A 252,137-nucleotide genomic window follows, 5' to 3' on the forward strand; every position below is an offset into this window, starting at 1 on the left:
CCACTGGGATTACTTCCTTTCTTTCTGGGTCGTTCTCTGCAAGGCAGTATATGACGGCAACATATTGACTGACGCTAGCGAACCTCCTTCTATGCTCCGCTATGATTTGCTTAGGTTTATCTGCAGTTGCCACGGCACGCCAACTTATCTCAGTCACAGCCTTTGAACTTCATAAAGTTCTGGAATGGGATTATGATTAAGTTCCGAAACAACTTATTACACCTGTTACATACGGGGCCCCGAGTGGTCGAGTGGTCTAAAGCGCTCTCGTTACGGATCACTGCCATCTCACCTCTGTCTGCGTGGGTTCGAGTCTCGGATTCAGCCAGTTTGGGTATGTGAGAAAGCTTGCCAGTAGCTTCTCATGGGTCGGTGGTTCTTTCAGGGGTTTTCCCGGGTTCTTCCTCCACCATTAATACTGGCCGCCTATTCGTGTGCTGAAAAATGGTTTAAACCCTACAACAACAACAACCTGTTACATACAATTTCATTCGACCATTTGCTGACTTTTTTCCCCTACGCATATTCTAATTTGAATTAAGCGATTTTAACGAGACTGATAGCCATCATGTAAAAATATGCCCTTGCTGCTTCTGCGATTCGGTTGCTTCCATGACTGCAAAATATTTAGGCTTACACAAAGCTGAGACTGTCTCCTAAAATAATATTTGAAACTTGGACATTATCTCACTTTTCATATCTATCTCTAGTCTGACCTTTTGTCTCTTAGCGATTTTGTCCATGCGCCGATTTGGGACACCCTACAAAAGAGAGAGAGAGAGAGAGAGAGAGAGAGAGAGAATGGATCTAAATAGATTTAACAATTACCGAAATGAAAAGCAAACATATTGGAATTAGGAAACGATCCAAGACATGATTTCCAACACAGTATAGTATTCTAATTCGAGAACAAAACTTAACAAATAAGTCTCACATAAAAAGAAAATAAAGACTATGAATTCTTTCTTTCTTATCGTATCAGTGAACTATTATTGCCTTGGTGTCATTGTATGTTATGGTTCTGCTGGACGAAATGGGCGGTAGTAAACACGTCGTTCATCAGCATGATAACTTTCTGAGAATCATTTTCATTTTAACTGAATTCGGTATGCAGTTTTATAATAAGGATACATCGGAAGAGTTCGATTTCTGCCATACATATATTATCATGACGAGATAATGCCCATGACTATGAATTTCTAACTTTCCTTTCTGCAGCATAACTTTGCCAAAATGGTTAAATTTTAACAAACTTTACATGCAACTTTATACTCATACGAAACTGAGTTAGTTTTGATTTCCAGCATTCCATGACATTATTTATGACTTATGTCCCCTGACCAATCGTCCTCGTTGCTTTAGTTTCTGTATTTATAGATTCAACCAAATATGGCAAACATCATGATATTGACAAGAACTTCAATGTTTTCAAATTCCAGCATTCCACATCATTCACAGGCCTTGTTTACCATTAATATTCATCTTCCTGAATTGGTTGCTGCAGTTGTACTTTGCCAAAGATTGTAAATTTTCATTCAAATTTGGAATGAAACTTTATATTGCTCAGACCTTGAATATGTGTTTGATTTCCTGTGTTCCACGAGATCGTTTACTGGATTACTGTCCTCTGATTGTCCGTCCCATTTACATTGACAATACTTCTATGAGATTGATATCCACCATTCCACATAATCATTTACAGGAGTTATGGCCCTTAATTGCAGGTCTTCCTGAAACAGTCTTATGCAGCATAACGTTTCAATGGAACTTTGGATTTTAATGAAATTATTATATATCTTTATATCAACTGATATCGTGAATGATTTGGACTTCCATCATTCCACCTCATCGTTTTATTGGAGTTATGGCTTTAAATTCCCATTCTCACCAATCTTATTTTACTCTTTCTACTTCTGTGACTATTAACTGCCTCATAGTAAAACACACAGATAATAACAATCACAATTTTACAGTAACTTCCATTTCTTCAGACTGTCATAAATTTAAAAATGTAAAATATTCCTTATTTGTGCATATCAGAGTGTACTGACACGTGGAGCAGATGTAGCAACAAAATACAATTTGCTGTGACAAATTACTATCATATCATGCTCAACTAGTAGAATTATTTGTATACCAAGAGTTATCTCCCTGTAACAAAACCATGCTTTATTATTGTTTTTGTTTATTTATTTGGGAATTAAAACAAGTAAAAGCTGCATTGAAATATCCAGGACACTTTGGAGGATAGAATGTAAAAAGGCAATGTCATATTTAGATCCTGGACAAAGCCAAAGGTGGGGTGGAGGCTTGTAGTATGTATTTTGTTGAAATACAAGTAAGCAACGTTTTCAGTGACCACACAAAGATCTCTGTCATGGCAATATGAAACCGAATTTTGTCCAAACTCAATCACAGAAACTGAAATCGAATAATAGGAATATACAATGAAAGTAACTAATGCTTGATGAAACAGATTAATGTCATAAGAATCCCATTTCTTCTAAGTCAAACAGGGGCTTTGCATTGCTACACAAACAGGTGAAAATTAAACTTGACTTTGATCCCCATTTTTAAATGTCAGTGTGCACACTAATTGAATTACTGCATACAGTCATTTGCCAGTCATTGAGCTGAAACAAAATTCACTATGAAAGAACAAACTTCAAAACCAATGTGGGGCTATAACCCAGTCAATTCCTGACATTAAAAAAATACCAATCAAGCATGATTTAAGTTTTCATAGAATCTGTTCTTTTAAAGTAAAAATCCTTTGAAAGTTATAAAGTAGAAACACGATCTGTGACAAATCAATGGAAATGGGTAATAGTGTATGCACCCACGGTCATTGCAGGTTTGTGCTGGACAAAATGGCACACTGGGTGAGTGCCGCCTTTGGAAAAAAAATACAGCATGTTCCATGAAATGGTACCATACCCCGACCCCAGTTTGGTATTCATATCAGCCACCTCTTATGACATCCCTATATGAACTGTCCCACTTTATCTGTAGATAGAATATTGCAAAGAGAATAATTATGAATTAAATGAAAATAATTACTGCCTCTCAGTATATTTATAAGTGTGTGTGCCAGCCAGAAGTCACTGCCTGTTTTTAAATCATTGTCAAAATTGATGCACATAATAACAACTGAGTTGTCCAGATGGAACAGATTGGTATAAAATATTTGACTTATTTTATCCCAGGAAAGTACCAAACATTTGTTTCACCTTTAAATAATTCTCATGCAGATAACATTCTACTTGTACCAGAATTTGCAGATATGTATTCACTAATCAGTTGGTAATTATTTTCCTTTTTCCCTATTTATAGTTATTTACTTTAATTTTCCTCCAATAAATATTTTTATACCAAAAATAGAATTCATATAAAGTGAACAAATCATTTAGACTGCACATAATTCACTCTTGCTGATGGAACATGAATATTACAGCCCTTCTGACTGAGTGGATTTGCCAGGAATTCCTAACAAATTTATTCCAGTATGATTTACTCCCTTGGATACTCCTCTTTTTAAAGTAGAATAACTTTCTTAGTAAAAACTGAATGCTATATTTTTCTGCTTTGAAAGTAGTTTGTTTCTTATAGATGGTTCCCAAATGACATCACTGGCAGCCATATCTGTGGCATGCATGAAGATTTATCGTTGAGTTTATATGGTGTCTGGAAGTTGAAATAAATTCACTGAATCTCAAGATTCTGTTATAAAACATGCATACATAAACAGAACACAAATCTGGCTTTGTGTTAGAATCTTGTATGTTTAATTTATAAGCTGATTTTGCTTCAGTGTGCCTTGTTCAAAATGGTCAATTTTGGTAGTCACACATAGGAGAAACTGCCAGGCTACCCATCATCCAGGTAAAATGGACAGAATATAGTCTGCTAGCAACCTTATTGGGAAGCATCTATTTTACTGAACTTTGAATAGTGTACTTTTCCTTACATATTTAAAGCTCAGTGTATTAGGTATGGATACACATTATGGTGCCACAAAAATGAAAACTTTTTTTGCATGCATCCATTCTAAACAATAGTTATATAGGTCCATAACGAAGATAACGTATCTGACCATTTGTCCTGATACAGGCTATAAATAGCTATAGGGAATATTGTATTTTGCTATTAATATCAATGAAATTTGTAGAAAGTTAATTATCTTGATCGAATTGCATGAATTCTATGATAGTAAAAAATTTGCTGATTTATGGTAATACTCTTCATTCCAGCTTGCATGCCTACTTATGTTTGATATTGTCCTTGAAAGGACCCATATCATCTTGTCCCCATAGATTACTGAAAACATTTCTTTCATGATCTAATGACATGGCCATGTTACTCTCCGCTGCCTCTGCAACAATTGATTTGGCAGATTGAATAACTTGTGCATTTCCATCACAATAACTTGACAACCACTTCTTTGCCTCCGAAACAATATCGCACTCTTCTTGTATGATTTCATCTGCTAATCCAATATTTTTTGCTGACTCAGCATCAAGCACCTTTCCTGAGCTTAACAGCTTCAGAGCACTAGTCCGTCCAATTAACCTCACAAGTCTTGTTCCACCTCCCCAGCCAGTGGCCAAACCCACAGTCTTCTGAACAAATCCAATTTTTGATGCTGCAGTCATAATCCTAAAGTCACAAGCTGTGGCTAATTCTGCCCCACCTCCAATAGCAAAACCTTTAATGGCAGCCACACTTATGAGAGGCATGTTAAAAAGACGCATAGTGATATCATGCATGTACTGGGACATAAGCCTTCCCATCAATGGTGTATTGATCTGAAGAATTGTAGACTTATCCCCTCCTGAACAGAAGGATTTTTCTGCTCCCGTCAAAATCACACCCTTTCCATTTCTCCATTCCTCCAATTCTTTCACAGCATCATCCAAATCACTCATCATTTTTCCTGCAACATAAAACACAGCGAAACCTGTGTATCAAAGATATTCTAGGGACATGATATAATTGTTTTTTATAGACAAGTGTCCTTAACAAACATTACCAGTACTCTTAATGTGCTTTACAAGTTGTACAGTTATGACTCACTCAGAGTGTTGCATAAAATGCAGACCTGTAGAGATTCTTATGAATAACAGGTTTCCTTCTAAGAAAAATTACTGTGCCATTACATTAAACAAGAATGAAGGATACAAATCCCTGAAAATGTTAGAATCCAGCAGCAGTAAAAAGCATAATTATTTTTTTTTAAATATTAAAAAATTGTATTGAAAGTGTTAATGCACTAACATTTATTTGGCATATTAATCCTGGTAATCACCAAATAGATATTTTGGGGAAAATCTAAATGTAAAGTTGCTGTCATTTAAATTATCTGCTCTCACTTGTAATGTACAATCATCCTTTATAAAGCAAAAATTTATTAACATACAAAATATGGGCCTTGTAATGCTAATTGAATTATACAGTTTTGTAAACAGACTCATGTGTGTTACTGACTTTTAAATAAATTTCCTTTACTAAGTCAGTGTTACATGTTGTACCTTGAACAATTTAAATGACAAGATATTCAGTGTTACATGTTGTACCTTGAACAATTTAAATGACACGATATTCAGTGTTACATGTTGTACCTTGAACAATTTAAATGACAAGATATTCAGTGTTGCATGTTGTACCTTGAACAATTTAAATGACAAGATATTCAGTGTTGCATGTTGTACTTTGAACAATTTAAATGATATGATGTTCAGTGTTACATGTCATACCTTGAACAATTTAAATGACAGGATATTCAGAGTTACATGTTGTACCTTGAACAATTTAAATGACACGATATTCAGTGTTACATGTTGTACCTTGAACAATTTAAATGACAAGATATTCAGTGTTGCATGTTGTACTTTGAACAATTTAAATGACAAGATATTCAGTGTTACATGTCATACCTTGAACAATTTAAATGACAGGATATTCAGTGTTACATGTTGTACCTTGAACAATTTAAATGACACGATATTCAGTGTTACATGTTGTACCTTGAACAATTTAAATGACAAGATATTCAGTGTTGCATGTTGTACTTTGAACAATTTAAATGATATGATGTTCAGTGTTACATGTCATACCTTGAACAATTTAAATGACAGGATATTCAGAGTTACATGTTGTACCTTGAACAATTTAAATGACATAATGTTCAAAGTTACATGTTGTACCTAGAACAACTTAAATGACGTGATCTTCAGAGTTACTTGTTGTATCTTGAACAATTTAAATGACATGATATTCAGTGTTACATGCTGTACCTTGAACAATTTAAATGACATGATATTCAGTGTTACATGTTTTACCTTAAACAATTTAAATGACATGATGTTCAGAGTTACATTTTGTACCTTAAACAATTTAAATGTCATGATGTTCAGTGTTACATGTCCTACCTTGAACAATTTAAATGACATGATATTCAATGTTACATGTTGCACCTTGAACAATTTAAATGAGATGATGTTTAGAGTAATATCTTGTACCTTGAACAATTTAAATGACATGATATTTAGTGTTACATGTTGTACTTTAAACAATTTAAATGACATGATATTTAGTGTTACATGTTGTACTTTAAAGAATTTAAATGACATGATATTCAATGTTACATGTTGTACTTTAAAGAATTTAAATGACAGGATATTCAATGTTACATGTTGTACTTTAAAGAATTTAAATGACATGATATTCAATGTTACATGTTGTACTTTAAAGAATTTAAATGACAGGATATTCAATGTTACATATTGTACTTTAAAGAATTTAAATGACAGTATATTCAATGTTACATGTTGTACTTTAAAGAATTTAAATGACAGGATATTCTGAGCCATCATTTTGCTAATCTGTAGGGTGCCCATCATCGTATCTGTACTCTATTTGTTGTAATTAAAGCAAGATCATATCAGACATGAAATCAAAGCAGAACAAACTAATGATGTAAAATAAGTATGGATCCGTCTTAAAGATAAATATTCAGGTCATTTCCTGGGGTTTTCTAGGTCATTTCCAGGGGTTTTCTAAGTCATTTCTAGGGTTTTTCCAGGATGAAATTAATTTTTTCCAGGTTCATATATGATCATTACTAAATGGAATTAAGGAACATTTTAGCTTACAAAACATGCATTTTTTAAAATCAAAAGATATTTCTTTTTCAATACTCTCCCAAAACATGTCAGTCAGAAAAGATGATCATGCACTAAACCACAAAATGTATCATACGAGACAGGTCTGACTACTGATTATTCCTATAAACTGGCATATAAAGTCATTTCAAATTTACAGAAAAAATTCTAACATTGCTTTGCTGGCCTGCATTATGTTGGTACAAGGAAACAACATAATGAACATAAATTTGTTTCCTTTCAAACTTTTAATTCTAAAGAAATCAGAATAATCAGTTAATGATCAATGTAGCAATCTATATGCATGTTATGCAAAGTAAACCTTTCCTATCGTAATATGAAAAAACAATAAATGCAAAGTGTTAGAACCTTGTAAAGAAAAAGTTTAAATCCTGAATTTAAATCCTGAAGTGCCAGTAAAACCCAAAACAAGATTTTTCAAACCTAAATTTCTTAAGACAATTTGGATAAAACTCCATCAAATAAAAACAAACTATTTACAAAAGGGTTGATTTAAATTTTGACAAAAAGACCTTTGAAATTATAAACAAGGATTGGATTATCTGTAAATTCGACAAATGTCTGCTTGTAAATCAGTCCCCAAACCTGCAGTGATACTCAAAGGGGTTTGAATAATTTCTTAATATAAAATACAAGGGACGATAATCTCCCATTTCTCATGCAACCTATTTAAGATCTGAAACCAATACTTCAAGCTACATATCACAGTGTAATAATCTAGCATCTAAGTTCAGCTCAGAAATTTGACATTTTTTAAACTAGAAATCTGACTTGAAATGAATGGCAGTCCATTTTCTAATCCGTGTTTCCTCTGATTATTCCCACCCCATTATTTACAATTGGACATTTAGGTTGGGGTGAGGGGTCAAAGCAATTGCCTATGGATAATTGGAATCTGCCATTGAATAGTTGCTTACCAGCAGGCATAGAAAACTTAATTGATGTTACATTGAGTCATACCTGCATGAAATTGAGAGGAAAATTATTTATTTTCTCAGAAATGGCAAGTATTTTTGTTATGTCATTAATCAACTGACAAACTTAATGAAATGGCAGCATAGATGAAACCTGACATGATGTTGCCATTTGCAATACTAGCCATATGACTACACAAATCTCAAACTATGACATCAGAAGTCCAAAGGTCACATGATATCAACAACTCCTTTCTCATGCTGTTCTACAAAAATTAAAATATATTAAATGAAAGTCAGATACCTTTTGTAAAACCCAGAAAGAACATATAATTCTCAACATATTTATTCTGAGAACAACGACCAGCAACATGTCGCTGTAGCAGCAATCAGGACAGTCAGATTCATCAAGAAGAGAGCACATGTCAATGTGATAGTCACATGATACAACAAAACTCAGGTAGTTGTTTTCAGAATAAATATATAAAGAATTTCATGTTCTCCTGTTTTTGTTTTTTGCTTATAAACAGTATAGAACTTTCACTTAAGATTTTTTTGTGCAACATTTGAAATGGCTTATTATTGATATCATGTGACTACTGGACCTTAGATGTCATGAACATGTGGGTTGTAAGATTTGTGTACTTGTGCGATTAGCAATGCAAATGGCAAGTACCAGGTCAAATCTCATCAATGCTGAAGTTTCTGTCAGCAGAATAAAGACATAATATTTGTAATAGTCATAATATTGGAGAAAATAAATAGTTTTCATAACAATTTCAAACAGGTATGACTCAATGTAACCGCTTAATAGGCCATCTGGTAAATGGCTACAATTTGCCGCCAACATATTGGCTTACTGTGATGCTAGACTGGTTTTCATACCTTCCATGTAAGAAATGATACTGATATCGAGCTGTCTTTGAAATAACAAGTCAACTAGACAAATCTAATCCACTGAGCAATTTGACTGACTAATCAAATATGTTCATGGCAAGCACCCAAAATATCCAAACTGCAACCTCTGAATAATGTGGTTGGAACTCTATGAATGTAAAACATGATCAGATCAGTTATGACTCAGTTATGTAACTGTTTCTGTCATCAAGTGGTTGCAGAAAATCCTGGGGTTTTCCAATATTTCATCAATATGCAAAATTTAAGGAAAGCACCTGAAGCAAGCTGAAAGGGAGAAAAATCTATTCATGTATTGATAATAATGTCCATCATACACAATTCTGCTGACCAAAACATAAAGAACATTTATAAAATAAGCATATGTATAACAGTTGTCTACTATAAAGGGATGTCTGGTAAGAGATATTACAACATACAATCTTTGAGGCTCTGCTGCTCCATGTTTGATCACATGTAGTGTCAAATGTATGGAAACTGGTTTTGTGCTTTTCTCCAGGCAGTCTGGTTTCCTATACCTCAAATAATACTACTTTATACCATGACTGGTTCCTTCACATGTATGGAGTGTGAAATAAAAAAAAACATAATGGAGTCAAAATTGATTCAAGGCCAATTTAGGAGAAAATCTTCAAAATTTCATAATCTTGTAAAACATTATGTGTGGATTGAAAATCTCTTTGTATTTTAAATTTACTCTGACCAAATTTCTGAAATTTACCATTAAAATTAATGAAGAGTTAGACTTGTCCAAACTACTGACTGCATTACCTCCCTTTACATATGCTTAGTTTGTTGCTGTGGGTGACATTCTAGAATAGCCAACCAGCCACTACTGATGTAGCATACTAACTTAAGTTAATTAAAAAATGATGGATTTTATGCAGCATATGGTTACAAACTGTGATCAAACACAGAAAAAGGGCTATAAACTTTTTCTTAAATTTAAAAGAAAGATGCAAAAAACAGGGCTGTGCGATTAGGCTGTTTCACATCAGCAAGTATTATGAACAGCTTTCATAGCAGGCCCTATTGCTTATTTTTTTTCCCACATATATACAAATGATCAAATCATCACAACAATTTTAAATGCTGAAGTATTTAGAAACACAATTTAGGCAATTGCCTGGATAAAATGAGTGGGGGGTCCAATACTACTGTCTAAAAATTAGAATGTGATTTATTTGTTTCTTTATTTCAGTTTTCAATACAATTCAAGTTATGAAATATGCAGAGATTGCACTTTTGCATTTGAATAATGTTTTTTTGTTAATGAATTCCAATTATTCTCATCATTTGTTCTCTATTTTCTCTCAATCCATCAGTGAGCATACCAAATGTAGGTGTAGCATTATTCATTGCAATTTCTTAAATTTGCAAAATTCCTTACACTATCATCTGTGTTTGAGAGTTCTTTTGCTCTGGAGATACAAAACTTTCACATACCATAAGTACTTGCTTATAATTCCAATCTGACTGCAAATAACACAGACCCTGATCTGCCATCTCATATTGGGATGGCAGATCAGAAATGTAATTTATTCCACCTATTACTGCTAAAAAACAGCATAGACCCAGCACTGCTATGCAGATCTGGGTCTATGAATTCGACAGCTGGTTGGACTTATAAGCAAGTACATATGGTATTTATTCAGGTCCAGTAATACATGTGCCAACTTTTGTGAGGGTCATGCTTATTAAACCCAATTATATATAACAATGTAGGTTTTCATGTGTCGATGATATAAAAAAGAAAGGTTCAAAGAGAAACCTCCATATCTGGCAAGTAAATAGACAAATCATAAAAACATGTAGGTCTTAAGTTGTGGATCCAAGATTTTCATCTTTGTCAGGTTGAGTTTAAAAAAGGGTTTATTCTGCTTCCTAAAAATAGCCATATTTCTCCATAGCATGAAGATAGGAAAGAGACTAATGATTTCAAACCTGTCATTGCATTCTTCTTGGAAGGATTATTGAGCAAAATAACAGCTATCCCTGATGCCTCATCTTTCTCCAGGTCGACAGATCCTCCTGTGTACTTGGCAAACTCCTTCTGAAGATTTTGCTGTGTCTCTTTATAAAGACTGGCTAGAAACCTCACCACCATGTTACCAGGCTTTCCTGACAGTGTTAAAACACAAAACTATATGTCCCTAGTTTCATGTCAATCAACAACTTTGGGAATTTAAAATAAAAAAATTGGTTCAAATATAGCTTATTTGCAAAATGTTTATGCTTTCAACTGAAATATTAATAACACGAAAAACTGATGATCAAATTTTCTAAGGCATTAAAATTTGCAAAATATATATATATGTGTGTGTGTGTGTGTGTGTGTATAGTATCTATGCTGTATCAATGATATTTCATGAGATGTATAAATTTTTCATTAAAAGGAAACTAGGCTTGCCGAGTTTCCTTTTAATGAAAAATGTATACAAGTAGTATATCACTGATACAGCATACATACTGTACACATATTTTGTTTATATCACATTCAATAACATATATTTGCCCTTTGAACAAGAGTTAAAATTTACTACAGGCAGCTGTATATTGACCAAGTTAATAACTCCTCACATACCCTAGTGTGTCTGCTACAAAACGAAGTTCTATGCCTTTTGTGGCTATTCACAATCACCTATGCATATTGATAAGATGATTGTTTTCTGTTTTTAGTTTCAATTTGTCTTCACATTGATTAAATCAATATAATGCATACTAATGATTTAAACATGAAAGATGGTTTTAATGATCAAAGTAAAGCATACAAACAGATGGCTAGCTACGCCATTCAGGTACTAGAGCACCTAAATTAATGTGGAATAGAAACTAGGTGAAATGGCAAACCAAGAAGAGGTAATTAAAATATTTTAATGTATTTACAGTTGATCTAAGTCATTATTCTGCTTTAGTAACCATACCACCAACAAAAACTCTCTCCCTCTCTCTGGATGGTTTGACTTTAAAGCTCATTCTCTCTCTCTCTCTTGTTGGTTTGACTTTAAAACTCTCTCTCCTTCCCTCTCTCTGTCTCATCCTTAGGTTGGTTTGACTTAACTTTTACCATATTCATAAGTCCAGAGACATCATAGGATGACACAAAAACAAAAATCTTCTACGCTCATCATTTCATACATTTTAGCCCATATCTTGCTACGATGGTCCACAGAGAGAAAGAGAGGCCTTTGGACATTTTCATATTTAATTAATAATAATCAATTTTTTTTAGAACATTATAGTATGTTTAAGAAACAAAAACAAAAACAACAACAAAACATTAAATATATCACAGTAAGTGTTCCACGTAACCAAGAAATTTACTGTATAATGTCAACATGGTTTGCAACTTTGGTATCATTATTTATATAAACACTGTAGATAAATCCCGAGGAAAATGATCACATACCATTACGGTGAACCATATTCTTGTAGGTTACTTGGTGTAATTTAAATTTCAAGGTTTTAATCCAGCCAAAATTCCTTTTCTCTCTCACTCCATATTTCTGCGTAGTTTGTCCATCATGCATGAAAGTGGAGGGGGGAACAGAAAGCAGAAAGGATTCGGATGAAAATGTGTACCATGTTAAAGTCATTTAGAAAACAGGGATTATTAACACTTTTTGTCATTATTTTCATACATCACTAATGATTAATGTGTGGAAACTTATCATTGATCTAAAACGATCACAATTTGATATTCCAGGAGTATTGGTGTATCAAATTGCTTTATACCAACAATTTAAATGCCATGTTATTTTTAATGTATGTGGTAAATAAATATATATATATATATATATATATATATATATATATATATATATATATATATATATATATATATATATATATAAAAAATTGTACTCTCAAACTGATATCCTAGGTCCCCTGGGTATTTCAGTTTCAGCTACTGAAATTTTGATTTTGATAACCTGAGAGTGTTTATATATATCATCTATATATTTCATCTATAATTCAAGTTGTGAAGTATGGCTAGAGAATTATAAATATGCTTAAAATCTAACACACTCCTTTATGTTTGTTCTCAAAAATATGATCTGTAATGCAGATGTCAGCTTCACAGTATCACTTAGATGTATAGGTCAACTGACACAAAACTTTAAAGGCGGCTGCATCATTGTCGATGAACACCAACTCTGGAACAGAATCAAATTCAGTAGGTTAAGAAGATTCCTGTAACATAATGAAATTTGCTGCTCTTGCTGTTTTGTGCAGTTATTTCCCCTTTTCTTTCCTATGTCTTTTTGAATTTGTTTTTTTGAAATCTTTACCCATGAAATCAAATGGTCTACTCCCAAACCTGGTTAAGGCATGGAATTATAAAGCAGGAATAGTTCCCTGGAAGAGGTTACATAATAATTTTGACAAGAAGTCCTGGCAATTTATCAACTGTCATAGTTTTGATAAAAATGGAATTGTTACCAACCCCTGAAAAGTGATATCTAAAAATTTAGTGATTTCACAGTATAATATTACAAGTGGCAAATAAACACCGATCTGGGCAGTGCAATAGCCAAGAGACATATTAGCACCACTGAGGTCCCCCCCACCCCCGAGTCCTTGAGCTTACAAGTACGTGTGCATGTAGTTAGCTCATCCATCACTAGATGTTCTAAGACATCCTTCATGCCAACCTTACTGGTCAAAGAGTACCGAAAATGATATACAGGAGGCAGGTGTGTAATGAAAACAAATCAAGTTTGCATTCTTTAAAACTTTTACCTTTCAATAAATTTATTTGTATATGTTTGAGGTGATTTCCATACAGTAGCCACATATCTTCTGATCAAAAGGAAACCGATCTGTACCAGAGACCAATCACTCCACACCATACTGAAAAGTAAAAAGAAAGAGCTAATTTTAGAAAACTAACTTTACGTATGATGACTTTCAATGACAGGCTTTCAATAAACCAAAGTGTGTGCTATTCTCAGCAGAACAAACTTTTCAATAACGAGGCACATTGGTCAGACCTGAAAGAAGCACACAAAATTCACTCGAGTACATTTTTAACCTCTATGATCATGGAGGTGAATTGCTGGTGCAGTGTTTCATAAATGAACAATGGAATATATGAATCTGTGAGTGTATAAAAAAAACCACTGATATCAAATGTTAATTGGCATTTCATCTCAAATATCTGACTTTTTAACTTTTATTTATACTTAAAGTCTTTCCTATGCAAAACTGGACCTTCTGACATCTTTTTGATGCTTGATATTAATTTTTTTTCTTCAAGTTAATAAAATTCTGGCAATTACTGTTTCTAAAATACTCACATGTTTCTTCATTAAGATTAAACATTCTTTTTAAATATCTGCATGTGGTGATAGCAAGTTGCATGTGGTGATAGAAAGTTCAAACTAAGAATGGTTTTAAAGAAATGGAGATAAAGCAGATCTGTAATTATAATCTTACTGACATAAAAAATAAACTGTATTGTAAGTACTTATAGTATAAAGTGTGTGTGTGATATTTGGATTTTTAATGTAGCTTTAACAATCTTTCAGTCATATCGGTATGATGTTGGCAGTGTGCCAGTTTATAGTGATGTCAATATATGTAGCATGATGTCCCACACAGTCACATTATCCTGACACCAGGCTGATCAGTCTTAACACTAACCTCTTAATGCTGAATGCCTAGCAAGATAGCTGTTAGTATCAATTTTATATGTCTTTGGTTGACTTGACCAGGGTTCGAACCTGCGACCTCCTGCATCCATGGCTGATGCTCTAACCACTAGGCCACCGGAGCAGTAGCAAAAGATGTACATCCAATTATAAAAATATTATAAAAATAAAAGTGTTTGGAATTACAAACATACAGTAGGGTAGGATCAGAGTTATCCCAATGCTATGGACCTCTGACTGGGAGATAACTGACAAATAAAAGTACTGGGTTTATTAACAGGTATCTCCACACAAAAGCATTAACTAACTTTCAATGCAGGTTCCACTGCATGGTGGATGAGGCCCATTTTGCACTTTATTTTTATCCTTTTATCTTCTTTCCATGCAAAAAGATATTACTATTAGACACCATCAGTCTTGTTTGCTCATTTTTTTAACCATTGCAAATTTTCACCCCCCATTTAGGGAAATTGGGGTACAAAACCTACTCTTTTGGAACATTGGAGATACAAGAAAAGCCTGATTTGTGAGAATGGGACCCCCCCCCATTTTTGGAACCATAGTATTCGCTCACACCACCCACCACCCATTACTGATTTTTAAAACAAAATCATCATGGATATAAAACAATGCACTGAACTTAGACATTTCATTTATCAATTTATAATTTCTAAACTTATTGTCAGCGGGGGAACCTAGCAATCTCATCTTCTGCACGATTCAAATCAAATGGGAGTTTCTTTACTAAAATGGTGCCATATCTGCATGGCCATGTCTATGGTGGTGCTCTACAGTTTTGTATTTTGCATACGGTTAGAATTTTAAGGAAAAAGAATTTCCTATGATTTCTTCACTGGTTATACTGGCTATATAATAAAGACTTTGTATATCTTAGGTGCTGTTAAAAGAACTTTTAATTCCCTTTATTTTGATATATGATTGATGGGTGTAATTTAGGTTCTAGAGTATACAGCTTGGGCTCACTTAAGATGTGCTCGTTTAAAAAAACTGCTAGCTCTGCATGGTCATTTTCACTTCCTGGACTTCAGAGGTAAATTGTAGAAAAAAGAGCCAATAACTTTTTTTACTTTTCAGATATTTTGTACTTGGTTCATTGCACTTTCAGTAAATGCTATTGTCTACTTCAGCAAAATTTGTTTTCCCTATTTTAATAATTGCTAAAGTTAGTGTACTTTTGATTAATTCTGGTTAATTTGTCAAGCACAGGGGAGCATACATTTTGTTGTACCGTGTGCTTAGATCATGTACAATTTCCACAAGTACAGTATCCAAAGAAATGTCAGCCACATTACATAAAAGTAACATAGAGGTAAGCCAACATTATTTCCATTGTGCATGTTACAAATGCAAACAACTTCACCTTTCCTACGTCACTCTCTCAAAAGTTCAAAATAACTATTTGTTTCACACAACAATCATGAAGTAGTGTGCTGTCTTCGCAAAAAATTCCTAAAATTTACCCAACTTCAGAGTCACATCCCTCAGAATACAAGTAAGACTTTATCCAATTCTTTTTAAAACTATACACTGTATAGGAGCAGCCAAAAGTTTGTCAGAAAATGTACAGTTCTAGAAAATGGAAAAGGACAGTAAGCTGTTTGATTGTTTACAAAGGTAGAGTCTATTAGGTATGAAATGCAAACAATATGACAGCACTGCAAGCCACTTGGAAACAATCAGGTTAGTAATTATAAATTAATGACTGAAATGATAGTTTTGTTATTTTTTATATTCATTTTTAAAATCAGGAGTACAAATAAATGGAAGGGTAAGCAAATATATGTACCAGTGTATCCCCTAAAGGTGCAAGACTAAGAGTCAAAAATCTACTTCGTGGCAAAACTGGGGGGGGGGGGGTCAGACTGAGTAAAAAACAAACTTTGGTATCAAAACTGGGGGTCAAATTAAAAATGTGGGGTCTCTGAAGCACAAATGAGGGTAGAAGAAAACAGTTAAATACTATTATATACTATAGTGTGAACACTGTCTGTGAACTTATATAATTTCAAGCCCTAATAGCTAAGACATGTAATATATATATCTCTGGTATTATTAAAGTGAAAACGCAATGAATGAAAGACTGTGTAATGACCGAGTTTCTGATCAAGTATTTCAATCTTGAAATTGAAGATCAAGGCAACACAATACATCCTCAAGGGGGGAGGGAGGCATAATGGCCAAGGGTAAGAATCATGAACCAACTATGTAAGTCGTCCTTCCCGATATTTCGTAGAACTATTATTAGTACCCCTACTTCGTGGACGAGGCCACGACATCTAGCTTGATATTTCGCATCTGTACATCTTAAATATCGAGAAGGACGTCCTACATTGAAGCACGCAATCTATCGAAAGGCTTGGAACATTTACATCGACTTCAAAAGCTTGTTTCCAGTGCGCAAGATTGCAAAGGTAGATCTTTATTAGTCAACTTCCCCCAACCCCTCCCGTCCATAGCTCAGGTCGAAATAGCTGCCGAGATTACTACATACAGTAAAGTAGGTTATTAGTGTGCAGAGGACACCTAAGTCACTACTTAATCGCTAGGGTTTGGAGGGAAAGGTGTCAATTGCAAAATAAAGTATCCTCCCATATTTGTTCCCTACCAAACCGTTCGTTTCGTGAGGTCAAAATCCACAAAAATCTATTCTGATGCAGCTTCTTGAAAACTACTGCTAGGCCTGTTAGGTCAAGTACAAAGACATCGGACAGATGTGGATCTAAGGACGCAACTCTCATAAGCTTAGTTGTCAATAGTTTGCAGTTGTTTCCCTTAGAGACTAAGGTTCCATTAGTCGAAACAGACTTTTCTACAAATTGTCGGTGGAGCTTGTGCGATAATTATCTAGACCTTTATATAATCAGAATTAACGACCGCATGTGCTCAGATTACAGAAAAGTGAACAGTGTGACTAAAACAGATTCGTTTCCATTACCAAGAATCGATGACTACATCAGCTCAATTCGCAAATATCTTTCAGTTGATGCCACTAAAACACTTGTGTGTTTATTAGTACTTTCAAGACTGGACTATTGTAACTCAGTTGTCTGCTTCATCTCAATATCTACTCCAGAAACTTCAAAAAGTTCAAAACACAGCTGCTCGGATCATACTTAGAGTACCACGATCAGAGCACACCTCCCCGCTGCTCTGTATCCTACACTGGCTATCCATTCGATCCAGAATCAAACACAAAATTTGTCCTCTGTGCTAAGTTTCACTGACGGACTCTAGTCCAACATACCTATCTGACCTCACCCATGTGTACACACCAGCAAGATACTTACGCTCCTCTTCTGACAATCGTATACTCATTATTCCAAGTATGAAAACAAAGTCATATGGACAGCGTTCTTTTGCATACCAGGGCCCAGCAACGTGGAATGAATTGCCCACTGAACTTAGACACAAAGACACAGCGATCACATTCAAGAGGGCTCTCAAAACTCATTTATTTCGACTGCAAGAACAAACTTAAAGACCTAATAATGTTTCCTATCTGAAATATTCTCAGCATGTTTTTTATTTTTTTATATTATTTTTTTAATGTTTTTCTAATTTCATGTTGTTTGTTTTTGTAATAATATTATTAAGTTTCTTATCTTATAGGTGTTGTTTTAAAGTTGTAAAGCGCTTAGAGCTTCTGAAGATTAGGCGCTATACAATGTCCTCATTATTATTATTATTATTATTATTATTGATAAAATTGGAAATGCAAAGTATGTCACCAAATTTGACCTTCTAAGAGGATTTTGGCAAATTGCACTGGCCGTAAGGGCAAAGGAGTTCAGCATTCATGCTCCAAATTTCAGCCAAACATGTAAACTGTCTGTTGAGGCAAGTGATGTTGGGGTTAGGCAGCATTGATTCAAGAAGATAAAAAATTATGTTGATCATCCAGTGTACTATTTTCAAAGATATTAGATAAGCACCAGAGAAAGTATTCTACAATCAAAAGGAATGCTTGGCTTTGATATTGGCATTACAACATTTTGAAGTTTACATTAGCTCAGCTCCTTCGATTATTGTATTTAGTAATCTCAACCCCCTTACTTTCATCGGCAAGATGAAGAACAAAAATCAGAGATTATCGATGTGGAGTTTGTTATTGCAGGAATATAATACTGACATCAGGAACATCAAAGTAAAAGATAATTTAATAGTAGATGCACTTTCTCATGTATAGAAATGTATTATTTCATGTATACTTTGTATCAATCATAAGATTTCTTCTTATGTTATTTTTATATATAAGCCACATGTGTAATTGACATATGGTAAAAAGAAAGCTTTATTATATAAATATTTTTCTCTCTTTCTTTTATGGAGGGATGTGTTATGTATATTTAATTGCTGGTCTGTTTTTAAACAATATTCCATTACATGCTACTGTAATGTAATTTTGTTTACTGGATTTGATATTGTAAAGAAGAGAGATTGACGTAAACAACTAATACATGATACATTGTATCTAGTTGGCTGACCTTGTTCCAAACTTAGTGACAGTTTGGTAAACAACTTTTAAAAAATGTATTATTCTTTCTCAGAGTAAGAATCATTTATCATATAAGAAACTTATATTTCTTCATGAAAGTTGAACTCTTTAGCCCCCAACCGGGAAGCTGTTTTGCGTTGTAGTTAGTTTTATAGCTGATGTTATGATAAGAATTCTAGAAGTTGTCCTTAACACTTGAAACATCGCCTTCCATCTTGGAATTGAACTCTGATTCAGTTAGAACATTTCATTGATAGGACTTTTAATTCTTGTATTATTTTTGGACCTAATTCGCAATACCGTAACTCTCTTTTTTCAATTAGTATTTTAGGGAAATATATTATTTGTTTAATTTTACAACGCTTGTTGTCCACACTCTTTTCTGTTACTTATTTCAAGAGCATAGACTCGTACCAAGGTAAATTTGGAAACTTGATCCAAGTCAAAAGAATGTGAAATGCCAAGTCACTTTGACCTCTTTGTAGTAAGGGTGTGATATTAGAAGAGCATACATGCCTACCCCTGGCGAGAAAAAAGTGTAATCCAAGTGGACAAAAAGAAAATCGGAACAGAAAGAGTCATACATATATAACATGAAAAAAAATTCAATGAGCATATGTACAAAATGATTTATTTATCCTTATGGACTTTTAACATCAATTACTGCTTCATGTTTTCGTACATAACACTTTGATCTTTAAAAAGCAACAGACTCACATATTGCATTTCAAAACACTTTGTACCAGCTGAGACTATGTTTTGCACACAAGTAGATCACTAAGTGCTGGGTTACAAAGACTGGACCTTAATTCAGTTTCACTTTTGTTAACAATGATGAACAATCTCTCAAAGTCAGCATTAGAATGGTAAAGAACCAATATTCCTTTCATAGCCTGACAAAGAAGAGGACATTTATATCTTCCAGTTATTGGTTGTTTTAGCTGGGAAATAAGATGAAAAAAATCAACTCTGTCCACACGAAGTACATTGTCAGGTAGAGCGCCAACTTGATACTTAAGGAGTTCTCCTTCTAATTTATCAGCAGCCTTTCCTACAGCATGATGCCTCATATGACAGAGACAACCTGATATGAACAATGACGGAGACCTTTTTCAAAATATAGAATGCAACTCCTTTATGAATTCCAGTCATCACTGATGCAAGTAGTGAAGGGGGTAGGATTAGCCTCAATGGGAATTAGCATTAAAAACACCCCTGGGTCAGATTAGCCTCAAGGGAAATTTAACATGGAGAAAAATCGTGGGTCAGATTAGCCTCAATGGAAATTAACATGGAGAAAAAATCGTGGGTCAGATTAGCCTCAATGGAAATTTAACATGGAGAAAAAATCGTGGGTCAGATTAGCCTCAATGGAAATTTAACATGGGAATAAATTGTGGGTTAATATACGTACAAAGGGAATTGAACATGGGATTTTTCTTTTTAAAAAAAAAAGGGGGGTAGGCAATTGAAAGGCTATCTCTTTTCGAGATATATGGCTGGCCCAGAAAAGGGCCTTTGGGTTTTTCTTCTTCTTCTTTTATCTTCTTAACTTTTTCCAACATCTTCTTAATTTGTCCATCATTCCTTTCTTCTTCTTCTTTTCTGTTTCCTGCAGCCAGTCCGGGTGGCCCATGGCCCGGAACTTCTCTTGGATTTTCATCCAGTTTGTGTTCAGTTTTTCTAGTTCATCCTTTTTTCTTCTATTTTCTTCGTCTTTTCTTTCATTGGACCACTTTTCGTTGATCTTCTTGACCTCTTTGGTCAGCACATTCCTCATTAGTTCTTCAGATTTCTTAAGTTTTTCTAACCCCCACTTCGCGAAACACCAATCTGTCCATTCTACAATGTCTTCTAAAAAGCACCTTGCACTTGTCACATGATCTATTGCTTCTTTTAACTTACCCACTTTGACATACGGTGGGTTAATTAAACCTCTGATTCTCTTCTCCTCATCCTCTATCATTTCTTTCACGATGCTTACGGCTAAGTGCAGGCTGTTTACTTGTCTTGAGACGAAGTCTTTTGTCACTTCATACCTCCATTCCTGTTCAACCCTTTCTGCTACACTCAATCCATCTACCATCCAATACCAACTTCCCATAAGATCGTTGTATTAAGATGAAGCTGCTGGCATCTTCTTGTTTGCTTATTCCGTAGAATGAGCTCCAATGGCCAACACTGTTAGTTTTATACTGAAAGTGCAGACGTGATGGAAAACATCCCCCTAAAAACAAAATTGATCTTACCTAGATCATGACCCAACAACGCGCGGACGTGAAGGAAAACATCCCCCCTACTTTCTCATTTCATATAATATAACCCTAACTATACTCTTCACATACGCTAAGAAACCCATAATCTACTATTCACACAAACATACCTGAGCTCTTACAGACACCAACACACAAACACATACCCTCACATATTTTAAAAAGAGTTAGTATTTATATTCACACTACTCTACCTACACACATTGGCAAATTAATAGTTATTTCTTTTCTAGAGTATTGGGTAGCCCTGAAAAGGGCTGTTTTTTTTTCAACTCCAGATGCACCTATCTAATGGTTGCACCTTCCAGGTCTGGCGCCATACACACATCTTTGACTCCAGTCTCTTTTTACTTTTTGTCTTGAGAGTGCAGAGGCGGGATGATTCGCTTCAGCACCCCAATCCTCTGTCTCGGGAATATTGTATGACATCCTCTCTCCTATTTTCTTTTCCTCTTCTTCCCTCTCTCTTCTCTCCTCCTCTTCCTTCTTTATTCTTGCTTCTTCTACTATAGCCTCCGCTGATAGTACGTTTACTATGCGCCTGGCATATTCCAGGTGCATCTGGAGTTCTAGCAGCTTCACAATCCTTGTATTCATTCTCTTGCTGTTAACAGGTCCACGATGTGACCCAACTGACGATTAGTTTTTAATTTATAGTGAAAGCGCGGACGTGAAGGAAAACATCCCCCTAAAAACATAAAATTCATCTTACATAGATCATAACCAAAAAAAACAACGCGCGGACCTAAAAGAAACACTCACTCACTTTTTATGCTACCCATTCCTATTCTAAAAATTTTTTTATAAATCACTTCAATAGACTATTTACATACGCAAATCAATCCAATCTAACTCCAAATATACACCTCAAACACCAAAAAAAACATCATTTTAATCTACTATTCACATCAACCTACGTGAGCACTTACAAACACACAATCACATACACTCTCACTATCAATAAAGAGTTAGTGTTTATATTCACACTACTCTACCTATACACATTGGCAAATCGATTGTTATTTCTTTTCTAGAGTATTGGGGTAGCCCTGAAAAGGGCTGTTTTTTTGTTTGCTATGGCATTCTTTTTTAGTTTCTAAGAATGCGATGTCCTCTGAGGATAGACTTTCTGGCGATAGGTCTGCTTCTTCGGAAAGAGAAGAAGAACTCTTTGGTGTCCATACGACAATCGACAAAGCCTCTGTCAGCTTCAGGTTGCTGCTGCTGCTGTTGTTGTTGTTGTTGCTGCTGTTGCTGCTGTCTCTGAAGTCTGTACTTCTCTGTCCATTCTTCTTTTTCCCTGTTCATTTCTTCTCTGAAGAGCTCTTCTATCAGGTCTTCAGTGATTTTTAACATTCTCACATTCTCTATTTCTTCTGGCTTCGGTATCAGACTGTGTCTGACCCTATGCAAATTCACGTAGGCTTCGTTGAGCTTAGCTAGTTTGGAGCACATCTTCGTAGGAGCATGAGTCGACAATGGATGGTTAGACTGGAAACAACCCCGGTTCTTAAAGTCAAAGCGCGGACGTGAAGGAAAACATCCCCACACGGTTTTCGAGCCGCAACGTTCAATGAGTGTCATGAGAGGGATAGTAAGAAATGAAAGAGCATCAATCCAACATTCTTATGGCTAAACAAAAGACAAAGGCATTTTTTTCAATACACAACATTTTTTTATTCAAAAATCACTTAACACTAAACAACAACTCTAACATTTTTTGACAATAATCCAACACTATAACATCAAACAATCTTTTTCAAATCACAAACATTTTTTCTTCAAATACAAACTACTTTGAACAGGGCTGACAACGTTGTGAATGAAATTGTGATTTCCACTGTTGGAAATCATTAGGCCATTGATGGACACTACGTTTCCTAGCTTGAGACAAAAGATAAGCATAATGGTCACAAAACCATCGATCTACTTTCACATCGTTTCTAGAAGAAGAACGAGGATCAAAATGAGTCACTAAATGTTCTAAGGAATAGCCCAGGCTGCGATGATGCAGAAAATACACACAGTACTGTCCACACACCAAGGAATCTGTGCCTTGTAATTTCACATTATTGAATCGGGTGGTTTGAGCATTTCTTCTCATAAAGTCGATGATATCGTCTTCCAAAGGGGGTAATCCGTACGAATCGAAATATTCCACACATCCTTCTTGAGGAAAGTAGACGGCTACCCAGTGGGTTCCTGGGAGATGACTGTCGTCCGTGTTGATCACGTAAGCTTGATGGTCTTTAGGTTTGCGATGAGGGAGTTCATCTTTAGCACAGACGACCGGATTCCAAGAAGCTGTATACGAACTGTGGTTCAAAAGGTAATAAAGTTCCCAGGTATCCATTGATTTGTGTGTGTGTTTTTTTTCTTCTTCTTCACAGGTAATAATAAGTTGTCAATTCGATCCTGACTTTTTGCTTGAAAATGTCTGATAATAAGCGGTTATTCGTTCTGTTTCCTCACTCTGATACAGGAGAGCTTCGATACGATGGATCTCTTGAGTGGTTAATGGTGGACAAGAATGTTCACGCAAGTCTTTATACCATTGGTGCAACACGTCTTTGTCCGAGATGAGACTCCAAGCTTCGTCCAGATACTCGTCCAATTTTTCTTCTTGACTCAACATCAGGCATTTATCGTGTTGAATTTGACTGGGATGATCGTTTTGACATCCATAGCAATTTTTCTTGATCAATTCCGTCATTTTATCGACCAAGTGTTTGGCAAAACAGCAGACTAAATGGGCTTCTTGTTCTGGCCATCTCGACTTCATCATGACAACTTCTTCGTCTTTGTCTTGAGATTCTTCTCCTTCTACGGTCTCCTCACATTTCATCTCCAAAGCTTCTCTACTAGGTAAAGAGGGATAACAGTCTTCCATGGTTTCTAGTAATCTAGAATGACTTCTCTCAAACTGTTGATTTCTATGGTATTATCGAATTCTGCATACAGGATGACGTTCACTGTCTGTTTCAGTTCTTCTGCAAACTGAAGTTCCACACGAATCTGGCCAGATTTTATAGGGTGGAAATGTCCCTCGTCGCTGCCTTGGTCTGGAGTGAAATCGAAAGCCCACAAAGCATAACCTCCTGCATAATCGTTGTACTCAATGCCGTGACTGGTATTGGTTCCTAACTGACCGGTGGCTTCGTACAGGGACAAGTACGATCTCAAGTAATTGTTCTTGGTAAAGTCAGGTTCGAAAGGTCGGGTACACAAGGTCTTGCCATCGCGACTGACTTCGATTTTCTTCACGTTGAAGTGTTGAAAGTTGAAAGGATTTTCAGCGAAGGCTCCGTTGAAGGCTGAATTCAGGACCATACCAAGGATTAAACGCTTGGGTAACTGTCCTTCGAACAGATGATCTTCGATCATAGAATGCTGTCCCTTGGGAATGGTGAACGTTTTCACTTCCACACGTCGGATGGGATACTTGGCGGTCGTTCTGCTCAACGTTTGACTGATGTCGTTACCCACTTTGGGTAACACTTCTACGCGTCGTACGTAGAGTTTGGCCTCCTCGATTTTGCTTTTAGGATTTCCATTCTTAATAGCATCACCACCAGCCAACAAATGGAAAGCAGTACTGCTGAGATTCAGTCTCAAGCGGACATTGACCTCGTTCAGCAAATATTTCTCTTGCAACCACATGTCCAAATGCAAACGATCCATCAGTTCTAAACTCCTCTTGTTTAAGATTTTCTCTTCTCTTGCCTCAAAGCCGGAATTGCTTCCATCTATTGTGTCGAACTTGCCCGCTGTGTCAGGTTCCCACAGCACACAGGCATTGAGATGAGTATCCTTGACATCTATTCCGTACGTCAAGAGATTTTCCAGGTAGGCACGGTAAGGGTAAGTATCCATGCTGCTGCTGACTAGTTTGTTATTCAAGTACAAATCCACTGAGCTGAACAAGGAATGCATGAAATTGTTGACGGGAGCTATATCTTCAGCGTCATCTACTCCATTACCATCCTTATCTAGAACTTGGACTTTCAAGTACAAGTAACTGCTATTCAGATCGATGTAATCTTCGGGCTGTCCTTTGATTTCAAACTCGATGGGAGCGCAATCGGTCAGTGAGGAGACGGGGTGAAATTCCACCCACTGAGATTCTTGCATCGTCATCATCGTGGGGGGGGGGCATGGCAAACAGATCCAGTTCCGTCTTGGAACAAGCGCAAGACTCTCGGTGCATCATTTTTTTCTGTGTTTCAATAATCGAAAACGTCTAAGTCTCGAACGGTTCTTCTTTTCTTGGCCTTTCTCGCTTGAAGTCTGGTGAAAGGGTGTTTTCTTCTTCGTCGTCTCTTTCTGCCTTGTCCTTGCTGAATGCCTGACTCGGTAGCGTGCAGGGCATTTATAGGTGTGTCTCGTCGGCCTAAAATGTCTTTGCCCGTTTGCAGCAAGACATTTTTGCCTGCCCTCATGAAGGCTTCTTTAGGGTTTTGTTTGTCGATGATGACATTTTGGAGAAATTCTTTGCCTTGCGTCAGTGCCGCATCTTTCAAGGCGTGCAATCCGCGTGTCACCATCGGTTTCAACACCGGGGCCACCGAACGAAAGGCCGATTTTAACATGTCTCCTAAACCGTGTCCTCGCTGTCGAGCAACCCCTCGGTACACTGGATACATGACTTACTTACGAGTCGTGAGAGAACCGTTTTCGAAAATGGAGTTTCACCGTGACTTTTCCTTTGGTGAATGGAATATTTTGTCCCAAATCTCCTTTTATAGTAATGTTGACCGTGTCCAAATACGACTTGCTGACAGGCAAATAGTGAGGATGGACAAATTCGCGGTGGACGTGGTAAGTGTTTCCACCTTCCTCGTCAGCGTTCGTGGCAGAATCCACTTTGAAAGGAATGACACGCAGTAACGGCACGGAGGTGTGTCCCACCACGTTGTACTCCACCACATCGGAATACACAAAGATCAAATTCAGTCCTTGGTTCAGTTCTACTGGGGTACGAAATAACTTGCTAAAAGACTCGTTGTCGTAAACGATGGGTAATTCGTTGTTATTGAGTATGGTCGTTCTCATGTTCATGTCTCCGCCCAACATGTCATACAATTCAGGACAAAATAAAATGGACATGATTTTACTCCGCTCAAATTTCATCGAGAAGCGACGAGCTACTTTGTGGTATTCCATGGTGACACTTCTGTTGTTGACATGCTCCAAAGCTTTCCCAAACACTCCATTAAACTTGGTAGCTATGGTGTTGACCAAATGTTGACCACTGAAATAATAGCCTGGGGGAATGAACAAGTGGTAGGTCCACGTTTTAGTTTTCTCATTATAGGTTTTTTTAACGTCAGATATGGCTCTCTTATCCAATTCCTGTTGCAATGGCACGTCAAGAACTTCCACATCAAATTTATTTTGATTGGGAAGGACATTGAGGACTTGGGTCGGGTGAATCATTTCTACTAAAGCCACTTCCCAATGGGCTTCGTGATCTAAGGGGATAGCCTGAGGTAATTTGGCCGTGTAACAGCACAACGTGTTGTGGGGAAACACCTCCATGGACCTGTCACTGGGTAAGGTTAAGTAAAATTGGTTTTGGTGACTCATAATTCCAGAGTTCTGTGGCTGTCCGAGGGGATATTACTGGACGTCAGAGGCGTGTCTCCGCCCAAAATGGGGTTCTGGTTGTGGTTGTTGTTGGAGTGGTGACTGACACTGGCACTGGACACAAGGTTCCCGTTCGAGGAGAATTTCAGGGAGGGATTGGGAAGCAGGTAACCGATGCAACTGCTCAATAAAATGGTCCACAATTGTTTGTCTCCTTGTTGCAAACTCAAATTGGCAATGGCTGCCCCGATGACACAATACACCACGAAGATTTGGCAGAAAAAGACGATTTGCGTTTTAGGCACACGTTCTCCACACCACACCCACAAGGGTTGTTTTTGTAAATCTTGCACAGAAGAACTAGGTGAAGAGGGAGTGGTCGACGTAGCTGCGTCTGATGTGTGAAAGGGCATGATGGTCACTTCTTCTTTTTATAGTCGATGACTTGCGATGCGTCGATCCAAGAATCGAAACTGGGTGGATATCCTTTCCAACGTACTTTGACTTCTTTGACACGTCGTTTGCCCACTTTACGGGTTCTGCGTTCGAGAATGCTTTCGATGTCGTACACGTCGTCTTCTTTTTTGGTGACACGTTGTAACTCGGGCAAATAAAATGTTCCTTTGAGCACTTCTCCGTTCATGTCTTCCAATTTATAGACGGCAGGATGACGGCCATGCACTCGTCCAGTGACGCGAAACAGTTCGGTCGTCCAGTTAGGTAAGTAACCTTTGTCGAAAGTGCGTTTGGTTTTGCCAATGCGTACCCAATCTCCTACGGCCAACTCTCCACTTTTCTTGGGGTCAGCCCTCGTCGGGGACGTACCAAACAGGCGCTCAAACACCAACACTTCGTTGTCGGGAGTCACGTCTTGCGGGGCACGTCCGATGCTTCGATGGTAAGATTGGTTGTACGCTTGCACCAGGTGCGGTAAGATGTCGATGTACTTCAGAGTGTGGTGATGCGTAAAATATTTCCACATGCGTTCTTTCAAAGTGCGTTGAAAACGTTCCACGATGCTGGCTTTGGTTTCGGGATTCTCGGTGGTAAAAAAATGAATGTCACGTTTCTTTAATTCTTTTTGGAAAGCTTGGTTCAGAAAGTCGGTGCCTTTGTCCGTTTGCCATCGAAGAGGGTGACGACCGCTTTGTTTCAACACCCGTTGCAGGGCTCGCACTAACTCGCTGCTCGATTTGGAAGTCAAGGGCACGACCCAGGCAAATTTGGAAAAGACGTCGATGACACAAAACAAATATTTGTAGCCGCGATTGTAGCTGGCCAAATGAGAGACATCGGCTAAATCGGCTTGCCATTGATGATCGATGCCTTCCACTCGGGTGCGACTTCTGGCAAACTTGCGTCGAATGGGTTTGTGTAAAGTGTAGGTAGCTTGTTCTTGTAACCATCGTTGCACTTGAGGTAAACGGAGACTTTTCAGTCGCGTTTTGGCAGCACGATACAATTTTTGAACTCCTGCGTAACCTGCAGGATGGGAGGGAACGTAGTAAATGCTGGCTAAGACTTTTTCCATTTTTTTTTTTTTGTGTTGGTTGGTGTGTTAATAAGACACCCACTCTTGGAGGATGCTACTCTTTTTCTCTTGGGGTATTTTCTTGGATTGCAATGCTTTGCGTGTGCGGCCAGCAATAGGTGTCGAAGAGGAGAAGGATGACTGAGCGGGGGATATCGGTTCTTGTTTCACTTCTGTCTTCACTTCTGTCTTCACTTTCTTTTTCTCTTGTGAGGAAGAAGGGGTGGCCATCATCTTTTTAATCCATCCAATTCTGGAGGTAGGTGGTGTTGTTAACTTGCGTACTTTTTCTGGTGGAGTTTGAAACCCTTCCTCTTCTTCTCCTTTTTCTGTCTTGGTCACGGGTACTGGTGGTACTGGTACTGGTACTGGTGATGGTGCTGGACTTTTCATCAAGGTCTTAAAATCTTTCAGAGTGGGTAAAGCTGTTTCGTCTAAAGCTTTCTGGTGAAAGAGTTGCAGTCTTTGCAAGAGTTGACCGTACTTTTGCGATTTTTCTGTTTCGGACAAATCTTGGCGATCCATCAAGGATTGCAATTCGTGTTGTAACTGGGACATCTCGCTCAAATTGGGATTGGGAGGTAAATGCGGGGTGCGTTGTTCTTGCCACCGATGGTATTCCATCCATCGTTTGTAAGGCACTAAAGCTAGTTTTCGTCCTTCCATGGGGTTGTCAGGGGTGAATTCTGAGATCTTGGGACTTCCGAGGGCCTTTTTATCTTGCTCCCACCAGTCCTCCCAACATGGTTCCCAAGACTCCTTTCAGTATGGGGCCTAACAAGAGAGGTAAAATGCCTCCACGTTGGACCAACATCTTCTTTTTTTGACGAATGGGAATTTTCTTTTGAACCATTTTCCGAAGAACGTGACGATGTTTGCCTAAGCATTGTTTCTGGTGTTTGGACAAAGGGATCGTGCCTTTCAAAACGTTCAAACAACATTCGCACAAGGTATCGATGACCTCTTTGGAGGCCGTTTGAATGAGTTTTTTTTCGTAGGGGTGGAGAAGCTTTAGACAGAACAGATAACAGGTCCCCATGTTTGGCTAAACGTGGTGGCAGTCCTTTCCTTTTCTTTCCTTGGGGTTTTCTGGAGGGTGACATCTTTGAGTCTTTAGGAGCACCAAAAAACACTGATACCCTACTCGGTCACAGGCCTTTTTTATACTGGAACGCGTCGGCACTGATTGTCTTTACGGCGTATTAGTTTGAGGACAGGCATGACACGTCGTGCAGGGGTACGTAACGGACTAAATCGAGCCAGTTCTTGCTTGGACAAATCCAGTAAACTTTGTAACATGCCCGATCTTTCATGGACTTTGATTTTGGGAGAAGGTACTTTGTGAGCAGCAGCCACTGCCGCTAAATTGGAAGGTCCTGCCACTGGGGAAGTTCTTTTGGGGGTCATCAACGGAGAAGTTCTTGGTGTGATCAACGTCTCCAAGTACTCTTCAGTTCCTGGTGACATCAACGGAGAAGTGGATAAACGTGAGGCTGCCGGAGACACAGTCACCGCTGTGGCAGGTCGTGGTTTGCGAGTGTAAGGTTGCGTCCTGGCCGAAGTGCCTCTCTTGCGACTAGTTTTCTTCTGTGGACTTTTCTTTATCTTGGGGCTTCTTTTCTTTTTCCGGGGTGGTGTCTGGTAAGAGGAGGGTCCCGCCACTGGAGAAGTTATTCTCTTTGGGGACCTGGTCTTTTTCTTTTTCTTCTTGGGGCTTCGTTGGACTTTTGTCTTGGGGATAACTTTGGGGGCATTAGGATCCCATCTTAAGAGTGAGCGAATGATGACCCCTCCTAGAGTACCGCTCCCTCCAGGTTTCAAAATGATTTGTTTTTTGGTTTGAGTGTCGATGCGGAGATCGGCCAGTTGGACCAAAGCGACTTTGTTTCGATCAAAAAAGCGTTGGGTTTGATGAGGAATCTGAATGATTCCTTGGAGTAATTGACGTGCCGTCACCGTGAACCATCGTAAGACTTCTTTGAGACTAGCTTCTAAGACACGAGCTTGTGCTTGTGGATTTTTTTCTCGACTGATGCCATACAAGGCACGAATCAATTTGACGGGAAGATGCGACTGAAGGGACGTCATGTTCACACTGTGTGAGACAGACGAAAAAGGGTCTGAGGTTTTTATAGATTTTTTTATGGGGAGTGAAATAAAGTCGAGGACGGAGACGTGTACAGGACAGGCCCTCCGTCTTGGCACCAGTGGTGAAACAAGTGGGTACGAAATCGCAAATTCTCGGGGGTGGTAGGTTTCAAATCGACGAGTAAATAGGCGTGTGGCGTTTGAGTGGCATCGTCGTACGCCTGAGTCAGCCAAGGCGTTCCTAACTGTTTGGCTAAGACTTGCACTTGCGATTTATCTCGAGGGCTTTTAAACAAGACCACGTAATGCGCATTGAGACTGATTGTGCGATGGGCTTTACTTTGTTGAAACAAATTTTGGGTGATGTAAACGACACTGGCATTACGGTGATGCCCTTTGCGCGTGAACCACAATTTAATTTCTTCTTCGTCTTCTCCTAACATGTCGTCGAAAATGACCAAATGGGTTTGACGGGAGTCAGAGACGATGCCGTCGTCTTCTTTAGGAATGCCTTCCACAAACACGATGAAATCGCCTTGACTTTCTCGCAAGAGGTTGTACGCCGATTGCCACTCTTTGTAACACCACACGATCCGTTGAGGGGGCCGATCGATCAAATGATGTTTATGTTCGATCAAACGTTTGACGAATTCGGTTTTGCCTGAACCGCTAGGTCCAGCAATGAGCATGTTAAAGGGATGGCGAAGATACAAAGCCTCCCAACTGGCACGATCTAAGTGTTCGTCGATGACTTTGACAGTAGAGGAAGAGGGAGCAGAGACAGCAGAGGTAGCCATGGTGTGAGAAATGTCACTTGTGACACGAAAAACAAACAAGACAAGAGTTTATATACTTTTTCAGAACACGTTTATTGTATTTTTTTTCAAACATGAATACGAAAGACAAAAATACATAAAAGCCAAAGGCTTAAGTACAAGGATAAAAGGCACATGATAACTATGAACGTGGAATAAACACAAGTGTCTGTACAACATGTTTTGGGTAATGTTCTAACCAGTTCTATAGTAGGGGGTAAGGTCACACAAGTGTCCTCCCGAAAGGGTCTTTCAGGCCTGTCCACGACAGTCCTGTCCTGGGTGACGGGTTCTTCTGGCACCGTCACTAACACGGGTTGAAAAGTAACTTTTTTCCTTGAACAACTCTCGTGCATACTGGGCCACTTCTTGGGTCCAAGCCTCAAAACCCCATTCTTTCCAGGCACGGACATCTGTCCAATGGCTATGTAAGTCACAAGCTACACACACATCGTCATACACGTCTTGGGTAGCTAAAAGTTGACGAATCTTTTTTTCCTGTTGAGGTCGAGAAGTATCCAGATGAAACCGCAAGGCTTTGAGCAAAAGGAGTTTTTCGTGACCATTTAAGGCCATTGAGGTGGTAAGTACTGATCGTAAAGAGTCCACAAAGAATCGGCTGGTAAACGAAATCCCAGAAAACAAGTCACTAAGACACACACCACTTGTCGTCCCAAATTGAATGGATACAGTTCTTGTAATAATCGATGGTAATGATCCACAGTTTGAATATGGTCATTGAGTTCCTTCCACGGAATCTGTTGGATTACATACGACATAAGTCGTGGCATAGCAGCCTGTTTTTATAGTCTCTTTGTTTCGAAAAGAATACACGTACTTTCTAGCCAGAGATCTTCGTTCTCCAGTTGGGAATGTAAATCTTGCATACTGTAACCGAAACGTCAGAGTTCGATTAGAAGTTTCCTCTTCCGCTAAGTAGATTCCACGTAACAAATGTTGGTAATCCTTTACCTCGTCTTCCTCAAGGGGTTGCTCTAGGTGAATCTCGAAGTAACCAAAATGATCAACACGTGAATCATCGGGGGCCTGGAAGTATTGAACAAGGTCTGACCATTGAAACAATTTCTGACGAATCAGTTCTCTTATACCATTCAGGTACCAGTGGTTAAAGATCTGGTGACGTAACGGATGCAATTGTTCTTTACGTTTCACTTGTATTTTCACCAGCTCTCGGTAAATCCTTTCTCTCCACTCCTCAGGCAAGCCCAAAATGTTCTCTTGTAAAGTATCCATAAGTATATACACTGTTTTTGGAATCGTTGGGTGGTGGCCAATAGCCTCGTTTACCTTTGTGCCTAATGTAATATCCACTCATAATCAGTCTTCTTGTACTTTGGAACATAGCATAATTTAAAAACGGACGAATCACTTTGAGTTTGCGTTTCACTTGTATTTTGATCAGTTCTCGGTAAATGCGTTCTCTCAACTCCACAGGCAAAGCACGAATGTTCTGTAGCAAAGTATCCATGAATAGGTCATACTAAATCCTCTTTGGTCTGACACAAGAAATGTACTCTTTGCACAAACATAGTTTTACTTCAGTGTCGAATTTAAATCGTTGAGTCACTAATCTACACATTACAATTCGTTCAGAAGTTTCCTCTTTCACCAAGTTGACATTGCGTTCAAGATGTTGGTAATTCGTTAACTCTTCCTCTGGAATTCGATGCAGTACGTTTACAATGATGTAGGTAGAATCGTCCATACCAAACCAATCCTTTTTAAAACTAGAGGATCGTTGATCAATGTCTGTCCGATGGAACACTTTCAATTGAATCAATCCTTGTATAGCCTTCAGGTACCAGTGGTTCAAACACCGGTGACGTAACGGATGCAATTGTTCTTTACGTTTCACTTGTATTTTAACCAGTTCTCGATAAAAACGTTCTCTCAACTCCACAGGCAAAGCACGAATGTTCTCTTGTAAAGTATCCATGAACAGATTATTATGGTAAAAAGTTACTTCAATGTCTCGGTCCCACTAAGGGTAAGTAATGACAATTCGGTGACCATCGAGCATGTTCTACGTAGGCCGAATCTTGCGGTTCCCAGTGGTGAAGTGACACACCGCAACTGAAGCACTTGACTTTATCTCCTTCGCCCAAGTAGAAAAATCCGGCTCTGGCTAATTCTTCGGGGATCGGTCCTCCCAGATACTTAGGCCATTTTCCTTTGAACGATTGAAGACGATTTTCAAAGTCGCAGTATTCCGACAAACGTACAGGAAACGAATATTCGTCTTTCACAGGTTCGTTTCGATGAGGGTTGGGTGACATGGGTAGGAGTTTGCTCAGGGCTGGATGACATCCGTAGGGGGGTAGACGTGAAGGTGAACATTCCCCTTTAAAACGAAACCCAGTAAAATGTCCAAGAGGACGAGCGGCATCACTTTCGCATCCAACAGGTTTGACAACCACAGCATCACTTTCCATGATAGGGGTAGTGACACTAAAGTTCCCATGATGCTTTACGCCATCGCTCAGGTCACAAGGTACAGCATCGTACCCATCGCAAGGCTCACAATCGCATTCCACTTCTAAAGCCTCACACTTGAATTGTGCCTTTCTAAACAACTTGTTTTGTGTTTCTCTGAAAGTATTCATCTTGTTCGCTCGGTCTTGGTAGTCCCAATGAACTATCGATCTTGCCTAGGGTTCCTTTTTTATATACAGACCAATACCGACGTGACCGTACGGCAACGTAAAGTGATTGGGAAGTCTCACTCGCTTCTGGTACACGATTTGACAGACTTTTTCCAAGGGTCGACTGACGATGTGGTGAGTGGGTAAACGTACAATCTTGTTGGGTTGATAGGTGGTCACTTTAAAGTTTCCATCCTCTCCCGATTGCAAGGCTTCTTTCAATACCCCAAAGTTGACCACTCGACTGGTACGATAATTCAGAGTCAGTCCTTTCACTTTGCACGTCGTGTGCACTTCTCCTTGTTTGTCCCGGTATTCGTAGCCGTAATTTTTGGGACCGCCATTGACGAAACTTAGAATCTTGTCGTTGGGATGCTCGTCTGTCCAGGCTCCTAAACGGTCTCCTTCGATGTTAGGGTGATGTTGAATCGGGTGATGGATGTAAATGCAACTGTCCGTGTCAAAGTACAGGACGCGTTCTCCTAACAGTTCTAAAGCTTCGTACAATTTTAAGCGAGCATGAGCTGTCACGTAAGCCGCAATGATGACATTTCCAAAAGGGTCGTCTTGTACAAAGTCTAAATCTTCTTCGTAATTGACCAAGATCAAATTCTCTCGAACGACGTCCACGTGTTTCATGTATTTGGTTTTGTCGTGAATCATCTGAAAGTAGCGGGAAGGTTCTGTCAAATATTCCGTCTTGGGTAAACACGGTCGTTGTGCCATTTTACCCCACAAGCAATTTAACATCACTTTGGCAAAAGATCGCCTGCCTTCGTTTTTTTCGATGTGGTCTAAAGTGATGCCTTCTTGTTCGTAGTATTTCTCTTTGAATTGTATTTGGTCTTCGGGAGTGTGACACCAGGAAGGATAGCCGCTGGCTTCTTGCTTCAGTTTCAAAAAGGCATCCACGTAGTCGGCGAAAATACCTTTCTGAATGGGATCACCCTTGTGGTACTGTTGTGTCTTGGGAAAGTGGCAAATTTCGTACACTTCTAACAGTTGGTATCCCATGTCCAGAGCTTTGAACAATTCTACGTTGACCCAGGTTCCCGTCAAAGCCCGTTCTTCCTGGGTGTGCTGACAAGGTTGGTCTTGGTTGCACGTTTCGGCACAAGTACGGCACAAGGGAAACATCAGTTTGCCTTGACAATGGTGAGGTAAGACGGGATGGTATAGGTTCGTGGGAGGCAAAACTTTGCACTTGATCAAGCCTTCGTATTGTCGAATGTTGACCAGGTCGATGTGTTCCGTCAGCAATTGCGGGTGCCCTACAGGAAAGCGACAATATTTGCACACGTAGGGATACAGCGAACACACGTCCAAGTATTTGATTTCTTCTCCTTTCTCTTCGTCGGCTTGGTACAGCAAACAGGTGGCATTGGTCCTTCCTCCGTACAAATTATCCCTCGGGTTCCACGGGTCCATGAACTGGTAACTTTCCACGAGGCGTTTAAACTCGGGATCGGTTTTCATACGGTGATCGTATTCGTGTTCCCACATTTCCACCATTTGGTATCCTTGCTGTTCTAACTTTAGGCGCCGCTGACAAGTGTCCTGGTACAAGTCTTCCATGGTTCGTTGCAAAAACTGATTTTTAGTGCCACGGTGAGGGTAACAGACGGGACATCCGTGAAATAAGCAACCGTTAAACTCGTACACGATCTTGGGGTTTTCTAAGTCCCAGCCATCGACCGAATACGTTCCGATGGTCTTTTCGCCCCCTCCGTTGCGGGCATGTTGAATCCACTTGTCTTCCTTGTCGCACAAGTAATGTAACCAACGTAGGGCTTTGACCGAGTATTGACGTTTGACATAGTGGGTCGTTTGAGGACTGATGACAGCCACGGTGTTTTCAGGCATGAATCGTTGTCGATACACTAAGGAACACGCTTTGGCAATGGTGCAAGCTTCTTTCAAAGGATCGACCCCTCCGTGTTCCATGAACAGTTCTCGAAATTTTCCACAGCAACGTCGTAAAATGTCCACGTCGGAACGACAATACTTTAGCATTTCTTCCTGAAAGTCGAAAGGGTCCGAAGCATGAGCCTGGTACCAAGCGTAGAAAGCTTCTCGTTGTTCGGTACGCATGTTGTCGGGGTCGTAATAGTGAGCCTCGGGCAAATGGGGTAGAACGGCGTGTTGATTGGCTTCCGTATTGAAAAAGTGTGGAAAGTACCCTTTAGCCATTTCTGTCATTCCAAACGTTTTAGGCATTCGACTCAAAGGCATGGCCAAATAGCTCATCGAATCTTTAAACTGTACTTGTCCCACTTGCATGAAAATGATTTTAGCTCCGTTCAAAGTCACTTTAGGACGCTCGGTGCCATGTTCAGTATAGTACCTCAAAAGAAACTGTCCATCGTATCCGGAGAAATTGTGAGCCATCACCGTGGCATGACGATGACAATCTCCGTAACGTTCGATGTCCTCTTGGCTCCACGTCTTGTCGATGGGGTCTAGGACCCATTGTGCAAAATCGGCTAACGTGTTCGGTCCCCGAAAGATTTTTTCACGCCCTCCAGGAATCTTGCTGCAGTGAGGGCAATGACTGAAGATAGGTTCTTGAATGCACTTCTCGCACGCTCGATGAGCCACGCAGAAATTAGGGATGTGAATGCCGGTCTCTTGCATGCATTCGAAATCGAAAAAGATGAAATTGCCTTTCTTCTTGTGACCGTCCTCTTTCTCTGGTGGGGGTTGGTATTTTTGCACGTAGCATTGGTGTTCCAAGTCCACGATGTGGTGACAAATGTGACATTTTTTCTTTCCTCGACATATGTGTGCCTTGGCAGTATTGGTACATATGCCTTGTCCACACGTAGGGCACAATTTCAGGAGTTGACAAGCACATTTCTTCTGTGAACCTTGTGTTTTCAAATGTTGTTGGTAACAGGTAGGGCTGACAAACGTGCTCAGACAAGTTGAACAAGGCACTGGTTCTTCGCTCAGACAGGGTGGAGAGGCCAAACATCCTGGACATTTCATTCCACAATGCTTGTGTTGCTCTCGATTGTTATAACCATAATCACATTTCTCACAATAATAACCGTATCCCAGGAATCCGGTGATGGTGGTAATGGTATCGAAATGGTCATCGTGATAATAAACATGAATGTATTTTCCGTCCTTAAAATCTTGGCCTCGAAACAACAGAGTTCCGCGTACTCCTTGAGGGTGCACTTTCAAGGTGTAGCGTGGAGCTAGGACATCTTGCAATTTTTGCATCTCAGGAATGCCACAGGGTGTGTGTTTGGACAAGCCAGCTTGTTGCAACAGGAGTTCTGCTTCGTTTCGTTGTTTGGCTCGATAGGAACGTTGAATAGTGTTCCAGGTTCTTTTCCATTCTACCGTGTCGTTCTTGTTGGCATAAGTTCGTCCCACCACGATGGCACGGGCTAAACACATCTGGTCATGAGGATTGTGAATTTGGACAAGGCTACGCTTAATGCTGCGAAGCTCGTTCACCAATAACATCTTTTTGCGTCCGGTCCCTTGAGGAGGAGAGACGTGGGTCATGTCCAATGTGGCTTTTCCATCGGTGATGTCAAACTGGTCATTAGATTGTTGCACGTGTTGAATCTTGTCCATGACTTTGGAAGCGGTCAATTCTGCAGGGGTGCTAAACTCGATCCAAACAGGGGATTTCAAACCGTCGTGTTGTATGGAAAGTCTCAAGCGATCGTCTTCTTTGGGTTGACATTGTCGCTTGAGTGCAGTGAGCAAAGAATCCCACACCCCAGTGATAAACACTTCTGCTTTCTCTAACGGCACTTCAGCCTTGAAATCTTTAAACTTCACCGTGTATTTGTAAGCCGTGGTTCTAAATTTTCTAGAGGAGCGCTTTTCCGTCTCTCGAATGGAATAGTATTTTTCAGGGTTGACTAAGGGTGGTGAACTTGGTTTAGAGGTTTCAAATTCCGGTTCACTCATGTCCTCTTCAAAATCACTGGCATGAATTTGTGCCAAGATTTCAGCCCTGGTTCGAGGCGATAGATCACGTTTCTGCCTCTTACTTTCTTCTTCTTTCTTCTCGAATGAATAGGATCGTTTCATCTTGAGTGCAAAACGTCAAATGACTCAAGTTTAAACACCATAGACTAATTTATAGTCATGGCAGACCAGCGTATATAAAAAGGGTGTGTGTCTTGTCCTTTTCACTATTCATTTCACTCTCAAGCCGAGCACAACGATGGAAGAGACTAACCAAATCGAACGTTTCGTCAGAGCTTTGCGAGGGGTCATTAGAAAATTCTCTTCAGACCAGCCCACGGACTACTCTCCTTCCTTTCGAGATAAAAGTCAAGATACTTGCTATATCTGTCAGAAGAAAGGGCATTGGTCTTCAGAATGTCCAGACCGTCAAAAAATATAAAAAAAACAGGGGATAAAAAAGACAAAAGTCAAGATACCTGTTATTATTGTAAAGAAAAAGGACATTGGTCTCCAGATTGCCCAAAAAAGAAACAAGAGGAGTCAGAAGAAAAGAGGAATTCTTCAGAAGAAGAGAGGGATTCTTCAGAGAAAGAAAGCAGCCAGGTAAAGAAAAAGAAAGAGGAGAAGAAAAGAAGAAGGGAAGAAAGTGAGGAGGAAGAAGAGGAAAAGAGTGTGACGGTGAAGAAATTAAAAAAACAGAGAGAGTAAATAAGGAGAAAAGAAGAAATCAATGAACTTTTAATTAAAGTGTTCTGTTGTGAATTGGATTGTAAAAAATGGAGAAAAGAATAAATGAATGAAATAAGGTAAGTGTCTTTGAGTTTTGATTTTAAAATAAGAACGTACACTCACGCACTCATACACAGAAACGTACTATAAGGGTAAAATGGGGGTTGTTTTTGAGTTATTGGCAATTGAAAGTCTATCTCTTCTCGAGAAATATGGGTGGCCCTGAAAAGGGCCTTTTTTATTTCGGTGCAGGGGTGAGTTTAACCAATCAACTTTAACTGCCTTATGCCTTTGCCACGGCCAAGGCCTACTTCTGAACTACGTAATGTTGATGATTGGGTTGAAATCACTAAGGGTGGTACGGTAGGCTTAGTCACAGGGTTGACGTGTTTAGCTCGGAAAGGTCGTATTCTCTTAGGTCGTGATAAAGAAGTCTGATACATTTGTTTCAGACTTCTTAACTCCGCTAAAATGTCCAACAGTACCGTGACCGTTTGATTTTCACCCTCTTGTTTCTTTGCTGCTACTTCTTCTTGCTGTTGCTGCTGTTGTTTTTTTCTTACCTCTTCTTCTTCTTGCTGCTGTAGGAGAAAAACTTGTTCCGCTTCCTTTTGTCGTTGTATAAATTTCTCCAATTCTTCTTTCTGTCTCTGTCTAAAATTCTCCACTTGCGGTAATGAAGAAGGTAACGAAGGTTCCGGAACAAATTCTTGCGAGGAGAGAAAATCCACAAAATCCCAATTCACCTCTTCTGAAAGTAAGTCCGGGTTCCCTTGGGCGGTCTCCCCTACTGGTGCACCCCATTGGACCGTTTTCTGAGTTTCCGTCATGTTGAATCACTGTCGCATAAATTGACTGCACACAAGCGCTAGCGAATCTATATTGACTACGTGACGTCACAGACTGCTCTCTTCGGATTGGATGCGGGCTAACTGAATTTCGTAACGCGTGTTCGGATTGGTGAATGAACTCAATCCGTTTCAATCCTACCTCTGCCTATAAATAAGCGCAGTTCACTGCATTGATTCACCTGTTCTCGTCACTTCAAGATGTGGACCACAGTTGAGTCATCCACCCTTGTGTCTTCCATGATGTTTCGGACAGACTTGCTCATGTATGTCCGATCCAAGTGGACCGTTGTCCACAGGACAAACACCAGCCTGTGGATACGTAGGATCTACGTTGAAAGACAAGGATGCCTGAAAAGAGTGCTGATTTACGGACCAACAGTGAGACGTAGCCTAAGGACAAGAAGAAGGCCAATGCGGTGCCCTTTATGTTAATGAATACATTAACATAAACCCAAAGGCCCTTTTCAGGGCCAGCCATATATCTCGAAAAGAGATAGCCTTTCAATTGCCTACCCCCTTTTTTTTTTTAAAAAAAAAAAATCCCATGTTCAATTCCCCTTGTACGTATATTAACCCACAATTTATTCCCATGTTAAATTTCCATTGAGGCTAATCTGACCCACGATTTTTTCTCCATGTTAAATTTCCATTGAGGCTAATCTGACCCACGATTTTTTCTCCATGTTAATTTCCATTGAGGCTAATCTGACCCACGATTTTTCTCCATGTTAAATTTCCCTTGAGGCTAATCTGACCCAGGGGTGTTTTTAATGCTAATTCCCATTGAGGCTAATCCTACCCCCTTCACTACTGATGCAGCATCTGCTGAAATCCCCATACAGTTCTGACAACTTATATTTATTCAAAGCATTATCAAGCATATACAAAATTGTTTTTTTTTTTTCCAGTAGAATCTACTGTTAATTCTGGTAATGAAAGAAGAGCACTCTGACTTTGCCCGTTTTGTTGTGAAAGTCTCTTACACAAACTATGTACAACTTTTTGTCATCATAATCACTACTTCTGTCTGTTCCAATACTAAACGGCCCAATTGACATGGCTTCTGCAATGTTAAGTGAAGTATCTTCTGCTAAACACCTAACAATATTAGATGATTTTGTTCTTGCACATGCATATTTCCCGCAACTTTGGAATCACGAAACATCCATTTGAACAAAGGATCAATGTAGTCTTCTACCGCTAGGGGTAGTCCGTGTTCTGTTAAGAACTAGGCAGTGGCGTCACTCAGGTTGGTGTCACCCAGTGCGGTAGCTCATGGTGTCACACCCATGGTCCTCCTTCCGTAACAGACCATACAGAATCCTTAGTAATGTCATTTTCGTGTCACCCCCTCTGATGGTGTCACCCGGTGCAGTCCGCATCCCCCTAGCGACGCCACTGCTGTGCCTGCTAGTCATGTATTTAACTATGATCGGTTATCCGCTTATGAAATCCGACTAGACCGAGCAGTGTGTGCTCTGTAAAATTTGCAATTTTTCATTTTGGTATCACCCCTCTGAGTTGGTGTCACCCGGTGCGGTCCGCACCCCCTGCACCCCCCCTAGCGACGCCACTGGAACTAGGTACATAACGCCTCTGCATTTATAAAATTCGCGTCCACAATTTAATTCTGTTGTATAAAAAAGTTAACCTTAGTATTGGAGTTAGTAAAACGAGCTAGTTCATGTTTTCTTTCTTTTACCACCATGACCAATATTAAAATCCTTTCCACACAGCCTGCAAGGGGCGTGAACCTGCCCAAGAATGAAACGCTGTAATATGTAATTCATGTATTCATCTCTGAATCTATTTTTCATCTTTTCTAATCTCTCCTAATTCACGCATCGATAGAAAAAAAACCCGACTTGACGTTTAGCGGCAAATACCTACAGACTGGTTATGTAACAGATATGAACTGGACAAAGAAACTGCGAGCAAAGATTACAAGTTCGAAAACCAGTCTGTTCTCTCATCACTAAGCTATACAGTTGCTATAAATAGAAACCGAGGTGAAAAGTTTGAAAATAGAACCAGTCTGTTTCTTGGAAATAGGGCATTTGCTATAAATAGAACATAACACTGTTTGCACAAGTGCATGCGTGTCTACGGACAAGCGTCCTCTTATGACGTAGTTACATAGAAGCTCTCTTTTCTAGAATATGGTCTGTAGGATTAATGGGATATTAACAGAAAAATGAGAAAACGAATTATTAATTTTTTGGAGGGTTATATACCGAAAATGCACAATCCGAATACATTTACGAGTAAGGTATAATTTAGTGAAGAAAAGCGTAATGATTACGCCAAAAGCGTAATGGTTGGCATGTATGGAAGAGATGCATACATTCTACGGTCCTCCCTGGTATCCCACGAACTTGCATCAGATCACCTCTGCATTATATGCCATATTGACGTATCAGTCCCTAACCCTCCACCTTTATCTGCAACTAAGAGAAACCACTGTATGATAAATAGAACCAAACTAATGCATGACATCCAAGCAAACTTAACAACTTGCTTACCTCCTACAGCAGAACAAGTCGATAACTGCCTGCGTTCATTGCTCGACAAACATGCCCCAGCCACCAAGTGCAGAATATCAATTCAAACGTGTTCTCCGTGGTATAGCAGTGTTAGGGAGCAGCTTCGCACTGCTAAAAGAGACCGCCGTAAAGCTGAAAGGCGTTGGCTTTCCACCAGACTCACTATTCATAAGCAAATCTATAAAGCCGCTAAGAAGAATGTCACAGATATAGTCCATGCAGCAAAATCAGCCCACTACACTACTAAGATCATGGAAAGTTCCAGCTCCAAAGAGCTCTTCGAGATTACTAACAAGCTAATGTCAAGGAACAAATCTACACCACTTCCAACCACCTTCTCTCCAGTCGACCTTCCGGACCTGTTTGCAAATTTCTTCCGTGACAAAGTACAAACCATTAGAGATAAGCTTGACGCCACAGTTTCAATGACTCGTCGTCACCATACAGTTGGGATACAGAATTTGAGCGGCAACCATTAGCAGCATTTGAACCTGTCTCTATGGATTTCGTACGTACAATCGTGATGAAGAGTGAACCAAAGTCATGTGAACTTGATCCAATTCCACCATCACTGTTGCTTGAGAGCTTAGATCCAGTATTGCCTTCACTAACTGATGTTATTAATACCTCTCTCTCATCCGGGGAATTCCCATCATTTTTCAAAACTGCCATTGTAAAGCCTCTGCTGAAGAAACCAACACTAGACCATAACGATTTAAAGAACTCCAGCCCAGTTTTGAATCTCCCATTCATATGAATAATCTTAGAGAAAATTGTTCTATCCCAGCTTGTATCTCATCTGAATTCAAACAATCTTTTTACCAATGTTCAATCTGCATATCGCCCTTGCCACAGTACTGAAACTACTCTTCTAAAAGTAGTTAAATAACATTTTCTCTGCTTTGGATAGCGGAAAGATTACAGTCATCACCTCCTTGATTTGTCTGTAGCATTTGACACAATAGACCACGATACATTACTTCACCGTCTCCAGCATGTATTTGGCATTCATGATACCGCCTTACTGTGGTTCAAGCCCTACTTGGTCAACAGGACACAAATTGTATCTGCAAATGGGAGACACTCCAGCCCAGTTGATCTATGTTGTGGTGTTCCACAGGGGTCTGTTTTTGGGCCTGTTGTCTTCATTCTATTCACTCAGCCGCTCTCAAGGGTCATAGATCATCATCCAGTGTCTCACCAGTTGTACGCTGATGACACCAAAATATACAAATCTAGCCACCCAACTGAAGTTGATGCTACCATCCAAGGTGTAGAGAGGGACATTTCTGATGTGAAATCATGGATGACATGTAACAAGCTGCAAATGAATGATGATAAAACTGAGGCCATTCTGATCACAACACAAAGACTTTCTCATTCACATCCTTTATCTCAAACAATAAATATCAGCAACACCAACATAAATTCATACAATCAGTACGAAACCTAGGTGTTACTCTGGACAGTACTCTCACATTGCACAGAAATGTCATGAACATATGCAAGGCTGCATATCTTGAGCTGAGACGCATCAGCTCCATTCGCAAATATCTTTCAGTTGATGCCACTAAAACACTTGTGTATTCATTAGTACTTTCAAGACTGGACTATTGTAACTCAATTCTGTCTGCTTCATCTCAATATCTACTCCAGAAACTTCAAAATACAGCTGCTCGGATCATACTTAGAGTACCACGATCGGAGCACACCTTCCCGCTGCTCTGTACCCTACACTGGCTATCCATTCGATCCAGAATCAAACACAAAATGTTCTCTGTGCTAAGTTTCACTGACGGACTCTAGTCCAACATACCTATCTGACCTCACCCATGTGTACACACCAGCAAGATACTTACGCTCCTCTTCTGACAATCGTATTCTAATTATTCCCACTATGAAAAGAAAGTCATATGGACAACGTTCTTTTTCATACCAGGGCCCAGCAACGTGGAATGAATTGCCCACTGAACTTAGACACAAAGACAGAGTGCTCACATTCAAGAGTGCTCTCAAAACTCACTTATTTCGACTGCAAGAACAAACTTAAAGACCTAATAACGTTTCCTACCTTAAATATTCTCAGCATGTTTTATTTTTTATGTTTTCTAATTTAATGGTGTTTGTGTTTGTAATCATATCATTATATATGTGTTTTATCTTATAGGTGTTGTCTAATGTTGTAAAGCGCTTAGAGCTTTTAAAGATTAGGCTAGATGCAATTACTCATTATTATCATTATTATTATTACACAGTTTGATGTTTCCTGCAAGAACAGTGCTTGAGAAATAAGCTTAAAACACCAAAATGTCACGGGGCCCCGAGTGGCCGAGTGGTCTAAAGCGCTTTCCGTTACGGATCATTGCCATCTCACCTCTGTCTGCGTGGGTTCGAGTCTCAGATTCGGCCAATGTGGGTATGTGAGAAAGCTTGCTAGTAGCTTCTCGTGGGTCGGTGGTTCTTTCCGGGTTCTTCGTCCACCAATAATACTGCCCGCCATGTATAGCCAATCGTGTGCTGAAAAATGGCGTTAAACCACACAACACCAACACACACCAAAATGTCACAGAAGTCAATGAAGCATGAAATATGGGTGACACTGGCCCACTTTTGTGATGAGGGCATTTGACTCATGTATCCGCTTATCAAGCTTGATTATTCCAGGTACAGCATTATGTTTACTGGTTTACTTGATGCAAAAAACGTCTCATGAACCAAAGACAAGAACATAATGTGAGCAAGTCAAATGTAGAGGATAGGTTAATATGACCTTTTGTTGTAAGGGTGTGGCACATACAGAAAAATTAGTTTCACGATTCTATCATGATCAAAGCAAAACCTTTAAGTCAAATTGACCTACTTCTGTAATGCATCAAGATGCATCCTGTTGCCGTGTTACATGATTCCAGGTATGTTATGGTAAGTATACAGTGTGCAAACACCCAAAATAAATGCAAAATACATAAACCAAAATGTACAAATAATGTACATGCAACAAACAAACTTTGCTCCTGCAGCCCCCTTCCTTGAGTGCATGTACAAAGTAACCAACTGCAAGCTATTGCCCAGGTTCCAAGAAGAAAGGTTGTGATACAGCGAGTCTGTATATATATATATATATATATATATATATATATATATATATATATATATGCTGTTGTAAGTATGGACACCACTGGCAATGCATATGCTGTTGTATGTGTGGACACCACTGCCAATGTATATGCTGTTGTAAGTATGGACACCACTGCCAATGTATATGCTGTTGTAAGTATGGACACCACTGCCAATGCATATGCTGTTGTATGTGTGGACACCACTGCCAATGTATATGCTGTTGTAAGTATGGACACCACTGCCAATGTATATGCTTTTGTAAGTGTGGACACCACTGCCAATGTATATGCTGTTGTAAGTATGGACACCACTGCCAATGTATATGCTGTTGTAAGTATGGACACCACTGCCAAAGTATATGCTGTTTAATGCATCAACACCATTGCCAATGGCAACTGCTTCCCTCTAATACATAGAGATGCGCTAGAAAACATTTAAAATATAACAAACGAGGTTAGGGAAAAATACTTTTAGATTATAGTACAGGTTTTAAACTTTAAAAAAATAAAGCGAATCACATTCTAAAAATAAAATCATAACAATGATATAACATGTATATGCACAGAAACAGTGGAACACTTGGTTATTTAATAGCAACACTTGTTAATTTAGCTTGAGCACAAAAAGGATAGATGGGTCTGAATTTGTAATTGCAAATTTCAAATCGTTTGCACTAAATTGCCTCATATGCATATATGGTTTTACCCGAGTGTAGACATGTGTAAAAACGTATTTAGACAGACTCACTGTTGCAAAATATAAAGTAGATGCTTTCTGCATGGACCATCATGAAAAGAAATGGAATATCTTCAACAAAAGTGACACAACATGTTGTATTTTTTTAAAACAATTTGAGAAAGAATTTCAGCAAGGTTTAATCCTAACCTAAAACCCTGCTTTAATTTTAGTCGATTTATGCAGTACACATCTAATAAAAATCATGATGACAGGCGCCAATGTATATTCATGTTGTTTACTTCTGAAATTCAACTTATTTTTAGCCACATATGAAATAAAGCATTTTACTTCATGTTCCAAGGGTTCTCATCGCCGGGGGCGGATGTGGGAGGTAAGATAAGCACCCACTTCCCTTGGAAATCCCTCATTGGCTTGCGTCTGATAGAGCCTCTGACAACCAAATCCAGCTCCAGGACTTCACGAGTGGCGGAACCTGTTTAAACTGACTGGAGAAGGGATGACAGGTGAGTTTCTGGCGCCTCAAAACCAGACACTTCGGGCAGATGGGGCTCGTTAACCTTGGGTGGTGGCCTATCTAGAAGAAGGTAAACTCCGAGTTCAAACATTCGCTGCCTTACGACTATACCCGCTCATGGCATAGGCTAAGGGAGTAAACCCCAACAGAAAACCCGGAAACAGAGTCCATAAGGCGACTTGGCGTTACTTTCATTGTCATCTCGGCAACTCCTGCGACGCAGCTGGTGCCAAGACGTATCGGCGGGTCCTTTCCATCAGCTGCGTGGGCAACAGTTGATTCTCCATATCACCCTGCCCAGGACTGCGCCCTGGAGAGGACACTTCAGCTTCGATCCACAGCGTCGACACAACACGGGAAGCAGCAGTTTACCGGTTACAAGTCACCGTTCGATTGGCGTTCAGCCAGACGCCAGGGGTTGCTTCTGACGATGGAAGAGACCAACAGGTTTCACTGGTCACCTACCTCCCGCCACAAACTGGGCAGCCCCCAAGCCAATAAGGTGCCGTCCCGCCAGAGTTCGCCTGCCTTGCTGGGTGCATAAGGCTTAAGGTACGCGAGTACCCGACAAGCGGACTGCAACTACACTACTGCACCAAGAAATAACAAAATAACAACCTGATCGGTGTCCCACACTAAGCGCCAACACAGATACCAAGGATGAGTTTATACGATGAGTTAGACTCGCTCATCGACAAAATTCCCAAGGAAGAGAACTTGACTTTGCTGGGCGATTTCAACGCTGGGGTGGATACCGACCATGACTCTTGGCCTTCCTGTCTTGGCAAGTTTGGCGTTGGGAAGATGAATGTGAACGGGCAGCGCCTTCTAGCGATGTGCTCGTACCACGATCCCAACATCACTAATTCATTCTTTCAGAAAAAGCCACAGCAAAAGTGTCTTAGAGGCATCCACGGTCTAAACACTGGCACCAGCTAGATTTGATCATTACAAGACAGTCTGCCATGAAGGGTGTGCTTCTTACCCGTACCTTCCATAGCGCTGACTGAGACACCGACCACTCGCTATGTGCTGAAAAATGAAGCTTCAGCCGAAGAAGATCCACCGCTCGAGGCAATGGGATAAACCTCGCATTGACGTGAGCAAATCCTGACAAGGCTGAGGAATTCACCTATGCTCTTTCCAAGACGTTTGATTCGGAACCTCCCAACGGCAGTGCCAAAGGTAAATGAGATCACATCAGAGATACTGTACAACACAGCCATACGGATCTTTGGTAAGAAGTAATCAAAGAACAATTACTGGTTTGAGGGTAACTTCGCCACACTCATGTCAGCCATAGAAGAGCGCCATAGTGCGCACCTGCAATACAAGCGATCCCCCTGCCAGAAGACACTACAGGTATTCAGGTCTACCAGAAGCAAAGTGCAGAGATTAGCACGGCAGTGTGCCAATGAATACTGGCTTCAGCTGTCAAAGCATCCAGTCAGCAGCAGATATCAGAAACATCAGAGGAATGTACGATGGCATAAATACAGCAATGGGTCCCACAAAGAAAGTGACAGCACCACTAAAGTCTGCTGCAGGCGATACCACCCACAAGGGCAAGCAGATCGAGGATTGGGTGGAATACTACTACGAACTACGTGACCAACGATGACCTCAACACCATTCAAAACTTCCCTCTCATGGCCGAACTGGATGAGAAACCTACTGTAGCCGAACTAAAGAAGGCCTTAGAGAAAATGTCCTTAGGTAAAGCCCCAGGGAAGAATGGCATCCTAGCAGAAGTCATCAAGTGCGGCTGTATCTTGCTGCTCACACACCTGCACGACCTCTGCCAGTGCTGAGATGAGGGTGCAGTGCCTCAGAACATGAGATGTCAACATCGTAACCCTGTACAAGAACAAGGGCGACTGCAACAACTACAGGGGCATATCCCTTCTAAGCAGCATGGGTAAAGTTTTCGTACGTGTCATCCTGAACAGACTGCATATGCTTGCTGACAGAGTGTATCCAGAGTCGCAGTGCATGTTCCGCGCAGATAAGTCCACAATTGACATGATCTTCTCCATCAGGCAACTGCACGAGAAATGCAGGGAACAAAACAGACCCATCTTCCTGGCCTTTATAGACCTCACCAAGGCGTTTGATCTGGTCAGCAGAGACGGACTCTTCACAATCCTGGCGAAAATTGGATACCCTCCAAAGCTGCTAAGCATGATCCAGTGCAGTATGATGGCTCAACATCTAAACCGTTTGACATCCGCAGTGGAGTGAAACAGGGCTGCGTCCTTGCCCCCCCACTTTTTGGCATCTTCTTCGCAGTCCTGCTCAAGCACGCCTTTGGGACGTCCACAGAAGAGATGTAGCTGCACAAACGATCAGACAGCAGACTGTTCAACCTGGCACGACTTAAGGCAAAGAGCAAAGTGTGCGAAGCAACCATCAGGGACATGCTCTTCGCAGACGATGCTGCTCTAGCCACTCACACGAAGCAGAGCTACAGTGCCTGAAGGACCGCTTTGCTAAAGCATGCGATGAGTTTGGGTTGAATCAGCCTAAAGAAAACAAATGTGATGGTTCAGGACGTGGATCCCCCAAGCATCATCATCAACAACTAGGAACCTGAGGTGGTCAGTCAGTTCATGTACCTCGGCTCTACCATCACCAACAACCTCGCACTCTATGCTGAGCTCAAGCGGATCGGAAAGGCATTAACAACTCTCTCTAGGTCGTCGCAGAGAGTGTGGAACAGCAGCATGCTGACTCTGAACAATAAGATCTCTGTGTACCATGCCTGCGTGCTAAACACTCAACTGTACGCCAGATAAAACCTGGACTCTGTATGCCTCACAAGATAAAAGACTGAGCGCCTTTCACATGTGATGCCTCCGACGCATACTTGGGATCACCTGGAGCAATCGAGTAACAAACAATGAGGTGTTTGAACGTGCCAAAATTCCCAGCATGGTCACACTCCTCCGCCAACATAGCATCAGATGGCTGGGCCATGTAGGTCGGATGGATGATGGACAGATCCCCAAAGAAATTCTTTATTCGAAACTTGCCTCTGGCAAAAGGTTGATCGGATGGCCACATCTCTGCTTCAAGGATGTCTGCAAGCGCAACATGAATGCCCTTGACATTGATGTCAACACCTGGGAAGAGCTCGCTCCAGGCAGGTCCAGCTGGCAACATGCTCTAATCACTGGTCTGAAAGCAGCGAGGACAAGCTATGCTTGCTAGCTGATGAAAAGTGATTGCAGAGGAAGAAGATGCAGCTCCAACCCACACCAGATGCAACCTTCAAGTGCAGCAAGGACTGCCACTCCAAAGTTAGGCTACATAGCCACAGCAGACGCTGCACAACCACCAATCGTTACATATCTCATGGGCGCACTGTCTCTCGAGACTAACGGATGCCAACACACTTTATGTCTGAATCAAGTTTTTGAATTTCATGTGAAGAATGTAATTTGATTTGTGAATCGAAAGGTTGACAGAATATGACCTCATGTTGGTGTCTGTCATATTTCCATTGTCAGAGATCTTGGTTTGAATCTGATAAGTGTATGTACATACATCTATTTAGCACATTTTTTTATCCAAATATACAGTGTACAAGGCTGTTGGGATAAATAATTCAAATTTCAATACATGCAAAAAAAATTTTTTTTTAAATACAAAAACAATCAGACGTATGAAACACTTTTTATTCTTTATTTTAAACTGTTGGGCACATTTACAGTATAATGCTAAAATATTAATTTAGCTGACAAGTCGCTTTTGCCAAAATAATATATTCTTGAATACTCACTATACACTAAGGTGGTGATAATACAATCTGCAACCTCTAATTACTTGAAAAATTATTCATTATTCGCTAACTTTTTTCTTCAAATCATTAAGTATACAAAAAAAGGTAACACAGCAACCACAGAAATGTGAGATCTGACTTCATATTATAAAGAAATATTCTGTACTTATCCATGTACAACACAAACCCAACTGCACGCAGCATAAACCAGTTCTGCTCATAAAAAGTCTCTTTCTGCAGTTGACCCAGATTTGCTATCCAATAGTCTATGCACAATAGTGTTGACTAAGATCTGCTGTGCCATCAATTTGCATACTGCATTACCCAGATCTGTCATCCCTCCATTCTTTTCATTATGAATAGACCCAGATATCCCAGCCCTATGTTTGTCAGCATATAGAACTGAATCATCTCAATGGCTCTCTGCATACAGCATTGACATAGTTCTGCCATGCAGTAGTCTCTCAACAAACAGCCTCAACCCAGATCTGCCATCAGTCTCTTTGCACAGTGCCAACCCAGATCTTCCATCTGTTGTTTATCAGACAGTATTGGCACAGGTCTGCCATTGCAAAGTCTCTTAGCACAGTGCCAACCCAGATCTTCCATCTGGTGTTTGGCAGACAGTATTGACACAGATCTGCCTTTGTCTCTCCCTAGAGTTTAGGGTATATGCTGTGCACTTTTAATTAAAAGCAAACATAGTAGACCCTGATCTGTCTGCACATTATTCAGATTTGGAATTTTGCTGCTTTCAGTTAGGTGCATATTACACATCATAAAGTATCATTACTTGCTGATGCTCTTCAGCAACAATGCAAAGGCAAGATTACATGTTGGAATAATAAGTCGGCTATATGCTAAAATTTCACCCACATGCATGCAAGACGGAAAAAAGATATTGCAAGCTGCAGCAGATCTATATATAATAATATTTCACAGTTTAGCTAATGAATGAATTACTTCACTATTCACTTACATAGTCAAGGCCAACAGCAAACAACACATCCTGATCCACTACCTTGTGATACACCAGCAGATCTAGGTCTCAGCAGTTTGCAGTTTTGAGTAAATACAGTGTACATGTACAGTCTTAATGCACATCCAAAACTTTTCCACTTGTTTTATTACAATGAAAGGGATCTGAAGCTTACAAACTGCCTTCAAAAGCAAGTACACAACAGACTGAGAAGAAAAATCATTGATTATATGCGACAATGAGAAAATAAAGTAATATCCTATGTGGAAATTTTATATTTTATTATTAATACCATCTCCCTCTAAGAATGTCAAAACATCTATATTGGGCTTCACAGCCATATTAATTTAATCAATGTTATGGTAAATATACAATTTGTTTTTCATACATCATGTTTGCACAATTAAAAAAATATTTCTGAACTTCAAATTTCGTATGTCAACAATATTTATGGAACAAGCAGAAAATCAGTTTTAAATAATACATCTGAAATGCGTATTTCTCCCTTTAATGAGCATCCTCAATAGGCAAAAAATGTGTAATATACATACGTGTCTCTCAATTAATACCTCCGTACCATACCTATCTTCCATAAACCAATGCATTGAACACTTTATGGATACTGCTCGTAATCAAAATCTCTGGGTGTCACATACTGCTACAATTGGGCAACATTTAAGTCTCCTTTCTATATGAAACATTTTTGTAAACTCCAGTATTATTACCATTTTCAGCGACTTGGTCATTTGTTGTTTTTTTTTAAAGGAACTAAAGAACAATGAAGGAAAAAGCAACATTTTGACTCTGACAATTATAAATAAAAACAGCCAATCTTTTAATAACACTGTGGAAAATATTGTAAATTGCATATTCTTAAAGAGAACTAAGTGACTAAATCAATAAACAACCCAGGACAACATTAAAAACTGAAATACAGGACCGCAATAAAATACAGATTTTTACACCAGCCCAAAAAAAACCCCATTCAATTGATACACTTAGGTCTACTTTTACGTTTAACAGATGTGTTTCTAAATAACAAAATCTGACAATTTTATTTAAATTCAATTGTCCAAATAAATAAATCCACAGAAATAAATTATTTTCATCAATGAAATAAATGAAGCACTTGCCAAATAAACAGATCCTTAGCTAATAATGAAGTTATGATAACATGTTTGTCATTCATGCACGATTTTAGTAATGATTTTTTAAGCACAACTGACTTCTTTCCATTAAAAATTCTGTCTAAAGAAACTGATTATGTACTGCAACCAAAACAAATGATTCAGTTGGTAACTTTCTTTCACCCACCCTCCAAATGTTTTGACTTCTTGCATGTCTTTGCTAATGCCTTAAAAGAGCTTACTTCTTAAACCACCTAGTAATTTACCATATCTGAGGCATTTTTATCCATTTTATCATTTATACTTTACATAAATAATATCTTGCAACAGAATAAATCTTCAAACAGGTCATAGTCATAAAGCTGTACAATATATTCAGTACCACACATTTTAAGGAGGTTTAATTTGGGATCTGTTTAAATTATGTCAGTTCATGTTTAACTTGAAAGACATGAATTTATGTTATATCCTGCACATCCATACCCTTTTACATGCTTATTTAAAACCATATTTGTATTAGGAGTTTTAAAATTTAGCACCCAAAGAAAAACCAGAAATTGTGGTGAAAATTAGCCAAATCTAGCATTATCATCGAGAATGAGGCTGATCTTCATATGAAAACTTTGTTCAGACAGTTTTTTAAATTTAAAATGTCTTGAATGAAAATAAGACTTGAGCTAATGTATACAAATCACACAAATAATTCCAAGCTGACTTTATTTCAGTGCTTCAAGATCTCAAACTTTTCAACAGTGTTGTAATAACTGAACACACCAATATGATGTTTTTTTTACTTCCTATGAAAGGGAAAAATGAAAGCCCAATAATTACTACAAGGAAATGACCATCATTATATGCCAAGGTACATCAAGTACAGAAAACAGAATGGTATAAGCTCCACCCCGCGTAGAGCATAGTAGATGCCAGAAATTACTCCCCGGGTCTCAGCAACCTCAACCTTTTGTCAAGATATGCTGTCTCCAACTAAACTTACTTTAACTAAACTTACAAAGCAAAATGCCTTTTCTTTATTGTTAGACTTGGCATGACTGTTACCATCAGATTCTAGAATCTACAGGTTTCAACATTATCAAAACTGCAGGCCATCCATAAAGTTTGGTCAAGGAACATACTTAAGAGCAAAACTAAAAGTCGCAGCAAGTGATAAACTTAAGTATCTACCATCCTAACTTGGGTCTGTAATAGTACATCAAGACAAATTACATTTTTGCCATTAAAGTGTGCACTACTCTTGAAAAGCTTTTTATATTCTTGTGTACAGAAAGAATTCAGTGGCAAATTAGGACTACTAGTTGTTTCTTCATAACATTCTAAACACAAAGACAAAAATTTGGTGCGCAATGAAAGCTCTCTTCATTTGTATATAAGGTTCTATCATCAATGTGAAAAACCAATATTCTCAATGGGAAAGGACACATAAGATAGCATCAAATTCGTTCAAGCAATGAGTATTTCACTTTAATATATCTTTCAACCACTGAAGAAAATTACCAACCAAAAGTGATTTTATAAATGTAATTTCCTACACATAAACATCATACACTGCATAAATCGAGTTGCTGAACAGGCTCAAGCAATGTACATACAAATTTAAATAACATTTTTTCTTTACTGATGACTTGTAATGATCAGTGCATGTGCAAGACAAGTCCAGCTATTCAAACACATCTGAATTTTTTGAATATGAAACACTTTTAAAACAAATGACATAACACAGTAAAAAATATATGTAAACACATGGTCAATGAAGTCTAGCTAAGGTGAAAAATTTGGAAAAGCTATTTTGTATTACTTACAACTAGATCTTCAAGATCAGAGAGAACAGTAATTAATAGTTTTACATAAACTTGCAATATATTTAACAATCCAAAAAATTTGCAGCCATCAGCAATTCCAAAGCAATTTCAGGAGCAATGGGAAACTCAGGTATTTCTGTTGAACTGTTAGTGTATCGCACTTTGTATGTGAAATACATGCAAACTTTCTGTAGGACATGCGACCTGCAATGAAAGAAAAATAATGTTCAGCATTATTTTACATTTACAAATCTATCAAAAACCAAATATTCAAGATCTTTACTCAAAAGCTTTTGCCCCCACCAACACCACAAAGAAAATAATTCTTACATACTTAGTCAAAATATTTAATGTTAATGGAGCAAAATCTCATCATGGTTCATTTCAGAAGAAGCACAAGTTCATAAGTTGACTCAAACTGATCCTGAACATGTGTGATTAGTAATATATGATTTTAAAAAAATATAAAAAAGTAACAATATACTGCCATCAAACAAGAATCTCTCTGACATGACAGATGTCAAATAATGAACTGGAAATATGCTTTGCCGGTGTTTACTTACGGTATTTCTCTGAAATTAATTTCATTCGTTTCATTTTCTGCAAACTGACCTGAAAATAAAAATAAGGAATGTAGAGAACATGACAAACACACAAATGTCAACACCAACACAATAATGGGTCAATTTCTATTTTCAACAAACAAAAACCAAAAAACAATATCTCTTTGTATCTTGATTCAAGGGGTCATGATGGGTCTACAATCATTCATACGGTTGATCCTCTATTAAAACTTTTAAATAACACAATTAAGCAACATAATAAGTAGAGTCCAGCTGCCTTCATCCAGCTTTCATTTATCTAACCATGTTTGGAAAACATCTGTCCTATTATATTTAGTCTTACTTCTATTACAAATTTGATTTCCAACTCCAACAATGTAATTTTGGCAAATAATTTACCAATATTTTGCACAAAAAAAAGGATTTGTTTATTTGACGGTCTGGCAACTGTCATGTCATCTATTCACAACACTACATTAGCAAGTCAGGCAGTCTACATCTATTCATGTATTTTCTAAATTGACTTGACAAAAGTTTAGTGGGCTTTATGTTTTTGCACAATTTAAAGCTTGCATCAACAATGGAGGAAATGTGACATGGTTACAGCAGTGTATCCCCTATGGGTGGAAGATTGAGTCAAAAATCCCCATGATGATAGAACTGAGGGTCAAACTCCATTTTTTTAAAAACTGAGTAACAAAAATGGGGGTCAAAATAAAAAAGATGGCTGCCATGGTGGTAATACTGCATCACTGGTCATCAGATTGGTTCCATTTTTATTCTGGACCAACAAGGCATCATAAGTCTTGCATGAAAAACCCATGCTGATATGACCACCTGTGGCATCAGATCAGCATGATATCATTTAGGAATAACTAGAAATCATCAAGTCTTCTAGTGAAGACCTCATCTTGATATGACCAGTCAAGACGAGATGCAATAACTAAACTTTTCAAGATGGCTGCTATACTGGATGTCAGATTGGCACCATTTTCATTCAGGACTAACAATAGTTTCATTATATATCACCGTTTGTTTGTACCCCCCTACCGATTTCAATAATGAAAACGTTTAATGTGATACCTTTCATGCTTAACGGACTTTCCATACTAACTCGGCACCATATTGCGTACACTATGAGTTAGTTTATTTCCATCTGACAACATAATGACATAGATGATCCTATTCGGTAACTGCCAGATAATTCTGTAAATTACCAAAGCGTTGAGAATTTGGAATTATATCCCTTAACCTTTGCACACATGAACATAAAATTAAATTGCTTGTTAAATCCATGTAAAAGTCAAATTTGTTGTTGTCATTCTATTCAACATTGTAAATATCGGAAGCAGGCGACATATGTCATGTGTTGTGCATACACCCCTTTGCTGAAAATGGACTTGTCCAGGAACTGGAAATGGATCTCAAGCATGTCCATTTTATTGAAAACTTCTGTTAAGCATGAAACGCTTAGATGATGCTGGTGTTAGGGTCACTCTACTCACAGTCAGGTTAGAAATTATAAATCAATCAATGAATTGACTAAGTTCCTTAGACTTTATCACATTAAAGTTTTCCATTATTGAAATCGGTAGTGGGGTACAAACAAACAAGGATGTATAGTCAGACTATACACATCATTTGCAGTATTTTAACAAAAATTAGACCATATACTGAGGAAGGAGGAAGAGCAGTGATAACAAGATCGCAACTGAATTGGCCATATCGGATGTGAACCGCGTCATTTTTCACCTAGGACCAACTATACCATGGGATGAATATGTGTGTAATGTTTCATGACAATCCTCTAAGTAGTTTAGGAGTACTGAAAACAAATTTTTGCCAATGGACATACGGATGTCAGGTGACAGATAATCCCATAAGCTCTTCTGGTCAATGAACAGGAAAGCTAAATACAATGAGCCCATTATGGAAATCCTTTTTTATGATACTCAAATGCTGTGATCACTCCAGAAGAATGGCGCTAATTTTATGGCAAGAGACTGTGTTCTATCAATTGATCAGGTCTTGCGAGAAGATAAAGTCTTATTTCTAATAAGTATCTTTCAATTTCTGCTGAAGAAGTACCGATGCTATATTTCAGAACAAGAAATAGTGCATACAAAATACTTGGGCAATGGAAAACTGAAAACTTCATTGGTCAGCATTGAGGAGTTTAAGTCAGTGAAAACCTTAGAAATAAAAGATGGTACTGCAATGGGTTTGGAGAGAGTGGGTCTTACATTAGCAGATTTAGTGATGTTGTAAGCAGGAAATCAACCATCGTGTGGGGCCACTGGAATGCAGGGGGATTAAAGAGTGGAATTATAAAAATTTTACAAGACAGTGCTCGATGGATATTTCCTGTGCATTGTGTTGCAGGTAAGTTAGAACTTGCCGCTTTGGATGTTGTAATTTCCTGATCCTTCATTACAGTCACAAGAGATGAAGAGAAGTGAAGGCAGTTTCAGATACAGCTGACATGCCCTTGGCTCACATGAGTGTCATGAAGCAAGTTTGTATGTTTATACACACATTGTACATATTTGCATCTTTTAAATTTGTTTATGTGAAATACTTGGTCATAATGAGATTTCAAGTTGAACAGGACTATTGTTACTCTTTATTTTTATCTGTGACATATTCTTAGCAATTATTCATAGACTGTCTACTTATTACAAACAGTTAGAAGAGGAATCAACAAAAGTATTAAATATTTATTTTCAGAATTGAAGTTCTAAAGCATGAGAATGGGCCAATGATTAAGGTATTAAAAATTATAGCATATTAGTTTTCTAAAAACTTGAAGTTCTAAAGTATCAGCATGGACCAATGATGAAAGTATGAAATATTTAAGCTTATGCCAAAAGAAATTATGTTTTCAGTTGGTCAACCATGTTTTTTTAATTGCCAACTCTTGCCCTCTTTTCCCCCAGGGGTTAAAAAACCTAAAAACCTATAAAAAAATTCAACCAAAAAATTCCCAAAATTGACTTGTACAATTATATTATACAAATACTCTCATGAGCATCAACCTGCTGAATGTGACCAGCAACCACGATGTTCTGGCAAAATATACATTTCGACACTGCTATGAATGACCGCACTGCAAAAATGGGAATAAACTCCCATGACAGTTATTTAAACCTATGACCATTTATACATTCTATTAAAAAAAAGAAAAAGCAGCTGGCTATCAGCACCTGAAATTTTGTAGATATGCTAATAGTGTTTCACATTTTCTATTGTAAACCAGATTAAAGTACAGAGTATTCCAGCACTTAGCCTGGTTGCCAGCCTTGTCGTAGTGGAACCATCATAGATACTGCTGATAGGTTTGAGTAGGACCCATTATCTAGCTCTATGAATGACTGTATTGCCAGAAAAGAGACAGACACTACTGATTGTTATGTAATCATTTGTAGCAACGATTGCTTCAATAGTAAAGATTGTTCTGATCAAGAACACATGAAAAGAACCACAAAAAAGGATTCAAGCAACCAGTTTGTATATAGTGACAGATGGTACAGTCCGTAAACCAGGCTAATGTATAAGTCACGAATTTGCCATTGTAGTGCCGAAATTAAGATAGTGGTTGCGTATATTATTTGTCTTTAGAGTTAGTCTGTATTGCCTGGGGGTGAATGAGGTCTTTGTCTAATAAACCAGCAAGAGGGAATCGTCTGAGGGATTTGATTGATACTGTTAAAGGCGTGTGATGTTTGTTCCTTTTCTTTTTTCCCCCGATGTTACAGTGATTACATCTCAGTCACCAAGCTGTCGTCTATTCAAGTTGTTGCGACCGAGTTGTACACTTTGTTTATAAGTGTTAATCTATGCATGGCTTGCTGCTGATTTTGTCTCCGAGTGAATGATTCTGTTTCTTTTTATTTAATTAATTGTTATACATGCAATGCCCATGTATAGATTTGTCATATTTTTCCCAGAGCCATGCCAAAGTCGTCTTTACTACAGTCGATATTACAACTGGGCACTCATAATGTTAATACCTAGTACCTTAATGATAATGATGAGTCTCAAACTAAAACAAGACAAACTTTAATGCTGGAGAAAACAATTATTGTAACTAAAAGAAGTGAGAAATAAAAGACCACTTGTAAAATACCAGTTTAAATGTCAGTAAAGCAAATTTAGGATGTTATAAAGGAAAAGGAGTAAATCAGAAACGATTTCATATCCTAATACATGTACATGTGATCTTCAAATATAAATGCAATTTCATATTTAATGATAGAAGTATATCTTTATTGCTAAATTTTGTTTACAAATGAATGCATACAATATTTTAGCAAGAACTATTAATAAAGAATAGAATATATGTACAGTGGTTGTGGTTATTTTTCTTTAAACTATTCTCAGACTAGACCTTGGAAACTGTTGTTTTTTTTGTACAAGCCTGTTATGAGACCATTTTTTGTTGGCAGAAGGGGTGGTCTCTCAAAATAGGTTTTACTGTATAATGCTAAAAAAACTACCTACCTACCCTAATTTTAAAACCAGTGCAATAGGAAATACACATATTTTGGAATGCCTTATTAGTTTTCTTTTCCACTGTCATCATAAGAAGTTTAGTCCGCTTAACTAACTGAAACTTACCAGTGACAGTTTTGAAATATTTGGAATAATTCTTATGTTTTACATTTTGTAGCATATAACGATATAAAAAATTATTAAGTTTTATTATCTTTTTTTACGAATGCTCAAGTTTTGAATCCATTATTAGCAAAACAAAATAGACCACGGATCTGAAAGGGCAAATGCCCAATCCAGTATATGTGACCAACATGAATGTTAACATAAGCAATATTGACAAGTAGTTAGTAAACAAATTCAAAACTTCATTTAGAAAGAGCCAGATATTTATATTTCCTCCACTTAAGAAATCATTTCATGGAAAGTAAAGGTCCTGAAAGAGTGAGCATCACAAACTTTAGTTCCACTGCTTGAGATTTAGAAATAGTATAACTATTGTTCCTTTTATTTTGTTAGTAATAAAAATTACAACCATTTACATGCTTACATTATTACATGTATTTATGTCATATTTATTCCTAGTAATTAAACACGTTTCAAAGATGTTTGCAAGAGGGACATGAAGGCATGCAACATTTCACCCAATGGCTGGGAAGAGCTGGCTGAGGACCGAGGCACCTGGAGACTGATGGTAAACAATGGCATATCAGTCGCTGATGCGAGGAGAGGCCAGTTGGTGGCAGAGAAACGTAAGAGAAAGAAGAACGCAACAGCAACCACAGTAATGCAGACTTCCCAGTATGTCTGCACCAACTGCAGTAGGGACTGTCACTCACGTATAGGCCTGCACAGCCACAGCAGACGTTGCCAACAGAGACAGGCAACACCCCAAGGGTGCTATTCGCATGGTCTTTCGAGACCGAGTCGCCAATGATGATGATGATGTTCCTTTTATTTTGTTAGTAATAAAAATTACAACCATTTACATGCTTACATTATTACATGTATTTATGTCATATTTATTCCTAGTAATTAAACACAAGTTGCTACTTTAATGGAATTTCTTTCATTTCTTGTTGTTTCTTTCAAGAACTTCAATGAGAAACCTTTGAGATATTTTAGAGCAGACATGTATAACTTCCTCCAGGGCAACCAAGTTAGTTATTTTAAAGCCATACCCTATGATCTAAGTGGATAGAACTGGATCTGGCCCCTAGGCTATAAGTTACACATGCCTGCTTTAGAGCATTTAACTATGACATATGGAAGGAAGTCTTGCAGGTTCTTCTCACTCACCTTGCAGTTATTTTAAAAAAGGAACATTATACTGCCATTCTATTCGGCAGTATTAAAAAGTTTAAAACAAAGAAGATGGTCATCAAGCAGTCACCAGATCTATCTGCTAAAGCTCATAGAACACTTTTAGTGAACACTCCACTTTCCCAGTCTGTTATGCAAGCTGTTATAAATCATGTTTGTTATAAGCCTGTCATCTGTCGAATATGAGTGAATAGTTAGTCCAATGAATTTAATCAAGACTTGATTAAGGAATTCCTTAAACCAAGAGAGTGTACAAATTCTAATGAACATTGACGATTTAACCCAAACACAGCTATTATCAATGATATACACTGGCTTATTGTTGGTCCATGTGCAAGATGTGTACATGTACATTCTTTTCAAATCCATATAACTGAAGGAGCAAAATGTATAATGTCAGCATAGTTTTGAGAAAAAAAATTCTTTTAATAAAAAAGTATTTCGTACAGTATCTTTTGTTCTATTTATCAAATAAAGTGCATACATTTCACCAAATCTTGGCAAGAGATTGAAAGTTTGGGACAAGTGAAAAGGTAGGTTTGATAAGTGAATTTTTTAAAACCACCATAATAAAAGCAAGTCTTGAGACAGGAAAGAAAGATCATTTTTGTGTCCCAAGACTCGTATGCATGTATAATAAAAAAAACTTTTCTGTGTCCCAACATTTACACACACAAAGATTCTGCTTAGTGCTTATCATGAGACAAAAAAAGAACTATAGTAACGTATAGTATTTACTATGCTCATCATGCTTAGTGCCATGTATATCATTGTTATGCTTAAAAATATTAATGATTGATTTTGCTTTATTCATTTTTTTAAACCACACTCCATTCCTCCCAATCACATTTTAGCCACAGGTCTATTACTGTTTTATTGACTTTAATTCCTGTGCTTGTAATTCTGCTTAACTCAAATTATAATTTGAAAACACTTCACTCCAATCTTGGTTTTGGCAAGATAGTTGTTTCAACATCTCCCTTTAATTAGAACTAATGAATTTGTCAGACAGTAATATGTGTTTTGTTTTCCAACAGTAATCCAAGCCAGTTCATTATTTAACCTCTAAAATTGGCATTCGTGTATCGGGGACTAGGGGAGTATATCTGGCAAAAGAAGAACACGAGAATATCCAACGAAATAAAGATGTCTTAGACCACTCTGCCACCCAGAGCCCCGATTTTTGTCAGGAGTTAATGCTGGTACTACTTTGTTCTACAACAATAATCCAACATATTAACTGTTTTACAACCTGAAGTAGCTTTGTAGCCATCAATGGTGTAGTCTCTATCACCCTCTATCAATAGAATGATTATCATAGCCATAGAGGCGATTTCTGGTTAGGCCAAGAAATAAAGATGTCTTAGACCACTCAGCCACCCACAGCCCCAAATTTTGTCAGGAGTCAATGCTGGTACTACTTTTCTCTACAACAATAATCCAACTGATTAACTGTTTTACAACCTGAAGTAGATTTGTAGCCATCATTGGTGTAGTCTTTAAATGTGCATTCACCCTCTATCAATAGGATGATTATCATAGCCAAGTAAATGTGTACTTAAGTTAGTTATGTTAAAGCAAATAACCATTCCATTATAATTGCAAGTGTTTATTAAAACATCATTTCTTGTACCGTTTTTATTATTTTTTAATGACTTCAGTTATGTTTAGTGCAGTGGTGACAATGTGATTCTAAATTAACAGATATACTTCACTTAGTGCAAATTACAAATCTTCAAAGGACATGCTTGGATGCCATGATACAATTGTAAACAAGGTCATTAAATGCAAGCAATTAACAGTAATTTCAAAGTTTTATTGGTACTATGTTTTAACAAGTTAGACATTTAACTTTTCAAGGTAGAAAACATAACTACTGTTTTCTTTTAATAAACTTAATGCAACAAGGCATAAACTGACAATAGTCAGGGTTCCAACAATTTTTTTTAGACACTGATACAGGGCTGATGACTTGAAAAAAACCAAATTCCAAAAGCCAAATTCCTATTTCCATATATCCAAATGGGCCCTATTTTTTTACTATTATTTGTCATACAATATTGAAATTGCTGTACTTCAAATATGTAAAGATAAAAACAAAATCATATTAAACTGACTAGTATCTTTATTCAGAACTCAAAATACTTCACATAAAGCAATGTATTTCTCCAGGTTAGCCATGGTCTAATTGCTCTATTAATGTCCTCATTAATGAATATCGGAAGCTCGTCATGCTTGATATAATTTCTCTTTACACTTTTACGTTGTTCATCGGTACTGCTTAATGTTTAACCAGTGTTGCACTACACTAGTGTAAGCATGAGCAAGGAACAGCTCTATTATTCATTAAACTTTAACTTCAAACATTTTGAACTGAATAAATATCAAACAAAAAATCAAAACACTTTAGTTTCTACCAATTTTTAGTTGGTCATTTTTTTAATCTTACCTCTGCAAAAAAAGACAGCTGATTTTTAATCATTGACTTAAGAAGCCATCATAAACCAAATCTGATGCCTTTATTACTTACAGTACCTATATAAAAAAATCCCACATTTGGCACAGACTCCTGATTATTACAATAATGTAAACAGCTTGTTGTGCATACATGGTAGCCTTAATTCCATTACTTGACCATGCATCACAGCACAGATGCAATAATGGCTGGAACAGTTCCAGTACCAACAAGACTGGTTCTGGCTGGTTTCAGTAAAGCACATAAATATCCAAAATGGTATGTTACATATCTTAAATGCAGGTGAGCACTAATTATAGGCAACCCAGGCAATCTGTTTTGAATTCATGTCACATGCACTGCTTTGTACACAAAATTTACAGCTTTCAATAGAGTATAATAAACAGACAATATTCATAAGGTAACGGGCATACATAGGGAAAAATATTAATAACTTATTAGTCTTTCAGCATCTTGAAAATAAATATCAGGGCAGTACAAGTTTTGATGCAAATTTAAACTTTTCTTGATAAGGCCATTGGGTATCGCACGTAGAATACAGGAAAGTACTGATATAAAATTTGAGAAGCCCCAAGCTTTTTCTGAGTACTGATAGTTAACTTAGAGCAGAAAAGAAAACAGTTATTCCCATAATAACTGTAAAATTCTTTTGTTCCCGCTTACTCAATGAATTTACAACCCAGAGAATGTGCCAATCAACAAACAGAAGAAAAAATATCTAAGATGATGCCAGACTTGCAGTATGTGAAAAAATAATTTTGGGTGCCCCATTTCTAAAGTGTCCCAAAACTTATTCATTTCAGTAGGCATCCTGAACAAATGAATGAAAGAAATTTTAAGTTTTGTATTTTTCATCAATTTTATAAAATGTACTCGTCTGGACAATACCATAACAAATTATTACAAATTCTGAACATATGAGTCTGGATATTCAAGTCAATGATGGTACATTATCCTTACCAGGTCCGCTTAACATAGCCTTGATGGTGCCAGATGTGAGAGCATGATCTCTTTTGACGATAAATTCATGACCATCTGATGACACCAGCTTGACATACATAGCATCAGGACCCTCGCATCCCCCATAAATCTTCTCCTCCTCCCCCTTCTCATCCTTGGAATCTGACATGGTTCCGTTGGATATGACACAAGAGGGATTCGGAATGCTGAAATGAAAGAAAAAAAATATATTTTAGTTTTCGTTTTTGTGCATGTGTGAGGCGAGTGCAGAAATGTATTCCAAGATATACATAGGAAATAGATGGTCATGGGTGGAACAAAGTTTTGGGAATTTACTTACCTGGTCTCTTTTACAGTGTTATAGAGATGGGTCCTATGTCAGAACGGGTAATTGGGGTAATCTTAAGACTTAGGCAATTCTGTCACTTTATGATTTTTTAAAATTTCAGATTAATGTTTTTTTCCGTGTCGAGCACCTGTGGTTTGAAATGGCAACAATCTGTCGTTGGAACCCCCTCCCCCAATCACGTTAGAACTCACAAATTGATGAATGAAATGATTCAGCTTTGTGTATTTTTTATATCCTTGACGTTTTTCGTCTTTAAAACCGATAGTGTGTACAAACAAACAGGAGGGAGTTCGAATACTATGCTGTAGCATTAATGCATAGTGATAATTGAGAACTGGTGTCTTTTCATAGATTGCTATAGTCCAGTAGACTACCTAGTTAGATTTAGTACTCACTGTCCACTCGTTGAATATTGGAAAATAACATAATGAAAGAGAATTAATATCAAGTATTATCAACAATATTGGAACCTGTATCACTACATGAACTGTGAAATGCATGTGGGTGCTGTAATATTTTTGATGCTATCGAAAAATTGACTCGTGCGCAGGAAGTCAGCTGATAATTGATTTTTGAGAATTTCGTCTGAAAATTGTGTCACAAATACTGGAAAGCTGTAAATCACAAGGTATTTAATTTTTAGTCGCCCCACTTACCAATATAAATCGAAACTTAGTCCGAGATTTTGTTGCTGATGAGTCTCAACAAGCAATGTACAACTTATCCCTATCAACAGTAACCCGTATGTACGTCTCGTGACCGAACTAAACGCTGTGTGCAGACTGGTTTTCCTACTTACACAACAGCACAAAGGTGTTTCGCTAAAAACATGGAATGATTAGCAGTCTGTGCTCTGGATTTGACTAGTACGTGGAGCACCAATTGTTGCTATTTCCACAACTCCCAGTATCTCCAGCACTGTTGAACCACACCCACTCCTTTTGTAAGCAAGTCCAACCCTACCACACACAAAGGCGAAGTGGGCGGTCGCCTTAGGGCGTCAGGCTTTAACAGGTGCCAAATTATACGGAAGTTCTGTTTTGTTTTTGTTTGTTTGTTGTTTATTTTATTCTATATGGAGGGACGCGAAAGTCGTTGTTTGCCTTGGGGATAATGGCTCGTTACAAAAGAACTTAGAGTATTCATTAATGGATAGAGCCATGTTTGTAAATCATATTTTTTTTTAAAAAAGAAGGACGACTGAGTAACTGATGTATTTGGAGGAATGCGTACATAATATTGGCAGTACAAACCTTTAAAAAATTATTTATACGAGTTTTAAGTTAGTACACATGTCACAACCCAACAAGTGTATATTTTGTCTTTTTAACCATTAAATGATCTTTGAAACAATTACATGTAGTATATAGTAATGTTCAAGTATACTTTAATATTTATATATGATTTAACTAAATCGATAGACGATTATTGATTGTTAAAATTACACTGTAAAAGGAAGACAGTTTTCTACAAGCTTCCAGCTTTCTGCTTTATGCCCATATAGATTATATTGTATGAAACAGGAAACGAATGCAGAATGAAAGCGTTCCCTTCTTTCACGCTTATAAATTGGATGTAAATTTGAAGCTACGCACCAAAATTGTACCAAACGGAAATTTTGTCGAATGATGTCACGCCTGCTTCTTCAGTATAGTATATAATCCAAAAACTTGGCCTAGCTATATTAGCAAGAAAAGTATATTATTACAACATTTTACTTTTTATGGATGTTAACATAGTGATAAAAGCGAATACACACATGAAAGTGCATGGCCATATGTGCAGCAGTGTATATATCTATCGACAGTGTGTGTGTGTGTGTGTGTGAGAGAGAGAGAGAGAGAGAGTAAATAAATTGCTTTACTCCTTGGAAAAATCAGTAAGTACTGTGCTTTATTGCAACAGAACTTAACCTGAAATATTCTGGACGTCTACCTACTACGTGCATCTTCGACTACATAATTAAGGTGGTTTTTCGACTACATATTGAAGGTGATTTTTCGACTACATATTGAAAGTGATTTTTTCAAAGCTCAGTGAATCTGGTAAAAAAATACAAGCAAAGACCTTTGACTTGATTCAAAGGTAAGTTTAGTCTTGTTTTAAAGTCTTCTTTATAACAGTGTTGCTATCTTGGCGGTAAGATCTCCACCATTTTCATTCAGTTAAATCTTGCAAGATTTTTAGTGTGCGTGTTAAACTCATGTGAATGCCACAGTTCAAACAAGGGTAGTAGTGATAACAAACTTTTCGAGATGGCCACTATGGTGCCATGTTGGAAGTTACATAAGCAGAGTTTTCAGAACTATGTAATAGTGTTTTAATGAAAATCGAATGTTCATTACAACATCAGTTTAGGAGAAGTAGCCATGTAAAGATTTTCAGGATGGTCACCAAGACGGACATTTTGTAGCATCGTTGTAATATTGGAATTTGTATATAATTCCAGAAAAAATATTTTTTTTTTATATATAAAAATGTCGATCCTTTTCAGATTTTGGGATGTCACATTGGCATAATTTTCCAAAAACATATAGCCACACTCGTTCAAGTGAAAACACAATGTCGATAGGACCTTTCTTTCAAGAACAGCAGTCATAGCAAAGATTTCAAGATGGCCACCAGTAGTTCGACCATTTTTTTTTTATTTAGAACCAACTAGACACGAAAGACTCTCTGTGATAATATCTTTTCATATGCTGCTTAGCTTTATCAAGATTTTCAACATGGGTTACTATGGTGGATTGAATAATGCCATTTTCAATAAGGACCATTTACACATAATAAGAAGTATTTGCGTCAAAACCTTATATTGCTACGACTACCAATTGCAGATAAATAGCTTAAGAATATTTTAAAGATGGACACCACGAAATTGGAAGTCTGATTAGTACAATTTTAATTTAGGATCAACTAGACATCATAAAACATCTTGTTGTGAAAATCTCGTGTGGATATAACCATTCATACCTGTCAACTTGTCAGACGCCAAGTAGGGAGATCGCATAAAAAAATAATAATAGGGAGATTGGGATCTAAAATCGGGAGGTTACTCTTTATCCATGGGCTCCTCGCAAGTTCCCAGCAATATAAAATAGTAGCCTTTGAGGAGGAGTCCCTCCATGAGTCCGAAAAAGTAATTGCTTTTGATGTTTATGTGTCCCTTAAAGGTCTGTTGTGTTGTATTTGGGTAAAAAAAATTAAAAATAATTTTTAATTAAAAAAATTAGATTTCGTTTTTGAATTTGGAGTTGATCTACCTAATATTATTACTAGTCTGGGTACCCTGTCTGTTTTATTTTCGCGGCATTTTTAAAGCCTTTTTTTTAACCAATATTGACCTATCTTCCGGCTTCAATACGCATAAAATTCTCAAAGGACGCGCCGTTTCTCCTTGTCACGCACCTTATTTTCCATTCCTCACCCCACCCCCACCCACAACGTGCCCTCTTTTCATATTCAGGTCAGCTATGGTACCATAGCATAAATAGCCAGTGTGACTAACTAACAACTAATCCTTATCCTTGCCATTATCTTGTAAAAAGACTGGCCCTCTGACATAACTAAAAGAAACAATATTCTACAACGGGTTATGTAAGCATCAGCAATTTATTGGCAAAAAAACGATGCATTATTTTGTTGTAACTAGCAGTTTCAAGATACCGTACATATGGCAATTCCCCCCCACCCACCCACCCACGTTATATAGCTCATCTTATTATTCTCAATTCGAAGAAGATTTAACATTGTTTACTAAATAACATTTATTCTGAATTAGTTTTTTAAGGCACATAAGCTGCGTGGTATGTTTCTTTAATCCTTCTTTTAATTTAATAGTGGTAACTAATGTTTGTATATACAATACAATAATGCTGGGTGTTTACTCGTGTGAGTTTCTTTTGTGGGAATTGAGATGCTGCGAAAATTCACAGCGCTGATTTTGATCATCCTTGGGATTAAAACTAATTGCTGACAATCTTATTGTTATGGAATATTGTTGGTTGTGGTTTGTTTTCTGATTTGAATATTGTTTTAGAGTTTAAAAAAGTTCATAAATTGACGTGTTTAAGCTTAACAACATATTTACTGAAGAAAAAATTCATTGTAGCGTGATACCAATTATTTCGTCACAACAATATTCATGAGTAGTAAATGGGGATACCCTAGCCTCAATGGGAATTAGCATTACAGGACCCCCTGGGACAATCTAGCCTCAATGGAAATTTAACATGGAGAAAAATCGTGGGACAATCTAGCCTCAAGGGGAATTTAACATGGGAAAAAGTATTGGGACACTCTAGCCTCAAGGGGAATTGAACATGGGAATAGATAGTGGGACTGTATAGCCTCAAGGTGAAATTAACATGGGAAATGGAATAGGGTTGGGACCCTATTTTAATACGGTCCCGACCTGATGGGTCTATGGAAATGGAACAGGGGAGAGGGATATAAAACACACACACACACACACACACGAATTTAACATGGTGGGCATGTCTAGGGACAATGATGGTAGAGGGCCAAACACAACAGAGACAGAGACATACATACAGTAGTACAAGCGTGAGATTTATATATAAAGCATTACCAAGACCTGAAATCTTGAAGGGGTGTTCAAAAATTTGCATAATTGTAATGATGCTATAAATAGCTATAATCAAGGAAATGCTCAACGACAAAATGGATGTGACTAAAAGTAATGTTAAAATGACGAAATTGTCCCAGAATTTAAAGGAAAATAAACATATCCCCGAAAATTAAGTTACAATGGTTTAGACTAAAATGGATAAAATTAGTAACTACTTACAATATCAACTTCTGTGACGATCGTGGATAAATACCTATGTATCTATAATCAGCTGATTTTACTATGAAATCCCACTATCTATTTATAGCTCCAACTTGTGGGTTTTTCCTTTGGAAAATCCCACTATCTTTTTATAGCCTCAGCTTGAGTGACGTTCCTGTTTATGAATTCTAGTATATATGTATAGCTACAAAATGTGGAAATCCCCAAGTCGATATTTATAGTCTCAAAATTTCCAGCGTCAGTGACGTCACTGTACTGAACACTAGGGGATAAACGGCAACAGTGTTGCAAGTGGCTGACCTGAATACGCGCTACTGTAGGTAGGTAGGTAGAGTGTATCTGATAGGGATAAAGTGAGTTTTATAGGGACAAACAGAGACCAATACACACACACACACACAACATACGCGCGCAGACACACTCACACACACACACACACACACACACACACACTATAAAATGGATAAAATTAGTAACTACTTACAATATCAACTTCTGTGACGATCGTGGATAAATACCTATGTATCTATAATCAGCTGAAATTCCTATGAAATCCCACTATCTATTTATAGCTCCAACTTGTGGGTTTTTCCATTGGAAAATCCCACTATCTTTTTATAGCCTCAGCTTGAGTGACGTTCCTGTTTACGAATTCTAGTATATATGTATAGCTACAAAATGTGGAAATCCCCAAGTCGATATTTATAGTCTCAAAATTTCCAGCGTCAGTGACGTCACTGTACTGAACACTAGGGGATAAATGGCAACAGTGTTGCAAGTGGCTGACCTGAATACGCGTTACTGTAGGTAGGTAGGTAGAGTGTATCTGATAGGGATAAAGTGAGTTTTATAGGGACAAACAGAGACCAATACAAACACACACACACACACACACACACACACACACAACATACGCGCGCAGACATACGCACACACACACACACATGCACACATACACACACACAGAGGGAAGAGGAAAAAACAAACCCCAAATATACTATCAACACAGAAGGGAGATAATACAAACCCCAAATATACTATCAACACAGAAGGGAGATGATACAAACCCCAAATAAACTATCCACACAAACGTACGCGAACTCATACAAACCCCAAATATGCTATCAACACAGAGTGAAGAAGAAAAAGTTTTTTTGAAAGCACCTAAGCCCTCACCTGCAATGACCAACTCTGCCAAACACCTACACCCCCCCCCCACTCCCAACACTACAAAACCCATTTAACCCGTTATTTTATGGCATCAGTGTGTGATTTAGGAAACATCAAGACACAAAATGATGGATGAATAGACTGACTATTGTTTACGGACTTGCATGCCTAAAGAGCGTGCGTGAAGGAAAACATCCTTCCATTTCAATTCTAACTAAAACGTGATCCAGAGGGATAGAGAGAGGTGAAAGAGCACAATTTCATAAAGTGTGAGTAAAAACAAAACACGCCATCCTTATTATACAATGTCAAGACCAAGAGACACTTACGTTTTCTTTCTGGTCTATTCTCTTTTAGAAGGTAGTATGAAATTTCACATCAGGGCCAACGCATCGGCTCACATTGTCAATTTTTCCATTTCCATGTCTTTACTGGCACAAGTTATTCATCATCTTCAATTTCTTCTTCTTCTGAATCCCTCTTCTCTGTTTCGTCTTGTTTCTGTTTCTTCTCTTTTCTCGTAGGGCACTCTGAATTCCAGTGTCCTTTCTCCTGACAACGATATTAGGTATCTTGACTTTTGTCTCTCTTTCTTAGACGAAGCAGGTATTCTGGAGACAAATACCCATTTACCTTTGCAGATATAGCAAACTTCATTAGCACACACTTTCGTATGACTCTCATCAAATCAACGACCAAAAGAGTAAGTTTTGTTGCCACTTTCGCATGTGAATTATGCTTTCGTATGACTTTTAGCAAATATTTGACCAGCAGGTCGATCTGTGCTGACTCTTCCATCTTCTTGATCGTTTGAGAGTGGAATGAATACTCTGACGCTAAGACACTCTCCTTATATACAGGGACCTGCTGCGTATGAAACCTAGTCAAATGTAATTTTGCAACAAGATGAAACGATTTCATTGAGGAAGTAAAAGGCAATGATGTACCGTATCGCCTCACACAAAACCTGAAGTGTTAACTCAGATCCGTGTCAGCGATTTCGAAGACGACATAACTGAGCTTTCATCAATGCTCTCCATTTATACCACAAAACCACGAGTCCTGATTCACGCCAAAGAAATTTCGTTCGGTCCATAAAAAATAGTATCACATCTGAGAAACGCAAAAACGAACTTCCAGAAAACTGAGAACGACGGCTTACACCTACAACGTGAAATGTATGAGTTCAAGTAGTGCGTAAAACTTAGTCAAATTAAATTTTTATAGTCAAGACGAAACGATCTCTTTTCGAAGAAGAAAGCAGACACCAAGCGACAATGGCGATCCGTGTCACACAACACTTTTCAAAATGTATATGATCAGAGGTTTGTTCTAGCGATCTGCACGGTTAAATTAAATGTTGATGTATTTTGCAATAAGACGGACACAATTTCCATGGGATCGCCCATGGAACCATTGTTCGTGCATTAGTTTAATTTTTTAAAATATTTTTTTTATATAAATCGCCTAAAGGATAGACCCAGTAAAGCATGGCCATTCTCGTCACTGTGTGAATAGCTACTCAAGTCAATTCGAAGTGAACGCGGTAAGAAAATAAGTATAGCCAATGAAATGGCTTACAACGGGTGATGCATTGTTTTGTTCTAGGACTGTGGGGCATAATAATCCCTATGTTCTTGCGTTGTTACCATTACAGTGCAGACAGACTGAAATGTGAACTTACAAGCCCTCTTTGTGTGTGTTGTACCATTTCTTCTTACCACATCAAAATACTGAGCGTCACAGTATTGGTTCGCGTTTTCAAGCTGACCATTTTTTTATATCTCACTTAAACATTTTAACATAAACACTCACACTCACATCGGTAGAGTCAGAACAGACGTGTTACAGTACTGAGGGGCATGTTATCATTTTTTGTTTCAAACTAATAAATTTGGGGTTTGTATGAAGTAAAGAACCGAAAGTACAGTGAAACTCAAGGATGATGACCCAATCTGTCTGTCTATTGATGCGTGTATTTACTTAAGAAGAAATATGACCTCCAAAACACAAAGAGATACGGCAAGCATGATTAGAATGAACATAACGATGTTTTCCTTCACGCCCGTGTAATTTAGAGTTTCAATCCTCTTTGAAAACAAACTTGGTCTCCTTTTGTAGGGCTTGAAATAATAAAAAACCTGAAAAAATCTTAAGCACTTTGCTATAGATAATTTCATCAACAGACTAAACAACATAAATGCCGTTACAACACTAGAAAGCCTTAAATCTTCTATCAAAAAGAAATGCATCAAAAAATTAAAGATTAACGATAACTAACCAATGAAACCGAATTTAACAAAGGCAGTGACATGTGAAGAAATGTCTCTCACTTTGGAAAGGTAGGCGAATGTACTCTGTCATGAACCATCAACTTGAAAAAAAATTATAAACAGAGAGAAACCTGAATTCAAAATTCAGTTGTTTTTTTCTTCAAAATTGTTTCGTTTCTTTTTTCTTTTTTCGGAACAAATCTAAGCACTAATATAGAGTGGAAAAGGGAAAATGCACATACAAGCTTTGATATTTCTGAAAAAATGAGGGGATATTCCTAACGTTCATAACCACCTATATATGCTTGGACTTGTCTGTGACTTATCCACAAAACAAGATGTACATATTTCTGGTCAAGCTGCAAGTGTGTGCGTGTTTTTGAAAATGGTAAAAATTGGATATACAATTTTCTCGTGACACTTATAAAGTGAAGAGTCTGTGTAAGTGTCAAAAGCCAAAGTCATATAAGTTTTGTATTTTGTACGGCTTGTAAAGATTTCCACTTTAGAAAATGTGAAGTATCACAAGTTATTATCACAAACAAACGTGGAACATAGGGGCTTGCAAGAAAGAAAATAACCCAGACAGTTGGTGTCATCAAGAGTGCTAGAGACGGTACCCGAACTTGCTTGCTTGCTTACTTGAATTAAAGTGATTTTCGCTCTAATGGAGCATATATCACTGGTTTAATAACGCACCGCGTGATTTTTAATTACTCCTGGGAAAGGAAAGAGAGCCTCATCCCCCAGGCTTTTATGTACTCACAGACTACTTTTAAATTTAGCCACTCAGGTGTAGGACTAACTAGTCTTTAACAACCTGACTGAAAAGCTTTAAACATGAGTGGGAATAGTCTCACCACACACTCATTTTTCTGTCCGAGCGTGGTAAAGGAGGGAAAAGGTGCTCAGCAAGACAGCCATGGGTGTTAAGTACTCAACAAAACGCTAGCCCGTACTTATTTCAAATCAAGTCCCGTTTTTGCTAATGGACAGTAAAAAGTACCAATAATGTGTTAACCACTTGTGCAATTAGTTCAAATCTAACGATTCTGTTAAATTTCCTACTTCCTAACATATCTATCTAATATTAGTACTTAGTGTACATAAAAATAGCCATACTGATTTTATTTAAATTATTATGTCTAAGCGACATATACCAGTTTGGTCACTGTTAGGTTTAAAAAGTTAAGTTTGTTGCGGTGTTCCAATGGGTCAAGTTTGTTTCGAGAATAGTTTAGTCAAGGAGGGATACCAAGCCAAATATGGTTCCCTAGTTAATAAAGAACAATCTTTTGGAGCCCTAAGAAAGGCTGTTTTTTCTGTTAGAAGGTAACACGTCTCTCTTTTGCTTTCACGTTCTTTCCCGCACTCCTAGTCTCATGATTCTTGATATCAGGAAATGCGTAGCCATGATGGGCGGCAATGTAAGCAGCGGCTTCTACCAGTTGACTGAGGGGGTATCCAGTGTAGGTTTGTCTGTAGAATTGGGGAAGAACTCCGACCCTAATCCCCATTGAGAAGGTCTTGATTTAAAGGTGTCTAGAGATTTGTAAGCAACGTATTGTATGGCTCTAATAAACTACCCTGCTTTGTTGACGTCATACAATGCTTGATCTAGTCCCATTTCGGTGTACTTCTCAACGAGTGTCAGCGTCCCCCCTCCTCCTCCTCCTCAATCGCCTCAATTTCCTCTTCTGGTTCTGATACTAATTCTTTAGTTGAGGTAGATAGTTTCAAATCCGCTGTTATGGTGTCTGTCGCTGTTATTGTTGCTGTGGTTGTTCTTTCAGCTGAGATTGCCTGTAGTATCGGAGTGAGAAAAGAACGTTGTTGTTGTTGTAGGGTTTAACGCCATTTTTCAGCACGCGATAGGCTATACATGGCGGCCAGTATTAATGATGGAGGAAGAACCCGGGAAAAAACCCGGAAAGAACCACCGACCCACGAGAAGCTACTGGCAAGCTTTCTCACATACCCACATTAGCCGAATCCGAGACTCGAACCCACGCAGACAAAGGTGAGGTGACAGTGATCCGTAACGGAGAGCGCTTTAGACCACTCGGCCACTCGGGGCCCCAGAAAAGAACGTAGTGCCTCCGATAATTACATTTGAGTTTGCCATACCGTTTGTCTAACATAATTGGCCCTTTGTTTTGCCACCACTCTTTCCGGGGCAGATTGTTTGTTAGGTATAGTCGGATGTTGACTAGATGTTATTTGTGTTCTCGAGGTGGGTGGAGTGCTAACTGGCTAGGTCTGCATTTCTTGCTCCCGCTACTGTTGCGTATATTTCTTCCCTCCACACCGAGTTCTGGGCCTAATTCTTTTAATTTCGTTGTACCCGAACTTACATTATCCATATTATCACCAACAAAAAAAACCGCACAAACCTAAAAGAAACACTCACTCACTTTTTTACAGAACATTACTATTTTTAAAATTTTGATAAGCGACGGAAACGAAGGACTTAGAGTCGCACTTTCTAACCAAGATAAAGAAACCATGTGCTGATAGACTCACTTCTGTATTTTTTCTTCTAACTGACTAACATATCATAGGCAATGGAATGTTATTTCTTTTCGAGAGTATGGGGTAGCCCTGAATATTTTTTTTTTGGAACTTGAAGCTATGGCGGTCGCTTAGGTTATAAGATGGCGACCTCCTCTGACGACAGGCTTTCTCACAGGATAAGGTCTGCTTCTTCGGAAAAGAGAAGAAGAACTCTTTGGTGTCGATACAACTGTTGACAAAGCCTCTGTCAGGTTCATGCTGCTGCTGTTGCTGCTCTCTCTGCTGTTTATGAAGTCTGTACTTCTCCATCCATTCTTCTTTCTCCTTCTTGAATTCCTCCTTGAAGAGCTCTTCTTTCAGGTCTGATACCGAAGCCAGAAGAGATAGAAAATGTGAGAATGCTAAAAGTCAGGTCTTCATCCTTGAGTTTCACTGTACTTTCGGTTCTTTACTTCATACAAACCCCAAATTTATTAGTTTGAAGCAAAAAATGATAACATGCCCCTCAGTACTGTAACACGTCTGTTCTGACTCTACCGATGTGAGTGTGAGTGTTTATGTTAAAATGTTTAAGTGAGATATAAAAAAATGGTCAGCTTGAAAACGCGAACCAATACTGTGACGCTCAGTATTTTGATGTGGTAAGAAGAAATGGTACAACACACACAAAGAGGGCTTGTAAGTTCACATTTCAGTCTGTCTGCACTGTAACGGTAACAACGCAAGAACATAGGGATTATTATGCCCCACAGTCCTAGAACAAAACAATGCATCACCCGTTGTAAGCCATTTCAATGGCTATACTTATTTTCTTACCGCGTTCACTTCGAATTGACTTGAGTAGCTATTCACACAGTGACGAGAATGGCCATGCTTTACTGGGTCTATCCTTTAGGCGATTTATATAAAAAAAATATTTTAAAAAATTAAACTAATGCACGAACAATGGTTCCATGGGCGATCCCATGGAAATTGTGTCCGTCTTATTGCAAAATACATCAACATTTAATTTAACCGTGCAGATCGCTAGAACAAACCTCTGATCATATACATTTTGAAAAGTGTTGTGTGACACGGATCGCCATTGTCGCTTGGTGTCTGCTTTCTTCTTCGAAAAGAGATCGTTTCGTCTTGACTATAAAAATTTAATTTGACTAAGTTTTACGCACTACTTGAACTCATACATTTCACGTTGTAGGTGTAAGCCGTTGTTCTCAGTTTTCTGGAAGTTCGTTTTTGCGTTTCTCAGATGTGATACTATTTTTTATGGACCGAACGAAATTTCTTTGGCGTGAATCAGGACTCGTGGTTTTGTGGTATAAATGGAGAGCATTGATGAAAGCTCAGTTATGTCGTCTTCGAAATCGCTGACACGGATCTGAGTTAACACTTCAGGTTTTGTGTGAGGCGATACGGTACATCATTGCCTTTTACTTCCTCAATGAAATCGTTTCATCTTGTTGCAAAATTACATTTGACTAGGTTTCATACGCAGCAGGTCCCTGTATATAAGGAGAGTGTCTTAGCGTCAGAGTATTCATTCCACTCTCAAACGATCAAGAAGATGGAAGAGTCAGCACAGATCGACCTGCTGGTCAAATATTTGCTAAAAGTCATACGAAAGCATAATTCACATGCGAAAGTGGCAACAAAACTTACTCTTTTGGTCGTTGATTTGATGAGAGTCATACGAAAGTGTGTGCTAATGAAGTTTGCTATATCTGCAAAGGTAAATGGGTATTTGTCTCCAGAATACCTGCTTCGTCTAAGAAAGAGAGACAAAAGTCAAGATACCTAATATCGTTGTCAGGAGAAAGGACACTGGAATTCAGAGTGCCCTACGAGAAAAGAGAAGAAACAGAAACAAGACGAAACAGAGAAGAGGGATTCAGAAGAAGAAGAAATTGAAGATGATGAATAACTTGTGCCAGTAAAGACATGGAAATGGAAAAATTGACAATGTGAGCCGATGCGTTGGCCCTGATGTGAAATTTTATACTACCTTCTAAAAGAGAATAGACCAGAAAGAAAACGTAAGTGTCTCTTGGTCTTGACATTGTATAATAAGGATGGCGTGTTTTGTTTTTACTCACACTTTATGAAATTGTGCTCTTTCACCTCTCTCTATCCCTCTGGATCACGTTTTAGTTAGAATTGAAATGGAAGGATGTTTTCCTTCACGCACGCTCTTTAGGCATGCAAGTCCGTAAACAATAGTCAGTCTATTCATCCATCATTTTGTGTCTTGATGTTTCCTAAATCACACACTGATGCCATAAAATAACGGGTTAAATGGGTTTTGTAGTGTTGGGAGTGGGGGGGGGTGTAGGTGTTTGGCAGAGTTGGTCATTACAGGTGAGAGCTTAGGTGCTTTCAAAAAAACTTTTTCTTCTTCACTCTGTGTTGATAGTATATTTGGGGTTTGTATGAGTTCGCGTACGTTTGTGTGGATAGTTTATTTGGGGTTTGTATCATCTCCCTTCTGTGTTGATAGTATATTTGGGGTTTGTATTATCTCCCTTCTGTGTTGATAGTATATTTGGGGTTTGTTTTTTCCTCTTCCCTCTGTGTGTGTGTATGTGTGTATGTGTGTGTGTGTGCGTATGTCTGCGCGCGTATGTTGTGTGTGTGTGTGTGTGTGTGTATTGGTCTCTGTTTGTCCCTATAAAACTCACTTTATCCCTATCAGATACACTCTACCTACCTACCTACAGTAACGCGTATTCAGGTCAGCCACTTGCAACACTGTTGCCATTTATCCCCTAGTGTTCAGTACAGTGACGTCACTGACGCTGGAAATTTTGAGACTATAAATATCGACTTGGGGATTTCCACATTTTGTAGCTATACATATATACTAGAATTCGTAAACAGGAACGTCACTCAAGCTGAGGCTATAAAAAGATAGTGGGATTTTCCAAAGGGAAAACCCACAAGTTGGAGCTATAAATAGATAGTGGGATTTCATAGGAATTTCAGCTGATTATAGATACATAGGTATTTATCCACGATCGTCACAGAAGTTGATATTGTAAGTAGTTACTAATTTTATCCATTTTATAGTGTGTGTGTGTGTGTGTGTGTGTGTGAGTGTGTCTGCGCGCGTATGTTGTGTGTGTGTGTGTGTGTATTGGTCTCTGTTTGTCCCTATAAAACTCACTTTATCCCTATCAGATACACTCTACCTACCTACCTACAGTAGCGCGTATTCAGGTCAGCCACTTGCAACACTGTTGCCGTTTATCCCCTAGTGTTCAGTACAGTGACGTCACTGACGCTGGAAATTTTGAGACTATAAATATCGACTTGGGGATTTCCACATTTTGTAGCTATACATATATACTAGAATTCATAAACAGGAACGTCACTCAAGCTGAGGCTATAAAAAGATAGTGGGATTTTCCAAAGGAAAAACCCACAAGTTGGAGCTATAAATAGATAGTGGGATTTCATAGGAATTTCAGCTGATTATAGATACATAGGTATTTATCCACGATCGTCACAGAAGTTGATATTGTAAGTAGTTACTAATTTTATCCATTTTAGTCTAAACCATTGTAACTTAATTTTCGGGGATATGTTTATTTTCCTTTAAATTCTGGGACAATTTCGTCATTTTAACATTACTTTTAGTCACATCCATTTTGTCGTTGAGCATTTCCTTGATTATAGCTATTTATAGCATCATTACAATTATGCAAATTTTTGAACACCCCTTCAAGATTTCAGGTCTTGGTAATGCTTTATATATAAATCTCACGCTTGTACTACTGTATGTATGTCTCTGTCTCTGTTGTGTTTGGCCCTCTACCATCATTGTCCCTAGACATGCCCACCATGTTAAATTCGTGTGTGTGTGTGTGTGTGTGTGTGTTTTATATCCCTCTCCCCTGTTCCATTTCCATAGACCCATCAGGTCGGGACCGTATTAAAATAGGGTCCCAACCCTATTCCATTTCCCATGTTAATTTCACCTTGAGGCTATACAGTCCCACTATCTATTCCCATGTTCAATTCCCCTTGAGGCTAGAGTGTCCCAATACTTTTTCCCATGTTAAATTCCCCTTGAGGCTAGATTGTCCCACGATTTTTCTCCATGTTAAATTTCCATTGAGGCTAGATTGTCCCAGGGGGTCCTGTAATGCTAATTCCCATTGAGGCTAGGGTATCCCCATTTACTACTTTCATGGGTGGTAAAATGGAAAATGTCTTCTGTGGATTACATAAGATATATACATTTATGTAGGATTTGTTTTTAAAAGGAAAAACGAAAATCGACAGACATAATGTAATAATCGGGAGTTGTCTGCAAAAATCGGAGATATTATAAAATCGGGACGTAGGGGTGGAACGACCCCGAAAATTGTGATTTAAAAAAAAATATCTCACGACGTGAGAGTTGACAGATAGTCACCCACAGAGAAAGAGTTCCTATAGGCCTAACAACATTTTCAAGATGGCTTCATATTGGAGGCGATATTAACTGACAGATCGGCCTCCATTTTCATTTAGGACCAACTTGACATTATAAGAAATCGTTTATTGAAAACCGCATGGCAATATGATTTGCACAAGAGGTGTAGTGATAACATTATTTAAAGATGACCGTCATGGTGGCCAAAATGGATGTCTGACTGACACTATATTCATTTAGGATCAACAAGACGTGTGATAAAATAAAGGTCTTTAGCAAAATTCCAACGTTATTGAAACCATCCTTTAAGGAGCAGTACCACTGCAGTAACAAGATTTTCAAAATGGTCGCGGTGGCGGCCATATTCAATGCAAGATCGGCAGCATTTCTATTTTTAACTAAGCTTTATCAAAAGTGAAAATCACATGTTGATATGGTCATCTGTTACGGAGGAGAGGTGAAATCTAGACTTTTAAGAAGGTCGACATTTTGTCTGTGAAATCGACGCATTTTTCAACTAGACGTCACATAAAGTCTTTGTGAAAATTCAGTATTTTCAATGACAACAAATTGGAACTGAAATTACGATGACAGAATTATCTGAATTATAAAAAAAAATGTCCTGCACCAGCTGTCTACATTTTCATAAATTGCAAACGTTTTTTGGCGGGTGGGGTGGGTGGGAGAAGAAGTGTCTAAAAATTATCAGATATAAATGGATTAAAAAATTATGAACCAGATTATATTAGTATCGTGTAAACTACTTTCCGGAACTGACGGTGAAGAAAATTCACAATTGGTCGGATCCTAACTATAAAGAAAATAGTTAATTAGTATATGGTTATGAAACATATATACATTCTGTTTGTAGAGTATGTGCCAACACACTTCGCAGGTGCATTTTAATAATGTTTGGGCATTTTGGATCGCACGCTTATTTATTAAGGTCGAATTTGGAGAGAACGAGAGAGTTAGGCCTACTCTTCAATTTTGAAAACCAGGAAAGGTGATCAATATGGTCGTCTTGATAGAAGCGACTAGGTTATGAATTTTCATGGGAAAAAGCTTATTTGTATTCGTGAAGAAGGAATATGATGCACCAAGAATAATTTAAGAGGTGTTCTTGGAAATACGAATTTTTGATGCACAAAACATACAGTAACTATTTTGTCCAATTGAATTGGCGTATAAGGAAAGTCATATTAATCGGTTAAGCATGAAAAAAAGCAATTAGATTTTTAGTGACTAATTTTTTGCCATTAATTTATTCATGTTGTTTGTGCTTCTCACAACATAGAGACAAAAGGAGTAAAATTAATTGCTTGTTCTGTCTTTTTGGTTTCAGAATGAATCTCTCGGAATATACATACCAAGCATATCAGTTATTCACATCCCATTAACTTGTAGCCCAACAACGTATGACGCATCACCCGATATTTTTGTTCTGTGGGGTGATGGGTCTTACAGACTAACTAACGGCGCTGTGTAGCGTGTTTTGATGTCGACTAACAGTGTAACAAAAGTCAAATTTTCAGAAATATCACACACAACTGGCAACCAATAACGACGCTTTTCTACAAAGTAAAGTTATAATGTTTTTGTCAGACTTTACTTATCCTGACGTCTTTTCTCTAATAAATTTAAATTATCACAAAAGAAATGGACCTGTTTTAAAGTTTTGTTGGCCTACATTTCATTTGGCTGGAAAGTGGGGAATGCCAAAATCAGGTTAATTTTAAATATTCTTTAACAAAACGAATACAAATATATTATGCCTATTGGAAATGTAAGCAACGTTTCGTTTTGTTCAAGGTACAAATTTCCCACATGAACCTACTTAAACATACTTCAGCATACCTTGACTACCATTGCATTGCAACAAATTCAAATGTATGTCAACGGAACATGAAAATGGATCCATTTGCTAGTGTCATATCTTCATTCCGCCTGGATAAAAACAGCACAGTAAGTATATTAATTACACATAAATTAGTGGAAGAGTATCATTATAGGCTGCCAAGTGTGTGAGATGTCCCTGAAACTTTGACTACTCATTCTGATGTCAACCGACATCGGAACACACTATACAAGGCCGTTATTTGGATAGTAAGACATAGCACTAAAACAAAAACATGTGCAGAGTCCTCGCTAGGATGTTAAAACTAGGAGTCCAGGACTCCCATTTTTGTAAAAATAGGAGTCCACCATCAAAAGTTGCAGTCCCTTCTTTCCTACAGAATCAACACAGACGTGAGTGCATCTATTTTTAGATGGAGTGGTTTTCATAATGTAATAACTCACTTTAATATAGCTTCATTACAACAGTCCATTGACAGGATTGCAAATTTATGGTTTATTTATTTATGTCCTTGTAGTAATTTTAGGCAATGGTTAAATAGTATCTGATTTGCTGTTTTTTCCCCGTATTTTCACAAATACATGTCAAGTCGGAAAACAGCTTAGACCTTACAGTGCATCTTACGAATTCCACAACATAGCATAGTCCATATGTTTCTGACCTACATAATTTGCATTTTAAAGTTAAATCTTTAATAAAATAATACATTGGCTTTGCTTTCAATGATTTGTATATTTTTTGAGAATATTTGCCCGATGATTTACGAAAACATACAATGTAATAAACTGGTACATCGCAGACTTAGCAAAGTCCGTCATTATTTCCCGTTAGGCCTACTGGTTCACTTCAGTGGCGTCACTCGGGTTGGTGTCACCCAGTGCGGTAGCTCATGGTGTCACCCCCATGGTCCTCCTTCCGTAACAGACCATACAGAATCCTTAGTAATGTCATTTTGGTGTTACCCCCTCTGATGGTATCCCCCGGTGCAGTCCGCATCCCCCTAGCGACGCCACTGCTGTGCCTGCTAGTCATGTATTTAACTATGATCGGTTATCCGCTTATGAAATCCGACTAGACCGAGCAGTGTGTGCTCTGTAAAATTTGCAATTTTTCATTTTGGTGTCACCCCTCTGAGATGGTGTCACCTGGTGCTGTCCGCACCCCCCTAGTGACGCCACTGGTTCACTTACAGTTTCAAACTAATTTTATGACAAAATAGTGTACAAGAGGCAGTTAATAAATATCCAGATCACCGATTCTACTCTTAAAACACATTGTTTGTATGTTTTATCATCAAAGGGTATCATGCAGGAAATTGATAATTGCTACCTTACTCAGAAAAGGGTTAATGGTCAGTCAGCTATCAAAACATATGCTTGTGAATGGGCAAGAGTTTGTTTGTCAACGTAATTGATATGAAAACTAAGCCTAGCTACTGATGTATTGATGAATTCATTTCGCTATAACACTAGAACTAACTGGGCTAAGACGAGGGGCATTTAAAAAAAACTAAACTATGGTCAGTCAATGTACCTCTTAAATATCTCTTGTTTGTCCATCAGAGTGATACTGAATTTTGTCCGTCCAAGTAAGGACTTATTCCAAACACAAAGCTAGGCATCACACTTTCTTACACTTAGCTACTATCCTATCTGAACTATCAATTCTAGCAGCTTTAGCACTCTTCTGAATCTCGTTACAATCTTCGTAAGTTTGAAGTTTAACTCATAAATACTTGTCCAAATTTGCAAATGGCATTTTGTCTAAGTCTTATTAATGTCTTGATTCTGAGGTCATGTGCACTTCTTATTCCGATACATTCGGAAATGAACACAATAACGAAAGATAAAGTTGTTTATTTGATGTACTTTTATAAGTGACTACATGTACATCTCTGGGTCTTTCTGACTCTGAATTCAATCACTGTAAATATCAGTTCATTTTACCACCCAGCCGCCAGTCAAAGCCTTTGAACTTGCCGCCCAGCTTTTGCATCATGTTCTTTTTGATGTACTCTTATAATGGCAACATGTATGTACATCAAGGGGTCTTTCAGTCACTGAATTCTGTCATTGTAAATATCAGCACAGCTAATTGATCAACACATTTTCCCACAAAGCAGGTGGCGGAAGCAGGACTGGCAAGTCTTTGAATTTTGCCGCACACCTATTATTTGTGTATGGAGGACTCCCGCCTCAGTGATTTTCTGCATCCCAGATCAAAAATTAGCATCCAAATACGCGTAATTTAGCATTTCTGAGATCTCTGGTGTGCTATGTCTTACATTGTAGGACTAATGAACTTGATGAATGTTTTTAATCATCCAAACTTTTGTTAACATTTCCTGAGTAGAATGGGATATTATTTACGTAATGAACTATATTAAAGTGTACTGGAGGTCTGGATTAATCATTTTATGTTGTAGAATCATGTGATGTATTAGGTAAATAAAAAAGAAAACTAGTACAGTGTTAAAAATTAAAATTTGAAAACATTTGCATTGTCAGGTTTCCAAGGCGGTTGAATCATTGTGTAAATTTGTATTGTGTATATCATTTACATTAAAAAACAAATTGCAAACATTTACATTTACCATTGAAACACACAACCATTCAGTCTAGATTAGTTCCAAAATGCAGGAAGCAAATTATACACAAATTGGTATTAAATTAAATTTAAAATACCCAGTAAACAACAATGCTGATTTGTGTCACTTCCTTTTCTTTTCACAATTACTACTAGTAAAGGAATAGCTGAATCTGATGTTTTAGTCATTGATTTTGGTATATCTGTGCAAATTGTCCATAAAATTCTTATTCCTAATCACTCTATCTACTGCTATTTTCATTCAAAAGGATCATGGCCAGTTCTTGCGAAAGGTACACATGTACAGACATGCCAACTTTTTATGGTAATGAAAGCAATACTGTTGGTCTTTTAAAGTGGGAGATGGTTTGTGAAGTGGGATAATCTCACATGCTTGCCCCCAACCATTATAATCTATTAATAATATAATTTTAAAAAAGTTTTTCTTGTTCACAAAACTTACTTTATTGTATATATATATATATATATATATACACACACACACAGTGTCATCCTGCTATAACACATTGATTGGGGTCCAGTTCTTAGAATCTGACTGTTATGTACCAAACCATATTATAACCACCCAAGTCAGTTAGCTTAAGAGAATGATGCACATACAAAAAAACAGCAGTGTGTAATAAAAACTGGTATACATATATGTGCTTTTGATTAAATGAAGACAAAGCTAGTCTAAAATAAACTTCTATATTGAGAACTCACATTTGTGTAGTATAGTTCATAATGCATTATGTACTGTAAATGTGTATGAAATGTCCATGAATTCGAGTATAGATCACATCATAAAATTCCATTTCCAGTCACATCCCATTAGCAAACGCAAATAACATGTATATGAAAAATGGTTGTCTTCGTTTGATCTGTATTCCATTGTCAACAAACGTGTGTCACTAAACAGTTCACCACAATATTGCCATCAGTAGAATGTGGCTATATTTATTTACATGCTACATGTACATGTACTTAAATTGGTCTAGATTTTGGTCAGCTGGAGACCGCTATCCTCTTGCCAAGGCTTCCCAGGGGATGGGGCTATTAATAGGGAAATGAAAATGTGAACAAATTAAAAAGTGATGGCTAGATATATATTGTTTCAAAATATTGGAGATTTAATTTACATTTTATACGTCACTGGTAGTGATAATAAGCATGACAATTTTTCCCTGCAAAACAGAAACCTTCACAGCACAATAAATGTTTTCCAGTCACATTTGAGAAAGCAACAGTCCATTTTTATTTCATTTAAAAAAAAAATTAAGCTCGGTGCTGACCTTCTTTGATGAAAGGTGCTTTATTTTTTTTAATTGAAAATTGTAGTTGGTTTGCTTTTAATGAAGGGTGCTTATGTTATTGAAGTCACTGCTTTGGAGAACCAAACAAATGCCCATTTCTTGTTGTGGCAGCAACATCAAATAACTGTAGACATTGATTGAGACTGAATTTTTATCATTTGCTTATTTTACAGAATGATCAGTGCTTCAAAGGTAATCAGTTTTCTTTGAGTCTCAGTGAAACTATTTTTTTCTGGTAAAGAATTTGCTTTTGTTTGGTCGATTGCAGCAGTTCCTGTTCCTGCTTTTAAAGATTGGTTGATTGTAGCTAGTCTGATAGCATGACTATTTGAGTGTATCATGGCACACAGTACTCGGGTCAGACATTGGTATAAAGTGGATTATAATATAACAATAATGTGTTTGCTATTACCATAATTGCACGTTTTATCAGCCAACCAGATGAAGTCTCATATCTTGATTTTTGCAAGACTGAACAGAGTGGCTGAAGTGCATCAATGTGTGCCAAATGAGTTTATTCATTTCATATTTCTGAAAGCTGTATTTTCACTGGCTAATTCAAACTAGAACATGACCCCTAAGTGGTAGCTGTCAGATCTTTCAGACTGGATGTAAGAATGCACTGTTAAGACTCAGAAGACATGAGAAAAAACCAAGACATTTCAATTGGTCTATATGACAGGTGTCCTGTTTCTTACTGTTGACATGGATTGACTTGGAAAAAATAAAAATTGAAAACAACGATTTTCTTGTTAGTTCCTGTCAACTGGAATGACTAAAAATATTATCTTTGATATGTTGTTTTAATTGGGATAATTTCGCTCCCACTCAGGACTGTTGGGTCTTGTACACACAATCAGGAGTTGGCATGTCTGCATGTATTGAGCCTCAGAACTCATAGTAATAGTGTCACTTATAATAAGTGTTGTCAAGTAAAGATGTTTATTTCACAATGTTACTGAATGGAAGACTTCAATGGTTCAGATACACTATTCATTCTAAGTCACCTGAGACTGGTACTATTCAGACTGTGGAATGCTGTAAGTACCATGTAAGACAGCCCCACCAGTTTTAAGCAAGAAGTACAGTTCAGCTGTGTTGGTAATTGTGAGATAGTTACAAAATCACAGAAACTTACGATGAACAGATTAAATAGACCCTGGAATCTAGCATATATATCACAATTATGTATGTTTAAACCTACAGCCCATGGGCCATGTCCGGTTTTGTCCACTTATTTAGATTGTAGGGTGTGTCTTTAAAATCACTTACTCAGTTGCCCTTGAGGAGGTTGTGCATGCTTGCTCAAAAACATCTCAAAGGTTCTTCTCTGAAATTTCCAGAATTGAACGAAACAACAAAAAATGAAAGAAAATGCCATTAAAATAGCAACTTGTGTTTAATTACTAGGTATAAATGTGGCATAAATAATAATGTAAGCATGTAATAGGTTGTAATTTTCATTACTAACAAAAATAAAAGGAACACTAGATATAATGAAATATTCTGTTTATAAATCTTGAGCCGTGAAACTAAAGTTTGTGATGCTTAATCTTTCAGGACTTTTACTTTCTTTAATGTGATTTCCTAAGTTTAGGAAAGATAAATATATTTGCCTTTTTATGGCATTGTTTTATTTTAAATTTAATTGAATATCAATTTGTGTATCATTTCCATCCTGCATTTTGGAACTAATCTAGACTGAATGGTTTTGTATTTCAGTGGTAATGTAAACATTTGCAATTTGTTTTTTAGGTTTGAACCCAGGCCGAGTCATACCAAAGACATAAAAATGGTACTAACAGCTGCCTTGCTAGGCACTCATTTATAATCAGGATAATGTGACTGGGTGGGATATCATGCTACATATCTGCAGCATGATGCCCCATTGCTAGATTTAGCTATAAACTGCCACACTGCAGCCATCATAGCAGTATGACTGAAAAATTATTAAAGCTACATTAAAAATCCAAATCAAGCACTCATACACACACACACACACACACACACACACACACACACACACACACACACACACACACACACAAACACACACACAATGATCTTATTTCATTAAGCAGTTGTCACATTATATGTATTATCAGGGTCATTCAATTGTTATGTATATTTAATTGAATTGTTTGTCTCAGTTTAAATTTTTTAAAATTCCATTACATGCTATTGTAATGTAACATTGTTTACTGGACTTGACCTTGTCCATAATTGAGTTCAGTTCTGTTTGACCTGATTGACCTTTTTTTATATATTTGTTTAATTGATGTAAACAACTAAAATTAGCTTCATTATCCTCTATGGGTAAATGAAACTGTATGTCTAGTTGCTGACCATGTTTCAATATCAGTGACAGTTTTGGTAAACAACCTTTTAATTTATTTTCTATATTCTATCTCAGAGTAAGAATCATTAAGTTGAGTCAAGGTCATATTTGGAGTATGTGATGTTTTATCACATTCCGTATGCTAACAAACTTCATTTTACTTCTAGAAATTAATACCTTGACCCTCATCCAGGGATGTATTTTGCTTTGTAATCAGTCATATAACTGATGTTCTGATAAAGGTTTGTGAGTTGGGTTCTAAATTTTGACACATTAAGTTGTGCATTTTAAGTTGTATTGTGACCAGTTTAGGCTGAATTTTATTTTCTTCAAATTACTGAATTCAGGTGATTATTTTCCCTGGAAGTACAAAAGTGCTCTGATATAATTCTTGGACAAAGACATTCATTGTAATTTACACTAAATTAAAAACTGGAATAATATTTGTGTAATTCAACAAAAGACTGTGGACACTACAGCACTTCATAGGTTATTTCAAGCATCATCACCTTCCATCTTGAATTTCATCAGGATTCAAACTGAGATTGACTTAGAACTTTTTATTGATAGGACTTGTATTTATAATTCTTGGATTATTTTTGGTCTTAATTTGCAATACCGTAAGTTCTTGTTTCTTTTTTTTTTTCACTTAGTAATTTAGGGAAATAAATTATTCATTAAATTTTACAAGGCTTGTTGTCTTCACGTTTTTCTGTTACTTATTTTAAGAGCATAAACTTGTAAAACAAAATATTTTGTCATTCACATGTCTAGGACAAGTAGTTGAAGAAAATTATTTTGTGCCACATACATTTTCACTTGTCCCAAAATTTAAATCACTTAGATTATATGAAATGTACACACTTGAATCCATAAAATGAACAGAAGAAATACGAATAGAGCATATTTGTAAAATGTTGGAGGATGGCTGACATCAATATTTGTGTAAAACCAATTTGGTCATGTAGGAAGTAGAATCAGTGGTAAAGTTTGGGATTTCTTCCTGTAGGGAGGGAAAGAGGGGCTTTTCAGGTGATCTGTGAACTCTACTTAAATGAGATGCACTTTCTGGAACAAAGGAGCGTTGTTTGACACAAAAGGACTTGATCCAGTGGCTACAATTTAGATCATCATCTATTTGGAAGGAAAAACAGACAAAAGCAAATTCATACATGTATGATACCTTAATTGAATTGAAAAATAATTGGTCATAGTAGAAAATCATATGAGGGAATTGTTTTATTGATTGGAGAGAGGCAGTATGATGGGTCCTATAAGGGCAGAGGGGAGAAGTGAGAAGGGCACTGAGGGCAGAGGAGAGGGTACCAAGAGCAAACAGGAAAGCACACTTCTATTTTTGTGCAGCTGGAGCACAAAGATGGCTGTTGGTTGTGACATGAAATGCATGACAACTAAGTTGACTATAATCTAGAACCTTAAGATGGTGACAATAAAAGACCTGTTATGTTTTACAGACAAGTCATGGAGTATAGATAAGCATGGCAACTGGTGGACCATCCCGTTCAAAGTCATCTACGGAGAAAACAACTGTCAGGCTGTTTATTTCATCCTACACAGATGATTTCCATTCTGAAAGAGAGATACTGAAAAAGGAGGTATGTCATTTTAAAATAATGTTCCCTCCAAAACAGTCTGTCCTGATGTCTATCCATTACTGCATCAGCTTTTAAACTGCTTGGTGGAATTTCACAAAACTTGCATTTTTGTTGCCCATCTGTGAGATGGATGTCATCACATGCCTCCAGCCCAGGAATCCCAAGACGGGTGTCGGATGTTGAATATACAAAAACAGTAATTACAATCATGCTTTTTTCAAAATTTGTATAACCCTTCTTTATATGTTCAATCATAGCAGCAAGACATTGTGACCCCTTGGTCCCTGTTAGGGGATGTTTGGGGTTGGGTAATGAGGGGTGCAGTGGGTATGGCCTTTGGAATATCAGTTATATTATATGCTCATTTTTTTCTTTGTTAACTTTACATTGTCAGAATCGTGCAATATTACCCAATACTGAACTCACGTGCAAATACACTTATTGCATTCACGTGCATAAAGGAACTACTTTCTATTGTAAACAAACAATGGATGCAGATGCGTAAACAAATCATGTACACTTGCGTAGTAGGCGCTTTACGTTGTGGTTGTTTAAATTTGTTTTTGAATGAACTAAAGCAGATATTTCATGGATTGCCACATACCAGCTGCTTTGGCACATTCTGCATTAACTTTGTTGATACAATGTTTCAGATTTAGGCTAGCTATACAACAGATGCAAAGGGGCCTTGAGTGGCTGAGTGGTCTAAAGCGCTCTCTGTTATGGATCACTGCCATCTCACCTCTGTCTGTGTGGGTTCGAGTCTCGGATTTTGCTAATGTGGGTATGTGCGTAAGCTTGCCAGTAGCTTGTTGTGGCTCGGTGGTTCTTTCCGGAGTTTTCCCAGATTCTTCCTCCACCATTAATACTGGCCGCCATGTATAGCCTATCGTGTGCTGAAAAATGGCGTTAAACCCAACAACAACAACAACAACAACAACAGATGCAAGAAAGGGTCCTTACAAATATTATACAAGTGACAAGTCATATACTGTCTTCTTTAGCTGGTGATAAGAATGGCAAAAAAGTATACTTACAGTTTTACATCCTGAAATTCCTCAGAATGTACTTTCTTAGTTATGCAAATCCAAATTACATGAGCCATGACATAGGTTCTCAATCTTGATTACACATTTCAAAATTGTACTGTAATTTCAAATATAAGTGCAATTACATCCTCCTTACTGCACTCAAAATGATAAAAGCATTAAATTCCTTAGCATCTTTTTGATAATTGCAAATTGAATAGACTTCATATTTTTCCCACATTATGATTTCAAACATTCAATGACAGAAACAGAAACACATTTACAGATGTCAACACGCTTCTCTCTCGCTTCTTCAATCTGATGTATTTCATGTGGAATTGTCACATATAAATCCAGTCCGTAATCACGAAATCTATTCATTCCAGATCAAATGGAAAAGTTGTTGCAATACGCATTCGTTCACAATATGACTCCAAATTTCAATTTTCAACGTGTTGAACCATATATGTGACCTTTAGTATTGATAAAACGAAATATGTACACTATTGAAATTAATAGGAGATGAAATGGTAATTCTGAAATTGATTCATTTTTGCACTGACAGATTGGGAAGGGCATATCACATTGTTTTTTTGTTCCAGCATAATTAAGTTCATAATTGAGTTCTTTTACTGTTAATAGTTTTTGCTGATCTAATTAGTTAGCATGTCACACTCTTGATTGAGACATTTCAGGTTTGAATCACACTTGCAGAAATCGTATTTATCTTTATTAATGAAGGAAACCTCGAGTTTAGGTTGAATTGCACATGAAAATGAAAGTGTAATCTGATAATGTAGCATTGGTATTGATTATTTACTATGATGCCTTCATAATTGTTTGAGACATTGTTCAATCTGAAACAATGATCGAACCTTCTAGAATGTTGTTTGGCACTCTAAAGGCTCACTGTGGTTGCAAATTCAAAGACATAATTGACATTGACTAAAGCACGTGTTGACTGTAAGAAATTAGCATGCAGCAGCGTAAGACAGCAACGTGCTGATAATTCTCACAAGGACAACCCAAGTGGAGAATGTTTCCTTTTGCATGAAAATGTTATATTAGGGAATTAATGCTGGCATATATACAATGTTGAAAGCTTCACGAATTGATAGGTATAATATTTTGAAGGGATTCATGAGTGTAGCTAATGTGGGAATTTATCAAGCAATAGTGTATAACATCACAGAAAAGGTTAAATCATCTTTTTTTTACTGAATGCATCACACTGATTCATCAAAGATACCCCAGAGATGTGTGATCTTTCAAATACATATCTGACCACTCTGGTGGCCTTGTGGTTGAGTCTCTGCCTCAGATGTGGGAGGTTGCTGTTTGAACCCCAGCAGAGTCATACCAAAGGCATATAAAAACATACCTGCCAACCCTCATGACTTTGGCATGAATTTCATGCCTTTTTCAGCGATTCACAGATTCACGCCACGTGCAAAAACTCACGAATTCCCCAATTCTAAATTATTTTAAATCTTCAATAAAATAACCGATTTTCCATTAAGTGCTAGTCGTGATATCGACAGTTGCCGAAACAGCCAGGTACTGCTAGTCAAGATATTAGTGTAGCTATAGCTGATGGGTACTAATTCACTAATTTTTATCCCTATTTTCACTAATTGCGAGCCTGGAGGGTTGGCAGCTATGTAAAAACGGTACTAACAGCTGCCTCGTTAGGTGCTCAGCATTAATAGGTTAATTTTAGGACTGGTCAGCCTGGTGTCAGGATAATGTGTCTGGGTGGGACAGCATGCTGCCCCAGTGCTAGACATGATTATAAACTGCCACACTGTCAGCATCATAGCAATATGACCATATCATTGTTAAAGCTACATTAAAAGTCCAAAACACACACACACACAGACACTGAAATACATATCCAAGCATCTTGATAAATTGATTGAGTTAGGGATTATGTTGCGAATCATATAATAACAAATGCATGAAAAATCACTGTATTATATTGTGCAAGAAAACCTTAAGTTGCTGACGTTAAGTGAAGCCATTCTTGAAAACATTGAAATTGCCAGCTTTGACAATATCAAAGTCAAAGTGAATACAGCTTTAGGTCAATCAATTAGAAAAATGACTTTGATAATAATATAGGGGCTCAAGTGGCTGATTATTCTAAAGCGCTCATCGTTATGGTCAACTGCCATCTCATCTCTGTCTGCGTGGGTTCGAGTCTTGGGCTTGGCCAATGTGGGTATGTGAGAAAGCTTGCCGGTAGCTTCTTGTGGGTCGGTGGTTCTTTCCAGGGTTTTCCTGGGTTCTTCCTTCACCATTTATACTATCCGCTATGTATAGCCTATCTTGTGTTGGATAATGGTGTTAAAACCCTAACACAACAAATTGACAATAATATAGCAGCGACATCAACTCCAGACTTTCATGAGGTATACAAATTGATCTACAGCACCATAGAAACAAAGCAGCATGGTCAGTGGGAGAAATTCTCCAAAGCTATTTCCATGTGTGATGGAGCAAAATCCACAACTGAGATATACAAGCATTCCAAGACATTTGATATTGTTGGATACAAATGTACAAAGCCTGGCCATGTTTAAGTTGGTGCAATACTCAGTGAGTTATCATTTAAGCTCATTTGGGCCAGGACTGATTTAATGGAAATTCAGTCCAGGTTTGGAAGAAAATTTTACAAAGATTTCACAAAGCCTGCTTATGAAAAAACACTTTATCCTCAAGTTCAATGTCTCTTAATTGACTTCTTGAAATTCTAACCTATAATCTAGATTTTGACTTCTGTATTCAAGTACCACTGTATGCATATGAGATAAAATGAAATCGACTGGAGAAACACAACGTGTATATAGAAAGTTCATTGGCATTAGGACACAATCAATGAAAGGTGTATGCCTTGGAAAAACATGAACTCTGCAGCAGAACCTGCTTTTGAGAATATTGTAAATCAAGTTTGCTCACATTACTTTTGGCCCCAATGCTCGATCATGACTTAAGTTTGGATTCAGATTAAATTCATATAATCACCTTTGCTTGCAATGTATATTTAGTGCCTAGTATCATCACCAGCACTGGCAAAGACTTGGCAACACATGGGGAACCTGTTGTCAAGGAAAATCCCAAAGATGCTGTCAAGGAAATAGACAATGAACAGAACGATATAATTTCTAGGATTGAAGGGATTGCAGTTTCTGAAGCAGATAAAGTATAAATACTACAAAAGGTTACTGCCGGAATAGGCAGTTAGACAGTGCTTTCCTCTCATATACAGGCATGGCAACTGTGTATCAGCTGAAGCAATTCACACAAGAGCATGATATAAGGTGACAAAGGTAAACTTTGACTTGCAGATGAACACACACCCAACCAGTGAGCCCAGGTTCCTGAGTTGAAGTTGCACAAGTGCACTGGTGATTTTGAAGATTACCAGGGAATCATTCCACATGCATGTAAACCAAGCAAATGTGCTATGAAGTTTCTCTCAAACATGTCAATCATATCATATCACGTGGGCACCTCTGGGTCTAAGATGAATATCATTCTTGTTTTGGACTTAACTTCCACACTTGCATGACAATAGAGATCAGCCTAAAAAATGCAGACAGTACCTGGGTGGTCTTAAATTTGGTAACCGAGTACAGGTTACTGAGACCATCCATACTCGTAAAATTATTAAGAACCCAGCCCTGGATAATATGATTACTTGGAAGAAATGTTTTTATGCTAAATTACTATCTACTGCAGCAAGCCATGAGTGGACTGAGGTTGATCTGCTGTGGCACAGCCACCATTATGGTTTGCTGGCACACAAGCACCATGGAAGAAAGTTTCCCTGTTGATATTGCCTGCATGTACATGTAACATATGACACCAGCAGCAGCAGAAGCATCTGCCATTTAGGTTCATTAAATTTTGCATTACAGGGTTGCATATTATTTGGGTTCTCCCAGAATATGGCCCCTGATGATTTGCTGTTGATTACTCTGATGGTACCGATGTATCTTATATGCCATCTTCATTGGACTCATAACTACCTGGATAGGTACATGCTGGATCTCCATGAGAAGACCATGTCATTGGAACTCTACATTAGAGATTGACCTGATATTTTTTTTAGTGCATTGACAGTCAGACATGGATATGTGATACCCATGTGTGTTGTTAACTCAAAAAAACCTGTTTATGTGACTTATTACTGAAATGGTCTCAGTGATGTTGTCCAGGAATTGTTCCCAGGTGTGTGAACTGAATGGCTGACAGGAAGCCTGTAGTGTAAGGAATTTTTACCAGTTAGGAATGTATGAATTTTCCATGCAGTTAAATGGCCAATAGTAACCCTTGGCAAGAAATCTTGAATACTTGGAAGCCAATCAAGTCATGTGTCTATCATAAGCTATGGGTTATGCATGGGCTGGGCTCAAAATGTTGACACAGGTCTGCAGATTTCCCAGAAAGACTTTGCATTGTTGTACCTACTTTATTAATCTTCATTGGAACACCTGGAGTTGTTTAAAACGTCTGTGTTTGACATGTGCTTTCATGCACACATAAATGTGGGTGGTGCTCATTACAGATGCATTGCAAGGGAAAGACAGTGCAAGACTCTTGTTGTTGGATGGCACAGGTGGCCAGTTGAGGGTCATTGACGCACCTGTGGAAAACTTGTAAAAGTTTTCTTATAATTGGTTGGTTTGGTTTGGTACTTCATGGCATAGCAGCACAAGTTGGTTATTTAGTTCCGGGGCAATTGGAGTAATCTGCCGTGCCCAAAGATACACCACGGTAGCTGACCCAGTCTTATAATTGAACATCACAGTTTAAAATAATGTCCTATCATGAGGTTAGGGTTGATCTTGCCCAAAACCAGCTTGTGAAAATAAAGAGAACAATAAGAAATGATTGCTGGGTTACACTTAAACTTTCTCTAGACAAGCCAACAGGAATTGTCCCCATGTGACTAAGCCAAGCACAACTTTCTCTAGACAAGCAAACAGGAATTGTCCCAGTGTGACTAACCCAAACACAACTTTCTCTAGACAAGCCAACAGGAATTGTCCCAGTGTGACTAACCCAAACACAACTTTCTCTAGACAAGCCAACAGGAATTGTCACCATGTGACTAACCCAGATACAACTTTTTCAGCTCAGGTTGGCTAAATAAAGGAATACCTCCATGGCATTAATTATCAGAGTTGGAGGTGATACAAATGTAAAAGAGCAGTTAAACATTTCCCATAGTGTGGTGATTCCAGTACTGTTAACATTTTTGCAACTCCACACTTGCCAAAGCAGCTGTGTTAGGGGCTGTTGGAACTGCATCCAGGATGGCTTTGTAAAAGTTGGTCGGTCTATGCATAGTGTCTTGTAGATGAAAGAAAAGGGTAAAAGGTCTTCAACTACCTGTGATGACTCTCAAAATACCCGCAAGCAAAGGTCTTAAGCTACCAGGGACAACACAAAATAGCCTCAAGTAAGTGTCTTTGATTGTGGCCTCACCATTGATCAGATTTGATTTACTTATGATAACAGTGTCAGTCCAGCATTACTGAGGTGTCTTTGTGCAGGAGGAACTTGTGTTGATGATTCCCAGCATGTGAGAAACCAGAATCATTAACCTGGATTTGACAAGAAGACCTGGAACTCATTGGGTCATGCAGTTGGTTATGCCTTAATATCTGTTGTATTTTGACACCTACAGATTTGCACTGCATGTGAAGTTCTTGGTTATTTATTTATATGGATGACAGAGTTGTCAATCACTGTTTTATTCAATGCTACTATTGCAAAATCAGATTGAAGGCCAACTGTGCGGACATTTTGTTGTTGAAGCACTGCACTCACTTGTGGGAAGCAGCCTAAACCTGCAAACATTTACAGGTGTTGCCTTGTTACTCAGAAACTACACTTAATACTTGTATACTAAATGCATGTTAACATTTATGGATGTGCATATGAAGTGATGCTGATGTGGATCTGACAAGGTTTGCCATCAAAGCTGATTTGACACAGTTTATCAGGTGAGTTGTTGACATTGACCCATCCTAGCTTGTGATTTTCCAAGATGAAACTGGAAAACTGCAGATGTCTAAGATGGACTTGTTCTGCATTCATATTATTCAGATTGCATCTCCATGATTATGCTCCATTATTAAGTACAGTACTGTATGTGCTAAGTCTATAAAATGTGTTAAAAATAATTTCACAATATTCAGTTGCTTTGAAAGTTATAAATTATGTTATTTTTTTGTACATAATGTTTTTAATTGCAAGTAAATATAAAAAAAAAAGTACTGTGCCAGTGGCCTAAGTGGTTAGAGCCTCTGCCTCAGATGTGGGAAGTTGCGGGTTTGAACCCAGGCAGAGTCATACCAAAGACCCATACAAATGGTACTAGCAGCTGCCTGCTGGGTGATTGCATGCCCCACTGAATATCTTTTAATGACAGTAATCAACAGCAAGGTTGAATTAATTAGACTATATTCAGCTGAGCCTTTTATCCCTCATCATAAGAATTCATATTTTTCTCAGATTTCATGATCTGATCTTTTATAATAATGCTGTTTGTGCAGCTATTTACATAGTCACTGTGAACGTAACTCAGAATTTGACATTATACATAGATTGACAAAACATCTTGTAGATAGCTGCTCAGGATGCAAGGCAGGAATGAGCTCAAATTGACTTAGTTTCTTTCAGTATCACTCTAAATCACAAACTGTGAACATAAGACAGTACGAAGACACTATTTACAGAGCCATTTTGGACATAACAGTGCAGATTTATTTACTGAATGCCTACTACTTAGTAAACAGAGTTATATTTGGAGTCTTACAAAATGAAGTGCCCAAGTAGCATGATGTCCCCCACCCAGTCACATTATCTTGACACCAGGCCGACCAGTCCTAACACTAACCTCTTATTGCTGAGCGCCAAGCGAGGCAGCTGTTAGTACCATTTTTGTTGCTGACAAGTCAGATACAGTCATGTATATCATAATATGGTTTGCTGACAAGTCAGATTCAGTCATGTATATCATAACATGGTTTGCTGACAAATCAGATACAGTCATGTACATCATAACATGGTTTGCTGACAGTTTCAGTCATGTACATCATAACATGGTTAGGTGACAAGTCAGATACAGTCATGTGCATCATAACATGGAATGATCATAACATGGTTTGCTGACAAGTCAGATTCAGTCATGTACATCATGACATGGTTTGCTGACAAATCAGATACAGTCATGTATATCATAATATGGTTTGCTGACAAGTCAGATACATTCATGTACATCATAACATGGTTTGCTGATAAGACAGATGAAAGCCTTTCACAGGCTTATTCTTTAAAAGAATTTTTATTATTTATATTGAGTCGACATTAGCAGGATATTGAGACATATAGTAATCACTTTTATGGTGGTGTCATTGGTGTCAACAGTTCACTAAAGTTTTGGTTAAAGATTTTTCTTTGCATGTATTTCTTAAGCCCATTGATTTTCTTCATTCTTTACATAAATCTTTATTTTAAAAAGCAGTTCATTCTTTGACATTGTCATGGTCTGTTATAGAAAATTTGCTTTGAGATTTTGGTTAATATTTTTTCATTTGCTTATATCTCTAAAACAATGGATTTTTTTCATTCTTTGAGTGAATCATTATAAAGCACAGATGTTTCATTCTTAGACATGCTTGCTTGACTCATTGACCTTGTGATCAAGGTTACAGTCATAGAACATTTCTTTTAAGCTTTCAATTAAAGTTTTTTGCATATTTATAATAAATCCATTGATTTACTTAGAACAAATCATTCTGAAGCTAAGAGAATTCATTCTCTGACATTCTTGTTGAATCTTTTGATGTTTGGGTCAAAGTCACATGTTTAACATCAATGTTTCAACCCTGGTCTTGTCATGGCATTTTGTTCATTTAATATCTTTTGTTTTCTTTCTTTCTTTCTTTCTTTATATCCTGATAGAAAAGGTTTGGCTATAAAGCAGTAGGAATTCCATGAGCTATTTCTTGTAATAAGGAAATCAACTTGCTTTGGGGATATGCTAATAATGATATTGGTTATAATTTGCAGATACTGCCTGACTTGAAAAGCTGGTGTGAAGCCAAAAATTTGACATTGTCTGAAACATTTATATATTGGGTAAGTCTCTTCTTATTTATTTCTGTTCCAGCATGAGTTTTTATATACCCATTATAAGGCAGAGCATTTTGTGTTATTATGTCTATCCATCTGCTACCAGTAAGTCGTGTTGTCCATCACCATCTGTAGTTACCAAACTTTGTTAATGGCTTGAACATGGAGTAAAGAAGAATCCTATAGATTTGGGGGTTAGAGGTCAAAGGTCAAATTCATTGTGTCTGAAAGAAGAAAAATGATTTTTACACGCTGACTTGAGTGTTTCACCATCTGCAGGATCTGGTTTGCTTACACTTAGGGTATAGAAGAATCTATCAATTTTCAGGTCACAGGCAATGGTCAGGGAACAGAGTGAAAGAAGAAGAATTGTTTCTGTCTAATAACTTGAGTTCGCAACCATCAGCAGTTACCAAACTGTGTGGATGGCTTGTACTAAACATAAGGATGAAACCTTTTAATTTTGGTGTAGGTCAAAATCAATGTGACTGGAAAAGGAAAAACAGTTTATGCAGAGAAAAAAAATTTGGTCATTAGCCATGTACCGTAACCAAAGCTTATGGATGACATACATGTTAGGTAAGAAAGAAGCCTGTTTTGGTGGGGTCAATAGATGACGGTCAGGGTCATTGACTGAAAGAAGAAAAATAGCTATTTGCTCACATAGTTAAGCTTTTGTACTGCTGTCAGCTTTGGTATCAGGAAATATAAAAGCATCTACACATGTACACTCTCACAGAATGTCAACCATTCTTTCTTCCTGTGCCCTAGGAGTGGGTTTTATAGCATCTACCCAAAGGAGAGGGGGCGGTGGGGGGGGGGGCTAAATTTGTACATGTGCATTCAGTGCTAGCTCAGGTATCTTGCACACTGTATTCTGTTATACTTGGAATCATGATACTTGGTGAGGGGATGAATCTTGACAAGTACTACACCCTCATAAAAATAGGTCACCATGGCCTATATTTCATGCTTCACTGACTTTGTTTCAGTCAGAAGCACTGTTTGTGCCAGACGCATCAAACCAGGTGATTGTATGCATCTCTATTAGAACTACACCTTTATAACAAAAGTTCATTCTGACCCATATTTAACATTTCCCTAGCTTTTCTTAAGCTTTTGCATCTAGCTCCTGACCACATTGGTGTTTTATCTGCTGTATACTACTGCAGTCACTGGAATCGTGAAGTAAGAGGATGCATCTTGATGTATACTACATCCTCAGCTGAAATGTAGGTCACTGTGACCCATATTGTATATCACTGACTTTGATTCACGTTGATGTTTTTACTGTTCTTCCTGTTATAAATTAGTAAGAAAGTGATTACATAAATCTCGGCTGATACCATTCCCATTAGATTAAGCTGTTGCAATTAGCTCATGACTATTTGTACACTCTGTGCCTACTATCCTACATAGAATCATGAAACCTGGTGATGCATCTATATGAGCACCACAACCTCATTTCAGTATGAGGTCACTATTGGCTATATTTAATGCTTCTTTGACTTGGATTAAATTTTGAGTTTGTTTTCCGAGGCACTGTCCTTATTAGAATTGTAAAATTGATGATGATATGCATGTATATTACTACCACACTTTACACCAAAAGTACCCCATGACCTATATTTTATCGTTTACTACATTTGCCTAGCATTTTTTACTTGGCTTATGATCACAGGAATATTTGGTATGTTATATACATATGTTCTGTTGTAACTGGGATCATAAAATTTGGTGATTTGATGCATCTTGATAAGTTCTACATCCCTTTTTTAAAAAGAGGTCAGGGGTCCCGAGTGGCCAAGTGGTCTAAAGTGCTCTCCATCACGGATCACTGCCATCTCACCTCTGCCTGCTTTGGTTTGAGTCTTGGGCTCGGCCAGTGTGGATATGTGAGAAAGCTTGCCGGTAGCTTCTCGTGGGTCGGTGGTTCCTTTTGGGGTTTTCCCAGGTTCTTCCTCCACCATTAATACTGGCCGCCATGCATAGCCTATCTTGTGCTGAAAAATGGCGTTAAACCCTATAACAACAACAACAACAAAAAGAGGTCTTGGTGACCTGTTTTATGCTCAGTGACTTTTTAAAAAATTTGTTTTCGAAAAGTTCATTTTTTGGGTGTTGTTTATGTTCTATAATGAAACTTGATAATTGGATGCATCTTTGTTATTAATCATTAAAGTTAAAGATGGTTACTGTGACCTACATTTTTATCCATGTTAGACACATATACATCCTAACCTACTCAGAAGGTCTTTTTTGACCAGTGCAGTTGGAAGTTGCAATAAATATGTTTATTCAGTGATCATCTTTCCATTTTAATTACTATACATTGTATATTATGACATGTTACCTTCAGCAGGTTAACTCTGTGTTGTATATACAAATTTGTATAAGAAATAAGTGAATGCAGTGCATGCTGTATGCTTGTAATTTGAGTTCATTAAAGTAATTATTGATGCCTAAACTATGTACAGCATTAATCAGTTTCTTTACTAAGTTATTGGGGGCCCCGAGTGGCCGAGTGGTCTAAAGCGCTCTCCGTTATGGATCGTTGCCATCTCACCTCTGTCTGCATGGGTTCGAGTCTCGGATTCAGCCAATGTGGGTATGTGAGAACGCTGCCAGTAGCTTCTTTTAGAATCCTACTTTATGTGAATTTATTACACTTTTAAGTATATTTATCACCAATGTCCCTTCCCAGTCAGCATTTGAATAGCACTAACTAAGCTTAATGACTTTATCAGCTGACACTACAAAATACATTTGCAGCATGATGGCTACATGGGATCACATAGCCAATTCCAAGCAATAAACCTTTATACAAGTATGGGTATGGTTTCAACTTTAAATGTCGTATTCATTTTTATGCTAGTCAACGTATTTTCAATGGAGTCAGCATTCACTTTTACTTGTCTCCTCTTCAACCATTGCCAAGCGACCATGGTTATGACATTAAAAGGCTTTGATGTTTGATGGACAGGTGATAATACAAAATATTTATATATTTGCTGCTGATTGAGTGTAGATAGCCAAGTAATGCAAATTAAATCATTAAATTGTACAATAACTCTTGTTTTGTGGCACTAGTTGAAGAATATCTGTTTGGCACAACCCATCCTGTATGGCGTGCCAGACAAGCAGTGATTGGTCAGAATTAAATGACATGACTATTTTCTGAGGAGTATAAATAGGAGTGAAATTCAAAGGTCATCATGTCGCTGTCAACAGTCCATAGTTACCAGCCTCCACGAAAAATATTACTGAGGTAGTTATAATAAAAAATTTATCAAATCACTTTACTAGGAAGTAGCTAATAGATATTTATAAAAATAAGACAAGTCAGTGAATTTTTTTTTTTTAATATTATCAAAATACAGATTTAAATTACATTTTTAGTATTACAATTAGAATCAGTTAAATTCACTCAGATTCATTGTACTGTTATTGATTTGTGCCTAATGCAAAATTAATATTGTGCCATACTAAATTGTATGCAGCTATCTCCTATCACACTAAGGACACATGTACAAAATACTCTGTAGGCCATACATTTCTTGCTCTGTTTATATTACACATACCATATATGCTCACTTGAAAGTTGAGTCAAAGATTCCATCTGCCATATCATAAAGCTGCTGCAAATCAGCCTATTTTGTTCTACTGATTACTCCTAACAAACTGCACCGATTCAGATATTCTGGCACATTATACAGTGGTGGATCTGGGTCTGTGCAGTTTGCAGTTGGACTCGACTTATGTTAAGCTTATTAAAAGTTTCGATGTAAAAATAAATGATTGCCCCCAGAAATAATTTAGATAGAAAGGGTGCCAAGATCACCTAGTCTGTATTTGTTTACATTGGCTGCTGGAGACTAGTGAAAGTAGAGGTGAGTTATGTAATCATTGATTGCACTCAGGTTGCTTACTTGACCATGTATCTTGGTCTGTCAAAAGCATACCTAGTTTTGTTCTTATTAACCATTTTGAAAAATGTTCATTTATTGGTTGCATGGTCAGATCAAGAAAGAGAACTCTTACAATATACAGATCCAGAAAGTTGCATGTAAGTGAACTGTCAAAATAAAATCAGTAATGCCACTGAAGTTAAGTATAGTATTTATCAAGAATAAAATACACTAGTGTCTTTTCTTTTTCGGCCTCAGCCGTTTGCCTTTCTGTTATTTGCTGTAAATCATTTCCACTATTTTAGGGTTGGTGTATTAACTCTTTCTAAGGCTATGACATAGATGATTTATCTCGACAGGAAATGACCCAGGGCCAGTGTTAGTTATGCAATAAATGACATGGTCTTTCATGTAGAGAAAGTATTAATATGATTGCAGGGCAGAGATCTCAATGGCTTAAATGTTTTGACTCCAGGGGGATAAGAAGTGACCCAGGAAACTATGCTAAATGCATAACATAGGTATACTCTTATCAGGCTTAATAAGTGTATGTGTATGTATGTATGAGTGTATGTATGTATATATGTGTGTCTGTATGTGTGTATATATGTATGTATGTATGTATGTAACATAGATTTACTCTTATCAGGCTTAATAAGTATATGTCTGTATGTACGTACGTACATATGTATGTTATAAACCAGGGGTCAGTCTCCAGAGTCAATGATAATTACATAAATGACTTAGATTTTTCATGTTAGGACAGTGTATATATAATAATAGGTCAGGGATCATAATGGTTTCCAAGATGAAGCCCATCAGCAGGTCCAGCATACCACAGACAGATACAAGGGCATGACCCATGGTAATGTCGATTTAACACAGAGTTAATTCTCTATACTTATGCAATTCTTATGTTTAGTGTTTAGGCTGGAATAAACAATAACACAAGAAACAGTGAAAACAACAAGCTTTAAAAAATTTAACAAATAATTTATTTCTCTGGAAAAACTCTGTAAAAATGAAAAAATAAGAACTTACGATTTTAAGAATCAAATCCAAAAATAATCTAAGAATAATCCACAAATGAAATTTTAGAAGTCCTAATAATGAAATGTTCTAATGAATTCAAGTTCGAGTCCCAACGAAGACTCCAAGATGGAAGGCTATGATGTATACTGTAGCTATTATTGTACTGTTGTGTCTACAGTTCTGTGTTATTCACAAACAATAATCTGGCATTTGAATTTCCCAATAAAATTTAATGAAATGTCTTTGTCCAAGAATTCTGTATGAGCACTCATATACTTCCTGATAAAAGAACTATCCTTTGAATCCAAATATTTTGAATAAATATTAAAATGTTATTCCCAAAACTGATCACAAACAAACAAACACCTTGATGTCAAGTGTTTTAAGCCCAGACTGAGAAAATCTCTATAAACAATGATTATACAATAACTTAAAATGCATGACAGATTCCTGGATGAGGGTCAACTTTCCAGAATCTTTGAGAAGTATTTTTGTCTAAAAACATGTAGTTCCAGTATGATCTTGACAAAAACCAATCATTTTACTCTAAGAATAGGATAAAAAAATAAAAAGTTGTTTACTTGTCTCAGTGATTTCTGAAATCAAGGTTGGAAACTAGGTCAGCTTTAGGTGTTTACAACTGAAGAGTCAAGGTCAAACTATTTTCTGAAAAAATATTGAGTTCCTAGTAAACAAACCTACATTATTTTGACATGTAATGAAAATAAAAATAAAAAGATTTTATAACTTACAAACAATTAAATTAAATCAAATATAAATTAAATCAAATATACGTAACACAATATTCCAAAGATTGGGGGGTGGGGGAGGTGTGGGGGGTGGGTGGTGAAGTGGGCCAAGTGACCTAAGGTGCCCGTCTTTACAAATCATTCACATCTCACCTGTCCATGTAGGTTTGAGTCTTTGTTTGTTCAATGACGGTATGTGATAAACCTTGCCAATAGCTTCACGTGGATTGTTGGTTCTTTATGGGTTCTACCTGGGTTCTTCCTCATTCAAATATACTGGCCACCATTCATACCCAGCCTTGCACAAGACCAAACCAAACTATATTCAGAAAGGTAAATTAATGATCGATGTATCATTGCAAATGAGCATTGACTTCTACCAAAATATGTAGAAATTAAAGGTTGACTTTTAACTCAGTCGTCACACACCCATACCATTTCATTTGCTTAAATAAGAACACATGCTGGACATTATGTATATTAAAGGAGACCAGAAATCAAAATTTTCCTTCTACGTATGTAATTCTCTACAGATTTTAATTTGACTGACATGTTTATAAATTAAATATCGTAAGCGGGTAGTGATTTTATTGCATGGAAGATACCACAATTCCGTAAATTGCCGAGTTTTAATGAGACGACAGATCACGTGGTACCGTGACGCAATACTAGCCAGTCCTCGAATACAAACATAAACATTGGCGAGCGAGACAGACGGAAGGAGACCACATATGGGTTGCACATTCAAAACTTGAATCTGCAGTCTGATATAATAGCTTATGTACTGTACTGGTCAGTGTTAAAAGAATTCTTTTAGGTACAGGCCCCGGGCTGGTGACTTAAATAAACTCAAGCCCTGGCTGAAATTCCACAAGCCCGGACAGTTCATACCTGTCAACTCTCAAGCCGGGAGAAAAACCTCCTGATTTTGGGGTATTTCCTCATCTACATCCCGATCTCATAATATCTCTAAATTTTTCGCAGCGAAGTCCTGATAATTACATTATGTCTGTCAATTTTCATTTGTCAGAAGAAGAAAAAAACAACCCCAAACCGTTTATAAATAGATATAACCTATGCAATCCACAGTCTAAGCTGCCACACTGCAGACATCGTAGTGATATGACTGAAAAATTGTTAAAGCTACGTTAAAAATTCAAATCACACGCACACACGTCTAAATCCGGCACTGGAGGAAATAATTAAAATCACAAAACAGTTTTTTTTCTTCTTTTTTTTCTTCTTCAGTAAATAGAACGTGAAAATTAAACATTATTCAAGTAAATTTCAGATGTTTTTAAACAACTACAACAGTACTTTAGTATAACAAAATTAAAAGAGTACAATTGTCACCAATTAGCTTAAATGAATGATCACTGTGAAATTTTCTCTGCAAACAAAATCGCATCTCCATTTCCGCCAAATAAACTTGGCTAGTTGACACCTAACATTCCTCGACCGTATATGTAAAGTTTAATTACCATAATTAAATTAAAAGGAATAAAACAAAATATACCATGCAGTATATGTGGCCCTAAAGAACTAATTCTGAATAAATATTTTGTTCAGCAAACAGTGTTACATGCATTAAGACTTAAACCTGAAGTCCATGGCATCGTAAGTAACAACAAAATAGGCATCGTTTATTTTGGCAATCAATTGCTGGTGCTTACACACACACACACACTGTCGAACAGGGTTTCTTTGAAGTATGTCCGAAAGGGCAGTCCTTTTCACAAGATCAATGCAAGGATGGAGTATGTTCATTAGTCACATCGGCTTTATTGTTTGCGTACATAAATCAAAACTTTAGCTATTTTGCAATTTAGCCAGAGCTGACCAGAATATGCAAAATAGGCTTGTCCTGGGGGAATAATAAGGCCTATCACATGGAGAAAAGGTACGTCCCATGGGCGCTCACACATTGGGGCAAGGGGTTGGGTCAATAGTCACCCCCAGCCAGTTTCTATTGTCAGCCATTTAATGTGAAACTTTGACCTCTTTTCTTTTAATCGCTGTTATTTAAACTGCCAAAGGAATAGTTTTATATCAGTTCCAATCATTACAAATTACCGTTTATACATGCTACATGTATACAATGATTTTTTTTAAATTTGTAATTTTTATAAGATTACTGAAAATTGTGTTTTCTCGAAACACGACAGGTTTTAAATATTATTTTTGGCAAAGCCTCCATTTGATTAAAATCAAATCTAAATTTCACCTTGAACAGTAGTGATTTGATTTAGATTGTGCCGTGTTAAGGCATGTATGTCAACATCTTGAAAATACATTTACTAATTTCACCAGCCCGATCAAAGTTTCCTCAGGCAAACAATTTTTGTTTCGACAAGCCTGACGGGCATCTCATTTTGAATACAGGATGGGCCGGAACTAAAACCAGAGGGGCCCAGGGTGTCGGGCTATCCGATTTAATTTTAGCACTGCTGGTGTAGATAAAAGATCTGTGAATTGATTGTTGCATTTTGTGGTCACTTACTCGGCCTTCTGCCTATTTTCGTAACTCGCACGTTCAACACTTTTCCCAGGATTTAAAATATTCAACGTTATGTCTGGAACAGCGCCAACTTTTTGTCTAGGCCTAGTATTTGCGTATCCTTGAGCTGCCATTTTTTCAGAATCCCTCCCGTAACAGTTCTTTGAGAAATGTAACGAGCACATAGGGCTGTATGGTGTTGCTTTGAAATCAACACGTTTGTAATAATGTATCCATTCTTTCATTATGCCTTTATCTTTCGGAAAAGAAAAAAAAATGTTGTCCACTGGCTTTTCTTAATGTTTTATTACACCCGTAAGCAACGCAAAACGGTATTGTCTTTTTCTCTGGCAACTCTCACTTGGGCTGCTGGAGTCGCTACTATGACGTCACATCCCGAAAGTAACCAAATAGGTGCAGAAATTTTGCATACAAGGTCACGGAAATTCAGCTCCTAGAAGATAGGCCAATATTTTAATATTGGCATTTCGGTCGCAGATGATACTTCAGAATAAGGTTTACTGCATTAGTACCTTTATTATTATTCAATATTTCCATTGGTTTCTGGTCTCCTTTAAGTTTTATCAAATTCCTGCCAATAGTTTTAGAGCTACAAGCTTACAAAACAATGTTAACATTCAGTGGATGCCTGCAAAGATGATGATAATGCTGATGCTGATGATGACATGATTATTGGTATGTCTCACATTTTTCTCTCCAAAAGGAAATTCAAAAAGTATCCAGGTTTATTTATTTGATGAAATTACAACCCTTTTGATAGCACAGCTTTACATAATAAAGATTTGTCCCCTAGTTTCTAAAGTTAAAAAGGCTAAGATTGATGATGATTATTTTCTTTTAATAGGGTTCCAGGCATCCTGACAAAAGAGATGCATCAAGTCAAGAAAAAATACAGACCAGTATTGAAAACTGTTATTACAATAACATTATGCCCATCTTCCTGAATTTTACCAGGTAAGTTTGAAGTAAGACAAAATGAGGATTTTTACAAGAGTTTGTATTATTGTTTTAAACAAAGTTTATCAAACATCTTGAACAATATTTTGTGTCACAAGATACATTGCATAATTTTGTAATATGCAACTGTTTTGATAATTTTTATATTTGAGAAACATACATTTTAGGTTCTGTATATATCAACTCAATCAACTACATTACTTGGTGATGTTTATTTTATTAGTAACATTTTTGTTTGTGTTTTCTCATTAAAAGTTATGTCAGGACTTGTTATTTTATATAAATCAGCTAACATGTTGATTATAATAGATTCTGTAATGGAAAAAATATAAGCTTTTATCCAAAGTTTCATTTCACGCCAGGTCAGTTTTTTCATCTTAAATTAATTTGTCATCCTTTTATCAGCCAATGTATTTCATTGCCTTTAAAATGAATATTAGAAAAGGTTATGAATAATATCTAGAAATGTTTGCTCCAAGAGGTCAGCAATAAAGGATACTTGCTTTAATTTCACCATCAGCTCTTGATTCAGGACTTAACACTAGAACTTTCAGTAAGCGGCCAGGATTATAGCTTTGTGATAAGCAGGTGGTGGTGTCATTTGTCTCTTTTCACTTCTGTGGGCCTGGGTCTTGTTGTGTCACTAATAAGGGTATGTGGTCACCCATCCAAGGCCAGTGGTTCTCCATTGAACATGTTTCCAAAGAACATTATTGTTAGGAAAGAAGCTCCCATACCTTCAATCCATTCAACAGAGAAAGATGAAAAATTGTGGCTTTCCCATCAATATGCCATATAGATGAAGGGAAGAAACTTTTTCCAACCTTTCTCATTACCCACCTTTACCTCTGCCAGGTGGTTATAGTTGACTACTCAGTTTTATAATGGGGATGATTGACCATCCATTGAGAAAGTTGGTACATTATTGAGTGTAAAGTTATTTCTACATGTTGCATGAAATTTGTTTATATTTATGTGAAATTTTCCATAGTTTTTGAATATTTTTCTTTCATACTTTGTGCTCCAGCATGGTATTGTTGGTGCCTGTTGGTGGTTGTTTCATGCACACTGCTGGAATTTCTTTGGTTATTATGAATAAGTATTGATTATTTACAGAGGTAAACACTTTCAGTTTTATTTCTTCAAATTGTTTTTCGTTTTGTTTTTAGATATGATAGAACATGTGGATGAAGTATATCAAATGCACAAGATTCAAGGCAGTTGAGGACGTGCAAGATACCTGCCTTGCTTTTATCAAGTGTTCATCAGACTCAGCATGTACTGTTTGTGCATCATGATCTGGAACCATCTCTTCCTCAGTACTGTGCTGAGGGATTAAGACCAAAGAGAGATGTATCAAGACCAGCGTGACAGAATGAGTTTGTTGTTGTATGGTTTAATGCCATTTCTCAGCACAAGATAGGCTATACATAGCGGCCAATATTAATGACGGAGGAAGAACCTGGAAAAAACCTGGAAAGAACCACCGACCCATGAGAAGCTACTGGCAAGCTTTCTCATATAACCACATTAGCTGAATCCGAGACTCAAACAGATGCAGACAGAGGTGAGATGGCAGTGATCTGTAATGGTGAGCGCTTTAGACCACTCGGGGCCCCAGAATGAGTATGCATCCTAAGATGTCATCACTAGTTAGTATAGTGGGAGTCACCATGATGGTCTTCCCCACACTGAAGGTGATGCATCTAATGCACACAGTGAACATTACATTAGGTTATCTGTAGGTAAAAAAAGGTTGCAGAATTGCCATCCAAATGGCCTACACAGAATTGCTATCTAAACGGTCTACACAGAATTGCCATCCAGACGGTCCACACAGAATTGCCATGCAAATGGTCTACACTGAATTGCCATCCAAATGGTCTACACAGAATTGCCATCCAAACGGTCTACACACAGAGTTGTCATCCAAATGGTCCTCACAGAATTGTTGTGCAAACGGTCTACACTGAATTGCCATCAAACGATCTACACAGAATTGCCATCCAAACAGTCTACACAGAATTGCCGTGCAAACAGTCTGCACTGAATTGCCATCCAAATGGTCTTCACAGTATTGCCATCTCTACACAGAATTGCCATCCAAACAGTCTACACAGAATTGCCATCCAAACGGTCTACACAGAGTTGCCATCCAAACGGTCTTCACAAAATTGCCGTGCAAACGGTCTACACTGAATTGCCATCCAAACGATTTAAACAGAATTGCCATCCAGACGGTCTACACAGAATTGCCATGCAAATGGTCTACACAGACATTGTTTTAGTCATAGATATAGGGACTAGTTCAAGAAGGGATGACACATTTTGTTGGTGAATTTGATCACCACGGTCCCTCTTATTTCTCCAATGATGGTTTGGATCTTAACAGGAGACTTCCTTACTTTTTAGGCTGCACAGTGGGTACAAGTTTCCCTGCATGTCTGAGCTTGGCTTTGGGCCTGTAAATCTGGCGCCATTCTTGATGCCAACCATCCAGTCTAGCTATTCAGTGGAACAGACAAAATATAGTTTTAAAGTGGCCATAAAGGAAATCTAAATAGAGTTCTACCAATTTTTGAGACCCAAGCCCTGTCACCTGCAACCCAGGCCTATGACATCAAGGTTTTGGTGGATCTGAAAGATGACAATCTGCCACCATCCTTCAAGCTTCTGTGGTCAGCAAAAGTCAGAGAAAGCTCTGACCAATTAAGGGACCTGGCCAGGTCCAGAATTTTCTTTTCAGAAAGTCAGTTATGTTTTCTCCATGTTGGACCACTTGCATCTGCTGATGTTAAACACTTTGCTGGTGTCATTGGACAAGAACATCATGGTAGTCAATATGACCATCTGCTGTTTCATAAAGTTGACAAAATTGTCTTCCATGCAACCTTTAAGTTACTGTGTAGCATGTTCATTACTTCCTCTGTGCTGGATTTGGCGAAAAAACAGGTAGAGACCATGCATTGAAGTCGATGGCATTAATTGCTAAGTTTATTACCAGGGCCATGCACCACATGATAACTAAGGCTCTGAAGGCTTCGGCTAACCTGGATCTTGTGAGACAAGACACCTGCTTGTGTTCATCCATCCTTAAGCTGCAGCATGCTTTAACCCTTCAGTCAGCATTCTTTGGCACTCCATATTTTGGGAAAGTAAGTACTGGTCATTATATGGACTTGTTAGACCTATTGGCCAATTTTTTCTTGAATATTGCAAAATATAATGCCCTGTTTCTCTAGTGGATTTTGTCATGGGTGTTTACATTCCTCGATTATGGTCAGTTCGAGTCCTTAGCTATCTCCTCCTTGATGCTGCTATTATAGAAAAGGTGTGTCTTGATAGTTTCAGCTTTGGCATGCAGGGTATGGAAATTGCATGCCCTTTCATTTGACCTGCACTATCTCCAGTTCAGATTAGATCAGGTGTGCACAACCCCCAGCCCATGGGGTGGATCTGGCCCGTGAACGAGATCTGTATGGCCATCAGGGCAAATTAAAACAACACAGAAATCTGGCCCGTTAATAATAGTTATATTAAAGAAATTAGTGTTTGTGGCCTTCGAGTTGTCTTAGAAAATGTAATCTGGCCCATGGCTGAAGAAGGTTGTGCACCCCTGGATTAGATGTTTCTGTGCTGGTGATGATTCAGCTAGGCTTCATAGATAAAAACATGCTGTCATCAGTGGGCAGTCATAGTGATGAACCACACTCTTTCCTGTATTGATCCATTTATAGTGACAGTGATGCAGGACCAATAAATTGCACAGAGGAATTTTATAGGGTCTGGCAATGTCTTTTTCCACAGTGAAGCTAGGGAAAGAGTATCTAATCACCCTGGCATCATGGCTAAAGTGGGTAATATGCTACTCATAATATGAGATCTCAAAATGTCAAGTACACCTCACGAAAATCTCAGTTCATGAGGTCAGAGCTATCTGTGCAAGTCTCATGATCGAAAAGAACATGGCAATCTGAAATATAATTGATGCCATTGTCTGATATTGCACAGTCAACCTTCTCAGGCTTTTATCTGTGTGATGTAGCTTTTCAGAGACGGGGAAACAAATTCAAATGAAAAGAAAATTATATAGTAAATATGGTTTCAGTGAGAGTACTGACCCAGTCACATTACTGTTAAACCCTACCACACATCCTGCAAATAGGAGAATCCTTGTTGAGGTATTGGTTAAGTTAAAGCATGAGTAAACAACTGTAGCCACCTAGCGATGGTAAGGGGAGCTAAGAGAAGGATTGGACAGAGTTTCTTCACTTTGTTTATATGGTACATATATGAATAAAATGAAACTTTTGTGCCTTTTCACAGTGGCTGGATTAATAGAGCTTCTATCCTTACTTTAATGCAATTGGTTAAGTATTCTAAGAAAAATACAATTTTCTAACAAATTTGTTTTTTCTTGGGTTCTTTGGTTTCTTTTGCATTCAGCATGACATGATGCCAACAGCTGAGCCACTGAGAGCATGTTAATTAAGGTGTCAGAATTTGCTGGTCATTTTGACATTACTTTTAAGGTATTATAATTCATGGGGTGCTATTTTGTTCTATTTTGTGGTTGTTAAAAAACATGAATTGAAAGACCCAAATGAACATGGATCCTTTTGGGGAAACAATAGAACCCTTTTCCCAAACCATAAATTCAGGAATGAACAAGGATGTAATCTATAGGAAAACGATGAAACTTGCCACCCATGAAAATAATTGAAAATGAATTCACAGAAAATAATAAAAATAAATCTGAATCAAATTTAATTCTGACTTATGTGTCAGAAAAGTTCAGATTTGAAGGTTATGACTTGTTACTGCAATTACACTTTTCATGCATATTTTTTATTGGATGTTAGAAAATAAGAGCTTACGTATTCCTAAGGCTCGTCTTTTTTATATTCCAGTGAGAGTATTGGCTGGGTCCCTATGTGGGGAGAATATCCAGATGAATATATTGAAGACTACATTAATGCCTATGGGTTGCTGGTAGAGGACCTCGAGATCTTATATGGAGCTTACAGGGAGGATAATCATAACAGTAAGATTGTCATTATACAGACCCTGAAACAGGTAATTTAACCAGTGAAGTGAAAATGGAATAGACATAGCTGCCAACCCTCATGATTTTGGTGTGAATTTCATGACTTTCTAGAGGATTCATGGATTCATGCTGCATGCCCAAAAATCATGAATTCCCCAATTCTCAATTATTTTACATTTTTCCGTTAATTGCAAGTCATGATATCGGCCATTGCCAAAACTATTCAGCACTACTAATCGCGATATTAGTAGAACTATAGCCGATTGGTGCTTTTGGTCCGGTAGCAAGCATTTAAGCTTATTTTAATTTATATGTACAAGAGTAGTTTACAAATGCTTTTGAAAGAAACCACTGCCTATCTGGAACTTTTCTCCATGCATGTGCTGCCAACACTGATTTGAATTACCGTTTGGCATCGCATCTTTCAAATGTTTTCACCACCAAGGAAAAAGAAATGTATTGCACAAAATGTGAGTTTACTTTGGAATATACCAAACATTTGCCGTGCATTCAGCCATCAAATGCCAACTTAAATCTTGCTTTTTGCACAGTGTGCCACAAATTTTAGCATTGGGCATGGTGGCAGAGATGATGTGAGGAAGCACATTGGTAGCAAAAAGCACATCAAGGTTGGGAAACTACATGAAGACAGTTTTTTCAGGAGTTGGAATTTTTTAGATTGAAAGATTAGCGTATATTGTAATTTGCTTGAGTTCACAGTTTTCTGCGCATGCGCCAACACCACTAATCATTAACCATTCGATGTTTCATCTTCTGGATTAATACCGTTTAGTAATTAAAGCTACAATGCAGTTAAAATGTTTTCACCTCCAAGGAAAAAGATTTGTATTCCACAAAAAGTGAAGTATACATTGGAGTACACCAAAATTTGGCCTTGCGTTGAGTATTATGCTCTTTGCACAGTAGTGTGCCAAGAATTTTAAAATTGGGAATGTGCACTAGGGCTGGTATTGTTGCTTATAATTTACCTGTCATATATGTACCATATAGTAATATTATAAATACATGTATGAAAGATAAATTATAAGCAATGAGACGAGCCATTGGTATGTGGCAGAACGATGCTATAGCACCCCCAGCAGATTTCAGTATTATAGTACTTTAAGCCACCTACTTAAATCCTGCATGCTACCAGTGCTGAAACATTGTTTGTAAGCTTTCTTGTTGAACATAACCTGTCTTTCTCAGTTGGAGATAGCAACAGTGACAGTGAAAGATTATTTGCTATTGTGAGGAAAAAATAAGACAAGCTTTAAGTGCCTCCTCAGGTGCTGAAAATTTGCAACAATTTTAGTCACCAAGATTAACTGGTAGGCAAGAAGCCTAAACTGTTTTAAAACAAATTTACCATAGCCTGATTGAAGAAGTTCAAGACTGCCACAGCATCATATCATGACAAATAGCGTGAAGTTTGTGTATATCAGTAAATTTAGGTGCAAGTATAGTAGTACATGTAATCGGTGTAAATAATATGTTTTATTTTTATTTTGGGATTTTCACATAATGTAGTACTGACCATCGAAGTGGGTGGAGTTAGGGTCATGATATAATTTTTCACTAATTTTTATCCCACTTTTCACTAATTGCGAGTCTGGAGGGTTGGCAGCTATGAATAGAGAGTGAATTCAAACAGAATCCAGGATAAACTCAAACGGAATGAAGAATGAATGCAAATGTACTGAAATGCAGAATGAACAGAAACAAAAAAAGATGAATGCATTTTTAAGAAAATGGAGAGCACAAATTCAAAGTGTAGAACATTGAACAATGAATGAAAAATGAGAACTAACAACAAATAATTGTGTATCAGGAATAGATTTAAAAATTGATTATTTTTGAACTAATTCTAAATTGCCACTGTCAAAAGTCTATTTGTATGATTATTCAGGATTGGAGTCCATACACTCGCTAATGGTTTGAAACCCCCTACACTCCATGACAATGTTCTTGTTGAGGCAGGCATAAAAAAAACAACCAACATCATCATCATTGGTGATTGTATATTTAAAGTCTTTGAATGAAATCATATAAGAAACAGACAAATTTGTACAACTATATTTTAAAACTTATTGCAGTTAATATTATATTTTAGTCTATTGCAAATTTAATGCTGTCTTTTGCATTTTATGCATTTTCAGTTTAATTAAAGCATTCTATGAATAAGATAAGATACATCTTGAATTAGCTTTCTTTAACACAAAAATTGAAAACAAACTTGAAGTACAGTGGGACCCTGCTATAACACAGTAGTTGGAAGCCATAGAATCCGACCGTGTTATGAACCGAACCGTGTTATATGCAACCAAGTCAGTTAGCTGAAGAAAATGTACCCCCCCAAAAAAAAAATTGGGGGGGGGGGGGTAATAAATGCGGGCGGTAAAATACGTGCACAGTTGCTATCTTGAATTAATGCATATTAAATGAGAAATACACCTGTAGTGAAAAGAGAGAAGACATCGTATAATAGTTTACTTTATTTAGAGAACCATGAATTGGTACATATACGTGAATACTGTTTATATATAAATGTCTAATGTATAGCATGAATAGAGTATCAACGCCGTGTACTCACCTGCGAACCTCATCATATACATTGAATCCACAATACAAGCGATTCCATCGAAAATATGCTTACACAGCTTTAAAATATTCATTAATTTTGTAACAGGTCATATTGGTCTGAATTCAGTGGAAAAACGTAGCACAATCATGTAACGAATGACAAAGCACATTTACTTTGAAGTACGTTCGAAGTCGGTAAAAGTTAGTTTGCGTTTTAGGCCGCCATTGGCATAAACTTTTTCCCTACAGAAAGTAAACTTCCACAGCACAGTTAAAGTGTTCCAGTCATGTTGGAAAATGCAAAAATTCAACACTTTTATTTAAGTTTGGTACTGACTTCCTTTGAAGAAAACTTCTTTGTTGTTATTGAAAGGTTGTAGTCGGCTTTCTTTGATGAAGGGTGCATGCGCTATTGAAGTCACCGCTAAAGAAAAAGCTTTGGAGAACCAAACGAATGCCCATTTCTTATTGTGGCAGCAACATCTAATAATTGTATTACATGACTGAGACGGTGATTTTTTCCATTTGCTGAGTACGTTTTCATAACAGTCGGTGCTTCAAAGGTAATGTTTCCTTTGAAATTTCAGGAAATTGTTTTATCTGGATACATTTTTAAAAAGGAATTGGCCGTCGTTTAGACTGTTCTAGTTACTCTACTGAAGTCAATAAGAATTTTTTTTTTTTTTTTTTACATTCGTGGTAGCAGCGTGATGCTGCCTTCTATGCATGCGTCTGAAAATTAACAAAGGGTCAATGGACGATAGAGACACAGGTGTTCTGATGACATGGAGTATTACAGAAAACTTGAGTGTTCTGAAGGATTTAATTCTGAGTGAAAAGAAGAGGAATTTTACTTACCATCCACACACAAATGCCAGCCTTTGTAAATATATTAATTCTGTCTGCTTGGGTTCGAGTCTAGGGCTTGGCCAATGTGGATATGTGAGAAAGCTTGCTGGTAGCTTCTCGTGGGTCGGTGGTTCTTTCCGGTGTTTTCCCGGGTTCTTCCTCCACCATTAATACTGGCCTCCATGTATAGCCTGAAAAATGGCGTTAAACCCTATAACAATAACAATAACAATAAGTATATTAATTACTAGCGAGCGGCTGAAAATCCGATGAAAGAATACGAGAGAATGCCTCGTCCAGTTGATCTCCGTTACCAGAAATGTCAACAACAAAAAATCGGATATTTCACAGCATACAGAACTCGTACTAGATGGCAGGATAAGCGGATTATGATATAACAATGCACTGTTTAGATGGTTTGTCAGTATAGACAAAGAATTTGTTTATGTAACAATAGATAAATTTCAGTGCATTTTATATCTAGCTTGCGGCTTCCTTTCATGGGGCCACTGAACTTCTGCACTCCAAACCAATGGTTGTATATAAAAGTTTAAACAGCCAACAATGTCGCCAACAGATAAAAAAAGCCACATGGTATGTTTTGCAGCCAATAAGGAAAAACAATCCAAGTTTGCGACATTGGCGAAGACCTACACGATCCCAGAATAAACTTTTTATGCGGTTTTTTTTTCTTCTTCTTCTTCTTACTTTTAAGAAGAAAGAAAAAGTACTTTTTCGTGTACGAGAAAAATACATATAAAATTTCAGGAGCCAAGCCACAATCGTCTTGCATTTTTTATTCATACGCGATCTCTATCCCAAAATGATAAGCAACTTTTTACTTTTTTTCTCTATACCTTTTAAGAAAAATTTTTATGCACAAGAAAAATAACGTGTATATGATATTTCAGGAGCCACGCCACGACCGCGTTATATCCGAATTCGCGTTATAATGGAGTGCATTATAGTGGGGTCACACTGTATATGTATTATTGTTTTGTTCCAAACAAGTGAAGGTGGAAAGAAATGATATATGAAAGTGATCTGGATGCATTTCTGTTACATGAAAAATGAAATGCAAACACAATTTTGATGCAAATAAATACAAATCTAGTGCACATTGGTAAAATTACCTATTATGGGGTCTGTAATTCTCTCTCTCGCTCTGTTTGTTTTGTCTGTCCTCTGTTAGCATAATGTGAAACATATATGCCATTTTTCTGCTGATGTTTTGTTGTCAGTATTGGTCTTATATTATGCTGATGCTACTAGCAGTGGTATCATTTTCTGCTAATGGTGTCAGCAGTGGATATGCAAGTCAAATTATTCCACATATTCATGTTTGTTTATTGAGCCTACCCTAGAAGGAGATTGACACACCAATTACTTTGGCATTTGTGTGTCTCCATCCATTTGTCTGTCCACACCCTTGATTAAACTTAATGTTAAGATTTTTAGATTAAGCTCCGTATTTTTCACTCATCTGGACACAATGCCAATTGAATTCGTATTTTGGCCCTGCATCCATGATGCATCTGTCAACAATTGCTATTTTCAATGTCTTCTAGAAAATATCATTTGACCATGTTTGACAGAAAGTGTCCTGGCATAGAGGGCCTTCAGTTGTGCCAATCCACCATCAAATATGCTGCTATTCCTAAAAATAGAAATTTTTTCATTGACTTCTCGATAACTACTACAGAACTTGACCAAATTTGTCAGAAGGCATCTCAGATTTGGTTGTGAATATTAAGTTTATAACATGCAACACTGAAAATGTGATCTACCTCATAACATTCAGGTATGCAGTTCCAAATATGTTGGAGAAACACAGAAATTAAATATTAGAATGAATCTCCACAGATCTGACTGGCATACCAGCAGGAAAGGAGCCCAGTAGCAGAATATTTATCTTCTCCATTTTGCGATGCTTTTATTGATATAATCCTGACTGGAATCGCCCATATTTAAAAATGGAGCACAGAAATTAGGAAATGTGAAGCTTATTGGTTTCGTCAGCTGTGTACACTCAAACCCAGTGCCTTAAGTCAGGAATAATCAGAACAGTCATTGTCCATTGCATAGGTAACAAAGAACTTACAGCTTATGAAAATCACATTTTTTTTCTGCCATTTATTTGCTTTCTCAAATACATGATATTAAATGTCATTTCTATGTAAAATTATCAAAAAGATCTTAATAAACCTAGTAAAAAGCATTTATTAAGAGTGATGCAGTTTTACTCTAGAATGTAAATTCTAGCAATTTTTAACACACAGCCAGTGCACTGAAATATTATATCCAGGATGAAATAATACATCCAAGATTTAAAAATTTTGTAGATGGGGCAAACAATTAATTGCTGATCTACTAGCACCTTCGATTGGGATAAGTTTTTTTAGCCTTTCACGCTTTGCTAGCACTAAAAGGTAACAACATTCAACATCATTAAACTTTTTTTTGTAATGTACCAGTTTACAAGATATACAATGTAGACTTTGTATTGTAATTGTGTATTTGTGTGGTTTTTGTGTTTTGTTACATTTTCATTTGTGTAATTGTTTTTTGTGGCTTTGTGACCTTGAAAAAAGAATTGGTAGATTCTGAATGAGCATGGGCTGGTATCACACCAGTTTTGCACTATTGTTTGTCATATATATATATATATATATATATATATATATATATATATATATATATATATATATATATATATATATATTAATTAGTAAAGTTTGTTTATAACATTTGTTAGGTGAATCAGAATTTTAGAAAGTTATAATTGAGAATCATTATTCCCAGATTCATGTTTTTGTCTTTCACAATATGTTTATGTACTGGTGTCCGTGTTATTGATATTGGACATACATATAGTAAGTGATTTATACTTGTATCATTACTGTCAGAACTCATATATAATGGTAATACAAATTTCAGACAACACACACTTGTATAAATAATAAAATAACATGTTATTATGAGAAAACTTGATAAAGCAGGAAGCTTTTTCCCTGTAATGAAAGTGTCAAAATAGATGTATATACATGTAAAAGCCATTGAATCATAAAAATCACTTTGATGTGAAATTGTATTTGTTCAGTAACTTTGTTTGTCTTGGCAGTCACTAATATCACAAACAATATCCTCATGGTACAAAAAATTTACATTTCATTTGTTTGTATCATAAGTTTAACAGAGCCATAATTAACCTTATACAAGAAATTAACATCCCCATTACCAGAATAATGTAGGTATCATGTACCATAGCAAGGCGAACATCATCATTATTAACATTGCTGTCACTGGTAATGACATCTGTTTGCTCACTAAACCCTGCTTTAACTAAACAGTTTGTAAAACATTTGGTGGAAACATCATGCCGTGCATGATAAATCATTTATTTCACACTCAATTTGTTTTGTCGCCTCTAATGAGGTATCTTTGTATTTGATCTCACTGGTACTTTGATTTCCATTTTATTTGTATCTTTGTGCATAAAGAGTCATTTATGCTTCTGTCTAAAGAGACATTTATCTTTCTGTCTAAAGAGTCATTTATCTGTCTGTCTAAAGAGACATTTATCTTTCTGTCTAAAGAGACATTTATCTTTCTGTATAAAGAGTCATTTATCCTTCTGTCTAAAGAGACATTTATCTTTCTGTCTAAAGAGACATTTTTTGTTCTTTTTATGACCAACAAATATTTAGCCAGTTTAACAAGTCAGATTTCAGAATAAACACAAGAGAGATTTACTTCAGGATGTTTTCAGTTAGTCAACAGTCACTAAAGGTTATTACCAAATTAATTAGTACAATAAATACAAAACAGAAACATTTCTTTTCATTTTCAAATACCAATTATGAATGAGTTGTGAATATGATGCCTTTATAACCTGTTGTCTTCATTAACTCTTTTTAAATTACTGATTATGAATGATATGTGATTATCATGCTTTTATTACCTATTACCTTTGTAGTTACACCTTTGCTATTTAAATATCCACCATTATTTATCCAACTTTGGTGCATCAGGTGATTTTTCTCAGGTGAACCAACAAATCAAGTACTTTAATTAAGTACTTTAATTATAGTCAAACATTCTAATGGACAAAAAATCTCCAAGAACATAATAAACAATCTTTATTGTATGTATGTATGTATGTATGTATGTATGTATGTATGTATGTATGTATATTATACATATAGATATAAATAACAACAAGGGAAAAAACTCTTTCCCATTATATCCCCTTACCACCATTAGGTGGCTACCAGTTGAAGCTTTTGCCGCAGTAAGATAAACATCAACCAGCATTGCTTGTGAGAATTCTTCAAGATCTTTAATGATATCCAGCCATCTGTAAGTGGGTGTAATATTGAATACAGAGGTCCCCCTCGTGAATGCCCCCCCCCCCCCCACCAGTGGCCACCCACTCTTTATATCCTGAATCTCTTGGCACTGACAAGTTCATGTTCAAATGTACCCCTCAAGAAAGGTCACCACTCTCATGTGACCAGTGGCCAACATATTAGTACACAAATGTAAAATTTACCCCTCACAAACAGCCACATTTTACGATTAATTTGTCCAGAACCAATATTTAATTACAGTAAGGTAAGTAATCTGATTATCTTTCCCAATGTCTTTTTTCAGGATGTCAGGTTTTCATTACTGAAAGAAATATTGGCTGAAGTACATATACCAGTAAGGTTATTATTATATTAGTAACACGAATGTTTGCAGGAAATGGGGTCAGCAATGTTCCGAAAGAGATTTGGGCACAGTGGATTTTTTGTTTTAATTGACAATTATGACTGGACATATTTGTCTAGATTATAACATGGTCAGATAGAAATGGAATCAGCAATGTTTTGAGTATTGGGCTTCACACAGTGGAACATTTAAAAAAAACAACAATTTAAATTTTATTTTAAAATGATGATTACGATTGAAGTAATTGTAAAGATCATAACATGGTCAGATGGGTTAAAAACAGATTTTGCAGATTAACACAACTACACAGAAACAATCAAATGTGAACAAAACAGGGTACCAGGCAAAGACCGAAAATTCATATGACAGTACATATATCACTTCCTTTATAACAAGGTTTTTTGTTTACAAAAGTTTCATCTGCAAAATTAAATTACAGTACTGTACAATTAGCAACGATGGAATAAATCATTACAAGACTATAACATGTCATCATGTAAACAAAAAAATAATACATCAGAAGAAAAAGTAAAAGTTATTTGAATTGACAACTCTGGGGAGAGTTATGTTGAGAAGATTCAAGTAAACGAGATCATAAAAGAGAATATTCTGTAGCAGTGGGAAAATGGAGTAAATGGAAAGAGAATTATTTTAAATACAAAATAACGTATATACCAAGATTTAAATAGCATTGTTGAATGCTTTTGTTAATGTGTATGCCAACAATATCCCATTCACATTTCATGCCAAAGAATACAAACTATTAATTTATGTTATCTTGAAATAACAAGACAAGAACATTTTAATAATTAATGCTACTTATAAATGAAGATATTAAATGCTTTAAGTTATATTTAGCTTCGCTACTATATACACATATGCATACACATCTCAGTAATATAGTACCCTTCTGGAAAGACCACCCGTCTGAAAAGGCCACTCTCCTGGTGCAGAAGGGGTGGCTGTGTAAGAGGGATACCACTGTATTGTGTTTTAAGTTTTTCTGCAAAGGACTGGTAATTTTGCTTTTGCTTTTCAGTAAACAGTTTGATACTTCTGTATGTTTGTGAACTTCATTTTTTATGACGTTGTATGTATGTATCAGTACCATACATATGGCCTGTATTTTGTACTACAAGCATTGCTCGGATTTTGTTGTGTTATTGTGGGTGTTTATTTGTTTAGGTTTTTAGGATTTTATTTGTCCTTATTAGTGCCCTTCTTGTTTTTTCACTAAACAGTAGTGGCTAAATGCAAGAAAATCAAGGTTAGCAAGGATTATTATCACATCACTTGCATTACATGTACTGAGTGTAAATTACCAGCAATATACTAAGTGTAGATTACCAGCAATGTACTAAGTGTAGATTACCAGCATCTTATAGTGTTTTGTGGTCAACAGTCAGAGGGAACTTCATCTTTGGTCCTGTAAAAAAGTTTGAAGCCTTGAGCACAGATGCTGGGCTCAGTGTTACTGTTGTATTTGGTGGAGTAATTCCAGCCAACACCTACGGACAATGGTATTATCACACTGCTTGGTATATTGTATGGCAATGAGTGCAACCCCTACAGTGTCTCGGTGAAATGCCTTGGTCTGCTGTCTAACTGACATTTCATTCCAAGAACAGAATTCAGCTTTAATGCTGCAGTGTAGGAAATTTATAGGATCTCAACACTATTCATCTGCCCACCACCTCCTCCTATGAGCCAGAACTTTAAAGTCAAACCTCAGTTGACATTGAAAATAAGGCAAAAATTGGTGAGATTTCCCATCATCTCTCATAAAATATGGGACCCTGGGTAATTCTAAGGACTTTTTTCTTGATCCTTTTTGGCCTTGCCAAAGTGATACCATTTGGCCTTGCCAAAAAGGTAGGCAGTGAGCATGTGCAGGAATTGATGACCCAATTGGCCAGTGTCTTAAACTGGACATTTCATCACTCCATAGCCAGTGCCCTTACAGCTTCTTCTAATGAGAATATAATACCATGAGATGCCTTTCAGCAGTCATCATCTCTGAAACCGCATGTCTCTGTGGCTTTATGCTCTTTGCATTTAGTTCATCACTATAGTTCAGGGGCCATAGAGAAGAAGTGCAGAGGTAAGCAGTACAGGAAGTGCCCTCCAGCTCACCTTCCTTCTTGCATCTTTTCAACTTCAACATTTTCTGCCACATTGGAGAGTTGGTTGGAGTCAGTGGTAGGCAGCTGCACTGCACTCAACAACAGCAGCTATGGCTCACTATACTTTCAGACTTTTCAGTCTAAGAGGCAGTTTCATAAAGGGGAAAGGAAACAAAGTTTCTCTTTCTCCAGTCCTCACAACAACTACCAGTGACTTGTTAACCCCACCGCCTACAGAGAACCTCCTGTTAGGTGCGAGACTTTTCCACTTTCATCAAGCTTGGATCAAACTTCATTGAGTCATTGAATCTTGACTGACATAAAACAGTAACCCATGTCAGTGGAAAGATAAGCAATGGCTTACATAAGGAATTCCACAGAATCCCAAAAGGGATGCTGATGTTTGTGTTGGATGCCAGCTAGTTGTGTATGTATGTATATTTGTGTGTGGGCTTACCAGTTGCCTCACTGTACCACAGTAAGCAACAACTTGAGCCCAGAGAGGAAGGCAATTTATATAAAACATTTAGAAAAGAAGGCTGTAATGAATGTCTTTAATTGCAGGAGAGATCTAATGTGTGGGAAAGTGATACCAGTAATCTCAGACAATGGCCACTTACCTGTTTAAATAGGGGGCTGGCCTGTGAGCTCTTTATTGGCATGCCAAGTGGTCCCTTTACCTTTCCATTTTCAGTGGATTTGCACACTTTTAGGGTGTCCATTGGCAGGTCTCTTTGTGATGAGGAGGTATCAAAAGCTGCACACCTGTGTATACTGGATCAAGAGGCTTGGGACAGAACCACACTTGCAGACAGTTCAGATAGAATTTTAGATTGCCCCTTCTATCCAACAGTCATTTTCTCCAAGATTTGTTTAAAAAATGAGGGGCCAGACTTTCAGAGTGATTCTAGTAGCTCCTCTCTGATGGAACAGTTCCTGGCTGAATGATCTGCTCAATCTAGTGATTTTCCATGAAAACCTTGGCAAAATTGAGCCTGGTAAAACAGCCCAACTTATGGGTGTTTCTCCCCTGTTTAGACAGAATTCTTCTTCATGCTTGGCTTTTGTGGGAACAGTCAACCTTCAGCAGTTTTTGTCTCTGAGATCTAGAATCACTGACATGAGCATTCAGTTTGGTATGCCAATTATCTGTAGCCCTGATGACCCAGATCCATTAGAGGTTGGCACAACTTAACAGATACAGCATTAGCATTTTTACTGGAGTCACCCAAAGTGTTTGGTTCACCAAGAAAAGTCACTCTCTTTTCATATCTGAGTATTGTCACATGTTACAGGAAGAGTGTTGTACTGTCTTCATACCACAAGAGCATTTTATTCTTTTGATAGGGAATTCAGCCAGTCTTCACTCGAAGGATGCTAATGGTAGAGGCTGGATGCTTTTGAATTTCTTTCTTCTCCTACCTATTTTCCTAACAATAATATGAACATGGAATGTATTTGGAAGAGAAATAAAATTTGTAGCAAATTGTGTTTCTCCTAAAATACTAACATTACTGTTAAACCTTCTCACACCTTCCAATAAATGAGTGCATCTTTATTAATGTGTCACCCAGCATATACTGGCAAACAACTGGTAGCCACCCAGCAATGGTAAGGGGAGATAATGTGTAAGTGTTTTAGCTGTGTGTGTGTGTGTGTGTTTATTTTTCTATGATTCCTGGATTTGAGAGGTAGTTGAGTTTATTGCTTAAATTTATTTGATCAGTTTTGTAGTCCTAAAGAAATGTATTTTATTAAAAACTGTATGGCTTTGATAATCTCAAAAGAAGTACTCAGTAAGTGTAATTATGCTATTTTATCCATCTAACAACATATACATAAGTTGATCACACTTAAGTTATGGGGGCCCCTAGTGCCCGAGTGTGCTAAGGTGCTTGCTTTTACTGATCAGTGTCATCTCTCATCTCTCTGCATGGGTTTGAGTCTCAGGCTTGGCTAATGTGGGTATGTGAGTAAGCTTGCCAGTAGTTTCCTGCATGGGTTCGAATCTCAGACTTTCTTTTGTTAGGCAACCTGAATGAGAATTTGTTGTGTGATGTACTAACTGTTGATATAAAGAACTGTGTGGTTCTTCTGTGATTTGCTTTTCAGGCAATGAAAAAAATGCATTTTTTTTTCAGCTCTGTTCCTCATAAGAAATGATTGTGTGATGGAGAGAGTGCCCCCTAATGAAAGAAAATACTTTGTTCATAAAACACCGGCATCAGAGAAGGTCATGTCCCTGGGGGATAAAATCAAACAGAAGTTTCCAGTATGTATTGTATGGAGCAAACATAATTCTTTTAATTGTTACTTGTCAGTAAGTAATCAGTAATTAGGCATTCCATTTTTAGTTATTTAGATGATATCAATCAGGGCTGTTTTCCTACTATATTATTCTTACTTTATTTTCTTCAGTACTTGTGCTTTTGTATCATGCAAAATTGTTGTATAGTTTTGAAAAGGAATTATTAGATAAAAATCTTTTATTTGAGGATTTGAGGACATGAAGCGATGCATTTGCAAATGAAGTTAACATATTTGTCATCTGTGACATATATTTATAACAGTAGAACCACAAATGCTTTCTTCAAATCCTCAAACATTGAACTGTTATCCCCATTCTAACAAATTTTCAAGCATGATACTATTATACCCGTTTAAAAAATCCTCAGGCATGAACTGTTAACCATTCTAACAAATCCTCAAGCATGAGACAGTTATCCCATTTTAACAAATCCTCAAGAATGAGTCTGTTATCCCCATTTTAACAAAGAATCAGGCATGGGACTCGTCTTTCTAACCAATACCTAAAACTGTGATTGTCATTCTTATTCTAACAAATCCACAGTCATGTCTTTCACCCTCATTCTAACAAATCCTCAGACGTGTGACTGTTGTCCCCTTCTAACACAGCTTCAAAAATAACTATTATCCCCATTCTAACAAAACTCAGACATGCCAACTCTCCCGTTTTTTGCAGGAGAATCCCTGAATTCAACCGCACCTCCCGCACTCCAACATTATTATTTTTTTTGCCTGGAAAAGATTCATTTTGTCGGATAAAAATCAGGAAAAAATTTGTTTTGTTTAACAAAAAATGTTTTGGAAATTCCCCAGCATGTAAGACCAGAAGTATGCAGAAGTTCTTTGAAAAGCGTGCAAACTTGAATCCATATATTTGGTGATCTCTTCTACGATGTCTAAAAGAAAGGGAGATTCGGATGAAGTTGGAAAGTAAAAAAAATTTAAAACTTCTTTCCAAGCTTCTTATAGCCTGGAATTTCCGTGCCTGACTCATGGAAGTGATAAACATACAGCGTTTTGCAACACGTGCAATTGATGTTTCATTGTTGCCAGTGGCGAGCACGATGATTGTCGTCGACATCCCCAGTCACAAAGTTTTTACTCTTACTCTTTATCTTTATGGTCTCAATTGTATGCCGCAGATTGTAATTTGAGAACCAGCATTTAAATTATGATTATCTTAAGCAAAATTAGGATACACTGATAGATCAATAGCTGCCATGGACCAAACTTGGATGAAGATTGGTGTGATCAGAGATAGCATGGGTCATGCAAAATTTGGACTTCTTGCCAAAGTGATGAGCCATATCCTCGCCGTCCCTTACAGCAATGCATCCTGTGAAAGAATATTTAGTTTTGTGAGGAAGAATAGGACTGACTTCAGGAGCACTATGAAAACTAAGACACTAGAAAGTCTTCTTGGTGTTAAATAAGGTATTGTTTGCTCAGAGAGATAGTTTGACAAAGTTATGCTTAAAAGATGCAAAGGAGAAACAACCATGTCTCTCCAGGAGTAGTGTTAATTAATATTTTTCACTGTTTAGTTTTCTTAAGTCTGTTATTTATATATTGTTATTTTTTATCTAAAAATAAACCATTTTAAACTTGAATTAGTATTTGTTTATTTGAAAACCATTCACTTCTTGTAAATGTGTTCAACATTTTCTCCCTTGATGAAATTCTCCCTGCAATAATTGAAATCTCCCTGAAATTTTTTCAAAATCTCCCTCGAGGACTCTCGTTTGGGTTGGCAAGTCTGAAATCCTTGGGCATGAGAATGTTAACCCCATTCTAACAAATCATTAAACACAAGACTGGTATCCTCGTTTTAGCCTTTAAGCACAATGCTTTTATCACCATTCTAACATATCCTCAGACATGAGACTATCTCTGTTCTAACAAATTTTCAAACACTAGATTATTCCCATTCTAACAAATACTCAGTAAGATTCTGTTATCCCCATGCTAACACATCCTCAAACATGATTCTGTTATCCCAATGCTAACACATCCTCCAACATCAGACTGTTATCCTCATGCTAACACATAATTAAACTTGAGACTGTTATTCCCATTCCAACACATCCTCAACAGAAGACTGTTATCCCTACTTGAACATGTTTGAAAATGTTGTTAAATTACAAGTAGAGTCCATGACAACATATTTATATTGTGGATTCTACTGCCTCAAAGCGTGGCAGTTCACCAACGTGAAAGCGTATTACATTTGCATATTGTTCGATTTTGTTTTTCTCGTTTTGATGATGCAACATGTTGTTGTATTAGATGAATCAGAAAAATGAGTGCATAAAATGAAGTTGAGGCTAAACAATGAAAATATTTGGAATAACCTCTCTTTAACAACTATCTTAGGAAAAGATTACTGTAGGCATTTTCAAGAAGGTGGCTCTTTCTCAAAATGTTCTTTCTTTGTTTTTTGTTCATGTGTAAAGAGAATTTAGTTTGGTTGCATATTATGCAATTTGTCACTCAGATGTTGTGTAATGTTAGTTTTTAGAATATTTCTGTGTAATGGTTGTGAAGAATTTTTTATATATATCGCCTTTATTTTACTCCAGTGATTTTATTCCTGGATTCATACGATTGATCTTTAGTACATTTTGTATGACCTTTGAATTTCAGCCTGGTAGAATAATCAAGTATTACAGTGAATATAAAGGTTTAGATAACATGAAGAGAACGATGGTAGAATTAGAAGATTCTTTTAAGCAGACGGTGAGTTTTGCACACATCACACTAATTCAGTCCTACACTCGTACATAGTAGTCACAGATTACTTCAGCATTTTGTTTTGCTTTGAGGAATATGACTGAAAATGAGAAATATCAGTTAAAATCTCATGATTCAGGCACCAGCAGTTGCTCAAATCATTTTGGAAATACTAGGAAATACAAGTGGGTCATTTGCCATTTGTAATACAAGCAAATATTTTGTTTGTCATTGGGATATAAGGGTAGATCTTTTTTTTGTTGGGAAATACAGTGGGCCCCCTCTTACAATAAGGTCATTCTTTCTTTAATAGGAAAGTACCTTATAAGAGGGATGGCCTTTCCAGAGAAGGATCACATGGATGAGATTAATAAAGTGTGAAGGCAAAACTAATGCTAGTCAGATCTTATGGGATGGTCTGTTTTCCTTCTATCCATTATCACAAATTTGTTGTCACATCTCCACCTAAAATACTTGTGGGATTGCCATGAAACTTCAGGAACACGTTTATCCCATGGTCGAGTTGGTTCTAAATGAAAATGGTTGAAAGGCAGGAACAATCTTATATGTTACCAAGGCATTTTATTGAACTGGGGAAAGTCAGATCTCAACCTGTTCACTATTTTATCCAAGTTTGGCATGGAATTTGTCACTAATTTCAATTTCATCTGCCTCCCTCACATGTGTCTGTTACAGATTATTGAATGTGTAGTCAGTTTCTGACAGGGAGTGGATTAGAGTGAGAGAGTGCCTGGGAAAATCCTTATGAAGCCAAATCTACTTGAACAGCTGCAGTCACAGGTATTTCATCCCTGTCTGGACTGGTTCCTTCATGCCTGGCTCTTGCTGTGAGAGCTCTACGCAGAAAGTAATTTCAGCCTTCAGTTGTGGAGGATATCTAGCAAGCTAGAAGGTTTTCCACTTTGAAGGCATGTAATGGAAAGTGGCACATGTCCAGGTACTGGCACAAAGTCAGCATCATCCCTTTGAATGCTTTAGTCCTACAGATGACTGATTTCTTTACCAGTTTGTTCAAGGAGAAAGGTTATCCCTGGTTACTATCAAAGGATCTTGCTGCATGATATCTGATACTTTCAGGCATCATGGATCAGAGGACAGTGGTCACAATATAGATTTTTTAGACCTTCTAGCCAGTTTTGACTTAATCAAAATTTCACAGACTGTTTCCAAAATAGAATCTGTCATGGGTTTTCACATAGCTCACTTCAGATAAATCTGACTCATATCAGAACCTCACTGAAGCTACTATCATGCAAGACTTACTTTCTGAATGCCTTAACTGAGTTAGCAAGTTACATGCCGTTTCAGTGGACTTGAACAATCTCCAATTTAGGTTGGATGGTTCTGTGAACCTAATGATGCAACCAGGTTTTGCAGCAAAGAATAGGCTGCAATAGGCAATCAGAGAAGCATCATATGGTACCTCTCATTGATAGATACATTGAGAGAAGCGTTCTTGTATGACCTTGCCACTTCCTCCAAGCATTACTTGCAGCGCATGTTCTGGCAACGATTACATTTTACTTGTCATGTATGATTACTATTCTTATGTATTCTTGCATGAACAGACTGGCTATATTGATTTGACTTTTGTGACTTTGTGACGAGAGCCATATGAAAATATCGAAATAGCTTGTGCTGCGTGAGAACCAGCATTAGAACATACTTAGAAGTCAGGGAAAGAACGTTTGAGCATTGGATTAACCACACAGATATGTAATTAAAGTCAGAATACCCTGATATTTTTTTTTCTTTAGAAATTTCCCTCTTTGAGTACCATATACCCTTAATGGGAAGTGAGATGTAACAGTTTTCTGGCACTGATATCATTGTTGTAGACAGTTAAGGTTTTAGGTTCACGTTTTCAACAATGCTTTGATTGTGGACTTGTTTGCATGCCTTGACCTTGACGTGTTTCTAAAAACTCCATTTGGTAGGCATCTGATGTATAAACTTTATGAACTTAAAAATTGGTAATGTAATAATATCAAATCATAAATCTCTCTCTCTCTCTCTCTCTCTCTCTCTCTCTCTCTCTCTATATATATATATATATATATATATATATATATATATATATATATATATATATATATATATATATATATATATCACTGTTAATAATTGGTAATGTAAAAATATCAATCATACATATATATATCAGTGTTAATAATTGGTAATGTAAAAATATCAATCATACATATATATATATCACTGTTAATAATTGGTAATGTAAAAATATCAATCATACATATATATATCAGTGTTAATAATTGGTAATGTAAAAATATCAATCATACATATATATATCACTGTTAATAATTGGTAATGTAAAAATATCAATCATACATATATATATATATATATATATATATATATATATATATATATATATATATATATATCAGTGTTAATAATTGGTAATGTAAAAATATCAATCATACATACATACATATATATATATATCAGCGTTAATAATTGGTAATGTAAAAATATCAATCATACATGCATATATATTAGGGTTATGTCACTGTTGATGACTTCAAATGACAAGCAAAACACCAGGTTTAGGTTTTATTGACTATTTCATGAAATACTATCATTTTATTTGTACAGATCTAACACTTATTGTCTGACATTCAGTTATTTCACTTATACACATGAAATTCAGCATTTACTTGAACCCATTGTGACCTGAATTACTGAGCATGTGTTTAAGAAGCAGCAGCAATAATAACTTTTTTTTTAGAAGTAGTTCAATTACATGACTCAAAATTACATCCTTCAAACTAGAGGGACCTGACCATGGGACTTACAAAAATCTCAGGTGAAGCTATACCAAAGTTCAAGGCCACAGATAAGCAGATTTGTCAAAATCTCCAGTGGGACAATAGATTCTTTTTGAACTTATTCTCATACCCATGAAGCATTTATGATATTTAAAAAAATAATGATATGCATTGGTGTTAATGCCACAGTACTGAAACTACTCTTCTAAAAGTAGTTATGACATTCTCTCTGCATTGGATAGCGGAAAGATTACAGTCCTCACCCTCCTTGATTTGTCTGCAGCATTTGACACAATAGACCATGATATATTACTTCACTGTCTCCAGCATGTATTTGGCATTCATGATAAAGCCTTACTGTGGTTCAAGTCCTACTTGGTCAACGGGACACAAATTGTATCTGCATATGGAATACACTCCAGCCCAGTTGATCTATGTTGTGGTGTTCCACAGGCGTCTGTTCTTGGACGTGTTCTCTTCATTCTGTACACTCAGTTGCTCTCAAGTGTCATAGATCAAGTGTCTCACCAATTGTACACTGATGACACCCAAATATACAAATCTAGCCACCCAACTGAAGTTAATGCTACCATCCAAGGTGTAGAGAGGTGCATTACTGATGTGAAATCATGGATGACATGTAACAAGCTGCAGATGAATGATGATAAAACTGAGGCCATTCTGATCACAACACAAAGACTTTCTCATTCACATCCTTTACCTCAAACAATAAATAGCAGCAACACGAACATTAAATTCACACAATCAGTATGAAACCTAGGTGTTACTCAGGACAGTACTCTCACATTGCACCAACATGTCATGAACATATGCAAGGCTGCATATCTTGAGCTGAGACACATCAGCTCAGTTTGCAAATATCTTTCAGTTGATGCCACTAAAACACTTGTATGTTCATTAGTACTTTCAAGACTGGACTATTGTAACTCAATTCTGTCTGGTTCATCTCAATATCTACTCCAGAAACTTCAAAAAGTTCAAAACACAGCTGCTCGGATCATACTTAGAGTACCACGATCAGAGCACACCTCCCCGCTGCTCTATACCCTACACTGGCTATCCATTTGATCCAGAATCAAACACAAAATTTGTTCTCTGTGCTACGTTTCACTGTCGAACTCTAGTCCAACATACCTATCCGATCTCACCCATGTGTACACACCAGCAACATACTTACGCTCTTCTTCTGACAATCATATACTCATTATTCCCACTATGAAAAGAAAATCATATGGTCAGCGTACTTTTGCATACCAGGGCCCAGCAACGTGGAATGAATTGCCCACTGAACTTAGACACAAAGACACAGTGATCACATTCAAGAGGGCTCTCAAAACTCACTTATTTCGACTGCAAGAACAAAATTAAAGACCTAATAATGTTTCCTACCTGAAATATTCTCAGCATGTTTTTTTTAAAATATTTTTTTAATAATGCTTTTCTAATTTCATGGTGTTTGTTTTTGTAATAATATTATTATATGTTTTTTATCGTTTAGGTGTTGTCTAATGTTGTATAGCTCTTAGAGCTTCTAAAGATTAGGTGCTATACAAAGTCCTCATTATTATTATTATTATGATAGGGCAATCCCATCCAAGAATTTGAGTTTCTGATCACAGATTCTGATCCCATTTTGTTTTTCAAAACCCAACACATGAAGAGTGGTGGAAAAAGTTGGCAGATCAATGATATTGATGTAGCTATGGAAAACTGATTATTTTCTAAATGTTTTATTTTGTTAGAAATGAAAAAGCTTAGTTTACAACAACAGCAACAAATTAATGTAACTTGATTTTCATTTACAAACCAGAAAAAGTTGTATTTTCAAATTCAAAATATCTTGAAACGTTGCAGATATTTGTGATGCCAAAAGCATAGTGATGACATATATAGTGTCACTTAGTGCATACACTCATTTGAGGTAGGTGTGTCCCACATGTCTTTGTCACGTAAGCGAATCGTGTCATGTAAATATAAGCATAAGAGAGATTTGAATCACTTTTCCAGTTGAGTTAGTAGCATCAGTGTTTTCCACATAAACATTTTGTTTTTAGGTCATATTGCAGCTGCAAGCAACATGGACCCTGATCTGCCATTGCATAATTCACTGGCAGATCAGGGCCTATGTTGTTTGTTTTACTGATTACTCCTACAAATGGCATAAAGCCAGATCAGCTGGTGCATTGTGTGTCAGCAGATCTGGGTCTGTGCAGTTTGCAGTTGAACTTTTCTTATAAGTGAGTTAAGACAGTACATCAGAGCACTCTTTGCATGTGGAGTATAGTGCTTTGCAGAAATAATTTCTTTCTTTCTTCCATGGTATGTATTACAGGGGAACATAGATATGACCATACTTGTCTGCTAGTCCATAAACATTTTAATTTCAGAAGCATAACTCAAAAAAGTTTCAAGGTATTTCAGCCAAACTAGGTACACATGTTCATAAATTTTAGTAGAGATGCCTTTTCGATACTTAGGAATTTCTGTATTCAGTATATTTTTTATCACCATGGAAACAAAGTGTAACAAAATTTGTATATAAATTGACTTTACTGAACTGCAAGCAGTTTAAAAAATTGAGAGTGCTAGACCATTGGAACTTTTGGTAGGAATCTTTATGTAAGCTGGTTAGTGGAGGGATACATAATCTTTAGGTGACTTTTATTGAAACTTATTTTTATGCCCCACCATGAATGCTGAAGGCAAATGGTGTTACCCTTGGCTGCCTGTCCACGTTTACAGTTACTTTTTTCCTTTTTGATTGCTTTCTTAGATGCTTTGGTAGGGCATTTGTGTTTCAGGAAAGCATTACTAGTTCTCTTTTTTTGACAAACTGCATGGAAATTTCATAGTGAAACATTTCTTTCATCTCCAAAAAATGAAAACACATCCTAGATGATGCAGTTATTTTTTTTGTCCTTTTGTAAAACAATCAAGCTACCTGCCTCTTTTTCTTAGTCCATTTAGTGGTCTTAACTCTGAGGTTTTACTCTAATGGTTTTTCCATTAAAACACATGTTAGGTCTCAAGAATTTTCTCCAGCATGCTGTGAATACTATTGGTTCTTCTCAATTGTATCCATATTTGGGCACCAAACAAATGAGAAATACCTTTTCTTTGTCCCATGTATGTTATGCTACAAAATCCCTAAGATTTAAAAAAAAATGTTTTTCTTTCAGTTGTTGGCATTTTGTAAGCAGAAAATCTTGTTTGATTTCTGTGGTGAACAGCCATTGTCTTTCAACAGTCAGGATTGTCAAATGCGGAAAGATCATGAGACATTTATGAAGAGAAAAGGAGCCACTGTCTTAGGAAGAGAAGATATTCTTATAAAGGTACATTCATAACGTACATTGAGACATGTTCTGAAGATAGTCCTACATGTAAGACATAGCACATGTTGATTTTGTTTAGGTGCTATGTCTTACTATCCAAATAACGGCCTTGTATAGTGTGTTCCGATGTCGACATCGGAATGAATAGTTAAAGTTTCAGGAATATCTCAAAAATCTGCCAGCATATATCGACATTGTTCGACATATTTATATACTTACTGTGCTGTCTTTATCCTGGTGGAATGAAAATATCACACTAGCAAATGGAGGCTTTTTCATGTTCCGTTGACATACACTTGAATTGCAATGCGACGGTAGTTGAAGTATGCCAAAGTATGTTTAAGTAGGTTCATGTGGCGGATATCTTTCTTGAACGGAACGTTGCTTTACAGTTCCAATATGCATATTATATATTTATTCGTTTCGTTAGAGAATAATATTTCCACTTAACCCGATTTCGGCATTGCCGGCTTTCATCAATTTCCAGTCAACTGAAATATAGGCCAACGAAACTTGAAAACAGGTCCATTTCTTTTGTGAGAATTTGAATTTATTAGAGAAAAGACATCAGAGTAAGTAAAGTCTGACTAAAACATTATTACCTGACTTTGTAGAAAAGCGTCGTTATTTTAGTTGCCAGTTGTGTGAGATATTCCTGAAAATTTGACTTTCGTTACAATGTTAGTCGACATCAAAACACACTACACAGCGCTGTTAGTTAGGCAGTAGGACCCTGACACCCAAAACATAAATATCAGCGTCAGGTCTTACATGTAGGACTAGTTCTGAAGAATGTCATTGATCATGTTGTACACCACATATTTATACACTTATTTTTTTTGTATGCACCACTAATGAAAAGTTTGGGTGTTATTAGAGCTTTTATAAATCAGTGATATATATTGGAAATATTGATATTTTTATGGTGATACAGTACATCTCTGTCATATTATAATGTGCTTTGTTATAATGGAACTCTGGTTATAATGTGGTACCATTATAGACATAATAGCCAAATCATACTAAAATATAACAGGTTGGGTTTAAAGAATGCAAATGTTATATCGTTATTTCCTTTCAAAATACCACTTTATTTAACTAATCATGTTATACTGCAGTTCGGTAATGTATGCTATCCTCCGTATATTGAGAGATCCATACATAAAAAGCTTCTCACTGTAACTCAGTTATAGACCCCAACTACTGAGTTATAATGAAGGAAAGCCAACAGTATAGCATTAAAACCAAATGTAATTGTGTGAATCCATGAAAGAAGATGAAGGTTTTAGATTTTTGCAGACTGAGTCAAGTCCTGATTATGTCGAACTACTCTTTAGTGGTCTCTTACCTCCTCAAACAGAGGGGCACCAGAATTGCCTGACCTGTGCATGCTGGTTTGACATGTTCTCCATTGGTGCTACTAACTTCAGATCAGTGTATGAATCAATCACATTCCTGGCAGATTTAGTGTCCTGGCTGATATTCTCTTCAGAACGGGTCAGATTATGCATATGGAATGGGACCTTCATCTGTTGTTTTTTCATTAGATTTGTGCACTTTGGGGGATTCTGATTGACCTTTCAGCAACAAGATTGAATCACTATTGCCCACCTTTGTCTCACCAGATGAAGACCCAGAGTTTGGACTATGGATGAACTTTTGATAAGTTATGAGGGGTTATAAGACTTACCCCCCTCAACAGACCTGCCAACCCTTATGATTTTGTCGTAAACGAAAATGACTCTTAAAAATATGGACTTATGGAATAAAAGTAAAAACTATGAAAAAATGATTGTTGCCGAAAATCCAGATAATTGGTTCATCCATGTTTGATTTGGATCCGGGTTTCATATTAAAATTAGTGGAATTAAACAGGGAACTAGACTAACTTTACAGCAGTACCTCGGATGCTTTAAACTGCACATATTTTTTCATGCAGAGCATCTGCATGATCAAACACTTGATTATAGCATTTTTAATAAATGTTGTCCAGCAAGTGATGCATGTTGAAGATGAAAGGGAACATAAACAACTTAAAAAGTGTTAATAATCAGCACAGAAGAATAAAATGAAATATTCAGATTCTTGCGAATAAAAACAGGAGGGACAAAATTATTTTTATTGGACATTACATGCCAATTTGAATATGTCTTGTGGCAGGAGATATGATAGCCATCATCATGTGAAATGGAGAAAACAAATCCAACAATTATGTCAGTTTGAGAGATAGCAACAAGCCATTGAGCTGCATAGGGTGGAACCGAAGTTTGTGCAACTTTACTAGTGGTAAATTTGGTCTATGTGTACTTTACAAACTTTTCAGTTGAACATAATGTTTATCGTCGCTGCATGTTTCAATTACCGAACCTTTAAATACATTTTCCAGGTTTACAATAACAGTTCATGATATTTTACTGAAAACTGGTCAAACTTATGGAGAAAAAAATCAACTGCCTTACTGAGACGATCTAGTCAGGCTTGGCAGGTCTGCCCTACACCCCTCCGCTTGTTATTAGTATAAAAAGTATTAATGAAAATAAAAAATCAGAATTGCAAGAATTCTGATGGTCTCTCACAGATAGGACAAGTCCTGGGTCAATGATCTACTTGATCCTGTGAGAGACCTACCAAGGAAGATTATGTCTTCCTAAACAACCGTAGTTGCAGGTATTTCAGCTCTGCCCAGACTGCCTTCTCCCTCATGTCTGGTTCTTGCAAGGACAGCCTTTTGAGAGAAGAATTTATACCTGTAGCCCAAAACTGGATATTGTCAGTGGTTCATCCGAGTTGTCATATGTTCCTGTTCATCTGTAGATGAGTCAGGAACAGTGGCTGTGCAAGATACTGTACATGCCCACATGCACTACTTGAAGTGTACAGAGACAAGTTGTGGCAATTGCAACTGACCTTCCTGTAAAGGTGGGAAAGCATGAAGCCATGCATTCAAACACAATGCTTTGATCCCAGACATTTGGCTGTTGGCTGTCATGCAGAGTCAACCTTTTTGAGTTTTATCTCAGGGATTTCGCTCCACGGAAACAAAACCTGAATTTGGTGTGTCCTATGGCTGTAGCTTAGATGACCACCAGACCCAATTAAACCATTACAGGTTTGATCACCAGACCCAATTAAACCATTACAGGTTTGATCACCAGACCCAATTAAACCATTACAGCTTCTTAGCTTTGCTGGGTTTGCTAGGGAATTACAATGATAAGAACATATCAGTAATCATCTTCTTAACTTGATATAGTGACCATGGGTTGCATGATCATAGGTTGTGTGCCTTTAAGTATGAGAACAAGTTATCGTTCACATAGGGAATTCAGTCTATCTTCCTTGGATTGATACCTGAGATTTAGGTAGGATGCTCTGCATTACTTCCTTCTTTTAACCTATTCTTCTGATGTAAATGTAATCTTTTTCTAATGAATTACGTTTCTTCAAAAATACTTACCTGATCGTATTACTTAAAAACTCTCCCAGCCACCCTGCTATGTGAGCATCCGGTTGGTATTTTACTCAGCCTAAAACTTGCTACAACCAGTGGCAACTAGGGGAGCTAATGAGCAAGAGTTATTGCCCTTTTTCTCTATGATAACAGATAGAATAGACTATTTCTCTTTGTCCATCAGTTTATCTATAACAATTTTATTTGGGAGCATAACTTATGAACCATGAAAGGTATTTCAACCAAACTTTTAACACCTCAAACAAGTTGCATGGAGGTACCTTTTTATGCTTAGATCTTCCCCACGGTCAGTAATACATTTTGTGACAAATGAGACAAAATGTAGCATAAGTAGTACTCAAATTGACAGTGCCTAACCATGGGGTACCAGGATAAGAAGTCTAAAAACAGAGAATGCTGAACCAAGAGGCATTTTCAAGGTGACTTTACATAAAGGGAGGAACCAGGGAGATATATCCTCATAATGATGCCTGTATATTTTGTTTATTTGTTCTAGATAGAAGACTACATACTTAAAGAAGATAAAGATGTTCCTTTACTTATTTTGGGAGACCCTGGATGTGGAAAATCATCAGTACTGTGCAGAGCAGCAGATACTATTACTGGTCAAGCACGAAATAGGACATTGCCAGGGTAAATTTTCTTGATCTCTTTTGTCTTTGTTTTCATTATTCTATTCCATAGTCAAGTCCGAAATAGGACATTGCCAGGGTGAATTTTCATGATCTCTTCTGTCTTTGTCTTTATTATTCTATTCCATAGTGAAGTCAGAAACAGGACATTGCCAGGGTAAATTTTCATGATTTCCTCAGCATTTGTCTTTATTACACTCCACCATAATCATGTCAAGGCCACAGTGAGACATTGCCATTTTAAATTTTAATAATCATTCATGTCCTTGTCTTCATTATACTGGATACATTTGTTCCTGATCAAATATTTTCTTACCTGCCAAGCCACAGCATGACATGCAAAACAAATGAGATTACCAACATGCCTAACATAGTTATGATATGACAAAAATAAGTATCAATGGCAAAAGTGGAAAATTAATTGGGTGGGAAAGATATCCATTTTCAAACACAGCGTTATACAAATATCATGATTTTACTTCAAAAAGATTTGAAACTTATTAAGGTCTTTAGTGAAAAGTCAGCAGTCAGTAAGCAGGTTTTATTGCAAATCCACCAGAAACTACATGGCTGCTGTTCATGTCACAGTCAGTTCAAAATAAAGAAATCTGCAGGTAAAAGGGAATGGTGTTATTATAGTGAATATAACAATTTCATAAACAGATATGGATAAAGACTACAACATAAAATCTGGAAATGAATTGAGTCAATTCTGTTAAAATAAGAATGAAAAAGTCAAATATAAAAAAAGAAATATGATGATATAGTGGCATTGATAGAGTCAAAACTATTTGCATATTCTAAACCACACCAGGAGGAAGTTTGTCACAATGAGCAGCTTTTACACTTCAGCCATTTCTGTGGAGGAGGTATCTAGTGTTGTTGATGTTCATCTTCAGTATCACTTTACATCTCGTCTCATCACAGATTTTGTCTCCACTCGATACTTTGGAAAGGACTGGATGAATTGAAACAAAATTTAATATACAGCTTGATTTTTAGAAGATCTAGGTCTTTGTTTATGAAAGTTGAATTCTAGTTTAAGTTTTTTCCTCTTGGAAAATCTCAGACTGTTGGCACAGTATTGACATAAAACTTGATCATGGTGTTCCTTTCAGTTTTGTGTTCCTCTTGAAAGGGAAAATAAGTTGCAGATACTTACTTTTTATACATTAATTGCTTTGCCATATGTAGATTATCCACAATATTAGACACCAGCTTGGTTGTCTCTCTGACAACTCTTATTTAGTGAGAACTGCCAATTAGGAAATGTAATTAATTTGGGGGATGTTCAGAATTTAGCTCTTCTTGAATACTCTTGTCACTGTTGGGTTTTTGATGTTATATTGCCAAGAGAAAGACTTGTGTCCAAAATTAATATCAACTATTTCATGAATTTCTAATTTTTATTAGTCACTGTATAGCAGAATGCTATCCTATAGCTGAAAATTTAAGAGGGAAATTTGCCATGTTTTAAAATAGGGGAATTTATTTTAATATAAAGGATGAATTTAAAAGAAAATAAGGGTAGGGCTTGCAAACATGATGCATGGTTTTCACACAGTTGGTTTATTTTTATTTTTATTTTTTAGATTGTTGATTTCTACAGCCAAGCATTCTAGAGTAGATCATGGTATAGGCCTATGTGTCATTTATTGTCAAGTTAACTTCTTAATAAATATGAGAATTTAATAAATCACTGGTGAATTTTGCTATGTTTTCACTTTCTTTGTATCAGAACAAACTCATTACATTTTAAGAGATAATAGTTAAATACTGAGAATTCATTATATTTCATGGTGTGCCATCTGATTTGTGGATTCATGGTCAGTACAAACTGCAAATGAAGACCGAACCTTTAAAAAAAAACTAGAACCTTTCCTGTATCAAGTATTAAATCTTGGTTCTGTTAATTTCAGGGGTGGACAGAATGGTTGGCATATATTTTACCATTTTGTTGGTGCTGTACCTGGATCAACATTACTGGAGCCAATGATAAAACGACTCTTGAGGGAGATGGAAGTAGCAAATGTGAGGATCAGACAAGGATTGAAATAACAATTTACAGTCAAGGTTTTTAGTAGTTAAGGCAGTGATCATGTGAAACAGCCAGTCTTGATGTGCATGCATAGTGTCATTCAGTTCCCTTGACACTATTCAAGACAGATTATAAATCTTGGAATATGAATATATTGTGTCATACAATTCCTTTGACACTATTCAAGACAAAAATTTTAAACCTTGGGATATAAATATATTGTGTCAATATAATTCCATTGACACTAATCAAAACAAAGATTTTAAACCTCGGGATATAAATGTATAGTGTAACACAGTTCCTTTGACACTATTCATGAAGATTTAAACCATGGGATATGAATGTATAGTGTGACACAGTTCCTTTGACACTATTCATGAAGATTTAAACCATGGGATATGAATGTATAGTGTAACACAGTTCCTTTGACACTATTCATAAAGATTTAAACCATGGGATATAAATGTATAGTGTAACACAGTTCCTTTGACACTATTCATGAAGATTTAAACCATGGGATATAAATGTATAGTGTAACACAGTTCCTTTGACACTATTCATGAAGATTTAAACCATGGGATATAAATGTATAGTGTAACACAGTTCCTTTGACACTATTCATGAAGATTTAAACCATGGGATATGAATATGTAGTGGTATAGAATTTAATACTTATTCGAGACAAAGATTTTAAGCCTTGGAATATGATTTGGAGTGGGCTTGATATTTTGAATAAGGTTTGAGATAGAATTTAGGGTAGACAGATTTGCATCAGCATAATCATATGTAAAATGTGTAGTAGTTTTAATAATTGTGTTAGCTCACCTGCCCAACGGTCAAGTGAGCATCTGGCTTGACCTTTTGTCTGTAGTGTGTTGACCATCCACATGTCAGCACTTGTTTGTAAACACTTTAGAGGAATCATTTCTGATCAGAATTTGAACAGATTTTGTATGTGAGCTTGTTTTGTCAAGACCTCAGACATGTTCTGTTATTGTTAATGTTTATTTATATTAATGAGGTGAGTTTATCTTGCATCTGATTGGCAGAACTTGTAACACTTGTGAGTTCAATATTTGTGATAGATTTGTGTAAGAATTGTGCTTAAGCTAATGTCATCAAGATCTCAGTTGTTTAGGTTTTGTATATAGGCTTATATAGGTTTACAGTTTCTTCTTCAGATGTATTACCTAATCATAATACATGAATGACTATTACTTCACAAATCCAACCCTCCCAAGATTAGCTTTAGTAACAAAAGTACAAAAAGTAGTCTTCAGAAAAGACTCTGTCTTCCATGCAGTGATCAACAAGGTTTTCCAGCCTCAGTCTCCAGAGTTCTGTATACCTCTGACTTCTAAGCCACCAAAGGCTTCTTACCAAATTCCCATATCCACTGATCTCTTTGTCAAGAAAGTGCACCTGTTACTGTAGTAACTTCAACAGTCTGGTTAAACTACCACAGTATGGTGAAGTTGCTGACAAGCTTCATTCTAGACCCTTGTCTTTTGAAACGGCAATGGCCAGCAATTATACTGCAGTATGCAACAATGCACATCTACTGACCTTTCACCCAGTTGTTTCAGCTGTTGACAGAGATACTAGGCCTGGGACTTTCAACGTTCTTTAATGTTTTTGGACCAGAAGTCCATCCTTGAAATGAAACAGCTGCTTTGAAATGTAATAGCAATAGGATCCATGTTCAACTTGGCTTCCATATCTACTTTTTCAATAAAATGAACATAGCCTAAAAAACCCTTCATTGACACACATGCTTGAGAGTTGGTCTCTTGTGTAACTGATGTGGCAACAGCAGCTCAACACTCTCCTAATGCCACAGCTGCATCCATTAATCACTAAATCTTCACCTGGCATTTGTCTCAGTGTCCGCTGGGAATATATCACATAGCTATTGTTTTAATTTATTGCAACAGTACACCTAAAAGGCAAACCTCACAAACCAGTGACCCAGAGCCTTTCCATTATTTCCTTGGGGAGATCAGAGAAACCAGAATGGTCCCCCTAATACATGCAAAACAGGTGGTATCCCTGCCTTTGATCCTGTCTCCAGGATTGCCTTGATTACAGTTTCTAATGTCCAGTTGGGAGGAATGCAAACTTTCCATGGAACAGGAGAAACTGACCCATGGACCTGTAGATGATAGTGTTTGTTTTAGAGGATAGATAGTGTTTGTTTTAGAGGATAATCAGACCATATTCAGTATGTACCCCTCTCTGATTATTAATGGCGCTCATCATTACATACATCTAATAAGACCTGAACAAACAGACATCTGGTTGCATTAATATGCAGTCTCCTTACAAAAAGGACAGTTGAGATTGTTCACAATGCAAATTCAGTAGGCAAACCTTATCCTTGCTGCTTGGTCAGTTTTGTGACAAGACATGCAATTGCTGCTTTCAGTGTGGCTTTGCCTTGGGCACCTTGACAACAAGGACAAATCCAGAGATCATGCCATCCAAGCATTTTAGTCATTTGGGCCTGGAGTTCTAAATCCTCTTGAAATGACTATGCCATTCTTAGGAAAAGGTCTTGAAATCATCTTTGTCCTGTCTACCATTTGATGATGGAATTGAATTTCAGCTTGGTAGTTTCTGTACCCCTTGGGTCTCTCGAGATGACATTGGATCCTCTCATGTTCATCAAACTCCGGCAGATGATCCTTCTATTTCAGTGCCAGATAATCTTTGCCTGCTAGACATAGGCACTAGTGTCAGACTATAATGGAGTCCCATCCCAATGAATGGGAGGACATTATTTGGCTTATAGGGGGCATCCGGCTGCAAGATGAACCATTGTAAATCAGGATCTGCACTGACGCTAGCATGACATACTGGGGTGTCCACCTCCAGCCTTTTTTCCTACAAGTGAGTTGGGTCTGATCCCCTCGGGAGTCCTCATTATGCATTCATCACCTTATATAAGCTGTCGTCAGTGACATTTTCCTGAGGTAGAATGGTCTCACGGCATACACTGTTCCTCACTCCTCTCTTGCTCAAGACTTGAAAAATGGCAATGGGAATTGTAATTCTGTCTAATCTTAAAAAATCATGAGAGTTTTTCATCCAGTGTTATAAGCAGAAACACATTCAGTCCTTTCGGTTTTCCAAACAGAAGAAGTTATTCCTAATCTTTGAAGGGCCACCAAACTACAGTCTTCGACAAATTCTGTCATCAATGAAGAGAGAATATAGGCCAGAACAAGGACCTCTCTGACCGTGTTGCAAAGGGAAAGAGTCCTTTGTCATGAAGTCTCACTTTGACCCTTCACCCCAAGGGTGTTACAACATGTTCAGAGCAAACTGACCATCTAGATACATGAAATTGTACAACATCTACATACCATGCTGTTTCTGTTTTGTTTTTGAGTAAAATAAATTTATCTAGCAAGGATTATTGTCATAATTAGAGAAAATTTAGTTGCTAATAAAAAAAAAAATTCTTCAGAGTTGCAATTATTTTCTGAGGATTTTTAAGCAGGTCTTGAATTCTGGAAACAGTCTAAAATTTGAAAATTGCTTTTCCAGGTCTTGAAAATGCCTGGAAAAATTGAAAAATGACTAAAAAGTCTTACATTTTTGTTGTTACAACTGTCTTAGACAGAAACTGATAACATTACTACTCTTGCATTTGGGAGAAGTTTTAGTATATGAATTTGGAGCTCTTTGGGAGGTCTGGAAATTTTTATATTTTGGTCTGGAATCTTTTCTTAAATTTGTGGCAGGAACCCAGTTTTCTGAAAGTCTGTTGCTGAACTCCTTCTATAGCATAATTTCTCCTTCAAATACGGTCCCCGATCACATTAACGTTAGGGATATAAGCCTGCTACCTCTCTAATCCAGCCCTACTAAAAGACGAAAATTCGTCTTTTCTGTCTATCTTATATAGACCAAAGGGCAATAACTCTTGCCGCTTACCTCCCCTTGCCACCGCCAGGTGTCACTAGTTTTTAAGCTTCGCTTGTACTGATAACACGTACATTATACCTCCAAACAATCCAAGCCATCTTAGCATTAAATTGGACCATCCGAAGTTAAATTTGGATTTATTGCGTTGGACAATGATTCTTCTACAGGTTGTATACATTATTTTAACAGTGTTTTTCAAAATTGAGTGACTTTGTCACCCTTATGGATTTCGTTTACTGAAGACCATGTTACACACGCTATTGTGGATCTTGTGTTGTCAGTTAAGAGTTAAAGTGACACTGACTAATTTTGCTTACTCCGTTAGTAATGGTTGTGGTATTAGCGAATTAATAACATGCTGAATTGATAATTTGTGCTTTGTTTTCTTTTCTTGTGTCATTTCAGTAGAAATGTCAACCAAATGCATGAAATGCAAAAAGTTTAAAGCAAAAGAAGAAAACCATGACTCTTGTATTGTATGTACCAAGTGTACATCATCTATACCATGCAGCGTGTGTAATACTTGGACAGAGCAAACGTGGGCTGATGTAGTCCAGAAGGCAGCAAAAGGGAGGGATAGACGGAATAAGTCGAAGAAAGATAGCATTGATGTCCTCAGTATACATCCGAAGACAGCCTCCATTGCGAGCCTTGTGGTCCCCCCTTCACCTAAAGTTCGTCGTTTGCAACCGTCAGCCACAGTAACATCAGCGGCAATGGAGGAAAATAATATTGACAGGGTACAACAGTCCAGCTTTGAACAGATGCGTCGTTTGGTCCAGGAAACGACGACGCAGCTATTGACATCAGGCCAGATATTGCCCTTATTTCCCTCGCTCGCTTCCACAGCCTTTTCTGACTCTTTGGGGGAATGTTCCCCCAATGTTAGGCTGCCCAGTGGGCGTAAGTCCCCCCACATGTCCGAGCATGGCCTTTGGGCATGTAAGTCAGGATGCATGGGGTTTTTACCGGATCCATCGGATCCATTTCTTTGTACAACCTCTACGTCACCGGCTGTCCAGCTGTCCCAGCATGGGGACCCTATTGCTAAAAACGGCCCGACCAAACAATACTTATGGGGATTTTAGTGATAAATCTGTCCGTCAAGCTGTACTGCCGGCAACATACCATTACTATGGCGGAGATTTTAGTGAGAAATCTGTCCGTCCAGCCAGGCCATTGGAGCAGCCGGTACCGGCGATAGCAGGACCATCGCCAACATTCAGACTGACCACAAGCCAGACAAACCAGCTGGCAGGGCCGTCCGTCCATAAGTTCATGGCTTATCCACAACGGAGAGTTAGTGACAGTGTTAAAGATGACGGAATCGCGTCATCTATGCTACCTGGTATGCTCTATCCAGAAATGCAAGCTATTACAGAACACGACTTGGCACACAGTGAGGGTGATGAAACTCCTGCAAATCAGCCGTACACAGATCCAATCATGGAACGGACTGAGTTTGGCTTCAAGGCGTCTGTGGAAGAAATTTGTAGGGTGTTGGCAACTTCAGAATGCTTTCCACCTCCTACCGCCACTCAAGACTACAAAATTAAGGCATCTGTAGATCTCGACGGGGAGGAAGAGACGCCGTCCTTCCGGCTCCTTCCCCAGTCGACAAAAATTATGGAGACTAATGATTGTCTATCAGGACGAATAGGTGATCCGGGGAATGCTAAGGCGTTCTTTTCAGAAAGCCAAGTACCAGCGACATTCTCGTGTTGCTGGTACAAAACTCATTCAGATGCCTTCAGTACGGATCTTCTGGCCCTGGACAAAAATATGGCAGCAGTTCACATGTCCGCTCCACTGTTTTACAAAGTGGACAAAAATGTGTTCCATGCCACGTCAAAGCTAGTCCGGAACGTGGTCGCTATGTCTTCAATGTTAGACTTGGCTTCATTAGCCATTTTCCGACTCGCAGAAAAATCCGACAATGACCACGCTTGGGAAGTGATGGCCCGGATTGTCATTAACAGGGCAGCTCACCATTCCATGGCTAATACGTTGACTGCTTCTGCCAACTTAGACCTGATACGACGTGACGCATGTCTGCGGTCCACGTCGCTCAAGCCCCATCATACTCTGGCTTTACGGATGACTCCGTTTGGGTTGCCTTTACTCTTTGGAGGAAAAATTGAAGAAGTTCAGAAGCAGGCAGCTCAGGAACTGCCCCTCCAACTTGCCGCCCAACCCTCGCAGGCGTTTAGAAAAAAATCAGCCCCTGCCACAGCGGAGGGATGATTGGCGGACCAGGGACAAGGGATTCTTACAATCAAATGTGCAGTATAGATCTCAACCCAATGCCAGGAGACAACAGTCTAATCAAGCTAGGAGGCAACCATACAGAGGCAGTAAGAAACAAAGTTTCTCCGTCTTCAAGCCTCCTAACTCTAAAAATTGACATACCCTCTCCACCACCCGCGGATAGCCTACCTGTGGGCGGCCGCCTCCTGCAATTTCAGGACCACTGGACCACCTTTTTTCCTCAGAACGATTGGGTGATCCAGGTCATTACAGATGGACTTCGGATTTCATTTATCCAACCCCCTCCCCTGTCCTCCTCTCCCCTCTTATGAAGACTTCCGATCGGGAGAAGGATACCTTTCTACAACAGGAGATACGGTCACTCATAGAAAAACGGGCGATGGAGATTGTGAAAAAAAACGCAATCACCGGGGTTTTATTCCAGACTGTTTCTTATCCAGAAGGCAAAAGGCAAGTTGAGGCCAATCATCAACCTGAGTTGCCTCAACCAATACATTTTACCACCGAAATTCAAGATGGAAACGGCGAGATCATTCCATCTTTCCATCCGGCGGGACGAGTATGCCGTCAGTCTAGATATGACTGACGCATATTTTCACGTCCCTATCCACCCTGTGTCATGGAAATTTCTCCAATTCGCTGACTGCGACGCGGTTTATCAGTTCCAGGTCCTACCCTTTGGCCTCAACATCAGCCCTTGGGCTTTTACCAAGGTTATGGATTGCGTCGTCACCCTGTTCCGCTCGACTTCATCTGCAGGGATGGCAATGTACTTGGACGACATCCTCCAGAAACATATGGTAAGTTTTATTCTGCTCAAAGGCAGAAATGATCTTTTAGCACTTTTAGATCATCTAGGCTTTCTGGTGAACTGAAAAAAGTCCGATCTCCGTCCATCCCAGCGTTTTGTCCATCTGGGTATGGAGTTTCTCACTGATCTGAATCTGGTACGGCTTCCTTGAGCTCGCGTAATCCAGATCGTCGAACTCGTTGAGTCCGTTTCCAACAGGACGTGGATTTCAGCGAGAGAATTCTTGCAACTCCTCTGATTATTCAATGCGGCGGCAAACTTGATCCCATTTGGCTGTCTTTTTATGTGTCCCTTACAAATGACGTTACTGGCACAGTGGTGCCCCTTTTCAAGTCCCCTCAATCAAACAATAATGATCACGCCCGAGATACGATTGTTCCTGCATCAGGGGCACAACCCCGGTTGGCTGTCCACGGGGATTCCTCTGGAGATGCCCCAGGCGGAGATAACGGTATGTATCAACGCCAGTACCTACGGTTGGGGTGCCCACCTGTTGCCGGACTTCACTACAGTCAGCAGCACGTGGGAGCCAGGGGAGAGGCCTCTCCACATCAGCCTTTTAGAAATGAGGGCTGTCATCAATGCCTTTCATTTCTGGAAGGATCAGCTCTCAGGAAAAACTGTCCTCATTATGTCAGACAACTCTGTGGTGGTGACTTACCTCCTCAAACAAGGGGGCACCAAATCACCAGACCTGTGCATTCTGATCTGGCAGTTTCTATGTTGGTGCGACAACCTCCACATCAACGTACAAATCAGACACTTTCCCGGCAGACTCAATGTCTTGGCCGACACTCTATCAAGGAAAGGTCAAGTCATTCACACGGAATGGTCACTCCATCAATCAGTCTTTCTTCGGATTTGCACACTTTGGGGGCGTCCGATGATCGATCTTTTTGCGACAAGGTGGAATCGCAAGTTGCCCACCTTCGTCTCTCCGGTTCCAGACCTAGAGGCTTGGGCTGTGGATGCTCTGTCAATCAGCTGGGAGGGGTTGGGGGCATTCGCCTACCCTCCCACAGTTTTGGTACTGAAAATAATCCAGAGGTTAAGGGGTCAGAACTGTCGGATGATTCTGATTGCCCATCTCAGATGGAACAAGCCCTGGGTCACCGATCTACTCGATCTAGCGATAGATCTACCCAGGAAGATTCCAACCAGCCCAAATCTTCTCAAACAACCGCGGTCACAGGTGTTCCACCCCTGCCCGGACCGTCTTCTTCACGCTTGGCTCTTGTCCAGGCAGCCTTGCGAGACAAACAATTTAAACCTTCGATTGTGGAGAGAATCTCAAGAGCAAGAAGGCCATCCACTCTGAAGGCTTACGAGGGAAAGTGGCATGTTTTCAGGGACTGGTGCCATATCAATAACATCGTCCCTTTGAGTGTCTCAGTCCCTCAAATGGCCGACTTTTTTCTCTGGCTTTTCGAGGAGAAACAGTTGGCCCCAATTACTATCAAAGGCTACCGCTCCATGATATCAGACACATTCCGCCATTATGGTAGATGTGATATTGGGCATAACAAAGATCTATCAGATCTTTTAGCCAATTTTGATTTCAATCAACCAAAATCCCTCACCCTGTTTCCAAAATGGAATCTGTCCTGGGTTTTAACATGGCTCAATTCAGACAAATTTGAATCTTTAGCCCACACTTCGTTAAAGCTATTATCATACAAAACATGTTTCTTGATAGCCTTAGCTTCAGCATGCAGGGTGAGCAAGTTACATGCCCTTTCCAGTGACCCGAACTTTCTTCAGTTCAGATCAGATGGTTCGGTGGTCCTCCTGACGCAACCAGGCTTTGTAGCCAAAAATAGGTTACCATCCATTGGCAATCAAAGAATCATCATTCGCTCGCTCTCTTCCATAGGTAAGTCAAGAGCAACAGCCATGCAAGATCCTGTTCATGCACTCAAGCGCTATTGAAAAATGCACAGAGGCGTGTCAGGACACACGTAAGCACCTCTTTCTTCCGGTCAAAGCTGGTAAACAGGATACCACCCCTCAAGCCCTTGCTTCATGGCTGAAGTGGGTTATACGCTCAGCATACTCTGAGGTCTCAGAAGATCAGAGTTGCCTCATGAAGATTATGGCTCATGAGATTAGAGCAATCTCGGCGAGCCTGGCATTTGAACGCAATGTTTCGATCCGAGATATAATAGAAGCTGTTGGCTGGCATGCAGAGTCAACCTTCTCCAGTTTTTATCTCAGAGATTTGGCTTTGCAGAGGCAAACCTTGAATCTAGTAGGTCCGGTGTCGGCAGCCCAGATGACCACCAGACCCATTTAAAACAATCAGCACAGCCTATCAGCTTCGCTGGATTCGCCAGTGAAATTTCATAGGTAAGAAGATTTCAATAACTGTCTTCTTAACCGTATATAGGGGTCACATATCATGGGACCCTAGGCTGTGTTGCTGATGAAATTAGGAGAAAAGGTTATTGTTCAAATGGGGAATCCAGCCATCATTCCCTAGAAGGTACCCGGGGTGGAGGTAGGATGCTCAGCATTCCCTCCTCCTATTATTCTCCTAACGTTAATGTGATCGGGGAACGTATTTGAAGGAGAAAGCAAATTTTTAGTAAATTGTGTTTCTCCGAGAATACTTACCCGATCACATTACTTAAAAACCCTCCCAACCACCCCGCTATGCGAGCATCCTCGTATAATATATATTGCTCAGCTTAAAAAACTAGTGACACCTGGCGGTGGCAAGGGCAGGTAAGGGGCAAGATTTATTGCCCTTTGGTCTATATGAAATAGACAGAAAAGACAAATTTTCGTCTTTTAGTAGGGCTGGATTCGAGAGGTAGCAGGCTTATATCCCTAACGTTAATGTGATCGGGTAAGTATTCTCGGAGAAACACAATTGACTAAAAATTTGCTTTCTTTTTGTGGGTCAAAATTTTTGTGGTTTTATAAAAGAAAGAACATTTTATTGGGTACTTACCATATATACTTGCTTATAAGAGCGAATAATTTAGGAAAAAATAAAGCACTGGAAGAAGGGGTGGGGGGTAAGCTTATCTGCAGGCCAATATCTAAGCTTGACAGTTTTTAAGTCTTTTTGTTGACTTCTGTAATGGCCATAAATCTTGGGACACAAAAAAATAATTTTTTCCATGTCCTAAGATATATGCATGTTAGAAAAAATCATTTTCGGTGTCCCGACACTTATTAAACTGTTATAACGTACTATGGTTGATGCTGCTATTATTTTGCATGTGCATGTTTTCTGATTTCTCCAACACGAAACTAAATAAAGGTAAATACAGACTTCATAATTTGCAGGCCAGTTGAGTTTACTCAGGCGACCAGGCTGAACTATATTGTACAGTACTTATACAGTGCAAAGCGTGCATAGCGTCACTTAAATCCTTATTTATTCCCAAACATATTAGATGCAGTTTTTGCTTTATTCATTGTTTTGACCAAATTGCATTCTTCCAGATAACATTCAGCTAATCCTTAATAGCTGTTTCATTTATGTTGAATCACGCGCTCACAAGTTACTCATTTTCAGTGATATAAGCTATCCTACAAACTGAGGTATGAAAATGTAACCATGTTTAATTGTACAAGGCACATAACCAGCATAACTTGCATGTTCATGAAAAGTGGTAATAAATGCTAAAATTCTCATTATAATCAACTAAGATCATCATCAATCTACTTTAGTTTTGTGTTTTGGCTGAACAACAGCATAACTTTCCACACAAAGGAAAGCTTGATCTTTTGGTTTCTCCTTTATTGATAGTTGGCCTGATTTGTCTTTCATTTTCTGACAGCAATACAGGCCAGTTAATCATTAAAACCCTGAAACTGGCTTGTGTTAAGAAGGAATTTTGACCAGCAACTATACCAGTACATTGATTCCATAATATTAGCATGATTACTGTAGTTTTGTAAAATGGGATGTAAGGCAAACCTGTAAACATGTCAAAATCCAAGTACGGAGACAGAATTTAAATAATAGGGAGATTGGAACCTAAAGTGGGAGGTTTTTCAAGGCATTTTTAAAACCTTGTTTTCACAAAATATTGACCGATCTTACGGGTCCAATGTGAGTGAAATTCATATTCAGGTCAGCTGTGGCCAAACTGCACAATAGCTAAAGGTTAGTCCTAAATAAACAAGCAATTAAAAGTTAATTCTGCTTATCGATGTAACTATTTTGTGAAAATGACTTGCCTTCCATCATAATTCAAAGAAACCATGTTCTACACTACTGTGTGTTATGCAAGCACCAGCAATTGTTTGGCAAATAAAGGATTCTCAGTTTTGGTTAACTGAAGGTACCTAAATAGGCAGTCTTATGGTACCGTACATGTGGCAACTATTTTCCCCTTGCTGTATATCCGACCTTGTTTCCTTATTGTCAACTTGTGAGGCATTTAGCATTATTTACTATAAACATATGTAGTCTGAATTAGTTTTTTGAGAAAACATATGCTGCATGTTATGTATTTTCATTCATTCCTTTTAATTTAACGACTGTAATTAACGTTCGTATATATGGTATAAAAATGCCAGGTGTTCACTTGTGTAAGTTTCTTTGGTGGCAATGGCGCTATAGCATCTGGAGTTATAGCATTCATAGTGATCATTCTTGGGATTGAAATTAATTGTCAACAGTTTTATTTTTGTGGTTTATGCATGAGAGTTTACAGGTATGGTGTAAGGTCACTTACATCAAAGCAAACTATGACTCAGCTTTTATGGCATTGGCATAGTTTTCGAAGCATTATTTCTGAAACTTCATTATTGTATTTTGGAGATATCTTTAAAGTTTAGTGCAGTGGTTCCCATGATTTCGACTTCAAGGGATGAACTTAATTCAGCGGATGTTTAAACCTACCATGTACATGCGGTGGTGCTATGATATAAATACGTTCTATTGCTTAATTGCGAGTGCTGAATCAAGCTATATTGTTGTTCTTTGTGTTGTCATGATGGGGGTCACATTTTAATGAGTTAGTTATTTACAATTTCAAGGCAAAATAAAAATGTAATTACTGGTGCAATAATGCATAAACAAACGATAATTGAGTCAAAAGGGAGAGGTAGTGTTACAGCAACTCATGAATGCTCAATTCTTGTCATTGTTTGATCAAGTTATATGTAAATTTAAATTGGGCAGAAACTATACGAAAACAGAAAATTAAATAACTTACTTTTCAAACAAGTTTATACCATCTCTTTTTCATAATTTTTAAGATAAGTTTGCCTAAATAAATGCATTTAGAATTTACTGCATAATGTCACGGAGTTGTGGGTCAACTTATATGTGGGTCATGCACTATTTTAGTGTTTATTCAGTTTGGGGGGGGTGGCTTATAAGCAAACGGGCTTATACTATAGTATATACGGTAAATTGTTGGTTCTGCATGTTAAAGTTCACATATTTGTATGTATTTAATTTCATTAATTATCCTTTATAGATACACAAAAAAAGATAAATAAAGAATATGAAATAACAGAACAATACCAATAACAAATGGAGGTCACTTCAAAGGTGAAAACAATACTACCTCTACTTGTATGAGCACAAATCAAACACCTGTCAAGATCAGTCACTTTATATTCGACCGCTCCGGTGGCCTAGTGGTTAGAGCATCTGCGTTGGATGCGGGAGGTCATGGGTTCAAACCCCTGGCTGAGTCATGCCAAAGACTTATAAAAATGATACTAACAGCTGCCTTGCTAGGTGCTTAGCATTACGAGGTTAGTGTTAGGACTGGTCAGCCTGGTGTCAGGATAATGTGACTGGGTGGGACATCATGACATGTCTGCGGCATGATGCCCCCATGCTAAACATCACCATAAACTGCCTCACTGCAGACATCGTAGTGATATGACTGAAATATTGTTAAAGCTATGTTAAAAGTTCAAATCAGACACAGACACACTTATATTCAACATAAAGGGAGCCAATGCAGCCAGTAGCACCAAGTTAATCAGTTATTAAAGTACATGCATATGATCTTTGACTTAAAACACTGTCCATAAAGTTAATGCTCTGGTGGCCTGTGGTTAGAGCGTCTGTCATGGATGTGGAAGGTTGTGGGATTGAACCCCGGCCGAGTCATACCAAAGACTTCTAAAAATGGTACTAACAGCTGTCTTGCTTGGTACTCAGCATTAAGGTTAGTATTATGACTAGTCGGCCTGGTGTCAAGATAATGTGACAGGGTGGGACGTTGTGCTACATGTCTGCGGCATGATGCCCCAGTGCTAGACATCACTTTAAAACTGTCAGACTGCAGACATCATAGCGATATGACTGGAAAATTGTTAAAGCTAGGTTAAAAATCTAAATCAAACACACTGTCCGTAAAGTTGTACCATCAGTTATTTTTAGCATTAACACCATGCCTTAAGAGTAGTTAAATTCAGCTTAGATCCCTCTCAGTTTGGATCTCTTTCCACATGGGAACGAAACACCTGACCAGCTGCCCCTTGCTCAATGCAGTTAGCATGCAATGCCATCATTTGATGTGTTCTGAGCCCTTCAGCTGTTAAATTGTATGTACAGTACATCCTGTATAGTTTAGAAACAAAGATCAAATTATGTTACATGTTATGTGTCTCAGATAGACACACCTATCTTCTTGATTTTCATGTACCAGGCTTGTCAGTTTGGCAGAACATGATCAAAAAATGTATTTTAATGACTGTATATCTTGGATTAGTCGGTTGTCAGCATTATGGTTTACCAAGTGATGAGAAACTTCCTGCAAAGGAGGTCATAGATCAAAGTATTGGAGGGCAGTTTATGAGATAGGTAAGACAGTGCATGTTCTAAATTTGTAAATATAAAGTTATGGTAATCATAAACATATGTACAGAAGATGATTTTCATTGCATCTTGCTTTATAAAGTTTTTATATAATTTTTTCAGTGTTTTGACATTAACTGTTTCAGGATTCCAATATGCCAAAAGACTTGGGATCAGCTGCACAGATGTGCTGCTCAATGCTTTCCAACCCTAATACTTCGCCTCTTATTATATTTGTGGATGCCCTTAATCAGGTATGCATTAAAACATAAATCAAGTGTGATAGAAGCAGATTTGGATTTGTGCCTGAAAATCTGTAAATCATTGTAGCAACATTCAGTTTTACAAATAGTTAAGTCATCAGTTATTGGCATTAAAATTGTTACTAGTAAGTAATACATACTTCTTTAAAATTTTAGTTTTTGTGCCAAATTTTCAAAAATTTGTGATTTATGTTGTTTTTTTTGTTGCACTCCTTATCCTGAGAATAGACCCTATACTTGCACAAGAACATCTGACCCTATGCTCATCACAATTTCTGTTTGAAAAAATAATGATGTAATGAAAATGGATTATGCAGTGACTACACCATAATTTTGAATAAAAGTATTGCATATCCCATTACTTTTTCACTGTGTAAAATTTAAATATTTCATAGCATCTGCTGTAGACCATGAATGTTCATTACCGTATTTACTGTATATGTTGGGACACCATATTTGTTGGGACACCATAAATTAATATTAAAAGTAATTTTTTTGTGCACTATATGTTCTGGGACACATCGTTTTATTCAAGTCGTAAGTTGTGGGACACCTTTTAAATCATTCGAAAATTACATGTCGGAAATTGCACTCCACCTGAAATTTTATTTAAAAAAATATAAAACTGTGTACTTGAGATAAAACTCTTTAATCCACTTAAGCAGCATCTCAACACAACCCTTCTCCTGCACACGTATGATCTATTCTTTTGGTACATGATTTTTTTTTTAGCTTTCAGTTGGAGATGGTGATTAGATGGTAGAATACGGGTTGTAGACAGTGTTAAAATAATATCAGGATTAGCTACATTTGTGGATATCACTGTAATTTTTATGATATATTTTTTGTAGTTTTCAGAGGATCAGCCAGCGAGAGTTTTGAGCTGGTTACCACGAAAACTGGCACCTGAAGTGCGATGTATTTTCACTTTGGTGACAGATTCAGCACAACATCAGGGTCTTATGAAGAGGGAGACCAAACCCATAGAACTCAAGGTCTCCCCACTGGATATAGAGTCAAGAATGGTAATATAAGATATTGTTCGGTGTTTAAATTTTTTAAAATTTAATTCCAACATTAAACTTTAAAGATTGATGGAAGAATAAAATTTTCAGCATTTTTATTGTTCTTTGGAATGTTTTCAAAAAAGTAAAGAGAATTAAAAAAATAAAAATAAAAACCCTTTTGAAGAAATACATGCATCATTTGTAGAGATTTTAAAGGGTTGATAAATCACAGAAATTATATTGTTTAAGGACTGAAAATGTTTTTTAAAAACAATCTTTAGTTGCCAGTATAAAGTTGTCTATCACGTATTGTTTGTTGTAATTATAAAATCATTATTTTCATTTTATTCCTAGGGCATTGTAAAAGAGCTGATGAAGAAATACAGGCAGAGTTTATCAGAATCTCAAATGGAGAAATTGTTATCAAAGCCCTCTTCAGAAAATCCACTCTGGCTGTCTGTTGCATGCCAAGAAATATGTTTGCTGGATGATCCAGAAAAGATCGATGGCAGAATAAACTGTCTTCCAGAAGGATTATTAAAGTGAGTTTTCAAAACATAATTGCCTTATACAATTCTCAAGTAAGCAAAAGGAACATAATTGTTTTTATTGTAAGAATTAGCAACAAGGGACATAATTATTTTTATTGTAAGAATTAACCAGAAGAAAAAACAGTCACTGACAGTACCAGTATTTCTCCCATGATTAGCCACCATTGTCAATTTTTAAAAATGTTTCAGATGTTCTTCTAATTTGACAAAACTTTTTTAAATTGATATTTGGCAGAATGGTGTAAACTTGGATATGGGTGGGTAGGTTGGCTTATTATCATCATGTGTTTCTCATGGTAGAATTATGGTATCCTAATAGCAGAGAAATATTTTTCATTGAATACATACCCAGTCACATAGCCATTAAGAATTAACATCACTACCTTCCACTACCTGAAGAACATCTGCTACACAGGTAGCCTCTGAGCAGTGACAAGCAGAGGAAATTATAACACAGTATCTTGGAAGAGTTACTTCCAAAGATACTATTTATCTAGTCCACATTGTATAGAGAAAAGAAAGACACACTGTTAAGCTTTCCAGGCAGCTAAGCTTTTGTTTGATGCATCATATATGTATACATACCCATAGCTGCCAACCTTCATGATTTTGGTATGAATTTCACAACTTTTTCAGCGATTCACAAATTCACGCCATAAGCAAAAAATTCATGAATTCTCCAATTCTCAATTTGTATAAATCTTGAATAAAATAACCGATTTCCTGTTAAGCGCTAGTCATGATACTGACAATTGGAAATGGTCTGGTACTGCTGGTCGTGATATTAGTAAAACTACAGCCGATTGGTACAGTTGGCCTGGTAGCAAGCATTTTAGCCTATTTAAATCTATATTTATAAGAGTAGTTTTACAAATGCTTTTGAGAGAAGCTGGGGCCTAACCAGAATTTTGCTCCGCACAAGTGTCACCAACACTGATTTGAATTACCATTCGGAATCATATCTAAAATCTTGAAAATGGCTTCACCACCAAGGAAAAAGAAATGTATTGCTCAAAAAGTGAAGTTTAATTTGGAATATACCAAAAAGTGGCCATGCAAGCAGCCATCAAACATTGATACTCATGCTTTTTGCACACAGTGTGCCACAAATTTTAGTATCGAGCATGGTGGCAGGGACGATACGATGAAGCACATTGGTTGCAAAAAACACATAGAGGTTGGGAAAATATAGAATTCACAGATTTCATCTCTGGAATATTTTAAGCCATCGACAGATTTCAGCTCTGGAATATTTTAAGCCATCGACGGAAAACCTGCAAGCTACCAATGCTGAAGCATTATTTGTGAGTCTTCTTGTTGAAAACAATCTACCTTTATCAGCTGGAGACCATGCTAAACATTTGTTCCGACAAATGTTCCCAGACTCTAAGATCGCTTCCAAATTTTCCTGAGGAAGAACCAAAAGTGCTGCACTAGTTAAACAATGTCAGATTCCTCAGTGACTTCCCTTTTAACAGGAGTGGAAAGAGTAGACCAACAGTGGAGGAAAGTTGGGGAGATTCTTGCTTCTGTCTAAATTCATGCTGCAGCTCCTGTGCATGCTTTACAGAGTGACAGTGAAAGCGTATTTTCTCTAGTGAGTTAAAATAAGACAGACTTTAGGGCCTCCTTAGGTGCAGAAAATTTGTCAGCAATTTTAGTCACCATGATCAACCAGCAGGCAAGAAGCCTGAACTGTTTTGAAAACATATTTCCAATCAAGCAATTGAGGAAGTTCAAGTCTGTCACAGAATCATGTCTTGATAAATAACTACAAGAACAGGTGAAGTTTATGAATACCATAATAAATAGAAAAGCAGATATATTTCTGCATATATGTAGTGTTTTAGTTTTATTTTGCGATCTTGAGATAGTGTGGTATTGACGGTCAGAGTGGATGGAGTTATTGTCATGGTATTTTTCACTAATTCATGTCCGAATTCACTAATTTTTATCCCTATTTTCACTAATTGCGAGCCTGGAAGGTTGGCAGCTATGCATACCACAACCTGTTGGATTTCTCTCAGCCTTCCATCATCAAAGTTGGTATTGTTTTGCTGAATGTTCCTTATCCAGATAATAATAATAATAATAATGATGATTTTGTATAGCGTCTAATCTTTAGAAGCTCTAAGTGCTTTACAACATTAGACAACACCTATAAGATAACAAATATATATAATGATATGATTACAAAAAACAAACACCATGAAATCAGAAAACATAAAAAACATGCTGAAAATATTTAAGGTAGGAAACATAATTAGGTCTTTAAGTTTGTTCTTGCAGTTAAAATAAGTGAGTTTTAAGAGCACTCTTGAATGGGATCACTGTGTCTTTATGACTAAGTTCAGTGGGCAATTCATTCCACGTTGCTAGGCCCTGGTATGCAAAAGAACATTGTCCATATGACCTTGTTTTCATAGTGGGAATAATGAGTATACGATTGTCAGAAGAGGAGCGTAAGTATCTTGCTGGTGTGTACACTTGGGTAAGGTCGGATAAGTATGTTTTACTGGAGTCCGTCAGTGAAACATAGCACAGAGAACAAATTTTGTGTTTGATTCTGGATTGAATGGATAGCCAGTGTAGGGTACAGAGCAGCGGGGAGGTGTGTTTTGATTGTGGTACTCTTAAGTATAAACTGAGCAGCTGTGTTTTGAACTTTCTGAAGTTTCTGGAGTAGATATTGAGATGAACCAGACAGAATTGAGTTACAATAGTCCAGTCTTGAAAGTACTAATGAGCAAACAATTGTTTTAGTGGCATCAACTGAAAGATATTTGTGAATGGAGCTGATGTGTCTCAACTCAAGATATGCAGCCTGGCATATGTTCATGACGTGTTGGTGCAATGTGAGAGTACTGTCCAGAGTAACACCTAGGTTTCGTACTGACTGTGTGAATTTAATGTTGGTGTTGCTGATATTTATTGTTTGAGGTAAAGGATGTGAATGAGAAAGTCATTGTGTTGTGATCAGAATGGCCTCAGTTTTATCATCATTCATCTGCAGCTTGTTACATGTCATCCATGATTTCACATCAGAAATGCACCTCTCTACACCTTGGATGGTAGCATTAACTTCAGTTTGGTGACTAGATTTGTATATTTGGGTGTCATCAGTGTACAGTTGGTGAGTCTGGATGATGATATATGACACTTGAGAGTGGCTGAGTGTATAGGATGAAAAGAACAGGTCAAAGAAAAGACCCCTGTGGAATACCACAACATAGATTAACTGGGTTGGAGTGTATTCCATTTACAGACACAAGTTGTGTCCTGTTGACCAAGTAGGACTTGAACCACAGTTAGGCTGTATCATGAATGCCAAATACATACTGGAGATGGTGAAGTAATATATCATGGTCTATTGTGTCAAATGCTGCAGACAAATCATGAAAGGTGAGGACTGTAATTTTTCCGCTATCCAAAGCAGAGAGAATGTCATTAACTACTTTTAGAAGAGTAGTTTTAGTACTGTGGCAAGAGCGATATGCAGATTGTACATTGCTAAAAAGACTGTTTGAATTCAGATGAGATACAAGCTGGGATAGAACAACCTTTTCTAAGATTTTTTATATGAATGGGAGATTAGAAACTCTGTGGTAGTTCTTTAAATCATTATGGTCTAATGTTGGTTTCTTCAGCAGAGGCTTTACACTGGCAGTTTTGAAAAATGATGGGAATTCACCGGATGAGAGAGAGGTATTAATAACATCAGTTAGTGAAGGCAATACTGTATCTAAGCACTCAAGTAGCAGTGATGTTGGAATTGGATCAAGTTCACATGACTTTGGTGCACTCTTCATCAGGATTGTATGTTTGAAATCGATAGAGACAGGTTCAAATGCTGCTAATGGTTGCTTCTCAAATTTTCTATCCCTGTATGGTGACGACGAGTCAATTGAAATTGTGGTGCCAAGCTTATCTCTAATGATTTGTATTTTATCACAGAAGAAATTTGCAAACATGTCTGATATTAGTAACTTTTTTTTCTCTGTCCCCCGCCCACTCCCAAGATTTTGTGTACTTTGCCATCAGCAACTTCTTGACAGCTGGGACAGGAAAAATAGGATACTATGGATTCGATGTTTTACTTTCTCATTCACAGCTTAAATTTTAGATAAGAAAACTGATCCAAGATAACATGTCATAGATGCTGGTTTCAAGGATTTACTTTCTTGCTTGTGTCATGCCTTTTGACTGTTGATACGGTCATGACAGGAGAACTTGCTCCCTCTTTTTGGCAGCCCATGAGTACAGGTTCCCCTTCATGTCATAGAAGGGGGCCCTGAGTGGCTGATTATTTTTGCATGTATTGTCAAGCACACAGAGGCAGTCTCCAAGAAGATAAGGATTCCTGGAGCAGCTCAGGCTCTTCATTTAGTTGGTTTGCCAGCCTTGCGTTTAAATGCAAGTGATCAATGCAAGTGATCAAATAGAGACATTATTTGCGTTGTTGGTTGGTTTGCCAGCCTTGCATTTAAATGCAAGTCATCAAAGAGAGACATAATTTGAGCTGTTGGTTGGTATGCATAGTCAGCCTCTCAAATGTTTTATCTTTATGATTTTAGCATTACATCAGAAAGAACAGAAGATGGTGATCCTAATGGCACTTGAAATAGTTCCATCATAAGGAAGCACCATACATTTTTCATCAACATTCATCTAATGCTTCATGCTAATAGTGTGTCACCAGCAATTATCATTCAGTTGTTCTGCTTCTCATTAAAAAAAATAGTTCTGTTTTCACCTAAGGACTAGTGTCATAATGCCCTCCAAAAGGCCCCAAAAGATAGGTTGAAAGTACATGCATTTCCTCCTGCTTTAAACTATTCTCCCAATGTGATTGGGTCGTGTCAAAGAAATTCTTATTGAAAAATGTTTCACTGAGAAAACTCATTGATGTTCCACTGAAGATTAAATTGAAGAACATCCAGTATACAGGTAGCCACCTAGCAGTGACAAGAAGTGGTAATTATAATAGTATCTTGGAAGAGTTATTTCCCATAGATACTGGTTTTATAGTTGTTGGGATCTAATATGTATATCTTGTGTATTGAAAATTGTTTTGTCTTCAAGGTTTTGAGAGGAAGTAGAAGTTATTGTGTGAATGAATAAACGTTCTTGCAAAAAAAATCTTCTATCACACTATATTGGGACAGCAAAACCAAATATTCACCAAGAAAACAATTCCTAGTGATCCAATTGAGAACTGTACAAGATACCAACAAACCTTATAATGAATAAGAAAATGTTTGCAATATTGAACAGAAACTTTTAGAATAATATAACTAATAAGAAGCATATCAATTTTGATAATTCTGAATGGAAAAGAGAATAGGGTCTACTTCCTCCTGCTCATATATATATATATATATATATATATATATATATATATATATATATATATACACAAATATATATGCTGTACTACGTAACCAGAACACGTCACTTACATACATGGAATGTAGATGCACATCATTTGATGTTTTCTACTATATTAAATGCCATCATCATCATTTTGCATTATAAACACACTACCCATATCAAAAGCAAAACTTATCTGTGAAGTACCGATATAATAGATGCATTCAGAAAAATATTATTATAACTTAGAGCCAATTTGAGTCCAAAAGTTATCCTAGTTCTTTATATAAATAAGTTCATCTCTTTTACCTTTCCTTCATTTTGGAGACCCATTTGATCTACAATAAGAAACCAGTGCCTGTCCACTCATAGTATTGTCAATGAATATGATTTCTTTTTTGTAAACATTGGTTCTTTATAAAATTAATTGTGTATTATGGACAAGGAAGGAACCTCATTTATCTAAAGGAATTTGATCTGGAACTGATTAGGGGCCAAAATCAACTCTTATCTTTCCTTGTCCTTTACAGTTGTAAACATTCTTGTGTTTACCTTTTTCTTATATTTCCATTAAATGGCTGAAATGTTTGTTCACAGATTTAAAGAAGACTTATTCATTAAAAAAATTGGGCATACAGTGTGTTTGATCCTATATAAGGAATTTAGATAAAACAGCAGATTCAGTATTAATGTACAGGCAGATCGTAAATTTCAGTTAGCTAATACATATGACCTTTGAAAGACACAAGATGCAAGTACTCAGTATATAATCTCTTTCAGGGCTTGTATTATTCATTAGAATATTCACTATTACTCATGTGATTTTAGTTTGTTAGAGGAGCTGTTACAGCGATTTGAAAGTGCCAAGGGAGGTAACCTAGTGGTGGCAACTCTTTGTCTGCTAGAGGCATCAGCAGCAGGGCTCCTGGAATCAGAGTTGAGAACCATTCTGGGCAATGAAGACTCTCTCATGCCTCCCTCACCATTTGATGAAAAAGGTAATTTCTTTATCCCAGTCAAAATATAATGGATTGTACTTCAGATTTGTACTTCAGAATTGTACTGCTTTTAAAAATGTTTTCTTGTCATGTTTACTGTATGTGAAGTAGACACAAAATGTATTGCTGTATTTCATGTAATTTTTCGTACACAACAAAATAATTATTAATTTCAGTGTACGAAAAATTATATGTAAAATAAATAATTATCATTTTGTGGTAATGAGCGTGTACAAAAAATAATGGGATCATACCAGGACAAAGTCAGTGGAACATACAACACTCGACAACCTAACGTACAAAACTGATGTACAGATCTGGTCTCATTCTGCTCTGTTCTGCTCTCAAATCAAGAATCTGATTGTTGTTATGATAGAGTGGGAGAGAAAGAGAGAGAGAGAGAGAAAGAAAGAGAGAGAATAATCTTTATTCTTTAGTTACCTGTCAGTTTGTCAGTTGTGTTATTCCTTATGTAAACATTACAAGGGCACTATTATATTCCATTGGCAATTAAAACCTGAATAAATAAGTCGTTTTGGTTGCAATTATGAGATCCATTGTCAGTAGGCCACATGGCCATGCAGATGTAATATACATGCTAATTAAATAGGCTTGACCTTTAGCTTGGATTGAAGACCAGATTCACCTCAACAGATCAAACTAAGGAGGCTCTATATAGGGAAATGAGGCTTCCCATGGGGTGTTGAAAATGTATACGACAGGGCCATTAGCTCAAGAACAATATTAATCTATTGATACTTGCTCTGAGGCCAGTTGGAAATAAAAAATGGCAAATGAATTTAAGAGAGAGAGAGGGAGAGAACAACAAAGCAACATATATATAAAAAAGTAGTTTTTAGAGGTGAGTGCTTCCTGTGTGCTTTCTAAACTTTAGGTGGTCATCCATCCATGCTTTTTTGTTGAACTTTCACTACAGCTCCCTTTGGGATTTTTACAATTTTGAAGTTTCTTTTTCTCCATAAGATTATAATGGTTGGCAACAAGCCACCGGATGATAGGCATGTCAGTACGCAAGTTAGATGGTACTTGTCACTGCCGGTACCTCTAATATGCACCACTGTTTTTTCCTCTAGGTCTCGAGGTAGTTTTTGAGATATTGTAGTTCTGCATTGCAGCGCAAGTCCATTTCGCTTGAAAAAGCTATCAACCCATCCTCTTAGTCCCTGAAACTTTGGATTTTTCTCCTGAATATCTGCATTAGCATAATTTTGTAACATCTCATTTGTTACAGACAATTGATGGTCCCACATACAAAGTAACCAGGATAAAATTTCCTGCTCCTTTTCATGCAAATACGTCAAAGGTCGGCTGGCACCTGGTATAGCTCCTTTCTTTGTCCTTTGAATATTTTTCATGGAGTCACTGACTTTTGCATTTAAACTAACTGGGTTTTTATAGTTTTTACTGCATTACTATATTTTGACAATAAGATTAATTGCCCACTGGTCTGTGGTCTTCACTTCATCCTGTACTGAGATATTATTTTCACTGGACAAATAAACTCAAATGGCTTCTGAACTACTTTTCAAATGCGCACGTTTCTTAGTTACACTGAAAGACGTAATAATTCATAACTTGCTTAGCAAAACAATACCCTGGTCATTTGATGTACCTAAATCAAACTTTGGTATATTTTTGAAGCTGTTTGAAATAGGAACCTGTCTTCAATTTTAAAAAATGAAATACAAATAAGCAGTAAATAAAAATGCAACAAAACAATGATTTTTGTCTCTTATTCTTAGCCGTAAAATTTAAAAGGCAGTACTTTTTTTTATCACTTTGGCAAAAGTAAATCTTCACTGTAGATCGTTTTATATACGAAAATAATAGGATGACCCAAAAAATATGAAGTTTTGTGTACGAAAAAATATGATAGATTTAATTAATTATTATTTTTATGGCCTGATGGTGTATGAAAAATTAAAGGGTATGAAAAGTAACATGAAATATGGTATTAACCATGCTTTGCTACTCCTCACATGTTGCTGAGTGAAGTTGAGTGACTTGTGCTGGTGTAATTGTCACATATGTTGCCCTACAGGTTTTCATTCAATACTACAAGTACACTTTAGATTCTGTTGGACCGGTCTCACACATCCCTTCCAGTTGGATGTGTTGACCAATGACTACAATTTTTCTGTATTTTTCTAAGAGACTCTTCCACTAAGGCACTAAGGTATCCTTCATCTACTGTTACTCAACCATATTAAATTAGGAGTGTATCTGCCGTAACCCAGTTATATTACATTACATTACAAAAGTACATCTATTACCCAATCATATTACATTAGGAGTACATCTGCTATATATCCAGTCATGATATTACATTAGGAGTACATCTGCTATATATCCAGTCATGATATTACATTAGGAGTACATCTGCTATATATCCAGTCATGATATTACATTAGGAGTACATCTACTATATATCAAGTCATGATATTACATTAGGAGTACATCTGCTATATATCCAGTCATGATATTACATTAGGAGTACATCTGCTATATATCCAGTCATGATATTACATTAGGAGTACATCTGCTATATATCCAGTCATGATATTACATTAGGAATACATCTGCTATATATCCAGTCATGATATTACATTAGGAGTACATCTGCTATATATCCAGTCATGATATTACATTAGGAGTACATCTGCTATATATCCAGTCATGATATTACATTAGGTGTACATTTACTATTTCACAAATTCAGCTCTCCAGAGCTAAAATCAATATTTGCACCATCTTTTTTTCAAGCAAGAGAAGTGCTAAAATCATCTGCTTTCCAAGTTGGAAGCCAGATGAAAGTGGCCTTGTCTTGCATAGAGGGATTGGTGCCAGAACTTATCAGTGGTCAGTTACTATGTCCACTCAGGTTTGGAAGCATTCTTTTTATTGAGGCCTTGAATATATCAAATCAGCTTGTGCTTTTCACCAGTTGAGCAACGAGTTTTCTAACATCAGGGAAGTATATTCAGATTGTTTTTCTATTTCTCTCTTTCTCTTTATCATAGACATATTTTGCACTTAATTTCTATTACTGCTTCAAATGATAATTTTTTTGTCTGCATCATATTAATGATCAGCCCTATGGTCAATAATACTTTAAACTCAGTACCCATCCTTGTTTATGAATTGTGTCAAGTAACTGGTCTGTGTTGTAAAGTCATCCATATAATTTCACTGGACATTTTTCTTTATTCATAGCATCCCCTTCATAATAAATTCAAGGTGATGCTTGATTGATTTCACCTGTATATATTGTTATTCTCCTTTCTCTATTCATACATGTAACACATTATATGATGGGTGCTGACAGCTTAAGCTCTCTCTCAAGATAATCACTCTACCTGTATAAATTGTATGGGGCCATACATGCAACATATGCTCCTGCTAATCCAAGGATATATGGATGATTATCACTGAGGGAGGTGAGAGAATTTGGAAGCTCACAGTCAAGTATGTTTATGCCAGAAATATTTACACCAGCACTGCTTGTGTTAGCAACATCCTTTTATCTAATTTCCTAAAGGCAATCCAGGCAATCATGGCCTTTATCACAACATCATCACCACAAACAGAACAGATCATCATGGCACTCTGTTCATAACCAGTATTTTCTTGGTACAGTGGCCTGTATTGAGCAGCAACAGTTATAGTGGCAACACAGGCAGGCTCCCATAATTGCTACAAAGATAGTCAGTTTAAGACTTTGGCAGCAGATACCAACCAGCTAAAGACCACACCATCTACAAAACAGCCTTAACCTATGCTGTCGATTTCCAGGGCTAGGTACTGTGATCTGTTATCTCCATATATCCAGTCCTGGCAACAAGATACTAATAGCACCCAAAACCTCCATGCTGGTAACACTGAGACTTAGACTTGGATATCTCGTATAATTGGGACTGGATTTATTGAACTATACACTACTTAGTAATGAACAGTTGTATATATCATGGACTGAAAATGGACAGGACCTTCACTGGTCCCAATTTCATTGTGATCAGGTACTGACTATAGAATTGCCCAGTTCCCAGATGCTCTGTACCATTGATGATGAATGTAGTGAATGCCTGGTGATAAACATGTCCCAATAATGGTAACATGGCCAGACTTAGCCTTGTTCACTATCACACAACCTGCTTCACATCTCATTTATCACATGCATAACTGGAAACTTCTTTATCATGCCACTATTACAAGATTCATGCTCACAAGCATTATTGTCCTTGCTCTATTCGGCAATGTACAGAGAAGATCAAGTCTTCTGCACCTCATTCAAAGAGGTTTTCTGGCTTCTGTCTCCACCTTCTCCGTCAATGGCTACTTATAAATTCCCATATCCTTCAAGCTATTAGTCGAGAAAGACCAGTCATCATTCAGACAAGTACCCCAGGTTTGGTTGGGTTATTGATTTTCTTCATTGCTTTGAATGGCAGTGTCAGGACCTAAGTATCAACGGTCCAATTATTTCACATCAGCAACCTTCAGCAAGACAAACATGGTGATTTTTTCACACGATGACCCAGCTGTTTACATAGATGTTGAGAATATCAAAACTTCCCTCCATGTGCATGGACCAGACATTCTTGCTCAACACTGAACAGCTTGTTCAGAATGTCATAGTGATAAATTTCATGCTTGACTTACTTTCAGGGCCACTTTTTATTAGTCTGAACACAGTTTACACCCTCCTGTTGAGAACCCCACCACTGGTCTTGCTTGGGAGTGCATCATGTATGGCACTTGTGTTTACCAGAGCAGCTCAGCACTCACTTTCCAATTCTTGATCTGTTAGTCTATTGATTACAGAAAGAGATTCCTTTCTCCCCATATCTGCTTTCCTGAAAGATTAACAGAGAGCCCTTGTCAGATTTCAATTGCTTTCTTCAATCTTCACTTTCATTGCCAGATTGACAAGATTAGGAATAAGGGCACCAGAGAGACCCAGCAACCCAGAGCCCAGACCATACTTCAAAGGACAGATTAGAGAAAAAGGACCGTCCCTCAACCACCAACATCCCTTGGATACACTAAATGGGGAAATTATCATCCAAGCCCATTCCATTGACAAGAACTCAGTTCATAAGGGTGATCAATGACACTACGCAGAGACAAGGTTTTTAAAATATCTCAACCCAGCCGCCACATTCTCACAGAAAATGACATCCTGTTCACACTACACAGTCCAGCTTACCATTAGGGGAAGACTTGTACACATTGTCAAACAAATGGTAGAGATGCTTCCCTGATGACCTGTGGATCTTGCAGATCATCTCTGATAACTTTTAGCATCCTTCTCCCATTGTCTTGGGATGCCTCCACTGCAAGAGATAAGTTCAAGTTTGAAATTCAGCAGCAAGAAATAAACACTCTCCTTACAAAAAGAAAGGTAGACATTGTTCACAACACAAATTTACTGGGATTTTGCTTCTGAGTTTTCTTAATTCCTAAAATCAATTGTAGGTTTCAACCAGAACGAAGCTGTCTGAACCAATTCAGTTAGGCCATTTGATAGCACATTGTAAATCTTCATTTCATTTGCTGTCAGCATTACTGTTGTATTATGATTGTGATGTATATGCACACATTGACGCTAAAGATATGCACACACAGACACTAAAGAATGTTTCAGACATTTTGGAAAATCAGTTATATTTAATACAAAAAAGATAGTACCTAGAATTGATCATGTGGTATTGCAATGAGGGTTTTGCAACATTTTATGCTGATATTGTATGTAGTGTTTATCAAAGTCTTCCAAATAGAACAGGAATTAGAAAGTCCTGATAGCACTCTACAAGTGGGAATAACCATGGATCAACATCCTGTTGAACTTAATTGTGAAGATGTTAATAAAAATGCAGCATTCCCATGTGCTCAAACAGTTGCAGATGTGTGTTTTCTACCAGAACCCAGATATGTTCATTCTGCATGCCTGGCCCATATCAAACAGGGCCTGAGAAAGAAATAGTTCTTGAAACAAGTAGTACATATAATTGTTGAGGTATGAAGGCCCACCACTTTGAAAGCCTATGAGAAACTAAAGTTTTCTCCATGTGGTGTAAGTGGAATGATATCTCTTAATATAACAGATAACTAACTTCCTTCTTTGAGTCTTAAACAAACATTTCATTCAGAACATTTTGACATCACGACAAATTTCAACTAGTTCTGGCCAAAGGTTTTGGCCTTTTGTCTAAAATGCAATCTTTCATTAATTCTGATGTTAGATGTGGTTGTACGAGACTCATGAATATTTTTTTTATACAGACCGTCTTCCTAGTCATTCTAGGTACAGCAGGCAGGTGATGGTTCAGTTTTGCTTATGACAGCCACTGCTTTATTTGCTAAAAACAGGCACTTGCTTATGAAGAATTTGTTCTCTGGCATGGAACTACCGTTTTCTATTGACCCTTTATTCTGTGGGCATCGAAAGAACCTTGGCGAAGCTCTGAAGTGATACTTAAAGTGAACTAAGCCAATTAAATGAGGGACAACTTGCTCATTCTAACCACTAGGGGATGAAATTTTGGCGCAGACTCTGTCATCCTGGATATGATCATTTATCTGCTTAGCATACAGGAAACTAACCCAAGACCAGATGAAGTTCTTAATCATATTGGTTCACAAGGTTAGGATCATTGCTACTAGCATTGCATTCGAGCACAACTGCTCCCAAACTGACATCAACGATGCTGTGGATGGTGGTTAGAGATGACATTCTCAAGCTATTACCTCAGAGAGGCTTCTGAGGAGTCAGTTTGACATGGTGGGACTTGGGACTGACCTGGTGGAACTGATTAGCTGTGCATACTTTCCCATGTTATTTGTCAGCTTTCTATCAGTGTGGAATACTCTACTTCTGCTGGATTTATGAGAGAATATTTTATTCTCCAAACCATATCCATGCAGAAACCATGTGCTAATCCTAGCCTGTATATCACATGCCTCAAAGCTGCTTCACATTAGATAAGGCTATCTTCAGTGTAAGGCTGTGTAAATCCTCCACTTAACCTGTTCTAAAAACATAGATTACTGAGGTAATGTATGTGAAAAAGAAAGCAGTTTTTCAAGTAAAATGTGTTATATCAATTGTGCTTACCAGATTGCAGTACAGGGCAAGCCTTCTCTGTAGTCTCATCCCTGCAGCATCTACATATACTGACAGCTGATGGGATTTTTTGAAAGTCTCTTTGTCCAAGAGGAGGCCACTCCCATCTTACTTCCATCTTGGCAAACAGACAGCTTTTTCACTCATCTGTTACTAAAACAATTCAAAATAAGTAGTAAATGTCTTTTTAGCTTGAGACGGCCGAATTTGCCAAGTACAGGATTTAATCCTAATGAATTATGGTCAAGTAAGTATTACAAAAGAAGTTATCTTCTTCTCTGAACACTGTGGCTCTATGCCTATAGTTTGTACCATGATATGTCAGGATCCCAGGTGTCTTGACTTCATCATCATAAGACTGTTCACAGGTGAATCGTCTTATTTTGTGGTGTCTTGCCTTCATCGTCGTTACAGTGTTCACACATGAGACATCTTGTTCTGTGGTGTCTTGCTTTCATTATTGTAATACTGCTCACAGGAGAAACATTTCATTCTGCATTGTCTTACCTTCATCATCTTAATGCAGTTCACAGGTGAGACATCTCATTCTGTGCTGTCTTGCCTAAATCAGGTGTGACATTTCACTCCACAGTGCCTTGCTTTCATCATAATGTTGTTCACAGGTGAGACATCTCATTCTGTGTAGTCTTGCCTACCTCAGGTGAGACATATTTGCAGTAGTTTCTTGCCTTCATCACCATAATGCTGTTCACATGTGAGAAATCTCATTCTGTGGTATCTTGCCTTCATGATCATATCTTTATTCAGCTGTGAGAGAACACATTTTTCTGTGGTGTCTTGCTGTCATCATCATAATGCTGTTCACAGATGAGACAGCTTATTCTGAGGAATTAATTTCATATAAGCTCATAGTACAGTGATACAAATGATATGAATTAAACAAAGGTGTAAGTTTTGATTTAAGTTTCTTCAGGATAATTATGTCATATTTGTGCAGAGGTGATATTTAATACTGTGTAATTCTTCATTCTTACATTTTTAAATTTTACTTTGATTTTTGCACTGTATAGTCACTATTGTGCTGATGTACCGTTATTCTAGATTACTGCATACTCATTGTGTAAATAGTGATATGTTTCACCTATCAGAGGGGTTCCTAGGTGGCCAAGATGTCTAAAGGACTTGGCTTTATGGATCACTCACATCAAAACTCTGCATTGGTTGGAATTTTGACTCCGCCATCATGGGTGTGTGAGAAAGCTTGCCAGTAGTTTCATGTTGGTAAGTGGTTCTTCCCAGGGTCTTTCTGGGTTCTTCCTCATCAAAATATACTGGCCAACATGTATAGCCTTTCATGTGCTTAAAATTGGTGTTAAATACACAAAACTTATAAAAGAAACCTATCAATTTTAAAGATTTAGACATCTGCATATCCTAAGTAAAGTAAGATCATTATGCTGCATCAAATTATTTCAGAGGAAAAAGAAAGTTCTGAGAAGGAAAGCAGAAAGTCGAGTGGCCCTCTATCGGAAAAGAAGTGGAGCTGTGTTTTTAGCGTACTTCAGCCTTTTCTTAGGCCTTATGGAGACAGCAGGGAGGGACGCCTAGACTTCTACCACAGAGCACTGAGTAAAGCGGTTAGGAGGAGGTAATGTCAAATGATTACTCGTTACACCTTCTGCAGACATCTTTCTGTGAGATAAAGAACTAGAATGAGGCTGGCCATTTGGTCATTATATTTTTATCTTCAAACTACAGTTAAACCCGGTTATCTAGATTATGCCAGGGGTACAGAAAAATTATCGACTTGACTGGGTCCTGAGAGATCAGGGTTTAGTTGGCAAATGTACTCAAGAACTGGGATTATGCATCTGAACCAACAAAAATGAGGAGTTTTCTTTCTGAATGGCATTTGTATTGCACAATAAAAATAATAATTCAGTCATGCCAGATTGCAGAAAAAAGATTGGTGGTCTTGAAAATGAGATTACTGTATATACTCCATTAGAAGCTGAATAATTTAGGAAAAAATAAAGGCCTGGAACAAGGGGGATGGTGGGCTTATCTGCGGCCAAGATCTAAACTTGAAATTTTAAGTTTTTTATTCCTTTCGCCCATAATGACTAAATTTTGGGACATGAACAAAATAATTTTTTCCATGTCCTAAGACATACATACGCATGTGAAAAGAAAAACATTTATACTGTTATAAACTACTATGATTGCTTTGTTGTTATTTAACTAAAGGTAAATAAAGACTTAATAATTCACGAGCTGGTTTGAGCTTACCCAGAAGACTAGTATGTACTAAAATCTACAGGACTTGAAATTGTGCCCAGCATAACTTTAATCCTAGTTTATTCCCAAACAGATTAGATGCAGATTTTGCTTTATTTATTTTTCTGACCAAATCCCATTCTTCCAGATAACACTTAAGCTAGTCAGTAATAGCTGTTACATTTATGTTGATCCACATACTCACAAGTTACTCTTTTTCAATGATATAAGTGATGCTACAAACTGAGGTAATCTTTATGAAAAGGTACACATGTTCAATTCTGCAAGGTACAACTAGCATAACTGTTGCATGTTCATGAAAAAATGCTTTTAATAAAGGTTGAAATTCTGAATTTAGATCCACTAAGATCATCATCAATCTATTTTACTTTTGTGTTTTGGCTGAACAGAATCATAATTTTGCACATAATGGAAAGCTGGATGTTTTGGCATCACCTTTGTTTATAATTTATAATCATTAAAACCCTGAAACTGGCTTGGGTTAAGAGGGATTCTGACTGGCAACTATATGAGTACTTTGATGTATAATTGCCATTCACTCCATAATATTAGCACGATTACCATAGTTTGTAAAACAGGGTGTAAAGTTGTTTGCATCAAAGGAAACTACAACTCAGTTTTTATAGTATTAGCATAATTTTTGAAGCATTATTTCTGAAACTTCATTATTGTATTTTGGATTTATCAGTTAAGTTCAGTTCAGTGGTGCCTATGATTTGAATCCAAGAGATGTACTTCATTCAGCGGAACGTACCTCATTCAGTGTGTTTAAACCTACATTGTATCCATAGTGGTGCAATTATGTAAATATGCTCACCAGCCTAATTGCAAGCATTGAATCTAACTGCATTGTTGTTCATTGTTGTCATACTAGGATAATATTTTAATGAGTTAGATATTTACAATTTCAAGGCAAAATAAAAACGTAATTACTGGTGCAATGACATAAAAAATCTAATGCAGTATCGCATAAACAACAATCGAGTCAAAATGGATAGGTAGTTTTACAGCAACCCGTGAATGCTCAATTTTGGTTATCATCCGATCAAGTTATACACAATTCTGAATTAGGCGAAAACGATAAGAAAACGGCAACTAAAATAAATTTCTTGATTTTTCAAACAAATTTATATCATTTCTGTTTTCATGCTTGATAACATATATAGAAAAATGCAAAATTACAAACCACACTGGTAAACATTCCCTACCACCACCAAGAAAGATGTGGTTATTAATTTGTTTTGAACAAGAGTAAATAAAAGCACAAATAGTATCTTCTAAAATTCATAGTGCCAGTTGGCCATCGCTGTGCCATGATTACAGATTGGGATGCATGCGATAAGTTCTATATGCATTTGTTTAGGCGAACTTACAATAGCAAGAATTAACCATATAACTCTCTTGGGGTTGGCATGTACGATTATTTTGCATTTTTCTATATATGTTATCAAGCATGGAAACACTTTAACTATTTATTTTATAAGTGAACTCTGAACCAAAGTTGTTAATTGTGTATGGATTAAGTTGGTGACTGACTGTGACAGTATTGGAATGCGATTACACTATAGTTTGTTCCACAAAGTATCATGAATTTTATTCTTTCTGTAATTCTGGCAATTTTCAGTTTAGTGTCATTAAATGTAGCTAAAAGTACCTAATTGATTTTAAATATATAGTGTAAAATGAATTAGGTATTTTTGGCTACATTTAATAATGCTGATCTGATAATTTAGTGACAGATAAAATTTGGGATGCTGTGTGGAACAAACTATATTGTCGTGGTGTTGACATGTGATGCTGTCCATTATTAATGCAGTTCCTGTACTGGTCAGAAATGAATTCATTCAGTTTCTTACTCTAAAGTATTATTTACAACATAATTTTCTCCACTCTATGCAAGTGAAAAACCATGCATTGATGAGATTGGTTGATCAGCATTTGTACCAGTAAATTTTGGTCTTTGTACCAACTTTTTCCATCCTTGAGGTAAGAGGTACCCTGCAGTATCAGGAACACCGGATCATTTGTTTTACAGTTTCTTCAAGATGGACATTAAAAGTTGCACTTTGTAGAAATAAGCGGGTTCACGTGTTACTTCGGACGGAAACTTATGCCCAACATAACAGGGTTATCAACTTAACAGAGGTCGAGATAAGTGGAGAAAAATTAGCATAACAAAGAAGGATTGTTTTAGGACTGGACCAAAGCACTTAAGAGGTTGAGATGAGTGGGTTTGACTGTAAAACCTTTGCAGTAGAGTGGGTATTGCTGTGAAAATATACTAATTTGCTTATATATTGAGTCTAACTGCAAAACAACAAAGGCTCGGATCTGCTGTCACATAATTTGCTTTCAAATCAGGGTCTGTGTTGTTTGTTCTGCTGATAAATCATAACAAATTGCATAGATCCTGTTCTGATGACACATTGTATGACAGCAGATCTGGGTCTGTGATACTTGCAGTTGGACTGGTAAATGAGCATATACAGTACTCAGATTTCATGATTGCTAGATAATGTTTTTATTTAGTGTTCATTTTTGTAGCTCAGATGTAACATTCTAATTTTGTACCTGGGTGCTAGACCCATATACATCCCAGCCTACGTAGAAGGCCATTTCTGACCATTGCAGTTGGAAGTAAGAATAAATATGCTTTTTCAAGGGTCAAGTTTCCATTGTAATAACAATACATTTGTATATATTGTGATATATTACACTCACATGTTAACTGTATTGTACCTGTGAATGAGTATAGGAATCAGGTGAGTGGGCTGCCAGCTTTTCATGTGAGACCTCACCTGTAGTGGTTAATCAAAGTAATTACAGATGCATGAACTATGTACGATGCTGGCACTACAGGGTTACTCAGAGGCTGTGACCTTCAGCAACTAAATCTGGCTTCTAGGGATGGACAGTTTTAATGGATTTTCAGTCACAAATTTAATTATAAAAAACAACATATGTTTTTATCAGCATATTCCCTTTACACTCATAGAAAAGAATTTTCTTAAATAAAAGTTTGATGTTTTATATATGTGTCGTAGGAGGTGGGTAGATAGAGAGGGGTGCACAGGTAGGTAAGTAGATAGGTTTCACTATACATAAGCAGAATTCAGGGTATATAGTGATTAATTGCTCAAATTTCAAATTTTAACAGGGTTCAAGTTATGATCTTAAGATAAAAGATTGCAGAAAAATCTTCAGTTAAAAAAGGACCAATATCACTTTAGTCCATATTTATTTTCTGCATGATAAAACTAACAATTGCTTTATACAAGCCCTGGTCATCTTGTTAAGTTTACTAGCTATGTTCTGATATTCATAAGCTCTTTTGACTAGTTTACCCCAGGAGTAATTTTGAGAGATCTGACCTGCAATGGAGATAGAGGACAATGTGCCATCATATCAATAGTTAATCCAAGAGATAATTTAATGAAAGAGCAGATAACTTAAAAGGAGCCAAAGCTGCTCTGCAGTCACCCATGGAATAGAATAAATCATGGAGATGAGGTGGTACTGTGTTCCTTGCACATGGGACACATATACCTGACCCATGCCTGCCTTGTGAAAGGTGAACCTAGATCAGAATGCATACTCAGCTAGTGTACACTAACAGCAGAATACACATTCTTGTTGAGTTTTATCATGGACCCTGTGAAAGAAACATTATTTTTATATTAACTGGAAGAAGCACTTTTATTTTCATCTATCACTAGAATAGGGCTTATAAAAAGACTGGTTTATTCAACAAAATCTATATCTTTCTTTTTAAAGATTTTATCTTTTTACTTTTATCTTCTATTTTAAATGCTTTGAAAAATTTAACTTCTTTCCTTTTGTTATTTATCATGTATATTCAAGTTTATTTGGGAGGATTTATCTTCCTAAAGAATTTTGATCTTTGTTCTGAACTTTTAATCAGTGCTTTATAGTCAGGTTTGTGCTGATGGATACACGTACATACCATATGGTACACCCAATTCTCATCAGCTTCAGTTTTTTTCTAAGATGTTATGAAAATCATCCATATTTTTAAGTGCAAAAGAATTGAAAGACAAAAGCCTATTACTGCATTTATCGGATATGCTGGGACACTGTATTTGTTGGGACACCATAAATTAATTTTTAAAGTAATTCTTTCGTGTACTGTTTGTTTTGGGACATGTCCTTTTTTATAGTTGTAAGTCATGGGACACCTTTTAAATCATTCGAAAATTACATATTGGAAAATGCACTCCAACTGAAAATTTATTGTAAAAAATATAAAACTGTGCTTGAGATAAAACTCTTTAATCCACTACACCTTCATCTCGTCAACACAGCCCTACTCCTGCACATGTACAATCCATTCTTTCGATGCATGAATATTTATTTTAGCTTTATCATGCCATGAAAAATTATTGTTTGAGGCAGCATGTCTCTTAAAGTGGAAACTGCAGTGACTGAAGTCAGATTTTTAATTTTTTAATCTGCACTAATCTCACTCTTTTAACCCCCATCTTATTCGCCAGTCTGTCCAGGAATGAGATCAAAGTACACTAGAATTTCATTCATGTTAATGATCATATTGTCAGCGAAATCATCTGTTTTTCTTCTGGCCTTCGCAAATTCATCAAATGATTTTATTTTTTCCAAATTGTCGATGTCTGCACACACACACACACACATATATATATATATATATATATTGGCACACTTAAAAGAATCCAAAGTTGGCTTGCTTTCTGATAAAGTAACAACCTTTGTATTGATATCCTTAAAATAAAATCGGGTTAAAAGTATCCAAAGTTGGCTTGCTTTTGTAATAAAAATAACCTTGTCTTTGATGTCCTGTAGGTATATTCAGACAATGAGTTTACTGCTCACTGCCAGTTTTGTTTATTCACCACCTGGGCTTCTATTTGCTTTAGCATCTGTAGTCATAATTAATACAAATGGGCATTGATGTCTGCAGGTAAATAGTATGCACAGAAATAACTTGCTTTAATAATACTTTGTGTAACTCGTGCTAGCGAAAAGATTGTCATTTGCACTCAAGTGAATGTATTTTCAAATAATGATTTTTATTTGCGAGATACTGTCACATAGTTGACTTGGATATAGTTCAGTCTTGTTTATTTTGCACTTAACACATGCATTGCACAAATGGCAGATGCCTTCAAGCAATTGGTTGATTATTTCTCTCTCGTTTGCGATTTTGTTGGATTCAGTATTTAGTCGGATTACATATTCAAACCTTAGGGTGAGTACAACCAAATATGATTTAGTTCTCTATGTTCAAGTCAATGACAATGTTTCATTATTTATCAGACATAAGCAATACACACTACAGTATAGATGCCTATGCTAGATATATAGAATTTGTGATTATATTTTCTTCTTTAATGCTTATGATGAAAAAAGAGGAATAAATGGTAACAATACAAGGTTAATTTGTTTCATTTTATTTTCAAATAAGCGTTTTGTTTATCTGTTTTACTGCATTGTGCAGTGGGGAACGCAAATTCAACACAAATTTATTTTGTTTCTTAAGTCTTGGGACATTTGACGTATGTGAAAAAAATTTCACCACAAGTTCTGGGACAGGAAACAAATTAATTATTTTATCATGTCCCATTATATATGGTAAATACAATATATAGTCTACTTAAGAAGAGAAGTGGAAGTAAAGCACTTGCTACATTTTGACACTTAATTTGGTATCAGATTTGTGAAAAATTTTGAAAATTGTTGGTGCCTGTATCAAAGAATATTTTAGCAAATTCAGATGGAAAGGCATCAAATACGGACTTATGGCATACTAGCAAAATTATGGAAAAATGATCATTGCCAAAAGATCCAGATAATTGGTTCATCCGTGTTTTATTTGGATCTGGGTTTCATCTTAGAATTAGTGAAATTAGTCAGGGAACCAGACTAAATTTACAGCAGCACCCCAGATGCTTTAAACTGCACCTGTTTGTTCATACGAAGCGTCTGCATGATCAAACTGTTGATTATATAATTTTTTTAAATGGCATCCAGAAAGAGATGCATGTTTAAGATGAAACGGAAAATAAGCTTCTAGAAAAGTGTTAATAATCAAATCGGAAGAATAAAAAGGAGTATTCAGATTCTTGTGAATAAAAGTTTAAAAAGACACAGTTACATTTATTGGACATCACATGCCAATTTGTGTATGTCTTATGGCAGGAGATAAGATTGCCATCGTCATGTGAAATGGAAAATAATTTCCAAGAATTGTCAAGTTGAGAGATAGCAACAAGCCATTGAGCTACATAGGGTTTGGAACTAGAGTTTGTGCAATTTTACTAGTGGTAAATAAAGTCAGCATGTACTTTTCAGTTGAACATAATGTTTATCATCGATGCGTCAAACTTTTAATTACATTTTCCAGCTTTATCATAGCAGTTATTGATATTTATTACACCTTACTGAAAACTGGTCAGTCTTACGCAAAAAAATCAACTGCCTTACTGAGACAGACTCGTCAGGGTTAGCAAGTCTGTCATATCAAGTGATTACCCTGTGAGATCATTCCTTGCACCCTGACAGGTAATATGTAATGTCGCAGGTAAATATGAGAAATAATTTATGGTGATACCAACACTCAAATGATACGTATGTTTTATTTAAAGAAATTGTCAGCTTTTTGTGTCGTTTACTGTCATATGCATACTAGTAGCCTCAGAAATGGTAATAACATAACATTAAAATCTTACTTATATTTTTAATTTGAAGAAGAAAAAAATAACAAGCATGTACACTTGATCATGCAAACTGGGTGGTTGCTTTTGTTTTTAGTGATGTCCACTCATGCTTCTGCCTTACCTGGATTGGTATGGTGATTACTGAACTGTGACACTGAAAAGTCATTTGTCCAATGCATCAACCAATTAGCCACCATTGTTTGATGTGTGTGTGTGTGTGATTAGGATTTTTAACGTAGCTTTAACAATTTTTCAGTCATGTCATTATGATGTCTGCAGTGAGACAGTTTATAGTGATGTATGCACTGGGGCATCATGCCGCAGACATGTAGTGTGATGTCCCACCCAGTCACATTATCCTGACACCAAACCGACCAGTCCTAACACTACCCTCTTAATGCTGAGTGCCTAGCAAGGCAGCTGTTTGTACCATTTTTGTAAGTTTTTGGTATGACTCGGCTGGGGTTTGAACCCACAACCTCCTGCTTCTGAGGCAGACACTCTAACCATGGTTTGGTTTATTTAGGAGGGGTCTGATAGGATTATATAAGTCCATTAGTCCCGCATGTCAGGTCATGACTGGGACAAATTTAAGTTTTGGTCATGTCAGGGATACTTTTTGTTTTCATCTAATAATTGTTTGGAAAGACTTCATGGATTGAAACCATGTATGATATGAGGATGAAAGTAAGTTGAGTTGGATTTTCAGTTTTCTTGGAACATTTTATGGACTTATGGGCTCTATTTGACTTGGAATTTTGTGTTTCAGATTCGGTTTTTGATAACTTTTGAAGGGCTTTGTGGACTGAAACCAGATTGAGAAGAAGAAGGTCAAGTTAGAGTTTCACTGTGTTACAGGACAATTATGTTGGGTTTTGAGCTATGCTTGACTGGCACAAAAAAAATTTGCCTTTCACTTTGCACTCATTTTCGAAGAATTTCATGGACTGAAATTTTGTCTGAGAGTTAACATTAGAAAGACCTAAGTCAAGTAAGATTTTCACTGTTTTTCAGCACAATTTTATGAAGTTATGGCACCAGTCTTAGAACATTGCCCTTAAGTTTCCACTTTTCAAGGATGGTATGGATTGAAAAAATTTGGCATGAGAATTTACATGCTGAAGACTTCTGAGTGCCTGCTTGACCTAGAACTTAGGTACCATATTTGCCGGCCTATAAGTCGATGCAGAGTATAAGTCGAATGAGCAAATTTGGCAAATTTTCCATCCTTCGTCCTTATATAAGTCAATGCTGAGTATAAGATGAGGCGGATCAACACCTGAGATTGTGTTTTTCACTTCACTCCACACAGCATCGCAAATTTTATCCTACCTGTAACTCAGTAACCTTTTCATTCAGAATCATTAAATTTAACTAAAAGTACTTAATTTGTTTCACAAGAAATATTTTTAATGTATTATGTACTTTTAGCTACATATAATGACGCTGACCTGATAATTTATTGAGTTACAGATAGGATAAAACTTGCAATGCTGTATAGAATTAAATTATAATAACTTCCGGTTTCATAAATATTAAAAGTATCACTGTATGCTATTTCAGATTACCAGCAATAGGGATATTGCATCATTAATACTAAAATGCATTTTCTGGGAGGGGGGTTGGTGGGAGGGGAAGAGAGTTACAGAGAGAAGGATGCATATATATTCCATCACATTTTTCTTTTTGCACCTCGTGATCAAAATCAAATATGGTCCAATATATGAGAGAGAGAGAGAGAGAGAGAGAGAGAGAGTTCAGGCCTTTGTGGATTTTGTTTGTTCATTTTTTTTTTAGCTTATTGTCCCCTTGCTGATGCTTTTGTCAAAGAGAGAAAACAATTATGAAAAACAACAGTAAATGTAAACTGTGAAAATACTTACCATACTCCTTCAGGGTTTAAATATTCACAATAGTTATATCCATATTGTCTCCATTAGGATAAATTCCAAGAATGACTATTTTGCATGTTAATTTTCTTTGCAAGTATTTCCAACAATTAAGATTTTGTTTAAAGTGCATGTACTTAGGCAGCAATTGTTTTTGATCTTTGCTCATGCTAGATGTATTTTAAATTGTACAAGTTCAAAAATGTCACTGGCTGAGAAATTTACAATAGTAACCACCTGGCATTTCCTTTAACTACGGTATATGGTACGCTATTCATTTCCCTATCGCTATTCTGATCTGGTCTGCAGAATCTTGACCTCAGACATTGGAATGACTGAATATAGCCCTAGCTTATTTAATTAGCGTGCAAATACCACCACAAAACCATGTGATTCTTTTTATAATGAAAGTGGAAACAAAAAACTAGAAGAAATCGCTTAGCTAGTGATATTAATTGATAATGGAATATGGTACTGCACTTGTACGCAAGTAAAATGAGTCATCAGGTATGTGAACAATACAGAGTTACTATCGTGAAGACATCGCTGTCTGTCTGTCTGTCTCTCTCTCTCTCAATGGGGCATATGGATTATTTGATCATTATGTGCAAGACAAATATTGTAATGGAATATGTCTTTTTCATGTTTTTTCATCTTCTGACTTGTAAATTCTAACACACATATATGTAATTAAATTTAACAATGCATATTACAGACAACTTACATTACTGGTGCATGCTGCTTTAGTGCAATTACATCTGATCTATGTTAATTTTTAATATTGACGATCATGTAATTGTTTAAAATCTCACTGTGGGATCCTATATTTGTTCATTCACGATCTCTTCCCCAAAATGAAATATTTTTTGCACATTATTTTTTCGTACTCTTGGAGAATTATTTTCCATATGAGAAATACGATAAAGCAATTCGGATAACATAATCCATATATAAGTTGATTTGGAGTATAAGATGAAGCTAAGATTTTCTGGTCAAAAAGTATCGTCTTATATGGTACTTCATTTTTTGTCATATTTGCAAGGGCATCCAGATTTCTTGTTAGATTGAATTCAGTGAAGATGCCCCTCAACATCCCTATGTAAAAAATGGTTGACATTGGTAATATTCCTTTGCTTGTCATTATGATTTGTTTTTTTTGTAAAAATTTTTTGTTCCTAACTTTTAGTAGGATGGAATGGAATATATCCCAGTAACTTGTTTGATTATATTTATCTTTTGCCTTCTGCTCCAACAAAATGGAAATTTTCATCCACTCTGCTCAAACAATATATAGTAACTAATATTTACAAACAAATTGTCTTACAATTCATTTGAAAGCAGTCCAAAATTTTCTTGAAGCCAACACATCGGCATTCCAACATTTAGGAAGTTAGTTGACAGCCTTAAATTGTCTACTTTGTTTCTGACGCAGATTCTTCCAAAATGGAGGTGACAAGAATGGAGAAGAGGAGAAACCCGATGCTTACAAGTGGTGGCACAAGAAGTTAGCTGATTATTTCGAGCATGTAGATAACATCGATAGATTGGTAGAAGTGAGTATAGCTAATGTAGATAACATCGATAGATTGGTAGAAGTGAGTATAGCTAATGTAGATAACATCGATAGATTGGTAGAAGTGAGTATAGCTAATGTAGATAACATCGATAGATTGGTAGAAGTGAGTATAGCTAATGTAGATAACATCCATAGACTGGTAGAAGTGAGTATAGCTAAAGAAGCACAGCAGAAATCTGAATGCATTCTTTCATTTTCACACTCAAAGCATCTTGATTTGTACCAATATGTATATCCATCTCTCATTCCATATTTACTTCTGCTGGTCCATCCATGGCAAGTTCCTAAACTCAGTTTTTAAAAATTGACATATGGTAGGCTTGTTAATATATTGTAATATCATATATTTTCGTGGGGCTCAGTTTTGTGGTTTTGTAAAAAAAAACATTTTCTTGGGTACTTTTTAAATTCATGGTTTTGCATGTCGGCAGGTATTTCTTATCGAAGTTTTACAAATACCCAAAGTAAAGAATAGAAAAAAATGGTAGTCATTTGAATATTTTAAATGATACTACCACAGGTATGAGCACAAATCAATGACCTGACAAGTTTAATAGTTAAACAGAATTCTCGTCCAAGTGAATAGCATCAGTGGAAGCCTTTGCAGCCAGCAACACTAAAAACTATACTAACACCTCTGTGACCAAAAATAAAACACCTGTCAAGATCAGTCATTTACACCTTGTTTTCATTTGAGTGCTCAACATTGAAGGAAGTTGACACCACCAAATACAATGATGCTGACTAAACTGAGTGACAGCAGAATATCTTTTGTTTGAGCCTGCCTCATGTACAGACCAGCTTCAAACGCTAGAACTGACAGTAAAGAAAGAGTACCAAGAAGAATTAAAATCACACATCCATAACTAGTATGCTAACAGGCATCATGGAAAAAGATGTTACTGGTGACAATAAGTGCAATGTATTGGTGAACCTTTTAACCTCATTAATCAAGCTAATTGATGCTGAATAGACTATTGCAGTTTATGCAACAAAGATTAAAGATTTGACATAATAGTAAGATTTTTGAGAAAGATCAACTTGTTTAATTCTGTAATTTGGGGATGTTTACCTCTCCAGAATTTGTATGTATTAAGAGACTTGATTGACATGACATTGATACAGTGACTTTGTCTGAAAATCAGTGAAGTGTGAGCTTCAGTATTCTTCTGTAGTTAGTGTATGTACATAGTGTTTCATTAATAATAGTGCTTCAAGCAGTATAATTTTACAGGCTTGTTTGTTTTGGATTAAAAATACATGGATGAAATGAAATGTGCTTTCAAGATGATTTCCATTTTATAACAACATTTGTACACGAATGAAGGATCATTTGGATTAGGTATTAAATTTAATTTTCACATACTAGTATTTTTATATTTCTTTCTATCATTTTCAGTATTACTAGAGTTTGAATACCTACTGCTTTTTCTCAATTCTCTCAATCCTTAATTTTATATTGATTTAAGGCAATGAGTGGAAATTACAGCTACTGAATACCTGATTGATACATGTGCAGTGAAACAATGTAAAATGTTTTATAATTCTTTTTCAAAGGTTAAAATAAAACAAACAAATAAAGCTAATCTTTTGTATTCAGATTACAGTATTGTCATCGATTTTTCAAGTACTTTCAAGTAGTTTTGTTCTTCTCTAGGAAAGAAACATAGTAAGAATATGGGAGTGGGGCTTATCATCAAATGGGGCTAATTTTTGGTTGGGTCAGTAAATTCATGGTTTGAGGCAGCAATAAAAGCCATGAAAATTGGTTACAAAAATGTGTGATGTTACAGTATGCATGTAAGTGTTGCAGCTTGATTTGGTTATGCTGTCATTGGGGAATTGTATGTACCTCTGACTTCCAATAATGGTCAGGATATATGGGGATTTATTAAATTTATAGAGTCACTGGCAGTTTGAGGTGGGAAAATGTCCTCTGGGCACACCACTGAATTTATCATTTTCTTAATAATTTTGTGACCTAGACATGAATAGAGGCTTTGGGAACATTTATGATTTACAAGCACAGATTTTGTGTTTTTTTTATATATTAATCTATGAGATGTGAGTTTTTTATTATCTTGACATGTCTGTCGATGTGTATGTTTTGCAACAACTTAGTTCATTATCATTCTCTTTTTTTTATTTATTGAAGTTTTAGCTTTATAAGCCACAAGAAAAAAATTTGATAATGAAATTACTTCTAGGCACACTATGCAGTTTATATATAAAACTTGACTTAACATGTTTTTTTTATGAATAAATTTTGTATGAAAACTCATCACTAAATATTGAACTTACGATTTAAGGGAAAGATAATTACACTTCACCTGTAGAAAGAAGATTGTACCATATATAATCACGCATAAGTTGCCACCAACTGCAAACTGCATTGACCCTAATCTGCTATCACATAATGCACAGGCAGATCTGTTTTAGTGTGGTTTGTTAGGAGTAATCACTAGAACCAACAACATAGACCCTGATCTGCCAGCACATTGTGGGATGACATGAGATTCTATGTTGTTTGCAGTAGGACTCAATTTGATATGCAAGTATACAACCATTTTAAGACAACATTACAGATTTGTCTGACATGACTTTTATTTAAGTCCAGCTTTAAGATGATCATAATATTGCTTGTTTTTTCTGTTTTAATTTTTGTCTCACCTGCAAAGAATAGCTGAAACATGGGTATCACTTTTCTAACAACATTGTCCTTGTTGTTGGTTTTGGCATCAACTTTAAGGTTGAGCATAGTGTATCAAACACTATTGCATATACAGTCTTTTTAGCTGCCCAAATTTCTCTACTTTCCTTATTTGTTTCTACTTTTTTGTCAGACTCAGGTTTTTCCTACTTCTTCCAAAACGGCCCAACTGTTCTGATTTCTTTCTCCTTTAAGTTGAATAGTCATAATGAAGCAAGTTCTTATATAGTCTGGTGTCTCTCTGATGTGGAAGCTAGAGGCAAACTAGTTAAACAGATAGTATGAGTTAGAGCATGCTACTGTTCAAATTCATGAAGTTAAATAAAATGAATTTTTTCTCTCAGTAATTTATATAAATTTCATGCTATATTTTGTTTATAAAGTATCCCTCATTTCCTTTTTGAAGACAGTAGCCCTACTTTATGCATCTTTTTTAACGTAGAGTTGCTAAAAGGTACAGTCACAAAACTGAATAGGTGTATTTATTGTTCATCACAAGCAAACAGTGACTTTTTTTTTTCACACTGATGACTTTACTGGCTATTTGGAATTATGTGTCAGCAGAGCAGGCAAGGCCTGGCATTCTGCATAATTCTTGTATGTAAGAGAGTTTTTAGACTTCTCTAACATGAAAAATGTCTACTACAGTCAGCATTTTGTATCAAGGGATCTTAAAGGAAAGTGTTTCATAGAAATTTTAATTATGAAGAAATCATACTGAGATTCTGACTGTTATCATTTTCCAGCACTTACATCTGTTTTCTTACATATTTGTTATTGTTGGGTTTATTTTAAGGAGTTTCCCCATCAGTTGGTTTGTTTGGATGACAAATATAGATTGGCCAACTGTCTCTGTGACTGGAGGGTGTTTGAAAGACTGTATGATGAAGAGTACAGCTCTCGTCTTCTAGCGTACTGGAGAAAGGTACTTTTTAACTCTTTTTTGTATATAAATATGTTTGATATGTAGGGAAGGAAACATGGTATCATGGGTCCTAAAGTTTGTGATCAGTGAATATGTAAATAAAAACACTTACTTTAAACATATTATATACATCTGTTGTTATTAGGGGTGAAATGATACACGTATGCCACATATCAATACGATTCACGATATGCATCCTGCAATCGATACATATCGATACACATATGAACTTGATGGCCTTTCCATCTTTGGAAGGTAGGTGCTGCCCGTTTGTGTATGTTGACATTCTTAGTTATATTTCCAGTATACAGGTGGATATATAGTTATCATATATTTATATGCAATTCTCATTGTCAGATGAAAAGATATCAACAATACTTTCAAACAGGCTACCTGTTGGTTGCAGTGAGTTTTATCAAATGTTTTAGGCCATTTATTGGTGGATCCAATTAACTCCCTTTGTTTTGTACAACATGAATGATTTGAAAACATATTATTACCAGTTTCGTGTCTCAGTTACACTTATAAGACATTACAATGTTATCTTCAAAACAGAAGAAATAATGCAATTTCCTAGTGCAAAGAAAGTCTCATCTAGAACTGATCCTAGCATACGGAATAAGGTTGAATGCCAACAAAATCTATCACATTTTATTTCCTGCAGATGCAAAAGACTGCTGCAGCCACAGGTACTTGTATTTGTTATTGAAGAAGGACAACAGTTGAATACGCCCAGTCCTATTCTACAATTTTTTCTTTTAACTTACACAAGGTTATAAACTTGAGCAGTTTGAAACCTGCCCCATCAATCATTCTATACTAATTGTATTTATTCCATCAGTACCTTTATTCACTGGTTAAACAAAGAGGTATTCCAAATTTGTTTCCCATGTTCAATTTAAGGAGAGATAATGACAGGATTTATCTTAAGGGAGTCCACCCCCCTTTATCAAAGAAAAAAGTTGGGGAGGAAGAAATGGTCATAGGTCAATATTTATCTAAATTTCAATATTTGTCTCTCTTCCTGCTCCACTTTCTTATAGCTCTACTGAAATCAACATCTTTGACAGATGTCACCTGTTATACAAGCAAGATAATGCTAGTTATACAAGCATTATCTGTTAATTAATTCTGAGCATGCTCCTTTTCTTTGTATCAACATCGTTCTGTGCTTCTTTTTGAAGTGGCATATACATAGCTAGCTTTGTCAGCTTGAATATGTTGAGAGCTGATCTTTGTGACTATTGTACAATTTTCCAGAGATCACATATTATCTTTTGGATACATTTGCTCCAAAATAGGATTTTTCACTAACATAAAGTTTACTGACTGCGATGCCAAATTTCTTATCGGTCCCATAATGCCGTATACAGATATTTAGTCCATCAATGCTTGTGCAGACAAAGGTATTATAATAAATATCTGTACTTCTTAATTGCATTTTTAACCCTTATTTTATTCAGTTTATCTTGACCCTGGTATGGTTTTTTAGCATATGATCCACAAAACGAATTTTATTAATTAAAAAAATGAAAATTGCATTATACTTTTAAATTGTCTGTATTTTAATTAGGCTCAATATTCTGCCCTTTGTACATATTTAATTTCAAAATATCAATGAAAGGGTCATGCAGTCTACTTTTTGTTAATCCAGCATGTGCGTCTGATTTATATTTAACACCATTTTGGGCTCAAAATTACTCACTGGTGTCTCCATTAACGCTTTCCCAGATTCAATAATCTGATATACTTGATAACTAAAATATTTATTTTCATCATTTTTCATCAGCAAGTATTTGCCGAACGAAATCGTAATGAACAACATCAGGAATCAGGCATTTGGGATTTTCTAGTTAGTCCGTTTTTTAAACACGCATTTGTAAAACTTTCTTCAGGAATGGTTAAAACCATAATTTTGATTCCTGGGCATATTGTTCTAATCAAATTTAATTTCACAACCATTAATATTTTGCTTGAAAACCCCAGATGTGGAACAGTTGCTACCCGAAAAACAGATGTCTCGACAAGAATGGTTAAATAAAAATTTTATACTTCACTGAACACATTTTCATTCGTGGGACTTTCAACTGATTTGCAGGAGTTTTCATGTTTCACTGTTCTCCAGGTGTGCAGATTCACACCAATTTGCACGATTCATGGAATGGCAGCATCTCTACTTAAGTACTTTACATATCTAATGACTTTCCTGCAAAATCTCTCTGTTGCGCTCTCAATGCTTCCTGTTTATCACGCAGAGAATAAGCTACATTGATTTTTGATTGGTGGTTATTGCTTAACCTGGAGCGGAACAAGTAAGAACAAATGAGAATTCATTGTAACATATTTCAATGTGCAACACACCAGTAGCATAGTTTTCAAATTGACCAAAGGAGTCAAGATACAATTCATAGCAGAAACTTCATGTGAAAGCTGTTATTAAATGATGAGTAAAGTACATCGTTAAACATGTGGAACACATTTGGAATGTATAGTACTTGCTGAACTTACTTCTGGGTTAAGATAATTAGCATGAAATGGGGGGGGGGAGATTACGAACTATGTAACTCTGTGTTAACTTGTAGACGGTGAGTGGGTATTCTCAAATAATCGTTTTCATTTTTACTAATAAACATGAGTGCCTGTGACTGCAAATACTATTTCAGATGGATTATAATTTTACAGAAAAATGAGGCAACTAATAATAATTATTCATGACTGCTGAAGACTAAAATAACATGCATATGGTAAGTATCGTTTTGTACTGATTCTCTGTCTCTTGTATTGATATGTGTATAGTTTCAGCAAATGCATTGATGCATTGATATATCAATGAATCATTTCGCCCCTAGTTGTTATATATGCTTTATATTAAAATTCATTCAATTTCCAGTTAAATCAGATGACTGCTGAAAATGATTGATAAGCAGATGCCATGTATTTTCCATGTTATGCAAGGAGAGTTACTCTGATATTGTGGTAATACTGAAAAGTATTTGTACGATGGCATATTCTTGTCCTAATTTTGGGAACTTAATGTATCTGTTGCACAAAGTTTAAATCAGCTTGTAAAATGGATGCTACTTCCATGGCATTCATTCTGCCATCTGTGCTGTTCATCAGAAACTAATCAGAGAGAATTAAAGAAATGAATCTGTAACCATCGGGGCCCCGAGTGGCCGAGTGGTCTAAAGCGCTCTCCGTTACAGATCACTGCCATCTCACCTCTGTCTGCGTGGGTTCGAGTCTCGGATTCAGCCTATGTGGGTATGTGAGAAAGCTTGCCAGTAGCTTCTCGTGGGTCGGTGGTTCTTTCCGGGGTTTTCCCGGGTTCTTCCTCCACCATTAATACTGGCCGCCATGTATAGCCTATCGTGTGCTGAAAAATGGCGTTAAGCCCTAAAACAACAACAACTGTAACCATCAATAACAGAGAGAGTAGCACTGGATTGTCATTGAGAATGGACTGCCAACATGAGCATGAAAGTACATGTCGACCTGAGACTGTTTAAACATCTTGTGGTGTTCCAATGAAAAATAATAAATTGTGCACAAGAAAGTTTTAAATTCAACACCTTTCAATTGCAAAAGCCACCAGAAAACAACTATCCATACTTCATATTTTGACTCTCTTTTTCTACGATACATTCATTCTCTTGGTTCTTAACAAATACGGTAATCATGTGATCTGGCTCTCGCATAGCATCATTGGCGATTATCAGATGACAAATTGGTTGACTGATTTGATAGAGATTTGAAGAAGACATAGGTTCTATTTGAGAACATGGGGCATGGTCATTATTGGAAAAAGTGATATTCATGGGTGTATTTACAAAATAGTTGACTCATCAGCAATCCCATGGTTTTCCTGAAATCAACTGGTGATGCAGAACCAATAACATAATGGTCATCTAATATTTATAAAATAGTACATAATAGGTGGTGCTATGCAGAAAAAATGCTGAAAAATCAGAATACCACGATACCATAGAACCCATGATATTGTAGGAACCTACCATATACACCTTTGTTCTGTCTACATGCTGTGTGTATGTTACATGTTCTTGTTTGACACCTGGCCAAAATACCTAACTATTAAGAATTGTACAAATTTTATGAAAAATGTTAGTCAATGTACAAATTGCATATGGTGGTTTTATCAGAATTAAATTTTGAAGATTAAAAAAATGTAATCTAAAAACATGAACAAAATCTTTTGAGGACATGTTTAGTACAGTAGAAAGAATACACTTTGCACCACAATCTGCGACCCCAAGATCCATGTCCTGTTGTGGTATGTGCATAAACCCCAAACCCTTATGATTTTGTCAAAATCATTCCTGTTTTTAACTGCAAATTATATGCCATCACAATCAGTTATATCAGATTTGGATATTTGGGTCAGATACAATTTTATAGAGAGGAACTGCAACTAACACACTTGTGTAATATCTCAAGCACCAAAGTGCTTGTAATGTCCGATTGTAATATCTTTTTGTAATGTCTGATTGTAATGTCCAGTTGTAATGTCTGATTGTAATATCTTTTTGTAATGTCTGATTGTAATGTCCAGTTGTAATGTCCGATTGTAATATCTGATTGTAATGTCTGATTGTAATGTCCGATTGTAATGTCTGATTGTAATGTCTGATTGTAATGTCCGATTGTAATATCTGATTGTAATGTCCGATTGTAATGTCTGATTGTAATGTCCGATTGTAATGTCTGATTGTAATGTCCGATTGTAATGTCCCATTGTAATGTCCGATTGTAATGTCCCATTGTAATGTCCAGTTGTAATGTCCGATTGTAATGTCTGATTGTAATGTCTGATTGTAATGTCCCATAGTAATGTCCAGTTGTAATGTCCAATTGTAATGTCTGATTGTAATGTCTGATTGTAATGTCCGATTCTAATGTCCGATTCTAATATCTGATTGTAATGTCTGATTGTAATGTCTGATTGTAATGCCTGATTGTAATGTCCGATTGTAATATCTGATTGTAATGTCTGATTGTAATGTCCGATTGTAATGTCCCATTGTAATGTCCGATTGTAATGTCTGATTGTAATGTCCGATTGTAATATCTGATTGTAATGTCCCATTGTAATGTCTGATTGTAATGTCCCATTGTAATGTCCGATTGTAATGTCCCATTGTAATGTCCGATTGTAATGTCTGATTGTAATGTCCGATTGTAATATCTGATTGTAATGTCTGATTGTAATGTCTGATTGTAATGTCCCATTGTAATGTCCGATTGTAATGTCCAGTTGTAATGTCCAATTGTAATGTCTGATTGTAATTCTTTTGTCAAAGCATATCTTTGTGGCTTTATGACAAAAGTAATTGAATATATTGATCAGTTAAAAATCGCATCAGCTTGACTTGTTGATTCACCAAAGGAAGTTAAAAATGTTTTAATGTATGGCACATGAGGATTATACCGTGACAAAATATGTGCTACAGAAATTCTAAACAGCATATGTAAGGCATCATGTTTGGACAAATACCATGCTTTGGCAGTCTTTTATCTGAACTCGGCTGCATATCACAATATGGGAAAGATGATTGTGCTAATTCATTTCAACCAAATACTATTGGAATCATTGAGTTTTAAAAGGTAAATGGTGGGATAAAAATGAAGTATTCTTTTTTTTATGTTCAGATTCCAATTGTTAAAGATTTCATTCAACTTTCACTTCAGCCTATGCAAAGGTAGGTGGTCAGACATCAAAATTTGACTATTTCCTCCAGGTTCTGTGGTGTCATTCATTTAAAGAAACCACTTAAACATTTGAGCTGACAAAATATTTTGTGTTATTAGAACTTTTTGTGCAGTTTCCTTTTCAGCATTTCAGTTTCACTGAACATCTGAAATTTTCTTCCTCTGTTTGAGAATTTTAAATATCTTGTTGATTGCTCAGCTGGAAACAATAACATTTGTATCAGATGAACAGCAAACTGTTTGGAAGCATGAATATTTGTATCTGAGAACAGCTACCTGTTGAGCATCATTTCTGAGGATGATGCTAATGGATACGAGCGAAGACACAGCTGTTTGTCCCTAAAAGGCTTTAGACTTGCGACTTATGGTTCTAGAGGCCAGTGCACAATTCTGTAGATCACAAAACACCCACATCAATCATCTTGATAGCACAAACATTGAAGTGTCACTGAAAATTAGACATAAATATAAGTAAATAATGACTACATCTGATAATAAATGACAATGAAAATTCCATCTAATTGGTTAATAACTTAACAAAAATATAGTGGGCGTTTTAAAAAGTTCAAGGGAGATAACCTTTGGCAGGCCCATCAGTGTTCAGGCATAATAATTATGTCATAGAATAAGTAAAATCTATATTATAAAAATTGTTTGATGTCCTTGGAATACAGATTAATTGTAATTTTGTGGCAATTTTTAAGCAGAAAGATGAGGATGGTGGTGCTGAAGATTCAGATAGTTATTTGGATAGTTTCAGCAGCACCGAAAATTTATATTCAAGTGATTTAAATAAAATGTAAATTTCTTCAGATCTCTGTATTATATCTGATGGAGTTTATTCATATGCCAGTAAACACATTTGAAATGTGATATACGTCTTTGTCAAGTTATTTCTCTTGAATTTTTTTCAAATGTTACTTTAAAACTGATTTTGATAAGATATTCTTCTATTTATATTAAGATGTTCTGTTCATTTCGATAATATTTATTTCAAGATGTCAGTGTCATTTTACCTTAGAGGTTATTTTTCATTTCTCATGTTTGTTATACTTTCAAAATATTTATTTTAATTGTCACATTTAACATTTTGTTCAATTTTATCTTTAGGTTGGGCCAGTTTCTGATATGATCGCACACTATGAAGCAGCGCTATCCAAGTTTGAGGATGATGACTCTGTAAATGAGGAGGCTGTCTCCATTAAATATGAAAAAGTCTGCAGAGTGGTGTGCGTATTATTCTTTGTGTATAATACTCATAAGTTAGAATACAGCAGTGTTGCACATTGAGTGCGGACCACTCCAGTGGCCTAGTGGTTAGAGCGTCTGCCTCAGATTTGGGAATTCACAGGTTTGAACCCCAGCAGAGTCATACCAAAGACTTCTAAAAATGGTACTAACAGCTGCCTCACTTGGCGCTCAGCATTAAGAGGTTAGTTTTCAGCCTGGTGTCAGGATAATGTGACTATGTGGAACATGATGCTACATGTCTGCGGCATGATGCCCCAGTGCTAGACATCACTATAAACAGCCACGCTGCAGAAATCATAGCAATATGAATGAAAAATTGTTAAAGCTACGTTAAAAAGCCAAATCACACACACACACACACACACACACACACTGAGTGTGAGTTCTTAGGTATACCACACTGTTTTGTCCTGTGCTCCCTATTTTGACCCTGGGTGCATTTTTTCATTAGAAAAAATTGTTGAAAAATACACCTACAGCTTTTCATTAATGGATGTTCCTCCTTGTCTCTGTTGACACTAGCAATGGTCGTAATCACAAAAGGTGATACAAACTGTAAGATGGCGATGAATATCTATTTTAAAACAATGTATTTCAAGGTTTATGTTCCATTGTCAAGTGTTTGATGGCCATTGTGTAGCATATTTTCGAGGTTAAAGTCGCCAGTATGGTGAGGACGATTTCATTTATTTTGAGGTTGAAATAATGAGAAAAGAGACTAAATTTATGCAAATATACAATTTGTAATTTAATTAATGATTTGTTAGTTTGATCAGAAAACATAGATATTTATTATAGTAAATGCTGACAGATATTGAGTGTACCATACAGTTTTATAAGAGCAAAATACGTGGAACAGAAGATCCCATAGTGCAGCTAAATAATTTCAGGTTATGTAGATAGTTAAGCATGTTAGTGTTTTTGTCAGTGATCTGAGCACATGATAAAACTTTATCACAGTAATGTAAGTGTCCAAGTAAAATATGATATTACATTGCAAACAACAAAGTGAAACCTTTTAAAACAAGTTAAGATTATCTCATTTTATAGCATTATTAGTGTATTATGTATTATTATTTCTCCTTCTAATATGTTCCCCAATCACATTACATTAGGAATATTAGCCTGCAACCTCACGAATCCAGCCTTACTAAAAAATGAAAATTGTCTTGTTCCGGTTCAACAGACAGGGGGCAATAACTCTTCCCAATTTATTTCCCTTTGCACTGACAAGTGTCAATAAATCTTAGCTTTGCTGCTATGCTGGATAACAGCATACAGTTTATCCTCTGACAATCCAAGCAATTTTTGTGTTCTAATTGCTCATCCAGCATTCCTTTGGATCTATTTTCTGGATTATTCATTCTGCTGCAGGTTGTGTACATTCTTTATTTACAATTTCTGCCAAATTTGAATGATTTTATCATCTTTAGGGACTCATCCTTTTAAGACCACATCACACCATGCTATTGTTGACCTCGTCAGGGCTATGAGTTAGCATGACTGACTTTTTTCACTTGCTTAGTTTGTAAATGAGTTGATTTTAGCAAGTTATTAAAATGCTGCATTACTAATTTATGTTTTTTTTCCCTTCTTGTGTAGTTTCAGTAGAACAGTCAACTAAATACATGCATAGCAGAATTTCAAAGCATGGTCTGTAAGTTTTGAATGCAGCACTGACTTTTTTGATTCCTTCATTAGTAACGGGGAATATATTTATGTTAGCAAGTTAGTAACATGATACATTAATAGTTTATGCTTTGCTTTCTGTTGTGTCATTTCAGCAGTATGTCATCCAAATGCTGTATATACAACTTCAGGGCATGAAAGTCTACTATGACTCTGGTTAATACTTAGTATACACTGTCTGTCATATGCAGTGTCTGTAATATATGGTCAGAGGAAGTCTGGGCTAACGTATTAGGTAGTTAGTTACATACTGATTTACAAATCTATGCAGTGTTTTCTCTTCTTGTGTCGTTTTAAGAGAAATGCTTACTAAATGCATGAATTTCATGTTCAGAGCAATAATCTATTCAGCACTGTGGTGAATGAAAGACAGAATACATCAAAGAAGACAACCTACAATCCATTGTTGGTGATAGTGACTCATTTGGGAGTATTCCCCAGTTTTAGGCAGCTCAGTGGGCCTAAGTTCCCTAGCATATCTGAGCATGGCCTTCTGGCCTGTAAGTCAGGGCAGATGTGGTTCATGCAGGATCAGTTGGATCCACCTTCTTTTACTACTGCACCATTACCAACCTTCCAGTTGTGATTGGCCATCCAGCATGGGAAACCTTTTGAGAAGATGGCCCAGTCATCTGGTTTGTTGGTTCCATTTCTGACTCATTGTTGGAGAGTTTCCCAAATGTAGGCAGCCCAGTGAATGTAAGTCCACCCCTCCCAAATGTCCAAGCATGGCCTCTTGGCCTCTAAGTCAGGATGCATGGGGTTTGTACCAGATCCATTGGATCCAATGCATAATAAAACCACATGGTCACTGGCTGTCTAACCGTCACTGGCCAGCTGGCCATTCCAACCAGACAACCTTTTTGTTGAATCTGTCCAGCCTATGATTTATTGGGATCTAAGTGACAGATCCATCCATCTAACCATCATGTTGTCAATGTGCCCAATCTGTGACAGAGAATTCAGTGAGAAATAATGCTGTCCAGCCTGGCCTTTGGAATGGCTGGTACCAGTGTTAGCTGGACCATCTTCTATACCACCAGCTTCCAGGCCAACCATTCGCCAGGCAAACCAGCTGGCAGTCCCAGCAGTGCCGGACTACCATATGTTCACTGCATATCCACTTTTGTAGAGATGGAAGCAAGCCTTCATGCCACCTGGTGTGTTTTCAGAGCTGCAAAAGTAGACCCAGATTGGGCCTCGATGTACAGTGAGTGCAATGAAACTCATTCAAATCCACCATCCTTCATTTGGCCTCATTGGGATCTTTCATACTCAAAGGAAACACCCAACAATAACCACACTTGGGAGGCAAGGACCAGGCTTGCACCACATGTCACATGTCTGCAATCCACATCACTCAAACCTTGTTATACCCTCCCTTTCCAGAGGACTCTGGGTCACTGATGCTTTGGAGGAAGAATAAAGGAAATCAGATGCAGGTAGCTCAAGAACTGCTTCTCCACTTCACTGCTCAACACACACAAGGAGTTTTGGAACCACTCAGTCCCAGTCAGTGTGAAGGGATGGGATGTTAAACAGTCTCAGGACAGGGGATCTTCTCAGTCATGTGCACCAAGATTGATCCCTTGGAAGTGATTGCACAGAGGTAGTAAGAAACCAGATTTTGAGGTCACTGTATCTCCATTTTCCCTCTGAATAGTTGGGGCTAGGGGGTGATCCAGGTCATTCAGAGGGGCTTCTGATTTCATTCATCAACAACTCCTGTCCTCTCCTCTCCTCTTCACAGATGTAATGTCTGGTTGGGAGAAGGATGCCTTTCTACAACAGGAGATATGATTGCTCTTCAAGGGGAAAAAAAAGCAGTGGAACTTGTGCCAAGACCACCAGCTCAGGGGTGTTATACAAAGCTGTTTCTTTTTGGAAAGCAAACAGCAAATTTGAGACCTATCATCAACTTGAGTTGCCTCAACCAATTCATTGTGCCTCCAAAATTCAAGATGGTAACAGCGAGTTCAATCTGCCGCTCCATTCGATGGAATAAGTATGCCATCAGTCTCTATCTGACCGATGCATATCTTTTCATTTCCATCTAAACCCTTGTTTCAGATATTTTCTCCATTTTGCTTACTGTAACACAATTTATCAGTTCAGAATTCACCCTTTGGCCTCAACATCAGCCCTTGCACTGTTACATAGATTATGGATTATGTCCTCACCTTGTTCCAGTCGACATCATCGATGGCAGTGTACCTGGACAACATCCTCCAGAAACATTTTGTTCAGTTCTATTCTACCCAAAGGCAGGAATGATCTCCTCTCTCTGTTAGGTCATCCAGGCTCAAGTGAACTGGCAAAGGTCAGGCTTATGTCCATTTCAGAATTTTGTCCATCTGGATATGGAAATTTTAAATAACCAGAATGTGGTGCAACTTTCTCATGTTTGCTTAATCAAAATATCAAACCTGTCAAGTTTCCAACAAGACATGGATTTCAGCAAGAGAGTTTTTATTCATTGTGGCAGTCAACTTGATCCCACTCAGCCATCTTTTTTATGTGGACATTGCGAGCACAGTGGCACCCCTTTTCACGTTCCTGTGATTTAACAGTCATGATCATGCCTGAGATTAAATCATTCCTGTGTCATTGGTGCAACCCAGCATGGCCGATCATGGGAATCCCACTGGAGAAGCCCCATTGGATATAATGGTATGTACCAATGCCATTGCACTTGGTCGGGATGCTCCTTTGTTGCCAGACTTAAGTACTGTCAGTGGCATGTGGGAGCCAGTGGAATGGCCTTGAAACAAGCAGCCTAGAAATGAAGGCTGTCATCAATGCTTTTCACTTTGGAAAAGACTGACTCTCATGCAAAAACAGTCCTCATTAGGTCTGCCAACTCTGGTGGTGACATATCTCCTCAAACAGAGATACACCAGATCTCCTGCCCAGTATTTTTGATTTGGCTGTTTCTTCTTTGGTGCGACAGTCTCCATATCAGCATACAAATCAGACACATTTCTGGCAGGCTTGATGTTTTGGCCGACAATCTGTCCAGGAGAGGCAAAGTCCTTCACATGGAATGGTCTTTCCAGTAATCAGTCCTTACTTGGATTTGCACACTTTGGAGGCATCCAGTGATCAACCTGTTTGCAAAGAGGTAGAATCAGAAGCCATGGATGCAGTGTCAGTCATTTGGGAGAGGTTGTGGGCATATGCCTCCCCTCCCGAAAATAATCCAAAAGTTATGGGGTCAAAACAGTCTTGTGAGACAAACAAATTCAATCTTCAGTTGTAGAGAGAATATTGGGAGCAAGAAGGCCCTCCACTCTGCAGGCATATGAGGAAAAGTAGCATGTTTTCTGGGACTGGTGCCATACCAACCAACATCCCTCAACTGGCCGTCTTCTTTCTATGGCTCTTTGAGGAGAAACAGTTGACCCAAATCTCTATCAAAAGCTATTGGAGATATTCTAGCAGGCAAGAATTTGTTCATAATATAGACTTATCGGATGTTTTTGTTCTTTTTAGTCTCAATCAATCAAAATCATTCACTTTGTTTCCAAATAGAACCGATCCGGGGTTTTAACATGGCTCAGTTTGAATCCTTTTGAACCTCTAGCCCAAGTTATGTTTCTTGATAGCTTTAGCTTTGGCATGCATGGTAAGTGAGCTGCATGCCCTTTATGTCAACCTGAACTCTCTTCAGTTCAGATGGTTCTCTTGACACAAGCAGGCTTTGTAACCCAAAATAACAAAGAACTATTATATTATGGCTATACAGGGAATAGACTGTTTGATCCTGGCTGTAGTCTACTGGTAAAGGGCAATAAAACCTAATTAGCCATTGTCTTGTGGGTCTAAGTAGGTTATGGACATTTTTGTAGTTGTAATTACATTGTTAGGTGGTACAAACTACAGAAGGCAAACTTTGTTGGCTGATTAATTTCATTGACTCAGCCCTTTATCTCCAGTGTTTATCAAGGATCATAATCATTTTTGTAAAAATGGGTTATAGTTGTCAGCAATAATTCACTATAAGGAGCACATCTACCTTACAAATAGAAGGTGCTGATAAAATGTTTCCTGTTCTGGCCTAGCCATCAAAGGATGCAGCTGAAGACTATGCCCAGATGAAAAAAAAATTGTAACTTAATAATTTGGTTGGATTGATAAAAAAATTCCAGATTTTCATTGGATTTTTCTGGATTTCACTTGCATGATTTATTTCAGCCGATCTGATGTATTCCGTGTACTATGTCTGGCTATTAGATTGGGGTTAAGCTTGAGACATTTTATGCTTGAAAATGTAGAAAATTTAGAAACTAGTTAAATTTAAGAATCCCATAAAAATCAAATTGATACTTCCAGCAGCTTTTGAATGAAGTGTATATTTTGTTTCAGAATTCAGGCTGGTAAACATTATGAAGCCCTTGAACTACTGAAGACAGCCATGAAGATAGAAGAACGAGAACTTGGTGCTCGGCCACATAGGATGGTGGAACTTTATGCATTAATGGCAGAAATATATGATGAGGTACAGAGTCCAATATCTCATGAACTATGAATGCATCTGGATATTTGATGTCTTCAGGTTTCAATTTTGTTATTGGGGAGGTGGTAGCTCGTTGGTATGCATTCAAACTCAGTCAGTTTTGTTATTGGGGAGGTGATAGCTTATTGGTATGCATGCAAACTCAGTCAGTTTTGTTATAGGGGAGGTGGTAGGTCATTGGTATGCATGCAAACTCAGTCAGTTTTGTTATTGGGGAGGTGGTAGCTCATTGGTATGCATGCAAACTCAGTCAGTTTTGTTATAGGGGAGGTGGTAGGTCATTGGTATGCATGCAAACTCAGTCAGTTTTGTTATTGGGGAGGTGGTAGCTCATTGGTATGCATACAAACTCAGTCACTTTTGTTATAGGGGAGGTGGTAGCTGATTGGAATGCATGCAAACTCATCAGTTTTGTTATAGGGGAGGTGGTAGCTTGTTGGGATGCATGCAAACTCAGTCAGTTTAGTTATGGGGGAGGTGATAGCTTATTGGTATGCATGCAGACTCAGTTTTGTTATGGGGAGGTGATAGCTTGTTGGTATGCATGCAAGTTCCACAGTCAGTTGTGAATGTTAATCTTGCTTAGGTCAGCTTTATTAAGCTGCAGTGATGTGTTTCTTCTTCAGATATATATTCTGATCATAATACCTTAAGTGTATGAATTTGTTGTTCTAAAAATATTTGAAAACTTGTCTTTGACATGAGAAGAGCAAGTAATAGATACATAGATGAAGTATACTTGCCTTATATGAGAAGCTCTCCAACTCACTCAGTGTGGAAAATACCAATGAATACAGGATTTTTGTGAGGTTTCGAAATGAGTATGTTTTCTAGTAAAATGGAGGTAGTAACAGAAGCATGGATTGAATTCGGAGAGAGATTACTTTTGTCTGACTCTCACCTACGTGGGCAGACAACAACTAGCATTTTTATAGCTCATTTAACTTGGGAAGACTGCATTTGCAAGAAGGTGGTCTTACTTTAAAGGTATTATGATTGGGTAAATATTATCGATGAAACATATTTTACTAAAACAACAATGGTTTATTTGTACGGAATTTTTCTCCCTGTGGTATGGATGAGAAGGAAAGAAAAATGACAGTAATACTTGAGATAATACATGAGATAAATTAATGTTTATAGTTACCATTTTTGTAAAAATGTTGAAAGAACTTGAATGTACATAAAATTGTATTCTCATTGGGCCTTATTATTTACTGACTGTACAGGTATGTATTGGATCACAGAAGGAAGCAGTAATCAGTATGCTTGTGTAGAAGCTTGTTCTTTTTAATGAGCATATTGTCCGTTAAAGAAGGGCTGCCTAGATTCTGAAAAATGTATGCTTGGATTTCTGATAGGAAGTCATTTGGGTTGGAACGTATTGATACATGTCAGAGAATGATAGCCAGATCATAGTTTTTAGCAGTACTGGTCATAGACCAGAAGACCTTAATCAGTAGTGTGTCATCAGTCATCTTTCTGCTGTTTGTCCTTTGTCCACTGTGAGCTCATGGATATAAAATATGCCCCATACACACTCCTACATGTTTGTCCACTATGAGCTCATAGATATAAAATAGGCCCCATACACACTCCCACATGTTTGTCCACTATGAGCTCATGGATATAAAATAGGCCCCATACACCCTTCCACATGTCTGTCTACTATGAGCTCATGGCTGTAAAATAGGCCCCATACACACTCCCACATGTCTGTCCACTGTGAGCTCATGGATATAAAATAGGCCCCATGCAACTGCTTCATTGGCCTATGTGGGAGGTCGCGGGTTAAATTTCTGGCAGAGTCATACCAAAGACGTACAAAAATGGTACTAGCAGCTGGCTCGCTTGGCACTCAGCATTAAGAGGTTAGAGTTAGGACTGGTTGGCCTGGTTTCAGGATAATTTGATTGGGTGGGACATAATGCTACATGTTTGCGGCATGATGCCCTAGTATATACATCACTATAAACTGCCACACAGCAGACATCATAGTGATATGACTGAAATATTATAAAAGCTATGTTAAAAATCCAAATCACACAAAGGCCCCATGAGCAAATCACACACACACAAAGGCTCCATGCACAAATCACACACACACAAAGGCCCCATGTGCAAATCAAAAAGCCTTGAATGATGCCTGTTCAATAACTTGGGGATCTTTTTTCTCAAAAAGGTAATTATTGATTTAACCGAACTTTGCACACAAGTATATCTATCTTGAAATTGTCAGAGACCGCTATATTTAATCATCTTCTATCCATGGTATCAGGATTGACGTCAAAGGCAATGGAAAGGAATTTTTTACAGATCTTACAGCTATCTTGTGAATATGTTAAATATGCAAGAAAATAATTTTCGTACATAATTTGGTATGTTGGAATTTCTGAGAATGGTTCCATTACTCAGCAGTTAAGTAGTTGAAAAGGGCATAAGAAATTCATTGCAGACAGTTGAACATTTTTCTCTTCCCGTGTATGAGTCTTCCCAGGACCATAGTGTAAATTTACATTAACTTTTCACTTTTTTTAACTTTTGTTTTATATTTTTCGAAGAAAACCACATTACACAGTTGATTTCATAGCATAAGAAATGAACTAAGTCCTGTCAAACATCTTTTCCATATGACCGCTCCCATGGATATGGATTTGACCCAGGGAATGAAATGGTTTAGCACCAAAAAAAATGTAATGGAATAATTGTCCAGGCAGGGAGTGAATTTGATCAGATCTCATGGAGGTATGTGTGCTGTAAAATTGAGCCTAAAGCTGTTGAACCTGTTTTATTCATGATTGCTTGTCCCTATCGACTTGACCAATAGCTTCTACAGGTTTATGGTGCATGGGAAGCTTTTGAAGATGCATTAAGTCAGTAGGTGATGACGTGATATTTCAGACAAGTAAATTTGGTTAAGGGTTATAGAAATAAAAGTTATAAAAACCCTTCAACCAAAACTTTTATCCACTAAATTTGCCCAAAATGTAATACTTGACTTAATGGTCCCTTCCAGGGGCAGGAATGTGACTGAAAGAAAGGGAGTATGGAACATTACCTGTATTCTAAATATTACATGAATTTGCTAAGGGGTTATTGCTCAACACGTGATGGAAAAACTTGACTCAGATATGTTCATAGACACCCCCCATTAACCCATCATCACCAGCACCCACTAACCCATCCATACTAAACAACAACCCAAAGGCTAGATGGTCCCATCATCACCATGCACCCACTAACCCATCCATACTCAAAAACAACCCAAAGACTATATAGCCCCATCATCACCATGCACCCGCTAACCCATCCATACTCAAAAACAACCCAAAGGCTAAATGACTCCATCATCACTATGCACCTACTAACCCATCGATATTCAAAAACAACCCAGAGGCTAGATGGCCCCATCATCACCATGCACCCACTAACCCATCCATACTCAAAAACAACTCAAAGGTTAGATGGCCCCATCATCACCATGCACCCTCTAACCCATCCATACTCATAAAGAACCCTAAGGCTAGATGGCCCCATCATCACCATGCACCCTATAATCCATCCATACTCAAAAACAACCCAAAGGCTCGATGGCCCCATCATCACCATGCACCTTCTAACCCATCCATACTCGTAAAGAACCCTAAGGCTAGATGGCCCCATCATCACCATGCACCCTCTAACCCATCCATATTCAAAAACAACCCAAAGGCTAGATGGCCCCATCATCACCATTCACCCACTAACCCATCCATACTCAAAAACAACCCAGAGGCTAGATGGACCCATCATCACCATGCACCCACTAACCCGTCCATACTCAAAAACAACTCAAAGATTAGATGGCCCCATCATCAGAGCATCATGAAAGATTTAAGATTAAAAACACAGTTAAAAACATAACAAAAACAAAATTGGCATGTCCAGTATAGGTCTCAGTGGTTCTTGTCACTTGAAGTTGTACTGAATGACCAAAACAGAAATATTCATGGGACTTGTAATAATGCATGTGGTTGCTTGAACACAGTTGTTCTAGAATTAATGCCTTTCAGAGAAATTGCAAATAAAAGACTACTGACCATGCACATGTATGTCTTGTCAAAACTGTCTTCTTTAATTATTTATCATGTTTAATAAAATTGTTGTACGGCTGTCTGTCTGTTTTCAGAAACTTAAACTGAATGACTTTGTGTCCCCAAGTCAGTTACCTGATCTCAGGAAAACAATCCATTATGGTAAAAAATCAATAGCCATTAGAAAAACCCTTCCTGGAACATATCATAGGGTAAGTAAATGTGATTTACCTATTATTGGTTAGTTAAAATTATTATTTTATTTACTTTTTGAAGTTTTCTTCAGCTCATAATGCTAAATTGAAGAAAGACAGCAGAATGTAAACCATGGGTATTTAATAATCTCACTACATACTGTTTTTTTTCTTCATGAGAAAACATTGAGTAATTATTGTGCAAAAAGTGTACAACTTGACAAACTTTGGTACAAATGAGCTAGCTTCCACATTTGAAGTAAATCCAGTTAATACTTTTTGAATTATTGTCGTTTAAAGTTATGTAACTTGGTACTTGCAGTCTCTCTTTCTCTCTCTCTCTCTCTCTCTCTCTTTTTTGATCAGAATTTGTCAAATACAGTAGCCCCCCTCTTATAAGGCCACCCCTAATGCAGCAGGGAAGTCGCCTTATAATGAGGGTGGCCTTTCTAGAGGGGGATGACATGCGAATAGTAAATACATATGAAGAAAGTCACAAGTACATTTAATTCTAAAACATTTAATAATTTCATTAAAAAAATCACATGTTGTGAAATAAATGTAAAACAAACTGTGTCATCATTTTCAAAAGAATGCTATGAATAACCATTGATACAGTTTTAAAACTGTCTTTATAATTATGTTACAGATCACATCATCTGTCACTTTGTTGGTAACAACAAAACCAGTCTCGTCACAATTAAAAATATCCTTGCTGTCATATCCCCTGCAGATATCGTTTAGTCTTTTGTTCCAATCTTCGACAACTTCATTATTAACATCAGCTGATTCTCCACTAAGGACAGAACACTTAATATTGTGTCACACTTGAAATCTCTGCAACCATCCGTTACTTGCGGTAAAGTCATCATATCCCAATTCAACTGACAAAATTGTTGCTTTTTCTTGTCATTCAAATCAGGATACAAACGTCTCCTGGCTCAAACAATCTTCCTTTCTCCGTCCGTTTCACCTTCCCACTTCTGCAGAATTGTTTCATTATCTTTCACGATATTGTTTATCCGAGACTTCCCGACATTAGTTTTCCGCAAGAGTCCTCGACACACACACCTGTCTGTTGAATTACTTTCACTTTCTGTTCTAAACTAAGAATTTTTCTTTTCCTCGATGACATGTTGATCTTTTTGCAGTAAGTTATTCATGTTGCCAACTACAATACTGATAAAACAATTTTGTATGCATCTAAACAAATTGCCATGTTTTTAAAGGAAGTGATCTTGTCACGTGATTTGTTAGTCGCAGTCTGGTACCCTAATGTTTTTATACATTTCTTTACACTAAGTGAGAGAAGCCAAAACGGCTTTGATATGTATCATTAACATCACGCAGATTTGACCTCGTGACCGTTAGGATTCGTAATTTTGACAATTATTGTCAGTAGTAATAGCCACTAATTATCAAAGTGAACAAGCTCAACAGCTTACTAAGGGAAGCCATAAAGGCTATCAAACCATTTTCCTGCTGACTTGGGTATTGTACATCGATACTGCCACTTCTCAGCTATTACTACTGTTCAATAATTGTAATCTTAACAATTATCAGAGTGATTAAACCGGACATCTTATGATAACACAGCAGTAAGGCTAATTGGATTACATGTACTTACCCTTTTGTATGAATTAAAATTTGAGTCTTTCTCGGTTTTTATGGAATAAATTTGACTTCTCGTGAGGCGTAAATGATATAATATTAACCTTAGTGGTACATGTACTTTAGTCAACACTTCTTTCAGTAACGAAAACCTGACATCGGGAAACAGAAATCGGATTACTTAGCACAAGTTATGAATAAAATACTGGTTCTGGATACATTTTCAAATAAAATGCAGATGCTTGTGAGGGGTAAATTTTATATTATTGCACTAATATGCTGGCCGCTGGTCGCATTAGCCGGGTGGCCTTTCGCGAGGGGTACTTTTGAACACAAACTCATTGGTGCCAATGGATTCTGGCTGTAAGGAGTGGGTGGCCGCTGGTCATGGGGTCCGTTCAAGAGGGGGACTACTGTAGTAGTGTTTCAACCTTTATTGTTGGTATGATTTTGATCATTGGGTCTATTGTGGTGCTGCATTATATCTGAAATCATGTTATAAAAATGGAGAGCTGTACATCTCTATGTTTTAAGAAAAACTGTAACAACAACATTTTATATTTGACAGTGGAATGGAATATGCAGAATCTGATCTATGTCTGTTGCACTTTGCAGAGGAGAAAATGCATCAGGCATAAAAATAAAGACAGAAATTTAACGTCACATTTTATGCAAGTGCATAATTTGTATATTTTCAATTGGACTTGAATAAGTTGCAAGATAAAACATAAATTTAGTTTAAATGAAACCATTTGTTTGTACCTTCGGATATTGATGGTAATACTCTATTATTTGCTCAAAGAAATAACTGAATATTGACTCTGCATGCAAAGAATGAAAATGCATACTTAGACAATGCACTTCTTGCAACAAAAGCCCTTTCAGGTGCAGACTTTGCATCCAAATCACAGATGTGGGGAAATTGGAGCAAATATTAGAATTTAAAAAAAAAATTTAAGGATGCAGAAAACATCCAAATAAAGAGGTAGAAGTTTGCAAGGATTGATTTGGTATAATGAAATAATAATTTCCCTTTTAGAGAGGTTAATATTCAGAATTGTCAACCCAGTGAGTGATAATATTTCCCAGCCTGATGGCCTCTGGACATCACATCTCTAGGGTTGATGTTTTGGAATGTTCCTCTCAGAAACTGATAAGAATTCTATGGTACGATTCATAGATGGCCTAAGGAAATAAACTCTTATGGGTTGATGTTTCAGAATGTTCATCTTGGAAAATGGTTATAATTCTAGGGTATGAATCAAAGATGACCTAAGGAAATCAACCCTCAAGGGTTGATGTTTTGGAATGTTCATCTCAGAAAATGATTATTATCCTGTGGCATGAATCAAAGATGTCCTTAGGAAATCAACCTCTCAAGGGTTGATGTTTCGGAATGTTCATCTCGGAAGATGATTTTAACTCTGTAGTATGAATCAAAGATGTCTAAGGAAATTAACCATGCAAGGGTTGATGTTTTGGAATGTTCACTTCAAAAAGGATAACAATTATATGAGATGATAATAAATATGGATTCACATTGTGAGATATGAAAAATAAACTTTTCCTTTTTAAACTCCTATTGCTCTTTCCTACGATTCTGGAAATCAATTGGTTTTACGGGTAGAAACTACTTAATTATAGAAAGATACGTCAATGCTGCACACTTTTACATTCATATGTAATGTATTTGATTCTTCTTTCCAGTTCAAGTTAGCAATGAGCCTCATGAAACTGGCATTTAACATGGAGAACTGGGAGGCCTGCAGTGGGGGACCTGAACTATCAGGAACTGAGGCCCTTGTAGAGGGAAATAAGTACATTGATAAGGCATTGAAGATTTTCCAAGAGGTTTGTCAGTCTGTTAAATTATATATCCTTCATGAATGCAAATTGCAGACCCTTTTTCCTTGTGGTAAAATTTCTGGAAATTTCACATATTAATATAAAATGTCTGCATAGGCAATTGTTCTTTATATTCATATCATATGTTCTTGTTTACAGGCCAAGTTAACTGCAGACATGGACTCTGATTGGTATTGCATAATGTGCTGGCAGATCAGGGTCTGTGTTATTTATTCTACTAATTACTCCTAACAAACTGCATAGATTCAGATCTGCCAGCACATTTTTTTCTAGCAGATATGGATCTGTGCTTGCAGTTTGACTTGACTTATAAGCAATTACAGATGGTACTGCTCACAGTGGTTGACGCTGAGGGATCAAGGGTGGTCATACCACTTAGGCAATGTTGTGAATTTTATTGTATGCTACATGGAGAAAACTTTACACTAAAATGTTTTTGTTGTCATTATCCCTGCACATTTAAAAGGAAAAGTGGAGTTTAATATCTTATTTTATCATGCCAGTCAGGACAACTTCACTGGTTAGGATGAAGACTTAATGTTGAGATATGAATGATAGTGGTCTGTATATATGACCAGTGGTTTTGGTATTTTTATGCACCTCTTGTCTCTGGTGTAGCAGATTTTTAGGTTGTTTTTCATAAATTTCAGACTTCCAAATTGAGACTAACATGTTTGAGAATTCATTTGTATGACTACTGACCCACATGCCAGCTCTCATGGGCTGGCAGTGAACAAGACCTCAGGAACCTGCCATGGGGCAAATAGTTGCTTTAGGGTCACAGATTGGACACTATCTATATATCCCAACCCTGTAACTACACACACACTTAATTGGCATGAAAAGAAAAGTTGGACATTATTTATATCCCCACCCTGTAACTAAATGCACATTTAATGGGCATGAAAAGATAAATTGGACATATTTATATTCCCACCCTGTAACTAAATGCACATTTAATGGGCATGAAAAGATAAATTGGACATATTTATACCCCACCCTGTAACTAAATGCACATTTAATGGGCATAGAAAAAAAATTGGATGCTGTATATATTCCCACCCTGTAACTATATACACACTTAATTGGCATGAAAAAATAAATGGAACACTATTTATATTCCCACCCTGTAACGACATACACACTAAATTGGCATGAAAAAATAAATGGAACACTATTTATATCCCCACCCTGTAATGACATACACACTAAATTGGCATGAAAAAATAAATGGAACACTATTTATATCCCCACCCTGTAACAACATACACACTTAATTGGCATGAAAAGATAAATTGGACACTATTTATATTTCCACCCTGTAACTATATACACACTTAATTGGCAATGGGTACAGAATTTGGGGTGGGTGGAACAAAGCAAATCGAAATTAAATATGTCTTTCACAAACACTTACTTCTAATATTGGGTTTACATGTGTGTCACTTTCATCATCATTGTTATCTTCACTCTACCCCTACCACTTGCAGCAGGGGCATTTTGATTTAGTTCCCTCCATCCATCCATCCATCCATCCTGAAAGTCATGTTAGCAATATTGTGCAAAGACAATGTAAATAAAAAAATTTACTTGCAAATTTGTTTGTAATGTATATGATCTGATAAAATTTTCAGGCCATTACAGCAGTTTTCAATTTTTTTAAAAAAGTTTTATATTTAGAATTTTGACAGAAACTTTATTAACATGATAATCAGAAACCACTTGAGGTGGACAAGTAAATTTGGTAGGTTGAATTAGATTTTCAGGCCATTGTGGCAAAATATCCCTTTTTACACATTTTAGTACAATGATGCAAAAACTACATGAGGTAGACAAATAAAATTTGTTATGCATGTTTGCATGCATTTGTATTAGATCTTTTGGCAATCGTAGGTATTCACATTTTTCATTCAATGTTTGCTTTAAGCAATGTTCATATTTTACACTTAGGTCATTACATATCGTGCTCTTGCCTTTAACATCATTTACCTTGAGGCAATACAAGAATTTGGAGTGGAGTTAAATTTGGACGATACTGCATGCCTTTTTGAAATACATATTCTTAAGATTGCAGTTCTTATCTCCAATCTTTAAGTGCATGCTTTAACAGAATACAAGTAGGTCACTGTGAACTATTTGGTGTTCTTCTGTGCTCTTTTTGTGCATCTGTCTGTGGCATTTTCCACACTTTTGTAAACAATTGCCTGTAAGAGTTGGAGAGATTTTCATGCAGGTTTGCTTATGTGTACATAACATAACAAGCCATCCTACCTCAAGGACAAGGTCTTAGCAAGAGAAAATTTAATTTTGTGACTTGGATGCTAGTCCAGATAATAACTTTGTAACCACCAAAGATATTTTAATATGACTTTAACAAATATAAATTGTATAGAGAGAGTGTGCTGTATAGCATAGCCATGCCCCCCAGCCCCACCACAAGGTGAAAGTCACAAATAGGGAAAAATTAATCGTGACTTGAATCCTTGTGTAACTTTTAACCATGGAAAACATTTTAATGAAACTTTAACATGTTATCATGATTAGATAGTGTCACATACCATAATCATTGCCCACTGCAACAAGGTCCTGGTCCTGGGAAGGGAAAATATATGTTGTTGTTGTTGTTGTAGGATTTAATGCCATTTTTCAGCACACGATAGGCTGTACATGGCGGCCAGTATTAATGGTGGAGGAAGAACACGGGTTAAACCCTGGAAAGAACCACTGACCCACAAGAAGCTGCTGGGAAGCTTTCTCACATACCCACATTAGCCGAATCCAAGACTTGAACCCACACAGACAGAAATGAGATGGCAGTGATCCATAACGGAGAGCGCTTTAGACCACTCAGCCACTCGGGGCCCCAGAAAATATATATTTGGACCTCTATCAATACATGGGCCTAACTTTTGAATCAATGAAGAAATTGTCATGAAAGTTTTGCTTGTTATATATTTTGACTTGACGTGTCTTGCATATTCACAGTCATTGCCCAGCATTAAGGTCAGGGTCACAGCAAAGTATAATCCATATATGGGTCTAACTTTTGAACCACTGAAGATATTGTCATGAAGCTGTAGTCTTGTTATTTTAGTGGTTGGTATCTTGCATGTTGTATAGAGTAAGGATGTATCAGCTTTTATTTTTATCTATTTGAGCATCCACGTCACAACATGTACAAGGCTGTACATTTCTTTAACATTGCACTTGCCATTGATGACTTTATTTTTCCAAATTAAAAATGTTTGCACTGACAGAACAAGGTTTGATTTGGAATTTGTCAAGTAGAAATATGTCGAAGACCTGACATATGGTCTGATTCATAATGGACCAGAGCCAGACTATAGATGCTCTTCCCCACCCCTCCCCCGACAGACAATGTGGCCACAATCTTATTGCAATTCCATTTTTAATGGATGTTCATATCAGCATTTTCTTCTCACTAAAAGGCTTCTTGTGATGTCAAGTTAAGTTCTCAGTATAATTAGTGATGATCTAATCTCCACCATGACTACCATGGTCGCCATTTTGGCTGTACATGGGGTTTTCACTAAAAGACTTTGAATTTTGTCATGTTGGTCTGAAATGAAAATGGTGCCAATCTGACATGCAATATAGCTGCAGTGGTGATCATTTTGAATTTTTTATGGCTCTTTCTTTTGAATGTATGATCATATTGAAATGAGATTTTCACTTTAAGACTTTTTATATGCTACAGTGAAACCCCTTAAAACCAAACTCATGGTAAACTAAAATCCGCTCAAGATCAAAAATATATGTGACCAGAATTTCTCCTTTGAACATCATAATTTATTTTTCCCCATAAACTGAAATCAGTATTTGGTCCCAGATTTCATTATTACACACAATAAAAACCATAACACACACACTTCAGACTTGGAATTGTATTTGACTTTAAACGCCATCAAATGTTAATATTTACTGACTGGAAATACCTATTTGTTCATGAGTTAAAAAAATGATGCACCTGATACATGCTGTGCCAGATTATTTGTGGCTATCAAATGATGTAGTAGGTTTAACAATGAGACAATTGTTACTACTCTTTGGTCATACACTAAGTAACAAAAAAGAGCACAAAACAAGTTTTGTAATATTCAACAAATAATTTATTTCCCTAGAATACAGAGTGAGAGTTTAAAAAGAACTTATAGCATTGTGAATTAAATCCCAAATAGTCTATAAGATTCTATCATACGTCCAAAAGTATAGAATATTCAGAATTAATTCCTAGCATTCCAAATGAAATCTAATTTTGAATGTGCTGATATGCCAACAGACACATAATGCTAATATGCTAACAGTCATGATGTATCACAATGATATAATCAAAAATGTTTTTGAATGAATTCACAATAATCCTAAATTTGTAATTTAGTCCTAAATCAATGAGCACTTTGTAATCCCAGTGAATGAATTAAATAAACTAAATCCTCTCAAGTGAACACAACTTAAACTCGATTCTACTAAGAATGATTTTAAAATATGGAATAAATAGTTATGTTTACTTCAGACTTATATACAGACTGTCACATGACTTGTACCACAACATAATGTTCTGGACCTTAGGTCATTTACAATTGAATTCTCCATCAAACTGTGAACAACATTTGTTTCTAGAAAATCCTAAGGTTAGAATCAAGACTGAACTAGAACTGAAACCTAGCAAAAATGTTTGCCTTACATGACTTTGGACACATAAGCCCAACTCTTTCCCTCAATAGTGGATAAATGTCAGTCACACTATACAAATTAAATATACATATATAGTCATAGAGAAAATGCAACACACAATACAGATTAAATACACATAACACAATGAACCAGAACTGTCCCAAGGGCATGACAGCTACATAAACATTCAATACAGATTAGAGCCAACAATATGATAATCCAGAGTCTTTGCACCTTAAAGAAGATAGCTTATTAATAACTAAAAGTCTTTCAAAAAAGATCCAGTTTTTCTGCTTATTGTTTAATTGTCTGCTTATTATCTAATCATCAGCTTATTGCCTAATAATCTGCTTGCCATCTAATCATCAGCTTACTGTCTAATCATCAGCTTACTGTCTAATCATCAGCTTAATGTCTAATCATCTGCTTAGTGTCTAATCATCAGCTTACTGTCTGATCATCAGCTTATTGTCTGATCATCAGCTTAATGTCTAATCATCTGCTTATTGTCTAATCATCAGCTTACTGTCTAATCATCAGCTTATTGTCTGATCATCAGCTTATTGTCTGATCATCAGCTTACTGTCTAATCACCAGCTTACTGTCTAATCATCTGCTTATTGTCTAATCATCCGCTTACTGTCTAATCATCAGCTTACCATCTAATCATCAGCTTACCATCTGATCATCAGCTTACTGTCTGATCATCAGCTTACTGTCTAATCATCAGCTTACTGTCTGATCATCTGCTTATTGTCTAATCATCTGCTTATTGTCTAATCATCTCCTTACTGTCTAATCATCAGCTTACCATCTAATCATCAGCATACCATCTGATCATCAGCTTATTGTCTGATCATCAGCTTACTGTCTAATCATCTGCTTATTGTCTAATCATCAGCTTACTGTCTAATCATCTGCTTATTGTCTAATCATCTGCTTATTGTCTAATCTTCAGAATATTGTCTTATCAGCTTATTGTCTAATCATCATCTTATTGTCTAATCATCAGCTTACTGTCTGATCATCTGCTTATTGTCTGATCATCAGCTTATTGTCTAATCATCAGCTTATTGTCTAATCATCAGCTTACTGTCTAATCATCTGCTTATTGTCTAATCATCAGCTTACTGTCTAATCATCTGCTTATTGTCTAAGCATCTGCTTATTGTCTAATCATCAGCTTACTGTCTAATCATCAGCTTACTATCTGATCATCAGCTTACTGCCTAATCATCTGCTTATTGTCTAATCATGAGCTTACATTTAATCATCAGCTTACTGTCTAATCATCAGCTTACTGCCTAATCATCTGCTTATTGTCTAATCATGAGCTTACATTTAATCATCTGCTTATTGTCAAGTTGTCTACTTATTGTCTAATCAGGATTGATACTGTTTGTTGGCTTTAATAACCAGACCTGTGACCTTGCCTATCCTACTTTGCTGATGGCAACTGAATGTACAGTCAGCGAATAGTCCATTAACTATGAACATGCATGAAGATATTCTTTCTCTCACCTTCAAATCACATGAAAAACATTTTTGTTTTTTTTCTTTTAAGAATTGATAAGTGTTTTTATTGTAAAAATTAATGCTGGTATGGATGAGGTGATGCAACCGCTAATACATAAAAGGACATATTTATTTATGATACCCTCTGTAATCCCAAAACCGAAAATTAAATTTGGTCCCAAGGATTTTAAGTTTTGAGGGGTTCACTGTATGGTACATATAGTTAATACTAAATGAAAAGGATGCTGATCAGATGTCTGTCCAGCATAGTGGACTTGGTGTCCATCTTGTCAGTCTTGTTATTGTTGAACACAGTTGTCTTGACATGGGGTTTTCACCAAAAGACTCTTATGATGTGTAGTTGGCCATAAATGAAAATGGTGACCATTAGACTAGTGTGGGTTTTTACTAAAATGCTTCACACTGTATGTAGTTGGCCATAAATGACAATGGTGACCTTTAGACTAGTTGGGTTTTTACTAAAATACTTAACACTGTATGTAGTTGGCCATAAATGAAAATGGTGACCATTAGACTAGTGTGGGTTTTTACTAAAATACTTAAACACTGTATGTAGTTGGTCCTAAATGAAAATGGTGACTATTAGACTAGTGTAGGTTTTTACTAAAATACTTCACACTGTATGTAGTTGTCCATAAACAGAAATGGTGCCAATATGACTTCCCAAATGTGAGAAATCTCATTAAGTAATTTTTTCTGAACAGATAGCCAGAAGAAATTTCTTCTTTATTACAAAATATAGTTGTTTTAAAATAATGCTGATCCACCCTCGAGAATTGCTCCCCTAATGGCTGTCCTGAAAATCATTGTTTGGCTGCTTCTCATTAAATGAAAGGTCATATTGGCTTCAGGTTTCACTTCTGTCGAATGAAAGTTCATATTGGCTTCAGGTTTCACTTCTGTTGAATGAAAAACGTATCAACTTTTGGTTTAAAAAAAAAAATGAAATAGCAGTATATAATGGGTTCTGAATGAAAATGGTCCTTATCTGATCTCCAGCATGGCACCATAGTGGCCATCTTAGAAATCTCATTGCTGCTACTCCTTGAAATTTATACTGAGCTAACCACCATCTTATCAACACTTTTATGAAGGAGTGTGAAAACTAAACCTAATTGACCCTCTTTAGGTTAGCGGTTATTGCTTGTACTCTTGTACATTACTGAACTATAAACAGAGTTACTTGCACATATACAAATTAATTTTGACCAGACATTGTATTTGGTTGCATTCCAATAACTAAGTTGATTATCACACCCTGACATTAAATTTAAGGTCAAAGGTTTTGATCCAGGTTTTTAGAAATATTGGTTTGTTAGTATGATAACAAAAACAGGTGTGAATGGATTTTTATCATAACCGGTGTGTTTAGTATCCTGAATGATACCAATTCAATATGTCTGACTTATTTGCTTTCTTCCAAATATAATAATTATAGATCAAACGTTGCATGTGAGTATACCTTGACATTGAGATAATTATGTACAAATACTCTTTTATTCATGACATCAAGTTCAAGCAAAAAACCTTGACAACAACTTTTGTACCAGTCTTGCAGTATATTGGGAGCATGTTATCTGGAATATGCAAGAAAATAATTTTGTCACCGAATTTGGAATGTTGGAATTTCTCAAGAATATCATAGTTTCTATACCCAGGAGTAAAAAAGAATAACTGGACAGAAGAAAATGATTTATTATGAATTCCTTTAAATCTCTTAAGGCCAGTAGAGCTTCAATAGATTCTTGTTGTTTTCTTACAAATAAATATTAATATTCTGATCTTGAAATTGCAATTTTACATCAGAAATGTACCGTTTTGTATTTTCATCATGCTAAAATCATTATCCACGAGACAATAATTCTCCTCTAAAATTAAATTTTTGTCCCCAGCTGAATGATCAGGGTCACTATGCAGAGGCTTTGATGACGAAGGGAGTTCTTAGTCCCAGGGGTAGTATGGAGCAGTTAAAGGTAGGTTGGTACAAACAAACTGTAAAACCTGATTGGTTTTGTGTTTTGTGGTACAGCAACACAAGTAGGCAGTTGGGACTTGAACGCCTCATCCAAGGACACACCACAGTAGTCAACGATAGCTGGTCTGATGGTAGGATTCAAACCCACACCTTGTTAGTCACAACCCCAGTATGCTAAATAGAGAGCCACTGCAATTCTTATTTGTAATATGTGTATGATGCTATTTTTCAAATACTGTATGCATTTTTTTTTTACATTTATTATTAGTGAAAGGCATTAAGAGAAACTTTATATATTTACACTTTTCAACAAGCTTTACAACAGCATTTTGCTTAATGTTGATTGATTATGGAAAGGAAAGATAGTAGGAAGAAAAACAGGGAGGAAAAACTGCTTAGTTATTAAATAATTACGCTTATCAGCATAGTCTAACTAATTTTGGGACCAAGAACACTAAGCCAGAGGAGCTAATTTGCTTGCAGGTTTATGCCCATGTATTATCATTTTGTCATGCTGTACAAATACATAAATTTGCTTTTTCAAATTTACTTTGATTTTACACAAAGTCATCCAGCTTTGTATATGTACGATTAATGAAAAGAGATTTCTAGTAAGCTTTGCATCACCATAGTTACTTTAATATACACGATATGCACACATATTGGTTGGATCCAACTGCAAACTGCATAGACACAGACCTGTCATTGCATAATGCACCAGCAGATCTGGGTCTGTGCAGTTTGCTAAGAGTAATCAGTAGAACAGACAACTTAAACCCTGATCTGCAAGCATATTATGTGACAGCAAATCCAGATCTGTGATGTTTGGAGCGTGACCCTACTTATAAGTGAGTATATAGGGTATAAATACTGAGCCACTGCATGGGATCGTTAAGTGCACATTATTATTTTATGTTTTTAAAAGGATCACTTCTTTCTCATTGGGTGCTACTAGTGTGTGGAGCCAGAAGTGACAGACACCAGGAGCATGATGAATATGAAGAATATTTTTGTGATTCTGTCAGTTGGGATCACATTTCCAGCTTCAGTGTTGGCATTAACAGTGGCTTTTATTTTAGTTTTTGAACATAATCTATCTTTTTCGTAAATCACTATATCCAGCTGAACTGGGATAAGTTTGTAACCTGAGAGGATTCTTGTGTTTTGCGGTAACATCACAATGCTTTTAACAGGTATTATATACTGTGTTTTATGAACTCATTCTTTCATGTTTCAAATCAGTTTGTAGCAGATCCTTTATCCTCCAACTTCAAGTGAAGGGTACAATAATGGGTTATTGATGGGTAGTAATAATGGATTCTTGAAGGGTACCATTAATAGATTCTTGAAGGGTACAATCATGGGTTCTTGATGGGTACATTAATGGGTTCTTGATGGGTAGTAATAATGTATTCTGGAAGGGTACCAGTAATGGAGTCTTGAAAAGTACAAACTTGGGTTCACAGTGGGGACCAATAATGGATTCTTGAAGGGTACAATCATGGATTCTTGATGTTAGTAATAATGGATTCTTGCAGGTACAATCATTGGTTCTTGATGGGAACCAATAATGGATTCTTGAAGGGTACAGTAATGGGTTCTTGATGGGAACCAATAATGGATTCTTGAAGGGTACAATAATGGGTTCATGATGGGAACCAGTAATGGATTCTTGAAGTGTGCAATATTGTGTTCTTGATGGGTACCAATATTGGATTCTTGAAGGGTACAATAAGGGGTTCTTATAGGACCAACTTAAACTGTCACAGTGGCACAGTGCTGCTAAAAAAAGACAAACACATTGAGAGATCAGTTTGCAGATACCTCCATACAATGAAATCTTCCCTAAAAATTTATAAATACCTCTTTATAATTTCATTGTCAGTTTCTGCCTTTATCGATAAAGGACACCAAGCCATTATGACTTTTCTTAAAATACATACTGTTATAAAGTAATTATTAATCACATCCACCTGCATTTTGGTAAAGGTGATTAAATGAGGCAAACTCATTGCTTTGTTATGCACCCTATGATTTGGTTCTAACTACAAAGATCTTGTACTCTTTAAAAAAGATTGTGGTGTTTACAAAAAAATGTTGACTTTGTATTTAAAGGATTTTACCCATTTTGTTGGGGGTCCTTGTTTTGTGTCTAGTGTTTACAGAAAAAGTTGACTTTGTATTTAAAGGATTTCACCCATGGGGTGGGGGGTCATTGTTTTTTGTCTTTTTTGGGCCAGTTTTTGCAACTTATTTACCTTCTATCTTTTGTGGCAGGTTTATATTTAGTTGCTTATGTTTTGATGAGTTTATCTTCCTTAGGATTTTGGCAAGGTGTTTCCCATTTTTGCTAACCATTTCTTGCTTAGTACCTTATAGCCAGGATTGGTCATACATACATACATACATACATACATACATACATGCATGCATGCATGCACATGTGCACGCACGCACACACACACATAACTTTCTGTTTTTCCCATTGTATATAATTTTCTTTTGCTTAGAATTACAACCAAGCCATGGACCTCTGCATGCAGATGTTTGGGGAATATCACATTCTGACGTCAAGGTTGTACATCAATATTGGCATGGTGTATGAAGACAACAATGACTTTAAGAAAGCCTATGAGTATTTCAAAAAGTGGGCAAATGTTAGTGAGGAAATACTTGGTCCAGAACACCCCAAAACTCTGCGAGCAAGAGGAGTTTTGAGAGAAACAAGATATCGTAATATTGCTCGTGATCTTGGAGAATGGCAGGAGGAGGATCAGGAAGAATCTCATCATGTTAATAATGAAGAGAGTGATGACAGCGATGAGACAGAAAATCCTGATTTGGAACATTACTACGATGATCCGATTGTTCAAAGTAGTAATCAGGTATTTTCAATGGAAAACAGCATGAATCAGGAGGCTAGTGTCATGGAACTAGTTGTTGACCATGAAAATGGGAACAACGAGGAGGAATTATTAATGAATGGGTACTTTGATCCAAATTTATGTGAACGTGAACATGATAGTAGTCATGAAAATTCCGACAATGAAAACTTTTATGATGACAATTTTGAGGATTATGATGAACATTACATACTTCACGGTGATAGTAGTCCTGTGATAGATGACTTCAATGTGCAGATTTATGATGATGACGATGATGAAGAAATTGTCCAGATTTCATCCCAAGATTTACCTGAAGGAAATGAGTTGGGATTTAATGAACCTGACAACAGGTATGTAAGCAACAGACATGAAGGAGATGATGAAGCAGAGGAGCAGTGAAGACTTCAGTATCATTGTGAACCTCGAGACTAACCTCAGACATTGATAAAATTTACTGTGATGTGTGTTTTACCATATATATTTAAGTACTAGCTCCTTTCACATACCCCCTGCCCCATGACTATCATGAGAAAGGCAGTTGCTGATTTGACCCAACGTACAAGTGTGGGATGTGCAGCTGTTTCCTCAGTAGGATTAACAATGTGGTCTGAATTATTATTGCCTTGCTTTTAGATGTCTGAGCTGTAGAACAAATGTACTGTCAAAATATATATGTCTGTTTATCTGTCTGCCTATCTTCCTCCTAGTTTTACAGATTTTGAAAGATTTTCAGTCCTTTGTCATATTGTCTTTGTTGTGTTAGCAACATTGCTCAGGAATCACAGGTCTTGTTTTTGCAATAAAAAATTGAATGCTATACTTTAGTTGTAGATAAATCTTTTCCTGATTCTTCCATTTTTTAATGGAGTTATGGCGCTTTGATGGCTCCAGTCACTTTTATGATTTGCTTTTCATTGTGAAGACTTGTTAATTTTGTTTCACTCTAATTGTAGTGTTAGAAAATGTGCAAAGTGTAAGCCTATCTTATTTGGTCAAGCATAGTCAATCAGAGCATTGTAGGTCTTATTTTTCAGTTTTTTAATTGAATTATGCTCAAGTGATAGAAGTTTGCCATTCCTTTTGATTTGGTGTAAAACCCAAAGATTGTACTATTTGGTTCTGGACCCCTGAGCAATCTTGGGATTATTCAAATAGGATATTCAAGCAGATTTTATTTGCCAAATTTCTTAAGTGTCATCCCCTCCCCCAGCCAATCTGACATTGTGACTTATACCTCCATGTTGTTGTTAATATTATTGGATCTACAAGATACTCTGTTTCCAACTATAGTAAAAGTCACACGGGTCATGTATGTGCATTTGCTCATTTTACATTAAATATAAATTGTTCTTTTAAAATTTCAAACTAATTTTATTTAACCAAAGTCTATTCAATTCTGATTATTGAATGCTTTTCATCTTAATTGTGATAAAAAAACATTCCAGACAAAATTATTGATTTCTGTGGTCTTTTACAATGGTGTCCATGTACTAAGCTTGGGTCAAGGAAACAGCACATTGAGTGCATCACAGTATAGGGTAGTACAGATTTATTTATCAGTATGCATAGCTTTCATTGTGACATCACAGCACATGACATTTAATCCGGATTGTACTGGATCACACCTTAAAGTTAATTTCATCCAAAAATGTCTATGTGCTTTAACATTGATTTCACTGTGTGCACTTCTCAGGGCATCTAAATAATGATCTTCCAAAGGAATGTGGATGAATGAAAATCCAATTGAACTGAATACTTCCACTTAAAAGTATGTAGAATCAGATTCTAAAAAATACTGAAATAGGCAGTGTTGAATGCCTACATGACCTGTGTGACTTTTACTATAGTTATTTCTTCTTCAAATACATCACCATGATTATAATTACCTTAGGAATCCACCCACTACCTTACAATACCAGCTCCTCATCCCAACTAAACTTTTACCTATGGAAGCTAAACATCTGTAATAATTTTGAGGGCCAGACAGAGTGATCTGCTCCTTAGATATTGTGGCTGATCCTAAATCCTGTCCATACTTAAGTTGCTACTGCCACTTTTGCTAAGTAGCAATGCTCTTTAAAGACCTTGCAAAACTCCCGTATCAGGAGTTACTTGTCAAACTATGAGCAAAGTTGGAAAAATTTCTCATATAAGGTCAGTTTACTCCATCTATATTTCAAATTATTTCTTGCTCTTTTCTCTCCAAGATGAAGTTTTGTGTAACTTTATTAGGACAAAAACTTCATCATATTGCTGCCATTATGCATGTTATCTGCCATGGTAGCTTGTACATGCATTCAGTACTGTTTACATTGCTTTTTACATTCTTGTGGTCAGAGACCATATAAATTACAGATAAAAATGTCATGCAGTAATTTTTCCATAGAAAACAATTACATTTTTCTGTACTGTCCATTTTGAGTAAGGTTATAAGTGGACTTTGCCTGTGTAAGCTACAACTTATGCTCTCTTTATTTACAGGCAGGTTTTCTACAGACATTGTAATATTCTAGAAGCATCAACTTCAGTATAAACCAGTGCTTGACTGACTTCACCTGTATTAGCTACAACATGTGCTCTCATTTTCTATTGAAAATTTAATAATTCGGTAGTGTCCGATGTTTTAATTTATAAAGCCACACTTTTCTGGCTAGACATGTTTAAGCTATCACTTGTGGTCTCAGTGCTTTCAGTTAATTTCTGTTGTCATTGTAATAGTCCATTAGCATCCATGCCATTGGTTTTTGTTGTTGTTGTTGTAGGGTTTAATGCCATTTTTCAGCACAAGATAGGCTATACATGTTGGCCAGTATTAATGGTGGAGGAAGAACTGGGAAAACCCCGGAAAGAACCACTGACCCACGAGAAGCTACTGGCAAGCTTTCTCACATACCCACATTGGCCAAACCTGAGACTTGAACACACGCTGACAGACTTAAGATGGCAGTGATCCATAATGGTGAGCGCTTTAGACCATTCACCCACTCGGGGCACCCATTGGTTTTTAAGGTGACATTGTAATAGTCCATTAGCATTCATGTCATTAGTTCATAAAGCAACAGTGTAATAGTCTAGTAGCATCCAGTGTAATAGTCCAGTAGCATCCATGTCATTAGTGTATAAAGTGACAGTGAAATAGTCCATTAGCTTACAGTGTAATCATCCAGTATCATCCAGTGTAATAGTCCAGTAGCATCCTAGTTATTAGTGTATAAAGTGACAGTGTAATAGTCCAGTATCATCCAGTGTAATAGTCCAGTAGCATCCATGTCATTAGTGTATAAAGTGACAGTGTAATAGCCCAGTATCATCCAGTGTAATAGTCCAGTAGCATCCATGTCATTAGTGTATAAAGTGACAGTGAAATAGTCCAGTAGCTTACAGTGTAATCATCCAGTATCATCTAGTGTAATAGTCCAGTAGCATCCTAGTTATTAGTGTATAAAGTGACAGTGTAATAGTCCAGTAGCTTACAGTGTAATAGTCCAGTAGCATCCAGTGTAATAGTCCAGTAGCATCCATGTCATTAATGTATAAAGTGACAGTGTAATCATCCAGTATCATCCAGTGTAATAGTCCAGTAGCATCCATGTCATTAATGTATAAAGTGACAGTGTAATAGTCCAGTATCATCCAGTGTAATAGTCCAGTAGCATCCATGTCATTAATGTATAAAGTGACAGTGTAATAGTCCAGTATCATCCAGTGTAATAGTCCAGTAGCATCCTAGTTATTAGTGTATAAAGTGACAGTGTAATAGTCCAGTATCATCCAGTGTAATAGTCCAGTAGAATCCATGTCATTAGTTTGTAAAGAGATGCTTGACTATCTTGAGCTGTGTAGCTATTGTTTTTCTTCCTATAAATGCAAGTGTTAATAATAATGGCAGGTTGAAGTGTAGTCAATGCAGATGCATGAAACTGGTGGATGATGATGATAGAATATACCTGCAATGTGTGGGATGCCACTTGAGCAACACATGTAAAGTATGCACTCTATGGATGGAGACTTAGTGGGAAACCAAGAATTAAGAGGTGAATAAGTACAGCATTAAAGACAAGGATGTCGTAGCATAGATGCCAATGTTGCTTTAGTCGACAGATTTCTAACGGATGAGATCTGAAATGCAGAGGGCTTAGCACTGAATACGAAAATCAGATTAACCATTTCAGTTATGGCCACACACAGCCCCAGCTCCATTTTGCCTTCTCAATGGGAAAAGATGCTTTTGACATTTTCAGTAAAACTTATGTAGCAAAGGAACGATAGCCAGTCTACTCTTCTGATGATGTGAAGCAAATCAGCAGCAGGTGAATCCACCTCACCTAATGTTGGGGGGGGGGGCAGAGAGAGACTGGTTTTATGGTTTTATTATCCCGTAACCTGTCATAACATTATGAGCCTGGCACATGTAGGGAGGACACACTGGCCCTGTTTCATCTGTATCAGACTCGGCTTCCATTGATTAATGAAGTAGGTGACAGCTTGGGATCAGACTTCTCAGCAATGTATTTCAGCATAGCTGTTTGTTTCAGTTATTAATGACTCACCAGTTTCTGAGGGAAACAAGTTTTAAAAAGAAATCTGTGTTCTTTACATTTTCATCTAAATGAAATGTTGGCCCTGAATTAGCTGTCAAGTCATTCATGTTCATAAGCTTCTTGTGTTCAGGCTAGAGCTGGTACCATGAAAATTTGTGTACCATGGTAAACTGTGTTATTTCTGAACATGCCTTGATATGTACAATTGTATGCAACAATTGTAATAGTGACCAACAACTTTATGGTGCAGGGACCTGACATTTTTAATAAAAATATTACGTCTGTCTGTAGTTGGAACAACTTTCTCATGTTGATTTTTTGCAAAATAATAGCATATCATGTCCATTACACTATTGGATGCTACTGGACTATTACACTATTGGATGCTACTGGACTATTACACTGTTGCAAAATAATAGCATATCATGTCCATTACACTATTGGATGCTACTGGACTATTACACATGGATGCTACTGGACTATTACACTGTTGCAAAATAATAGCATATCATGTCCATTACACTATTGGAAAAAATTATTTTTAGATAAAAGAAAAAATATCTTAGCTCAAAAGAAAATTGCAGATCCCCACCCAGAATTACTTATAAGTAGATGAATTTGCTATGTCTGTGTTAATACTTGTATAAGTTGTAACCTAAAAACTGTTCTAAAGTGAGATGATTAAGCTGACACTATATATGACATCATATGAAAGACATGTTGACATTAGAGAACTTGTTGATAAAAACAGGAATGTTGACACTGAAGCCAACAATTTACTAGTGACACTGTTGATAGAATAGATATGAAAAGCTTTGAGATGACAACAATTTACTAGTTACACTGTTGATAGAATAGATATGAAAAACTTTGAGATGCCAACACTTGGGCAAGAAATTTATCAGAGAGAGAACCAGTAAACACAAAGCACATTTGCTCAGCAAGCAAGAAAATATTTAGAGGACTTCAGAAATTGCATCAAATTCAATCAGAAAGCAAGCCCACTCCTGAAAATATTTGGATGATTCACAGACTTAACAAAGGAATGCAAGTGCTTAACACATCAACATAAACTGCCAAATAAGTAAGGAATGACGTTTTTCTTATAAATCTGAAATGTTTCTAAATGTTGGCATGGCTAGAATATCATTCTGAACATCAGATTTGGCTACCATGTTGTCATACATTAGAGATGTCAAATATGTGATTGAGTGATCATTATATAATTATACTTGTAATATTTCAAACTAATTTGTGACAAATACAATTATTTTTGTAAATATAAAAAGATTGATTGCAAAGTTCCATGCATTTCTTACTGACATAAATTACTGATGTACTGGTGCAGTGAGAAAGTCATGGTACATACCACCAGAATAAAATTACTGTGGTAAACTGGTATACCAGTAATATTGCACACCTCTAGTTCTGACCATACAAGATCATCACATATTTCATCATCAGTCTGATAAATTTGAAATGGGAGGTGTCGAAACAGGTCTTTTGCTAATGTTTGATCCTTCGGCTTGAAATCGATCATTAAAATCTGTCTTATTTACAGTGTTGTCACTTCCAAAGAATTCAAAGGTTCTGTTGTTGCCATTTTTATTATTTTCCATATTTGACTTTGTTTTAAGTGGTAATTCTCATTTATGAGATGTAAAACAAATAACAGAACACTTTACAAATTTTGTATAAAGATTACTTTCATTGGCTAAATATATTTAAGGAGCCCAGATGTTTGCAATTTTATGCACTGTAAAGACTTTTTATGAAACATATGTGCATTGCTTTTTTTCCAACCCTTTGCTGGATGCACTTCCTCAAGTCAGCAAGAACAGAGGAAGTATTGCTAGCAATGCATATAGGTGTCTTTAGGGAAGCAAATCTATTTTTAGTGCTGCATGTATGCATTAGCAGACAGTAAGGAGTTAAGGCATCATTTCCCCAAATAACTAGCTTTCTCCTCAGCTTTTTGAGCTGAAGAAGTTAGCATCCTTCACAATAATAGGGTAGCATTCCACAATCTTAGACACACTGAACAAAACAAAGACCTTTCTGACCATCTGGTGAACTTTGATTGGTCTGTCATGACCGAAGATTTTGGCTATGTGACAAAATGGTATCTTCCATGGGTTCTGAAATGGTTGAATATGGCACTGGTTGAACCACACTCTAGAGCATTGCTGATTCATCTCTCAGAAGACCTGCTTCTTGTTCATACAAACTACAACAGGCAGGATCAGCAAAATACATGCCTTGACAGTTGACCAAAGCTGTCTAGAGTTCCATTGTGATGGTTTGATTTCACTCCTGATTGCCTCTGTGTTTATTGCCAAGAACAGGCTCCCACTAATGGGCAATCAGTCTTGTGTGATGATACCTCTTTCCACATTGGACCATTCACCTCAGGATATGGTGAGGGCTTTGAAATGGTACCCAAAACAGACAGAGCCAGTGCAAAGAGGGAGATCTTGTCTATGAATTCAGAGAATGAACCTAAGATGAAAAAAATTTTATTATGCATTTCTACTCATGAAGTTACGGCAGTTGCCAACCAGCATTGTTAAATTGCAACTGCTCCCTAACCAGTATTACACAAGCTGGTGTGATGGAGGTCAGTCAACTTTCTTTAGCTTTATCTCCAAGATCTTTCATCCCAAAAGGCTAAGTTAGACCTGGTGGGCTCTATAGCAGCATTGGTACAGGCTCCCTTCTCGGGTTGTTTGGAAGCTTCTTAGAGACATGGCACTAAAATTTCTGCTGGATTTGCATGTGAATTTTTTTTCTCAACCCAATAGCCGGGTCTAGACATATGGAGTCACTACTCCAGCCAGGTTATAGTAAAGCATTAAAAGCCACTTCAGATACCTTAGGGGACTGTAGATGGTCCTTCTTTGGGATAAGGGGATGTAACTCTTTCTACTTCAGACATATTTACTTAAGGCATTTTAATTAGGTAACTTATTTGAAGAAAAAAACAATTTTCGGAGTCAAAAATATTTCTTCAATAGTACTTACCTAATGATAATATGGATACTCTCTCTCAATCTCCCTACAGTCACTTCCTACTAACAGAGCATGCATTCTGCTACAGTAATAAATGAAGAATGGATGGATTTTAGTGCCAGTCCCATGTATAAAGGGAGACCACTCTGACTACCACCTATGTGGCAAACAACTTTTTGCTTTTTTTGATAAATATTTATCCTGTCAATGCTGGATTTGTGAGGTAGTGGTCATACTCATAAAGTATTGTGATCTGTTAAGTTTCATTGAAAAATATTTTAATACAAACATTGTTTTCTATGGCATCAGATGATGCATAATTATATTCTTAGGGGCGGGGTGTACTGAATTACTTAATAAGGGTAGGATATAGCTGTTGTAGTGTATTACATATCAGGTTACTATACAATGTGATATTTTAATTAATCCAAACATTTATGTATGAAATTATGGATTCAGCATACATTAACTTGAATTTGTATATTAAAAGTGTTTATGGGGTTACAGATCCAACACTTGACTCTCTCGTTTGTTCTTTTTTGGTTTAAGATGCTGATGTATATTATCTTGTTCCAAAACACAGCTGAACAAGTAATTTTTATCTACCATTAGCACAAGTTTTGCAATTATGATAGTTCCAAATAGACTGTGGACTATTCACTTATTTTTTCTTCTTCAAATATGTTACCTGATCATAATACCTTAGTAGTAGTTCTCCATATGTATTATGATTGGGAATTATTGAAGAAGCATATTTTACTATAAAAAAAAATTGGTTTCCCACACTATGCATATCAGGTTATCGGGTAGTGCATGTATGATTCATATTTATTGGCTAAAAGCTTTTTGGCTCTTGTTTGCAAAAAAATAAAATGGTTGTGGTGATGCAGATATTTTATTCCACTTAATAACCAGCCTTTATGGCAACATTTTTTTTTGATCATGGTCTTTCTGCAAGGTCAGAAGTTCAGAGATTTTGTTGATGGCAAAATTCATCATAGGCAAGATCAAGAAATATATTCTTCTTTAATTAACAGTAAAGCTAAATTATGTTCAGAATGTTTAAAACTTGAAAGTGAAATTTACATGGAAAGCAGTTTTTACTGGAAAAAATATAAATATATCCTTATATGTGTGTATATATATATATATATATATAAAGAATAAAAATCATATGGTGAATAACAATCCTTTCAGGTGCACTGGTTCCAGCTAGGGATCACATGTGTCAGGGATTGATTAAGATAAATGCAATAAACTGACAATTAACTAAACATAGACAAGACAAACAAATAAAACAGAAAAACGACATCTGTTATTTGTTAATAATAATTGTTATCTGTTAATAATGGATGTCATTATGGCTCATCAATTTCTAGGTCAATACAAATATATTCCAGTATCAGCAACAAGCTGAAATAAACTAGTTGACACATAATAAAGTTAAAAGATTGAATTCCTGTACAAACAGCCATGTAAAGTTTCGCAAACATAACCGTTTTTCTGTTTGATTTGTTTGTCTTGTCTATGTTTTGTATTTGCTTTTGAAAAAGACTCATTAAAGATTCGAAAGCGCTCAGTCTAGCTAGATACTAGTTTTGCACTGTTTGTTGTCAGTTTATTGCATTATATATATATATATATATATATATATATATATATATATATATATATATATATATATATATATATATATATATATATATATATATATATGTGTGTGTGTGTGTGTGTGTGTTTTGCTTCTGTCAGAGTTCATATTCATTTAACACATTAACCCCGGAGGTTTTTGTCATTTTAGCCTGAAAATCAAGTAGGAAACACATTTTTAAAGCTATTTCTGAATAGATCCGAAAACACCAAATCCCAGGGGATCTTTCACTAACATACTGCCTAGTTGTGTTAGAAGCATCGTTTTTCATTGGCTATTTGGCTCGCGCATGAGCAGAAGGGTAAAAGTTGGAGGGTTTTTTTGTGGTTTTTTTGCTAAACAGAGCCATTATTTTTGTATCAAGACCACTCTTTATTCCAGATGCCCATCTTATCCTACTTTTTGCAAAGGTTCATCTGTTTGTTTGCAGTTCATACCAGTTTGCCTTACATCCGAGACCAAAAAGTCTAAAATCCGGACACAAAATTGGATTCCGACCACGGATGAATTTTGGGTAGAAAAAAATCGGGTCCAAAAATGAGTTTATTTATCTGTATTTTGTAGTGCAACTAGATATTCCAGATTATTTAGTATCATTGTAGAGCTCCATCTGTCTACCTTTCTATAATACCACCCACTTTAAGTGTATCATGCATGACCATGACGCTACAGAACTCGGCAGTAGGTTACTACCTCCTGCCATGTTAACTCTTTGCTAGGGGTTAATGTGTTAAAAGATAATATATCTGTTTTTATGTCTGCCAAATGCAAAATGTATAACATTGTGATGTCTGTCCATACATTTGCACTCCTGTATGTCCTTCAGTCACTTTTTTATTTCTGCACAGTAACTTTACTTTTAGAGTGTACACATTTACAAACCTTTATTGATGGCTAGCACTTTAGGTAAGGAAGAATCATATTCATTTTGTGGTCTAAAAGTTAAAACTCCAGGACAATCTGCATGGGTTTGAGTCTCAGGTTTGGCCAATGTGGGTATGTGAGAAAGCTTGCCAGTAGCTTCTTGTGGGTCAGTGGTTCTTTCCGGGTTCTTCCTCTACCATTGATACTGGCCGCCATGTATAACCTATCTTGTGCTGAAAAATGGCATTAAACCCTACAACAACAACAAATATCAGAACTGAAATAAACCTCATGAATAGTTTGGACAGGTGCTTAGAAAGAAGAAAAATGGTTTTCACACAATAACCTTTGTTCTACATCACAGTTCTGGGCTAAACTTTGTGGCTGGCTCAAATATGGAATGAGAAAGAAGCCTATTTATTTTAGGGTCAGAAGTTAACATCACCTTTGGCTGAAGAATGACAAGTGGTTCATGTACATTAGTTCCTGACCATGTACCCACACCAGAGTTTGTGGATGGCTTATATCTTGGCTGAAAAAGAAGTGTTTGGAGATTGGGGTTTTAGGTCAAGGTCCCTGTCAAAATGGAAGACTAATGGCTTTGGCACAGTAACCTATGTACTTGACCATATACCAGATTTTGTGAAGGTCCTGTACTGAAGGAAGAGAACTGTTGATTTTCGGGTCAGAAGGTTTTGGTTTGGTGTTTTATGGCACAGCAACACAAGTTGCTTATTTAGTACTCAGGTATATAAGAGTAAAGTTCCTTGCCCAAGGACACACCATGGTAGCTGACTCAGACTGGTCCAATGGTTGGACCCAAAACCACCTTTTTATTCACAAGTATGGCATGCTAACCACTGAGCACAGCAGTTCTCTGGGGTCAAAAGGTAATAGGTCAAGATCATTGTAACTGGAAGGAAATTGGGTTTTTGCAAATTAAATTAAGTTCCAGAGTATAGTGATTGACCAAACATTGTTAAAAGGTTGCATTTAGGATAAGGAAATATAACAACACATAAATTTGAAAGGCAAGTTTAGTTCAAGACTATATGATTTGTATGCCTTTACCAAACTTCAAGGTCAGCAGAACCCATTGGTCAGTAATCTCCCAAGTCAGTCATGCCCTACTAGTGATTACAAACAGGACTGTTAAACATGGGGTGGGCATAGGCTGTGTCATTTATTGTACTATTGTTTCATAAATTTCTTTTTACTATTAAGCATTTTTGACTTTTTTGTAGAACCATTATGGATGAGTGTAATTACTGATCATTATGCAGTGTTTTAAGAATTCTTATTTCATAATTATTTTTGCACATATTCTTCAAGACCATATCCTTAGCCGACTCAAATGTTATATTTCCTAAGTTTTATTTAATATTGATCTTGGGTCAGAGAAGTAAAATGTGTAGACTTCAGGGTGACATTTCTGTAATTTTCTACCTTTTCATTGTTACTCTTTTGTTGAGTAAAGTTTTTGTAGTTTGTTCATTGTAATATATCACATACAATGCTTACTAGTGTTACATTTATCCATGTTAAAATAGAGATGGAGAGAATTCTTATTTATGGAAGATATGAGCTGCATTCATTAGGAATATGCTGTTCACCATTAGGGTGGAGGGTGCCTTGTAGGCTGATATATGAAATTTGTTGGCAGCTTATTTATTGTGCTAAATTTTAAAAGCATTTTTTTTCTTGATCCACAATTAATAACTTACTTTAAAAAGAATGTTTTGTCAGCATCATCAAGGAATATTCATTGCAGATAGTTTTGACCAAGCGCTACGAGTCAACAGCCCAAATAATAGTGTTAACAGCCCAGCACTTCAAATCCACATAGCACTTTTCTTGTTGAATGACGCCTGGTTTCTGGCTGTTTGTTTTTTTTTTTTTTGTTTAATAAAGTATTACCAGTATGATCTATTGACCATGTCCAATTCTTAATCTTTTAAGTGTAAGAAAATAATAATAGACTTAGGTGTGGGGTAGTGATTAGACAAAAACATTATATTGTCGATGATAAAATAAATTTATCTTTCTTGTCTCGCCTGCATGTGATGCACATGATTCTACATTTATTTCAAGTGCATTTTGCATGATGCATCATTTCAGAATATTTTTCTTTTATGAATTTACTGTCTTTAATTTTAAGTTGTGCTTTTGTAGTCCTATCTTTTCCTGAATCAGATTGCTCAACAATAGTAGTTTATATGGTTTTGGTATTCCATAAAATGTGCAATACTGTTCAGATTCCATTTTGTTCATAATATATTCTTTTGTATTATTATATCTCTTATTGACTAACGACTGTAGTTAGAGAATGCAGCTGAATGACATATGCTGAAATATTTTAAATCATTACATGAAGAATTATTTAAATTCAGGGGAACAGCTCTTTATCTGCTTTTAATGATGTTTTCTGAGATCAGTTTGTTGGGTCATTTGTTTGTTGTGAAACGCCTTGACCCATTTTTGAATACTTGTTGTAGTTTGGTAGACACCAAGAATGATCATGATGATAATTAATGATTTTTATTTTCAGATTTTAAGAACTTTTGAAATGTACTAATACAGCAAGAAAATGCATGTAGACCTGTGTGACATACAGGGTATAGACACTTTTAAGAAGTGTAGGTTTATGATGTATGCAAAGGCTACTTGCACCATTTAAATACTTGTTGTTCTTAAAAAAAATAAAAAAATAGATTGAATTCCCTGATTGTCATTGGGTGCCAGTTTTTGTGCATTTCTTAGTAGCCACAAGTAACAAATTTGTAGACTAAAGCAAACATTGATTTTTCTGTTCAAAGCATGGCACCTCCAATCCATGAATGTAAGGGCCAACAAAAATGTCATTTTATTTTCATCAAAATTATGAAAATTGCATAGCTGCCAAGTGTTCCATTTTTTCCATTCTTTTCCCATATTTTGAACATGAATACAGGTGTATGTTTTTCTTGTTAAAATTCTGTTGTCTTTTTTTATAAAAAAAATTAAGTAAAAAATTTCCTTGCAATTTTCTGTTTAAAACAGGCACCCGGTTCCATTCTTAGAGTAAATATATTGCATGTGTATAGGGATCTAGACTTCTAAAATATGACTGGTTCATTTGAAATCGAGGCTACCATGCCTGTCTTTAACCACCATATTGGACTGCAAAACAATGGCCGCTATCACTATCAAATCTTCATAATATTCAGCTTCTAGTCAAAGGAAAGCATTAAGATTAAGAACATTCTCCAGCAAAGAAAACAGAACTGGCAGTTGTGCCATCTTGTTTAGATTTGTGAAACCACCAATAAAGAAGGAAACCTTGTGTTTGCAAAATGTGTAATTGTGATTTTGCTGTTGGGCATGGAGACACGCATGACATAAAACAGCATGAATAGGTGAATAAACATCATCTTGCTGCTTCATCATCAACAACACAGCCTGAACTTGCGATGTTTATAAATGTCAGAGACTCATGTTGTAATTCGATTCAAGTTTACTAAATTTCAGCAATGAACCTTCCTCATTTACTAGTGTTTCTGGCCATTATGTTGCACACTTTTCCAGACTGTAAACTTACAAATGATTACTCAGAGGCCATTAGGAAAACAGTTCCGTACAGTCACACAGAATTAAGATCAGTGAAAGATGGTACATTGCAATCAAAATCTAGGTGAAGAAAAAGGCCCCTATAAAATGCCTGCATCTCAATGTGTGTTGCATTCTTGCATCTTCTGAATGGGCACCTGAATGGAACAGAGTGCCCATTCAGAAGATGCAAGAGTGCAGCATATGCATCTTTGACATTAAATAATTAAGTTACTGTCCTTCTTTACTTGTGATTGTAGATGTTATAAATAGCTACATATGCATTAATGTTTTAAAAATCAGCATTTGTTCCTGAAAATCAGTATTTTTGTCATAAGCAGTCAGTATTTTTCAACTCGGGTTTACAGCTATGAAATTGACATAAGCAAAAATAAACAATCGTATTAAAATCAGAATGTATTTATAATAAGTGTATCTAACAGGCACCACTAGGTTCATTTTTCCCAACCTTTGGAATTATCTGTCCACTTAGTTTTAGTAATCTGTGAGGTGAAGCATTTCAAGTTGGAGTTATTATTTGAATGCTATGTTCTGAGTGACATTTTTCACATTCATTAATTTTTTTAAAGTCATCATTTGAAAGAGATAGAAGAAAAGAAAGAGGAGAGGAAGAAATATTAAAAAAACGGCAAGCAGATTGAGTCCTTTTTCAGTCTTAACATTTGGAGTACCTAGGTAATTTATACTCCAAAAAGTATAATATTAGTTTTCTCCCAGAATCACAGCAATTTAAAAGCTTTTTTTTGGTCTTTACTCAGTTTCTTCTTTAACAAAGTATTTTTCAGAAGTTAGCAGTTTCTTCAGTTTTTACCATTATATATAGCTGTACTATGATCTCATTATGCAATTTATTTTTTCATGTTAAACCAGGCAAGATAGCCTTTACATTCATTTGAATATTTTATCTTATCTTTTCAAGTATTATTAATACTATAATTGTTATTAACATAGAACAATCTCTTTTTGCAAAAAAGATGAAGATTTTTCACTTGATAACTTTTGAAATCAATTTTCATCATTTTTGTGTTCATTCATTCCAGTGAATTTTTGTGTCTATTACAAACCCATGTTAAAATACTGTCCCTGGTCACCTCATGCGTTTGTAGAGGTATGATGGCACAATTATTGTGCAGTAGCCACCTACAATAACTTTGATTTTACCAGGGATGTCAGTGAGTAAATGTACATGTTCAAGCAAGGGGTGGGTAAATTATTCAATGTACAGTAGATAGTATTCTGTTCAGGCCATATTTTTCTCCCTTTTAATAAAAGTGAATGCCATCTTTTGGTTCAGATCTCCTTTGCACTACTGTAAATAGGACTGATAACTTGTGGCACAAGATTCAATGCACAGAATTACCATTGACTACACTGTAATATCCAGGAGTCAATGACACTACTAATTTGCGATTTGGGATGTTTTGCTATTGAGGAAGTAATTCTTATAAGTCTTTAATCAAGTACAGACAATTCATAAATTGTCCATATGTACATAAATCAGTTCTGTGATATTAAGTGTATTAAAATGTACCATCACTAGTTGGATGTAACAGCAACATTGCCAGAATTGTACCAGTTCATGTCACTGAACTAACCTCATCAACACCATATACTGACAAAAATACAACATGTTTAGCCCACTAGGTGTGTTCTGTGTATGGCACAGAAATGAAATACATAATGCATACATTTGCTGTAACTTATTTAATCACGATTTAGTAGAGATTTGAAATCATGAATATTTCAATGGATTTACTTTTCTTCTACCAGGTAGTTCAGATGGGGAGGTTACTCCGAAGACAGCAAATCAATTCAAGGGAATTAATTATGTCATAAAAAGAGTCTACATATTTAGATTTACGTAGTATCTGTTATTGTTGGATTTGGGGATCATTTTGCTTCCATTTAATTATGAGCTACCTTGATTGACTGTTTATCGTCATTTTGTAAGAAAAAAATTCAAGCTGATCTGAATGTTTTAATACATCTTGTACCCTCCTAGTTAACTTTCATGCATGTTAGGGGTTTGCATTTTATAAGATATTTATTGATGCTACAGTATATGATATATTAACATGTTTTTGATGTACCTTGAGTGTGTATGGTTTTGCTTTTATTATATCAAGTTGAAATTATGCTACACCAAGAATAAAGAAATTCAGACTGAATGCTGTGGTCAGTTTCTTGTACTTTCCATACAGATACCAGTAAAAACTGAGTCAGGTGACTCGGTACTGTATTGCTGTGAATTCACATATTTGTATGGGTACCTGTTTTCATAAAAATATTGGTTGCTACAAACCCCAATTTTAAAGGACCCATCAAACAATGATCCTCCTCTGGAAACGTAGACACATTCCTAAATCAAGAAATATACAGTTAAATGCAGACAAAACTAAGAACAAATATCCTGTTAAATATAAAAGTTCACACTATACAAGGCCCATTACTGTCACTCAGCTGTATGTACAAGGGATGTTACTATCGCTGCCGGGGCCCCGAGTGGTCTAAAGTGCTCTCTGTTATGGATCACTGCCATCTCACCTCTGTCTGCGTGGGTTCGAGTCTCTGATTCGGCCAATGTGGATATGTGAGAAAGCTTGCCAGTAGCTTCTTGAGGGTCGATGGTTCTTTCCAGGTGATTTCCCGGGTTCTTCCTCCACCATTAATACTGGCTCCATGTCTAGCCTATCGTGTGCTGAAAAATGGCATTAAACCCTACAACAACAACAACCACCATCACTGCCAACTGTGTATACAAGGCATGTTACTGTCACTGCCAACTGTATATACAAGGCATGTTACTGTCACTGCCAACTGTATATAAAAGGCACGTTACTATCACTATCAACTGTATATACAAGGCATGTTACTGACATTGCCAGCTGTATATACAAGGCATGTTATTGTCACTGCCAGCTGTATATACAAGGCATGTTACTGACATTGCCAGCTGTATATACAAGGCATGTTACTGTCACTGCCAGCTGTATATACAAGGCATGTTACTGACATTGCCAACTGTATATACAAGGCATGTCACTGTCAGCTGTATATACAAGGCAGGTTACTGTCACTGCCAGCTATATATACAAGGTAGGTTACTGTCATTGCCAGCTGTATATAAAAGGCACGTTACTATCACTATCAACTGTATATACAAGGCATGTTATTGTCACTGCCAGCTGTATATACAAGGCATGTTACTGTCACTGCCAGCTGTATATACAAGGCATGTTACTGTCACTGCCAGCTGTATATACAAGGCATGTTACTGACATTGCCAACTGTATATACAAGAGCAGCAGAGAGGATGAACAGACCACTTAGGGGAATGGTCACCCTTGTGTTTTACCAAAAAAAATAGTGACCACTCATAGAGGTCAATTACTACGTCTACGATTATTGTTTGTCCCAAACAGAACCGTAGACGCCCCTCTCTGCTGCTATCAATATTGGGAATCATCATCTGAATCATGGGAATCTTCATCTGTTTCATCTTCATCTGAATCTTCGGAATTTGTTCTATGTTTCAAGTAATATTCAAGTTCTGATGGTGGTTTTTCTATTATGGGATTTATGTTTTTTCTTTTTCTGTAATAGTTCATCAAACTTCGATATCGATCTCCACCGCAATTTTTGCAAATCTGATATAATCCTCTAACGCCGTTGTTACATCCAACACATCTTCGTGGACCAGCATGAGGATTTTTCTTTATAAGATAATTATGTTTCTTGCAATATTCTCCACGGCACCTTTTGTTGCATTTATCTGTTGTTCCTTGACGCAGCCACGCACAGTTGTTCATTATATTAATGATATCTGTTTAATTCAATTTAATTTTATCATCACCCCTGTTACCCAAATATTTTATCAATACCCACACGATATCTTGTTCTTGGATCATGTAAATTTATTGTTATAAATCCATGCGGGGTAGCTTGCGCTCGTGAGAAGAAATTTTTGAATTTAATTATATCCATGTCACCACCACACCAGGTTTGATGAATATTTCGCAACGTGTGTGTGTCTACGCCATTAAACACAACTAAAATGTTGCAGTTGTCTCTGATCACTTTTGGTATTTGTGTATATCGTTGAGTAACATAGATCACGTCTGTATTTTTATGTCTACCTCGGGAAAATATTCTGGCTGGATTTGATTGTTTATCTAGCATCACATCGTCGTATACAACTAAATTATTAATAAATCCGTGTATGGAATCTACGGATGGTGCTTCATCAATGTCGGTTATAAACTCTATAACATCATTATCTTCATCCAGTAATCGCGCGTTTTCATTGAAATCTTTAAGTACATCATAACATCGTTGATCATCAACGGATGGTGCTACTAAATACAACTTATCCCATTTCAACCATCTCATTATCAGATTAAGTAATAATTGCGTCTTACCCGATCCAGATGGTCCTATGATAATCATTCTGATGGAGTTCGGTAGCGCAGGATGATGCTTAACTGGCTCTCGTTGCCGAGTTGCTGAGAAATCAATTATATCCATATATATTATAACATGAATTTATATTGTTTACGCTGTAGAGATAAAACTCCAACTATTGATTTAGCTACAGTTACAACAAAAAATAAAAAAATAGCGTACGGTGGAAAATGTTCTGTATGCTGCAGAAAGAAATTTTCGTTTTTACCTAATAAGCGCGGTGGTGATATTGCTAATTTGATGTCAAAGTTTCCAGGTGCTCCATGGGCTAAATACAGCGGAGAAAAACATCTACCAGGATATAATTATTGCGGTCCTGGTACTCGACTCGATATCAGGCTCGATAATCAAGATCAACCAAAACCAGGCGAGGAACCAATAAATGCTATTGATCGAGCTTGTCATGCTCATGATGTAGCTTATAAAAGTCAAAATCTACAAGATAGGCATATTGCAGATGTAAAATTAATTCATTCATTAAATTCTATAAAAAATAAAAATATTAGAGAATCATTAGCTAATTGGTTAGTAAGATCCTCGATGAAAGGTAAATTAGCGATTGGGGCTGGTAATTAATAATGGAATCAATTTATTATTCACCGAGAGGATACTGGAGAGGCAAAGCAGCAATTGGTAAACTCGCTGATGCAGCATCGGTTAAACATTCTACTGCTAAAGCGTGGTTGTCCAAGCAGGCAATATGGCAAATTTATCTACCACGTCCTAAACAAATTCAGTACTCGTATTTCGATGTCAGTGTTCCTAATGAAGTTCATCAAGCTGATATTCTGTTTTTACCGCATGATACTGTGCGTGGAAAAACGTACAAGTACGCGCTAACCGTAGTTGATGTTGCAAGTAGATATAAAGAGGCAGAGCCGCTATCGGCGAAAACATCATCTGAAGTAGCTGATTCGTTTGAACGAATTTATCAACGAGGACTCGGACCACAAGGTGGTCTGCGATGGCCACAGCTACTACAGGTTGATCCTGGTAGGGAATTTCTTGGTCCAGTATCATCGCTGATGAAACAACATAATACCAAAATACGACGAGGTCATACTGCAATTCACCGTGATCAGGCAATTGTTGAGCGATTTAATCGAACACTTGCTGAACGGTTATTTGGATATCAATACGCGAGGGAATTTATTCAGGATAAAAGATCTCGCGAATGGGTTGCAAGATTACCAATCGTGATAGCTGCATTAAATAATGAGATCACACGAACAACCAACATGAAACCCATTAGCGCGGTCACAAAAAAAAATATACCAACACAACGGAAAGATGCTGGAAAACAAAAAATATTAGGTGATGTTACAGTCAGATATTTATATGAGCCTGGTGAACTTGAAGGTGGTAGCGCGAGAGCGACTGATCCTATTTGGAGTGTTACCACACACAAAATATCCACCGTGACAAGATCCTCAGGTAGACCTGCAATCTACAGATTAGATTCTGCTGCTCCTCAACGTGGATTTACACGTGAACAACTACAAATAATTCCCGCGGATACACAACTACCGCCGCGATCACTCCGGTGATTTCGATCACTTAACTAGCACCCAAGGCGCTAGCGCCTCTACGTCGATTACACTCAAGACAGGTTAACATGGTATTTTCTCGTGTATGACCGCGACTATTATCTTTTCTATCTACGGTAAATTGTCTTGAATCATTACTTGAATATCGCCATAACATTATACAATTACAACTGGTGCAATGATTGTTCTGCTGCTGTTTTAACTTAATAATAAATTCAACATCAAGATCAAAGTCGCGTTTATTTTTTTTATCAGATTGTTTGTATCCGATTAATTTTTTTCTTATTATATCATCATCGATGATGTTAAATTTATCAACGATTTCAGGAATTATAATTCTACGTAATTGAGATATATTTCTGACCCTCGATACCGCTAAATAAACTAAATTTGACCACTCGATTCGATCGTCTACAATCCAGACTCGTGTATCAGAAATAGTTAATCCCTGAGACGAGTGGATTGTCATGGCGTATCCCAACACCCATGGAGATTTGTCAGCGCGTAATGCATCTTCGACCACACTGATATCAACGGCGACAATATCATTTAATACGAGATTCTGTTTCCTTGACTCTGTCTGTCCTGGAATATCAACATTAATATTCTGTTTTCGTGTATCTGATGGTCTATAACATAACGGAACGGGTAATTCTGAATATTGTTCTTTATGTAGTTGAAATAACTGTTGTTGTAAAGCGTCTCTGATTATTTTTCTACTTGCTACGATCAAATCGTTGGGTCTCCATGAGTTCAAAAAATCACTCATTGATGTCTCTGAGATCACTCCACGTATTATTTCACACTGAATTTTGTTTGATTGTAATCTGATTAATTTTTTAAACTCCTTCAAATTTGCATCAAGAGCTCTATGATCATCATCTATTTCTTCGTAATAATCAACGAAATTTTTTAACCAATCATGTGGAGATGGTCCAACAAAGGGCGGCGGTTGACCATGATCGCCACACATTATTATAGCGGTATTTTTCGTCAACAACCAATCAAGAAACGTTTTTAATGTATCTAATGACACCGTGCATATCTCATCCCAAATAATTATTTTAGGTATATATTTTTCCCCCATCCGTTGAGGAGTCCATGTATCTCCGCGCCATCGAAAGAAACTATGATACGTGCACGATTGTACTTGCCGCTGTTTCATCTCACGTGCAAGTCTATGTGTGGGTGTCAGCACGATTATATCTGAATTTCTAAAAACATTAATCGTTCGAGTTGTTTTGCCGCATCCACCAGGTCCATTGAGATATACTGTCTTATATCTGGTTATTGGATCACTCAACGATGGTGCCTTCGACATTTCTGATATTTTATTACCCTCACGATAAAAATCTCTCACTGGAACATCTGCTGATTCTACATAATTGTGTAATAGTTCCTTTTTTATTCTCCACGAACCCCATCGTTCATCATTACTTGTAAATTTCATAACAGGTTCTAAATATTTACTTGAAATATAAAACGAGTCCGTTGCGACTCTGACTGCGGTCTCAGGAAATCTATTAATCATCGATAATAAATTTATAGAAACATAAGCCAACATGGAAGATCTTAGATGAGTATATTGCGGGGATACGTCATTTATGTAACTAACGATCGTACCTAATTTTGTTCCGTCGGATAAATAAACACTCTCTCGATTTACAAATGTATTTTTCGCCGTTGTATCAGCGATTATAAAATCGTACTCGGCATCATCTAAAATTAATCGTGCGTGATGTCTTTTATAATCATATGCACCACCTTGAGTAAATTTACCTATAATTTTTCTACCGAGATCTTTTGCGGTTTTGAGTTTATTAGGAATATCGTCCTTAAACTCGCTAATAACTTCAGAATCTGACATGGGCAACCAAACTTTGGTCTGTGCATGATATGATATAATTGCCTCACTGACCACCAACGATGTCAGTATCGCACAATCTAGCATATATCGCAACAAAACTACAGGTGTCCAACGTTTTTCACAAAAATGTCTGCCAAACCAAACATAACAAATCTTGTGAAGATTTTCGTTAAACTCGAACGACTCAATACAGGCGAATCCAGTCAGATCAAAATCAGGTAATGGTCCATTAATTGCCACTCGCGTCATCTCGTTTGTAGGGTGACCAAATCTTTCAAAGTACGTAGAACAATCTCCGTATCCCAGAAAACTTCCTGGATAACATGCAACCATATCAACCGAAATAACATCATTGTAATTGTATTTGGTATTCCATAATCCGCCATGTCCATATTCGACGCAGCTTGCGCGTACGTCCTCGAGTAAATCAAATCGTGTTGGTTTCCATGAATTTCTTTCTCTGGCGAAATGAGCCGCAACAGATGGAACGGTAAAACAATTAGTTAGTAATTTGTCAGTATTTTCCGCGTGCTTGCACTGTAAAAACGTCGCAAGATTTTTCATCTCGTCATGGAGGGATTCTGTGCGATATATTTCACCGTTCGGTTTGACAAACTGATCAAATTCACCCTCCTCATTACTTTTAAATAACCATACCGATACAGGATCGGTTTTACTTATTTCGTTAATAAAATCAAACATACTCATATCTGCCACAGCCATATCTGTGGGGTAAAATCTAACAGTTCGATCACGTGGAAATATTGTTACTGCGTTAGTCCATGCGTGCGCGTTATGATCGATAATATTTATTGGAGCTCCTTTCGATTTATATTTCGACTGGTACAGTACTTCTCCCGTTATTGTCGCCACAGTTATTGGAAATTTTAATATTTTTCCTAACTCAGCAACATCTTTTATTGTAGCACCAGTATCCTTAACTGAATCAGCCCACGAGTTTATTTTTTCACGCCTTAAATCAGTTAATCCATTTCCACGCATCGCGTTTGTAAAGTGTTCTATTACTCGTTCAGCTACACAATTTAACCTTGAAAATTTCATCGGCGCTAGTTTATCAACGTTGGGTTTTTTATTTATCTCATAAATTCCATAAATAACTGCTGTTACAGGATACGCTCGCTCATAATACGGTTTATCAATACCAGTCAATAGACCCGGTCTGGAATTTTTACTTAATATGATAGTTTTATTATTACTAAGGACAGGATCATATTTGTCACGGATAATCCAACTACCTGTTTCTGTTAATACAATAAATTTTACTCTGAAGAAATATTTTTGATTGCCCTCGTATTCAGCGATGTAGTTAATGATAGTTGCCGCACGCTTGTCATTCATTGTAGCGTCCTTGACGGAGTCAAGATGTATGATCTTGAACGTTGACCATGTATGAGATGCACCATCCGTGTAAAATTTTTTCTTAGCGTCATGAATTTTCGAGATCAAAGTTTTATTTTTCGGATCAACCAGATCTCGTACTGGCAAGTCAGAAGATAATCTGTCAAGGTTGAATTTATACTTAACAGGCCTAGTTTGGGATAATCTCTCAAACTCGTTCATATAACTAAAACAAATATTTAAATAAAGAAAATTATATATATATATACAATGTCCCAATGTAGATGGTTGATGATCGGCTCAGTAAATCGATGCAACAAATCCTGTAGAAAGGAATTTTGTTGGATGCACTCACAAAACATACGACGAGGAAGTCTAGGACCAATACCATGTCTACGGTGTGGTATTGGAGTGCGAGGAAAGACAGAATTATGTGGGAAGTGCGGCGGGAAACGGTTCAGAGAACTTAAAAGATATTATGACAAAAAAAATAATAGCGGTGAAAACGCTATAAAATCCGTGAAGGATTATATATCAAGATTTCAGACAAACAATGATTTAAACATATAATATTATTATAATGGAGCAAAATATATTTGTCCCACATCCTGTCATAACAAACTATGAATCAAATATTAATGGTATCATCAGACATCGCAAGTTGAAGAGACCAGTTGGTAATGTTTCTAATACTGGCTATCTTAGATTTACAGTTGGAAAGAGAAGATATCTATGTCATAGATTTACATACGAGTGTCACAAGGGTTTGATCAATGACGGTCTTGTTATTGATCATATTGATGGAAATCCTCAAAACAATAATTTATCCAACCTTCGTGTTGTCACTCGAAGCGTGAACTCTGCATGTGGTAATACAGGAAGATATAAGACAATCGGAAAGAGGGGGGTAATTTCTACAAACATAGAAACCGGTAAAGAAATTATGTTTCAGTCTATGAACGCGGCTGCGACATATTTTGATATTAACTCGCGTTCAGTACAAAGAGTGGCAGATAATATAACCAGATCTGCTCTCTCGAAAAAATATAAACAGAAAATTACATTTCAGTATCAATAACTATCATCACCACATTATTAACTATCATCACCACATTATTAACTATCATCACCACATTGAATTAATTTTTTTAATTTATGTCACAGTAGGTCCTCCATACACTACTGAATTTTTGATTTAAGGGGAGATTACTTTGTAATATATAGTTTTCTTCGTAGATGGTTGGTTTTTTATGATCGTAATTAGTCAGTTTAACTAATTACATCGTAACTAATTACATCGTAACTAATTACTCGTAGAAGTATTATTTATGGTTTTTAAATATTTCCCCATCATACAAAAGATAATATTATTGATCCGTAGGAAGCTGTGTATAAACAGAAACCGTTACTCATTGTAATTGACCTGCAGTTGTGTGTTCACTGAACTTACACTCTGGAAAGTTCTTTGACTGGTGCATTAATGCCACTGTTATTATTGATTTTCGGTCTGCTTAGGAAACCAGCTACAAATACAGAAACTATTATTCAGAAACTGTTATAAATACAGAAACTATTATTCAGAAACTCTTATAAATACAGAAACTATTATTCAGAAACTGTTATAAATACAGAAACTGTTATAAATACAGAAACCGCTACAAATACAGAAACTGTTAAATACAGAAACCGTTATTATTCAGAAACCGCTGTTTACTGTAAATATTGGTTCCTTAGCTATATATTAACTTCCGAAACATATGTTCGTAACAATGTTTGATAGCTCGATCAGTATGGTATTGGACTGTGGCGCTCGCGGTCCAGGATCGAATCCCCATGGCTGACAATTTGTCGGTGGTGCGCATAATTGCGATTTTTATAATAGTGGGGGGAACCGCAAGAACCCCTCCGCTCAGCAAATTCACAACCACAATATTGACTTGTGGTTGATACATATTTTCGTATCACCCACTGGATTAATTATTGTGGGTGTGATTTTGCTGAGCGTATATGTTTGTACTGTCCTTAGTTAGTACCGTTTCATTCATAATCTGAGCTCGCTAATACACTCGATAGGGGCTCTTCATTCATTGTATATAACCATTTCATTGTATATAACCATTTCATTGTATGTATGTCCGATAAACTTGGTAGATTGCGGTGGCAAGCTACGAGTTTAATGAGGACTGTGCTGTCCTTAGTTAGTACCGTTTCATTCATAATCTGAGCTCGCTAATACACTCGATAGGGGCTCTTCATTCATTGTATATATGTTATATGTATATCCTCTAAACTTGGTAGATTGCGGTGGCAAGCTACGAGTTTAATGAGGACTGTGCTGTCCTTAGTTAGTTATATGTTATATGTATATCCTCTAAACTTGGTAGATTGCGGTGGCAAGCTACGAGTTTAATGAGGGTTGTGCCGTCCTCCCTCTTGGGCCTCTAGACCGTTGTTTGGCGGGTTAGGGGCTCTCGTAGAGGGAATATTTGCCTAATGAACTTGGTAGATTGCGGTGGCAAGCTACGAGTTCTTGGCTGTGCTGTCCCTGAAACATCCCGACGAACTCGCTAAACACTCGATAGGTGTTCTAGGGATATTTTTTTTATTTTAAAGATTTATATATTATATAATGAACCATGAAAATATCAATGATGTAATTGTCGCTATTAAAAAATTAAAAAAAGATGGAATTAATATATCCGATGAACTTAATCCTGAAAAAATAGTTTCTGACTTTGAGATTTTACAAGAACGTAAAACCATGGGTACACACACACTATCATCTGAATACAGTCTCATGAAACGGATTCAATCGGCAATGTTTCAGTCGCTAGCTACCGTAGAAGATGATCATGTGGAGGAGTTCGTTCCTCTTTCTACCGCCGTAGAAAGAATTAAGTCGTTATTATCCCACGAGTATGAGGCAAAGAAAACGATTAGTACCCGTATAAGACTATTAAGAAAAATAATGTCAGATCGTGAAACGATCCAAGGTAACTTCGTTACTGGTGAAACGATCCAAGGTAACTTCGTTACTGATGATAATGAAAATGAAAGTTTTGGTAACTGGGGTCCAAGTCAACGCTGACCACGTGTATTGGTAATCAAAATCAAGAAAGTTCTAACCTTGTCAAATTTGTTCCTAATAAATTTTATTTATTATAAATTTTATTTATTATAAATTTTATTTTTACTGAGGATTTATTTTTTTTTACTAAAATCAAGAAAAATGCACAAATTACTTGATTCTGACGGGGTAGTTGGTAGTCAAAATCAAAGAAAAATGCACGAACTACTTGATTTCTGACGGGGTAGTTGGTAGTCAAAATCAGGAAAATTGAGCAATTTCGTTATATTTTAGTAAAAAAAATTAAAAATCTCAGTAAAAATAATATTATTAATAAATAAAATTAATTTATAATAAATAAAATTTGTTAGGAACAATTTGACAAGGTTAGAACTTTCTTGATTTTGACGGGGTAGTTGGTAGTCAAAATCAAGTAGTTCGTGCATTTTTATGTTTCTGACGGGGTAGTTGGTAGTCAAAATCAAGTAGTTCGTGCATTTTTATGTTTCTGAGGGGGTAGTTGGTAGTCAAAATCAAGTAATTTGTACAATTTCAGTACAAATCAGGAAAATTAATAAATATTATTTTTTTTATTTTTTTAAGTTGATCGAATTTGATTCTGATCTCTGTTACAAATGTTCTTCTAACTGTTAAGAAATCCTCGTGTGTAAAAACCCTCCACATAAAGATCTACGACAAAAGTCCTTACGACGGAAATCCTTAAGACAAAAGTCCTAGGACTTTACATACAGATTTATTACAAGCTCTTCTTCACGTATGTCAATTAAGCGATTAAGGTGGTCTGTGAGTTTAAAATTGATTCGTGTTAACATATTATTGTGACACCGCAGATAAACAGGATTAGTTGGTTCTTGCACGATTAAATTTCCAGGGGGAACTTGTGGTGTGAACGTGTACAGGATGTATCCTTGTTGAGCTTGATTTGATCTTCCGAGATCTATTTGATAGCTGCCATCGATTACGTCACAAACCAGATTGACCGCGACCGTCGGTGTTATATTAACGATCCGCGGGGATACGTGTCTTCCGCCGCCATGTGGATCATTATCATATCTGAGAACAACTGCTAATGGTGCTAGTTTTTTCCACGCATCGAGTATTTTAGGAAAGTTTTCGTTGATAATTCTGTCTATTTCATCCTTTTCATATTTTTGAAATATAAATACGGTATTAACCCCCACTGTACACTCTTTTTCTGATATTGTATAATGATCAAGAAATGGTCTTCTAGGACGGGGGGAGGGGAGAGCATGGTTATATGCTGCTTCAGAAAAAACATTATTAATATAATTAAGATCTGATCCTACTTGATTTAGATGCTGTATTGACTCAATAATTTGTTGTTTTATATCCTCAGAATAATTTTGCGATAACGATGAAAACAGATTTTGTATTTTGCCGATTGATTGCTGGATCTCAAAATCAATGGGATTAGTATACAGTCTAAAAACATTCCTGTAGGTTATATCATCACTGAAATTATAAACCCGGTACGCATCACCGGCTCTATTCCATGGAAATTTTTCTCTATATTCTGGAGTTGTTATAAATTTTGCTTCATCTGTGAGAAATTCATCTAACTTCGGTTCTGGTGGTCCTTCATGCACCGGGGGAATTTCAGGCCAACCTAGCACGGATCTGATTGAAGATTTATAAATATCAACGGCATAATCAGGCGAGTTTATTTCAACCGTCGAGGACAACGTCGGCTCATGAACGTTTATTGATATTTTTGATTCCTTTCCTGTTATTGATTTTATTCTACGCGCAAATTCCTCACTGATATCTTCAATCTGGTAACTGCCAGTTGGTATTTCAACAACAACCCAGTCAGGTGTTCCATCGGGTTTGTTCTTGTTAGTAAATACAAGCGAATTATTTGCTGGTGTACCATTAAATGATTTTGATCTGATATTTGGCCAGCTGTAATATACCCGTAATTGTGCTAGTGCTATTTCTTTTACTGGAATTGCAGTAGGAAAATTAACACTAAATTCAGGATTAATTGAACTTACCGAGATCATCGTTATCTTTGGCGGAGTTGTGTTGGTCACGATCTGCTGGAGTAATTCTGTCATTATTGATACTTGTATCTTTAATACCTTCATCGTATATTTTGGTCATCATTGAAAATTCGAAATCAGATATAATTCCATCACTGAGACTCGCTGATAACAACGAGGATAATTTCGAGTATGCTACCGTCGCTGTATGTAATTTTATTGTGTAATCGGATAATTTTTCGTTCGTACAAGTACATATTTTTTTTGTGATGATACCAAGCACACCTGCAATAGTTGTTGCTGCTGAAATACAGATAGTTACAGCTACTGGTGCCATCGTTGTCAACGCTGATAATATTACACCGGTTCCAGCAACAACAGCGGATACTGAATAAAGAATCACATCAACGATAACCAATCGTCGTCGATATTTTTTTACTTTTACTGTATATTGATCGACTTGATCTTTTAGCGCCGCCTGCCATTCACGCGCTTGATTGTATCTGTATTGTGCACCGTCCATATATATTTTTATACAGTAACCAATTGATGTGCTTCAGCTACAAATTCCAAACACCACCAGTAAGATGTTGCGGTTAATTCCTTATCAGCTGCTTCCAGAATAAATATTTCCTCGGCTCCGATATTTAATATAACAGATACAACCCCGGAAAACCTGTCTGTGGAATGACGCCATGGAAACGTTGTAAATATTTCAAATTTTGCAGCACTAAACACGGACAACCTGTACACGCCAGTACTTGTTGCGGTATATTTGATGGTATTATTTTGTTTTGACCATGTTGCAAATCCCGATGATACCGTGCATACGATGTTTGTGATATGCCCGGGAGTTATTTCAGCTGGAATTTTAATCAGATTGGTTTTATTGATAATCTCAGGAATTCCCGCTACGATGTCTAGTTGTGTTCGTTTGATCGTGTCTAGGTTACTTTTGATATCAACGAGTTTCATGTCAATGACGGAAGGAGTTCCAAAGAACTTATTTGTGGCATCATCGGTTTTCTGAAAATTTCTTCGAAGCCTTGTAAACGCGCCCGTGTGAACGTCATATTCGGCCCGTAGCGTGGATAGTTTTCCATCCACGTCGTCGACGTATAGTTTGTTTGCGACGTCGTTATCAGATTTTGGAGCTGTTACAGCTACTATTTTGTTCCCGCTCATGTTGAGTTCACCTGTCATCGTGTCACCGGTGTTTCTCACGCGATTAGCAACACTTTTTGCAATTTCATCTCTGATGGTTTTAAGTGACATACTTGAATCTCTGATTCTACCACCGTCAGTAAACACGGGAATATTATCCGTAACTGCACCAAGTACTCGCCGGACTATATCATTCCATCTGATATTGCTGGTTTTTAGTTTACCATATCGATCTTGAAAAATAACAACTTCATCTGGGTCAACTCCAGCCAGGTTCATAATATCAGCGAGATCATCTTTAGTCGCATACTTTGACAGATCAACGTCGGATTTTATTTTCTTACCAGTAGAAGATCTTCCGTAAATATCAACCATTATAATAAGATCCGTTGTTTAAAATGCTTTACGCGCAACATATCGGTTGCTTGTATAATCGTGCACGACTTTATGTGGCGGCCTGGATGATTTTGATATAGCGTCGAGTACATTAATTACTTCACGGCCGCATATTGGCGGATCTGTCATTGTTTGTGTGGGTAGCGTTGAATACCAAACTTTGGTTGTTGCGTGGAGTGGTGCGACATACTTGATAAATTCAACAGGTGGAGCTAACCCGTACGAATCAAAATAGACAATTCCACGCGGATCAATCGCGTATGATACCCAATGAGTACCAGGTCCGGAACGTTTGTCAAGATTAATAATACCTGTTTCTAGTTTGTTTGGTTGTTTCGGTAATTGATCTCGCATAAAAACACCTCTAAAGGCGGATATTTTTAATTTTTTAGCAGCATCAAGTAAATCAAAATTTGATGATGGAACGTTTAACGAAATGATCCTGGAAGCCTTAGGCCTCTCCCCCAACGAGATCCCGGTAATCTTAGACCGCGTCCCTTTTTTTTGTACCCCTTTCCTACTGCTTTCTTTACAGCCATTCCAGCGGCTGTTCCAACAGCACCTAACGCGGCCGCTTTTAAGGCTGGAGCAGCCGCAGCTAGTAATGCCGGAATGGCCGCAAGAAATGGGAATATACCACCCGTTTTAACCATGTCTTTGATGGCGCTCGGGGAGAGATGGAATTGAACTCCAGTTTTTGATTCTAGGGCTCTATTGAAATGTTTAATCTGATTATTTGTCAACGATAATTTGTTTGGACCACCACCAATCTGATCTCGTTTTAGTGATATTTTAGTTCCGCATTTGTTGGCGGTTTTTGATTGAAGCTTTTTTACCTGACCCGGGGTCAGAGTAACATTAACATGACTATACGACATTTTTATATAAAATATATTTTTCTAAATAGCACGATTAAAGATTTTCCACCGGTGCATCAACGACCCTCATTCGACCACTACCACCTTCAAGTAACATGGCCTTGTCGCTAAGTATGACCGCGATCGCTCTGTAATCAACACCACCACCGGTATTTAATGTTGCTTTGAGATGTATATCAACGACAGATTGTTTTGATAGATCAAGATGTTCTAATGAAAAATAATAAATCGGATACAATTTTTTAAAATCTAGTTGTGATATTTGCAACCTAGTATCAACATTTTGATCACGTCCCATAAATGACATCAAACGATGATATGCACGTCCTATGTGATTTAATGCATAATTTAGTTGTACATTTTCTGTTGGTTCCTGTTGTCCGTTTATCCGTAAAGAAATATCTGTGAGACCTAGTTGGTCAAATATCATATGAGAGTGAACTTGTGAGTTTAAACGATCAGTTCTCTGAAAAGCAATAAAAATATGTCGTGGTGCAGAAACACCCTGTTGTGATGCTATATGCCATGTAAACTGACCGTTAACGTTAGTTTGCATACTATCTGTGCTTGTTGTTAACCATGACAACAAGGATTTACCACCTGCATCCATGAAAGAAATTAATCGCTGTTCTTCTGCGATCGTTGGAGTCATTACCGGCATCCACAATGAAAGTTTTGATAATATTACTTTACCAGCATCACCAACGGGTCTCCACAGAGCATCATTATCATCGTTCTTTCTTACAAGAACAACCGTGTGTCTAGCTCCAAAAATAACCTTTTTAACATTTCTACAAAATCCAAAAATATGCGATAGTGGAATTGTACATGAAAAACCTCTATTGCCTCCTAGCAACATATTTCTACGTGCTGCAAATCCCAAGTTGAAATTGTCATTAGAACCATGAACTACTGGCCACACAGGAGCATCAGCGGTATCGGCATCATTTCTTGGTCGTCTTATATTATACGGATCACTTTCAGGGTTATCGGAGTTATCTTTCACAAACATCATTGTAGGACCTGCTGATCTTGTATAATCATCAGAATATCTCGCCAGACCAATTATTGTTGTAGCAACGTCGACATCATTCTGAATTGATTCAATATTTTTTCCATCAATCATGTATGTGGCGCCACTAAATAATGCTATGATCCCGTTGTTGACAAAACCAATTTTTACTGGATCTAAGTAATTAGTATCATCCGTTTTTATAATTGTACCTTCTACCTCAAGAAAGGCATCAGCGGGTAAAAAGTATCTACTTGTATCATGAACCTGTAATTCGATTCTCCCCGGCTGATTTGGTTGTTTTGCGTCATAGGAATAAAATTGATAATCACGTACAGATTCATCCTTAAGGACGGGTGCTTCCATGTCAAATGCTGTGTCGGACACGCGCTTGAACATTTTATTATAATTATTTTTCGTCTAACACGTTGATCACCGCCTTCGGGAAATTCCACCTCGGGAAGTTCCACTTCCTGATATCAAACTTGAGATATTATTTCCAGATTCACCGAGTCCTTGATCTGCTAACACCGCTAGTTTTTGATTTGCAGCCTGATTTATTATTTTACTGACATCTGCAGGCATCACCTCAGTACTTGCCAGTTTCACCGGTGGTTGTTGTTTTCGTCGCAATAATCGTGATAATCTTTCTTTGATCGCCGAGAACGCCTTACCAGCAACATTGACAATTGCACCAGGAGCTTTATCACGAACAATATCAATAGCCTTCATCGATAATTGTTTTGCAACAGGTGCTACTTTGGGAGCTATCCTCGTGAATAGTCCTCGAATGACATCACCAAGTCCATTTCCGTAAATAACACTATAGATTGGTAATCGTGAGTTTACCGCTCTGACCTGTGTGGGTTTACGATGATTATCATGCACAATCATCTTATTTTATTTACCATTTATCTAACAACTAGTCATCAACGAGCTCATCAATAAGTTCTCGGTAAACGCCGATATCCATGATACCACCTTGAAATAGTCGCCGACAAATATCAGCTGCTTCATTAGTTATTTCTGGTGAATTATTTCCAGCTCGTTTTCCTCCTATGAGAACTTCTAACCGTGACACGTCATTGATGATATTATCAGGACATAAACCAGATCCTGTTTTAGGTTCATCTTGAGGTGTTTTAAATACTGGTGGTTGCATTACCGGAGCAAGTACTTCAGTGGTGGCCGGGGGTGAGTCACCTTCTTGAAATCCATGTGGTGAACCTGTCGGTGTAAATGTCATTTTCGGTGCAGAAATTTTCTTCGAGAAGGGTGATTTAAGTGACTTTTTAGCCTTTTTAATTTTCGACATCAACCCTTGCTGTGGCGAAGAAGATTGTTGTTGTTGTTCTATTTGTTGCAGAGGTGGAGGAAGCTGATACTGGAAGGACTCTCCTTGTTCTAGTTGTTCCCGTCTCCCTCTAAGTCTTTCTACTTCTTCTTTAAGTCTTTTAAATTCCTGACCTCTAGCTTGTTTTCTGTTGTAATATACGCGATATATCCATTTAATGAAATTATCATCATTTGTTTTTTCATGACCGGGTTTTAAAATACTAGATTTATTAGATATATTTTTTGATATCATCTCAGGTAATCTCTCTCTTTCAGTGTTTCTAATTTCCTCAACAACTCCTTCTTTAAATCTTGCAATTAATCTTAAGCTCTCTTCTGCTGTTTTGGGTTCAGATGCAAGTTTTTTTCTCACATCGGCGACTTCAGCACGAAGTTCTCCAATACCTTCAAGTATTTCCTCACCAACAGGTGGAGGCTGAGCTGCAGCTATGTCAGTTGGAAGGTCTCGTAAAATCTCCCTTGTCTGTTTAGTTCTTCTTGCTATTTTTTTTTATACCGGAAGAAGATCTTCTTTGATGACAGTTTTAACTTGTTCAGTCGCTGCAGTGACGGGTTTAAATAGTTTTTTAGTGTCCTCTTCATACTCAACTTTTGCTTCTTGCTGCGCTTGTAGATTTTTTCTAAATGAGTCTTTGACAGGAAGAAATTTTTTAATTGCTTCTAATCGTTCTCGAGCTGTTCTTGCAGTATGAGATTCTGGATGTACCATTTTTATTATAACATAATAATTTAATTAATATCAGCAAAAGAGGAATACAGAAGTTTGATGATATATTATAAACACAGAAAGAACATAAATCCCAAAATAGAAAAACCACCATCAGAACTTGAATATTACTTGAAACATAGAACAAATTCCGAAGATTCAGATGAAGATGAAACAGATGAAGATTCCCATGATTCAGATGACGATTCCCAATATTGATAGCAGCAGAGAGGGGCGTCTACGGTTCTGTTTGGGACAAACAATAATCGTAGACGTAGTAATTGACCTCTATGAGTGGTCACTATTTTTTTTGGTAAAACACAAGGGTGACCATTCCCCTAAGTGGTCTGTTCACCCTCTCTGCTGCTACAAGGCATGTCACTGTCAGCTGTATATACAAGGCAGGTTACTGTCACTGCCAGCTATATATACAAGGTAGGTTACTGTCATTGCCAGCTGTATATACAATACATGTTACTGTCACTTCCAGCTGTATATAGTATATACAAGGCTTGTCACTGTCAGCTGTATATACAAGGCATGTTACTGTCACTGCCAGCTGTATATACAAGGCATGTTAATGTCACTACCAACTGTATGTACAAGGCATGTTACTGTCACTGCCAACAGTATATACAAGGCACGTTATTATCACTATCAACTGTATATACAAGGCATGTTATTGTCACTGCCAGCTGTATATACAAGGCATGTTACTGTCACTGCCAGCTGTATATACAAGGCATGTTACTGTCACTGCCAGCTGTATATACAAGGCATGTTACTGACACTGCCAACTGTATATACAAGGCATGTCACTGTTAGCTGTATATACAAGGCATGTTACTGTCACTGCCAGCTATATATACAAGGCAGGTTACTGTCACTGCCAGCTGTATATACAACACATGTTACTGTCACTTCCAGCTGTATATAGTATATACAAGGCATGTCACTGTCAGCTGTATATACAAGGCATGTTACTGTCACTGCCAGCTGTATATACAAGACATGTTACTGTCACTACCAACTGTATGTACAAGGTACAAGGCATGTTACTGTCACTACCAACTGTATGTACAAGGCACATTACTATCACTAACAACTGTATGTACAAGGCATGAAATAGAAAAAGT

General features: G+C 36.9%; 3 protein-coding genes across 5 annotated transcripts; 1 reads left to right on the forward strand and 2 right to left on the reverse strand.

Annotated features, from left to right (window-relative positions):
- Window positions 1–856: 856 nt before the first annotated feature.
- Window positions 857–17,398, reverse strand: LOC149806711 (ethylmalonyl-CoA decarboxylase-like). Of its 2 annotated transcripts, none has more exons than XM_089956792.1 (4): window positions 17,291–17,398; window positions 13,754–13,864; window positions 10,955–11,131; window positions 857–4,933 (listed from the first exon to the last, which is right to left on the reverse strand). In XM_089956792.1, the coding sequence occupies exons 2-4, from the start codon at window positions 13,806–13,808 to the stop codon at window positions 4,260–4,262; spliced, it is 906 nt and encodes a 301-aa protein (XP_089812918.1). In that variant the 5' UTR covers window positions 13,809–13,864; window positions 17,291–17,398; the 3' UTR covers window positions 857–4,259. The 2 variants fall into 2 exon arrangements, with proteins under 2 accessions (XP_089812918.1, XP_089812923.1); XM_089956797.1 differs by lacking the exon at window positions 17,291–17,398 and adding an exon at window positions 12,420–12,516.
- A 32,797-nt stretch (window positions 17,399–50,195) lies between these two features.
- LOC149806712 (elongin-C) lies at window positions 50,196–65,180 on the reverse strand. Of its 2 annotated transcripts, none has more exons than XM_089956805.1 (4): window positions 65,048–65,180; window positions 64,043–64,248; window positions 54,793–54,841; window positions 50,196–54,433 (listed from the first exon to the last, which is right to left on the reverse strand). In XM_089956805.1, exons 2-4 carry the CDS (start codon window positions 64,209–64,211, stop codon window positions 54,292–54,294), a joined length of 360 nt encoding a protein of 119 aa, XP_089812931.1. In that variant the 5' UTR covers window positions 64,212–64,248; window positions 65,048–65,180; the 3' UTR covers window positions 50,196–54,291. The 2 variants fall into 2 exon arrangements, with proteins under 2 accessions (XP_089812931.1, XP_089812934.1); XM_089956808.1 differs by lacking the exon at window positions 65,048–65,180 and adding an exon at window positions 64,862–64,941.
- A 15,409-nt stretch (window positions 65,181–80,589) lies between these two features.
- Window positions 80,590–233,332, forward strand: LOC149806713 (TPR repeat-containing protein DDB_G0287407-like). The gene is made up of 23 exons (XM_089956818.1): window positions 80,590–80,689; window positions 89,143–89,283; window positions 98,397–98,465; window positions 107,511–107,620; window positions 112,534–112,667; window positions 125,080–125,210; window positions 127,889–127,981; window positions 133,986–134,141; window positions 138,110–138,246; window positions 140,165–140,276; window positions 154,220–154,327; window positions 155,188–155,361; window positions 155,698–155,885; window positions 162,093–162,262; window positions 170,844–171,015; window positions 181,697–181,817; window positions 185,347–185,475; window positions 192,313–192,431; window positions 198,508–198,640; window positions 202,827–202,943; window positions 206,244–206,387; window positions 214,526–214,606; window positions 217,119–233,332. The coding sequence occupies exons 2-23, from the start codon at window positions 89,167–89,169 to the stop codon at window positions 217,890–217,892; spliced, it is 3,489 nt and encodes a 1,162-aa protein (XP_089812944.1). The 5' UTR covers window positions 80,590–80,689; window positions 89,143–89,166; the 3' UTR covers window positions 217,893–233,332.
- The last annotated feature ends 18,805 nt before the right edge of the window (window positions 233,333–252,137 follow it).

The sequence above is a fragment of the Sinohyriopsis cumingii genome, chromosome 1 (assembly GCF_028554795.1).
Source record: "Sinohyriopsis cumingii isolate HCF-2022 chromosome 1, ASM2855479v2, whole genome shotgun sequence".
NCBI lineage: Eukaryota > Metazoa > Mollusca > Bivalvia > Unionida > Unionidae > Sinohyriopsis > Sinohyriopsis cumingii.

Excerpts from the sequence above, each read along its gene's own strand:
- LOC149806711 (XM_089956792.1), bottom strand. The coding sequence starts at position 13,808 with ATGTGGCTACTGTATGGAAATCACCTCAAACATATACAAATAAATTTA. Across the intron at positions 11,132-13,753 it reads ACAAATAAATTTATTGAAAG|GAAAGCCTGGTAACATGGTG; the intron begins GTAAAAGTTTTA and ends TAACACTGTCAG. Across the intron at positions 4,934-10,954 it reads CAAGAAGAATGCAATGACAG|GAAAAATGATGAGTGATTTG; the intron begins GTTTGAAATCAT and ends TTTATGTTGCAG.
- LOC149806712 (XM_089956805.1), bottom strand. The coding sequence starts at position 64,211 with ATGTCAGATTCCAAGGATGAGAAGGGGGAGGAGGAGAAGATTTATGGG. Across the intron at positions 54,842-64,042 it reads GGCTATGTTAAGCGGACCTG|GTCAGTTTGCAGAAAATGAA; the intron begins GTAAGGATAATG and ends TTTTATTTTCAG. Across the intron at positions 54,434-54,792 it reads ATTAATTTCAGAGAAATACC|GTCGCATGTCCTACAGAAAG; the intron begins GTAAGTAAACAC and ends CTTTCATTGCAG.
- LOC149806713 (XM_089956818.1), top strand. The coding sequence starts at position 89,167 with ATGGCAACTGGTGGACCATCCCGTTCAAAGTCATCTACGGAGAAAACA. Across the intron at positions 125,211-127,888 it reads AAATCAAACAGAAGTTTCCA|CCTGGTAGAATAATCAAGTA; the intron begins GTATGTATTGTA and ends TTTGAATTTCAG. Across the intron at positions 134,142-138,109 it reads GAGAAGATATTCTTATAAAG|ATAGAAGACTACATACTTAA; the intron begins GTACATTCATAA and ends TATTTGTTCTAG.